The sequence below is a fragment of the Apodemus sylvaticus genome, chromosome 10, assembly GCF_947179515.1.
Source record: "Apodemus sylvaticus chromosome 10, mApoSyl1.1, whole genome shotgun sequence".
In the NCBI taxonomy this organism is placed as follows: domain Eukaryota; kingdom Metazoa; phylum Chordata; class Mammalia; order Rodentia; family Muridae; genus Apodemus; species Apodemus sylvaticus.
In genome coordinates this window covers 38,453,981-38,705,674 of record NC_067481.1, presented here as the reverse complement: position 1 = coordinate 38,705,674, position 251,694 = coordinate 38,453,981, and the positions used below count along the sequence as shown (strand labels likewise).

Sequence of the window (251,694 nt, the reverse complement as noted above, 5' to 3'; positions counted from 1 at the left end):
GAAGGTCCAAATTAAAGTAGGGCAACCAGAGAGAAGGCTGGCAACTAATCTATGATCACATTTGAATCTGTGTCCAGTGTGGTAAGTGTCTAAATTGTCACCGACCACTCCGGATTTTATATTGTGTATTTGTATGTAAAGGCTGACACTGGGAAACTCTCCTATGCACACTGCCTGTGGCGGACATGCTGCTTCCTCTATTCTGGATGTCGCTAGCTTCAGAGATCCCTGTCAGTCTTTCTTCAATGTCCAGGACAGGAAAGGAATTGTGATGGGGACCAGGTGGGGGAGTGCCTAGGACGCTCCAGACTCACTAGTGGTTCTCACTTGAGATCCCAATAGGAGCACCCTGACTTTCTATGAACTCCTCCACAAGGACCTGAAGAGCAGTGAAAAACCTTGGAGAGAAGAAGCGAGAGAGACAGAAAAGAAAGGTTTCAGAACTTAGGCACCTAGCCCGCACTGGCCCCCCCCCCAGGCGCCTGTGAGCCTCAGGAGATTCTCGCAGTGTTGCACACCAGCCACGGGCACCGCCAGAGGGCGGTGCAGGCCGCCTTTGGATTGGTGCAGCGACTGTCCAGCACACACCCCACTTTACACTATAGATTAAACTGGCAATTTAGAAAAGAGCTACAGCAGGAACTAAACCGTGAGGCAATAAAAAGAGTGTCTTCTGGGGAAAAGCAGGACAGGCGCCAACCTCGGGCTCTAAACGCTAAAGGCTGTCCAGGGCCAGTTCTCAGTTACCTCTTAGCTAGGAGCTCATGTAAACTCCAGCATAGTGGCAGTCCATCTGGAAGCTAGCCTATGTTAGCCTAATGAGACTCTAGCTGTGCTCTGGGAACTTGAAGTTACCAGCTAGAGCAGTAACTTCTGGCATGCAGGCATATATGCAGACAGCGCTCATTTACATAAGTAAATTAATTAAAAAAAATAAGGCTGTTCTTTGCTACTCTAGGCTGTCCATTCTGCTACTCTAAAATATCCATTCCATGCCTGCATTGAACGGCACTGAAAAACAGCTACCATTTGGTCTCGGGAGACTATTTCCATGATCTCACCTGTTCACATTCATTCCCATCGTACATAGGAAAGGGTAGGCTCCAGAAAGGACCCAGCAGGTATAGGAGCCAAGCATGAAGATCCCAGTCTTGTAGGAGAGAACTGACTCTGGCCAGTTATCCTCTGACTCTCACACATGTGCCTCCCCTCGACACACAATAAACAGACAACTGTGCGCCTATTGAGGGAGGATGCCCCCTCAATGTTGGTATTCTGTCTAAGCTCCACCCCACACTTACCTGGCAACAGCCAGGTATGCCCCGCCCCATACACCTGGCCCACTATAAAAGGGGCTACTTGCCCCTCCTCTCTCCTCTTGGCACTCTTATCTCTCTGCCCCTCTGGGGCTCTCCTCCCCTCCCCCTCTCTCCACGTGGTCATGGCCAGCCTCCACTTCTCTATTCTCTACTCTCTCTCTCTCTCTCTCTCTCTCTCTCTCTCTCTCTCTCTACCTTTCTCTACTTCCACTATACCACTAACTCCCATTCTCTGCCTTGAATAAACTCTATTCTATACCATGCCTGTGTGTGTGTGGTCCCTCAGGGGGAAGAGGTGCTTGGATATGGGCCCTCTTGGGCACCCCCTTCGCCCACACTGCCGTGCCACATTTCTCTGAACTCCCCCTTCTCTCTTTTTAAGCCCCCTTCACTCAACTGGGGGGTGTTTGTTTAAAATAGGGTCTCGTAGAATCCAAGATGGCTCCAAACTCACTTTCTGAGGGTAGTCTTAGACTTCTGATCCTCCTGTCAACACATCCTAATGATGGGGTCATAGGCACATACTACCACGTCAGGGCTATGTATCGCAAGCAGCCCCCAAGGTCCTGATAATTCACAGCAAAGGGGATGAACCACTGTACTTTGAGAAATCTCCAGAGTGGGTTTAGGCTGGTCCTGTCTGCCCTTGCGTAAAGCACAGGGATTCTGTTTGACAACTTTTTTATAGAACCTAATTCACTGACTCATCCCACAGGGCTGGAAACTAACGTGAAAATGAATGGGTCAGAGGGAACCCGGTAAAATCCAGGCTGTAATCCCAAGGGCGGGTGGAAACACATAGAGTACAAACTCTAATCATCAAACAACCAACGCTTCCTTTTCCGTTCACCTGAAAAGTAGCTGACAGATTCAGGGTTTCTCCGCAGCAGCCACTGGGTGCATTTGATTTGCTGTCCAAACTAGGACTCTTGTTTTTGCAGTGCTCAGAACCAAACTCAAACCGTGTTGGTGCCCGGCTGTGATAAAGCTGTCAAACACCCTGGCCAGTCACGCTGACCTCCCCCTCCTGCACACACAACTTTCCAGACAAGTGCTCCCATGTGTGCCAGGTTCTTCCTTCCCTGCCCTCTACTCATCTTCCTGGAATTCTTTATTTCCTCATTGGGGCACTACATTTCTGTCCCTCCTGTAACTCCCAGTAAATGTTTCCTTTCTTCAGAGAAATGTTTCCCCTTCAGGCAATAGTAAGCACACGTGTTCTTTATTCCACATGCTTGCTAATCCACATTGCTCTGAATTTTAGAGTAATTTGGACCTGCCCCCTACTAGCTATGCCCCACCCCTTTATACAGCCAACATCCCTGGTATTCATCTCAGCTGAGATTTGTAAGCAGGGGATTTAGTATTTTTTTTTTTTAGGGAAGACAGCTTTTGTTCGTGTTAACTTTGGTTTGTCCTCTGTGTCCTGGTAATTCCAGCCCAGCCAGAGTTACACAGAGAGAGCCTGTCTCTGAGTGCTGAGATTTTAAGCATGTACCACCACATCCAGCTTTGAAATGAATGCTAATACCTATTTATGGTTCATTTGGTAACAGTGCTATTTTGCAAGTACTCAGTGGGCTGAGGTAGTTTACAAAAATAAGCATGATTTCTGTGGAAATGAGACAGCTTATGAAAATGAGCATGATTTCATGGAAACAGGGACAGCTTTCCCCTGGGGTCCGGGTAGTGGTTGCTCATAGATGGGTGTGAGCATTAAGCTTTAAGAAGTACAGTGGCCTAAGAAATGTGGTGAGTGGGGATGGCAATATGGCCAGTGGCTAAGAGCACTTGATGCTCTTCCAAGACTTCCCAGGTCTGGAAGCCAGCACCCACACAACAGCTCACCTGTAACTCCAGTTCCAAAAGATCTGATATCCTCTTCTGACTTCCCTGAGCACCAGGCATGTGCATACATACATCCGTAATAAACATGCAAGCAAAACACTCATACACACAAAAATTAGATAAATAAGATATTTTGGGGGGGGGTCTTTTTTTTTTTCTTTCGAGACAGGGTTTCTCTGTGTAGCCCTGGTTGTCCTGGAACTCACTCCGTAGACCAGGCTGGCCTCGAACTCAGAAATCTGCCTGCCTCTGCCTCTCCCTCCCAAGTGCTGGGATTAAAGGCATGCAGCATCACTGCCTTTGGAAGTAACAGCGTATGTAGTAAGGGGTACTCCTACCTTGAAGTACCGTCCACTCGGTCTCAGGTCATTTGCCTCCCTTTCCCTCGGTAGATCTGCAACTTTACCAGGTGTGATGTCTCAAGCCTTTAACTCAAGTACTCAGGAGACAGAGTCTGTACAAAAGCTGCTGTTTGTCCACTGTCACCGACTCTGCCTGAGGCAGAATCTCTCACTAAACCTGGCCACCAAGCCCCAGGGATCCTCCTGCCCTCGCCTCCAGCATTCAGATCACAGGTACATGCCACCATGCCTTCCCCCAGCCCACCCCACCCCATGAGCAGATTTATCGATCACAATGAAAGTAACCTGGGGCCTCGGCGACGAAAGCCTATAATTCCGGTACTCAGGAGTTTGAGACAAGAAAACATGAATTTGAGGTCAGAGTACAGGGTTCTAGGTAATGCTTGTCTGTACGTTATCCAGTTATTATGAAAAACCAACAGGACAAAAGCCCAGACAAAACAATGATGGATGATTCTTTCTAACTTGGTACCTTTCTAACTTTCCCCTTGGTAAGGGGTTGTCATGCAAGTGGAAGATTGAACTCTGACCCTTCGACGAGTAACTAAACTCTGGAGCTTCCGTAGCTTTACAAAGTAGTAGGTAGGGTTGAATCCCCATGCCAGGCTGCTACTGGATTGGCATGGGATGTCAATATGCCCTCCTGTGCACCACCTCTGACATGCTGTCCTGTTTCTAGATTAAAATGTTCCCATTATTCTAAGAGTGCCCAAGGAATGTCAGTGGGGTCAGAGGTCAGCCCAGCTGCTTCCTGGGCTAGAACAGATGGCTTACTCCATACGCTCGTTCATCCCGCTGGTCACCATGACAGCACAGATGCATCCTTGTCAGTGTGTGCACAAGACTCCGACATGGATGGACTGGTCATGTGTCCTTCAAATGCTGCTCCAAAGTCACCTCCATCTGGCCCGTGGGACCATGCCTTACTTTTTATGTCAGTGCTAGGGATTATAACTTAAGTTTTCACACTTGCAACATGCAGGACTTTCTCTCCAGCCCTCTGAAGGACTTTTCTGTAATCTATACAGAAAGAAAATTCAGTGCCAACAATTGAATGCCTTTTGTTCCTGGCATATTTATAAGTTCTGAATGCAATTAAATGTTCATCCCCAGCTACAATGGCAGACAGACACTACAATACAGATACAATGTCATTCCAATGAGGTGCATTTGAAGTGGAAGTCACCTTAAGCTAATGACACCTTGTGCTGACAGGTGAATGTCAAATGTGTAAGACTCATAATAATCCTGAAAACTGCTTGCATGTTAAAGAAAAAAAGTGCCTTTACCAGCTCTCCTGTTCCTGTGTTAATTCAGTGTGGTTTCTTTTCTGCCACTGCTGTTGCATAGAGGCATCTATGCCAGGCCTGGTGGCTCACATCTTTAATCCCAGCATGCAAGAGGCAGAGGCGGGTCATCTCTGTGAGATTCAGATCAGCCTGGTCACATAACAAGTTCTAGGACAGCCAGGACTACATAGAGAAGCCCTGTCTCAACCCACCCCCCACCCCCCAAAAAAGAGGAGGCATCTACAGGACTGAAAAGTCTGTGGTTCAGGGTACACCACCAGACGCTTAGTCTCCAGCTGGTGAGTGCACAGCAAGGCTCAGGCTGGGTCAGCTAAGCTGCAGGACCTTCCTCTTCCGACCCTGTAGACTGTTAGGAATCTCTGAGCTGCAGAGCGAGCATCCCAGAACCTGCCACCATCTTATTGCCTGTCTCCTTCCTTAAGCACTGGCTCAGTACGTAAGAACATTTGTCCTCTTGCAGAGGACTTGGTTCAGTTCCCAGCACTTACACGGTGGCTCGCAATCATCTGTAATGCTAGGAAAACTCTAGAGGGTCCAACCCCCTCTTCTGTCCTCAGAGACACCGGGTACTCAGATTGTACACACATACATACATACACATGCAGGTAAAACATTCCTATGCATAAAAATAAATAAACTATATTTTTAAAAAGAAAAAAGGAAGACATTAATAAGCGAGACATGGTGGAACATACTTGTAATCTCAGCTCTCAGGAGGCTGAAGCAGGAGGATCACCAATTAGAGGTGAGACTTTGTCTTGAAAAGAGGGAGAGATGCAAAATGGCTCAGCTGGTGAAGGCGCTTGTCACGAGCTTGGCCACCTGACTTCAATGCCTGGCACCCACAGGATGGAAGGAGAAAATTGACTCCAGAAGATTGTACTGTCTGCATGTAGGTCATGACGAGTACACATACACAGAGACAAAGACAGAGACAGAGAGACGAGAGAGACATGCACAGACACACAGAGACACACACATGCACTCACACACACACACACACACACACAGAGACATGCACAGACACACAGAGACACACACATGCACTCACACATACACACACACAGAGACATACACAGACACACAGAAGCACACACATGCACTCACACATACACACAGACACACACACACACAGAGACATATACAGACACACAGAGACACACACATGCACTCACACATACACACACACAGAGACATACACAGACACACAGAAGCACACACATGCACTCACACATACACACACACAGAGAGAGACACACACAGAGAGACATATACAGACACGCAGAGACACACACATGCACTCACACACACACAGACACATGCACATGTTATCATTTTGGTTTTGGAAGCATTTTTAAACAAGTTGCATGACTCTTGCCTACAGCGGGCTTTGAAGGAGCGGACCCCTTGGCGTTCCTGGGGGGCCACAGCTGAGTGGTGAGCCTCTGAGGGAGAGAGAGGTTTGAGTGGTGAGCCTCTGAGGGAGAGAGAGGTTTGATGGTGTCAGGGGAGTAATGGACTCTATAGAGACACAAGGGGAGGCTCTTAGACATGTTGTCCATTTGTGGGGATCTGGGGGCACAGATATGGTGAGGAGCAAGCTGTCCCTTGGCTGACGGGAGATGAGGCCCAACAATAGACACAGGCTCCAGGGCCTTCCTGAGCAAACTTGAGACGCAACGCTGCTACGTAGGGCGGGGCAAGCCCAACAGACAAGACCAAGCCGGAAAACATCTGTCTCTACTTTCTTTCTCTGTTCTGTCTTGACAGAGTTTTACCAAGTATTTCTGGCTACCCTGGAACTGTATAGACCAGGGTGGCCTCTAACTCACAGAGACCTCTCCCACACCTGGCAAAATGGAACTCTGAAATTACTAATATTCTTTTTAGCTCCTCATTCTTGCCTTCTTCCTTTTCTGCTGTTATAAATTTGAAACACAGCTCTCCCCTCAAGGAGAAAAAGAGATAATATATTTTGGAGCCAAATATGAGTGACCATGACCCAGGAACACAGATTCTGGCTACCGTGTTCCAACATCCTCATAGTTCCACTAAGATTTTATATTTACAGAACAAAAGAAAGCTTTAGATTAAAACATCCCTTCAAAAACACTGCTGGGAAAGCAGGTAGGCAAGTTACAGAGGGCAGGGCAGTCTCAGCTACAGGATTCAGATGCAACCTGATACAGTAGGTTGGATTTGAAGTTGGAAGCTAGCAGTTATTAAATTAATACAACCCATAGGTTTCATGTGATGCTCACAAGGGTGTCAGGTCAGACACGGAAGTGGACAACCATGAGGGATAAAAGAGAGCTCAGATCATTTGTATCTGCAACATTCCAACTCCACTTAATCAGTCAATCAGGCTTGCAGAGTCTTTCAGAGGTATGGCTTTCTTTCAGAACCTGAGTTAACCCTGCCTGTAAAGCCAGTGCAGGTAACTGGGGCAACTTTTCTAAATCTTTAGACAGGACATTACCTGGTACATGGATCATTAATAAAAAGCCAACCAAGGACTGGAGAAATGTGTTATCAGTTAAGAGAGCTGACTGGTCTTCCAGAGGTCCTGAGTTCAATTCCCAGCAACCACATGGTGGCTCACAACTGTCTAAAGACAGCTACAGTGTGATGATTGTGTGTGTGTGTGTGTGTGTGTGTGATTCTTTTAAAAATGAAAGCCAACTAAAGGTTGAGCATGCTGGTACAGACCTTTAATCCCAGTCTTTGGAAGGCAGAGTGGGTTTGTACCCAGCCTGAGATACGTTAGGAAGACCTTGTTCCAAAAACAAACAGCTAGGTCTTTGTTTGTTTGTTTGTTTTAGATTTTGTTTTTTTTCGAGGCAGGGTTTCTCTGTATATCCCTGGCTGTCCTGGAACTCACTCTGTAGACCAGGCTGGCCTCAAACTCAGAAATCTGCCTGCCTCTGCCTCCCAGAGTGCTGGGATCACAGGTGTGCGCCACCACCGCCCAGCTGAGCACTAGACTCTTAATCTCAGGGTCATGGGTTCGTGCCCATGTTGGGAGCCAAAATGTAGTACAACCATTTTAAGCTTATCCCTGACTAGCTTCCTAATAAATAAGACTCAGACTATGGTTATTTTATTTGACTTCGACAATTATCTGAGGTAACCCTTAATCTACTCTCTCCTAACTGTGAGTCTGGCCACCTCCTTAGGGGCGAATCCCAGATACTTGATGTTTCTCCTGGGCATGGATGTGCTATCTTCTCGCCTATGGCTTCCTCCCCCTCTTCTTCTTCCTTACTCCACCTGGTCTCTCCTCTCTCCTTTCTTTTCCATGCACCCCCAAATCAGGTAACTCAAAACCCACCTACCAGGCTAGGCAGAGGCAGGCAGATTTCTAAGTTTGAGACCAACCTGGTCTACAGAGTGAGTTCCAGGACAGCCAGGATTATATAGAGGAATCCTGTCTCAAAAAAAAACAAACCAAAACCAAAACCACCTACTTCTTATCCCTCCAGTAATTGACTCTACCCAATTTTATTTAACCAATAGTTTTAAATCAAAGACCAGCGTTTGCATAACAAAAGTTTGTAAACAGAAGTCACTCATAGGCCTAGACCTTTCAGTATACAATTTATAGTATTACAATACATAGCAGCAGACCAAACCTCAACAACTTACCTTTGTATCATGCACCCACTACAACACACACACACACACACTACTGATCCCTCCCAGAAGTTTTGGGGTCCTGGACCTAAGACAGGGACTTCCCACAGATGAACCGAAGCCTGTGAAGTATATCTGGTCAAGGCCCAAGAGCTGGGAGGTGTGTAGACAGTGTGAATCTCTAACAAGAACCATGCACGCCAAGCCCAAGCCATGCCAGCCCGCAGGACCACAAAGCACTCTGATCTCCAAATCCCTCTTGACCAGCCTGGGAGCCACTCAGACAAGGGCACCTATCAGTGTCCTCTGCCATCTCACCGGTCTCCTCCCCACACTCTCTATGTAAGAAGTTTTGGTTAGGGAATGAGCTGAGCACCACTGGTCCCCTCCATGTAGGGAACCACTTGCTGCCCGAGGGTGCTGTCCAGACCAAAGTGCTGAAGTGTTCTGGACTTGCCTGTAACGACCAGAGGAATGGCCCTGCCTTTAGCCACCATTCCCAAGTCACAATACTCCAAGTCACCACCACACAAGACTGATTATCCTCAGAGATGATCTGCCCACCACAGATTCAAAACAAAACTGACCTTGGAGATTCGAGAATGGTGAGGGAGGACAATGCCGGCCCAGAGGGCAGGCGTCTTGGAAGGCTAGAAAGTGTGTTTGTACCCAACCTGGAAGTCACAGGCATTTGACACTGGGCCTCCTATCCCAGGACTGCCCTGTGAATTCTGTAGGAAGATAAACCCCAGAGAAAGGTCCTACAACCTTCGATCTCACCTTTCTTTCCAAAGGGCAAATCTAGCAGGTACTGCTATCTATAGGATAGGTCTGGGAAAGCTACCATGTACACTGCCCCATACACACACTAGGCAGTGAGATGCTCTGTCTCTGTCTGTTTGCCTGTCTGCCTCCCCACCACCACAACCTCCAGAGATGAGACCCAATCAGATTCCATACTTGCCCACAACCCTTCCCTCTGCTCTAAGGCCAAACAGAAACATCAGGATTCCTCAGAAAAGGGATTTACAACTGGAGGTCTGAACTCCTGCCCTTGAATTGGAGTCAGACATCTGGGAGCTACCATGTAAGTGCTGAGGGTTAAACCCAGGTCCCCAGAGCAGCTCAGCTCCCAAGCGGCTGAGCCCTCTCTCCAGCCTTTGGTCCCACTGTCTCTCACATCAGCACACTGGGTATAAGCCTCCAACACACAGATCTTTAGGGGACAAACTACATCCAACCAGCATAAGCCATAAAATATAAGTCTTTAGCATGAATCCAAGTCCTCTGGTGTTGATGGGGTCTGCATGGGTGGTAGGATTGTTTCCAGACCCCTACAACCCAGGAGTAGAAATTGTAGGACTAGATTATGCAAGATTTCAATTTACTTCTCCCAAGCCCATTTTCTGGGGGATTGGAGTGAGGGGGTTGAGTGTGTTTGTTTGTTTGTTTGTTTGAACAGGGTTTTTCTGTGTAGCTTAGCTGTTTTAGCACTGTAGACCAGACAGGCCTCAAACTCACAGAGATCCAACTGCCTGTGTCTCCCAAGCACCGGGATTAAAGGCTTGTGCCACCACACCTAGCTGTTGGGCCCAGTCTAGATGGAGGCTAGAAACACAAGGGAGCTAAGTCCTGATGTGCACGGCTCAGGGAAAGGTCTAAAACTCACCCCTAAAACACAAACCCAGTATGGTTTACCATCAGAGGTAGAGGGTGGCGGGAAAGCGCGGGTTTCTCAAGGGCAGTTGAGAGAGAGGAGGGGGATGGGGTACGGAGAGAGAAAGGGAGAGGGAGGAGTCGCAAGACCTGTGGAGTAACCACATCCTGAGTGCCTGTGCTACAGACAGCAGTTGAATAAGGGCCTTCACTTTCCTCCATGTCATCAGCAGGAACATGGGGTGAACAGAGGACCTCCTTCAGGACTGCGGTAAACATGGGGTGAACAGAGGACCCCCTGCAGGGCTGCGATAAACTCAGTCCTATTGGCCTCAGGCCAGCAGGGGTCGGGAGTTAAAACCCTCGGGTCTTTGTGATGAAGATCAGATTGTCTTCAGAGGACAGAGAGCTGCTCCTCAAAGGAAGGGGCTACGGGAAAGGGTGGGTGCAGATAAAGGTTGATGAGGGTCTCATCTATCTATCTATCTATCTATCTATCTATCTATCTATCATCTATCAATCAATCATCTAGCTAGCTAGCTATGGTTTTTAGTGACAGGATTTCACTGTGTAATTTTGGCTATCCTGAAACTCACTCTGTAGTCCAGGCTGCCCTCTAACTCACAGAGATCCACCTGCCTCTGCCTTCCAAGTGCTGGGATTAAAGGCATGTACAACCACCACCTGGCTGGAGGCTCTTTTTTAATAGACAAAAGGACCCCCCCCCCCAAAAAAAAACATCAATCAAAAAAAAAAATAGATAAAAACAAAACAAAGAACAGGGTTGTGCCCAAACAGTTGGTATGAACTATACCAGTGTTCTACTTGGGCGAGAACTGGATAAACACTGTTGTATTTGAGAAACCCTCCTGGGGAGCACCTTGCCTGGCAGGGATTTGAGGCTGCCTGTCTGGGCTGAAGCAGCATGGACACTCAGACACTGGGGTACTGCATTCTTCCTGGAGGAATCTCCAACAGCAGAACCGCTGATTCCCTACGCTTCCATAAGAAAGCAGCAAAAGTGGGCGTGGCACTCCTAGCTTCCTTCTGCACTGGAGAAGCACAGCTTCCTCCTGCCTGTCATCTCAAAGCAAATATGTTCTTTGAAATCTGAGCTGAATCCTAGTTAACCAGATTTGAAGAGGTGAGGTTTTCTGAAGGCTTGGTCCAGGGGCAGGCTGAGAGTAAGGGTTCCATAAACTTCAGCTTCAGAAGATAACTAGCTGTAAACTACCAACTCTCCAATTTGATGGCATCACAGATGCAGAAACCCAAAGGACAACACTTAGAACAGGCAATTGGGGAAGGCTGACTGAGCTGAATTTACAAGGCGTTAACTAGAGAAGGTGATTCCAGCTTAGGAAATGTAGTGAGAGGCAGGGAGCAGGAGTGTAAGAACAGTGGATTCAGAGACAGGTGATAAGGGATGAGGGCTAGAGCCGTGAGCCTGGACCTTCTGGACCTCATACCTGACTATCAGGGTCCTGATTCCATGGAGGACACAGTCCCTGCATGCAGCATCCCAATGATAGAACTCAGGTGTCTTTGAGTTACAGGATGGAAGGCTGGGTCACAGGCAGGACAAATACCTACCTAGATCGCTGTGTAGGGAAAGAAGGGGCTGGGACTCCAAAACTGATCTATTTCACTCCAGTGCTCCTTCAAGGCCATTCCTCTGCCTCCAATCAACTTTGTCTCTAGGATTTGCCTAGTGTTTTCTTTTTTCTTTTCTTCTTCTTCTTCTTCTTCTTCTTCTTCTTCTTCTTCTTCTTCTTCTTCTTCTTCTTCTTCTTCTTCTTTTTGATTTGCTTTTTTCAAGGCAGGGTTTCTCTGTATAGCTCTGGTTGTCCTGGAACTCACTCTGTAGACTAGGCTGGCCTTGAACTCAGAAATCTACCTGCCTCTGCCTCCCAGCATGCTGGGATTACAGGTGTGCACCACGTCCACCCGGCTTTGCCTAGCGTTTTCTGATCTTGGAATATACACAGTGAAGACAGGTACCCTCCGTACCTACTGAGAGAAGGCGTAGTCAACCTTGAATCTTACAATGGAGAGAGGAACCAGACAAATTTCCCACCTTGCCAGGGCCGGAAATGGCTGTAGCTCATCCCTTTTCCTCTCACACCCAACTTGTTATCCTCCTTAGATGGATTAGATCAGTGGGTCTCAACCAACCCCTTGGGGTCACCTAAGACCATCGGAAAACACAGATATTTACATCCCTATTTATAAGAGCAGAAAAATTACAGCTATGAGGTAGCAATGAAAATAATTTTATGGTTGAGGGTTTGCCACAACATGAGGAACTGTATTGTAGGGTCGTAGCATTGGGAAGGTTGGGAACCACTGGATTAGTTGGCTGAGGGAAGCCATGGGGATCATGAGTCGGGACAAGAGCAGGATGCTGTGAGTAAAACAGCAGAATGAACAAGAAGCCCACCATTAAATGGTGTGCAGTAGCAACAGATGCATTAGAAGGCCTTGAAATAGGAGAATGGGTCCTTCTTCTGGCCCATGCCCCTCCCACCTCCAGATGTGCCTGCCCCTAAAGGAAGCAGGCTCACAGCAGCAGGAGGCTGGGATAAAACCATCCCTGGACCTTCCCAGGGTGTTTACTCACATTCCCGTGGTCCCCAAGGGTTTGCCTGAGCTTCCCAGTGTCATCAGAGAAGGAACAAAAGCAGAGACATCCAGAATGGACCCAATTCCCACAGCCAGACCTCAGTCAGATCATTTTGTTCTCCTATTTGACATAAACATACCCAGAAAAGGCTACTCCAGGCCCATGAGGTAAGACAACATAAGTCACTGCTGTCACCCATGAGATACCAACAGACCCTCTCTGGGTTAAGATGAATGACTGTCTTTAACAGCTTTGTTGAGTTATAATTCACACACCAAATATTGCTTGGTTGGTTGGCTGTGGTATTTGTCTTGTTTTGTTTTTGAGGCCAAGTCTCATGTAGCCCAAGCTGGCCTCAAAATCACCAAGTAGCTGAGGATTACCCTGAACTCTTGATCTTTCTACCTCTACATCCTTAGTTCTGGGACCACAGGAATGGGTCACCACAGTGGACTCTGATGGGGGAAAGCCAAAGCAGGAACTCCAAACAGGAGCTTAGACCAGAAACCAGCGGAAGGCTGCTGTTTACAGCCGTGCTCCTTCTGGTTCATGTGAAACTACCTTTCTTTTTAAGGCAGGGTCTCTCTACCTAGCCATATCTGGCCTGGAATTTGCTATGTAGACCAGGCTGGCCTCCAGCTCACAGAAATCCACTTGTCTCTATCTCTCAAGTGTTGGATTTTTTTTTTTTTGAGACAGGGTTTTCCTATGTAGTCCTGGCTGTCCTGGAACTCGCTCTGTAGACCAGGTTGGCCTCAAACACAAAGATCTGCCTGTCTCTGCCACAGGAGTGCTGACATTAAAGGTATGAGCCACCACAAGCCAGCTCAGCTACCTTTCCTAAACAGTTTCAGCTGATGTGCCTCTGCATGACCCCACCTCCATGGGTTGGCCCTTCTTGCATCAATGAACCAATAAGAAAATGTCCCACAGTCTTACCCACAGGCCAACCCAATGGAGGTAATTATTCAAATCAGGTTCCCTCTTCCCAGGTAATTTTGGTTGACAACCATGATTAGCCAGCCCAATGTGTAAAGGTGGAAGGAAACTTCCACAAAGTTGTCCTCTGACCTTCCTCAATGCCAAGCTCCTGTAGGAGGTGATGGCAAAGCAAGGATATCTCTGCTGCAGACCTCTGATGTTATCTGGTGACACTTATAGTCTTTAGGTCAGAGGAAGCTAGATGTACGCTTGTAAATTCCAAACCCAAGTACCTGCCAGTCACAAGGATATTAGGTCACACCTAGAGGTGGTGGGCACTAACCGGTTGATAGGGAGCTAACTATAGAGAGCCCACAATGATTCACTTTCCAATCTGTAACATTCCTGCTACCTATAGTTACTGGCATTTTTAATCAGTCAGCCAGCATCATAAAACGTTTATCATAGGTGTGGTTCCCATTATCCCAGGAATTTCAGTTCACACTACCATGCCTGTTAGTTTTCTGTTGTTGCAGTTGTTGTCTTTTGAGACAGGATTCTCCCTATGTAGACCTGACTGTCCTGAAATGTAGTGTAGACCACGCTGGCCTCAGTGCAGACATCCTCTTGCTTCTGTTCCCAAGAGCTGAGATTAAAGGCATAGACCACTGTCCTGACTCTCTACCCTCTTAATAACATTAACACATGTCTTTGGTCATTAACTCCTGTATTCTTTCAAGGGACAAATCACCTTCAAATCCCAATACCACATCCGAATTAGAGCAAAGGAACCCTGACATCCCACTTACAACTCCAAAATCCACCTACTCTCTCAACCAAGATGGCCCCTAAGTTACTTTCTGCCTCTGTGTTTGACTCTATATGGCTTAAACATTTCATGTAAATGGAATCAGTGTTGGGGTTTTGTGATTCCTCCGGGTTTCAATTGTACATCTTAAGAAAAATTTCCTTTCTCCCAAATGTACTTAGTCTTATTCCCTAACTATACTAATGTGTTCCAACATCTTGTTAAGTCCAGGCCCTTGCCATATCCAGGACAGCTCCAGAGAAGCAACCTTCAGATGCTCCAATCTCCTCTCAGCTTCTCCAGACGCAGACAGCTTCTACTGGACCTGTTCTCCTGACCTATCTTCAAATGGCTCTACAAATCCTGGACAGCAAAGAAGCAGCCAGTCCTCCTGAGACTGGACAATCACCCCCCATACCCCTTTCTCTAGGTTCCCCAGAGACACGCCGCCCCAATGTCAGCATGAAGCAGTCAGATCACAACAACGACCCTATTCCTGCTTCGCCGTATGCGCCGTCACTTCTTTTCTTTTTTCTTTTTTCTTTTTTCTTTTTCTTTTATTAATAAACCAAACATTGGGGACTGTTGGGGTTTTGTGTAAGCTCCACCCCACACCTACCTGGCAATAGCCAGGTATGCCCCGCCCCAGAGATCTGGCCCACTATAAGAGGGGCTACTTGCTCCTCCTCTCCCTCTTTGCTCACCGCTCTCCCATACTCTCTCACCTCTCTGCCCCTGGGGCTCTTCCCCCCTCTCCACGTGGTCATGGCCGGCCTCCTCCACTCTCTCTCTCTCTCTCTCTCTACCTCTCTCTCTCTCTCTCTACCACTAACTCCCATCCCCTATTCTGAATAAACTCTATTCTATACCATGTCCGTGTTCACTGACTCCTTCACTGAATCCTTATTACTCCTTCAATCAGGTGATACATGGTCCTTCCTGGAGTGCGGTCTTCCTTCAGTTAGTGTAATGCTTTCAAGTTTCTTCACTTAACATAATGCCTTCAAGGTTCACATAGCAACCAACAATAATTAACTTCTGAGAAGGCCGGTTTGTTGTGTCATCTTTTTTTTTTTTTTTTGGTTTTTTTTCGAGACAGGGTTTCTCTGTGTAGCCCTGGCTGTCCTGGAACTCACTCTGTAGACCAGGCTGGCCTCGACCTCAGAAATCCACCTGCCTCTGCCTCCCAAGTGCTGGGATTACAGGCATGTGCTACCAGGCTTGTTGTTAGGTTTTTGTTTAGCTCAAGCTAGCCTAGAACTCCTGGCACTCCAGCCTCTATCTCCCAAGTGCTGGGATTAAATGTATAAATACAAAATGCAGTTCTCAGCTGGGCAGTGGTGGTGCACACCTTTAATTCCAGCTCTTGAGAGACAGAGGCAGGCAGATTTCTGAGTTTGAGGCCAGCCTGGTCTACAGAGTGAGTTCCAGGACAGCCAGGGCTACACAGAGAAACCCTGTCTCAAAAAAAAAAAAAAACAAAAACAAAACAAAAAACAAAACAAAAATCAACAACAACAAAAAATGCAGTTCTCAGCCCAAAGAAAATAAGAATGTTTATTCAGTGGCCAAAGGCTGGCCGCAGACTTGACCTGTAGCCAAGGCTGGTCTTGTACTCTTGATACTTCAGCTTCCAATCCTCAAGTGTTGGTATTATACACATCAATGCAAAACATACTTCTCATCTCAAAGGAAGTTTATTCTAGAGCCAAATATGAATGATCTTCATAACCCAGACACATCGACTCAGATGGCTCCCAATAACACGTTCCAACATGGTGGTGGGTTCGTGATGTTTCTATCAGTACAGAACAAAAGTATTTCATAAATCAAGGCACATTTCACACATACTGGTGGGAAGCGTCAGGGAAGTTACCTCAGAGCAGGGCAGATCGCAGATGCTATCTGATGACATCCTTAGCTTTTGAGTTGGTAGGAGATAGTAGCCAGCTACCGAAGTTCAAAGGTTTCACATGATCATCACGAGAATATTAGCACAGTCAGGGGTGGACAGTGAACGGCTGTTAAGGGGGCTAAAGACAGCCCTGGATAACTTGGCATTGGATCTATAGCATTGTAACTCTTGATAATTCTAGAAGTTCTAGCCAGTAGAGTCTTTAGAACAGATGTGGGTTTTTTTTCTGGTAAGTTCCGTTCACAAAAGGCTGTGCCACCATGCTGAGAAGCACCTTGACTTCAATGACATTGTTATTTAAACCCCCACCCAAGGCAGTATCAAGGCAAGGAATATGGGCAGAGTGGGCATTGAAAGAGGAAGGCTGTGGATCAGATTAGCAAGAAAAATCAGCCGTGCGTGGTGGCGTAGGTCTGTAATCCCAGCACTTGGGAGGCAGAGGCAGGCAGATTTCTGAGTTTGAGACCAGCTTGGTCTACAGAGTGAGTTCCAGGACAGCCAGGGCTACACAGAGAAACCCTGTCTCGAAAAACCAAAAAGAAAAAAGAAAAAAAGAAAAAAAAAGAAAAATCAACCTCTCTCCACTCAATGAGAGAACTACTTGGGTTACCATGCTGGCTACTAGTAAGCTAGGGGAGTCCTTTGGTTTAGTCAGATCTGTGTGTCCAGAATCCTCACTCTGGCAAAAGCAGGGACTACTTAATGAAAGGGGACTCCTAGTCCCTTGGTCTCCACAAGGCATTGTTTCATAGGTTTGTGTTTCATGAAGCTGGGAACCCAGGCCACAGACCCTGCTCTCAGAAGAACTGGGTCACTTAGAATAGATTCCCTTTCAAAGGCCTAGTTGTTGAAAATCACTGCTTCAAAGCAGAGACTGGAGGGGCAGGGCGGAGCATTGCCACTGAGGACAGTAGAGAATCTCAGTGGGGCTTCTAGAGGAGGAGCTGAGCAGGGACCCCACACGGGGACCATCTAAAAGATTGCTTTCCAGGGCTGTAGAGATGGCTTAAGGATCAAAGAGCTTTTTAGAGCCAGATGTAGTAACACATGGCTTCCATCCCACTACCTCAGGCAGAGGCAGGCAAGTTTCTGTGTGCAGGAGGTCAGCGAGGACTAGAGAGTGAGATCTTATCTCAAAAGAGGGTAGGATGCTCTTCCAGAGGAGCCTAGAGTTTCCAGCTCCCACATGTAACTCCAGCTCCAGGGGATCCACCGCCATTGTGGTCTCCAAGAGTACCATAAGACTCAAGTATGCACCCACAGACTCGAGTATGCACCCACAGACTCAAACACATATACATAAAAAAACCTTAAACTAGCTGGGCGGTGGTGGTGCACACCTGTAATCCCAGCACTCTGGGAGGCAGAGGCAGGTGGATTTCTGAGTTCGAGGCCAGCCTGGTCTACAGAGAGAGCTCCAGGACAGCCAGGGCTATACAGAGAAACCCTGTCTTGAAAAAACCAAATCCAAAAAACCAAAAAAAAAAAAAGGAATCTTAAACTAAATTTTGTCTTGTTTTTTTCAAGGCAAGGTTTCTTTGTGTAGCCTTGGCTGTCCTGGAACTCACTCTGTAGACCAGGCTGGCCTCAAACTCACAGAGATCCACCTGCCTCTGCCTCCCAAGGGCTGGGATTAAAGGTTTGTGCTGCCACTCCCCTGGCTTGTTTTAAGTTAATTCTAAACATAATGTGGTATGCCTATAATTCCAGGACACTTGGGAGGTGGACACAGGAGAATAAATCTAACATTATCCTGGCTACATATTGGGTTGGAAGACCAGTTAGGGTTTCACAAGACCCTGTCCCAAAACTTATTGTAAAATTTTATATTTTACATGTATGAGTGGTATCTCTCTCTCTCTCTCTCTGTCTCTCTCTGTCTCTCTCTCTCTCTGTGTGTGTGTGTGTTCCTAAGGAGTTCAAAGAGAGTATTGGATCCATGGAACTGGATTTATGGTTAGTAGTGAGTAGTCAAGTAAGTGCCTGGGTCCTCTGAAAGAGCAGCCAGTGTTCTTAAACTCTGAGCCATCTCTCTAGGTCCCAATGTTTTGTCATTTATTTTTGTTTTTTGTTTTTTTTTTTAAAAGGAGACACATTATGGGTGAGTAGCACCTGATGTTTTCTGACTCGGTCAGCAGAGCAAGCTAGCCAGACCCCAATTCACATGTTTCTCCTTCTTATTCTGCCTTAACTCTACATATAAAATATATTAGAGGAACCAGTGTGGTACTTACCTGACACTCTAGCACTTAGAGGTTGAAGCAAAGGGATATGAGGGGTTTTGGGGGGTGGGGTGGGGAGGGGTTTGTTTTTTTTCCGAGACAGGGTTTCTCTGTGTAGCCCTGACTGTCCTGGAACTCACTCTGTAGACCAGGCTGGCCTCAAACTCAGAAATCTGCCTGCCTCTGCCTCCCAGAGTGCTGGGATTACAGGTGTATGCCACCACCGCCCGGCTGGGATATGAGGTTTAAGGGAGACCTGGGTGACCCAGAAAGATCCAGTGTCAAACAAACAGGAACTAGGTGGATAGGAAAATCAAACCTGCTGTCCCTTAGGTGCTCCAAGCTCACACGCCCAGGATCCACCCCAACCTCTCCATCTGGTTTTACTGTCTTTCTCTGGCCAGAGGCTCTGAAGTCTTGCAGATAGGAACATGTTTCACAACCAGGCTCTTCCCTAGCCTGGATGCCATCACTATGGAAACTGAAGCCTTGGAATAAAGAAAAACTGGGCCTGTCTGTTGGAGAAATTTTACTGTGCTTTTATTGTTTGGCAGGGGCCAGTACCGTGTGAAATAGCCATGGTCCTTGCGCGCACGCACACACACACACACACACACACACAAATTAAGGGCTCCGTTTTGCAATGACCTACATTGGTTGTTGCATGGACCCATGGTATCTCCTGCCCTAACCGCTCACCAGTGTCCCCAGGCCTGTATCTGCATGGGCTTCCTTTGGACTCTTAGCTCAGCCACTCTGGCTGAAATCCACACATTCAACAAGAGCCCTGAGGACCCTGAGGAAGCCACCTTCTCATGAGTGTCCAATCAGGAGAGGACTTGGGGGAGGAGAAGTTTGGGGGAGGCCCTCCCCTCCTTTTTTTGGATTTGTTTTTTTCAGATTTGGTAAGGCCCTCCCCTCTTAGCTCTCTAACTCAACCCCAAGGCTCTCTCTGTACCTGGCCTGACTTCTTCGGCCTTCTACTCTGTGTATTCTTCCTCAGACGTTTGTCTTGATCCGAAGGCCCAGGCAATTTTGGGTATCAAGGCTCCACCAAGCAAAATGTCTGCAGAGCTGGGAACACATCCAAGAGGCAGCTGACGTCAGAAAGCGAGGGTTCAAATTGTAGCTTTTGCTTCTCTGACTGTGGCCCGAAGTGATGCAACTCCCACCAGCTGCATATGTGATGGGCGTCATCAGAGCATGTAGGTCACAGGGGCTGAAAGCATTGAATGGAATGGCTCACGTGACACCGCATTTTGTCTGGAAGGGCACCTGGCCAATATTTGGAAGCTGTAATTAACCCATAGTTAGTTGCGTTATGTTCAGCAGGCTGGACTCCAGCTCCCGATGAGAAGATGCCCACACTACGCCTTCTCTTTTTTCTGACATTCCACTTCTGCTGCTTGGGCAGTGTGAGCAACTGCCTCTCAGAAATGTCTAGATTCATGACTCAAAAAATTAAGTCCAACTGCGTAAGCTGAAGGAGGGTTCAACTGTGAAGGGGCAGGAGAGAGCCAGAAGGATGGTCTGGGCCTTGGGGCTCTGGATGCAGACTCGACAGACAGAAATCCCTGCCACATGTATCAGGAGGCCCTAGGAATGGATCAGGGGAAACAGGATGCAGCTCAGTTGGCAGACCACTTGTATGCCTAGTGTCTATGAAGCCCTGCATGGCCATGGACTCCTGTAGGTGCACAGGAGGTGGAGGCAGAAGGCTCAGAAGTTCAAGGTTATTCTTGGGCACATAGTGAGTTTGAGGCCAGCCTGGGTTACTTGACACTTCTTGTTTAGCTCAAAGCTGGGCAGTGGTGGCACAAGCCTTTGATTCCAACACTCAAGAGCAGAGACAAGCAGATCTCTGTGAGTTTGAGGCTAGCCTGGTCTATAGAATGAGTTCCAGAACAAAGGTTTGGCCTATTGCTATGTATTGTAATGCTAAATTCTTTTTTGTTTTTTTTTTTTTAATTAAAAAAAAAGATTTATTTATTTATTTTATATGAGTACACCACCATTGCTCTCTTCAGACACACCTTCAGAAGAGGGCGCCAGACCCCATTACAGATGGTTGTGAGTCACCATGTGGTTGCTGGGAATCGAACTCAGGACTTCTAGAAGAGCAGTCAGTGCTCTTACCTGCTGAGCAATCTCTCCAGCCTGCTAAATGCTATATCCAAAGGTCTAGGCATACGTTGACTTCTCATTTTACAAGCTTTTGTTATACAAACCTTGTTCTTTGATTTAAAACTATTCGGTTAAATAAAATTGGCTATAGACAATTACTGGAAGGATTAGAGGTAGGTAGGTTTGGAGTGACCTGGTTGGAGGAGGAGAGATGGGGGAGGGGAGGAGAAGGAGAAGCAGCCATGGGTTAGATGAGTTCATGAAAAACCTGGTCCTGAGAGCCAGCCAATTGGAGTTAAGAGCAACCCAGATGAAACATAGTAATAACTCGGGGTTATCAATAGGAAAGTAGATTCTAGTAGCATAGAGGGGAGATATCTGCCCAGCTCTTGTGCTGAGTAAGGCTTATTGTAAATAATGAAAGTTGTGTGTTTTTGGTTTTGGTTTTTTGTTTGTTTGTTTTTAGGTTGTTTTGTTTGTTTATTATTGTTTTCCAGACAGGGTTTCTCTGTGTAGCCCTGGAACTGAAAGATCAAAGTCAGGGTAGAAACACCAGATTGAGATTAAAACTTTTTACAACAACACACAAAGAAAACCTGTCTTGAAACAAACAAGCAGCCGGGCGGTGGTGGCGCATGCCTTTAATCCCAGCACTTGGGAGGCAGAGGCAGGCGGATTTCTGAGTTCGAGGCCAGCCTGGCCTACAGAGTGAGTTCCAGGACAGCCAGGGCTACACAGAGAAACCCTGTCTCGAAAAAAACAAGCAAACAACAAAATGAAACAAACAAGCACTAAAGTAAAAAAGCTAAACAAAAATGAGATGTGATTGATCCCAGGAAACCATCAGCTGAGGGCTGCCCTGCAGGGCTTACTCCCCCAGACATCTCTGAGACTGTCAGCAGAAGACGCAGCTGCTGTCTTTTAAACCCCACTGCTCTCAAAACACGTGACCCCTTTGGCGATCATTTCAACAAGAGCTTAACAGCCTAAGGCTCCCTTAGCAACCTCTTGCCCTCTGCTCCCTGAGTGGAAGATTGTACAAGCCCGGCTCTGGGTTCTGGGCTGTATGCCTCTTCCTGGCCAGAGAACATATATTCTGAGCAGCAAGTGGGAATTAGGACTAGGTTCTCCAAGAAGAAAATATCCGCCATTGTTGGTGGAAAATGTAGTTCCCACTGGTCACCCACAGGACTAGCCCCAGGAAGCTTGGCCTGCCCTGTCTCCCTCTCCAGAGATAACAGTGTCTCTCACCTTGCCTCCTGCCCAGGCTGAAGTCCAAGAGAGTTCTGGGTGTGATTTGTCCCTGACAATTTCCCCACATTGCATAAACACTCTTTGGAAGGAGTCCAGGAGCCTGTGCCCAGTGCCTGGTTCTGGACAAGTCCCTTCCCAACCCTGTGCCCATTCCTAAGAGTCAGACTCAGGAGACTCTAAAGACATAATTTGCAGGCCTCTAACCCCAAGTACACACTGGGTCTCAGGGTCACACAGTGGTGTCTCTGCAGACTTCTTTGTTGTCTGACACCCTGCTTAGGAGGTAGGAAGCACTGATCTTGGGGAGACAGACAGTACTGGGAAACAAGGAGCAGATCTAGAGTACTAGATTCCAGTCCTGCTCCTAGCTGCTCTGGCTGTCTGGCTTGGAGCAGCCGGCCACCCACTCTGTGATCCCACGGGAACTGCGGGCCCACATCTCCCAGCTGTTGTGATTCTCAGAGGAGACAGTTGTAGAAAGAAGGTTGTCATCTGAACCCTACTGAGGACCTTTTACAGAGCTCTCAGGGAACTGAGCCAGCTAGCTAGTCTGCTCTGCCTTGACCAGTTCAAACAGCCTCCGAGTTCCTTATTTCCCTGGCAGGTGCTTCCTGTGACTTTTTAACCTGGAGCCAAAGGTTAGAGTGAGCTTGTAGGCCTGGACTGGAAGAGCCTGAGAGCCCACAAAGTCTACCTCGTAATTCCAAGAGAATCAGTAAACCGCTGCAGGGGCTTAACGACGCACAGCAGCTCCCCGCCCCCTTAGTCTTCCTTTCCCACCCGGAGCCAAGCATCTGCTCTCCAGGGAACTTTGCCCCTCTCCCCACTTCTTGTGCTCTGAGCGCACACAGCTCCGGGACCCAGTCAACCTCTAGTGCTGAAACCTGCGGGAGAACTCTGCCAGGAGGAGACAATCTCTCCACAGGGATAAACCTGGGTGAAGATCCTGATGAAAAGGGCCGAGGGAGGTGCAGGAAGCCCGCTGCGGTTGCCGCCTAAGGCTTCTCAAGTCGCCGCAGGGGTGCTGTCCACCCTGTGGTGCTGAAACGCCTTTTGCCCCTCTGCTCCGCTTCCCACGTGGAGTTCAGAACGCTTCCTTGCAAGTCTAATAAGCCATTGGTTTGAGCTGGAATCCGCAGACAACAAAGCTTGGGAAACTAGCTTTCCCAAAACTAAGGAAGGCCAGCCACAGTGCACAACTTGCACGGGACACAGACAGTTCCCGAGTATGGGGTTCTGTCCCAGAGCTATCCTGCTCGTGATGGACACGTTTCTTGCCTCTCCCTTATGAATTGAAGTAAACGAAAAGCAGTTAGTTTCCAGAAAGGCGCCGCCACTCCAGGCTGAGCAGACACAACTATCTGCCAGGAAGGAGTTAAAAGACCTGGGACTCCCCCCTCCACCACTCCTTCCTTCCATCCATCTCTCCTCTTTCTCCTTTTTCCTTCTCTCTTTTGTGGGGGGTTGCTCAATAGTTTTGACTATTCTGGAATTCACTATATAGTCTAGGCTTTCCTCAAAGCCACAGAACAAACCTCCTGCCTGAGTCTTCAAAGTGGTGGGATGACAGGAATGGATGACAGGAATGAGTCACCATATCAGGTTTCTCCCGTAGCTCTTTCACAAACAACCTCTGTACACCTTAAGTAACTCCCTCGGGGTGAGGAATGAGGTTCGGAATTCCAAGGAAAGGTTTTGAGGCAGGTGTTTGCCCTGGAGGGGGTGGGAGTGGAGATAACCAGGCTGCCTAGGGTGACCTTAATGACTGAAGCACCCCGGAGGAAAACTCCCTGAAGGGAAGAGTCAAAAGGCAGGAGAAAAACCAAAAGGCAGCGTTTGTGCTCAAGCCCGCAGGGATGGGTGGAGTCTGTCGCTCCAACCTAGCTCCGGGTGAGTTCCTGCACCACCCACCAGGAAGGTCCCAGCATCTTCCGGGCTCCCACCAGGACCTCCGCTAACCCTCTTATCCCCAGCAGCCCTAAGCATCCTGCTATATCAGATACAGATACTGCAAGCCAGAGTCAGGCTGGCAGGCGCCACCCCCCACATTCCAGGGCCCAGCCTGCAGCAAGCACTGACAAGACAGCACTCAACAGGGCTCGGTGACCACTCTGGGGCTCTGCAGCAGGTGACAGTTTGGTGGAGGTCACGCTCACAGAGACAGTACCTGGAGCCACTAGGCGTGGTTGGTGGTGAGTAAGCTTTTCCGGTGACAAAGCAGGTGTGAGATTTGGGGGCCCCGCTGTTCCCATCTGCCCAGATGCCCTTTGATAATCCTAGGGAGATCAAGATGCAGCTAGGAGGCAGAGGCTCTATCTGCCCTTGTCCCTAGCCCCATTCAGTGATACCCAGTGAACATGTGGAGACTGTTGTCTCCAAACATTTCAAGAAGGGAGACGCCAAAACATTAAACATGTGCCAATTCCATCAGTGTGCAGCCTTCTGCCTGCACACAAGGCCTACCGACGAACCAGCCTGTTCCCACCCATCCCATGTAGGTGTCATTAAACTTTAACTACAATTCTGGGAACTAACTTCCCAGTCGCTTGTTATGAAAGGGCTTTCTCTTCCTCAGTGTCCATAATAAGGAAGGAGGCAAGGTCGTCCATCTAACCAGCGAGCACCTTCTCATGCAGGGCCAGCTCCAACAAACAGGTGAACTCCTCAGCTGCCTGCCTGACCCTTAGCTCCTTCTGCGGCTGTAATGAACGCCTCCATTCCTTCCCAGTGCCCCAGGCAGCCAGGACCACACTTGGAAAAGGAAATAACTAGGCAATGGGTGGTCTTCAGGAAACTTGCTGCCTTATTCTCAGCTGTTTGCCTCAGTTTCCTCCTCCAACATAAGAGAAAGAGAAGGCTCAGAACAAGGTAGTACACAGTAGTAGTATTTGGGATGTCTCTCTTTTTTTAAAGTGTCTGTGTGTGTGTCAGAGAGAGGGGGGGGGGGGGAAGAGAAATTTGGATACCCAAAGAGGCCAGAAGAGGGCATCACATCCCCTAGAGCTGGAGTCACAGGCAGCTGTGAGCTACCTAATATGGATGCTGGGAACTGAACTCAGAGCCTATGCAAGAGCATCAAGTGTTTACTGCTGAGTCATCTCTCCAGATCCTGCAACAGGTCTTGAAGGAGGTAAAGATCAGAGTACCTGGGATGGGGTTAGCCTAAAGAACCGTTTTCCAACTTTCCAAGTGCTATTTCACTATGATTAAGTAATGTTCTTCCCTTTACCTAGAAAAGAAACTAGGGGCCAGGCAATGGTGGTGCACGCCTGTAATCCCAGCACTTGGGAGGCAGAGGCAGGCAGATTTCTGAATTTGAGGCCAGCCTGGTCTACAGAGTGACAGGACAGCCAGGGCTACACAGAGAAACCCTGCCTTGAAAAAACAACAAAGAAAGAAAGAAAGAAAGAAAGAAAGAAAGAAAGAAAGAAAGAAAGAAAGAAAGAAAGAAAGAAAGAAAGAAAGAAGGAAGGAAGGAAGAAAGAAAGAAAGGAAGGGAGAGAGAGAGAGAGAGAGAGAAAGAAAAGGGGGGCTGGAGAGATGGCTCAGAGGCTAAGAACACCCGACTGCTCTTCCAGAGGTCCTGAGTTCAAATCCCAGCAACCATATGGTGGCTCATAACCATCTGTAATGGGATCTGACCCCCTCTGCTGGGTATCTGAAGACAGCTACATATGAATAAAATAAATAAATTAATTAATTAAAGAAAGAAAGAAAGAAAGAAAGAAAGAAAGAAAGAAAGAAAGAAAGAAAGAAAGAAAGAAAAGGAACCAGGGCCCTGCTACACTTGTAATCCCTGCTACTGGGAGCTTGCAGCAGGTGTGTCTGTAGTTGGAGACCAGCCTGGCAAGCTATTGAGAGTTGAAAAAAGAGCAGGTGTGTGGTTTGGCGTAGAGCATTTGCTAGAAGAGCCAGACCCTGGATTTAAATAGCACCAAGGAAGGAAGAGGAGAGGGATAGAGGGACGGAGAAGGAAGAGGACAGACAAGCCAAGGGGGAACCAACCCTTAGGTGGATACCTTCTGAACTATGGAAGGCCTTGGTGTTATTTCCCGGGTTTAGCACCATTGTCATGTTCATAAAAAGAGAAAGGTTTAGAGAGAATGGTATAAGGTGGCGGTGTGGGGGAAGGGGGTGCCCCAGTAGGCATCCCTTCCCCTGGGGGACCAGACACACACAGACATGGTATAGATTAGAGTTTATTCATGACAGAGGATGGGAGTTAATGGGGTAGTGGAGGCAGAGAGAGGGAGAGAGTAGAGAAGTGGAGGCCGGCCATGAACACGTGGAGAGAGGGGGGAGGGGAGGAGAGCCCAAGAGTGGGGAGAGGAGTAAGAGGTAAGAGAGAGAGGAGGGGGCCCAGCATCCTCTTTTATAGGCCAGACCTATTTGGCTGTTGCCAGGCAACTGTGGGGAGGGGCATACCTAGCTATTGCCAGGCAACTATGGGGAGGGGCATACCTGGCTGTTGGCAGGTAATTGTGGGGTGGAGCTTAGACAGAACCCTAACACTTGGGCTGTTGGGAGGTCAGGGGTGGAGCTGCAGAAGACACCCACATGCAGATGCACTCAGAGGAGGTACCTGCAAGGACATCCCTCAGTTACCCCAAAACTACAACCACAAAAGCCTCAGCACACCCCACATCACACACAGGCTCTTCCTATGTCACAGGCACTGGGAGGTGAGATGGGTTGAACGTTTGGCTCAGACTCTCCAGCTGGCCTCTGCTGCAACCCTCCCAAGAGTTCCCTTAACCGACTGCTTTCACGAACACAGGCTCTGTTGAGGGAGAAGCTGGAGTCTGGAACTGTGTACACACTGTGGCTCGCCTTCCCATGGTACAGAGACTTGCTGATAGTTTTATATCGGAAACTGAGTGGAGGACACACCTGGTGACACCATGAATGCTCTCCTGCAATGCCAGCTCCGTTTACACTGCAATTGTGAAGGCTGAAAAGCAGAACAGGATGGCACTGCCAACAGGATCTACCATAGAGAGAAGACTGGAAGGGAGCACTGGAAAATGCGCGTGGATGTGTCACTCTAAATGAAAACATTTACATATGTAGATTATAAAATGGTGGCGACTGGGAAATAAGGCTGCTGGTGACTCCTCCATTCCAAATAGTCTACAATGAACAGACTTGAATAATTTGAGAATATGTCACACAAACACACAGATGTCCCTACAAAAAAACCTTCTTTGTTTCTTTCCTTCTTTCTTTTTTATGACAGGGTCTCACTATGTAGCTCTGGCTGTCCTGGAAACTCATACACCAAACTGGCCTCAAACTCTCAGAGATCTCAGAGATCGGCCTCTAGAGTGTTGAATGGCAGCCACCTGACCCTTCTTATTTTTTTTTTGAGGTAGGGCCTCAAAAGGTAGTAGCCCAGAGTCACCTCAAACTCATTTTGTAACAGAAGATAGCCTTGAACTTCCAATCTTCTTCCAGCAAAGGGATATACCACCCTCCCCCCCACCCCCCCCCACCCACACCCACCCCGGCATGTGTTGCTAGGGACCAATCCCAGAGTCTCTATAGGCTAGCCAAGCCCTCTGCCTCTGGAGCTACAGTTACAGCCCAGAGTGGTGGTGTTGTTGTTTTTCCTGAGTCAGGGTTTCTCTGTGTAGCCCTGGCTGTCCTGGAGCTTACTCTGGAGACCAGGTTGGCCTCTAACTCAGATTCGCCTGCCTTTGCCTCCAGAGTGCTGAGATTAAAGACATGCGCCACCACACCCGACCAATAGTCTGTTTACTTAAATTTCCTGCTTCCTACCCAGGCTGCCTCTGTGGCTCAGCCCCATCCCCCCCATCCCTCTACCCCCCTCCCCCGCCCTCCACCCACCACCCCCCTTTTAGGGACTCTTACGCAGCAAAATCTGAATGTCAAAAAATACAGCTGGAAAAATCCAAAGACACTCCAACCCCTACCTCCTGCTAGCCTTTGAGCCTGGCTTCTGAGGTGGAACTGAGAGAGGCAGGGACAGGACAACCAGTGGAGTTTTCTCCTAAACTTTTTGTAGGGCAAGGACAGAACACATGCCGCTCCCATTGTTGGATTTTTCCACATATCTTGTTGCTGTTATTTCAAAATGTTTGGGGACAGAAGGTTCTGCCTTGTTTCTCAAGAGAAGCCTAGTGAGAGTGTGATACTCTCTCTGGCCCCTTCCCTCTACCTTCCAGGTTTCTCTTCCACAGTCAGGAAAACAGGGTGGGTGGGAAGGGCTGCCGCCTGCACGGAGCTGGCGAAAGAGCAGCGCTCTCCCTCTGCTGGAACGTGGCAGAGTTCCAGGGTGGGGAGTGGTGAAGCCAGGCTATTGATTAAACCTTGCTGCGCCTGTGGATTTAATCTCTACATCCAGGAATACAAACGTTAGAATCTCTCAACCCTTCCCTGAGTCCTCTGCTAATTAACTCCAAGGGAGTGCAAAAAAACAAGCCCAGGTGGAAATGAGGTCCCAGTGGGAAGGAAGTGTGATGTTCTGCGGGTGGGGGTGGGGGGACAGCCATGCAGTGGCCCAGGAGGAGAGAAAGAGACCAGGGTGCACATCCCACCTCTGCTCTTTGCTTATTAGACACTGAGGCAAGTCATCGGCCTCTCTGAGCCTCAGCTTCCCTTTTTATAAGCCAAAGAAAAAAAGAACTTGGGATCCTTGTTGCCTTGAGCCTCTCTGGGGTGTGCGCTGGCCTAGACAGTACTCCACTGGAAATACCAGTTCTTCATTCTTTTTTCTTTTTCCTGGAGAGGGTCTGGCAGTGGTGCTCCAGCCTGCAGTGAGGGCTGGGATTACAGGTGTGCACCAGGATGCCCACATAGGTGGGTAGATCTGAGCCATCAGATTTACTTTAAAGACTCAATTCATGTCTCAAGTTCAGGACACTTCCCTAGTCTCCTTCCCACTGGCTACTTTAGGTGACACTACTCTGGGTTCCTGGAACATTGTGGCTACAGTGCTATTTTTAGCCATACAGCTTTTAATTTAAGGACTTAGGCTATGACTTTGTCAATGAGGTGGCCGCTGCTCTAGTGTGAGGACTTAAGTTCTGATCCCCACCACCCACATAAAAGCCAGGTGTGATGGTGAGCCTCTATAGCCTCAGTGCTGGAGAATGGACCTAAATTGGTGAGCTACAGGTTCGGTGAAGAATTCCTATCTGAAAAGAATAGGAGAGAGGTTGAAGACAACACCTGATACTGACCTCTTGCTTTCACCTATGTGCACAAACATACATACATATCCATATACCACGCACTCATGCACACACACATATAAACACATACATGTATATACACACATGCACACATATACAAACACATACACACATGCAAACACATGCACACATATGCATATACACATGTACATACACCACACACATGCACTATACATACATAAACACACATACAATATATATACATAAACACACATACATACGTATGTACATACACCATCCACACAAATACATACACACATGGACATGCACATGCACACCAGCTATTAATTATAACTTGTCAAAGTAAAGCTGGGCAGTGGTGGCTCATGCCTTTAATCCCAGCACTTGGGAGGCAGAGGCAGGCAGATTTCTGAGTTCGAGGCCAGCCTGGTCTACAGAGTGAGTTCCAGGACAGCCAGGGCTATACAGAGAAACCCTGTCTCGAAAAAATCCAAAACAAAACAAAACAACAACAAAAAAAACCTCACTCCAAAGGGGATATGAATAGGCAGTTTATTCTGCAGCCGGATATGAGTGAGCATGGCCCAGAAACTCAGATTTAGGTCGCCCCATTGTAGAAACAGTTTTATGAATTTTTTTTTATAGTAACAGAACAAAGAAAATCGTAAATCAAGACACCTTCCTTCCTTTCTTTTTTTTTTTTTTTTGTTTTGTTTTTGTGTTTTGTGTAGCTCAGGCTGTTACAGAACTCATTGTGTAGACCAGGCTAGCCCCTGACTCACAGAGATCCACCTGCCTCTGTTTCCTGAGTGCTGGGAGAAAGCTATTGGAGTCTAGTGTGGTGATGCGTACCTTTATTCCCAGCCTCAAAAAGCCAAAAACAAAAAACAAAAACCAGAACAAAATCCCCAACACCACCACCACCAAAAGCAGCATCAAAAAAAGACAGCCAGCAAGCTTAGCTAGAGTCAGAGTCCACGGTCAGAAGCCTGAAAACAAACAAAAACAAGCTGACTGTGGAAACCAAAAGCTTTCAAAGCAAGCAAAACAAAATAGACACGGAAGCCAAATGCTTCAAAAGCAAACCAAAAACTACAAAGGCACTTACCAAACAAAGAGGATCCCGGAGAGCCTGGAAAGGCTTCACAGTCCGGCTGAGGAGATAGCCAGTGGCTCAGACCCACCTTGTTTCCATCTGACTCTTCCACAACAAGGGGTCATTGTTGAAGCATCTTGATTGTCCAAGCGAAACCATGGCTCCGCCTAAGAGAAGATAAGAGGAAGTTTATTCCAAAGCCAGTTATGAGTGACTGTGACCAAGAAACTCAGATTTAGGTCACCCCAAAGTGTTCCATCATGGAAGCTGCTACATGAACTTTTCATAAGTCACAGAACCAAGAAAGTCATAAATCAAACCACTTTCCAAATTCGTTGGTGGAGACATGAGAGAGGGGGGTTTCAGCCAAGAGGAGAGGGAGCTGCTGGAGGTCTGAGATTTTGAGAACTTTAAGCCTTTGGTTGGTGAAACCATGACTTGTTAACGTATTGCAAAAGGTTTTTACCCAATAGTCACAGGATGTTAGATCTGACTTTATCTGTTAAGCCACAGGATGTTAAGTGTTATTTTGTGTCACAACTGAAGTTTCTCCAGCTCTTTCTAGAAAGTTCCCAGAAGTCTATCAGACCTTTCCCGGAATCTTGTAGTTGGATTCAAACGGTACCCACGTGAGAGTCAGATCTGAGGGAGGTAAGTTTGGGTACCAGTGAGGCTACCATGGTAACCCAGGGCAATGAAGCTCCAAAGTCTATTCTCATCTGTGGTCCAGCCCCATCCCTGAACATAAGGCATCTTGGTTTTCTGTGCACCGTTACATGTATTTGATTTCTTTTCAGCTAGGAGCACCAGGAGTAAAGGGACTGAGCTACCTTGTGCGCCATGCTTGTTAGTCCCCCAAAAAGAAAATCCAAATATGGGGCTGGAGAGATAGTCCAAGCAGTTAAGAGCACTGGCTGCTCTTCCAGAGGTCCCAAGTTCAATTCCCAGCAACCACATGGTGGCTCACAACCCTCTATAATGGGATCTGATGTCCTCTTCTGGTGTGTCTGAAGACAGCAAGAGTGTACTCACATACATAAAATAAATTAATAAGTTAAAAAGAAAATCCAAATCATGCATTATGGCCTGGTTTGGGTTCCCTCAACATGTACACACTGATGCATTTATCTAGAAAGATTGGCCACTGTACTCAGGGCTATTCCTGTCTTGGCTTCCCTGGGGCTGAAATTGCGAGCACATGCAGCTGTTACTCTCTCTCTCTCTCTCTGTCTCTGTCTCTCTGTCTCTGTCTTTCTGTCTCTCTCTCAATTTGGTTTTTTGAGACAAGGTTTCTCTGTGTAGCCCTGGCTGTCCTGGAACTCACTCTGTAGCCCAGGCTGGCCTCGAACTCAGAAATCCGCCTGTCTCTGCCTCCCAAGTGCCAGGACTACAGGCGTGCGCCACCCCTGCCCGGCTGCACATGTCTTTTTATGTGAGGACTAAGGATCCAAACTGAGGTCCTCATGTTTGTACAGCAAGCACCATTCCACCTGGATCCTCTCCAAAACCCCCATGAAAATTTACCTCTTAAAGACAAGTAGACCAAAGCCTAACCTCACTGAGAAAGCTGAAGATGTAGGTAGAGGCGCAGAGGAGGAGCTATCCTAATAAATGGAAATTCTTTCCCTCGGTGATGCTTTGGCCAAGGTCTCTTCATGCTGATTTACAGTGAGCCTAAGCCAAGCCTTCCATGCTTTCTTGTGTGTTTAAAAAAAACAAAGTTTTGTTTGTTTTTAAAGGAGAGAAATAAAGGAAACATAGAGCAGGTTGGGCCCCCTGTGCTGAGTTCCCTACCTGGATCAAACATCACTGTCCTGTCCCTTAGAGCCATTTCCCTGACACTGGGCATCCCTGCAGCTCTGGGGTCTGGCTTCCCCTCCAGGGGGTCCTGAGCCTTCTGAGTGTGCATCTTTGTGCTGTGTACAATGCTATTTATAGCAGTTCAAAGACAGATGCACCAAAGGCTTTTTATAAAAATGGGTAGTGTTGGAATGTATCTGTTTGGCCTTTAGAGTTATACAAACCTCATCCTCAAAACACCAGTTAGTGAGAATTTAGAAATAAAGATAGGAGATTAGAGTCTCCCAAGGATTAAAGTCTGGCAGGACTGCAAAGGTCCATAGACTTCTTAATTGAGGCCATAAAACAAACAGGCAAAGCTGCCTGGAGGAGGCAGAGTTCTCTTTGCCCAAGACCATCGACTTTACAAACAGCCGCTAACATGGCCACAGCCTTTGGAGGGAAGGAAAGAGTAGAGAATGTCCTTAGACTACAGGGTCAAGAGGACTGGGGAACAGCTCAGGTGGTAAAATACTTGCCACACCAGTTTGAGGATAGGCATTTGACACCCAGCACCTGAGTAAAAATCTGGGCATGGTGACAAGTGCTTGTCACCCCAGTGCTGGGAAGGCGGGACCAGGCTGGTCAGTGAGTGACAGGTCCCAATCAGAGATTTTATCTTTGAAAATAAGGGGGGGGGGGCTGCTGATGAGTTAAATCCCCAGAACCCACATGCTGTGACATGTATAACACACACATGTACACACCCATGTATACACAGGTGTACACACACACTCATGTTCTACAATATGCACATGGAGGTCAGAGACAATTTTCAGGAATTAGTTCTCTTCCCACAAACACATCCCTGGGATCAAACTCAGATTATCAGGCTTAGCAGCAAGCACCTTTACCCACTGAGCCAATTCATTGGCCGGCATGTAGTCTTTAATGAGTGCCTGGCACTAGCACCAGAGGTAGGAATCCCCTAGACATTCACGGATGAACCAGTTCATGCTGGTTCGAGAGGACAGCACTATGAAGATTTATCCATTCATGTCCTGGGCTACTCTCTTGCTTCCAGGGAACAGTCCAAGGTACTGTTAATGAGGGAGTTACTCCCACACGCTGGACCCAGAAACACTGAGAATGCCACTTCTGGGGTATTCAGTAACTGCTCTTCCAGAGGACCCAGGTTTGATTCTCTGCACCCACATAATGGCTTACAACCATTGTAGCTCTAGTCCCAGGAGATCTGACTCCCTCTTCTGGCCTCAACCACTACAGCCATGCTTGTGGTTCTTGGACATATGTGCAGATAAAAACCCAACCACATGAAATAATAATAAGAGAATGCCTAGGGGCTGGAGAGATGGCTCAGTGGTTAAGAGCACTGACTGCTCTTCTAGAGGTCCTGAGTTCAAATCCCAGTGATCACATGGTATCTCACAAACAGCTATAACGAGATCTGGCTCCCTCTTCTCATATGTCTGAAGGCAGCTACAGTGTACTTATAATAAATAAGTAAGTAAATAAATACATTTTTAAAAAAATGAATGCCTACTGCTATGATCTTTTGATTCTGAAATCTATTCGAGTGGTGCATGTGTAGAGTGGCGTGCATGTTTCTGTGTGCACAGATGTGTGTGTGTGAGTGTGTGTGTGTGTACATGTGTGTTCATATGTGCGTGTTATGCATGTCACAGCACATGTAGAGTTTGGAGGACAAATTTCAGGAGCCTTCTACAACGTGGGTTCTGGGGATTGAACTCATCAGTCCCCCACCCCACCCCACCCCCTTATTTTCAGAGATAAAATATCTCATTGGGATCTGTCTCTCACTGAGACATCAGTCTGGCACACACACATTCACACAAATAAAAACACTTAAAGAAATATAAAAATAAAATAAACACTATACAGACTTATCACCAAGAAACAGAAACAAAAAAAACAAGATAATATTTAAGCTGCAACTAAAACAGATCAGCTAAGGATGGTCAGGGGAACTCATCAACAGTACTTGAGACACAGCCCAACAAATCCCCCAAAGAGTCAGTGGGGACAGGAATCCAGGCAGAGCTCCCAATTGTTACCCTAGGCAAGCAGAAAAGTTCCCTTAATCTTTTAAAAAGCTGGATTCATGAAAACCTAGGATGTGTGTCTTTGATACAAAAAAGAATTTCACAAATAGCCAGTATGAACCAGAATTGGGTATTTACTAAAAATAGAAAGAAATGTACTCAAGAGAAGAATAAAAATACACCCCAAAGCTTGACTGTGGGCTGCTCAAAGAGTCACTGTAAACCATGGGGGGAAGGGGGTCAAGAGAAAGACTCAAGCACACAGCAGGACATACCCAAGTGTGGGTGCAGCCTTCCTAGGGGACTCACAGTTAAGTGTCTCAACGTTGCCACAGTTGGTGGGTCTAAGGGTTACTAAGAATGCATTATTCCCCCTTCTCTCTCCCGATGTTTTAAATGCATTGTGTGTGTGTGTGTGTGTGTGTGTGTGATAACTTGCAGGTGTTGGTTCTCTCCTTCCATTTTGTGGGTCCTGGAGACGGCTTGAACTCAGGTTGTTGGCCTGCGGGCTTTTACTCACTGAGCTATTACACTAGCCTTTCTATTTCTTCTCGATAAGGGGGACTATGGGGTCTTTGGGGGCGAAATCTGGAGGTGAAAACAGAGACTACTTAGGGGCACAAAGAGGAAATCCTTTTGCTCTGTAAGGAGGGTTTCTGGTAAGATTCATAAGCTGCAGTTGTACACCTAAGGAGACAAGCAAGCACTGGTTGCTTTTTGATTTTTGAAGCTGGGGCGAGGCTTCAACCAGACCTGGGCTGAGGGCTTCCTTTCTCTCCTCAGGTCCTGGTAACGTGTCCTGCCTTTTTCTTCGGCTTCTCATTGACCTCAGATGCAGCCCTTAGCTTTCCACTGCCTTGCCTGTCCCAGACAAGACCACACAAGTGAAAACCTGTGGACAAGCATTGTTAATCATGTTTGACTACCACACGGGCCATAAATCACACCCAGGCCTAGCAAACTTAGTTGTGACAGACAGGACTGGGTGGGTTCCCAGTATCTGTTTATTGGAGGAGGTCATGGGGACAGGATTCCACTTGGTCAGCTCCTCCCCAGCCCCACCCCCCTTTATAGAGGAGGAAGTTGCAGAGGGAAGGGAAAATTGCCCAAGGCCATCAGTGAGTCAGAGGAAGAGCAAAGACTTGAACTCAGGACCCTGGGCTCAGTAAGAAGAAGACAGTGCTTCTGGGCTGAGACACTGAGCAGGGCTTTCCCATGCTGGGCTGGCAGCGGTCTGGTCCATTCCAGTGCCTATTTCATCTCTAACCACGCTAAATCAGCCTTGGCCCCAAATGCTTGGAAAATGTGACAGGTGGCTGGTTATGGCAGACCAGGACCGGAGATAAAGCTGGAAATGATAGGACAGGGAAAGATGGGGTGGAGCACGCCGGAAGGCTGTTATAGCAAGGGCACCTGGAAAGCTAAGGGGTCAGAAATGTCAGGTGGGAACACTTGAGTGAGGTGTCATAACTAGTGTCCCCCAGAAGTAGCTTCCTCAGAGGGGCCATATAGAAGCCCGGCCAGAACACTTCCTGGCTTCCCACACTTTCTCTTCCAGGGGCCCCAGTACTATGGGTCTTTGGAAATAAATACAGAAATCACTGATGGATAGTAGCTTGCCCAAGCTATCACCTCTCTCCCCGGCTGGTCAGGGGGCTAGCCTAGGTCACAGGGACATCCTGAATCCTTAACTCCTCCTTTGTCATTCCTAAAAGGGACATTTTCAGCCCCACAAACACAAATCCACTCTCCAAATAAGGCTCAAGAGGGTGGGATCCCAAGATCCCCAGGTTAGAGGTTAAATTCCAGAGCAGAGCAGACAATGAGACCCTAATCCTGACAGGGACACCCTCCCCCAACCTCTCTGTAGGATCAAAGCTGCGGCTGTAGGCTGTGATCCTAGGCCAGAGATAGGAGCAAGCCAGACTCAAGAAGGGAGGAGGCGCCTTTGCTGGGATTGTTCTGATGGAGTCGTTCCTCCTCAGAGGTTCAAAGGCTGGTGCTGGGGTAGGGAGAGGGTGATGTGACGAGAATTTGGCAACCGATAGGGAAGTAGCTGGACCAGAAAAATGGGGCTTCCTGTTGAGGGAGGAGTCCAGGTGTATACTGCCTGATTCCTTGTCCATCTCCCCAGCCTTGTCCTAGAGTCCCTGTGAGACGTAAGGGACCTCCACAGAGAGTGACAGGAAGCGCTTGCCTTGAAGTGAGGCCAGACCCATTTCTCAGGATATGGGAGACCATTTCTTTGCGGAGGACTCTTCCTGTGGGAGAACTAGCGGTACATTCAGATCCTTGGTTTTTCTTTCTTCCCCAACTCTCACCTACCAGGTCAGGAGATCTCAAAAGCACTCCGTCCTTTCCCTAGGACACTGGGGGCTTTCCTAGAAAACAACTACACAGACCAATTTTCTATCGTGTCTCTCCGCCCCCTCACTTTCCCACTCCCTTAATTCCATACCCTTCCCAGCCCTCAGACCCTCCACTCCACCCCATCTCCTCGACTTAGCACAAAACTGCATTTTAGGGAGCTTAGCTCTAGGTAGGAAGACGGGTCTTGGTTTCTTTAAAATTGTGTTTGGATGTAGCTCACTGGTAGAGAGTGCTTGCCTAGTATGAGAAATACGGAAAGAAAAGGAGTGGGGGTGGGGAGGAGAAGGAGGAGCATCACCATCCTCGTAGTCGTCGTTGTCGTCGTCGTCATCATCATAATCATCATCTCCAGTCCCAAGAAAGAACACACAAAACAAAATCAAGTTTGGAACAGCCAGGAAGGAAAAAGCTGAGACTGGAGAGTCAGCTACCGCTTCCTCAAAGAGCCTCTCTGGGGCATCTTTTCAACAAACAGCATGGCAAATCTTTCAACCGTCCTGATTCTTGCATCCGTCCTGCCCCAAATCAAGTTTATTCCAAGGACATACTAGGAGACACTGAACAGTGGTTGGTGGCAGAATGATGGAGTCTGGGAAGATACCCTGTGAGTCAGGTACTTGAGGATAGCTCATCCTTGTTCCGGGATCAGTGACCAGGAATTGGATGCGGGCAAGGTGGGAAGACTCCGCTTCTAAGCTCTGAAGATGCAGAGTAGGTGAGGGGTCTTTTCGTCATGGGCTAAGGTAACAAGGTAGGCGGGGAGATGATTCTTTCCGACCTGAGACTGGACGAGGCAAGGAGAGACTCCGCCAGGAGGAGGAGCCGCCTCCCACGTCCTGCCGTCCGGGCTCCCCTAGGTCTTGGCTCTGCTATAAAGCCTCAACCAGCATGATCGCGACGACTCCGGTGGCTAGGTGGTGCTTGACCCTAGGCTGAGCAGTGTCTTTTCCCTCAAGCACCATGCAGCTCTTCCTTGCTGTGCTGGCGCTGGCTTACGTGGCCCCCTCTACTGAAGGTATCCTCGGGTGAACCTCTGCTCCCCCAGACCGGGTACCCTTCCAGCTGCGCGTAGTTTCGCCCAGGAGACCCTGAGGCTGCAGCGGACCTGGTTGTGTGTGAGCGGGGCCGCCTACACGTGTCCGCGGGAGGCTACGGGGGCGATGTGTGCTCGCATGTGCGCGGCCGCGGGGTGTCCGCGTGGTGGACGCGCGTGTGATCTGTGGTGAGGATGCTTCTCCGATCCGCCTGTATCCTCGGTCTTTTTCCGCACCTTGGTTCTCCTGGGTGAGCCCGTGAGTGGCGAGTAGCCAACTGTCCTGCAGGGACTCTGAGCCGGTAACTGTTGCCCACCCAGAACAAGCGCAGCAGGTTGGATGCATTGGGGTCCCGGTGTTCCTCTGACTCTAGGGTCCTGCCCCCTAATCTTCAAGCTCCCTTCTCCCCTTCCCCCTGGTGCTGGATTGGGAGCCTGGCGGGGGGCATCCCAAGACCCAAGTCCCTGGACAAGCCGGTCTTTCCGGACAAGGTGATTTTCGTTTAAAGATTAATGGTGAGACCGAGCTCTTAATTATTCTTCTAGGTGGGAGGTGGCGGTAGAGGCGTGTTAATATTTGATAAGGAGCTAAAGGCGATTCTAGCGGTTGGCACCTTCTCCACTACCCCATAGCTCTTCACAAAGACTTCATCTCTTAGTCCGCAGGCAAGCTTTCTGGCCCAACGGGCCAAACCTCCCTTCCAGAGTTAGGTGCTCTGCCCCGGAATGGAGGGTGGGGGTGGGGGTTCCGTGGGGAGGTGAGGGAGCTCTCAGCCACCCAGAAGGAACGAAAGAATTCCCCATCGCAGGACTTAGCTTGGAGGATGTAAGGCATCTTGCAACAACTCCAAAGCTCCTTCCTAGAGGAGGGAAAAGAGCAACTGATATAATGTTAAAGAGTGGAGTGTGTGTGTGTGTGTGCACTTAAAACGACTTAGTAAAAGGAAAATGTTTTTAAAGTAACGGGTGCCTTGTAGTTGTTCACCTTGGTTAAGTCGCATAATGTGTTCTGCCGTTTACAAATTGGGTTTAGTAGTTCTGTTCCTGGGTGCTGTTTTAAGGATAAAGGGTATAAGAGTTTAGGCAGTGCCCTTGGTTAGCACTCTACAAGACCGGTCAGTGACCTGGGGCCATCCATGTAAGCGGGGATCCATCTCAGCTAACTTCTTCACGCAAACTGTTCCATTTTAGTGCCAGGACCACCTTCCTTCATGCATAGTCCTGGCAGAATTAGAAAGTGTCCAGGTTGCGGGTAAAAATACTCAAAGAATGTACTCCCAGAGAGAGGGGATATCCCAGCCCTTTGGAGCTCTAGACCCCTAGCCTGGAAGGGCGAAGACTCTGCTCCTAGCACGGGTTCTGCTGAGCTGGTGGTTACTGGAGTCTTTCCCCTTCCCTCACTGTGAGGGTGGAAGGAGCAAGGTCCATTAAAATTCAGTCCTCTCTAAAGGCTCCTGTACCGAGAGCCAAAAATAAATCCTTACCTTAAAGGGGGGGCGGGAGGGCTTGTAACTAGGGACAGAGGACAGTGGCTTAGTGGGAGGGGGGCAATGTTCTGTCTCTAACCCCTGGTGGGGGCCTAGGTAGGACACAGAGCTGGGAGCCTCTCTCCTTGATGGTGGGTGTGACCAGAGGCAGGGGGCTTGTTGCTCTCTGCAAAGGATGCCCCTTGGAAGCAAGTGTGGGAGCCTGAGCTGACCAGTGCCCGGCCACCTAACTGTAAGATGCAGACCCCTGACCCCTGACCCCTGACCCCTGGCTCTGCATCCTCAGCATTGTTTTCCTGGCCACCACCTCCCAGAGAGTGTCGTTACAAGAGCGATCAGCCAAGCAGGTCAAAAGTCTCTATGATTAAGACAGTGGATCAGAGGTCACACTACAAACAGGGATCTGGAGCCAGAGCCAGGGAAGACAAGATTCCTGAGAAATGCCCAGATGGGCTACTGCCGAGGGAGGCAGGCCTCAGGGCTCTGCCCTTCCCCAGCTGGCCTTTTCCAGGAATAGCTTCCCCCTGGGCCCCAAGTGCTAAGGAGGGGCTGCTCTCCCATGACTCTTAATGGAAGCCCCATTCTCCTTCCGGGTCCTCTGAGGGCCAGTGACCCAAAAAGATGTTAATAGTCCCTCTCCTCGCTGTGACTGGCCAGTTCTTCATCCAGTCTGAGAGTTTGGGGTAGTGCCTCTGTCTCTGGAGAACCTTGAGGCTCAGACAAGGAATCTCTCTGCAGAGAGAGATTAAGCAACAGGCAGAGAAGAGGCCGAGCGGGTGGGGAAGGCTAGGGAACAGACTCCAGCTTCCTGAGGCAGTCTGCCCACCTCTAGCGGCGAGGGCCGCTGCCATCTGCAGACTCCTACATCTCTCTCCCAGTGCAGCAGCTCCTGGAGGGTAAACCACCATGGGGAAGACCCTGCATCTCTAAGCTGGAAGGAATTCTGACACAGTGCTAGGAAACTAGTAAATCCAAAGTGGCCCTGGGAGGCCAGTTTCCAGGAGGGCTCACTCAGCACTGGAAGGAAAAAAAAAAATCCCACAAAGCCCCCAAGAGGGAAGGCAGATGACTCAGTGTGAGGACACATTGCTAAGCAGAGTACAGCTCTTCTCCTAGGAATGTCCTCATCTGTGAGCCCTTTCCAAGTCACTCCACGGCTTTTCCTCTCCTGCCTTGGATTAGCTTTGGCCATCTGCTCACTGACAGTAGGCCAGGGAGGAGGGGAAGAGTTGTCTGTGAACTTAGCGCATGAGTATAGGCTGCCTGGAAGAGTTCATATCACCTCTCATTTAATCCTCTCTACAGCCTCATGGGTGGACATGTTAGCTCCATTTTACAGATGCTAAAACCAAACAGAGTAAGGAACCATCTTTAAACACAGGATTTCTACTGGCCAGTCAGAATAAGGGATCGTCCTTTAAATACAGGGTTCCTAAATGGCTCTATCAAGAATTCTAATTGTAGCCTGGCGGTGGTGGCGCACGCCTGTAATCCCGGCACTCTGTGAGGCAGAGGCAGGTGGTGGCGCACGCCTGTAATCCCGGCACTCTGTGAGGCAGAGGCAGGTGTATTTCTGAGTTCGAGGCCAGCCTGGCCTACAGAGTGAGTTCCAGGACAGCCAGGGCTATACAGAGAAACCCTGTCTGGAAAACACCAAATCCAAAAAAAAAGAAAAAGAATTCTAATTTTGGGGCAGGAGAGATGGCTCAATGGTTAAGAGCACTGACTGTTCTTCTGAAGGTCCTGAGTTCAAATTCCAGCAACTACATGGTGGCTCACAACCATCTGTAATGAGATCTGACGCCCTCTTCTGGTGCTGTCAGAAGACAGCTACAGTGTACTTACATATAACAATAAATAAATCTTTAAAAATAAAGAATTCTAATTCTGGCTGGGCAGTGGTGGTGCATGCCTTTAATCTCAACACTTGGGAGGCAGAGGCAGGTGGATTTCTGAGTTTGAGGCCAGCCTGGTCTACAGAGTGAGTTCTGGGACAGCCAGGGCTATACAGAGAAACCCTGCCTCAAAAACCAAACAAACAAAAATTCTAATTTTGGGGCTGGAGAGATGGCTTAATGGTTAAGAGCACTGACTGCTCTTCCAGAGGTCCTGAGTTCAATTCCCTTCATGGTGGCTTACAGCCATCTCTAATGGGATGCAGTGTCCTTTCCTGGTGTGTGTCTGAAGATAGCAACAGTGTACTCACATGAATAAAATAAATAAATTCTTTTTTGTTGTTGTTGTTTTTTTTCCTTTGGATTTGTTTTTTTCTGAGACAGGGTTTCTCTGTATCGCCCTGGCTGTCCTGGAACTCACTCTGTAGACCAGGCTGGCCTGGAACTCAGAAATCCACCTGCCTCTGCCTCCCAGAGTGCTGGGATTACAGGCGTGCGTCACCACCACCCGGCAAAAGAATTCTAATTTCAGATGAAATGCTTCATTCACCCGGTTGGTGAAAAAGCATGTTGTTTTGTCTCTGTCTTTCTGTGTGTGTGTCCGTCTCTGTCTTCTATCTCTCTGCTCTCTGTCTGTGTCTCTGTCTTTCTCTCCTGCAGACCTTACTTCTAGAGCGGATTTAGTTATATAGGACGGGTGGAGCAGAATGCCTGCATGTGCCACGCCCCTCGTGGCCCCTCTTCAGTACCTTGCACTGCTGGGTGACAGGATTGTGTTGTTGCCTTCTTCAGGCATGCTGATGGTTCAGTCTTCAGAATTGTGACAATTCAGAGCAGGCCTTGAGAAAGCAAGAAGGTGGCTGAGGAGGCGTTGTTGGTCCTCCGTGGCCTGGATGAGCGCCCCTTCTCTGAACTTCCTGTCCCCTCAAGGCAGTCTGACTGGAAAATTGCACCGTACTCCATTGTTCCAGAAAGGAAGGTGGTCCCAATCCTTCACTCTCACCCGAGCCTCCTCTTAGGTTACTGGAAGGAGGCAGAAGGGAGGAGGGAGGAGAGGCTGATGAACCAGGGACAGAGCTGAGCCCTTAGGGAGAGGGAACCCTGAAGATTCCTGCTAGGCATGATGGGCAGTCTGTGTTGCTGACATTCCTATGCTTATTTTATTTTATTTTATTTTATTTTATTTTATTTTATTGAGACAGGGTTTTTCTCTGTAGCCCTGGCTATCCTGGAACTCACTCTGTAGACCAGGCCTGCCTTGAAATCCTGCCTCCAAAGTGCCACCACCTATAAAGTCTACCTCCCTGGGTACCTCAATCCCACACCCAGAAACCTTCTGTCTCAACCCGAGGGCTTTAACGCCAGAGTTTCGCCCAGGCTCTGGCTTCCAGGACTATGTGAAGGAGTTACATGCACACTTAAGGCTCACATTCTTCCTCTCTCTGTCCCAGACTCACATTGGTGCTATGAGATTCAAGCCAAGGAGCCCAGCAGCCATTGTGTGGGTGAGTACTGCCAGTCTTTCACCGGCAACTTCCAACAGGCACACTGGCACACATTTCCAGTACTCAGTGAACAGGTGACAATGAATGACACCGGGAGCTAAATTAGCAGCATATTTTGCTTTTTTTTTTTTTCAACAAAGTGGAGGTTTGAGTCTGGTCAAGCCCTTTGAGGTGGAAGTGGGAGATGGTTCTTGGTAGTTTGTTTATCGAGTGCCCTTGGCACTTTTCCTACCGTTGACCAATTTCCCTGAGGCCTGCTGTGTTGAGGAACTCCTCTCTTGCCCCTACCCTCGCTGGATGTTGGAGTTGCCTGCCTGGCTCCTCCTCCCCACTCTACCCCGACTCCTTAGAGGTTGCCTTGTCCGGTCCAGGTTCTTTCTATAACATCTCTTCCAGAAGGACCTCCTCCACAATGTCCAAGGCTGAAAAGCCATCTCCCAAACAGTGGCTTTGAAACTTGCCAACATCCCCTGGAAGCTCCTTAGTTCCCACTGAGAAAGCCAGAGCTCAGCGTCATGAGGTTCTTCCAATCCCAGAGCTCTCAGCCATCAATGGCAAGCCTGCTTCTTCCTCCAGCCCTCTCTCTATACCCCCTCAGCCCTCAGCCACCTCAGAGACCCACCAGCCTGCCAATATCATGTCAGCATGTGGGAGGAAGAAGAGGAAGGCCAGGACAGACCTCTGAGCCTCGTGCCCCAATGCGGGACCTCCCCAGCACTCTAGGACTTTAACTCACATCAATGGGTCAGTGTGCCCTTGACTCTCAGACTTTTCTTCCCTGCTCAGGGCCTGACCAGTGGCCTGGAGACTGTAAGGAGAACCAACAGTCCCCTATTAACATCGTCACTGCTAAGGCAAAGTTGAACCCCAGACTGACACCCTTCAACTTCGTCGGTTATGACAAAAAGAAGCAGTGGACGGTTAAAAACACTCAACACTCAGGTGGGTCCTGCGTGGGCTGGGTAGATCCCCCGGCAGGGCTAACTGTGCAGGGATGGTGGGTCCCTTAAGCCTGGGGATGGGAGAAGCCACCAGACAAACTTGTAGAGGGGAAGGTACTCTAGCTAATTGGGTTTTCAGTCATTTCATCAGAACAGTGAGGGCAAAGGGAGCAAACCTTCCCGGAAGGAGGGAACCGACCTTTTTGAAACACAGAGGTGTGAAGTTGCTTGGGTGTTTGGGGAACTGTGAGTGGGAGCAGCTGTGTGTGAATTGAGGCCATAGAGGGAAGCCAGGAGCTGACCAAGGCCCAGAACAGGTCACCAGGGCTGAAGAGTTTGGAAATTATCGTGGGCGTACCAGGGCACCGTGGAGGGGAGTCAGAATACAAGCAGGCACAGGACAGGACTACCAGAGCGAGGTATGTGAGAGGTGAGGTGAGTGGGGAGGGGGGGGGCGGGGAGAGCAGTGAACAGCTAGGCAGGGTGCGAGCCACATCTCAAAACAGCATCCCTCAGGGACCAGGCCTCAAACAGTGAAGGTGAGAGGGAAAACCTGGGGTGGGAACTGAGAGGGCCAATGGGAGGCTGGAGTAAGGACTCTGCCCACTCTGGTATCTCCCAGTGGAGATGACACTGGAAGGAGACATGCACATCGTTGGAGGAGACCTGCCTACCCGGTATGAGGCCGTACAGTTGCATCTGCACTGGTCAGAGATGAGCGACAAGGGTTCAGAGCACAGCATTGATGGGGAACACTTTGCCATGGAGGTGAGAAGCGGCGGAACCGGGTCCTGGGCTGGGTTCCGGGTGTGCACTCATCTTGAGGAGGATGGGTGGTCCAGCTCCCCTAAGTCCTCCATCTGCATGTACTTCCTAGATGCACATTGTGCACAAGAAGATGACATCTAACAGCAACAAGGTGCAGGACTCCGACAAGCTTGCAGTGCTGGGGTTCATGGTTGAGGTAGGACTCCCATCCCCTCGATCCTGGAGGTCGCTTGGCCTCCAGAAAGAGCTGCTTGGCCGCAGCAGCTCCCAAAGAACCCATCTCATCCTTCTTTCCCTCCTGTCCCAGGTAGGAGAAACGACGAACAAGGGCTTCCAGCCCCTGGTGGAGGCACTATCCAGAATCTCCAAACCCTGTGAGTCAGGTTGGGGCAGGGGATGGCTTCTTCTGTGATGAGAGGGGTAGAGGCTCCAGGACTGCGGCTTTAAAGAGAGCCATAGTAAGGCTTTGTCTCCCACCCCAGATACAAACTCGACAGTGAGGGAGAGCAGCCTGCAGGACATGCTGCCCCCGAGCGAGAAACTGTATAGCTACTTCCGTTACCAGGGCTCACTAACCACACCAACTTGTGATGAGACCGTCATCTGGACTGTGTTCAAGGAACCCATTAAGATCCACAAAGACCAGGTACCCAGGCCTGGGGCAAGATGCCCTCTCTCTCCCATCTGGAGCCTAGTTCTTTGTTTTGTTTTTGTTTTGTTTTGTTTTTGTTTTTGGAGCCTAGTTCTTTAAAGCCCTATCTATTTGCTTGCAAGTCCCTGGGGTGGGAAGGTAAGATTCACAGAGTCAGACCTTGGGTTCCCACTGGTGGACACAGACAAGGAACCTCTGACTACCACTTTCCTGAACAGAGGGCCCAGGGAGAAGTCCTGGAGGGTGCTTGGAATAGGCTTCCAGAAAAGTGGGAGAGAGATGACTTGTTAAAGTGGGGAGCCAGTATTCCAAGGGGACCTGAGGTTGGACTTCCTTAGTGCTATTGGGAAGTCGCTCAACAAACAACACTTGAGTTTACAATAGCCTCTGTAAAGACAGCAGGAAACCCAGAGGAACAAAATCCCTTGGGCTTATAGCAGTGATTCTCAGTGTGTGATGTCAACATCTTCACCAGTGAGAATTTTTTAGGAATGCCCATTTGTAGGCTCACTCTATATCTATTGAATCAGATATCCTGGGGCTGGGGTCCAGGCATCGAGGGTCTGGCGAGCTCCTTCAGCTGATACTAAAGGATGCTGACCTCCAAGAATCACAGTACCATACCAACAGTGATGGTAACGGGCTTGAAAACATATCTGTAAGCCAAGCAGTGGTGGCACTTGGGAGGCAGAGGCAGGCAGATTTCTGAGTTCAAGGCCAGCCTGGTCTACAGAGTGAGTTCCAGGACAGCCAGGGCTACACAGAGAAACCCTGTCTTGAAAAAGAGAAAAAAAGGAAGGAAGGAAGGAAGGAAGGAAGGAAGGAAGGAAGGAAGGAAGGAAGGAAAAGTATCTGTAGAGGACGGGGAGAGACAGTGGTGCTTAGCTTCCCACAAATGCCTCACTTGTCACCCCTGGTAATCATTCTGAGCCCCTCTCTTCCTTGCCGATGTAAGCTATCTGGTCTGAGGTCACCCAGCAAAGAGCATTGCTTCATCTGCTGAGCCCAGTCTCTTTCACAGTTCCTGGAATTCTCAAAAAAGGTGTATTATGACGAAGACCAGAAGTTGAACATGAAGGACAATGTGAGGCCCCTGCAGCCTCTGGGAAGACGCGAGGTGTTCAAGTCCCACGCCCCAGGACAGCTGCTGTCTTTGCCCCTGCCCACTCTGTTGGTCCCCACACTCACCTGCCTGGTGGCCAGCTTCCTGCAGTGATGGTCCACTTCTGGATATCTGACCTCTGACCTCAGCCTTTACAGGATATGGCTTATCTTCCTTAATCTTTCCAGGTTGAACTTTGGGAACTATTACAATATGAGAAGTTGGCTGTGGTGTGCACACCTGTAATCCCAGCCCTGGGGGAAGGGGACAGAGACATGTGGGTCTCTGACCTCCCTCTATCACCAGATTAAATGAAATAAAGTATGGATGGATGTGTTTTTTAGAAAAACCCTTTGCAAGTTTTTGGTTGGTTGTTTTTTTGATAAGTCTCTGCGATTGCCCTGTTCCATGACAGGGCCGGGATGCTAAAGCCTGGAGATTTCTACCAGCCAGGCATGAATCACCCCACTTATCTATGTATGTGAACATCCTGTCAACACATACCCAACCTCAGAAAAATGTTAAGGTACCTTGGAGCACCAACGTGAAGAAAGTCAGAGGACTTCTCTTCCAGGCTCTTTGTTTTACAGTGAGGGGGAATGAAGCTCAAGAAGAGAGGCTGGATGGATGCTACACATCGGAGCAGGAGTGGAGCTGACTTGAGGTCCTGGGTGCCCACCCCTCAGATGGAGCCCTGGACTGTGTAATGGACAGTGGGTTCACTCATTTACTCAAGTACCTCTTGAGCTTGCCCTAAAACTGGGCAGGTTACAGGAGCAAACCAAAGAGATGCCTCCTCAGCCTTGGGGTTCTCAGGCTAGTCGCGGACAAAAGACTCACACTACCCGAGAGGTCAGAAGGAGAGACAAGCCAGGAAGGGCAGCTACAGTTTCCATGGATGGTCTGGTCGGGGCCAGGATCTGCAAGGGAAGGGAGCCAGTGAGTGCTCAGGGAAGGACGGATGGAGGACTCCTGTCAGGAAGCAGCAGGGAGGATGGAGAAGAGGAGGAAGGGAAGAACAGAGCTGCAGCCAGAGGGGTAGGAGTGGACAGTTGGTGAGTATTAAAGATGCCGGATCCATCAGTGATCCTGTGCCCAGGGCCAGGACGGAGCTCTCCCACGAGGTTGCAGAGGTGAGGGGAGGGCAGAGCCAGTTCCCAGGTTTCCAGGCTCATGTAGATGTGACAGGAAGAGTCAGAGAGCCAGGCTTCCTCCCCCACTATGTCTCTCTAGTGGAGGGACAGCAGGGAGTGTGTGTGTGTGTGTGTGTGTGTGTGACAATCTATGGTAGTGCTTGAGACACAAGAAGTGCCTATAAGGTCACAGGCCTTGAGCCAATAGGAGACCTAGAGCCAGCTGCTCTAGCTGCAGCTGTCCCCTATAGGAAAGGACAGATCACCCAGGACACTTGAGGCTTAGAAGGTCCTGCTGCTGGTAATCTAGGGGGGTTCTAGTTGGAGGGGGTGGTTACCCCAACACCCCCAATCAGCCTAGGGTAAGATGAATGGCCACTCCCCAGTCCCCTAACTACCCTTTTCTATTTGTGACCAATAATAAGTACCTAATAGCTTCACCGATGACCATGCAGCTGGGATAGTAGTGCTGGTATTGGGTAGTCATGGTAACAGCAGGCAGCCTGTGTCCGCAGGGGTGTGTGGTCCAAGCTAGGCCTGCAGGGGATCACAGCTGCCTCCTCCCCAGAGTCTGAGCTCTGAGGCCAGTACAGCCATTCCTGCTCTGGAAAACTTCCCCCTCCTCCTGCCTTTCTCTCCCTCACACCCCCCGCCTCCCATTTCCCTCCCTTCTACCCCTGTCCTCCATGTGGCCTTCAGTGAATAGTGTAGCAGCAGAAGCAGGAAGCTCCAGCTCTCTGCAAGCAGAGCAGAGGAGGTCTAGCTTTTTCACCCCAGGTAGAAGGCACAGGATTGTCTCCTGTCTGCCTGGCCCCATAATAAACCTAGCGGAAGCCAGAGTGGGGTAATGTCCGCACGCTTCAGACTAGCTCCGCGTGTCCCAGAGACACTCCTAGCGAAGCTCCTCAGTGGCCGCTCACCACAGGTGGGCAGTTAGCTCTCTTGACTGTGGCCCCACCCAGAGTTGAGGGACATTTCTTCCTGTTAGTGTGTTATTGAAGAGCTTCCTCTTTGGAGTAAACTCATTGGCTCTTGCTGACTCCCAATGGAGAAGGTGGCCTAAGTGTCTATCCCCAGCCTGCCTGGTTCATAAGCCAATAGGTCTATCAATGGTTCTTTTTATTTACAAGGGAGGTCTAGTCAGTCTGCCTCCCCATCCTGACTGTCTTTCTCTTTTATTCATCTCTTTAGGTTGCATTGGATACACACATTACACACACACACACACACACACTTGCACACGTGTGCTTTCCTACAGATGCCAAGCCTGGGGAAAGCACCAAGACATCTCTGAGATCCACTGGCCCATTTCTAGAAGGTTTCTAGAGCACAGACTGTGAAGCACATTTATTGAATACCTACTATGTGCTGACTATGGGCCTCTCTACCATTTTGTGAATGAGGTCTTCTTGCATTGCATGGACAAGGGAGCTGCGATACAACAGAGAGGCAAGAAACCTGTCAGACCCTCGGGTACCAGCCCAGGGTCACTCTGCAACTTCCATAGCCAACTTTCTTCATCAAAACCAGACAGACAGACAGACAGGCCACTCTGAGGGACAGGGTGGGGTCTGCTGTACCTTTTCCAGTCCTACTTCCAGTGGCTGCTTCTATCCCCAAGGGGCCACGGCTCCTTCCTTGTGTTTAGGTTTGGCATCCCCGGCAGGAGCCATGGGCTAAAAATACTCTCCCATGTGTTTAGATGATTCTTAGAAAATAAACTTCCCCGTCTTGGCTCTCATTTTGCACACTTGCTGGCCTTCCTGTGGCGCTCATCTGTATGGGATGAGGAAAGAAGAGCCAGAGTCATGGGCGTCCCATGTGAGCAGGGACCGAAGAGGCTGCTAAGTCACAGGGATATCCATGTGGAGACCATCACTGAATGCTGCTCCCGTGTGAGCATAGGTACCAACTTTATATGTGTATTGGGTAGGAAGAGACAAAGAATCTCATGGCCCCAATGGCAGGATGCCAGGCTTCCAGAGTCTTGAGTTATCCATTCGCAGATGGGAATGAGCTTAGCCCTTCTGCCTAACCGACCTCACCAACCCTGGGCTATTGCTGCTGACCCTGGGAGGAAGGCCAAGCCTGTTCGTGGGTGGGGCATGGCTGCTGGACCTTCTGCATTACACATGTCTCTGCCGCTTTGTTTGTTTATCTGAGTCGGGACAAAGACTTGGCCTCCTGTGATGTGCTGGGGTGCGCTGGGCCGGCGCTGGGCAGGCTCTGGGAAGGGCTTCCTCTGGAGGAGACCTGAAGGGCAGATAAGTCACAAGCTGGTTCCTTCCTCGGCTGCCGGCTTTGCAGGTTGTTTAGAGGCACAGCACACAGGAAGGGTTATTGAGTATGTATTGGAACAATCTATTTTCAACAAGATTTAATCGTCCAACAAGCGCTACTGTATCCTTCAGGCAAGAGATGGGGATCCAGGCAGAAGGAGCCTGGCTCAGGCCATTCCTGCAAGATTCCTAATCATAGGTCAGACACAGTGAAGACAGATGCTGGGAATAGGAAGAGGCTGGGAGCAGGCTGCCAACACCCTGGAGCTTAGGTTCCAGAGACACACAGAGCTGGAGGGGAATCCTTTTCCACTGAAAACTAGCCGGGTACTTTTATCGATTTAAGTCATCAGAACGTCAGTTTCCTTGTCTATTAAATGGGGATGAAGAAAGCTGTGGAGTAAGTCAGGAAAGTGCCCTGTGCAATCATGAGGACCCAAGTCAAAAAGCTGTGCTGTGCTGCCCTCACTTGTAATTGCAGGGCTAGGGAGGCAGAGAGCCAGTCTTTCCTCATGGAGAGGCCCACTAAAGAAGGTGGGGCTGCTGAGATGACTTACTTGGCTTGCAGAGTTCAGTCCCTATCATGGTGGTGTCTGGCTATAATCCCAGTACTGGGGAGGCAAAGACAAGTAGATCCCTGGAGCTTGTGAGCTGCCCAGCCGAGCCTAGTCAGTGAGCTACGGGTTTGATGTGAAACCTTCTTTTCTTTTCTCCCAAGATAAGGTTTCTCTATGTAACAGCCCTGGCTGCCCTGGAACTTGTTATTGTAGAGCAGGCTGACCTAGAATTCTGAGATCAGCCTGCTTCTTCTACCTCTTGAGTGCTGAGATTAAAGGTGTGTGCCACCATGTTCAGTTGTGAAACCCTGTCTCCAAAAAAGCAGGGTAGATAGCTTACGGGGGCTGGAAAGATGGCTCAGTGGTTAAGAGCACTGACTGCCCTTCCAGAGGTCCTGAGTTCAAATCTCAACAACCACATGGTGGCTCACAACCATCTGTAATGGGATCTGTTGCCCTCTTCTGGAGTGTCTGAAAACAGCTACAGTGTACTTCTTACATATAATAAAATCAATAAATCTTTAAAAAAAAAAAAAAAGAAAAGAAAGATACTTTACATTGGCCTTTCTGGTACACACACACACACACACACACACACACACACACACACACACACGTTCCTAACATGTGCGTGTGTGTTCCCCAACATGTATACCACCCCCACATGTAAATGTCTACATTTTTGTTTTTACCTTTTAATTTTCTTCAGAACACTGGGCCATTAAACTAAATCCCCAAGCTCATATTTAAAAAGAATTTTTTTGGCAGGGTCTCACTAAATGTGAGTCACTCTGTAGACCAGGCTCCTCCTGTCTCTGCCTCCAAGTGCTAGGCTTAAAGTTTGCTCAAATTTTTTGTTTTTGTTTTAGTTTTTTTTTTTTTTTGAAACAGGGTCTCTGTATAGCCCTGGAGTTCACTCTGTAGACCAGGCCAGCCTTGAACTCAGAGACCTTCCTACCTCTGTCTGGAGTGGAGATTCTGGCAGCATTCATCTCAGAGGTTGCTTTGAAGATACAGCATAATGCCTGAGCAAGAGCGTGTTCAGTATGCGCAGTTACTACTGTTCTGGCCTCTCTCCCACCCTCTCCCTTTCACGGTGGGCAACCATCAAGGGTTCTTGTGAAGCCACTGTCCACTCAAGACAGGGACTCCCATGCCTACTGAGGCAAGTGTGTCAGCCCAGCGTTTGCACAGACTTCACCCCATGTGTCAGGAGCAAGGGTAGGCTCCATGGTGGCCCAGGGAGTCCTTGACTTTTCTGTGGGGGTCAGGAATGGAGTCTGGTAGAGTCCACCTCTCTGAAAGGAAAGCTTTTTCTACCTGGGCCCCACTGGCCTTCTCCGAGGGGATTAGCCAGACTGTGGCCGCTTCCCTCTTCATCTGTGCCTTCCTGGGGAACCACAGGGACAACAAAGGTGCCCTTGCATAGCCTCCTCTCTTCAGCCACTCAGACTTGCAGCCCAAGGCCTGGGCCCATCTACATAAACAAAGGAAGCCTGGCTGCCTTTGAATTTCAGAGAAACAACTAAGAATTGTTTTGTTGTATCCTTAATAGTACTTAGGAAATACTTACACCAAAACATTGTTTCTTGTTTATCTGAGATTTAACTTCAACTAAGGGCCTGGTAATTTTTTTTTTAAGATTTTTTTTTTTACTTATGTGTATGTATGTTTATCTGTGTGCCATCTGTATATGGGTGACCTTAGCGGCCAGGACAGAGTGTTGGATATCCTGAAACTGGAGATACAGGGGGTTGTGAGCTGCATGACTTGGACGTTGGAACCTTGTTCTGGTTCTCTGAAGGAGCAGTAAGTCCTCTTAACTGTTGGGCCATCTCTCAAGATGCCCCTTCGTGGTGCCTGGACAGTCCACTCGAGGCTGTGATGTGAGTACACAGTGGGTTTTTTTTTTTTTTTTTTTGGTTTATAAATATTCCCCAGCATGAAGCCCCTTATTGCCGGACCTAGGAGGGCAGCTAGGTGCTACCTAGAAGTTCTAATTCCCAAGAGGATGGCTGTGATAATTTTTATTGTCACTTTTATATTTTAGGTCTGGTAGCCTTACTCCCATTTCTACCTTCCTCAGGGAAGCTGAGATATAGAGAAGAGAGTAAGGGGGGAGGGGGAGGGGCACCCCCAACTGAGACTCCTCCCACTGCTCTCTGTCCTCTCTTCTGCTGGCCATGCCTTCGGGAGCAGACCCAGGGCAGCCTGGCCCAAGGGTTTCCCTTCCAGAGCAGTTCTAGTGTGAGACTACCTGTGAGGAGGGCAGCCAGCTGTTCTGCACAGGACATTGGAGCAGACCCACCTGCCTGTGGATTTCCTCCTGCAGTTTTCCAGTAACTGGGAGAGACCAGGACTTCTTTCTTACCCTTTGGCCTTAGCCTGGCTCCAGCCTGGCTCTGCTGGAGGAGTCACAGCTACCTTCTGGGAGCACCAGCCACCACTGGTGCCCTCTCGTGTAATAAAGCTCCCTGGCAGCACCTAGCTGCCCTCCTGGGTACAAGAAGGAAAGGCTTGATGCCAAGGGCTCATTTACAAGCCAAAGAGACATTTAGTTGTGTGTTCACATCACAGCCTGGAGTGCCAGGCTGGATGGATGCCATGCAGTCGCCAAGGAGGAACTGAGTACCTCCCGTGCAAATTCAAAGTTCTACTTCCAACTCCTCTCACCTGGTAATCTTGATCTAGTTTATTGCCTCTGGCTATCATTATTCATACAACCACTATCTTATGCCAGGCCCTCTGCAAGGTACTTTATATCTGTTGTCTGACTGATTCTGACAGCAACCTTTAGAGCAGAAACTACTGGAACAGCCTCTTCTCAGTGGCAGGTCTATCCCATGCTTACTGCTTGTGGTGGGCACTGGGGTGCAGTCCCCGTGAGGAAGGACAGCCCCCGTTGCTGTGATAGCACCAGGGTACAGATGCCTTCAGCCTCTTTGCTCAAGACCACCTCTACTCTGGGGTGGCCAGACTCAGATGGACATGTTGCTTGATTCAAGATGATTCCAGAGGGCCATTCCAGACCTGGAGTTCCCCACGAGGAGGCAGTCAAGGTCACTGCTGCCTCTATGTGGCAATCCTGCTTCTCCCTGTTTCTAGTTCCACTTTCTTCCCCTCCCTTGGATCCAAGGGATCCTCATTACTAAATACCATAGCAGCTATATGTCCAGCACTCCCATAACAACATAAAACATATGGCAAGTTCTAAAAATACAGTAGCCTGGAAGAAAGTTGGGGGACAGTATAGTAACAATAGTTTAGTACCTACTTAGCTAAAAGTTGCTTATACCTCAACCTATGTCCAATAATGAAAGCTTGAGGCTTGTTTTCATTTTCATTCCTTCTTAAAGATTTATTTTTATTTATATGAGTACACTGTAGCTGTTTTCAGACATACACCAGAAGAGGACATCGGATGCCATTACAGATGGTTGTGGACTACAATGTGGTTGCTGGGAATTGAACTCAGGAAGAACAGTCAGTGCTCTTAACCACTGAGCCATCTCTCCAGCCCGCTTGCTTTCACTTTCAGTGAAGACAGTTAGGTGCATAAGACACATGGCAAATTGGAGAAGGGATGGAGAGAAGAAGGTTTATGGGACATATGGGGAGGGGGGATCCGGGAAAGGGGAAATCATTTGAAATGTAAACAAAGAATATAGAAAATAAAAATATTTTTAAAAAAAAGACACATGGCAAACAAATAGTGGAACATCTGAACTCTAGGGAGTTTGCTCTCTAGAATCTAGGTATGTTACTTAATTCTGTGTCACTGTGACCACCATACTGGACAGAAACAATATCAGAAAGAAAGACTCATTTGGCTTACAGTTTTAGTCCTTCATAGCTGGGAAGATAGAACCCAGAGTTTCTGTCTGTAGCTCTTTCTCTATGTGGCCATGGGTGGGACCAATTGGGAAGCAAGACCTATTTGGAACTAGGGATGGGTATGACCTTTAAAGGCTGGGCTCCAGTGGCTTCCACGAGCCATGCTCCACCTCTAAAGGGCTCCACAGAATCCTGGATGGCACTGCAAGCTGGGGGAATCCATCGTTCAAATGGTAAGACTGTGGGAGATGCTGCTGAGATGAGATCTGAGCTATATAACATGTTTTCAGAGAAAACAGGCTTTTGGAGAAGTAAATGGGCATCACCTTTGCTGGATAATGAACAAGCTGGTAGCTCAGAACAGATCTCTGAAGCCCACAGTCCCTGCTGGCTGTTTCCCTCAAACCGCTGCTGGCCTGCAAGTTCCTTCTGGGAGTACCACTTGGAGAGAAGGGGAATGTAAGCACCACCAGGCCAGGACACACGTGGCCCACCCAGAGATGAATGGTCTGCCCTGTCCCAACCCTGCACACCAGCTCAGACCCAGCATAAGCTCCACTTCCTGTTGCTGTCTGTCCTCTGTTCCTCCCACCCCGAGGGAAGCAGCACTCGCAAGCATGAGGACATCACTGACCAGGTTAACACTGACCACAAAGAGCAGGGCAGGCACAATAGAGGTTTTCAGGATGGATGAATAAGGGAAAACCAACAGCAGGGAATGGGATTATCAGACATCTTTCTGGGTCTGGAACCAAATATTTACCTTGCTCATTGGGAAATCCTGGGATAAGCCCGGCTTTCTAAGCCCTATTTATGCTGGCTGCCTTGCCTTCAGTGGCAGACATAATCAACTTGGTTATACTGCAGTTTGAACACCTGTTTCCACACATGGGGCCTGGGCAGAGGAGATGTTTGATCTTCAGCGCCTCTGCTCTCTGTGGCCTCAGGGAATCTGCTATATGATCACTGTGCTCCAGGAGGCTTTGGTAATGTGTTCTGCACTTCATGTCTGGCTGCAGGTCAGAGTGGAGTTTTGTTTTTGGTTTTTTTTTGTTGTTGTTGTTGTTGTTTTTTATTTTTTTATTTTTATTTTTTTGATTTGTTTTTTTTTCGAGACAGGGTTTCTCTGTATAGCCCTGGCTGTCCTGGAACTCACTCTGTAGACCATGCTGTCCTCAAACTCAGAAATCTGTCTGCCTCTGCCTCCCAGAGTGCTGGGATTACAGGCGTGCGCCACCACCGCCCGGCCAGAGTGGAGTTTCAATGTAGCTTAAGGTGACCTTCCATATTCTGGCGTGAGTTAGGTGACATGAGGAACTGCTTGATGTGGGATAGGATCTGGCTAATCTCATGAGGGAATGGTTTAAATGTGACAAGGGTCTGAGTCAAGCTTCCGAACTGCAGAGGAGGAGAGGTGTGAGATCCTGTTGTCTCTTGGATTCACGTTGGAATCCAACGTGGATTGGAGTTCTGAGGTGAATGGAAGTAGTGTAGGGTACGGGAGTTTGGATTGGGTTTGGTGTGTTCTGAAAGGGTTCACTGAGGCAGTAAGAGGGCAGAAACAGTCTGTCTCTGTGCTTACAAGTGGGGCTTCTGGGGTTAAGCTGGTATCACTTGTGTTAGTATTCTGTCTAAGCTCCACCCTACACTTACCTGGCAACAGCCAGGTATGCCTTGCCCCATAGGGGCTACTTGCCCCTCCTCTCTCTCATAGCTCTCTCACCTCTCTCCCCCCTCTCTCCATGTGGTCATGGCCAGCCTCCACTTCTCTACTCTCTACCCTCTCTCTCTCTTCTCTCTTTCCTCTCTCTCTCTCTCTCTCTCTGCCTCTCTAACTCCCATCCTCTGCCCTGCATAAACTCTATTCTATACCATGTCTGTGCGCATGTGGTCCTTCAGGGGAAAAGGTGCCTGGGCATGGACCAGCCTAAGCACCCCCTTCCCCACACTGTTGTGCCACACTCCCTAAACCCTTCTCTCTCTTTTTATGCCCCCTTTATTGGTGCCAAAACCCGGGAACAAACCCATCAACTTGCTGTGCTAGCCTGACAACCCGATCCCCGGAACCCACACGTCTGTAATCCCAGTGTTCCTACAGTGGACTTGGAAGAGATAGCAGAGTATTCTGTAGCAGCAGACACACCAAGAGAGATCCTGCCTCAACAGGATGGGTGGGAGCTGACCCCCGAAGCTTTCCCTCACCACTAACCCTGTGCTGGGTACTTCCTCCCTCACCTACTAATAAGTTAATCAATTAAATAAGAAGTAGGACTTTGTCACGTCTGGAAAGTAGTTCAGCTAAAAAAGGGATCACCATGGAGGGAGGGTCTGTGTTTAATCCCCAGCAGCCATGTAAGAACGGCAATCCTGGTGCTGTGTTCTTGTGTCCCGCGGCGCGGCTGGGAGGCAGAGACAGGAGGATCCCTGGGGACTCACTAGCCAGCCATTCTAGCCTGATTGTTGAGCACTGGGCCGGTGGTTTCCACATGGACACATATTTATGTGCACCCACATGCACCCTCCCAAATTAGGCAACACATTTTAAAAATGTGGGACTTTTTGGAAGGTGATTAGGAGTAGATAAGGTCATCAGTGTGAAATCTCCCTGTCTTAGTCAGGGTTTCTATTCTTGCACAAACATCATGGCCAAGAAGCAAGTTGGGGAGGAAAGGGTTTATTCAGCTTACACTTCCACACTGCTGTTCATCACCACAGGAAGTCAGGCCTGGAACTCAAGCAGGTCAGAAAGTAGGAGCTGATGCAGAGGCCATGGGGGGATGTTTCTTACTGACTTGCTTCCCCTGGCTTGCTCAGGCTGATTTCTTATAGAACCCAAGACTACCAGCCCAGAGATAGTACCACCCACAAGGGGCCCTCCCCTCTTTTTTTTTTTTTTTGGATTTGTTTTTTTTTCAAGACAGGGTTTCTCTGTATAGCCTTGGCTGTTCTGGAACTCACTGTGTAGACCAGGCTGGCCTCGAACTCAGAAATCTGCCTGCCTCTGCCTCCCAAGTGCTGGGATTACAGGCGTGCGCCACCACCACCCGGCTTGGGCCCTCCTCTCTTGATCACTAATTGAGAAAATGCCCCACAGCTGTATCTCATGGAGGCATTTCCTCAACTGAAGCTCCTTTCTCTGTGATAATTACAGCCTGTGTCAAGTTGACACACAAAACCAGCTAGTTGCCGGGCAGTGGTGGCACACACCTTTAATCCCAGCACTTGGGAAGCATAGGCAGGTGGATTTCTGAGTTTGAGGCCAGCCTGGTCTACAGAGTGAGTTCCAGGACAGCCAGGGCTACACAGAGAAACCTGTCTCAAAAAAATCAAAAAAGAAAAAAAACCAAAAACAAACAACAAACAAAAATAAACAAAACAAAACAAAAAAACAACCAGTTCACTCCCCATGACTAAATAATGAGAGAAAAGAGAAACCAAAACGAAAACACCTTTTGTTTATAAAAAAGATTTATTTATCTTATTTATGAGTACACTGTAGCTGTCAGACACACCAGAAGATGGCATCAGATCCCACTAAGATGGTTGTAAACCATCATATGATTGCTGGGATTTGAACTCAGGACCTCTATTAAGAGCAGTCAGTGCTCTTACCCTCTGAGCTATCTCTCCAGCCCAGCTACAACACCCTTACACACACATGCATACACATGTATATTTAAGCATGTGCACGTGCGGACAGACAGACGGACACACACACACACACACACACACACACACAGTCTCAATACCAGGTTGGGGTTCTGCCATCCCTTTAATCTTGTATCTCTAGAACTGACAGCCTAAATAAACCTCTTCTTTTTAAAGCAGTTTGACTCAGGCATTTCATTACAGTAGCAAGAATCAGAGAGATACTCATGAAACTGTGATTTCATTAAGACATGTGGGATCTGGGCGGTGGTGGCGCATACCTGTAATCCCAGTACTCTGGGAGGCAGAGGCAGGCAGATTTCTGAGTTCGAGGCCAGCCTGGTCTACAGAGTGAGTTCCAGGACAGCCAGAGCTATATAGAGAAACCATGTCTGGGGGGTGGGGGCTGAGGGGGGGAGGTAGGGAGGGATGAGGGGTGGGGGTGGGGGAAAGACATGTGGGGACAGCAACTTTGCTTTGGGAATACTGTAGTGAAGTAGGAGGCACCCAGTCTGTGAGGTGTTGAAGGCAGGAAGTGCTTTTAGTCAGGGGGCACCCTGAAGATGAGGCAGACATGTGCAGTAGACACCACATGGCAGCTGATAGAGCTACTTTAAGGGTATGTTTGGGGGCTGGAGAGTCGGCTCAGTGGTTAAGAGCACTTGTTCTTGCAAAGAACCTGGGTTTAATTCCCAGCACCCATGTGGAGTGCATGTATGAACACCATGTGTGCTGAGCATAGCGGCACCTGGGCTTGAGAGGCAAAGGGAAGCAGATCTATGTGAGTTTGAGGCCATCCTGGTCTACAGAGTTTCGGGAGAGCTATATAGCAAACTCCTGTATGGTAGTGGGGAGTGGGGGCAGACCTCAGTTTACTCTGTGGTATCAGTGCTGGACTTTTGCATACCTGATAGTATCTTATCAGAGATTTACAGAAGTCTCAGAGGCAGCATGGGAAAGACAGGGGTTTGAGTGAAACTTGAAGGATATCAGAGTGCCTATCAAAGCATTCCCACGGGCCCCGTGCCAGCCAGGCTACCTGATGGTGCTTAACCCACTGAGGACAATAGCTTCTCCGACTGGGGCCCTTTCCTTCCAGGCCCTTCCTGAGAGAGAGGAAGGGAGGGAGAACAATGGAGCTGGACCCCTTGTCCCAGGTGCTGATCCCCAGCAGCCTGGGCTTTAACACAAATACCATATGTCCGTCCGGCTATCGTGGCAAGCCAGCACACACTAGGCTAATTCCCCAGCTGCCTGCATGGGTTTGATGCTAACTGCTGAGTTCCACAGGGAGAGCCACAAGTGTCTCTTCTGTGTGGTACTGAGCCCAACTTTGGTGTTCTCTTCTTTCCTTTTAGAAAACTGTCTCACTTTCTCACTTTGTATACCAGGCTAGCCTCAAAGAGACAGAGTTCTATCTATCTATCTCTGCCTCCCACGTACTGGGATTAGCGACTGGTACTACCATACCTGGCCCTCCCCTTTCCCTGCTTATGATGGTAGAAATGGTAGACCTCCATGCTGGGCAGTGGTGGCGCACGCCTGTAATCTCAGCACTCTGGGAGGCAGAGGCAGGTGGATTTCTGAGGCCAGCCTGGTCTACAGAGTGAGTTCTAGGACAGCCAGGGCTACACAGAGAAACCCTGTCTCAAAAAAACCAAAAACCCAAAACCAAAAACCAAACCAAACCAAACCAAAAAAAGAGCACTGGCTGCTCTTGCAGAAGACCTGGGTTTCCTTCCCAGGAAAGATGTCCCTACAGGCATCTGTAACTCCAGTCCCAGGGTTTCCAATGCCCTCTTCTGGCCTCTTTGAGCATTGCATGTATGCTCATATGTATGTGCATACATATACTGAGACAGACAGACAGACAGACAGACAGACATTTGGTGGATGCAGCAAAGTCCAAATAGCTTTATTTTTTCTCAGCCTTTTTATACCTTATTTTTTTTTTACAAAATTACCCCACAGATTAAATGTTACATCAAAGAGAGTTACAGAAGGATATCAATAGTAAGTTCAAAGCAGTGTTTCATTTTATAAGCTCATTGTAAGTTCAAAGCAACAGATATACATGGCCTTGCTTTATCACAGTGCACACTTGTGGCCTCATCCTTGGACCTGACCTAGAATGAATGTCTTTCCTTGATCACAAATCTTTCCTAAGCCCATATCTCTTCTTAGTGCATTTGTGAAAGCTTATTGTATTCTTTTTGTTTTTTATTTTTATTTTTTTCGAGACATGGTTTCTCTGAATAGCCCTGGCTGTCCTGGAACTCACTCTGTAGACCAGGCTGGCCTCAAACTCAGAAATCCGCCTGCCTCTGCCTCCCAGAGTGCTGGGATTACAGGCGTGTGCCACCACCGCCCGGCTCTCACATTCTATTCTTGATTCTAACTGTATTACATCTTTCTGACAGAATAACTAAAACAATCTTCTTAAATGTTCTTCCTAAAATTATTTGAATCAAGTTAGGAATTCTATAAAGTCATTAATTCATCTAAACAGCATTAATTCATCAAAGTTCATCTTCATGTTGATCTGCAGGAAATTTTCCCAATAGGTTGGCCTGATGCCCAGGGATCATCAGGCTAAGTAATAGTGGTGGGAAGGCTTATCAGCAGCGAGAAGCAATCCTGTGACAAAGTCTCTGGGGCTGTGCCTCTCCAGAGGGCAGCCATCATAGCCATGCCAAATGGTAGGCCATCTCCAGGACAACTCATTTGTTTGCCATAGCCTTTCCTAGATGGCTTGTCACAGGTGTTCTGGAATGGAGCTGGAAACAAATGAATTTTACCCAGCCAGAGTCCTTTCCTTTTCCTGGTCCCATTTCCCCCTCTACTCCCTACTTATTTCTTCTCTCTACTTCCTGAGGTCCCCGGGCCACCAAAGGCAAGGAACAAACCTAAGATGTTAAGTGTCCCTTAGGAGCCACTGCAGATTTCCTGGATCTGAGGACTTGTCATTTTCCAGGAACTGGGGGAGGTTTTGCTATTTGGATACGCACTTCCTCTTCTGATGCTGCAATGCTGCATTTGCACAAGTGCAACTGATTGTAAAGGCTGTTCATGTTCCCTGTGTTATAGCCGCATTGTGAAGTAGTCAAGGGCATAGTGACCTTGCCAAAGAGGAAGCCACTGAAACTCAAGTGTGGGTGGACCATTTTCCCAGGATTGGGGTACAAAGCAGCAACTGAGTTTGATTCTATTCTGTTTCCTCCTGGAACCTTGGTTTGCATCCAGCTCAGAAACACTATCAGTGGGACACCAACATCCTGGGCAGGTGATTTTACCTCACCTAGTTCCAAATTCATCCATAAAAAGGAATTACGTTCATCCTTCACAGAGCTATGCACGCTGAGAGCTGTTCAGTAACCAGTGGGAACACACATACAAACAGAGTTTCTAAATCGGGCCTGGCAATGTAGTTCAGTGGGGTGAATGCTTGCCTAGCATACAGGAGGCCTGGGGTCAAGGAAGCCCTGAACCTCAGCACTACATAATAGACTTGGTGGGGCCTGCTTGTAATTCCAGCACTTTGCAGGTGGAGCAGAAGGATCAGGAATTCAAGGCAATCTTTGGCTACATAGCAAGTTTGAATCCACTCTGGGATATAAGTGATTTTTTTTTTTTTTTTTTTTTTGGATTTGGTTTTTTTGAGACAGGGTCTCTCTGTGTAGCCCTGGCTGTCCTGGAACTCACTCTGTAGACCAGACCAGGCTGGCCTCGAACTCAGAAATCCGCCTGCCTCTGCCTCCCAGAGTGCTGGGATTACAGGCGTGTGCCACCACCACCCGGCTGTGATTTTATTTCAAAACAAAACTATAACCAACAACAAAAACACTCTGAGCACTCCGGAAGGCAGAGACAGGCGGATCTCTGAGTTCAAGGCCAGCCTGGTCTACAGAGTGAGTTCCAGGACAGCCAGGGCTGCACAGAAAAACCCTGTCTTGAAAAAACCAAATCCAAAAACAAACAGACAAAAAAAAAAAAAAAAGACAAAAATAGAACAAAAACATCATTTGAGAATAAAGTGGCTTTCTAACTTTCCTTCCCATTTTAGTCGGGTTCTTTGTTGTGATAAAATGCTGACTTAAAGCCAACTTGGGGGAAGAAAGGGCTGAGAGTGTATTTCAGCATACACTTTACAGTCCATCACCAAGAGAAGCCAGGGAGGAACTCAAGCATAGATCATGGAGGACTGGCTTGCTTTCCAAGACTCACCCCATTTGCTGTTATAACCCAGGACCGTCTTCCCAAGAGTTGGCACTGCTCACAGTGGATTGGGCCCTTCTACATCAACCATTAGACATCCCTACAGGCCAGTCTGATGCAGGTATATTCTCAATTGAGTCATCTTTTCCTCAGATGAGTCTAGCTAGTGTCAAGTTGACAAAAAAACTAAGTAGCACACTTCCTCCCAGTTCTAGACTCAGGACTGCCTTCAAGGCCCAAAATAAGTTTATTAAAAAATGAGATGTTTATTTGCAATTCCAAGCTGCAGCGAGCTCTGCAACAAGGAGTGGCATCAGGGATTCTCCAACTGGTGCACTTACAGGAAACAGGTGGAGAGCTTGTTATTTACAGGTGCCCTGTCCCTAGGACAGCTGCCAGGCACTAGGCAGCTCCAGGCACTACCTGCATCTCCATAGTAAGAGATTTATCTGGCCTTAAGCAACATTGTACAGTTGCAGAACTATAGCTGGTGGCAAAGGATGCTTTTGGGTGAAAGGTGCTTTAATGACATTTGATCTCATGTTCAGACAGTACCTACTTCTCACTTGGACATCAACCTGAGCAATCCCAACCTGAGCTGCCTCAGCAGTTATGATGTGGAGGGATCCAGTTCTAATGCTGTTTCAAAAGTAAAGATGGATGATCTATGATCTAGTACATCATCGTAACTATCCCCAAGGGGACATGAAGTACAGAGGCAAGTGACCTGAGCATAAGGGGCAGAGCACGGCCTGGAGTTCTACACCTCTACTTTTCACAGCAATCCAGCACTGAACCTGGGGCTTCAGCAGCCTCTAAGGACAAGTGTACAGCCTACTCCAGTCCTGATGAAGTCTTTCCTGGCCTAGTTTGCAATTTTAGTGGACATGGTACTTTAGCAATTCAGCAAGGAGCATTACTTTGGAGACCTAATGGCTGGCCCTGAAAAGATCATCACATAAATTCTACCAGCCAGGTACCCTTCTGGACCACACTTGGCTATGACTAGGCTCCTCTCCTTGGCATGCCTACATCCCTCCTAGCTCTTCCTTCCCCTTGTCTGATCTCATTTTCTACTTGCCTTTACTTACTCAAGACTTCCTTGGAGTACTGCAAGTTTTCAGGGATGAATTCCTTTTGGTCTTACAGGAAGATGAAAAGCTTGTTACCAAGAGACATTTCTATTTTATTTTTATTTATTATTTATTTATTTTTGGATTTGTTTTTTTTTTTTTTTTCTGAGACAGGGTTTCTCTGTATAGGCCTGACTGTCCTGAAACTCACTCTGTAGACCAGGCTGGCCTCGAACTCAGAAATTCGCCTGCCTCTGCCTCCCAGAGTGTTGGGCTTACAGGTGTGCGCCACCATCGCCTGGCTCCAAGAGACATTTCTAAGGCTAGAGGTGTGGCTCAGCAATAAGAGTGCTTGTGTAGTGTGCAAGATGGGTTCCATCTCCACAGGAGGGAGGAGGGAGGAGGGAGGAGGAGAGTGAAACAGACAGAAACTAGCAAAAGCACTGTGTACATGAGAAAGAAAATTATAGCAAATTATATGACACAAGGAAATATTTCCTAGCCATACCAAAATACTTAGAAATATGAATCACTTTTTTTCAGTGTATTATGAATCACTTTAATTTCAACCAGTCTGACCCTTAAAGGCCTTCAGATCATAGCTCTTGCCTTCTAGTGATCTACACTCAAGTGCTTTCAACTTAGCTCAAACAGCCTACACTGTTCATAGATTATCTGTCTGAGATGCTCTGATTCTAAAAAAAACGTAATCCTGATCTTTCCCCATGGTATACTTGTTTCTCTTTTTCCACTTAGCTTTCCCCTAAGCACTGTCCACAGCCTACTTGTCTGATGTTTTGAGTCAATACTTCATAAGGACAGCACTTCATTACAGCCGTTTTGTCTTGGTTAATTACTGTGAGTCCTTCCATATGCACCTGAAGCAGTCCCCAGGTAGACTGGAGATGACTCGTTTTTTGGAGCAGTGGTTTCCATAAATGACCAACCTGCAGACCATTAAAAACTGGTTGCAAAAAATTCTCCTCTGGAGAGTATATATTAAAAGTCCAGATCCCTGGATGTCTAGCAGAAGACGGGCTTATAAGGCTGTGTGTAAAGAGGCCAGAAGCACAGAAGGGATGGCGCTGGTGGACAGGGACTTGGGTCAGTGGTTTTTACAAGCTCCTGACTCTCATAACGATGATGCACTGGCTGGGAACCACTGTACCCAGTGAACCCAGCACCATACTCTACAAATAGGTCCTCATGTGTTGTTTAGCACGCACCTATCAATTGGTGATAAACTTGACAACTATCTATGGTACCAGTATTGATTCCCTAAGTGGGTGAAGGATATTTTCATTCTACTCTCTCTATACATGACTTATTCTTTTCAATAACTTTCAGAAATGAAGTGATTCTGAGTTCAAGGCCTGCTTGGTCTACATAGTTAAGTTATAGGATAGCCAGGGCAATGTAAAAAAAAAAACAAAAAACCCTGTCTCAGCCCTGCTCCAAAATTAAAATTGTAAATTGCTTTTGAGATTAGGGTCTTGACCTCCTGTGCTCAAAATATCCTATTTCAACTTTCCAAGTACTAGATCAGAAGATGAGTCACCACAGTATTCAAGAAAGTTTTAGAGATAGGATCTCGCTTTGTATTCCTGGCCCACAGGGACTTACATAGGCCAAATTTGCCTTACACTCACAAGAGATCTGCTTGTCTTGGGTTCCCAAGTGCTGGCAAGTACTTGGTTCACTCTATAGCACAGGCTGTCTTAGAACTTGCTATATATAGCCCAGGTTAGCCTTAAACTTGTAATCTTCCTGTCTCTGTCTTCTAAATGTGTTGGGATTACTGGGTATACTGCACCCCCCTTAAGAGTTACTTATTTATGTATATGAGTACACTGTAGCTGTCTCCAGACACCAGAAGAGGGAGTCAGATCTCATTACAGATGATTGTGAGCCACCATGTGGTTGCTGGGATTTGAACTCAGGACCTTTGGAAGAACAGTCAGTGCTCTTAACCACTGAGCCATCTGTCCAGTCCACTCTGGTATTTTTTTTAAACCCATGTTCTTCTACAACAATCAGATGGAGTTACACACAACACACACACACCAACAATTTTAGGTTCTACTGCTTCTTACCTCAACCATGGCCAGACCTGCTCCTCATCTGCCAACCTGATTTCTACAGGTCTGAATTTATGTCTCCTGTACACCCTCCATTTGCCTCCTATTCTACTGGTCAGCAGACCTAATGGCTTCTTTTAGGTGATTTTCCCTGGACAGGTCTCAGACTACAGAGGGATGGCATTTTTGACTTTACAATATAAACATTTAAGGAACCTACTGGTAAAAATTATCAGGTAACACTGAGATCCCTGTTTCTCAAGTTGTATATCCTGGCTCATTCCAGGGGGCTCCTATATTCAGCCTTTAAAGTAGCTGGGGAGGGGTGAGACGGGGACTGGGTGGGACTGGCAAGGTGGTTCAGTAAAGACTCTTGCCACCAAGCTTTAACTAAGTTCAATCCCCCCTGGACCCACAGGATCAAAGGAAAAAACCAAATCTTGCAAACTATACTCTGATCTCCCCATGTGTACATCCTGGCCCAATAATAAATTACATAATGATGTTTAAAAAGTAGCCAGAAACAACATGACAAGTCAACTACTTGCTCCAATTCATGGAGGCTGAAGGGAAGAAACTAAAAAACATTAAGCAATGCCACCAAATGGTGGAGAGACTCCTTAGAGCCAGGGGCCCGCTAAATGAGCATTACTCAGGAGCTAGGAACCAGAGCTTGCTGCACTGGTTCATTGGTCCCTTTGAGGCTTTGTTTTGTTTTTGTTTTAGGTTTTTTTTGGATTTTGGTTTTTTCAAGACAGGGTTTCTCTGTATAGCCCTGGCTGTCCTGGAACTCACTCTGTAGACCAGGCTGGCCTCGAGCTCAGAAATCCGCCTGCCTCTGCCTCCCAGAGTGCTGGGATTATAGGCGTGTGCCACCACTGCCCGGCTTCTTATATCTTGATTAGTATGAAAATTATCTCTCTCATGAATTTTCAGTTTATACCAACCTATGAATGTGAGCCTGGTCACTGCAGGTTCCTCCTTCTACCTCAGCAGCTTCTATCCCCTATAAAGTGAATTATCCTCTTTGTAAATAGGATTGATATTATGCACACGAATTAAAACAGGATCACAGCGAGAAAGGCTGAAGAAACAGACTTTTTGTGTTTACTTGTACAAGGAAAAACCACATTGGACATCTGCAGTATTTAATTTGTTTGGGTAATAGTTACAGATAAACAGGTACACGCCATATACAATGACCAATACTTTTTATACAGTTCATATTTCAGTACATCAACACTATCTTATTTACATTCTATGTACATTAATGTCTTCCTAAAGTCAGTGCATTGTCAACAAGTTTTATACAGAAATTTACAAGGTGAATGTAGTTAATAGTTAATTTAATAAATTTTCTGCTAGTTCTTGAATTAAAAAAATTAATTACAACCAATATAACAAACACAGATCAAACAACATTAGTAGATTGTGCTACCTGCTCAACTAAAACATCTGTAAGGAAATTATTGAAAATCTTCTACTTTTCTATGGGCCCTGTCCCGTAGGACTGGATGATTTCATACACTGAAACCTTGAATCTATGACATATGCATCACTCCTTTAGGCCACTCCTTCCTTTTAAGTATACTCACTCTTCTGGAAAGGGGGTCAACCTCAGCAGTTAAGACAACTGCTCCAACTGCACTGAGATCTAGGCAGTTACTGGTCGCATCTATCACAACATGAACACTAACTGCACTGGTATTTACTACCCAAGAGGAAGGGAGTAAGAAGAACTGACAACAAATGAGAATCAATTCCCAGGGTCTTGATGAATTTTTTTTAATGGACCAAAAATAAAGTGAAAATTTCCTTTAACTACATATTAAAACACAACACAGGGAAAAATGCTGCCAGAAATAAATAACATTTATACCTTTGTTCCAGTTTTGAATTGTTAGAAAAAAAGTGAGCAAAAAAATTTTTGATGACTAGTGCAAAAAAAAAAAATGCTGGCAAGGAACAGACAGGCAAACAACTGGAGTTTGCTTTCTAAACCCAGCAATTTCTTAAACAATTCTTAGAGCTATTAATGTTGGATGTATTTTTGTTTTTAAATTTTACACGCTAATGGAGTTAATTTATAGCCCTTGGAGCCATTAAAGTATAAGCACAATTGTTTGCATGTGTTCTCTTTTAAAGTGCAAAACAAGAAACGAAGGGGAAAAATATCCCACCACTAACAGGAAACAGTCTGGCTTTGCAGCCACCTACCTTCCTAGAAGCTCTTTGTGCAATATCTGCTTGGGGCCTATGGTGCAAACCCTGATGCAGCCACACCCAGCAGAGCGCCCATCTGCAGGAGGGCCATCTGAGCTGGGCACCACGGCTGCCTTTCCTTTCTCCTGGGTCTCAGAGCTGAGTCCGGCTAGACGGCACAATCTTCAGAGACGCTTCGGTTCAGACTGACCGTCATGTGCCTCTGCCACCAATCACTGTTTCAAACACAAACCCAACAAGAACTAAAAGCAAAAAAGACATAGAAAGATCGGGGAAATGGTTCAAAAAAACTGAAAACTCTGTGTCCATACTTAAGAACTGTCTGCAGTTCTGCACGGTCTTGCTTTCTCCATTTGTCAACACAACGGAATGAAACTTCAGGAAAAGGAGGTAGCATATCATGTTGTCCCCAGACAACATTACGGTATTACGGGTTTTGTTGTTGTTTAACTTTGATTCTAAGGAAATCCTTAGTATTCTGTTATGATTATTGGTAAACTCTATACTCACAAGTTTGTTCATTATTTGGACAAGTACAATTAAATTCTTAATTGGTCCCAGGTGATTGGTGCCAAACCCTCTTGTTTACAGGCTAATAGTGGGATCTGCCTGAAAGTTCTCTTACCAAAGAGACTTCAAAACAAAATTTTTACTATTCTTAAAGTTGACTGCTATTTAAATTATGACTTTTATTTTGTGCTTCAGGTCACAGAATAAAATAACTACACTTAGCCTGCTTTTCAGGGATGATTCACCAAACGCCAGCTACAAGGAGTTCCCTCCCTTCCCAGAGCCCAGCTAGCAGCCCAAGTGCAGCTTTACTGTAGCACACAGTATTTCTTGTAGTCAGACTCGAAGTCTTCGTCCATGCTGCTTGTGTCCGCCATCTTCTTGCCGTCTGTCTTTGGCAGAAACTGTGCACAGTCTATTCCCTGCTGTTCATAGAAAAGAATGTAGGCAGAGTCTGTGTCTATCTCATCAGGGTGAAGCTCCTAAAAGGACAAGATATGCCTTTAACAACAAGCCAACTCTCTCTAAGTCAGTCTACACTGACTGATTGAATCAATTGTCTCACACCTGACCTCAAAACATGTCTTACTTTCAACCTTTGGTTTTGTTTGGAAAATATTCTAATCATAGGCCAAGGAATGCTCTAAACCTCATCAAATTATTATTATTATTTATTTTTTAGTGAGTGAGAGGTTTTTCTGGGACTCTGCATCATGTAGTGCAGAGGGGCCTTAAGCTCATTTAGGTAGCGGAACATGACTTTGATTGAACTCCTGACCCTCCTGCCCCATTTCTATCAAGGGGGTAGCCACCATATCCAACAAACCCCACCAAAGTCTAATGGTTAAAAGAAAATCAGCATTGCAGAGTTCAACTCTTTCGTACAAGTGCTGTCCTAACATGTGCTGCCCTGGGATTTATGGTCGGCATGGGGGGGACACAACAAACTCAAACCCCAAAAATTCAATTTCTCATTATATAACATCTTCTTTTTGTTCACTATTCATATTTTCTGTTCATCCCAAGTTTTGCCATCACCTCTGCTTCCTTAACACTGAACAGCATCTATGTAGAGACCTCCTTCATACAGATACTATTTCCTGCTCAGTGAAAGGGCTATTATTTCAATTATGTTCTCCAAATTTATTGGCATTCTGTTTCTAACTTTCATTTAAAGATTGAGAATATTTACCTTACAGCTGCTGTCATTGTAACAGTACCACTTGCAGTTTGGGTTTTTGGCATAAGTGACGTAATGGCCCCCACCCAGAATTCCTGAATGGCACTAAAGAAAGAAGAGAGTGGTGGTGTGTTAGTAATTAACAATATTTCAGCCAGGGCACAGTGCTAAGATCTAATAAGCAAGATGACCACCTAGATAGTCAAGAAAAAATGTTTACAATCACCTAATCCTTTAAAAAAAAAAACCTATTTCACATACATGTGTGTTTTGTTTTGTTTTGGAGTCAGGGTTTCTCTGTGTAGCCTTGGCTGTCCTAGACTTCACTCTATAGACCAGGCTGGCCTCAAACTCAGAAATCCTCCTGCCTCTGCTTCCCAAGTGCTGGGACTACAGGTGTGCACCACCACACCTGCCTTTTTCTTTCTTTCTTTTTTTTTTTTTAAAGAAGGTATCTTGCTATATAGCCTAGGTTGGCCTAAACTTGAAAATCTTTTTTTTGGAGACAGGGTTTCTCTGTGTAGCCCTGGCTGTCCTTGAACTCAGAAATCTGCCTGATTCTGCCTCCCAAGTGCTGGGATTAAAGGAGTGCGCCACCACAACCTGGCCCTTGGAAATACTTTTTTTTTCTTTTTTTGATTTGGTTTTTTCAAGACAGGGTTTCTCTGTGTAGCCCCAGCTGTCTTGGAACTCACTCTGTAGACCAGGCTGGCCTTGAACTCAGAAATCCGCCTGCCTCTGCCTCCCATAGTGCTGGGATTACAGGCGTGCACCACCACCGCCCGGCTCTTAGAAATACTTAATATAAGATTATTTGAACCTCTGAATCAAATTATACTAATTACATAGACATCTTGGTTCCCGCCCTCCCCCCCCCCCCCCCCCCCCCCCGCCTTTTTTTGAGACAGGGTTTCTCTGTATAGCCCTGGCTGTCCTGGAACTCACTCTGTAGATCAGGCTGGCCTCGAACTCAGAAATCCGCCTGCCTCTGCCTCCCAGAGTGCTGGGATCACAGGCGTGCGCCCCCACCGCCTGCGCCCCAATTTTTTAAAAGACTTATTTATGTGAGTACATGGATGTCTTTAGGCACCCCAGAAGAGGGCATCAGATCCCATTACAGATGGTTGTGAACCATCATGTGGTTGCTGAGAATTGAACTTGGGACCTCTGGAAGAGCAGCAGTGCTCTTAACTGCTGAGGCATCTCTCCAGCCCTTCTTCTTCTTTTTTTTTTTTTCAAGACAGAGTTTCTCAGTCTATCCTTGGCTGTCCTTGAATTTTAGAGATCTGACTGTCTCTGCCTCTCAAGTGCTGGAATGAAAAGCATGTGTCACCATGCCCAGCTTGAGAAATATTTGTTGAAATCTATGTAATACATCACTTACCGAAATTGCATATAGATTATAAATAGGTTTACTGTGTGTATCTTCTCTTTGGTCATCAGTGCTGTCTTCTTCACTATGGTTCCCAAGCTGACCATTGCTATAGCCATTGCCACATGCCTCATGCTCATAAAGAAATCCATTAGCCAAAGTGATCTCATGATCCAGGGGAGTGACCAGCTCAGGCTGGCTGCCTCCTAACACATGTCCTCGGGTCAAGGTGTCTGCCAGTTCACAGATCTGTCCAGCCCCATTCTCTTTGCTGGCATCCAGATTCTCCTTACTATTGGACAGTTTATTTTTGCTGCCAATCTGAGGCAGCCGGAGCCTTCCTTTGTTCCTCCCCAAGGTCCGAGGGCTGCTGTTAGGGCTGCTATTTTTGCTGGAGGGACAGCTGGCCCCACTTTTTCTTGATGAAGAAGGTGAACCTGTGAAAGTGAGAGGGAGAGTTGAAGTCCAAATGCCACAGGTTAAATTGGATGCCAAAAGCTAACTCTGAAGCTAGCTTCCTTAATGTACACAAAGAGATAGGAATGCTGGCTGCCTACTCTTAACTCCTTATTACAGAGCTTGTGATGGTTATTTTGACTGTAAACGTGACATCTGAAATTTACTACAACTGAAGTGGAATAAGGTTTTTTTTTTTAAATTATCTATATTATTGTTATTATTTTTTAATCCCCACAAGACAGGGTTTCTCTGCGTAGCCTTGGCTGTCCTGGAACTCACTCTGTATTCCAGGCTGGTCTAAACCTTGCCTCAAAATCCACATCTTTTGAGTTTAATTCCCAGCAACCACATGGTGGCTAACAACCATCTGTAATGCGATCTGATGCCCTCTTCTGGTGTGCCTGAAGACACCGATTATGTACTCATATACCTAAAATAAATAAATCTTTACAACAAACAACAACAACAAAAAACTTAAAATTTCCCTGTCTTATTTCCCTGTCTTAGTTTTCCAAGAGTTGGGATTATAGGTGTGTATTATATCCCACCTCTATTTTTGTATTGAGCATTATAAAAGATATAGAGACGACTTATAATGTGCAGAGACTATATAAGTAGGTTATATGTAAATAACAATACTTTGCACAAGGCACTTAAATACCCATGGTTTTTGGTATTTGTGATAGCTCATCAGTCAATCTGGATCTGAGCAGGTTTAAAATCACCTAGGAGACACAGCTCTTGAGTGTGCTTCAGAGTGTTTCTAGGAAGGTTTAATTAAGAAAAGAAGACCCATCATGAATATGGGTTGTAACATCTTGTGGGCTGGGGTCCTGAACTTAAAGTAAAAAATGGGAAAAGAAACTGGCTGAGTACCAGCACTGATGTCTCTCCCGTCCGTGACTTACAACACCGCTACTCCTGGCATTTTCAAATCCTTTCGCTGTAACTTGGTATTTTCTCCATTTTATGAATGACAAATGAGAATCTAGATTTAAGGAGACTGTTATCTTGTGTTCAAAGTAACAATTCTGAAATATAGATAAAAGCCCTTCCCCGTACCTTTTGGGCTGTTGGTGATATTTGCACTGAGTGAAGATGGGCTCTTGCTCAGGAGCACATCTTCCTCCCCTGCTGAGTTCTGGACATCCACTTTCTTCGCATCTCCTGCTGGGATTCTTAGTTCAGAGAAGTCATCCCCCTGGGGTGTGAGCAGTTTATGCTGGCAAAGAGTTGGGTCTCTTGGTACTAAAAAAGCACTAGGGTCAAAACTTTCACGAGGAAATTTAACAATTTTTTGTGATTTTATCCACCGTCCATTTACAAACTGAAATCGTTTAAGGTGAATAATCTGAAGAAGAAAAGGTAGGAGCATTCAAGGGTTCTGAAGAACATGGAACATTTGTGCATTGTTAACAATGTCAAATATATGTTTTAACTAAATGCTTTCATTCCTTGAATTATGTCATTGTTATATGCATAATGCAATTGGCAAAGTCATCAAGCCTGACATTAAAAAAATCTATGCATTTAGCTGCATATTAATCATACCTTATATTTAAAAATCCCCACTTCCTTATCTATTGGGTTCCCTGGCCTGCCCATCCTGTTGTCTTCCTTTCTATCCGTTTTCATTTCTGGAGCTAGCCAAATGAATGTCATCAATTTCTTGTATATTCATTCTTGGGAAGTTATTATGTTCATAGAATACTGGGGCTGGAGAAATGGCTCAGAACCAGCTTTGGTTCCCAGTGCCCATGTGGTAGTTAACAACCCTCTATAATAAACACATTTTCAGAGTATCCGATGCCCTCTTCTGGCCTCTGGGGGCACTACACGCACATGAGGTATGCAGTCCATAGACATGCAGGCAAAAAACATCCATACATATAAGAAAAAAACAAATAGAAAATTTCCTAATACTGAAACAGGTTGTGGTAGTGCACACCTTTAATCCCAGCACTAGGGAGGCAGAAGCAGTGGATCTTTTAGTTTAAGGCCAGCCTGATCTATATAGCAAATTTCAGGCTAGCCAGGACTACATAGTAAGATTGTCTGTAGAGGAATTTTAATCGAGCAACATGGCTGCTCTGATCTTCTAGGTCTGAGTAATCAAGCTGTAATGACACACATTTAATCCTCCCGTTTGGAATACAGACACACCCTTAATTGAAAATAAAGTTAAAGTTAGTTTGGAGAAGGAAGCATCCATATTTGAAAGTGATGCCTTGTGTGGGAGAAAATATGATGAATCAGAGAAAGATATAACAGAATAGGATATGCTCAACTCTCAATGAGAGAGGAAGGGAAGCTGCTTAGGGGAGAGTAGTGCAGAGACAAGGAGTAGAAGGCAGTTTTAACAGGACCGTTGTACAGAGAGAGGTTGAAGAGAAAGATGAGCCAGAGAATGAGACTGAGCCAGAAAGCTGAGTTGAACCAGCCAGCCAGAGGTCAGAAAGAACTAGGAAGGGTGAATTTAATTCAGCACTAAGTCTCAGAGGCTGAAAACATTCGAGGCCTAGGATAAGATTATACAGAGGCTAGAAGCTTCCAGGTCTAGTCCTAAGTTAGCAGCCAAGCAAGCCTTGGAAAAGGCAATTACTTCAGGCTACTTTTACAACACCCTCACCTCGTGTTTTTCTTTTTGGAATCAGGGCTTTACTTTGTCTAGGTTAGCTTGGAACTCACGATGTAGCCTAGGCTTGCCTGAAGTTTTTGATGATCCTCCTATCTCAGCCTCCCAAATTCTGGGATTAAAGGTATGTGTATACCCAGGTAGAAAAAGTCTCTAAACACAGCTATAGGAGATATCTTATCCTTAAAAATAGCCCTGCAATCCTGCTAATGACTCCTCTAACTCACACTAGACTCTCCTCATACACACAGGACTATTAACATACCAGGATTGGAGGAAGCCTCCAGAGGTCCAACTTCTTGGTTGCCAAACAATGAGTTTTACACTTGGAGCAGTAGTACATCTCATTTTCCCCCAGTTCCTCCTCACTGGTGAAGGCACGGAGACAGCTGTCCAGGTTGATGGGCTCAGCTTGTGCTCGGCGACTCTGCTCCACACTTTCATGCTCCTCTACAACCTATTACAGGAGGAAACAGGATACACCAGAGTTGTGTTGAGGGTATTTAAAATGAACATCTAGATATATAACATCTTCTTAGTCACAAACTCATATGTGATCTACATGTGGTGACGTACAACCCAAGCTAGTCTTTGAGCAATGCAAAACACACACACACATACACAACGTGTACACACACACACACACACCCTACCAATATTACCTGGATTAAATGACTATTTATGCAACTATATTTTTTTCTTTTGAGACAGGGTCACATGTAGTTCAGACTGATCCAGAATTACTATGTAACTGAAGATAACTTTGAGCTTCTGATCCTTGTGTTTGATTGTGTAGCAATTTCCTAGAAGTGAAACATTCTCCCTGTGGAACTAAAGAGATGGTTTGGCCCTTAAGAGCACTGGCTGCTCTTTCTGAGGAACCTGGTTTAATTTCCAGTACCCACATGATGTAGAACAACTAGCTTTAATTCTAGGTCCAAGGGGGATCTGGTGCCCTCTTCTGGCCTCTGCAAGCATAGCACATGTACATATACATTCAGGCAAAAGACTCTCACATATATTCCCTCCAGGAGGTGGGCAGAAGGTTCATGAGATCTAGGTTGTTAAATTTCACATAAAGCTGAAATCTGCAAGATCAAGATCATCAAAGTGCCCCCACCCCTGCTGTATACACAATCCACAAATGACTTCTGAGAAACTTTGACCAGCTAAAATGCTAAGAGATTTTTTTGGACCTGCACAGCTGCCTGTAGGTTGGGCAGCAAGTTGCAGAAGTCAGAAGAGGGCAGATCCTGTAGAGCCACCAGGTGGGTACTGGGAATTGAACCAGGGTCCTCTGGAAGGACCACTTTCTAGCCCGATAGAGCTGTATAATTCAGTACCTGTTTCTCTCACCCATACCTCTGTTAGTTATCCCAATAAAAACTCAGTGGTTCACCAAGTTGGACTTTGGTGTAACTATTACTTTTGTCTTAGTGGGTTCTTTTTCTGGGGTGAGTAGGTGAGCGTGCATGCTGTATAGCCCTGGGGAAACAGGTGTGTGTTACCACACATGATTTTATGCTGTGGTAGGAAGTGAATCCAGGGCTCTATGAATCCTAGAGAAGCAATCAAATGAGCTACCCTTCCAGTCTCTGACATAGTTTCTCTTAAAATTTTTCTGAATCCTTAAAATGAGAAAACAAACAAAAACAAACAAACAAACAAACAAACAAACAAACAAAAACCCAAGAGTTAAAATGTCTGCTTACTTCGTAATTTTGAAATCCTTAAGACAGCTTAAATGTGAACTAGCCTTTAAGAAAAGAGCAGTAAAAGCAAGCATATTTTAGGCAGTATTAGAGTACTGCATGTGTGACAGAGTTAGGAGAAATAATACAGAGTAGTGAAGCCAGATATGGATGAAATAAAAAAATCCAGAAGGGGCTAGAGAGATGATGGCAGAGATTAAGATCACTGCCTGTTCTTCCAGAGGACCCGGTTTCAATTCCAAGCACCCACAGGGTCTGTCAAGGGATTCTGACACCCTCACACAAGCAAAACACCAATGTTCATAAAAAAAAAAAATCTTCAAAAAGAAAGAAAACTTCATCATGAGAAAACAATATACTAGACATTAAACCCTAATATACAACTCATTTGCATATCAAACATATTATCATTATGTTTCGTGACTGCTGTTTGGAGGGTATAGGAGAGTAGACTGAACCCTCATGCATCTAGGGCATGTAGTCTAGCAATGAGTTACCTCAGTTTAATAAATGTTCTTTTTTCTGTGATGGCAATAAAATGACCGGCAAAGTTAAAAGAATAATGCATTTGTTGATAAAACCTTTAATTTCCGGCCAAAACTTTTGGGTCCAGACAACCAGTATGATAAGCTTTGGGACACGGAGTTATGTTTCAGAAGAGAGTACAAAGGCTAGGAGTGTAAATTAATCAGCAGGAGAGTATTTGCCTAGGGTGTTTTGGGCCTCTGGCTTCAATCTCTAAAGGAAAATCATAAAGGAAAATCCTAAGTGCAAACAGGAAGAGAGAGGAGCATAAAGGTGGGAAGGGTGAAGTAGGGCAGAGGACTGAGAGAAGGACCACGACAGCAGCAGTCAAGGATTCTCTCCCCAGTCTCATACTCTTGCCTACGACCCAATAAGCAATCAAGAACCATGAGATAAGATGAGACTTGCTTGTCTCTGTTATGAAAGAGAAGGTAGGAAAGGCATGCCATCAGTGACATGAAGGCTATCTGAGACTTCACATATGAATATTGAAGTTTTTCTTCCAAGGCAGAGCCTGGACTACAAACCCAACAATGCCTGCTTCTTCCTGTCAAAGTTCCCAGCGCAATCCTCACCAGCCACGTTACTGCCCCTCTTCACCCAAGGCAATTCCCTAACTGGTAGCTTTCCGGAAACTCTTGGGGACATTGGGCTGCTTGGATTATAGATTGGCCATTTCACTGACTGCAGGTTTTCAGGTGATTCTTTTTCCCTACAGAGGAGACAGCTGAGCCACAGGCTGTCAAATATGTCAGTAAACTATCAAGGTTGGAGGAGTTCATCAGGCAATGAAGGTTTTAACAATGTATCACCATTTGGTCTAAAGAATTCCATTTAGAGGAACTTTAGGGGAAAAGTATGTTTTTATATTTAAAAGGATAATTTGTTTGGGTCACTGGTTCTGAAAACAAATCTATAGTGATTATGTACTAACAGTTTCTCAGGCTATTTCTGTTTCTCTGTGACGGGGTCTTGCTATGCACTTTAGAGTTTACACTGACCACCCTAGGTAGCGAGGTGGTCTCAAACTCCTGATCTTCCTGTTTGAACTTTCTAAGAGCAGGTATTAAGAATGTGCTACTGTAGCCAGCTCTCTCAGCATCTTTTGAGCAGGTCACCTTAAGGAAAAGTGGATATGCTAGGAAACATGTGTGGATATACACACCTATAATCTTAGCACTCAGGAGGCTGAGGCAGGTGGATCATTAAGACCAGCCTGGGCTACACAGTGAGATCAGGTCTCAGTAAAAAAAAAAAAAAAATTATCAGATTAGGGAGTTTATAAAGTGCTGGCCATGTGTTCACATGAGAAATTGAGTTCAATCTTTAAAAACAAAAACAAAACCCAGGTGGCGCATGCCTTTAATCCCAGCACTTGAGAGGTAGAAGCAAGCAGATTTCTGAGTTTGAGGCCAGCCTGGTCTACAGAGTGAGTTCTAGGACAGCCAGGGATACACACAGAAACTCTGTCTCGAAAAACGAAAAATCAAAAAAACCCTCCAAACAAAACAAAACAAAACAAACAAACAAACAAACAAACAAAAAGCCCCCAAAACCAAGTGTGGTGACATGTGCTTGTAAAGTTAGTGCCGGGAAGGCAGAAGGACAGATCTTTGGGGCTCCGTGGTGAACTAGCCTAGCCTAATTGTTGAATTTCAGATTAATAAATATAAATTAGTAAATTTCAGATTAGTAACTTTGTCTAAAAGTAAACAAACAAAATAAAACTAAGGTAGACTGCTACTGAGAAATCATACCTGAGGCTGACTTCTGGCACCCAACATCAACATACACAAACCCACCTATATCAGGGCTGTCTGCTTTGCAGAAACGTAAGTGTACAAAGTGTTTGTGATGTCTCTTTTTTCATAGCCAGCGAAATTTTATGCCTATTCTCTTAATCAGGCATGCTTTATGACATGCTACAACATACTAGTAAAGAATGGTGAGATTTTTGTTTGTTTGTTTTGACTACTTGGGCTATGAAAGTAGTTGAGGAATGAAAGATTGATAAAATTTATTTTGTGACATTTATCAATACAATTTCCTTTAATGATAAAAATGATTTTACCTCTTGGGATCCATGGCTAGATCCTCTACTACTATTCAAATAATATTTTATGCACACCCTCTTCAAAACTTTTTAAAAACATAGAAACCTTTTATTACTTTTGTTTTTATTCTATTTTAAATCATGTGTATGTGTGTGTTTGTGTGGGAATGTGCACAGATGCCTGTGGGGTCCAGGAGAGTATTGGATCTCCTGGAGTGGAGTAACAGGTGGTTGTGAGCTACCTGGGTCCTTTGAAACAGCAGTAAATGCTTTTAACTACTGAGTCACCTCTACAGCCCCATATGTACGCAATATAAATATCAGTTCAAATTTTAAATTGTTTTGAGACAGAATCTCATTGTATAGTTTTGTTTGTTCTAGAACTTTCTATTTAGATCAAGATCTGCCTGTCTCGGCATCCCTAGTTCTAGAATTAAACATGTACAAAACTACGCCTGGTCTTTCATATTCTAAAACAAAATTGCTTGCTTTATTTATCTGTCCTTTTAGCCACAGTATGTGTGGCAGTAGAGGACAATCTGTGGGAATCAGTTCTTTCCTCTCTACCATGTGGGTTCTGGGGATTGAACTCTGGTTGCTCTGTGCCTTATCTGCTGACCAATTCATGGTGGCCCTATATCCTTAAGAAAAGGAAACCACTATCAAGATATTGACCCAGGCCGGGGCTGGTGGTGGCACGCCTGTAATCCCTGCACTCTGACAGACAGAGGCAGGCGGATTTTTGAGTTCAAGGCCAGCCTGGTCTACAGAGTGAGTTCTAGTACAGCCATGGCTATACAGAGAAAACCTGTCTCGAAAAAACCAAAATCCAAAATACCAAAAAAAAAAAAAAAAAAAAAGTGGTGCAAGCCTTCAGTCAATCTCACCACTTGACAGAGGCAGCTGGGGAGGGAGAGAGGGAAGGAAGGGAAGGAAGGAAGGGGAGAGAGAGAGAGAGAGAGAGAGAGAGAGAGAGAGAGAGAGAGAGAGCAAGTGCACGCTAAGATTATAGGCATCTGTCACTATACCTAGTATTTAGTGCTAGGGGTCAAAGCTAAGGCTTCGTATATACAAGGCAAGCACTCTACAAACTGCATTACACCCTCACTCCATACTATTGGGTGTTAAAAAGCCCAAAAGATCCTCAGTGGTCTGGAGTGCAGGTTTAAGCCTGTAGCCTTCTGTCAGGTGTGGTGACACATGTCTTTAATCCCAGCACTGTGAGTCTGAGGCTAGCCTGGTCTATAGAGTAAATCTTGGGACACCTAGGACTACAGAGAAACCCTGTTTCAAAAAAACCAGACAACCAGTCAAACAAATCACTTGATGCTTAAAAACAACAAAAACACCCAAAAACCTTACCCATAAAACTTGGTGTGTTAGGTTGAGATGGCTCAGTGGGTAAAAGCACTGACTGCCAAGTCTGTTATCTGGGTTCAATTCTCAGAGCCCACACTACAGAAGGAGAAATCCAATTCCTGAGCTTTGTTCTCTGACTGTCACATGTGCCATGGCGCGCACACACACACACACACACACACACACACACACACACACACACACACAGGCACATTTAAAAGTGGGGCTGGAGAGATGGTTCAACAGGTTAGTGCATTGACTGCTCCTGACAGATGATCTGGGATTCAATTCCCAGGAACATATGGCAGCTCAAAATTGTCTTAAATTCAGTTCCAAGGAATTTCTTCTGGACTCTGAGTACCAGGAACACAAGTGGTGCACAGACATGTATGTAGGTAAAACATCTAAATACATAAAAAGATTAAAAAAGAGAAGACAAAGTTGAGAGAAAGAGACCTGTTCTAGGAAGTCTTGAGCTTAAAAGAGGGGAATTGAGGGGGGATGTGATCAAAATACGTTGTATACATCTATGAAATTAGCAATGAATAAAATATTAAAAATGTTTTACAAAATTAGAAAACTGGTATCTAGTTATGTAGTAAAAATTCAGTAATCATTTTCAGTGACTACATAATAATTTATATAAAGAATATATCATACTTTATTTAACCATATTCTAATATGGGATAAACACATTTCTAATTTTTTCACTGTTTTAAAAAAATGTTACATAGAGAACAGAATATTCTTTCCCAAGAAAAAGTCTTAGATGGAAAATTACCTAGATAAAAAAAAAAAAAACAAAAACAAAACAAAACAAAAAAAAAAAACCGCAGGGCAGTGGTGGCAAACGCCTTTAATTCCAGCACTTGGGAGGCAGAGCCAGGCAGATTTCTGAGTTCAAGGCCAGCCTGGTCTACAGAGTGAGTTCTAGGACAGCCAGGGCTATACAGAGAAACCCTGTCTCGAAAAAACCAAAAACAAAAAACAACCCCCCCCCCCAAATATATATATATAATGATGCAAGTGAGTAATAAGCCCAATTGTGTAGCACACTCTTACATGACCTGCTAATAAGCAGGGGCAGGAGCCATGTTTAGTAAGAGCCCAGATTAGTCATGTTTCTATTCCCCAGTAGGAGGACGGATCTCAATAGCTCCAGAATTCCCACTATGTTGTATTACTGAAAGTGGAAGTGGGTGAGAGTGACAGGTTGCATGTAGGCATTTCCTGTAAGTGATGTCCCCATAGCTTCTCAGATTGCACAACAGGCTTGTTAAAAAGGGGAAGAGCAACAGATGGCTAAGTAATCTATCTTTGATAGGATCCTTGTCAGGATAATGTCCTGTTATAACTTATGACAGAGACTTGTAAATCTGTCTATTTCTGAAATTTTCATTCTTCAAAGAAAGCATTGCTAAAGTTTCTGAAATGCCTTACTACAGTGAGCCTGATCTATAATAGCTTTCCACATTTTCCTTAGCTTTTAGCCTAGTATCTTTCTTTCTCTGCCCGTTTTGAGACAGGATTTTATGTAACACTGGTTGACCTTGAACTTGCTGTGTATTCAATCCAGTCTTTGAACTCCTGATCCTCCTGCTTCAATCTCTTGAGTGCCAGGATTATAGGGCTATACTACCTTATCCAGCTGAGCACAGTGATCTTTTTGTTTGTTTGGCAAGAGTCCATGGTATGCCAGGTAGTGGTGGCACACTCTTCTAATCCCAGTACTCAGGAGGCAGAGGCAGGTGAATCTCTGAGATCAAAGTTAGTCTGGTCTACAGAGTGAGTTCCAGGACAGCCAGGGCCACACAGTGAAACTCTGTCTCTAATTGTATACATACAGTCAGGGACACACACACACAGACACAGACACATGCGCGCACACACACACACACACACACACACACACACACACACAGACACACACACACATACACACACACACACACCTGCTTGGAAAAACAAAAACAAAAATCGAAACAAAAAAAAAAAAAAACAAAAATCGAAACAAAAAACCCCCCACAATATACCCTTTGTACTCTTAGGTACAAAGAGCTGGGTTTATGGTGGTAAATTTGGAATCTAAACAAGGAAGCAGGCCTGGAACTGGTCATCCTCCCATTCCTCAGCAGCATAAAAAGTCGGGAAAAAGTAAAGCTGGTGAGATAGATCAGAAAATGATGGAGCTTGCTGCCAAACCGGAGGATCTGAGTTTGATTCTGAGACTCACATGGCAGGAGAAAGATGTTTCCTGACATCTACACAGATATGCCCTACCAAGAAATAATAAATAGGTTGGAGAGATGGCTCAGAGGCTAAGAGCACTGGCTGTTCTTCTGAAGGTCCTGAGTTCAATTCCCAGCAACCACATGGTGGCTCACAACCACCCCTAATGAGATCTGATGCCCTCTTCTGAGGTGCTAAAGACAGCTACAGTGTACATACATATAATAAATAAATAAATCTTAAAAAAAAAAAAAAGTCGGGCAGTGGAATTGTAAGCCAAAATAAACTCTTCCGTCAGTTGTTTAAAAAAAAAAAAGAAATAATAAATAAACATAATAAAGAACTAGAACAGTTACTATTATTAACTTATTTATTAACTAAAGAAAATGCTTTTTTTTTTGTTTTTGTTTTTTTTTTGGATTTGGTTTGTTCAGAGACAGGGTTTCTCTGTATAGCCCTGGCTGTCCTGGAGCTCACTCTGTAGACCAGGCTGGCCTCGAACTCAGAAACCTGCCTGCCTCTGCCTCCCAGAGTGCTGGGATTATAGGTGTACGCCACCACCGCCCGGCCAAGAAAATGCTTTTTATAAATAAATTTCTGACAAGTGGCATATAATAAACTCAGTACAATCCATTAGAAACCCTTCTGATTTTGTTTACATTTCCACTAAATTCTTTTTGGGTTTTCCTTTTCTTTTTAGACACTGGGAAATTTAATATGGAGGTCTGCCCATGCCCAGTAGAATTACAGATATACATTACCTAATATTATAAAAAGACATTGATATTTAAAATTATTTATGTGTTATGTTTATTTCTCGGTGTGCATATCTGCACAGAGGCCATAAGAGCACTGGATTCACTGAAACTGGGGCTACCAAGGGGTTGTAAACCATCTGATGCGTGTGCTGAAACTGAACGGAGGATCTCTGTGAATGCTGCAAGTACTCTTAACTGCTAAGTCATCTCTCTAGACTCTGAAACTTCCTTTAAAATTCATAATTTTTAAAAAAAGATTGTTTATGTGTATTGGCTTGGTCACCATGTAAGGCTGTATACTGTGTGACTGCAGTGTCCTTAGAAGCCAGAAGAGTGTACTGGACCCTCTGGAACAGGAGATGCAAACTCCTTCTATTAGCTGGCATGTGGTGCTGGAAACCAAACTCAGGTCTTCTCCAAGAGTAGAAGTGTTCCTAACTGTTGAACCATTTCTTTAGCACCACCTATAAACCTAATAACACTGTTTTGTTCCAAGATTTGTTATTAATATTTCTAAATGTAATACCCTAATATTCTTTATTCTAGAAGTTGGAGGGGCAGGGAGCCAAGCAAACATGTCAGGATATCAAGTACCACAGAGAATGTAATTAGCTTTATTTCTGACTTTAGTTTGCTATGATACAGTTAAACTGGGGAACATTTTCCATATACAACCCACCATGTTATGCCCACCCCCAGCACTCACTCTTTCCTGTGATGTTTGATAGCGGAGGTGAAGGGCTGTAGGGTCCCAATCCACAGCAATGCAGGCATTTCCAATGAAAGCTCTGTCTTCTCCACAATCAATTTTACAGCCTCTGCAAAATCTAAAAGGGGAAAGCATTCACAGAGGAAAAAATAATAAGGAATTAAAATGTTCTCAATTAGAATTGAGAATGTTCTCTAATAAGTCTCTTGGCTTCATAATTTGTCAAATTCTAGCTTTAGAATCTGATAGATGCAGTAACATTAAGAATTTCAGGAATCATGTTTATAATGTCAAGTCTTTGGTTTTGTAATGCACTTAACAGTTGTTAATATATAGAAAGATACAAGTTTTATGGCAAGTAAAACGATACAGAAACTAGCTGATATTGGTATAAACTGACTTGAAAGAAATTATAAATTCATTTCTATTATGTTGTAAGATGAGTGATCTAATAATGCTTATCTCTTGTAAAATAGCACATTAAATAAATATGTATACAAATTTACAGAGGCTGGTACAAGGTCAAGACAGCCATGGCTCTGATGGCCACTCTACTTTGTTTGTTGCTGTGTCTGTTACAGCTTCTTAAAACTTGAGTGCTCTTAGGTACGTCCCTACTGTAGCAGCAGTGACTCATCAAAGACTTGTAAAACCTCAGGAAAGACACCAGTCAGGTTAGTGAACAGATTATGTTCTACTGGCTCAGAAAGAACATTTGGACTAATAAGAGACATGTGTACATGGCTGAAGCCACGGTGCTCAGGAGGCTGAGTACTGGAGTTTGAGATCAGCCTGGGTGACACAAATGAGACTCTATTTAGAAGGAAGGAAGAAAGGAAGGAAGGAAGGAAGGAAGGAAGGAAGGAAGGAAGGAAGGAAGGAAGGAAGGAAGGAAGGAAGGAAGGAAGGAAGGAAGGAAGGAGAGAAAAGAAAAGAAAAACAAAGTTTAGAATAAAAACACTTAGTATGGGTTATGAATTTTTTGGAGTGGAATGTAATCTGTAAAATTACATGTCTAAAAGAACAAACTTGTTTCACAAAGAAGAGACGGACAATTCTCATGTTTATATCAAGCGTCGTCTTATTCATGATTTTTTTCTATATTCTGTTGTTTACATTCCAAATCAAGGAATCTTATAAAAAAGTACTATGTTTGGAATTGACTCTATGAGACTGGTTTTACAGGTGACTTTACCTATACCACGGACACCAAGCACAGGAGTTTCCATCTTTCTGCACAACTCGGAGAGTGAATGGATATTGATAGCCCATGCTGTCATCACTGGAAGAAGAAACACACCAAAGTCCAAGAAGCGTTTCTGGTTTGGGAGCTCTTAAAGTTATTCTGAGGAAGATTTACTTTCTATAGCAGTGTGCCCCTGCTGAGATTACAGGCGTGCACCACCACACCTGGTTTAAGTAATGTCATGGAGTGAACTCTGGGTCTTTTGTATGCCAGGCAAGTTCTTTCCCAACTGAGTTACATCCTCAGCCTACCCAGAAGTCTTTGATAGTCCAATCTCTCTCTTTTTTTTTTTTGTCTGTTTGTTTATTTTTGTGTTTTTTTTTTTAAATAAAGATTTTATTTATTGTTATATGTAAGTACACTGTAGCTGTCTTCAGACAGCACCAGAAGAGGGCATCAGATCTCATTACAGATGGTTGTGAGCTACCATGTGGTTGCTGGGATTTGAACTCAGGACCTCTGAAAGAGCCAGTGCTCTTAACCGCTGAGCCATCTCTCCAGCCCCTTGAATGTTTATTTTGTTTTGTTTTTCAAGCTTCTCTGTGTAGACCAGGTTGTCTCAAATTCAGAGATCCACTTGCTTTTACCTCCTGAGTGGCTGGTACAGGAGTTCTTTCTGTATAACCCAAATGACTATTGATGGACCTTATTGTCCACTAGCACATTCAAAGCAAGTGAGCAGCAAACCAAGGCATCCAAGCACTCAAAGAAAGGAATAAAAATGATTTAAAAATGATTAAGAAGCACCCTAACAGAGGACAGAGCAGATATTAAGCTAAGATAACCCATCCCTCCTGTTACAGTTGGATACCGTTGTTTTCCGCAGTAGGGATTATACCCAGGCTACTATGCCTGCTAGGTTGGCACCAGATCACTGAGCTTCATCTTTAGGTCTTCTTTCATTTTTATCTGGAGACAGGGTCTCATACTAAGTTGTCCAGGCTAGATGCAAACTCACTTCAGTAAAAGAAAGTCTTAAGACTGTTATCCTATTGCCTCAGCCTGGGGAACAACTGGAATCATGGGAATGAACCACTAGGCTTAGCTTCATGTGAGATGGTCAAAGTCCCTTAATGGACCATATATTAAAGGCCTAGTTCCCAGACTGTAGCACTATTGAGCAGCTGAGGAACCTTTAGGAGTCTAGGCCTAGAAGAACAAGTTGGGTCACACATCCTGAAGTGGATATTGGTTGGGATCTTGGTCCTTTTTATCCTCCTGTTTCTTGGCCACACTGAAGTAAGCAGGCTACTTAACTGCATACTCTCCATCATGATATACCACAGGAGGTGCAAAGCATCAAGGCCACTGATCATGGACTAAGACTAACTGAGAAGTATGAGACAATCTAAACCTTCCCTTTAAACTCTGGTTAGCACAGGTATTTGTAATTAAAGCCCTTCAACTCCCCTAGATCCTGTTTTTCTGTTTTCTATTTCTATATTATAGATACTTTTGAAGAGTAAAGCCATTCAAGTGTATAGTGGTACATGCCTTTAATTTAAGCCTAGAACTTAAGGGGCAGAGACAGGCAGATGTTCTGCCAAATAATTTTGAAATGTTCAGCCAATTTCCTATATAACCAAAAAGCCTCCTGAGGTCTCCCAATTCTTGAAAATGCCCAGTCTTTCAGTTTTAGTGTTAATATACCCTCCACATTCTCCTGTGTTTGATGCTATTTTCTCAATCCCACCTTAGGGATATAACCCCATCTAACAGAAAATAAAGACACCCCCCCCAAAGGGTTTCTCTGTATATCCCTGGCTGTCCTGGACCTCACCCTGTAGACCAGGCTGGCCTTGAACTCAGAAATCCACCTACCTCTGCCTCCCAAGTGCTGGGATTAAAGGGGTGCGCCACCATGCCCGGCTTGAAAATAAAGCTTGTATAATTCAATTAATTTTTTTTGGGGTTGGTGGACTTTACTCTTGTTCAGTGGGAAAAGCATAGCGGGGCAGTGTTCAGTCTCTCTGACTTTGAACAATTGGTCATTTTCTTTTGGTTAACCATTAATTCCTTCTGATTGTTTGCTTTTTTTTGTTTGTTTGTTTTTGTTTTTTGGATTTGGCTTTTTTGAGACAGGGTTTCCCTGGGATTAGAGGAGTGAGCCACCACCGCCTGGCCTGATTGTTTGCTTTTTTGAGACAGGGTCTTATGTTGTTCCAGCTCTCCTGGAACTAGCTATGTAAACCAGGCTGGCCTTGAACTCACAGATCCTTCTGCTTCTGCCTCTTGAGTGTTGGAATTAAAGGTGTTTAACCATTTATTTAGTCTTGATTGATCAGACATTACTGGATGCTTCCTTTTCCTTCCTCTCTTAACTTCTAATGTTGAAATGCTTCAGGAATTATGTCTTGGACATTTTTCTGTCTAACATTTACCCTCTTAATTGACAGTCCCTCATCTTAGAGCCTTATATATCTACTTGTTGGTGACACCTTTATCTCCAGCAAAGGATTTTAACTTCACTTCCCACATACATAACAGCTGTCTCTAGTGTAATCTGAGTCCTGTCCTTGCTAAAACCTGCCTCTTCTTGAGTCCTCATTTCACAAAAGGACATTGTCACTTACAAACCACTGCTAATGCTGAAAAGCTATCCTTTTTTTTTTAAAAATCCATACCCAGGTCAGTAGCAAATTCAGGGAAAAGTCCTCACCCAGAAGTCCCTTAATTCAAATTTAATTCTACCCAAATGTCACTTCTACTAAAACCACAAATCCATTAACTAATTTTCTTATGAATTATTCATAGGTTGAAGATACACCTTAACCTTGTATCCTAATATCAAAAGACTCTATCATAAAGAACATAACTTTTTAAAACTGTTATTACAGAAGCTAATTTTTCTTTGGGACAATAGCAAAAAAAAAAGAGCTGCAATTCAATTTGATAGGTGACACCAAGGCTCAATGATTACTCAAAGTGAACTGTAGTAGAAAGAATGCAAAGAAAACAAAGACTAACTCTCTGCTAGATTTAGGATACTTCCTGTTGGAAAGGCACACTATGGCTACATCCCAACTGAATCATGTTATGGCACGAGCCTTTTCAGAGTTCATATCTAGATTTGTCACTCCCATTCTAAATTTCGGAGAATTGAGATGATTTAAATTTCCTGGTGAATTCACACTTTTGACTTTTACAACAAGAGAAGATAAAGGATATTACTCGAGGCATCACAGGAGGGATTTAGGTGAGAGTAAAGAATAAAAAAAATCATTAGATACTAGGATGGTTAGTTGCTATATAAAACAGGTCTTTTTTTTTTTTTTTTAAATCACAACATATTCAAAAGTTACTCTTAGTATTTAGAAATCACAGGACTTAGTTATTTAGCTTATCCCCCAGAACCTACCAATCCTGCGCATGGTTGCTAGCTTCTTGAGGTGGGAGTGGACTGGCCAGTCGAGATACTTGGATCCAAACTGCATCATAGAGATCTTTTTTCCGGGTATGTACAGTACATGGAACAATCAGTGGCATTCCAAAGAGACTGGGGCGATTCTTCTGAGATGACAGGAAATACAGTTCTGTCCTCATCTAAATGTACAAGAGAAGAGAGCTGACAAGACAGGCTGCCAAATAACATATATTTATACCCATTTTCTCCCCAGACAGGGTTTCTCTATGTAGATGTGGCAGTCCTGGAACTCACTCTGTAAACCCGGCTGGCCTTGAACTCACTGCCTCTGCCTCCCATGTACCGAGATTAAAGGTGTGACACCATTACCAGTAGAGAGAATTATTTAAAGTGGAGACCCATTGAAAGGTTTAGGTACTGCTCACTTCAGAGTTATCTATTAAACTTGGCTTTCAGATAAATCTCACACACAATGAATCGTCTGTAAAGACTATTCACAGTTGCATAGCTCATTCTTTTAAAAATAATATTTAGTCTTTCTCTGGAAAGAATGCCAAGGTGGCTAAGACCGAAATAATCACTAGTCATAGGAAGTGAGGATACTGGAGAAAGCAGTTGTGAAAAATAAAAAACCAACCAACCATCCAGAACTCTTAAGGCTGGTCTTCTGTTAATCTGGAGTATTTTGTAAAAGACTTCCTAATGCACATCCAACTGTACTTATTTGTCAATCAATCTTGTTTCTAATTTGTCCTTTGTTATTTTATCTCTGTTGACTTAATAGAGATCTGTTATACTACTTATTCAAAATATTTTATATATGAATATGTGTGTCTGTGCACATTTGTGTGTGGGTACACACAGGTGGAGGCATCAGGTATTCTCTCCTGTACCTAGGGCCTGTGCTTTCCTGTCTAAATGGAATCTAGCAAGTCCCAGATTCTCCTGCTTCTGCCACTCTATTCTGTCCCCAGAGCTGGGGCCACAGCTGTATATAGGACACCTAGCTGTCATGTGTGTGCTGTGATCCAAACTCTAGTCCCACAATTGTGAAACAAGCACTCCCAACTGCTAACCAATCTCACCAGCCCTAGTCACGTATTGTTCATACAGGGTCTCATGTAGGCCAGGTTGACTTCCCACTTAATATGTAGCCAAAGATGGCCCTGAACTCCAGCTACTCCTGTCTCCACCTCTTAAATGAAGGGATTATAGGCATGTTAATTCTCAAGTATTTTATTTTGCCACTATTAACTTAAACTTAGTAACAATACATAATTTTAATTACAAGATTTTATTTCAAGCTGGGCATGGTAGTAGCTCATACCTACCTCAGGAGACTGAGGCTAGAAGAATTCCATGGGCCTGACAACAGGTTTTATTTATTTTTTTTTATTTTTATATTCTATTGCACTGAATTATTTGTTCCATTTCACACTCACATCACTGTCTTACATGTCAGCTTATAAAATAAATTGCAATTCAGTAGCTTCACTTCTTATGTTTTACCCTTTAAGAGCATTTGGTTTATTCTTCAAAATTTTGTGTTTTATGTATACTTGAGTGTCTGTATATATGTGGACCACTTGTGTGCCTGGTCTCCAAGAAGGCAAAAAAGAGCAGTGGATCCCAGGAAGATAGAGTCACAGTTAGTTGTGAGTAGCCTAGAAGTGGGTAGCTAGGAAGTGAGCCTGAGGCCCTTGCAAGAGCAGCAAGTGTTCTTCACTGCTGAGCCATCCCTCTAGCTCCTCTTGGTGCTTGGTTTATGAAGAATGAATACAAATGAGGGAGCCAACACCCTCTTTGGGCTCCACATCCACATGGAGTGAAGGTATACATAGAGGCAAAGCACCCATACACATAAACCAAAATGGAAAAAAGTATAAGAATGCACATAGACATTTAGCATGTTTGTTAGAATTGTTCATCCAGTCAGTAAGTTTGTAGAGAACTAACATCTTCAAATATTTTCATTTAATGTAAGAACTTGGTCTATCATTTTAAGTTTAATTAATATTGTATGTGTGCATGTGTGTGTGTGGGTGTGCCATGGTATGTGCACAGAGGTTAAAGAACAACTCTGTAGAGTTGGAATACTCCTACTTTATTACTTGATCTACTTTAAAGTATGTGTGTGTGTGTGTGTGTGGGCACACGTGTGTGTTTGTGTATGTGCAAGTAACACATATGTGCAGATAGATGCCACAGAGGCCAGAGGTGTCAGGTCCCTGGAGTTGGAGTTACAGGTAGTTGTGCACTGCCTGGCATGGGTACTAGGATTGAACTCACAACCTCCAGAAGAGTAATATACACTCGTAATCACCAAGCCATCTCTCTAGTTCCCTACTTTTATAACTTTAATTTTTTTTTATTACATCTATCTATGTAAGTCTGTGCACATAAGAGATTAGGTGTCCTTTGGCTTTCAGAAGAGGGCAAAGGATATCTTGTTGAAGTTACAGGCTTGTGAGCCACCTGACATGGATGCTGGGAAATAAACTCAGGTCATCTGCAGGAGCAATATATACTCTCAATAGCCATGCCAATTTCTCCAGACCTCTCTTTTCACCCCACCTCTATAGACCAGGTTGGCCTTGAACTCAGAAACCCCCCTGCCTCTGCCTCCCAAATGCTGGGATTAAAGGCGTGTGCACCATTGCTTGGCTCTTTTCACCATTGCCTGGCTCTTTTTTTAAAAAAAAAGATTCATTTATTTATATGAGTATGCTGTAGCTGTCTTCAGACATACCAGAAGAGGTCAGATCCCATTACAGATGGCTGTGACCTACCATATGGTTGCTGGGACCTCTGGAAGAATAGTCAGTGCTCTTACCCACTGAGCCATCTCTCTAGCCCTTCTTTTCACTTTTATGTGGCCCTGAGGTGGAACTTAGATCACCTGGCAAGCACCTTTACTCACTGAACCGCATCTCTGACACTATCACTATAAGTTGCTTAACAATTAATTAATTAATTAATTAGGGTTTTTTCTAAGTGGTTCTAGATAAGGACATCAGATTTCTTGGGATTGTAGTTGCAGACAGTTGTGGACTACCATGTGTATGATGAGTCAAACTCAGGCCTTCTGGAAGAGCAGACACCACCCTTAACTGCTCCAGCCCCTTTGTTTTTAAAAATACTGTGTTATGGGTATTTTGCCTGCATGTATGTCTGGGCATAATGTTTGTGGCTGGTACCCAAAGAAGGCAGAAGATGGAACCAAATATCCTAGACCCAGAAGGTTGTGAATAGTCATGTGGTACTGGGAATTAAACCTGTGTCTTCTGGAAGAATAGTGGGTGGACTTTAACGAGGAATTTCTCCAGTGCCAATATTTTAGTTTTCTATTATTCTAATAGTATTATTGTTTTCTATATAGATGCTTCCTGTGTGATTTTTATATTGAAATGGGATTTTAGATACACAACATAAAAAATATGGTTAAAGTATTTATAGAGATAAATGGTGCATATCTGCCACCAAGATATCTTTATGTCTAAATTCTGTAATTGATAAATTCAACCTTACTTGGCAAAGAGTTTTTATTATATGTAATTATGAGTCCTTCACACACACACCACCAAGTTTTTCCTCCCCCCTCCCCTTCTGCGCTCTCTCTCTCTCTCTCTCTCTCTCTCTCTCTCTCTCTCTCTCTTTCAAGGCAGAGTTTCTCTGTGTAGCCCTGGCTGTCCTGGAACTCACTCTGTCATCTGCAGGAGCAATATATACTCTTAATAGCCATGCCCCAAGTTGCAGGTCTTAAAATAAGATCAAATTATATAAGGAAATCAAGTGGCAAGTATCTTTGTGAGAGAAAGGCAAAGGCAGAAGGGAAAGTTCAGATGAACAGGTAGGAATTGCAGTTAGTTACATAGCCACAAGTTAAGAGATGCTCAGAAACAGAAGGTAGAGGAGCCAAGGAAGAGTGTGCTTAGAGTCTTTTGGAGGGAGCCATCTCTTGGTACCTTGATTTCAGACTTCTAGTTTCTAGACTGTACAGCAATTTTTGTTAAACCATACTTTGTTTTAATTTGTTATAAAAGCCCTTAGAAAGTAAAACAGTAACTCATTTATAATTTCGTTTCTTTTGTTATGTAATTAAAGAATTAATGTACTTTTTTTTAAACACACTAATTTTGTTTCTCCACAAAGTACATTTCTGTTTCTTTGCTCTTCCTTACTAATTTCCCTTTAAACATTTAAAAAATATATAATTTATTTTTATTTTATGTTCACTGGCTTTCTGCCTGTGTGAGTGTGTCTGGCAAGAAGCCCACTGCTGTTACAGGTAGGTGTGAGCTGCCATGTAGATGCTGGGAACTGAACCACGGTCGTCTGGAAGAGCAGCCAATGCTCTTCAGCACAGAGCCATCTCTCCAGCCCCAACAATTTTTGCTTTTTTATTTTTATTTTTAAAAAAACAGAGTCTTATTCTGTATGCCAAGGCTGGCCAGAACTCAAGGTCATCCTCTTTCAGCAGCTTAAGTGCTCAGATTACAAGTATGTAATGACTTTTATTTTCTTCTTATGAGCAGAGTAGTATATTTTAGCCAATAAATAAAATAAATGAGGATACAATTTGTTCTTTTTTTCTTTTCCCTCCCCACTTTTTGGTGCTAGGCAAATACTCTACTACTAAACAATACCCCCTAGCCAAAGAATGAATTTTAAACAGTGGCAGGGGTAACCAATGGCTCTTAAAAATTTCCTAGCAATCCAACTTTTTTATTACTTTTATTTTTTTCTTTTTTGAGACAGGTTCTCACTGTGTAGCCATGGCTGGCCTGAAATTTGTTGTGTAGACCAGGCTTGCCTCAAACTCAGAGAGATTCACCTGCCTCTGCCTCCAGAGTGCTGGATTAAATGTGTACATCACTCCAGCTCTTTTCTTTGATAAGATGCTGCTATCAAAGCCTAAAGGGCTCAACTGACTATCCAGTAGCAGAATTAGAGCTATAGTATGGATTGTGCAATTACTAGCATAATTCTCTTTTTCTTTTTCTATGTTGCCACTATTCCCAATCACTTACTGACCAGTTTCAAGTCTTTTTTCTTTTTCATATGTGTGCACACACACATTTAGGCCCAAGGTAGATGGTGGAAACAATCTTTGATCACTCTTAACTGTTCATGGAAGCAGGTTCTTTTTTTTTTTTGTTTCTTGGGGGTTTTTGTTTTTTGAGACAGGGTTTCTCTGTGTAGTCCTGGCTGTCCTGGAACTCACTCTGTAGACCAGGCTGGCCTCAAACTCAGAGATCTACCTGTCTCTGCTCTCCAAGTGCTGGGGTTTGAGGCAGGTTGTCCTAATTAAATTGAAATTTGCTGATACAGCCAGTCTTGCTACCCAGTTTGCTCTGGGAATTCCCTGTGTTTGTCTTCTGAGTTGAAATGTCAAGTTGGCCAAGACCCCTCAGCTGGCATTTATACAGGTTCTGGGACTCCAAACTCTAACTTGTCCTCATGGTTGTATGGCAAGTGCTGTAACTACTAAGACATCTCAAAAACCTTCCCTTCCCACACATTAAAAAAAAAAAACAAACAACAAGATTTATTTCTGTTTTGTTGTGTGGGTGTTTTCCTCACGTTATGGCTGTACAGCACATGCATGCAGTGCCCACGGAGGCCCAGAAGACAGCACTGGATCCCCTGGAACTAGAGTAACAGAAGGTCATGAGCTACAATGTAGATACTAGAATTCAAACTTGGGTCTTCTAGAAGAGCAGTCAGTGTTCTTAACTAACAATCTCTTCAGTCCCACCATCAAGTTTTTTAATTAAAAAAAAATTAAAAAATCAGCCTTCAATGGAAGAAATTGGCTTACCAAAAAATTATAAAAACTTGTCAAAGAACATTCTTGTGGGGCTGGAGAGATGGTTCAGTGGTTAAGAGCACTGACCGCTCTTCTAGAGGTCCTGAGTTCAATTCCCAGGAACCACATGGTGACTCACACCCATCTGTAATAAGATCTGATGCCCTCTTCTGTAGTGTCTGAAGACAGCTACAGTGTATTCATATAAATAAAATAAATGATTTTAAAAAAGATTCTTGTGTCCTTCAAAAACCACACAATGGTAATAATAAAGGAACTCACGTTTACATGGCAGAGATGTATAAGCAACACATATTTTAGGAAAAGCACTACTTGTGTGTACTGGCTATTTTGTACTCTCTTAGCTTTGGTATGTTTGAAGCACAGTCTTGATATTTAGCTCAGGTTAGCCTGGAGCTGATGATTCTCCCATCTCAGTCTTCCCAGTGTTAGGATTGCAGGTGGGTATCACCTCTCGCCCAGCATTCTGCTGCCTCTTAACATATAGTAAGGAATGTTATTTCCAATATCAGCAATCACATATGATATGGATAAGCATATATGATATAATGAGAGTATGTTCAAGAAACACTTGAAAGAGACAAAATAACTGCATTTCACCAACAATAGCTGACATGACCAACAGTAAGTTGTGTAATATTTAACTAACCATTTTTCGGTGGACTGCAATGATGTAGCCTGTAAAAGGGTCATCAGGAAGAGGTGGCATATGACCATTCACTATTCCATTTGTGACATTCTTCTCAGTTCCACATGGTACAACTGTATTTGGCATTCCATTGGGGATGAATATAGGTCGAGGCAGATCCCCATTGGTAGTCAGGGTGAATAATCCATTTGTAGATGGAGAAGAGGAGCAATCTATAAATTCAGAGATGTGCACAGTATCATAACCTTGTATCACTATCATCTTTGATCTTAAGTACTTTGAGTCTTTAACATCGATAGTGTTGACTCTCCTAATTTTTTTTTTATTTTTTTTTTTTTATTTTTTTTGATTTTGGTTTTTTTGAGACAGGGTTTCTCTGTTTAGCCCTGGCTGTCCTGGAACTCACTCTGTAGACCATACTGGCCTCGAACTGAGAAATCTGCCTGCCTCTGCCTCCCAGAGCGCTGGGATTACAGGCGTGCACTACCACCGCCCTGCAGCTCTCCTAATTTAGGACAGAGAGAACGCATAGACCAAGTAACAATTCTAAATTTATTGGCAATTTTAAAGTTTAGAATTTATTTTTATAACTCTATGACTAAAGTAACATAAAGTTTATGACTAAAGGGCAAAGAAAAAACTGTGGTAACTGTTTAGTAGAGCTTTTGCAACAATCCCATGAGTATGTGGTGCAGAAACATCTCTACCATTCACCTGCCTTTTCCTCTCCTTTAAAAGTCTCTGTTTCTCTCAAAATATTCTATCCAATTTGGCTGTTAAGCTATTGTTAATTTTTAAATGAAAATTAAGATAAAAATGTATTTCCTTAGTGAGTACGGCTCAGTCTAAATATCTACCTACATTTCAAATGCTCAATAGCCTATGTAACTGATGGATACTGTACTGGAGGACAGAGATGATAGTTTCCATCACTCAACAGTGATGTGCTAAACAGAAAACATGAGATCATCTACTGGCTCATCTTCACCATCATTGTTACATGCCAATGAGGAGAGCTTCACTTTCTATGAAGTACTTATAGTAGGAGAATCAGCCTAATGATAAGCTGTCAAAGAAGAATCCCTGGGCATAACAGTTTATACCTGTAATCTCAGCACTTAGAAGACAGAGGGAGGAGGATAATAAATTTGAGGATATTTTGGATTAAACAGTAAGACCACGGCAAATCTGAGACACACAGTGTAACACTGTCTCAAAAACCAACAGCTAAGCCAGGCGGTGGTGGCTCACACCTGTAATCCCAGCACTCTAGGAGGCAGAGGCAAGCAGATTTCTGAGTTCGAGGCCAGCATGGTCTACAGAGTGAGTTCTAGGACAGCCAGGGCTACACAGAGAAACCCTGTCTTGAGAAAACCAAATCCAAAAAACCAAAAACCAAACAAACAAAAAAACCAAAAAAAAAAAACAAAACAAAAAACCAAACCAAACCAAACAAACAAACAAAACCAACGGCTATGTTATATGGCATTTTCCCTCCTAGTTGAAACATTCTTCCAAGAAGAAGGGGAGGCCCAGTAGATCAGGCAACAAACAAAACGTCACATGTGTGACAAAGTGGAAACTTGTGAGATTCTTGAAGGCCCCTTTACAGCCTTATAGAAGCAGTAAGTTTGGGAAGGAGACTGAACAGTAAATCTGCTGAGTGTAGCGATTTCTCTGACTATGGGAGCAGCCTCAAACTGTGCAGAGTTTCACGAAACTGATTTCTTATGTCTTCACTAGGGCTAGGGTGGGCTTCTTGGTGATGCAGCTACTTTTCTGAGTCATCACTGCTCCTGTAAGTAACCCCTCACCAATAGTCCTGTAGTAACACCAATAAAAACTTCCTGGTTCACCAAAGTGAACTTTGGTGCTGTCATTACTCTTAATCTGTCATGGTTTTACTTCTTGGGGTAAGTAGACATGTGCTTGTTGCTTGCATCTTCTTGGAAAAATACAAGAAAGCTTATACAACAGGCTGCTAAGAGGCACAGCATTCACCTAGCATGTCTAAAACCTTAGTTTAGACACTTAGTACCACAATAAAAGGACAAAGTATATGAAGCCAAAAGGACTGGGTGACCATTCATATTAAAGCATGTGTAATTACTAGATGATAAATTTAGCTAAATTTGTTGTTTATATTTTTTGGAGCAGGTTCCTTTCATACATCTGAGTCATTTCACCATTAGAAAGAGTCACAAGAGATAAGAATGTTAATGGTGTATATATGAGCTAAGGAAGCAAACCTAGTTTGTGTGCTTTCTCAATTTTAGATTGTCCATCAATCAAAAGAAAAATCTGAGTCAAATGATTATTAGAATTATTTGAAAAATCTCCAGTCAAAGGTTTTTTTCTGGGCTCAAAAATTCTTTTGAGCACAACATATATGAAGAAGATTTTAACTCCTAGACCAATGTGCACTATATTTATGTATTTATATATTTATATTTATATCTTAGATCAATGTGCACTATATTTATGTATATTTACACATACCACAGTATGCATGTGGAAGTCAGAGAACAATTTTCAGGACTTAGTTCTCTCCTTTAGAAGTCCTGAGGCTAAACTCAGATCATTACATTTGACTGCAAGCCTCTTTACCAGCTGAGCTATTCTGCTCCCTAGACCAATGTTCAACACTGTACTGACAAGAAGGAACTCTAGTTCTATCTTACCTGTTTGAATTGGACTGCAAGCCGAAACTGGAGATGCAGGAATAGGAATTTCAAATGCACACAAAAATCCACTCACTGAGAGTCGAACTTTTTGGTTGTCCTGAGGAAAGTTCTACAGAAAGAAATAAAAACAAAACAAAACAAAAAACCAAACAAAAACAAGCAAATAAACAAGAAAGAAAGAAAAAGTTGTAGATAAGATAGAAAAATTATTTCTTAGCATTTTTTTTTTCTGACAAGTTGTCATTATGTAGCTCTGGAACTCACCATATAGACCAAGATGATCTCCAGCTCAGAGCTCTGCTTACCTCTTAAAGGTATGAACCACCATATTAGTAAAAACAAACAATCTTCTTTGGCTAACTCAAGATGAATGGTGGATAAAATACCTTACAATTCACCTCTCTGACAAAGAAACACTTGTCCCTGTCCACAGGAAGGAAGTATGCTGTGGGTGACTAGGAGTTTTACCTTTTGTCTCAATTATGTAAACTGCAAACCCTGACAGATCTCTTTACATTTAATATTAAAAACAAAACAAAAGGGAATATAAGGACAGAGAAAAAGGAGGGAGGTGATTGGAGAAGGGATGGAGAGAAGAAGGTTTATGGGACATATTGGGGGGGGGGGGATCCGGGAAAGGGGAAATCATTTGGAATGTAAACAAAGAATATAGAAAATAAAAATATTAAACAAAACAAAACAAAACAAAAACCCCACAGCCTGGATGTGATGGCACACACCTATAATTCCATCAGAGAAGGGGGATCTCTTTTGAGTTCAAGGCCAGGCTGGTCTACATAGTGAGAAACAAGCTAGATAGGCTACATAGTGAGACTCTGTCTCAAAAAAAAAAAACAAAAACCAAAAACCAAAAATGTCTCAAACAAAACAAAACAAAACAAAAAATGTCAACCTGGTGAGGCTCTGTTCAGAGGACAGGAATCTGTAATCATAGTTTCTTGGAAGGTTGAGGTAGAAGGAAGGTGAATTTATTTATTTTCTAATTTATTAGCATTTTGAGTCAATGGAAACTGGAGAGATAGCTCAGCAGTTAAGAACAAGTGTTCTTGTGGAAGATCCAGAATTGGTCCTCAGCACTCACATGGCAGTTCACAACCACCAGACCTGCAGTTCTAGGAGATTCAATGCCCTAGCTGTAGATGTAAGTACATTATAAAATGGAATAGCATTGCATATAGTTTATGCACTTCATTTAAATCACCATTACCTAATACTTAACAGAAAAAATGTGATGTAAATAGTTGTAAATGGTATTGTTTAAGGAATAATGACAAGGGGAAAAATCTAAACATGTTTCAATTATCTTTGATCTGTGACTGGACAAGAGGCTAAAACAAAGTGTAAAGGGCTGATTCATGTTTATAAATACATATTCATACACACAGAAGGAGCTAGAGAGATGGCTCCTAACGTAATGGCGGTTCTCCAGAGGACCCAAGTATGATACTCAGTACTCACATGGCAGCTACGACTGTTTGTAGTTCCAACTCCAGGGGTATCCCAGAGATGTATGTACATGATACAAAGATATACATGTAGGCAAAACACCCATACATCAAAAAGAAAAAGGGTCAGAGAGATGGCTCTGTAGTTACGTTTTTCCCAAAGGACCTGGGTTTCATTCCCAGAAACCATTTCAGGTAACTCTAGCTCATGGGATGCCTCTGAAGCTATCTCCACTTAAGTGCACATTCCCAGCATAGACATACATACATATACATAATTTAAAACAAAACTAAAACGGAATAAAAGTTTTTAAAATATAGAAAATGCTGAGCAATTTATATATATTTATAAATCTGCCTGCCTCTGCCTCCCAAGTGCTGGGATTACAGATGTGTGCCACCACTGCCTGGCTGATGGGGGGATCTTAACACTATACTGTAATGACTACCCTCAGATAAGCAGTCAGATAATTCCTTTCTCTCAAAATGCCACCAGCATTTATTTCTCTGTTCTGGTAGACAACACTTTCAAATTTCTTGATTAGAAAATGGTATACAATCTGGGTGTGATGCTGAATGCCTTTAATCTGAGCAGAAGCAAGTGAACCTCTTAAGAGTTCAAGGGCAGCCTGTTTTACATAGCGAGCTCTAGAACTGGCAAAGGTACACAGTGAGTCTTATCTCAAGATTAAAAAGTAAAGGGAAGGAAAGGGAAAAGGGGAGAAAAGGAGGAAAAAAGGGGAAAAGGGAGGAAAAGAGAAAAAGAAAAGGAGAGAGCGAGAGAGAAGCACACAAACATTTTGTTGTTGTTGTTATTGTTGTTCTGGTTGGGTGTATGTGAGCTCATATATGTCAGAGGACAACTTTCAGGAGTCAGTTCTCTGTCTACCATGTGGGTCCTAGAGAATTAACTCAGGTCATCAGACTTGAAGGTTAAGTGGCTTTATCCACTCAGGCATCTCACTGGTCCTTGTTCTTTATCTTGCACGATTATTTAAGTATGGTGGTTAGAGTTAGAATGGCCCCCACAGGCTTACTGAGAAGGATTAGGAAGTGCGGCCTTGCTGAAGGAAGTGGGTCACTGGAGGTGGCTTTTGAGGTTTCAAAGGCCCAAGCCAGGCCCACTATTGCTCGCTCTTCCTGCTGCCTTTGATCATGTTGTAGCTACTTCTTCAGCAATATTTCTGCTTGTGTGCCACCATGCTCCCTGCCATGATAATAATGGGCTAAACCGGAAACTGTAAACAAGCCTCAAAAAAATGCTTTCTTTTGTAAAATTTACTGTGGTCATGATGTCTCTTCAAAACAAAACACTGACTAAGGCAGAAGCTGGTACCAGGGTGTGGAGCCTGACCATGCTGTTTGTCAGTGGAATATAGACTTTGGGACTTTGGATCAGGAAAGGAGTTGACCACTTTATGCAGGGCTTAATGGGCCATTCTAGTAGGAACATGGAAGACAGTAGTGCTGAGGTTAATGTGGACTATGGGAGCCTAGCAATAGAATATTGACTAAAATATTAACATAATAACATAATAACTGGATTCACTGAGAAACCTATCTTTAAAGAATAAAATCAGAATTCCTAGAAAGAGCAATTGATATTACCTTTATGTTAGAACTATGCACTTCTGCAAAAAGGATTTGTTCTGATTTAAGTCCACAGAGATCACTCAGCTGCTTTTTCAAACCTGTGTACTTTTCATCCATATTCAGTCTTAGTCCATATCGTATGGGGGTAGTACCATCCAATTTAATTACTAGTAAAGAAAAAGACCTTTTATTAGTAAAATGCAGGTTACAATAAAAATCTTATATAATAAATATATCTGACTTGCAAAGAGCAAACGCTCAAGCTTACATTTTTTTTATGTAAATACTAAAATAAAACTTAGGAATAAAGCCGGGCGGTAGTGGCACACGCCTGTAATCCCACCACTCTGGGAGGCAGAGGCAGGCAGATTTCTGAGTTCGAGGCCAGCCTGGTCTACAGAGTGAGTTCCAGGACAGCCAGGGCTATACAGAGAAACCCTGTCTCGGAAAAAAACAAAACAAAACAAAACAAAAAAACCTTAGGAATAATACTGATTAATACAAAATTTTTTTTTATGTTTATCTGGTAAAGAAGTCTGATTGGCTTTACAAACTTTTCAAAGTTTCTTCCATGTCAGGAATTTTATGAAAAGCATTAATGATCACAGCAACAGCCTCCAAACCTTTGAAACCCAAAATAGTGCCTTAGTGTGGATTATTAACACGCTGACTTCTCATATTTATGAAAACTCATTGCAAACATATAACTATGAATGCAGGCTACCAAATAAACAAAATGAATCAGTTTTTCAGAACTCTGTGACCTACCTGTTATTTCTAAATGCATGTAACTGTCCATTGGTAGTGGTAAAGACAAAAAATTAAAAGGGTCAAATCGAACACTTATATGCCCACATGTCTTGCATTTGACTTGGGATCTTAGCTGACCATGGAACAAGTCCACAACAATTGATCTATTTCTCCTCAGATGATTGTCCCAGGCCTATCAAGGAAAAGAAGCATAAAATTTTATTTTCAAAATTCAAAAGATAAGCCTTTCAATACAATCTAAAAATACCAGTTAAGTGTATTAGATTTAAACTCTAACCACAGAATACTCTTGCTCAAATTTAAACTGCGCCACATATATTTGCGGTCAAAACATTGCATTCATTGCTTGTATAAGAAACTCAAAACCAGGGGCTGGAGAGATGGCTCAGCAGTTAAGAGCACTGACTGCTCTTCCAGAGGTCCTGAGTTCAACTCCCAGAAACCACATGGTGGTTCACAATCATCTATAATAGGATCTGATGCCCTCTTCTGGTATGTCCTAAGAGAGAGCAATGGTGTATTCATATACATAAAATAAATCTTTCTTAAAACAAAAACCAAAAACCAAACCTCAAAGCCAGGCAGAGCATGGCTGGTGTATATCTGTAATCCTAGCACTCTTGAGGCAGAACAAGCAGATCTCTGTGAGTTTGAGGCCAGCCTGGTCTATACAGCAAGTTATAAGACAGCCAGGGCTTCATAGAGAGCTCCAATTACACATCATCATATATTACCAAATCAATTCCAGGAATGTGTTATATCTTTTTGAATTGTTGGCCAAAGGTCATCCCAGAGATTCCCCCAAACATTACACATTGTTGCCACTGTTATTGGTTACCCTTCACAACCTGATGGTAAGACCCCACTGTTGGAGATACCACATTCTCATGTCACTCAACACAGAGAAACTGAGCTGGTTCTTAATTATAAGTTTCACACTTTACTGACCTGTGTTTACAGTGTTGGAAGGCACAATAAAAGCTACAGGAAAAGTAAACAACTACCTTACTCAGATATGAACCTTGTGAGCTGCATAAGAGTGACCCACCTGCAGCATATACCAATTTATGCAACAGTAGCACAAACATATTGGGAGTAAACAACTACCTTTTTATTGGATAGAAGGCCTGCTCTGTAAGATGGAACCCATACTTGACACTGTTAATGGGACCAAGAAACTGCGACTAGATAGGTCATAGGCCTTACAGGAAAACCTGTAATTTTTCTATTAAGTGAACATAACAAAATGATTCCCACCAACATACCCTTATTCCCATAGACCAGTGTCTGACTGAGCTCTCTTCAGAGAAACCTCTTCTTGCAGATGAGAATTAAAAAAGAGATTCATAATTAGACAACATGCATAGAGTAAGAGACTCTGAAGAGCTCATTACTAAATAGGATGTCTTTATCACATCCCTCTCCTCAAGCCTCAGGGATCTATGAGGAAGATGGGACAGAAAGATTACAAGATCCAAGAGGTGAAAGATGAACTAAAGAAAACCAGTGTTTTCCAGAAACAACAGGGCAAGGTGCACATACAAAGTCACAGAAATTTTGACTGTATATACAAGACCTGCCCCAGTTCAAACCAGATAACATCCTAGCACAGAGAAGGGGAAGAAGGAATAAAATCCAACCCCCAATCAAGAAGCTATTTGCAATTGATAGCTACTAGAAGTGTTAAAATTTGTTATCCTGAATGGATTGACACTGGGTATATTAACCACATCCCAGGGCAGGCACACACTCAGGAATAGTTTGGTCAACAAAAAACAGACTCCATGTTAACCTAGGGTCTTGGTGTATGTCTGTATTATCAGTGCTAAGAAGTATAGACAGGAGGATCCCTTGAGACTGCTGGCTAGCCAGTCTGCCAAAGCAGTGAAGTTCAGTGAGAGACACCATCTCCAAAATAAGGTGGGACATAGATAAGACATTCAACATCAACCTCTAGACTCTACATTGCCTGTGTACATATACACTGCCCAGCTTACCCATCAAAAGGTAGGGGGCAGGGGGGAGAGAGAGAGTTGCCCAGCTAAAAACAACAAAAGACACTCAAAACTACAAACCTCTGCAGCTACTTCCCAGTCTGGTCGGCCATCACTGTCTTTTAGTTCCACATACGGTTTCTCATGGACTCGATTGAGATCTTCATGAAGACCATCCAAGAGGAAAGCAAGAAGCTCTTGGGAGTCTTGCTGCTGGAACCCATTAAACCTGGGAGCATATTTTGCTATGGTCCACTATAAAAATGAGAAGTAACTGTCACTATTTCCTATCCTATAAAAATTGGAATGAGCATGTTCCACAATTCAATCATAGATAAGCATCAGAAAAATAAATGGCACAATATTTAGTCTTCTTCTATTTTAGCAAACAAGTTCTAGTTAAGAGTTATTCTTTCTAACTTTAATCTCAAGTGACCAGAAAAATAAGAGGCATTTTGACCAATGATACCATCTGTGGTAGTCTGAATGAAAATGGTCCCCATAAACCCATGGGAGTGGCACTATAAGGAGGTGTGGCCTTGTTGAAGAAAATGTGTCACTGGGGGGTGGGCTCTGAGGTTTCAGAAGCTCAAGATAGGTCCAATGTTGCCCTCTCTTCCTGCTGCCTATGGATACAGATGTAGAGCTCTCAGCTCCTTCTCCAGCAGCACTATGTCTGTCTGCATGCTACTATGGACTAAACCTCTAAACTGTAAACCAGACCCAATGAAAATGTTCCTTCATAAGATTTGTTGTGGTTGCAGGGCGGTGGTGGCACACGCCTGTAATCCCGGCACTCTGGGAGGCGGCACTCTGGGAGGCAGAGGCAGGCGGATTTCTGAGTTCAAGGCCAGCCTGCTCTACAGAGTGAGTTCCAGGACAGCCAGGGCTATAGAGAGAAACCCTGTCTTGAAAAAAAAAAAAAAAACAAAACAAAAAAAAAAAACAAACAAATCCAAAGAAAGAAAAAGAAAGAGTTGTTGTGGTCATGATGTCTCAACATAGCAATAAAACCCTAAGATACCAACGAAGCAAATAGCTCTTTATTCACATAGATATTTAATTTATATCACAATAATAAAACTCTAAGAAACTACTGAAGGAAACAGCTCTTCCTTCACAGAGATATTTAATTTATATTTATGAATTTGTATTTATATAAATAGTAAAATAGCAATTCCTCACATGGAAAGATTTCTTAGTCTATATAAAGGTTTTCTTCTATTTACCTACTCTTGTCTTCTTTTATCTTAGCCTTTACTGTTAGAGGTCTAAGAGCATAGTGTTTAACTTTCAAGATTTACAAGCAACTTAGTAATGCTAGTAGCCAAAGAGTACCAAAGGGTTTACTCTTCTATAAGTAAAGCAGTTGACAAGTTTGCAAAATGAACAATATCTTAAAGAAGGACTATTTCTTTGGTCTTTTCTTCCTGTTAACTATATACACAACAGTATTTTCCATTTACTTGAACATATTCAAACATCTGGAATGTAGGCTACACTAAGTGAAAAAATTTAAAAAATTATTAAAAAAGCCAAGTAGAGAAAATGTAATAGAATTAATAAAAGAACTATTAAGGAATTACACATTTTCATAGTATTTTAGTCTGCTTACCCGAAGCTTTAAGGGGGCAACATTCTTCTGAGTTCCACTCCAAAGTTCCTGTACCAAATCGCCATAGCATTTAGCCATATGGCCTTTCATACCAATGGGATTTGTCCTAGAAGTTTCAGAAGAAAAATTTGATGCCAAAGATTTCTCCATAATTCACAATCATGTGGGCACAAAAACTACCTATCAAGAGATAGGCCCTTATTTCATATATGATAAGGCAATGGCATAACATTTTCTCCTTAAAGTTTATAGGAAAAGGAGATTTAAGGAATACTAGATTTCAGATCAAAGCTAGAGAAGGTAAAATGCTGGTGAGTCAAAAGATTACCTGTTGAGTTCATAAAGATGTCTCCCTGAGATAAAGTACTGTGTCAGTGGTTGTGTGTTACTAACACACTGGATACTTGAGTTCATGAAGCATGTGTTTCCCAGGTTACTCAGCCCTGTAGCGCCCTTTTCTGTGGGAACTGCAACAAATAACATGAGACAAAAGCCTAGCAATAATAATATGCTATGAAATGGTTATTTGTATTCAATTTAGTTATTCTGGTTTTTCTTTCTCTTTTTTGACAGAGACTTTCACTGAATAGAAGAAGCTAGTCTCAAACTAGGAATTCTCCTGCATTAACCTTCCATGTACTGGCATTACAGGCATGTGTTACCACACTTTCCAACATGTCAATTTCAAAAAAATAGATGGTGCGTGATTTCATGGAGTATCTTTGCCAAGCATGATGATCCTGGCTCATTTGTGACCTAGAAAAGTTTTTCATTGTTGTGGCTGCTGGGATCTCGTGCTAGTCATGGTAGCATATACGCATAATTCCAATACTTGGTAGGTGGAAGCAAGAGGATTAGGAGTTAAGTATGAGATGCTGTTTAAGACAAGAAAACCACCCTAGAGTTAAGTTCTCCAAAAGATGTTTTTTGCTGGGAATGATTGTACACACCTGTGATCCTAGTACTAGGAAGACTGCACTGGAAAAATCATGTCGTCTGGGCCATATAGTAAAATCTTAGATTTTAAAAAGAAATTTAAAACATAAAAAAAAAAAAAAAAGCCAGGCAGTGATTATGCATGCCTTAATCCCAGCATTTGGGAAATAGAGTCAGGCTAATCTCTGAGTTAAGGCCAGTCTGACCTACACAGTAAGTTTCAGGACAGCTAGGGATACACAGAGAAGCCCTGTCTCAAAAAAACCAAACCAACCTAACTTTGAAGGGTGGTCTAACTAACTAACTTATTTTTTGAGGGGTGGTCCAGCAATTAACAGCACTTGCTGCTCTTCCAGAGAACCTGGTTTCTTTCGATTCTCAGAACCCATGTAGAGGTTAGGTTCACAACTGTCTGTAACTCCAAACTCAAGGATCTACTAATGTTGAACCCTCGTTCATCTGTAGTGCACATACTTGCATTCAAAATACCCATACACATAAAGTAAAAAATAAAATTTAAAAATTAAAAAAATGATTGTTTAAGAATTTCATGTATGTAATACAACATAATCTGATCATCTCTACCTTTAACATTTCCTACCAGACACTGTTTTGTAACAAAACAAATCAACAAAAAACATGTATATGAATAAATGTGTACATATGTGGTATTTTAAGACCAGAGGTTGATATGGGTTTCTTCCTCAATAGCATCTCCATTTTACTTTTATGACAGGGTCATAGAAATTATGCTCACTAACTGGCTGGGCTAACCGGCCAGGAATCTTATTCTGTTTCCCCACTGCTAAGCTTATAAGTGCATACTACAGTGCCTGAATTTTTATGTGGGTACTAGTGATTCTGAATTTGGATACTCATTCATGTGCTAAGCACTTTATTATCTGAGAGACCTTTCTGGCTCCTACTAATTTTGTTTTGAAACAGGGTTTTACTTTGAGCCCAGGCTGATCTAGAATGCTACTTCATCTCAAAAGATGGGGTTACAAAGTATATCACCACCAGAAGTATATCATCTGGTATATAAATTATTTATTTACAGAGTTAGAAAGAAATCCAAAAAATAACTTAACAGTTTACTCAACAAGAACAAAAAAGAGTAAGTTTAGGACTGTCTCCAAGCCAGGGATGGTGGTAAAAACCTGTAATCTTAGCTTTTCAGAGGCAGGGGGAGGATCAAGTGTTGCAGCATAGCCTAGATGACACAGTGAGAATATCTCCAACTACAACAAATAAGACTGTAAAAATAATATGTTGACTTACCTTTATGTCTATCTATTTTGCTACTATTTGCTATAAAGGACATTTCTTCAGGCCAACTCATATCTTTGTTGCGAACTGAAAAAGACAGATTGGAATGTATTAATTTATTATTCAAACAATTCACATTCATTCAAGTTCTATGTTACAAAAGTTATTGCTAAATCAGAACTTTAAAAAAAAAATCAACTATATTTTAGTAACTAGCCCTGAAACAACTGCAAGTCTGTTTATATTCTGAGTGTTCATGTATCCCAGGCTGGTCTCAAACTTGCTATGTGTAGTCAAAATTAACCAGGAGTCCAATTCCTTAGAGCTGGAATTACAGGTACACACTACTATGGCTGGCTTTATATCATGTTAGTATACAATGAGTAGTGGATTTTATCATGGCATCTTCACACATGCATGTTATTACAGTTTGTTCATTTCTACTCTTTCTTCTGGGCACCTTAAAGTTATAAGGTACTAATTCAATTACCAATTTAAAGTAAAATTATATTTAACTATCTACAAAATTAATTAAAGCTTAGATTTAGTGAAATTTCCCAAACTTAAAACATCAGAAATATGAAAACCTTTTCATTAAACTTACAATCACTGATTGAGGTAATCCATTAATTTGATCAGATGCACCTAGTCGTGTTTTCATGAGATATGTTATGGGAAAAGATACCACAATTTCAACAACATGAATGTGCCCATGTGTAAATTATGGCTGAATGAGGAAATCGTACTGTTGGTCAGGGGCCAGGGCTGATGCATAATAGAAGTCTAACAGAGGAGCTGAGAACATAACATAGTTATCTCAAGTATATGAGATCCTAGGTTCAATCTTCAGTATTAGGAAGAAAATATTGGTATATTCACTCAAACTCAAAGTGGTAGCCTGAAAATTTTATAAAACTTCATTAACTTGCAAGTGAATTTACCTGTTGCCATCCACATTTTTCTCCCTTGGTCAGCCTAGGGCTACAAATAGATCATTCTTCTTTTGAAAAAATCTAGCAGGTAAGAGATACTAGAAGTTCAGTGGGTCTACTTTAACATAAAAAATATAATACTATCTTGAGAAAAATTTGAAGATGGGATTTCTAGTGAGTAATTCTTTTAAGTCATACCCTAAACTATAAAACTATATGCTATCATTTGGGAGGCAGAGGCAAGAGGATCAGAAGTCAAAGTTTTCCTCAGCTATTCTGTAAAGTTCAAGGTCAGCCTGGGCTACTCTATCTCAAAAATACAACAAACAAACAAACAAACAAACACACACCAAACCAAAACACCAAGCCCGTCAAAAATCCCTAACAAAGCCAACCCTCCCCACAACTGCAAGCACAACTGCTCCCCGATCTAACACAGGTGCACACTTCCCTTTGTACCTTCAATCACCAGGTGTTGCTCATCCTGGATTTTCAGATATTCCAATCTATGATCTTCATCATCCAGAAGAGTCAGATAGTTCTGTAGAGGGGAATGCTTTGTTACTTTGAAACAAATCCAATAATAAAAATGAATGACAATTACTATTCCTTTGTACTTAAATAATTCATGGTACAGATATTGTTGGTCAATTCTATAGTTTAGGTGCCAAAGTGAAGGAATGATAATGTGTTCTACCATTTTACAAATATTCTCATGTTACTGAAACAAAGTTATATGTAATTTGTGGAGAGAATAGACAAGTCATCAAAGACCAAAGTTCACTGAGACTATAGACCTTACAGAAAAGAAATCTTCATTTCCCCTTTGTGTGGAAACTGGGGTATAGAGCATTAAGTGACTTGCCTCAGTTACACAAAGTGGCAAAGTCAGAATTTAATTCCTGGCAATGTAAATTTGTAACTTGCAACTGAATTTACTTGTTGCTACCCACATTTTCCTTTCTTGGTCACACAAACTGTTCCCTTAATTATTGTAATATTATTCTTCTCGATGGTGACTAAAGCACGGCATAATAAGAAAGAACACTCTAGGGAACTGGGAACTGGGGAAAACTGTACTTTTGAACTAGCTTCAAAGTATAAGCAATAATGAAATACTAGTAAAAACATAAAAGCATTTGATAGCATTGCCTCTAAGAAAAGACAAAGGTCAAAGATGGAATGAAGAATTTTCACTATGTACTTTGTATTTTTAATGTGTATAAGCAACTTCAAAATAAATCTAACAAGAAATCTATTTAGGTTAAAAACAGAAAAAGATCAGGCTAAAGAGATGGTTCAGTGGTTAAGAGCACTTGTTTTTCTTTGCAGATTATCAGTGTTCTATTCCTTGTACCCATATTATGGTTTACAACTTTCTATAACTAGAGATTCTGACCATCTCCTCTGGCTTCCATGGGCACCAGGCATGCAGCAGATATACATGGAGGTAAAACACAATTTAAAATCAATTTGCTCTTACTTTATAATACAACAGCAATCTTTACAAGATGGTACAGCTCATGCTGATCATGTTATTATAATCTCAGGAGACAAATGTTTGCGTGTATATACGCACTACTTAAAAGTCTAAAGTTTTCATTGATACCCCAGATATGGCATTTAGCATAACTACTACATACAAACTCTTATTTATGAAATATGATTTAACACTTTTAAAAACCCAGAGCCTAGCATATAGTGGACAAATGCTCTACCACTGGACTATACCCCCAGCATGATTTAACAGTAGACTTTTCATGACTGAGAAGCTTACCTCACTATTGTATAGCCACAGTCGCATATCTTCCTCTTTAATTCGAAGCCTTTGAGACAGATATTCATGAATTTCCTTGATGGTTTGCATTCTACTAAAACAGCCTGTATAGGCTAACACCCGCTTTAGAGGCGCATTTGGAGAGGGTACATTTCCTATAGTTATAGTAATCACCATAAGGGAAAAGGGAGACATAAAAAACAAATAGACAAACAAACATAAAACATTGGCCTCAGCAACGGTGACCATAGTAATTTAGGAAATAATGATAAGAAATAAGAAGTATAGATTTTATAATTTTATAAATGAAGAAAACTATGAAAAACTTGAAAATGGATGGGCGGCATGTAATCTCAGCATGAAAGAATCGAGTTCAGAGTCATTCTCAGCTACATAAAGGTCAGTCTGACCCTGTCTCAAAAAACCAAAGTGGGGGCTGTTTGAGAAAATAGGAGATCCAAGTATCTTAAACCTTCAATTCTGGAAGAACAAAAATAATAGCATAGAGATTTAAATAATTGACATAGTTGGATCCTAAGAATCCATGCTGATAAAAAATTGTCCTCAATTTGGTCATACTTAATAGCAAAATAAAATAGAATTCTACTTAAGATTTGGGAGGGGGCTAGGGATTTAGCTCAGGAAGCTAAGTGCTTGCTTACCATGTGTAAAAGACCTGGATTTAATGCTCAGAAGTAGAAAATAAAAATAAAATAAAGAGTGAGGGTGGTTGAAATAGAATGGAATTTGAACTCCATGGTTAGCTGAGTTCACTTAATCTAAATTTTAAAATTCAGAATTACTAACCCCATCACTCTCTGTCATTGAGTGGCCCAATTATATGGTAGCCATCATAGATAAAAGAAATTGATGCAGGTTATATATGGCCAGATATTATTTTTAGATGAAGCTAAGAAGCTTTTCCAATTAAACAATTATTCTGTAGGAAAATAGGAGGAAATCATATTTGCCTACCCAACATGGTGGTAACATGATGGCCTTATATTCCTGAAGTGTTCAAGGTAGAAATGGAAAGACTGCCATTACAGTTCTCTCTCAGACTCTTAGAGGGGCTGATCTGAGGACTTTACATACACATACACTAATATACTAAGCCTGGGCGTGGCTAAAACATGAAGTGATAGAATGACAAGGCGGCATGTGTTTTAGAAATCAAAGCCAGGTTGTAAATATGCTAACTACTTAGTCAAAAAACAGACAAAAGCTGTAGTGTACAATGGTTATCTCTGCCTATAAGAGCCTAGATTTTGTTAAGTGACTCCAAACAAAGGTAAAAAACTTAACATGGGGCTGGAGAGGTGGCTCAGCGGGTAAGAGCACCGACTGTTCTTCCAAAGGTCCTGAGTTCAAATCCCAGCAACCACATGGTGGCTCACAACCATCCGTAATGAAATCTGACGCCCTCTTCTGGTGTATCTGAGGACAGCTACAGTGTACTTACATATAATAAATAAATAAATCTTTAAAACAAAAACAAAAACAAAAAAAAAAACCAAAAAAACTTAACATGTCAATATAGCCCTATTCGAGTACATGTTTACATTCCGGGTCATTTTTTTACCCATTCATTCCTTTTTTTCTCTCATGTAATTTGTTTCTTAGTTGAGTCTTTAATTATTTATTTTCAATTGCTTAATATTTGTTTTAATCAATTTAATTATGGGGAGCCAATCATCATTAAACATATTATTATTGTTACTTATTTTTTATTAGATATTTTCTTTATTTTCTTTATTCGAATTTTATCCCCTTTCCTCGTTTCCCCATCCGAAAACCTCCTATCCTATCTCCCCTCCCCCTCACTAACCCACTCACTCCTGCTTCCCTGTCCTGGTATCCCACTACACTGGGGCATAGAGCCTTCACCGGACCAAGGGCCTCTCCTCTCATTGATGTCCGACAAGGCCATCCTCTGCTACATATGCGGCTGGAGCCATGGGTCCCTCCATGTGTACTCTTTGGTTGGTGGTTTAGTTCCTGGGAGAGTCTTTAATTCTTAATTATTATTTTCTTTTTAAGATCTTCCAAGAAGAACCTACTCAGCTAAGAGGCTGAAAAGCCATCTAAGGAATGACTTAATAACCCTATTTAAGTTATCATAGCCATGAAAAGGTTTGCATACTTCTTACTTTGAAAGGAGTAATTTTTAAAAAGTCTAGTGAATACAGGTAATAACTGAGTATTTGACCAAGAAGCATATCATGTAAAAACTCAACCATGATTTTTAAACATGTAGCAGAGCAAATCTTTGTCCATTAGCAAGCAAAGAATAACTCTTCAAACAAAAGAACAGATTTCTCCAATTATGTAACAGAGGATTAATTTTAAGATTACAGCAAGAAAGTGGTTTTATAAAATTCAAAGTGATTAATGATTGATTTCATAATTAGCCAGGAATAAAATTACAAATTATGAAATTTGGAGCATCAGAACTATCCCACTCTAGGATTCAGAAGCATCAGCAAGCATCGTGCCCCAGTCAATCTCTACTGTCCTAGCCCAAAAAAGAAAAACTGAATTCTAGAGTCCACACAGTTTTTAGCTCATTAAGCAAGGCAGCCACTTATGCATAATTTTTTCCTTTTGAAGACAACCAGCAAATCAGGAATTTACAGAAGCAGCAAAAATCTAGGATCAGCACAAGAGTTAAAAATACTTACTAAAAATGCAACAACGCATCTTGCCTCTCATGTTATCTTTCAAAAAGAATCAAAAAAGACATGCTATGGGTGCCATGAAGGTATGCTAACATTTCTATTTACCAGAAAGTTAAATTAAGAATGTTTCATAAATTCTATTTAATTTTTCTTGATTTTGACAGTTTCCCCAGAGACAAACTTTAGATGATGAACACTGCTTTGTCATAATTATTACCAAATAATATGTGAAGTCATCTTCATATACTGTCTGAATGTAGCCTAAAGATTTTTTAATCTTTATTTTGTGAATGAGTGTTTTACCTATATGTATACATGTGTATGTGTACCTGGTGCTGGTAGAGGTTAGAAGAGGTGTCAGATCCCGCTGGGAACTGAACCTAGGTCTTCTGCAAGAACAACAAATGCTTTTAACCACAGAGCCATCTCTCCAATCCCTTCAGGAAAATAACCTTGTTCAAAATCATTGGAGAGCTAGTACTTATACAGCAGTAGTAGTTTAGGTTTGGAGACAGTCAAAACATTCTAAACAATGTCAAATATAGCCTGAGATTCTGTGATTTATGAATTAAAAAAATTTATTTTACATTTATTTATTTAGTATGTGTCTATGTGTGTTCAAGTGCACCAGGCCTGCATGTAAAGGTCAGAGAACAATTTATGGAAGCTTTCATCTTCCACCAGGTGGGGCTGGGGATCAAATGTAGGTTGTCAGACTTGGTGGAAAATGTTTTTACTTATGGAGTCATCTAGCCAGCCCATTTTTTTTTTTTAACTGTTTTGTTACTGAAGAATATTTTCAAATATTTGCAAGGGAAAAAGTACACAAGTATATTCTCCATCAATAAAATTTAACTTTAGCTAGAAATCAAAGGGAAACCTAATACATGGTATATATTAAGGGAAACATTTTATCTGTCTTGCCTGTCTATTTTGAGACAAGGTCTCACTACATGGCTTTTGGTGGCCTAGAATTTGGTATATAGACCAGGCTGTCTCTGAACTCACAAGAGATTCACCTGCCTCTGCCCCTCAATTACTGGGATTCAAGATGTGTGCCACTGAACCTGGCCGAGCCGGTGTGTGTGTCTGTGTGTGTGTGTAGGTGGAGGGGGGGGAGAGAGAGATAGATAGAGATAGATAGATATAGATAGACAGACAGACAGACAGACAGATAGATCGATTGACTTGGATTCTCTCCTCATCTGTTGAGGGAGAGCTTGGCATTTTCCAAAGCCACAATATTTGGCTGGGGATATGACTAAGTGATAGACAGATATCTAGCATACACAAGGCCCTGGGTTTAACATTTATCACCACTACCAAAAAAAAAAAAAAGAAAACAAACAAGCAAACAAAAAACCCAAAATAACAAAAACCCAACCAAAACACAACAAAACCTAACAAAATTCAAAGCAAATGTATCATTTTCATTTTGAAATATATTTTTTTTGCTCTGTAATATGTCTTTTACCAAATACTCTTAGAACATGAGAAATGTTTCTCATTTTGTCAAAACAAAACTAGTTCAGAAGAAACTAATTCAATCAATTAAGAGTGAGGCTGAAAAGATCAGTCAATTATCAGTGAACTGCAGCTTAGTTTATAGTGACAATTTACAATGGCTTACCTCAAAAACAACACAAAACAAGGTATGGAAAATCTATTTTATTTATTTTCAAAAGCTTATGAGAGAGAGAGAGAGAGAGAGAGAGAGAGAGAGAAGGAGAGAAGGAAAGAGGGAAGGAGAGAGGGAAGGAGAGAGGGAAGGAGAGAGGGAAGGAGAGAGGGAAGGAGAGAGGGAAGGATATTATCTGTCTTAGTTTGCTCCTAAGAGTTTGCCACAATCCCCATCCAATCTTGTGCATGACCACAGATCTAAGCTCACAAGTGATTTACTGATTCTGTATGAAAGCATACGGCATATATTAGCACAGTGGCACCAAACTTTGAGCAATGTGATTTTCAGTTTATTTTTAAGGAAATGCATGGTATTCTTGCTGCATTCTTAAATTACCTCTAGGCAAATGCTGAGGAAACATTCTCAGGCTCATCATACCCATATTCACCCAGATGTTAGATTGTTGTGTCCGTGTGGCAGGCTGCTGCCGAAGGAAGAGAAGATAGCGAGGAAATAATTCTAGTTCTGGGATGTCCGTCTTGCTATTCTTGATTACCTGTTTTTATGAAAGATAAAAAAGTAGTGATGACTCTAAAAGAAATAAAACCCTTTAATCAAACTTAAGCTTCTATTAAAAAGTTTTACAGAAGCTGGGCGGTAGTGGCGCACGCCTGTAATCCCAGCACGCTGGGAGGCAGAGGCAGGCGGATTTCTGAGTTCGAGGCCAGCCTGGTCTACAGAGTGAGCACCAAGACAGCCAGGGCTATACAGAGAAACCCTGTCTCAAACCTCCGCCCCCCCCAAAAAAAAGTTTTACGGATTTATTTATGTATATGATTATTTTGCTTGCCTTTACGGTATGTATACTACATGTGTGCCTGGTGTATGCATAGGCCAGAAGAGGGCATCAGATTCTCTGGAACCAGAGATACAGATGGCTGTTAGCTGCCATGTGGTTAAGAAAACATATCCAGTCGGCGGTGGTGGAACTTCACATTAGGAGACAGGCTGTGGTGGTGGCGCACGCCTGTAATCCTAGCACTCTGGGAGGCAGAGGCAGGTGGATTTATGAGTTCGAGGCCAGCCTGGTCTACAGAGTGAGCTCCAGGACAGCCAGGGCTACACAGAGAAACCCTGTCTCAAAAAAACCAAACAAAATCAAAAAAAAAAAAAAAAAAGAAAAAAGAAAAAAGAAAAAAAAAAGATACCCAATCTTCTGAAAGAACAGGAAGTCCTCTTAAACCCTGAACCATTTCAGTAGCTCCTTTTGGTGGTGTATTAAAACTATTTTTATTTTATGAGTATTTTTTAAAAAATAAGTTAATATATACTCCTTAAGAAAAAGTTTTCTAAACTAGATGTGGTAGTTCATACCTTTAATACTAGTACTCAGGAGGCAGAGGCAGGTATATCCATGTGACTTAGATGTCCCCCTGGGCTTACCGAGGAAATTCCAGGCAAGCCAGGGCTAAGTAAAAAGATCCTAGCTTACCCCAACTAAAAGACCATTTTTAAATTATAGTGTGTATGGTGTTTATCTGTTCACCACATTAAAACAATGCCCTTTGAGGCCCAAAGGAGGGGATCCCCTGAAGCTGGAGCTATATACTGGTTGAATCAAGTGGTTGTTTGGGATCAAACTCAGGTCCTCTAGAAGAACAAGAAACTGGTGCTCTTGATCTGTAAGCTATCACTCCAGCCCTCATGTGTGTACGGGTTTTTTGCCTGCATAAATGTCCCACATGAGTGCCTGGTTCCCACAGGGGCCAGAAGAGGTTGTTGGATCCCTTGAAATGGAAGTGTCAGACAGATATAAGCTACCACGGAGGTGCTAGGAAGCAAACCCAAGTCCTTTTCCAAGATCAGTCACTGTTCGAACTACTGAGATGTGTTTCTTTCTTTCTTTCTTTTTTTTTTTCTTTTTGAATTTGGTTTTTGAGACAGGGTTTCTCTGTATAGGCCTGGCTGTCCTGGAGCTCACTCTGTAGACCAGGCTGGCCTCGAACTCAGAAATCCACCTGCCTCTGCCTCCCAGAGTGCTGGGATTACAGGCGTGCACCACCACTGTCTGGCTCAGAGATGTGTTTCTAACCTTCAACTTACAACTCTCTTAAAGATAGTGCTGCTTTATATAGTAGTCTGCCCTGAACCTTTTGGACCCTTAAGTATTGGTATTATAGTTATGTGTCACCATGCTAAGCCCTGAAACTAATTTTAAAATATTTAACAAATTTATTCTCTATATTTTAGGAGCTTAATACATTTAAGTTACATAGATTTGTATATGCTCAGGTTTTTGCTCCTAAATTAATCTTTCAAGATTAGAATTTGTAGACATTTCCATCCCACCTTTCATTTATAAGCAAAATTAAGAGTTAAATTAATTAACTCTTAATTTGGCAGGTTTGGAAAGATGGATCAGTAGTTAAAAGCACTAGCAGCTTTTCCAGAGGACTCGGATTCAATTCCCAGCACACATATGGCACTTTACAACTGTCTTTTACTCCAGTTATATGGGGTCTGACTCCTTCACACAAAACACTGACGCACTTAAGAATAAATTAGAAGCCCCATCCCAAAACAACAAAACCCACAACTAAATCTCAGATATAAGTGTAACATCCAACCCTCAAATATTCTTTTCACACAGGCACATATGCTTGAGTGTGCATATGCATTAAGATGAACATGTCTGTAAATAACAATTGGGGAAGAAGAGGTCCAGAGTTTGGAGTAAGTGTTGGTGGGAGGAGTTGGAGGATGAAAAGGGGGTGAAATAATAATTGTACATTAATACCCTTCCAAAACCTTAAATATTACCTAAATACTAATTGAATAAATAAAATGTAAAGGAACCTACAGGTTTTGTTCAAATAATCTGAACAGGTTTTAAGTACTCTGCTACCATAAAGAAAGAACTAAATTGTGATTAGGAAAATTCACTCAGAAAAGAAAATGTTAACCTCTGGCCTTCATACAGCACTCATACCACGCACATTCTTCTATGACTACCCCTTATGGCGGGCGCTATCAGCTATACTTACTGGTCTAGGGAGGGCCAGGTTTGATCCATACCAATGATAAAGTGCTCTCCACACTGGTTCTGGAACCATTTCATAATCTCTTCCATGGATTAGCTGTGGAGTTCGTTTTAATCGTCCTCCTTCTAATGTTAATGATGTAGCCTTAGAAAGAATTAAGTACTTAGTTTTAATTTTATAGTCTTTTGTACATCAAAGAAATCTAGACATAGAACAAAATCATGTTACTTCCTAGTTTGATATTGCTGAAAAATACTTTTTTTCCTTCAATTTTTGGTGGATCCTGTACTGTAAAAAGGTAGCAGCTGCTGAGCTATAGTCCTCAGCCCAAACCTGAGAAAATGGGATTTTCTCAGAGATTTGTAGGTTTTACTTTCCAAAGAATTATTTAAGAAAGGGAACTCTGGGCCAAGTATGGTGGCACATGTATTTAGTGCCAGCACTTAGGAGGCAAAGGCAGGTAGGTGAGTTCCAGGTAAGCCTGGTCTACATTGTAAGTTCCAGGACAGCTCTATAGCATATTCTCTCTCATAGAGATAGATATACTATAAGAAGACATCACGCCTACAAGAGGCTAAAAGAGATAAACCACAATGCCTTTCTTTGTGCTAAAACTTCTGAAATTTAATGGCTACTTGAAAGAGAACAATAGAGTTTGATGTCAAACACCTACCTTTACTGGTTCCTGAGTTACTAGTGGCTGGTTATCAATAGCTCCTGGCTTCTGAGGATTAAGGTGCAAAAGGATATTCCCATTGGCTCCTAGCAAACACTGGTTGTTATTGTCAGAAGTGTTATGTTGCCTTGCAAAGCACATATCTGCCCCTGGTGTGGCAGAATACAGAAAGCCTATCAAGAAACAAAACAAAACAACAATGATGGAGTTTCTTATTTTTTTGTTTTTATATATACAAAGGTTTGAAGATACAAACTCAGATGTCAATGCACTGTGTTAATACTATTATCCTGATATGTCACTATAGTTTTCCATTTTGATAAATATATAGTAGATAGAAAGGACAGATGTATTCTTCACTAGACAAAAGATAGTCAAAGAATTAGGTTTCAAAAATGTTACCAAGTGCAAATATTTGCTCACCTTCCTAGAATATGTAATTCATAATGAAAATTATAGATCTCCTGATAGGAAGGAAGGAAGAAAGGAAGGGAGGGAGGGAAGAAGAGAGGGAGGGAGAGAAAGATGAAGGAAGGCCCTAAAATTCTTCTATTGCAAGAATTATGCCAAATATTGGCAGAAAACAGCATTAGGAAACCTCTAAATCTCTCGTCCTCTCTTACCTTTTTCTGAGACAAGGTTTCACTGTGTATCTCTAGCTAGCCTGGTACTCACATGTAGACCAGGCTGTCTTGAACTCAGAGATATACCTACCTACTACACCCGTTAAAGGGGTTAATATGCTACCATACCCAGTGTCTGTTGTTTTGTTTTTGTTTTCTTTATGTAGTCCTGGCTTTCCTGGAACTCATTCTGTACACTAGGCTGGCCTTGAACTCATAGAAACTTGCCTGCCTCTGCCTCTCAAGTGCTGGGATTAAATGTGTATGTCTTCACCACCTGGCTGGTGCCTATTTTCTTTTGGTTTTTTGGATTTGGTTTTTTCGAGACAGGGTTTCTCTGTATAGTCCTGGCTGTCCTGGAACTCACTCTGTAGACTAGGCTGGCCTCGAACTCAGAAATCTGCCTGCCTCTGCCTCCCAGAGTGCTGGGATTACACGCGTGCGCCACCATTGCCCAGCTGGTGCCTATTTCCTTAATGTATCTATTTAAAAGAAAGCAATGATTGTTATAATAGGAAAACACAAGAGAAAAATGACTAATGATGGCAGAGTTTGAACCTGATATTTTAAAATATTTTAATTCTAGTTATTAACTGCTTTGTAGCAGTTGCTATATAATAAAATACACATTAGACAGAAACCTAGAGTTAAGAAATAATGTTGTTTCTTTTAAATGAAGGTCTAAAGCTTCTAGTAAGAGTCATAGTAGAGCATGAAGTTATTAGCACATCTGATATCCGAACTCAACTCTTAGTTCTACTTATCAAAAGTAGAAGAAAAAGAAGAGAAAATATGAGAATGAAATGTGGTGTTACAGCAGAGCATACTACTTCTAGAAGTGCTAAATGATTTCTATAGTATCAGACAGAAACAGTAGACAGTAGACTCTAAACAGAATGAAGGAGAATGTTAGCTCTGCCAGTTTGCTTACTACTCCACAGACAATGGGAGAAAATGTCAGAAGAGAAAATAAAGACAGGATATGTTTGAGGGTTTTGTTAATTTATAGGCAATTAAGAGGGATCATTCTCAATTGCATGTATTTCAGTAATACTAAATTATCTTCCTCGTTAAGTACAGAACCATTAAGTTTCAGATAAGTATAGATGACAGAAATGAATTATAGAAAGTATTAGTATGTGGTATTTTAACAAAATAATCGCCAAAACTCTGGACTGAGGTGTTGAGCCAGTCTGATGTGAAGACCCAAATCTATTAAAGGCATGTTTATATTTAAAGAGTTATAGAGATTGGTAATTTTATTTTCTTAAAATCTGTTTTCACTATACTGAATTTATTAGCAAAGTAGATTAAATAGCAATATGTCTTGGCTAATGAAAGGTAAAGACTTTCATATTGAGAAATTATGAGTTTACTTAAGAAGCTGTAATGCTTTCAAGAATTTTATAATTAACAATTTCATTCAAAACATATTTCTCTGGATTGAAGTGTGATCTCAATACTCTAACCACAAAAATAGATCAGCTAAGAATAATTTTGAGTATTGTGTAGTACATGCCTATAATCTCAGCACTTAGGAAGTAAAGACAGGAGATTCAGAAGATCAAGATCCTCTACAGGACCTCAGGATTTCCTAAACAGCAAGCTCAAGGCTAGTCTGGGTATATGAGAACCTGTGTCAAAAACATTACAGATCCCCATGGGAGCAAAGCTATACTTACCACTGCCAGTAGATTCTGAGGCTTCAGATGCGGAAGAAATGTTGTCTGAGTACTTCTCTTCTGTGGTATTCATATAACCAAGGTTGTTACTGATTTTATCTTCTCCATGCTCTATAGGATGTGCTACTGCTCCAAATGAAAATTTTCCTCCATTTAGAACAGATGATGGCTCAATTACAACAGGGTTGGCATCCTAAAATCATAGAGAAGGCAAATTTAACAATCTGACAAGTATGAAGCTATTAAAGGATTAATTTTTAAAGACTTATTCTATTGTATTTTATGTGTATGGATGTTTTGCCTTCATGTATCTGTATACTACTTGTGCCCCTGTCAGTTAGAGAAGGGCGTTGAATCTTTTGGAACTGTAGTAACAGATGGATGTAAATAGCCATGTGGGTTCTTAACCACTGAACCATCTTTCCAGCCCCTCAAAGAATTAATCTTAATACAACAAATGCCATAAATATCTATTTTTTTATCATTGTGAATTTCTAAAGCTATTTGCTATATAATTAAATTTTACTTCCTTAAGGGAGGAATAACCATATGTATGCACATATATATATAACAATGTCCCTAATACATTCATATAATATAGTCACATATACTCATCAGTACATTGAGAAAAGACTGTACCACATAAACAAGCTCTGTAAGGCCAGAGTTTCCAACCTCAATTATTACATACAGCAAAACAGTCACAATTGAAGGAGAAGAAAAACAGTTCATGATAAAAACAAATTTAAGACATTTATGTCCACAAGGTTAGCTCTACATGGGATACCAGAAGAAATATTTCAGTCTGAATAGAAGGTGTTAACCACACTAAGAGGATGAAAGGAATAATCTCAGAACATTTAACCAAAAGAGGTCTTAAAAAAAAAAAAGGCCAGGCGGTGGTGGCACACGCCTTTAATCCCAGCACTTGGGAGGCAGATGCAGGCCGATCTCTGAGTTCGAGGCCAGCCTGGTCTACAGAGTGAGTTCCAGGACAGCCAGGGCTATACAGAGAAACCCTGTCTCGAAAAACAAAACAAAAAAACCCCAAAAAAATAAAAAACCAAAAATTAAAAATCAAAACAAACAAAAAAAGAACATTACCACCACCACAAGAAAACAGCAGGAATTAACAAACATTGTTCAACAAATCTCAGTATCAATAGTCTCAATTTCCTAACCAAAAGACAGATTGGCTTAGAAAACAGGATTCATCTTTCTTATGTCTCCAAGAAGCACACTTTATCATAAAGGACAAATTCTACCTTAGGGGAAAAATTGAAAAAAGGTGTTCCAAATAAATATTTTCTTGTTTACAAAAACAAGAAAAGAGGCAAAGCTATTTTAAGATCTGATAAAATAGACACAAAGACAGGTTGGAGAGATGGCTCAGTGATTAAAAGCATTTTGTTGTTCTAGAGGATCCAGGTTCAGTTCTTAGCACTCTAATTTCTTAAGATTGAATAATTATCTGTACTTGCAAAAGATGAGTTGTGACATTCTTATTTACGTATCAAAGATAAGAATGCCATAATTAATGATTAATGTCTAAAAAAGCACCAATTAAGTTGTGAGTTGGTGTTCATATTCCTGCTTTTGCCTACCAAAAGATGAGATTAGAGGCATGCTGGCCTCTTAACATTGATTATTTTTGGTTTCTTGGGTTTTCTGAGATGAGGTCTCAAGTAGCCCAGGCTGGCCTCAAACTTGCCAATGTAGCCAAGAATGACCTAAATTACTGCTATTTCTGCTTCTACTGCTCAAACATCAGGATTATAGGCATGCATTACCATGTTTGGCTTTAACCTTAATTTTTTATTAGCCTTATTTTTATGTGCATAGATATTTTGCTTGCATGTAAATCTTTGCACCATGTATAATCAATACCCACAGAGGCCAGAAGAGGACAGCGGAATCTCTGGGACTGGAGTTACACACATCAGTCACCATGTGGGTTCTGGGAATGGAACCTCAGTCCTCTGGAAGAGCAGCCAGTGCTTTTAACCTCTGAGCCATCTCTCCTGCCCAGAGATTTTAAAAGTAGGTTTTAAAAGACATTTTATAGATATATGGTAGACAATAATGTAGAATGAAAGATTGGTGAGATGAATATATAAATTCTCCCTTAAAGATCATTCCCTTACTATGCACCTTTGATTCCTTTATACACAAAAGATTCTGGAAGGCATTAACAAAGAGTCATGTAATCACCTCAATACACTTTATAAGGGGCATGCTTAAGCACTCTATCATGCTCCTATAAAAAATTTAAAGTAACATATTTAAGAAAAAAAATCAATCTTTGAATCTATATTCAGCAAGACATTAATACCTTTTCACCCTAAGGCCAAATAGACCAAAAAGTGTTTCAAAATAAAGACTGATGCTTTAATCTTTATATTTCCATCTGTCTGCTACATTCAATATTTTCTGCTAACAGGTCCCTGAAGTTTTCAGGTGATTTTTATTTCTTGAGGGACTACAGTCCATGTTTGCTGTTAATAAATCTTATATTGGAAAACAAAAGAGCTGGAAGGTAGCTGAGTGTGGTAGTGTACTTGTCTCCTGTGTGTAAGGCATTGAGTTCAAAAGAGCAAACTGAACCAAAGCAAGATCCACTTCCCAAGTACGGGTGTGGCGCAGTAGAACGCGCAACCAGACAGAAAGCCTGGTAAGGTTGAGCCAATTCAGGAACTCTGACAATTCTCATAACTGAGAATGGTAGGCATTTAAATCTACTCTACCAGGTTCCTGCCCTGGAACAAGTGACTACAACACCCCATGAAAAGGACTGTGACAACAGTCTTGCAGGGGCAACACCCAAAGCCCTTCCAAATACAGGTAAGGCATCCCTAACATCTCAAACCAAGCCAATAGAAAGCATCTGCCTTTAGACCCCACCCCAGCCCACCTCAAAATGTGTATAAAACCCTATCCACAAGGAATAAAGTGTATGAGTTAATTGACCCAAGACTGTCTGAGTATGGAAGCTGCAGGAAGAGCTGGAAGCTGCTCAAACCTACCACAGACACTTCTTGCTCGTTGGTCCCCTGACCTTGGCTCTTCACAGCCTACTTCGTCCAGCAGCCTGACACCTACTCTGGGGTAGTGGTGGCCACAGTTGCTCTGGCTCCCCCTTGGAGAGCTGAAAGTCTCCGGCCATGCCAGAGCCCTGCAGATCCCAGCACATAGCAAAAGGCACTCAAACCCACATACAGGGGTTGGTTATAAGAGTATAGGTCCTCATGCACAGCTGAAATGAAGTTTCTTAAATAAGAAATCAAACAACACTTATTAATTTCCAACAACTTACTTTCTTCTTTTACTGTTTTCAAGAGACAGGGTTTCTCTGTGTAGCCTTGGCTATCCTAGAACTTGCTCTGTAGACCAGGCTGGCCTTGAACTCACAGAGATCCACCTGCCTCTGTCTCCCAACTGTTGGGATTAAATGCGTGGGACACTATCACCCTTTATTTTGTTTTTTGTTTGTTTGTTTATTTTTGTTTTTGTTTGAGACAAGGTCTATGTAGTTCTGACTGTTTAAAAACTCCCTATGTAGACTAGGCTGGCCTAAAACTCAGAGAGATTCACCTGGCTCTCCCTTCCAAACTCTTAGAATTAAAGGTGTGAAGCACCATGGCCCAATCTCTACCTCAAATTTTTTAATGGAAAAAGTGAAGAACAATATAAATGATATGTTGACAATATACACTTTAAAAACCAGCTCCTTTACTGGATCCCAGGTCTACACTGAGGAAGATATCCAGGTTTCTTTTTCTCTTTAGTACAAAATTCCTCACAAGTTGAATATAATATTATTCTTCCTCACAGAGATTTGAGAATTAAATGACACAAACAACATGTAATATAAGTAGGAATTATCTTCTTTTATAGGGTTGGTGACAAAAGAAAAATCTGTAGAAATGCATACATTGAGCCTGCTCTATATCAATTTTCATAAATATTAATTTCCTTGTTCTTGAACTCTTTGGTCTAAGTTGGCACATTTTATTACTGGATAGTAGATCTACAGTCTGATAGTTCAAAATCTTACTGAAAAGAATCTATATACAGGAATTTAACTCACGTATTTGACATATTCTTTCCACTGTTGCCACCACTGCATGGAGATGATAAACCAATTGTGTCCTGGCTGCAGACCATACCGGCTTTCTCGTTCCAACCATCCTCTGCACATATAAAAGAAATCCAATACATTGAGAAGAAAATTTTGAAACTGAATGCAAGACTGCAATTTGTCACTAGAAATTTTTTCTCTTTTCTTAAAAATTTCAAAATAGAAAAACAAAACAAGAAAATGTACTCAGTAGAGAATGCCACCACTTCAATTAGTGCAATGGAACACTATTCCACCAGTAAGTCAATCTAAATAGTTACAGGCCACTATGAAATACCATTCACATACAGTTTGGGGCTGGAAAGATAGCTCAGTGGAAAAAGTACTTAACAAACAAGTAAAAGGACCTGACTTTGGATCTCCAGCACTATAGAAATGTCAGATGGAGTAGTGAATGCCTAAAATCCAAGCACAAAGGTTGTAACAGGTAGATTCCTGGAACTTGCAGGCCAGTGGTCTAGCCAACAGGTGACTGATGGTTTGAATGAGAATGGCTCCCATAGGCTCGTATGTTTGAATGCTTGGTCCTTGGTTAATGGAATTGTTTGGAAAGGATTGTGAGGTATGGCCTTGTTGGAGATGTGTCACTGGGGGCTTTGAGATATGGAAAGCCTACACCACCATCAGTATTTCTCCCCTTTTCTACTTGCTGCCTGAAGATCAGGATGTAAGCTCTTAGCTACTGCTCAAGTACCATGCTTGTCATGAAGCTCCTTGGTCATGGACTAATCCTCTGAAAAGGCAAGCAAGCACCAAGTTAATGCTTTTGTAGTTGCCTTGGTTATGGTGTTTTGTTACAGCAATAGAAGAGTAACTAAAACAGTGACCTACATGATGGGAGGGAAAAAAAACACTCTTGTAACTTGTCCTTTGACTATCTTACATACCCCATCACATTCCCTTTCTCACAAAAATAAGACGCAGTGCAATTTTGTTTGAAAAAATTCTCTAATATCCCTCACTGGCTGGCTGCAGTGCTTGGGAGAGTGGGCTTCGCAGCTTGACTGGGTAGCGCAGTGGAACTAGCTCTGGAAACATGGGTTGGGGTGAGCTGGCCCTGCCTCCTGCTGATGAAAGCATTGGGTGGCCTAGCCAGAGCAGAGTTGGAGAGCTCACCATGGTGATGTGGATAAAGGAGAGCCAAATCAACTGTCACCCAGGCCCATATCCAGGGCTGTGAGTTGGCCAACCCCAAAATCTGTGAACTGTTGGGGTACACGAAAGAGCCGGTTCTGTTGGTCCAATGTTGCAGGATCTCCATGAAAGAGGGCAACAACAAGATAACCAAGAGGTGTCCCAGTGAGGATCCCAGTGAGGATATTGATGGTATCACATAAGCCAGAAACCTCAAACTACATTTGCAAGTGAAGATGTGTGGACAGAGGGGTATACTGCAGGATACACAGGCACACTACAGCTTCCATGATGAGAAGCTTTCTATATTTTGTTTTAATTTTTGTTTGTTCATTTGTGTGTTCTTTATTTTGGGGGAGAGGTTGCAAGGGTAGAAGGTGGATATGAAGGGACAGGGAGATGAATGGGACTGGGATGTGTGATGTGAAACAAATAATCAATAAAAAGCTTTTTAAAAAAGTAAAAAAATGCCATAATAAAACATAACTCTTTACATACTAGCAAAAATAAATAAAAAATAATGAAAATTTAAAATTATCCTACTGGATAAGAAAGAGAATTTGACTGTGGTTTTGATTTTAGTCCTTTAACAGCTAAATATATTTCTATGTGCCTGAACAGCATTCGAATATTTCTGATGAAAAAAAATATAGCCAGGCAGTGGTGGTACACGCCTTTAATCCCAGCACTTAGGAGGCATAGACAGGCTAATTTCTGAGTTCAAAGCCAGCCTGTTCTACAGAGTGAGTTCCAGGACAGCCATGGCTACACAGAGAAACCCTGTCACAAAAAAACAAAACAAACAAAAGAAAAAACAAAATATCCATTGATGCATTAAAAGCATTATGCAACCATTTGTAGTTCTCTATTTTGTTATATCTCACACAGACATGTATTATATGAATAACATTCAAAACAAAAATAAGTATTAAACTTAATAACTGAAAACACATCAACAAATTTTATTATGACCCACTAGGTAATAGAAAATAAAAATTATATTGATTAAAGTCATAAACATCTGTACATACCATTCTTTAAGTAAAACTCCAAATTGACATCAGATTGTAAAATCCAGGCACAAGGATTCTTGTTATAATTGATTATGACACGGATTGACTTAAATTTTTAAAAATCTACTTGAGGACCTTAAACTACTCTAAGACATTTGAGACAAGTTACTGCTCTCATCCCACACCCCGATGGAATATTAAAGCTTTTATTATCTTTGTGTGTGTCTGTGTGTGTGTGTGTGTATGTTTGTGTGTACCACTGCATATGTGTAGAAACCAGAAGGAAACTTAAAAGTCTCCTTCGCCCTTCATGTGAGTTTCAGATATAGAACCTAGGGCTGCAGACACCCAGTCAGGTGACAGTGAATAAGTATATGGTAGTTAAACAAAGAAGTCATTGCCTCATACAGTATTCCCCTAGATATTTTTTTGTTGTCTCCTTTGGTGGCAACTGCTAAGGGTGCTGCTTGCTGTCTATATTTTAACCAGTTATCCTTTTTGTTGTTGAGTTGTAACAATCCTTTATGCATTCTGGCTATTAAAGAATTATGGAAGATAGAGTTTGTTAATACTGACTTTCAAGTTTTCTAGGTTATCTTTTAGATACAGAAGTTTTAGATTGTAAAGAGTAAGTTACTTTGTAAGCAAATGCTTTTGGAGCCATATTTGAAAGTCAACTGGAAACCTAAATCATTTCTTTTTTTCTTCCTACTTTCCTTTATCTCCTCCCCTATCCTTGCCCAAGTCATTTAAAAAGACTGTAAATTTTGCTAAATATAAAATTCTTAGTTGTTTTTTTCCTACCCTTTTTAGTTCTATGACATCTTAGTTCTATGACAAAGCTGGCTACTCTTACATTAGGATACTTGCTTTTTTCTTGCTGCTCTGAATATTCTTTTGGTAATTTTATGAGACTGCAAGTTTTCTACCTCTGAGAGACATCCCCAGGATAATTTTAATGCTAAACATAATTTGACTTTTAAATTATTCTAGTTTCTTAGCTAGGGACTTTCTTTGCTTTTCCTGGCAGGATTTCTCTATGTAGCCCTGGCTGTACTGGAACTTGTAACCAATTTGCTGGTCTCAAACTCACAGAGAGCTGCCTGCTTCTGTCTGCCCAGTGTTGGAATTAAAGGTGTACAGCATACTGCTCACCAGCTAGGAATACAATTAAAAAATTTTTTCTACTTCTAATTTTCATTTTTCAGAAAGGTTTCTCTGTGTAACCCTGGCTATCTTGGAACTCACTAGGGTAGACTAGGCTGGCTTCCAACTCAGAAATTTACTTGTCTCTGTTTTATCAGTGCTGGCATTTAAGATTTAAAGTGCCTATCATCACAACTGGCTTTTTTTTTTTTTTTTAAATTTATTTATTTTTTGAGACAGAGTCTCTTTACACAGCCTTAAGTATCCTGGAACTCATTATGTAGACCAGGTTGGCCTTGAATTCAGAGAACCACTTGCCACGGCCTATCAAGTGCATGTGCCACCATGCTGGTCTCTTTATGTAATTTTTAAAACAGCTTTACTGTAATAATTAAAGCAAGATAAACTGTTCCATAGTAACTAATGTGTTCAAGTGTTAGAAATTTTAGCTATGTAATAAAAAACCTAGAAACTATAAACTTACCTAATAATTTGTCCTTCTTCTTCTGGAGTAGCTGGTCTTAACCCCAGGACTATGTGGCATACCTATGGAAAAACAAAAGGATAACCACACTCTACTGGGGTGCTAATGATTAAACTGTGTAATATTTGATATTGTTTACCTGAAATCTACTTTTTAGATGGGAATCTGATAACTGGTGAATTATTTATTATTACCTGAAGAAAATTTAACTTAATTGATTGGTTTTAAACTTTTTTAAAAATGGAGGCTAACTTCCAAATCTCCAATAGCCGAGTAATGTATGTTTTAGACCTATAACAATTAGATATTAGCTGACAAGAAGAGATCAATTTCCATTTATTCACACAACTATTTTTACATGGAAGTTATCCCTCATTAAAAATGGAAAATCATAAGAAATACAAATATACCAAACCATTATGACCCACTACATTTTAACAAAAAAGAGAAAATTTAAAAAATTAAAATAATCATTATTAAGTTCAAGATATGTAGCTACATGTTTTTGTAAGACTTAGTCTGTAGCCTGGGTGTGCTAACAGAGACACATGATGGAAGACACAGAATTACTAGTATACCATTATCCTTCCCAAATCTTTCATTTGCCTTAAACATACCTGGAAGAGGAGATTCAAAAACTCATTGGCAAGAACATTTTTCACGCTCCATATCTGATAGTCTTCTAGAGTAAGATGGCCCATCTAAAAAAAGGGACATTCAAATTCATCTCCTGCATATGTTAGCTATTACAGCACAAGAATAAAATATTTTCAAAAGCAAGCTAATAATATACAGAAGATATTATGGGCTCACATAAGAAGTATCACAGTTAGTATGAGTCTATGAGGGACAAAACACATAAAAAAATTGTAATTTTATTAAACTACCCAGTGAAAATGAAACATTTATTAACAATTTCCTCTGTCCAATAAGATTTTGTAAATAACCTGGCACATTGGTACAAATCTGCAATTCCCATACATGGAGAGGAAGCAAGAGGAACAGAAGTTCAAGGTCACTTCTGGTTACCCAGATCTGAGACCAGCCTGAGCTACAGGATATAGTGAGATCCTGTTTCAAAAAACAATGATACCTAAAAAAAAAAAAAAAAAAAAAAAAGATGGGCGGTGGTAGTGCACCCCTGTAATCCCAGCACTCTAGGAGGAGAGGGGCAGGCAGATTTCTGGTCAGCCTGCTCTACAGAGTGAGTTCCAGGACAGCAGGGTTATACAGAGAAACCCTGTCTCGAAAAAACCAAATCCAAAAACCAACCAACCAATCAACCAAACAAACCAAACCAAAACAAAAATAAAAAAACAAAAACAAAGATAACTGCAGGGCAGTGGTGGTGCACGCCTTTAATCGCAGAGGTAAACAGATTATTGAGTTCAAGACTAGCCTGGTCTATAGAGTGAGTTCTAGGACAGCCAGAGCTACACAGAGAAACCATGTCTCGAAAAACCAAAAAAAGAAAAAAAAAAAAGATAACAAACCCAAAAATCAATATAGATATTTTAGATAAACTGTGAGATATTACTGGTACATTGTATAGTATAGCACCAGTTGAGTTGTCAGTAAAATATCTAAGTCCTACTCTAAACTGTCACTACTTGATTATCATGGTTACATGGCAATTTGAACCCCTAAAGAATCTGCCCAATAGTTGCTGGAGCCAGAAATAGAAACTCCATTTAACATAAAAATATAATACTAAAGCCAGGTGGTTGTGGCTCATGCCTTTAATCCCAGCACTCAGGAGGTAGAGGCAGGGAGATCTCTTGAATTCAAGGCCAGTTTGGTCATCCAGGGACACACAGAGAAACTTGTCTCAAAATACAAATACAAAACAAACAAAAAAACTTACTAAACCTCAATTATATAACACCATTATGGCCTATTCTTTACTAGTCTGTGAATAAATACATGTCAGAATATGAGTAAAAAGATTCAAATTATTTCAAATGTACTTAATATATTTTTCCACATAAATTATTTTCAATTTCATAGAGACAAATAAAACTTTCAAGGTACAGAGGTAAATCTGTTATGATACTGCTACCAAAAAGTCTTACCAAGCTAAGTAATTCAAAGAAGTTATTATTTGTAAAATAAACTTCCATGGCTTCTTGGTCTCATGGCCTCATCTAAAAGGTCTTTCACCCCAGAAATCACAACCTCAAATTCTACCACTGTTAGCTTTTCTTCTGTTTTTAAATCTAATATAATAGAGCCCAGCTATATATACTGCTTGGTTTCCTTTATTCAGTATAAAGCTAGCCTTAGCATAATTTATTAAATGGAAGAAATAAAGACTATAAACTAAAAAGGGAGTGGTCTACTAAAGTCATAGATTAGACTTCACTGAATTGCTATTGAAGATGGAATAGATCTCTATTTTTTAGAGATGATGTGAAGGTATTTTACTAGACCAGATTAAGTGGTGATAATGCAGAAGAATCATTTGATTATACATATAAACTATACATCTTGATTTAACACATATAGTACTTTCAGAAAAAAATAAACTACTTATAGCCAGTCTCACCTTTGTGGTATCATGTGCACTCAATATCCTTTCTACAATGTCTGACAGATCCATATGTAATTCCTTTAAAAAGAAATCCAAAAGAGTAATGCATATAATTTTTAATCCAACATATAAAAAACAATTCATTTTCCTTTTTTTTTCAAACATTCATCCCATCTATCTCATGAAAAATCAGAACTTAGCAGGATGTAGGGCATACCACATGTCAGTTTTAGCAACATTAAAACCCTGCCTCAAAAACCAACCAATAAACAAAAGAATCAGAACTTACAGGAATATCATCAGTGCGGTTATCTTTCCAGACCTCCAAAAGTGCAACCACCATGTCTTTCAGTTCAACCCTGGAGAGAACTCCATCACGGTCAACATCAAACACCTTGAAGCAAACTAATGAAAAGAAACTCTTATGAAGGGAAATCACTTCTAGGTTCTGAAATATGATGCATTTCATTAGAAGCTACCCTGTACAATTACTTGGTTTTCTAAGCCAGTATGTACCGTAGCAGTTCCCATCAGGAATAGACCATACTATATACAGCATTATATTATTATATACAGCATTATTGTAACATGTAGAATTGTACCATACTATATACAGCATTATATTATTATATACAGCATTATTGTAACATGCAGAATTGTAAACAGATCTCATGACTGTCTCTAGGTTGCTACCCAGATAAAGTGACCTATCCATCAGCCAAATCCAGAGCTACTTTTCTCATACACTAGAAAGAGGGGGCTAAGTAATTCTATAAGAAACAGTACCTTAAAGATTTTTTAAGAGGTAACACAAATCATTGGATCTTTCTCTTCTCCCTGGTGCTGCTGAATCAAACCTGAGCTTTGCTGGGCATATACTTTTCTTTGATCTCAGCTACATTCCCTCCCTTAAGTTAGTCTTTGCATTCAGTCAGCTATATTCCCTCACTCAAGTTAGTTTCACACTCAAGACTGATTACTGAAGATCTTTTTCTCTTATGCTTAAAATTCCTACTACATTGAGAATTAGATTCCCAACTTCTACTTTATCTTTCTAAAGAATCTAATTTACATATTATATTTTATCAAGTGTAATTTCAATTGCTTAGTAAAGTTTATGTACAAACTTTATATGGAAAGAGACAATTACCATGTCTAATTAACTCTAAATAAATCACTCTGGTTTGTTCATTTCTAGTTAACCATGGAAAACAAAACACCAAAGAAGATTTAAAATTAAGAAACTATTTTAAATTACATGTATTTATTTAGTGTGTATATTTGAGTGTACACGGAAGTCTGAGGACACCTTGTGTGAGTCAGTCCTCTCCCTCCCTCTCCCTCTCCCTCTCTCTCTCTTTCTCTCTCCCCCATGTGGGGGCTCCCTCTGATCCAATGCAAGTTGTTTGACTTGGTGGCAAGCTCTCTTATCCATCAAGCCACTTCACTGAACCAAAACTTTAAATTTTGAAAGGCAATAAATAGCATCAAGTGAGCAACAGAGGCTTTAATTTCCTTAAATACATTAAATTTTAATGAAAAAAACTTTGCTGGGTTTGTTGATACATGCCTTTAATCCAAGTACTTGAGAAGCAGGTGGATTTTTATGAGTTCAAGGTCTGAGTTACATAGTTAAAACCCCATTTTGGCAAACAAATAAAGAAACACAGATATTTTAATATGAAATCATCTTTTATAAAACCAGTTTGGATTATTGAATAAAAAAGAAACCTAGATTTGTACACCTTTAATCCCAGCATTTGGGAGGCAGAGGGTTGAGGCCAACCTGGTCTATACAGCAAATTCCAGGTCAGTTCGGGCTGTTACTCAGATCAACCCTGACTCAAACAAAACAAAAAAAAATGAAAACAAAAATACCCCGTCATAACTGGGTATAGTGGTATATGACTTAATCTCTGAATTTGGGAAGCAGAGGTAGATAGATCTTAGAGCTAGTCTGGTCTCAGAAATGAGTTCCAAAACAGCCAGTACTACACAGAAAAATCCTGTCCCAAAAACCAAAAGAAAAAAAAAAAAAACAAAACAACAACAAAAAACAAAGCAAAGTCTTTTTAACCCCGTCCATTAATTACTATAGTAAATCAATTCAATGTAACAGACATTTGTAAAGCTCCATTTAAGAAATCAAAAGGTATATATAGTTATGCTAAACCCAAGTAAACTGTCACAATTCCTCAAAATGGTTAATGTCTATCAATATTTTATATATATATTTATAAATTATGCTTTCAGACTGTTAGATAAAAATGCCATTTAAGAGTTTGAGAAAATTAAGTCCAATTACAAATTTATCTTGTAAATGGAATATTCATGTATATAAATGAAAGACGATGAGCTATGTTTCAAATTACGCAAGACACAAAAAACTCTATAGACTAACAAAATATTTCCTAATATTTAAAATTTTCAGTTAGGTATGGTGGCTCACACCTGCAAATTTAGTATTCTAGCTGAGAGAGGAAGGTCAAGGGTGCCAGGTCAGACCAAGATAAGACCCTGTCTCAAAAAAATTTGTTTCCCCATTTATCGTAACTTATTATGAATTACAAATTTTACAGGGAAACCAAGTTATTTATTAAGTAACTTAAAAGAATAGAAAGTAGGTTGGTGCTTCCTTAGACTTAACTCACAAATCACCAATTTTGAGATCACTATTTGCCAACCCAAGAGTTAAGAAACTCAATCCTTAGTTATGTAAAATGGATGAAAGCTAATTCTGTCTTTACATACTATCATAATGTGACACTGGTTATCACACTTACATTTTTGTCTTTCAGCCAGGGGGCCCCTGCAGCAGGCTGATAACCCACAGGATATCTCCTTGAAGTCTATGTGATTGTCACGATTTTCATCAAAAGCATTAAATAAACCTATAATAATAAAAGGACACTATGAATCACAATCAATAAACTTTCTAATGTTATGCTCACGTGTTTATGAAGTTAATGTCTCTTACAAAAAGTGGTATAGTGTTTTGAATAGGAATGGTCCTCAGACTCATGTGCTTGAATGCTTGGTTCATAGGGAGTGACACTATTAGGAGGTATGGCCTTGTCACTATGTCACTGTGTCACTATTGGGGTGGTCTTTGAGGTATCTTATGTCCAAGCTATGCTCAATGTGTCACACAGTCTCTTTCTGCTTCCAGTGGATCAAGACTTAGAACTCTCAGCTCTAGCACCATGTCTGCCATACTTCCTCTTATGATGATAATGGACTAAACCTGTGAAACTGGAAGCCAGTCCCAACGAAATGTTTTCCTTCTTAAGAGCTGCTGTAGCCATGGTGTCTTTCACAGCAATAAAACCCTAAGACAAGTGGCTACATTAAAAAAACCAAACAAAACCAAAAAGCTTCCAATTTTCTAAGGAAACATTTTTTTCCTGCAGTATAATTACAACTGAAACTCATTCCCCCAGCTGAATACACTACACTCCTTTAATATTTGCTTATGTCTGTTTTTACTTTCTCTAGTACAAATTATCCAATAGCGTAAAGATAACACATTTTTCAAAGGTGACAAATGAAAATTAAGAATCCAGAAAAGTCAGAAACTATAACAATTATCCACATAAAGACAGGAGAAAAGGGCAAAAGGAGAGAGAAAATTGAGCTCTATTCAATATATTCAAATATATTACTGCATCATTAATAAACTTTCATAAAGCGTTTCCTGGAAAAGGAAATACATTACTATAAGAAACTCTACTCCAGTAACTTTTTCATAAAACTTAATCTATCACATCTAAGTATTTTAAATTTCAGAAGACAAAGACAGGGACTTAAAATTTCATCTTGTGATTTTTTTTCTTTTTTTTAAATAAACTATATACTGCTTCAAATAAAAATATGTATAAACATCCCAATTATATTTTCTAGTAGAATTTAATTTTATCTTATTTTTGACAATTTCATACATGTAAACAATGTATATTAATCATATCCACTCCCAATCTTTCTCTACTTCCACTCTCTCCAAGAACACCAACAATCCACCACACCAATCACCTAATTCCCAAAAGATAAAAATAGAACTACATTATTGAACAGGTAGAAGAAGCCCAGGTACTTGCCAGAGAGATGTCTGAGCCGGCTAAGGCAGCCAAATGTCTGAAAAAAATCCCTTAATCCACATGGTTGAAGAAGAGAACCTGCTCTCAAACTGTCCTCTAAGCTCCATACATGTTATAGCATGTGTGCGCACATGCTCACATGAAAATGCAAACTCACTCACTCCTTCATTCACTCTCTCTCTCTCTCTCTCTCTCACACACACACACACACACAGAGAGAGAGAGAGAGGGGGGGGGGGGGAAGGAAGGAAGGAAGGAAGGAAGGAAGGAAGGAAGGAAGGAAGGAAGGAAGGAAGGAAGGAAGGGAGGGAAGGAAGGGGGGAGGAGGAGAGGGAGAGGGAGAGGGAGAGGGAGAGGGAGAGGGAGAGGGAGAGGGAGAGGGAGAGGGAGAGGGAGAGCAACCTAGAGTGCTATGTGTTCTAGCTCCACTAAGGAATACTACTGAAATATCCTAGGTATTTAAAAAAATGTAGATCCTATGTTTCAAGAATCAATTTAACTTACTGTTTCAGTTTCAATATTAGAGAACTAAGTCAGGCACGGTGGTACATGCCTATAATCCTAGCACTTGGGGAGATCGAGTTAAAGATCATCCTTAGCTAGATGTTGAGTTTGAAGTGAGTTGATGCCACATGAGACCCTGTCTCAAAAACAAAACTGGGCTGGAGAGATGGCTCAGCAGTTAAAAGCACTAACTGCACTTCTGGAAGACTTAGGCTTGTGTCCCAAGCACTCACATGGTTCCAGTCCCAGGGGACCTAATACACTCCTCTGGCCTTTGTGACAGCACCAGACATATTCATGGTGCACAGATATACATGTAGACAAAACACCTATACACAGAAAATAAAAATAAGAAAGTGAAAACAAAAACAAAATAATAAAATTAGAAAAATAAATTTCCCAAGAAAAGTCCAAAAACTTAAATAAAAAACTAGGCTGGAGAGATGGCTCAGCTGGTTATAGCACTGTGTTCTTACAGAGGACTCAAGATTTACTTCTCAACACCTACATGGTGGCTACAACCATCTGTACCTCCAGTTTCAGGGGATCCCATCTGAGAGGCCCAGGCACGCACATGGAGCACATACATATATATTCAGGCAAAACTTCTATAACATAATAGTCTAAAGAAAAAAAGAAGTTAAAAGACTAAAACCATGTAATAATCAAAAGCAAAACCCAAGCATTCAGATTTCAAATGATGTTTACAGTGTCATCCACAATGCTTCTTTATATTCCTCAAAGATCTGCTTGCAGTGCTGGGATTAAATGCGTGTGCCATGACACCCAATATTCTTTATTTTAAAATGGGGAAAAAAAGCATACGGGAGCTATATTAGATCACAGAGATACTCTTTGTTTTTTTTAATTAATTTATTTATTTTATGCATATGAGTACACTGTAGCTGTCTTCACATACCCAGCAGAGGGGGTCAGATTCCATTACAGATGGTTATGAGCCACCATGTGGTTGCTGGGATTTGAACTCAGGATCTCTAGATGAGCAGTCGGTGCTCTTAGCCTCTGAGCCATCTCTCCAGCCTCCTCTTTAATTTTTTTAAATGTCATAAGTTTAAATGCAGTTTGATTGACTTTACAATGTAAATGAGTTCTCACCACTGAGTGAGATGAAGTTTCAGAAAGGGAAAAGTATGTTTCTCCCCAGGAATATCACTAGGGAGAGAGATACTCTTACCTAGAAGCTTCTACTTTCTTTTCAGGGATGTAGCATCAGTGAAGTCTTATGTGAATGAAAAACAGGTGGCTGAGGAAGAAACGGATCACAGGAGGAAACCTGGAGCTCGCCCTTTGCACATTCTACCCAGTGACACTCCTTAATGGAGCACTGTCATACTACTGACACCTGGTTACATCAATCGTACATGGAAGGACATTCAGGTACAGAGGGCTAACTGACTCAGGCAAGATCACACAAGTAAAATACAAAGCTAAGAACAATGACCTCATGACTACACTATTAAGTAAGTAAAGAACTATGAAATCTACAGGAATATAGTTTGTCAGAGTTAAATCTGTTTTGGTTAGAAATAATAGGGATTCAGTTTGTTTACTTGATTCAGTCTATTTACTTACCAAATGAACAAAACAAACCCAAAAAAACCAAGGAACATTTCCTACCTTCACTCAGAGAAGGGCGAATAGGTGGTGAGACCAACGGACCAAAGGTCTCTAAGTCAAAACGTCCAGTTCGGGATTGGGCCTTCAGTAGCCAGTAGCGTTTCTCCAGATCAATGATGTCTGACTCTTCCACTAAGAATCAAATCAAACAAGATTATAAACTCAAAATGCCCTTTTGGGCCATTAGTTTATGCTGATAAATATATATATATATATATCTTTAAAGGGTATATTTTCTCAATTCAACTACTAAAACCAATTATGACCAAAACCCACATTAAAAGATAAACTTAATCATAATTTAAAAATTTAAGAAAATAAAATAAAATTAACAAAAGCAAGAGGCTTTAAAAGTCAGAGAAAAAAGAAACTACAATTTTCCATTAAGCAAACTGCTAAAATCCAAAATCATATTCTACTAATCTATTCTAGTCACTTTCAACCCCCACCTTAGATTTACATTTTTATGCATATCTTCTCTCCTGATTAGATAGCAACTATAAGAGTAGCAGGGCCCAGATTTAATTCACACAGCTAACACAATATGCATGATAGCAAACAGGAAATCATGAAAGGATGTGTATGAACAGAGACAAACTCCAAGCATGGTTATTTTTTTTTTTCTTTTTTGCTTTTTGAGAGAGGATCTTTCTGTATAACAGCCCTGGCTGCCCTGGAACTCGCCTTGTAGAGCAAACTGGCCTCAAACCAGAGATACCCACATGCTTCTGCTTCCCAAATGCTGGAATTAAAGGCATGTGCCATCACTCCTGGTGAACGCTCATTTTAAATGTTTCTGTTTCCTTCCCACACAAGTAAAATAAAATTTAGGAAGCATGAAGATATCTTATTCTCAGTGAAACATGGTACTCAAAGTTATCTTACTAAAATATAATTCTGGGACTGTCCCCTTTTAGACATAATGAAATAGCAATTGGCATCAGACTTGCCCTCGGGCCATAAAACTATTTATACAACAATATAAATTAAGTAGTCACAGAAATTCAAGAACAGGCAGTGCAGGACCTCGATGCTAAGGTCAAGAAGCTACTATCAGGTGAGCGCATCTACTGTCCTGCTTTTCCCTGTGCCTACATCTTCAAGGTGGCCAAAGGTAAAGAGTCTCAGTTCAGAAATTTCACTGTTTCCAATGCAGGTCACTGCAGGGAAGTTAAAGTAGCTGAAAAACCAGAGGAGAAAGTGATAGGAAAAAGTTATGCAAAGAATTCCAGAAACCTGTAGAGCTGCACGTTGTTTTGGCAGCTAATTTGTGTTATACAGTGAAACCCACTGAAGCTTGCCTAGGAACTCAAAGAAAATTTCCCAGAGTGTAGGCAAGTTGGGAAGATATCACACAGCGTTCAGAATGTCTAGCACTAGAGACAAAATGCGAAGGAGGGCAGGCAGATGGCTCAGCAGGTGAAGGAGCTTACCACCAAAGCTGACAACCTGAGTTTGATCTGGGAATCCACATAGTGGAAAGAGAAGAAGTGATTCCCACAAGCTTTCCTTTGACCTCCACACATACAGCGTGCTTACACACAGACACACAGACACACAGACACACAGACACACACGGGGGGGGGGGGGGGGGGGAAGAAAGAATATAAAAGGGAAATACGAAAAAAGTAAGATGTGACACAAAACTAAGGTAAAAACTAATCAACACAAAGGCCAAAAAATAAGAGACAATAGAAATAGATAAGGCTTGAGAACTATTAGTTATAAATATCCAGAATTAGCTGGGCAGTGGTGGTGTACATCTTTGATCTCAGCCTCAGTAAATGTAATGAGTTTCAGGACAGCATGGTCTACAAAGTATTCCAGGACAACCAGGGCTACACAGAAAAGCTGTCTTGAGAAACACCACCACCACTACTACCTCCCACCCCAAAATACAAAAACAAAAAACACAATTAAAGAAATATACTGAGGTAAGAAATGGCAACTAGAAAACATGAACCAAATAGAACTAACAAAGATGAAAAATAACATTTAAAATTAAAATATACCCATTAGAAGACTCAGCAGATTAGTGACTAGACAAAGGGAGAGATGAGAAAATAAGAACACCAGGCCACAGAAACTATTCCAGTGGAAAAACAAAGAGAAAACAGGCTGAATAACTCATTAGAACTGAAGTGACTATAAGATAATATAAAAATTAGATAAAACTATGAAGGAACCAAAAACAAACAGGAAGAAAGTATTAGAAATACTTAGAGTTGAAAATTTTCTTCGGAGACAGAACTTGGTTATGCAGCAAGTTGGCCTCAACTCACAATGATCCTGTCTCAGTCCCTTAAGTGTTTTGGGTTTTTTTTGTTTGTTTGCTTGGTTTAAGATTTATTTATTTATTTTACATATATGAGTACACAGTAGCTGTACAGATGGTTGTGAGCCATCATGTGGTTGCTGAGAATTGAACTCAGGACCTCTGCTAACTCCGGGACCCACCTGCTCAGGTCCAATTCACTCCGACCCAAATATTTATTTATTATTATATCTAAGTACACGGTAGTGGTCTTCAGACACACCAGAAGAGGGCATCAGATCTCATTATGGATGGTTGTGAGCAACCATGTGGTCTGGGATTTGAACTCAGGACCTTCAGGAGAGCAGTCAGTGCTCTTAACCGCTGAGCCATCTCTCCAGCCTGTTTGGTTTGTTTTTATTTTTGTTTTTTTGAGACAGGATATCACTATGTAGCCCAGGATGGACTGGAACTCATTACTGAGACAAGGATGGTTCCAAACTCAGAGATCTACTTGCCTCATCCTGCAAACTGACGGAATTAGATATTATATGTGGCTCTGAAATTTTTCAAAATTTGGTGAGAACTTATCCCCCATACCTAACCACACTAATGCAAGATTAATCAAATTACTAGTAATAAAATAATTTCATGAGTATCCTAGAGCACATACCTAGCAGATGCGAGGCCCTGATTTAGAGCCCTAGCACAGAAAGAGGTTCAATATTCAAGTATTTTCATATAATAACACAGTCCTCTAACATTTCTGAGGAGACAGCTTGCTCTCAGGAGCAATGGCCTTCTAAGATTTACTCAGGATAGCTATAAAAGCCTTACATCATTACAGACAAGTAAGAGGATAGCGAACGAGATTCAAGTTTAGTAGACAGTCTATGGTCTTACTGTCACTGCAACACCCTTACCCCATTAAAATAAGGCTCTGAGACGTGGCAAAGGAATAGAACACGCAGATTTTATAGTGAGACAAATGCTAAAAAGAAAAATGTATTTTTTGATATAAAAATATTCAAAATAAATGATACTGACCAAAAATTCACTCAAACTAAGGCAATTATTTTAGAATCCACAACTCAAAAGAAATCAATGACTAAACAGGCTTATTTATTCTTAAAACATATTGTATAGAAACCTGAAAATCTCTTACTAATTTATTTAAAAAATGTATTTCAAAAAAGATTTGTAAGCACATATTTTCTTCCAAAATTCCCTTATTAAAAAAAACAGGAACTATTAGAAAAAAAACAATACTTTATAGTATTTTTAAAGTCAGAGAAAGAGGGAAAGAGCCTTGAATTCACTGGCACAGGCTGGTAGACATTTTTAACTCTAGTTTGAGGGGATCCAATGCCTCTTCTGCCCTTTGCAGGCTTCTGGACATATGTAGTGCACATACATACACTCATCCATATACACAAAATAAAATTAAAAATTAAAAAACTCAGACAAAGAAGAAATAACCTTCTGATAGAACAGACACCTAAGTTGGTGATAGGCTTTCTGTGCAGTCATGAGGATCAGAGTTCAAAATCCTGAAACCATATTTTTAGAAAAGCCAGGCAGCCAGGCTATGGTGGTACACACTTTTAATTTCAACACTTGGGAGGGAGAGGCAGGCCAGGCTGATCTACAGAGCAAACTCCAGAACAACCAGGGCTACACAGAGGAAATCCTATCTTGAAAGACCAAAAACATAAAACAAAACAAAACAAAATCAACAAAAACCAGAAGCAGATAAGGAATGCTTAGGATTACTAAAGGCAGGAAGAAGGATGAGTTCTTCCCCTACCAGGAGTCCTTTCAAGCAGTGGAACTCTTGGATACTAGATTTCTCTCTTGTTTCATTTATACATCGTGGTATCTGCAGCAAACAGCTCAGGAAACTAATACAGCTTTATTAAGGACAATTAGTAAAGGGCTATACTTTCCATGTTCCAGCATCTCATTGATTATTTATTAGAAGAAAAAAGTAGTGACAAAAACTCTTTCATCTTTATAAGCATATTCTGTTATTATCAGGCAAATTATTAAAGGTGAATGTAAACAATATAATGTCATCACTTACAATGTGTGACTCCAGCCAGAGTCTGGTAGAAAGTAGGAGTATCACTGTCATCAGTGAGGGTCACATATACACCCCCAGACAACAGCCAGCGAGAGAAGGTAAAAGCATCTTTGTTTAGAAGAAGCCAATTTCTGAATTTTTCATAGTTTACCTTTTCACCCTAAAATTGAAACAAGAAACCATTTTTAGTACAGTTTTAGGATAAAGTACTTAGTGCCTGAACAACTTTAAACGTATTAGTGGTTGACATTTTCCCATCTACTATCTAAAACTAAGGGCTGCCAAAATAACACCACAAAACACACATACTTGGAAAGCAAACTGTTTTTGAAAAACAAAACAACTATATGTCAGTTAAAAACTATGCATAAAATCTATGTGCTAATTGTAAATTATTATCAATTTGTTAAAGCAGTCAATTACCAATTATAAATTATATTTTATTTGTTTCAATATATCTGAAATATAAAGGCTATATTATATTTGTTTCAATTTTTTAGTAAACCTAGTGCTTGAGGAATGACTCAATGATTATGAACATAAGCTGCTCTTCTTGCAGAGGACCTATACAGTGGCTCACAATATTCTTAACTCCAGTTTCAGAGGATCCAGAACCTTCTTTTAACTTTTCAGGAACCAGTGCATGTAGGCAAATAAGCATACACATAAAAATAAAATATAAAAAAAAATTGTTTCCCTTAATCATTTTTTTGTTTTTTGTTTTGTTTTGATTTGGTTTTTTTGAGACAGGGTTTCTCTGTTTAGCCCTGGCTGTCCTGGAACTCACTTTGTAGACCATGTTGGCCTCAAACTCAGAAATCTGCCTGCCTCTGCCTCCCAGAGTGCTGGGATTACAGGTGTGCACCACCACTGCCCGACTTCTCTTAATCGTAAGAATATTTAATTTGTCCAAATTTTTACTTATCCCTTATCTTCAGCACTCTGTAATCTAAATTAGTATATTTTAACTAAACTCCACATAAACTATTCATTTGCAAGTTAAAAAGTTATCCAGAAGTCTTGCCTAGAATAGATAATAAGAATCACATACATCAGAGTTCAAAAACAAACAAGTTAGACAGGCTTAGTGGCACAGGCCTTTAATACCAGTGCCGAGGCAGGAGGAGCTCTGTGAGTTCTATGCCAGTCTGGTCTACATAGCAAGGACAGGTCCTTGGACAGTCAGAGGTTTAGAAGACTCAGTCTCAACAACCCCCATTAAAGAAACAAATTCATTTCCAAGTTTTGTTTTCCTTTTAAGAAATGAAATACGATCATCTTTACCTATCTCACGCCTCTAACTTCCTCTAAATCCCCTCCACATAAACTCTTCGCAACCTCCTATCTTTTACAATATTTGTTTTACTAAATCTTTAGAGAAGAAAACTATCTAGGTTGAAAAAAAAGTGTGCTGACATCGCTCTGCCTGGACAATAGCACCTACATTTAATAAAGATTAGATATTTCTCTAAGAAAAAGAAAAAGAACACATTGGAAATGTAATAAAGACCTAAACAGGGGCCTAACAACCCTAACAGAAATGCTAAAAGACATAAAACAATGTCTACATTGTTCAGTAGGATCCTACTAAGTACAATTGCTTGCTTAGCCTAGTAGTTTGAGAACACTTAGCATCAATGCAATGAAAACTACGGAGATAGTACTGATAGCCTTGTCTCATATTTGAGACAGAGACACAAGAGGACACTGAAAACATGTAGATTAAGGATTCTATCCTATTCTTACTCTATCCACAAAAAGAAGTATAAAATCCACAGGTTTGTACACATTTACACAGTTAACTCTTAAGATACTGGGATAAGTCTAAATAGTATTGGCATCATTTATTACAATAAGCCTTTTTAAAAGACAGTTAAGATTTTATTAATTCTATACTTGGCTTTCCTCCTTTTCCCCTGACATATACCTTAAAATTCTTGAGCTCTATAAAATGTCTGTGTGTTACTAGGTTGACAGCTCACAGCCACTGGGTAGCTTCACTAATATTGATTACAGTAATAGTAACTGGTCATAACAACTAATTTTAAGCCCCTCTGCCAAACACTGGAGAAGAAAGGAGGTAGAAGGCTACATTCAACACCAATGGTCATGTAATCAATCATGACTATATAATGAACCGCTTGTAAAAACTCCAAAGGGGGTGTGTAGCCAGCCTTTGACTATCTTGTGGGTTCTTTTGCCCACCCTTTATTTTATGCCCACCTTTGTTTTACACACAATACTCCCCAATCACTAGATAGGAGAGAAAGAAGGATAGAGAGGAAAGGAAAGAGATCCCTGAATAAAGGCAGGGATCAGAAAGGGGGTGACATTATCATTAGACTAGACTTCCTGATGATTAGAGGTGTTGAGTTCCTCTGGGCAAGTTTGATCTTTGCTGTCAGGATATCTGATTTCCTTTACTTCTTGCTTCTTTTTTATGATGACTAGTAACAAACAGCAACCAACAAAAACCAACAATTCACCATGCCTCTTGGGGCCTAGCATTTATATACCCTCTGAAAAGTCCTCAGAATTCCAAACAGCACACAATCACAGAAACTATCTTGCAGGGGTGGGGCAAACCACACCTCAACTAGAGTGTGAAACAAATCATAGTCAGCTGCTGTGAATGGTCTAAAGCAGCCCCACATCACCACACCTGAGATAAAATAACACATTTCTACAACATTTTTGTGTTTTTCAAAGAAATCAAAACTCCAATATTGTCACTATAGGGATGTTTGAGAGATGACTACCTCTCATTCATTTTAATTTCCTTATAGCACTAATCACTTCCTAATACATATGCTATTACCAATAACTTTAAGGAACAGGTAGCCAAACACTTCTAGTTCCCATAAGCAAATTAGGAATGTCTAAATAAGCCTTATTTAAATGTGAAACATTATATTTTCTCTGAAAAAAAAGAACAGAATATTAATGCATTTGCTATCTTTGTGAAAAATCCATTACTTTGATTTGCAAAGACTTTTTTTCCTAACCATTAACTTTTTATTACCAAAAAGAAACAATGTATAGCCCAGCCCAATTTATGCTAAAATACTGTTACATCAAATTCAAGGAAGTATAACAGAATCAAAAATATAGGAAGTCTATCTTTTAGCAACTAACACAAGGAAATGCTAGATAGGTCTAATGTGGTGTTACACCTATAAGCTCTGCAGGTGCCTGAGTGTGCAATGGTGTCAGTGTACCTGTGTGGGAGAGTGTAGTGTTATAAGTATAAACAACTAATAGCCTTTATAGTAGAACTGAGGATTTTCTATGTGCATATGAAGGCAGATGCCCCAGAGAGAGCAATTGTCAGACTTACTGCACCTTTAAGTTGTGAACCACTTCAATTGGGAGCTGGGACTCAAACTAGGCTCCTTTGGAGGGGTAACATGAGCTCTTAACCACTGAGCCATCTCTTTGGTACCAGAATCAAGAGCTTTCTAATTCATAAAAACATAGGCATAACAGGAAACATGAACTCTTGAATTTCACTTTTTCTGACAGATTTTCCACATTATTTTAAAAAGAAATACTCAACTGACTCCTAGTTTATTTTCCTATAGGGCTATTAGATAATACAAGTATTCTTTATTGAACAAAGCACATAAAGACTTGAAACATTAATCATTAAATAAAAAAACAATAACACTCTGTATATAAGCATCCAATAGCCACATTTATCACAAAATGTTAACATTTCATCAACTTCATCAACACAAAGAAATGAAATATAAATCTTTAACTGTACCTCCGAGAAACACTTCCTGAGTGTATCTGGGACTTTACCATCCACCACATGGAGCATTCTTTCCATTTCTTCCCGTACAACATAGCTCCCGGATTCACTTGAAAAAAGACTAAAAATATCTGAGAAAGAAAAATAGATTAATCTTTACAGTTCAGTTAAAGAAAAGAAAAAGGCACAATTCATTGCACTTTTTGAGTACACTCTGATATTGTTGCTGTCATCTTCACTGGCCTCTTCTTCCTCCTCCTGAGATGGTCTTGCTCTGCAGTCTTGGCTGGGCTAGAACTATGTAACCCAGACTGGTCCTAAAATTCACAATACTTGTGCCTCAGTCTCCTTAGAGCTGTGATTACAAGTGCATGCACTATGCTTGTCTGTTTAATTTATCTTCAAAATAATTGTGTGGTATTTTTCATACATGAGGTTAATAACAAGTATTAGCAAAGACCAGGAGAAATGGGATCTAGATATCTCTCTCTTATCTCTTGCTCTTCTCCTCCCTTCTCTCCTTCCCACCCCTCCCCCTTTTTAGTTTTTTCAAGACAAGATTTCCTTGTGGAGCCCTGGCTGTCCTGGAAGTCTATAGACCAGGCTGGTTTCTGGTCTCGATTTGAAGAGATCCCCCCACCTCTGCCTCCAGAATGCTGGGATAAAAGGAGTGCATCACTAGCCCCTTGGCCAGGATCTTTTACAAAATGTGATGAGTATATAAATAAATGTAACCAGTCTAGATTTGTCAAAATCTAGAAAAAGATGTGTGTCAGAAACTCTACTTCTAAACAATCCCATTTTAACATTCAGAGATGTTAATACTTGTGCACAAAATGCAAAATGTTTACTTAACTACTATTCATAAGAGCAAAAATTAGAAGGAAGATAAGTATTTATTAGGATAAAAAACAAACAGATTTCTGTGAATTCAAGGCCAACCTGGTCTACAGAGTGAGTTCAAGGACAGCCAGGACTATACAGAGAAACCCTGTTTTGAAAAACAAAACAAAGTGAGATGTAAGAGTACATAAAATGAAATACCACATTGGAGTTAAACAGAGTGTGTACTTAAAGATCAATAAGCATAAAGAAATATGATATTCACAGGGGGGCGGAAACAAACTTCAAAATAACCATATGCTATTTTAAAAGTTGAAAACCTGCTGAACTTTTGAAGGTAATGCTTACAGAAAATATACAAATACATAAAAATGTTTAAAAGATAAAAGAGGTCATTAAATCTCTGAGAGTATTAATCTCTGAAAAGAGCAGAAATTCAGGGATTTTGTAGAATTAAGAATAATTCATCATTTTCTTCTTGTTTTTTTTTTGTTTGTTTATTTGTTTTTGTTTTTGAGACAGGGTTTCTCTGTATAGCCCTTGCTGTCCTGGAACTCACTCTGTAGACCAGGCTGGCCTTGAACTCAGAAATCCGCCTGTCTCTGCCTCCCAGAGTGCTGGGATTACAGGTGTGCATCACCACTGCCCGGCTTTCTTGTTTTTAAAGATAGGGTATCATATAGCCTCCAACTTGATATGTAGCTGAGGATAACCCCTAAGTACTACTAATCCTCTTGCCACTTTCTCCTAAATGTTGTGCTACCAAACAGAGCAAACTGTTTCCTTTTTGAAATATCAAGATGTGAGAAGCAGATGACAGAATTTTACAAAATAATAGGCTATGTGAAAATACATATCTCATGTACTTCTGAAATATTGTTAGGGTTTGAACATTGTCAAGAGAGGTGAACTGAGCCGGGCGGTGGTGGCGCACGCCCGTAATCCCAGTACTCTGGGAGACAGAGGCAGGCGGGTTTCTGAGTTCAAGGCCAGCCTGGTCTTCAGAGTGAGTTCCAGGACAGCCAGGGCTATACAGAGAAACCCTGTCTCGAAAAAACCAAATCCAAAAATAAATAAATAAATAAATAAATAAATAAATAAATAAATAAATAAGTAAGAGAGGTGAACTGAAGCTCTAGTCTCCTTGGATCATTGGGGCTTGGTTCTAAGACCCTTCAAGCAGTCCAAAATGTACCTACCTAAATACATAAAATGGTATAGTACTTCCATATAATTTATGCATATTAGACCTCTCTCTTCTGCTGTTGGGACTAAAAACCAAGGACCTTGTACATGCCAAGCACTCTACCACTGAGCTACATTCCCAGTGCTATTTGTTTATTGTATATTTTATTGTGTTTTTTTGTGTGTGGTGTTGTTTTAAATTAGATCTCACTATAAAGTTCAGCCTGGCCTCTGCTAAGCTATTCTCCTGTATCTGCTTCCTCAGGGCTGGCATGACAGTATGTGTCATCATGTGGTCAGCTCTCTGTATGTTAAATCCTTATTAGCCTGGAAAGACAAAAGGCTGATACATGAGTATTCCAGACCAACCTAGGCTACATAATTAAACTTACAGAAAGGAAGACCTACGCTTTCTGATCAGAGCTAACTTACAGAATTAAATTAACTTTTGGTTTTATAAGGTAATGAAAAAAACAGACTACTAAGCTTAAGTCTTCAAATATTTTTCTTTTCCTTTTTCCCCCAGTATTTTTGTTTGTTTTCCGGGGTTTTGTTTTGTTGCGTTTTAAGTTTTCTGAGACAAGACTTCACTATGTAGCCCTGGCTGTCCTGGAACTCATGATATAGACCAGGCTGTATTCAGACTCATAGATATCCACCCACCTCTGCCTCCCATTGCCGGGATTAAAGGCATGCACCATCAGACCCAGCCAGAATTTTCTTTTAAGTTAACAGCCTTAGGTCACATTCTGAAAAATTAATCTTTTAAAAACACATACCTTAGTACACTTTAGTACTTTTTAATATATGTACATAGTTGTACAACAATTACCACTAATTTCAGACCATTTTCATCAACCTAAAAAGAAATTTCAAAAGTGACAGAGCACTTTTGTGTCAGTTGTGGCACATGCCTTTAATTCCAGCACTCAGGAGGCAGAGGCAGGTGGATTTCTGAGTTCAAGGTCAGTCTGGTCTACAGAGTGAGTTCCAGGACAGCCAGGGCTATACAGAAAAATCCTGTCAGGGAAAAAAAAAAGTGACAGAGCACTTTCATAGCATGTCAATCTCCAATACCACAGAAAGGGGAAAGCAAAAATATAAACCAAACTCTTATACCCACCAGGAGCTATTCATTCTCCATTTCCCTGTCCACCAAGTACCTTGACAGTCTCATTTACTGTATTCTATCTCTATTGGTTTGCTTATTCTAGAAACATCACGTAACTATAATTATGTGTATTCTACTCTAAATAGCACCCATTATTCAGTAATAACATTTTAAAAATATTTGTTTTTATTTATGTGTATATGTTCATATGGAAAGGCAGGTACCTACAGAGGCCAGAAGAGGATGCTAGATCTGCTAGAACTATAGTTATAGGCAGATGGTAGCATCATGGCACAGGTGTTGGAGACTAAACTCAGGTCCTCTGGAAGAGCTAGCTGTACATGCTTTTAACTGCTGAACCAACTCTCCAGCCCCTCAGCAGAACATTTTTAAGGCTTAACTATGTTTAAACATGGATCAGCACTTGACTGCCTTTCCTTCCATAGTGAGGTTTTATTGTGCAAAAACTGGCATTTATCCGTCCAGATAAGCCCTCAGTTTAATTCCCAGAACAGAAAAATAAGTGACTAAAAACAAAACAAAACAAAACCCTAAAGTGGTTGCACTGTCATTTTACACTTTCAACAACAAAGACCAAGGACTAGAATTTTTATAAATATTTGTCAGTACAGTTAACACATGAATTTAAAGTATGTGTATTTGATATCACAACAGGTTTAGTTCACTTTGGTGACTAGCCAAATTGTCAAGTGCTTACTGGTCACTTTGCATCTTTAAAGAAATAGCCATTAGCCTTTCCATATTTTGAGGCTGATTATTCTACACGTGTAATACTATTATCACATGAGATAAAAGAACTTACATTTTGCTTTCTCTTCATCTTTGCCTCTTGTAAGGAGGACGAGTCCAACTATTAAATTATTGAAATGCAGCCCTTTGGATGTTCCACCAAAAGAACAGTAAATCACCTGAAGAAACAACGAGAGAAAGCCAGCCTTAGAGATGTTTCAGTTACCAAGAACATGAGGTGTCATCATCCTTAAGTAAGCTAACCTTGTCTCCACCTCCAGACAATACTGATTAATTTTAGTGAAACAATGATTTTTGTAGGCGTGTTATTGTGCCCAGTATAGTTATTCAAAATGCTGATTTCTGTGTCCCCATATCTGGCTGCAATCCTTATTCTGAGACTCTCCTATCTTAATGTAGTGTAAACATTGCTCCCCAATTCTTTCCTGATTGGTCAATAAGAGGCTGATCAGCTAATAACTTAGCAGGGGTCAGAACAAGGCTGGACTTCCTCCCTGACAGGCATGGGGGATACAGATGGGGGTGGCAGGAGATCAGGAGACAAGGACTCAAGCAGAGAAAGCCATAAAATGCAAGTACTTTTGAGATTTTGGCTGGGAGGTAGTCAGATTAGCATAGATTAAAATGGAGTACCACTACTCAATTGTAGTGCCATTAGAGCTTGATAAGTAAATATACTAGTCCAGTATTCATTATTTGAGAGCTGGGTGAAGAGAAAAACTGTAACAAACATTTATTAAAATGCCATTAACAATTCTCTCTCTTCTTATTACAACACTCAGCTGATATATCTACCTACTCTACATAGGCACACTTTACAGGATTTACAAGATTACACAATTGACTAGTTAGTCTGGGTCCTTATCAAGATTCAAAGGAGAAAAATAAACTTCCTTCAAAAGTTGCAATAGTTTCACAAAGATTTTGTACAAATTACAGAGTGTCCTTTAATTTTGGCTAAACTTACACATATATTATTTTGATTAGAAAGAAAGTCATTCCCTAATGTTCAGAATAATAAACCACAAAAAAACATTAACAGAAATTTATTACAATAGTTATAATAGCCGGGCGGGTGGTGGCGCACATCTGTAATCCCAGCACTCTGGGAGGCAGAGGCAGGTGGATTTCTGAGTTCAAGGCCAGCCTGGTCTACAGACTGAGTTCCAGGACAGCCAGAGCTACACAGAGAAACCCTATCTCGAAAAAGCAAATCCAAAAAAACAAAAACAAAAACAATAGTTAGAATAAAAACTATAAATACAAGGGGCAGTATTAGCAATAACTACAAATTATTTAAAGATATTACATTATTCATTCATTATTAAAACCTATATAGTCAAAGATTATTTATGGACCAGTGAGACAATTCAGTGGGTAAGGGAGCTCACCACTAAGCCTAACAACCTGAGTTTAATCCCTGAAACACACAAAACAAAAGGAGAGAAACAACTCTTGTAAGTTGTCTTGATATCCATGTCATATATGGAAAATGAACAAGGGCCAAGTATAGTATTGCCATGTCTATAATCCAAATGCTCAATAGCTAGAGGCAAGTACAAACAGAGGCTAGTTTCAAAACTAGCCTGGTCTACATAATGAGTTCCAGGCCGGCCAGAGTTAAAAAGTGAGATTGTCTCAAAACAAAAGGGGGGGGGGGCAAGACTTGGCATGGTGTATAGGCCTATAATCTCAGCTGTCTGGGATATAAATTCATGATGTTTGCTTCAGAAAATATTGTTTTCGGAGTAAACTTTACAATATCTTTTAAAGCACCTGACTAAAAGTCAACAGGCCTTGGTGTGTATATATATCGTAACTGATAAAGCACCAGACCGGTATGTACAAGGCACTGGCTCAATACCTAACACTGAAGGAAAATTAAATAGTCAATGACATCAAGTTAAGTTTTTAAATCTTTACATAATTTTCAAAAGAATGCTTTTCTATTTGAATTTTTAGTGAACCAGTGGTTCATCAATTCTTTTTTATCTACAAAACCTTTTTTTAGATAATCTTTTGTAAATATTAATCTATTAAATTCAGTTTCTTACAGCCAATTTGGCAGTATTTGGGGGACAAGGGACTGAGGTGCATATTTTATATACCAAGGCAGACCTGGCCTCCAGGTTCTCCCAGCATCCCTCAGTCCCCACCTGGCATGCCCTGCCCCCAACCCTGAACTTTCCCCAGAGGTTCTTCCCTGTATAATCCAGACATTTTGCATTTGCACACACTTCCTCCCCCTTTTCTCTCCCTCACCCCATTTTCCCCTCTTCTCTGTGAACATGCTGTTTCTCTCTTTCTTTCTCTCTCCCTGGACTCCCCTCAGTTCTTGGGGCCCGTGAACTTGCCAGCCCAAAAGCAGCTTCCCAATAACCCTGCCTTTAATATAATCTAATCTGGTTTGAATTGGCTCATATCACTGGTGGTGGCGAAAAGTAATCTTTATCAGGCAAATCTAAATTTCTTAATGAAGAAATAATTTTTCAGGAAATATCTAATCAATACTAAGCTTCAAGTGGGCAGAGTTGTTTTGTGTGAGAAGTCCCAGCCATCCTTCATAAGCAAAGCGTATTTCTCCCGCACTCAGGTTGAATTAACCAGAGCAATGGTCATAAAGAAGCCTAGTCCTCTGTTGAATGGGTGGGAATTTGTGACAAAATGCAAAGGATGTTATGAAAAGAACTCTTTGTATCCCTAAGGAGTTAGAGTAAAATTGAAAGCTAGCAGGTGTAGTCTGTGGACACAGAGAAGTTCATACACAGGATTTGGAAGGAGGAGAAGAAATGGAAATTGTATGTGATTATATTATAATCTCAAAAAATATAAAAGAAATAATAAAAGAGAAAAACATAATAGTCAACAGGGTGGTTGTGGCACATGCCTTTGATGCACTTAGGTGGCAGAGGTTGGGGAGGGAGGATATCTTTGAGTTCAAGGCCAGCCCGGTTTACAGCTAGAGTACCAGGACAGCCAGGGCTACACAGAGAAACCCTATGTCAAAAACAAAAACCATCCACCCACACAAACATCCATCATTAGGGATAAAAAGTATTCCCTACCAGTTATTCCTACCAGTAGTAGGAAATTACTCATTTTTAACGTTTTTTCGTTTTGATAATGCTGAGGATCTCTGTGAGTTTAAGGGTGACTAGACCGAGGCCTTCGTACTTAGCCAGTCAGATCTATGCAGAGAGACCTTATCTTAGACACACACACACACACACACACACACACACACACACAACTAGAATACTATAGTAAGAATAGTTAAAAAAAATTAGCTGGGCAGTGGTTTCACACACCCTTAGTCCCAGCACTCAGACAGCAGAGGCAAGTAGATCCCTGAGTTTGAGGCCAGTGTAGTCTATATGGAGTTGAGTTCCAGGACAACAAGGGATACAAAGAAAAACCCTATTTCTGAAAGAAAAAAAAACTTAAAAAGATTTTTTTGTGCTTGATGTAAGTTTGTGTAAATGTGTACAAAGATTGGAGGTGGCATGCTCTGCTGCTCTTTTTCCCTGAAGGAGGGTCTCTCACTGAACCTGTAGCTAGGTTGATGGCCAGAAATCACTTCTCTCCTCCCCCAAGTCACTAGGGTTACAGGCTCACATGCTGCCATGTCTGCCTGAAAAAATAAACAAACCAAAAAACAGAATGAAAGGCCATGGGCACTGGGTTTGAACTCGGTCCTTGTGCTTGCACATCAAGCTTTCTTACCATCTCTCCTGTCCTTGTACATTTTAAAGAAGGAATACTTTATCAAAAATCACGTCTTACCTATGAATTCATAAAATGTAAGAAAAGCATCATAGTCAGCTCAATTAGGAAAAAAACAATAGACTCTTGGGGATATTAACTTCGAATTCCAAAGAATTTTATAATATTACCTTCAAATAAAAAAATTTCTGATTATGGACTCATAAAAGAAGATTTGAAATATTGCAGTTTAACATAAAAATCAGAGTCTTGACCATTAGAGTTTTGTTTTTCAGGAAGGCTCAAGAGTTTTATTGACAATAGCACTATGCAAAGAGGCTGCTCTCTTTTTTGGGTGGTTTTTGTTGTTGTTATGTCCTGAAAAACTAAAATTTCACAAAGAAATAACTTCCATATGTAAGGATCATAGAAGGTACAAAATTAATTATGAGAAAACATTTATGAAAGGAATCTAAATGGAGCCAGCAAATAACAGGGTGACAAAGCCCCAACCAGACATTTCTCACCACCAAGTACTAAAAATGGGTTACATCTGATTGAGTTACTGGGCAAATGGTACCCATAGACACCCCCCCAAAACAACTTAGGCTATTGCCAAGGCTATTATTGGCTACTCTCCACAAACTGATGGTAAGGCCTTATTACTAAAGACAACACTTGCATATTTCATTGAATATTAAGAAGTTGAGATGGTACCTAACTAGCCTTTACCCCTACAGAGGAGAGTTCTCCAGAGGAGAAAGGTAATACCAACTGTGCAACAAATCCTCCACGTACAAGGGTGATCATTGGTGTAATACTGGCCCAAACATTGTGGGACTAACCAAGCACTATCTGATTGAATCTACAGATGGAAACAATGTCTGACACTGCTCAGGTGGCAGTAATTTGAAACTAGATAGGCCCTAGACCTGGGGGAAAAACAAATAATATTTCTGTACTAAAGGTACATTACAATGACACCTAATGACATTCTGCTATACACATAGGATCACTGTCTAACTGAGCCATCATCAGAGAAGCTTTCTGCTACAGTAGATGGGAACTAATAAAAAAACCCTCACAACTGGACAATGCAGAGATTGAGAGATCTTGTAACACTCAGTCCTAAATGGGATGTCATTATCAAAACTCTCCCCGTTGGGACTCAAAGAAATCTGCCAAAGAGGAGGCTAGAAAGATTGTAATAGACAGAGGAGATGGATGATAAGAAAACAGTATCTTGCAGAGAAAAAAAGAATTGATGTACATATGAACTCAAAGACTTTGGTCAAAGGGTACTTATAGAACACCCCCCCCTCCCACATACATACACACAAGTTTATATAAACTCAAAGACTATGCACATGGCCTGCATAGATCCACAACCAGATGGGGGTCCCAGCACTGAGATGGGGAAGCAGATACAGCTTCCATTCCCAATCAAGAAGCTACCACCAATTAACAACCGCTCGCAAAGGAAAAATTAGTTTCTTCAAGGGAGTCTCACTGGGTATACAAACAATACTTTTATATTCTCATTCTCTCTCTCTCTCTCTCTCTCTCTCTCTCTCTCTCTCTCCCCCCCCCCCCCCCCCGTGTCTCATCTTACTGGTCCTTTGCTTGTATACTAGTTTTAGATTTTATGTTCTGATGGGTTTTGTTTTTTGAGACAGTTTCTCTGTGAGGCCCTGGATGTCTGGAACGAACTCTGTAGACCAGGATGCCCTAGATTTCAGAGACACACCTGCCTCTGCCTCTGCCTCTCAAATGCTGAGATAAATGAAGTGTGTACCACCACCACCCAGCTGCCTGTTTGTTCACCTAAAACAGATTAACAGGCATAGAATTAGAAGAGTGGGAAGGTGTAGAGAATCTGGAAAGAGATGAGGAGGGAAAACTATGATCAGAATATATAATACCAAAAAAAAAAATCTATTTTCAAGAAAAAATGGAGAAAACATTATTTCTTATTTTGAATTCTTAATTAAATGCTCTTAATCATAATAAATACCTTCAGATAGGAATCCAGATTTCTTATCATTGAACTGACATCACATTTTCTAGCTCAATTATTGTACTAGAAGTCACTGCTATAAGACTGATTAAACACGAGTACAGTCCACCTGGAACACAAACCAGTAACTCATAGAGATGAGCTGCATGCTATCCCCAGACTTCACGGTCTGGAGTTCATGGCTGTCCCTGCTTCCCCTTAGGAGACCTGGGCCTTGGGGGCGGGGGGGGGGGGCGTGGAGAAGGACAAGGAACATCCTGCTTAGAACCGTCACCCAGTTGGGTCTACCTGGGGCACAGCAAGCAGGGTTGAGTTGCATGCTGTCCCTAGATCTCCATTTTCTGGCCCATGGCCCTCCCTGCCATTTGGAGGAGCCTTGTAGGACAGGAGTGTCCTGCTTCTCCAAGGAGCCCTGTGGGGGCTCTAGAAGCACCCACCTTAGACCCCTAACCAGGCAATACACTACCTGCCGGGTCCACCTGGGCCACAACCAGCAAATGTGAGCATTGTCCTGTTCCCTGAGATCCATTGTCAGGTTCTCCTTGCTTCTCTGAGTATTCTTGCTGGTATCAGGAACATCCAGTCACCACCAGGGACAACCAGATGGCTAAAGGACAGCTGAGAATACAATCAACAAGAGCCAGGGCAATATGGTGCCACCAGAGCCCAGCTATCCTGCTACAGCATTCCCTGGATATCCTAACACAGCCAAAGCACAAGAATATGACCTTACATTCAATCTTATTAAGATGATACAGGCCTTTAAAGAGGAAATTAATAAATATTATAAAGAAACACAGGAAGGGGCTGGAGAGATGGCTGAGCAGTTAAGAGCACTGTTTGCTCTTCCAGAGGTCCTGACTTCAATTCCCAGCAACTACTTAGTGGCTCACAATCATCTGTAATGGAATCTGATGCCCTTTTCTAGTATGCAGGTGTACATTTAGATAGAGCACTCATTTACATAAAATAAATAAATCTTTAAAAAAAAGAAACACAGGAAAATACAATCAAACAGGTAAATGAAATGAATAAAACTGTCCAAGAACTGAAAATGGAAATAGAAGCAATAAAGAAAGCATAAACCAAGGGAATCCTGGACATGGATAACCTAGGGACAAGAACAGGAACTGCAGGTGCAAGCACCACCAACAAATACAGAAGATGGAAGAAAGAATCTCAGGCATAGAAGATCTGAGTGAAGAAACCATTACATCAGTCAAAGAAAATGCTGAATCTAAAAAGTTCATGACACAAAACATCCAAGAAATCTAGGACACCATGAAAAGACCAAACCTAAAAATAATAGGAAGAGGAGATTCTCATCTACACGGCCCAGAAAGTATTTTCAACAAAACCATAGAAGAAAATTTCCCCAACCTTAAGAGATGCCTATATACATACAAGAAGCTTACAGAACACAAAACAGATTAGACCAGAAAAGAAAATCTTCACAGTACAAAATAATCAAAACACTGTATGACAGAACAAAGAAAGAATGTTAAAAACTACAAGGGAAAGGGCCAAGTAACATATAAGTGCAGACCTATCAGAATAGCACCTGACTTCTCAATGAAGACTCTAAAAACCAGAAGGGCCTGGGCAGACTCTAAGAGACCACAGATACCAGTCCACAGACTACTATAGCCAGCAAAACTTTCAATCACCATAGATGATGAAAACAAGATATTCAATGACAAACCAAAATTTAAACAATATCTATCCTCAAATCCAGCCTTACAAAAGGCACTATAAGGAAAACCCAAGTAGGCTGACTACACTCAATAAAACAAAGAAAATAAATAATCCAACACCAGCAAACTGAAGGAAGGAAAGAGGATGGAAACTCCGTCTCTGTCTTCCTCTCCTTCTCCTCTTCTCTCTCTCTCCCACTACCAACATCAAAATAACAGGAGTTAACAATTGCTGATCATTAATATCTCTCAACATCAATGGACTCAATCTCAACTCAATGGACTCAAAAGATAATTCTCAACATAGGGATCTCTAATGGCAGAGAACCACTTAAAGAACCCTTCAAAGTTTTTAGTCATTAGAAAAATGCAAATGAAAACAACTCTAGGAGTCTATCTTATATACATTAGAATAGCTGAGATAAAAAACTCAAGAGATGGGCTGGAGAGGTGGCTCAGTGGTGACTGCTCTTACAGAAGTCCTGAGTTCAATTCCCAGCAACCACAGTGGCTTACAACCATCTGTAATGGGACCAGATGCCCTCTTCTGGCATGTCTGAAGACAGTGACAGTGTACTCATATACATTAAATAATAAATAAATAAATAAATATTAAAAAAACAAAAAACAAAACTCAAGAGACAACACGTGCTGAGGAAGATGTTGAGCAAAGAGAACACTCCTCCATTGCTGGTGAGAGCTTAAACTCATACAACCTCTCTGGAAATCAATTTGGCAGTTTCTTAAAACATTGTGAATAGTTCTATCCCAAGACCCAGCTATGTCACTCCTGGGCATACACCAAAACATGCCCCACTATATCACAAGGACATTTGCTCAACTATGTTCATAGCAAGCAGCTTTATTCGTAACAGCCAGAATGTCCCCACAACTTAAGAATGGATAAAGAAAATGTGGTAATCTACACAGTGAATATTACTCAGCTATTAAAAATAACGAAATCATAAAATTTCAGGCAAATGATGGAACTAGAAAATATCATCCTGAGTGAGGTAACCCAAATTCAGAAAAATACTCTCTTATAAATAGACATTATCCACAGACCCAAAGAAACTAAGTAATAAGCTAAGTAATAAGGAGGGCCCAAGGGAAAATGCATGAATCTCAGTTAAAAGGGGAGACAAAACAGACATCAGAGGTGGATGGAGTGAGAGAACTGGGGGGTTGGGGTTGGGGAGCCAGGGATGGGAGTCAGGTGTGGTGAGAGGGGAGGTGGGAGAAGAACAGAAATTGTTGGGGTCATCTCTAGGACTAGCTGGAGACCTGGGATTGGGGAGCTTCAGGAAATCTAAGGGGGTGACTTAGTTGAGACTTCTATCAGTTGGGGATACAAAAATTAAAGTGGCCACCTCCTGTAACCAGGCAGGACTTTCAGTGGAGGGAGGGGTACATCAACCCACCCACAGAACCTTAGACCCAAAATTTGTCCTGCCTAGAAAATGTACAAGATAAAGATGGAACAGAGATTGAGGAGACAGCCAACCAATGACTGGCCCAACTTGAGATCCATCCCATGGAAGAGAGCCAACCCCTGACACTATTAATATTAATCTGCTATGCTTGCAGAGCCTAACATAACTGTCTCCTGTGAGGCTACATCCAGAAGCAGATGGAAACACATGCAAAGACTGACAGCCAAACATCAGGTGGAACACAGGGAGTCTTGTGAAAGAATTGAGGATGGGATCGATTGAGCAAGCCAGAGGGGTCAGGGACACCACAAGAAGACCCACAGAATCACCTAACCTGGGCCCATGAAGCTCAGAGAAACTGAACCACCAACCAAAGAGCATGCTGGTGCTAGACCTAGGCGCCCTACACATTTATAGCAGATAAGCAGTCTTTATGTGGGTTCCCTAACAATTAGAGCAGGGGCTTGGCTCTGATTCTATTGGCCTCCTATCTGGACTGCCTGGTCAGGCCTCAGTGGGAGAAAATGTACTTAGTCCTGCTGTGACTTGATGTCCCAGGATATTGGAGGGCTTCCTCTTTTCTGAAAAGTTGGGGGGGGATTTGTAAGGGAGGAACTGGGAAGTGAGGAGGAAGGGGGGCTTCAACTGGGATGTAGGTAAGTGGATAAAGAAGTGGAAAACAAAAAGACTTGAAGTGGAAACTTCTAGCTTCTTTTGAAAGCTATGTCAAATGATGGTTCTGGGGCACATAAATGAAAGGATAGCTCACTAAAGCAAACAGGTGAAAGAATGTTTTCCTGAAACAGACACAGGTGAAAGAATGTTTTTGTTTTAATATAGCAAACATGTGAAAGGACCGGGGATGAAAGAGTATAAATATAACCCCCACAGACAGTGGGAGACAAGTATGGAATTTTGGTTTGGTTTGCTCCTCCTTGCTATTCTTCCCCAAAGACATGTATGTATTGGTTCGCCTTACATATAACACTGTTGAGCTCAACTTGTGATAACACCACCTCAAAAAAATTTGCTCAAGAACCACTGAAGTTCCTGCAGCAGCTTGCTCTGTGGCCATGCCTCAGGCCAACTGGCTAGTCTGGCAGCTTCGTAAGGACTGTATTGTAGTTGCCAGTTCATGGCTGGTGTCTGCCTGCCTAGAGGACTGGATTCAGCAGCGGCAGAATTATATTTGGTGTTTGCTATGAGAATGAACTGCTGCCAAAGAACTATTGCTGAACAGGTCCACTTTCCCCACATCCTAATAACTTTTCTACTACCTCTGCTGGGTGGTGGCTAGAGGAGAGGTTGAACTCTTATTAAAGCAAAAAATTTATGCCTATACTTATAAAACTCAAAAATTTTTTCATAGTATCTGATTTTTTAAAAAAAGATCTGTGTGTGTGTGTGTGTGTGTGCCATGTGTGTATGGGTGGCCATGGAAGCCAAAATGGGAGTTGGATCCCCTGGAGCTGGAGATAAAGACAGCTATAATGTAGATGTTGGGAAGTAAACTCAGGTCTTCTAGAAGGCAAAAGCACTCTTAACCACTGAGCTATTTCTCCAGTGTCTAATCTTGATAGTTATATTTCAAGAAAGAAGCATGAAAGCAGAAAAAAAAAAACTGGTTATATGAGTATTACTTTGGGGGAATTTAAAATAGACAGGAGAATAATTTCTACATTTATTAAATAACATGCTATAATTGTCGATCAAACTGTTGTAAATTATACTTTCCTTTGGAAAGAAAAATGCATTTTCTTAGTTTTCAAATACAGAAATAGACTATTCTACATGGTATATTTCTCTGTCCTCTTGAAATTCAGTAGGCCCCTATAAAGGGAAGTGACTGTATGTGAGTTTCATCCTGTCCAAATCTATGGACTCATGGAATTACCTAGATAATTTAGATTGGAATTACCTAGATAATTTAGATTGAAATTACCTAGAAAGTTCAGACTGACTGAAGAACAAAAGTTAGCTTTAACCCAAGTAATTAACAAATCTTTCTAGTTACTTGAAATAAACAAATCATTCCCAACTTACAAGCATACTAATCAGTCACTTATTAAAATGACTAAAATACAAGAAACATTTTTTTTAGCCATTTATAATTAGATTTCCCCTGGCTAGCCCCAAAATTCTACTTATAATGTGACAAAATACTGAGCAATTAGCAATAATACTTAGAAGATGATTTAAAAGCATACTACTACAAATGTTTGTGTGTATTTTCACCTAAATTGCTGGGAACCAGCCCAGCGACAAGTACTGAGGAAAGTGACAATGGGCAGCACCAGCTGGTAGCACCAGCCGATTTCAGGAGCAAAGCTTAGTTTTATGAAAATAAAAGTTGTTTATTTTTGGTAATATTTATATTTCTTTAACTCTTTGCTATTCTAAGGCAAAAAACTGCTGGCTTTGATAATTAACTCCTGCTGTTCAGCAGCAGCGGAGGAGGGGGACAGGAATTAAAAGGAATTAGCCTTCTTCTCTACTCTGGAACAGCTCTCCATCCAGCCTTGGCCCCTCACTCCTGAAAATGCATGCCTGCTCCAAGTTTGTTTCTACCTGCTCCCTGATCAATCAGGAGCACCTCTCGGCTGCTGAGTCGTCCACTGTCTGCAGTGCAGTTGAAGCCATCAGAGACACCAAGAGATGAGAGCCTCAGCAGCTTGGCAGTCCGGTGACCTTTGACCTCACTTACCCCTAGCCTCAGCTTCTAAATCAGCACCATTTCAAGCGACAAAGACACAGCTGCCAAGTTCATTGGAGCTTGGGCTGCTACAGTTGGGGTGGTTGGCTCTGGAACAGGGACTGGGATTATTGGGAATCTCGTCATTGGCTATTCCAAGAACCCTTCTCTGAAGCAACTCTTCTACACGATTCTGGGCTTTGCCCTCTCAGAGGTGATGGGGCTTTTTTGCCTAATGGTGGCCTTTCTCATCCAGCAGCTGTCCCTACTTCCACCTCCCATGGTTCTTTCCTATCTTGTCTGCCCTGTAAGTTCCTTTTCCTGTATCTCCCCAAGAAGTCTGGGGAAAGTGCTTGGCTCAGGGTTTGACATAGAGAAGACAATAAATACTATATTAATAAGAAAAAAAAATAAAGGAGGGGAGGGGAGAGGGAGAGGGAGAGGGAGAGGGAGAGGGAGAGGGAGAGGGAGAGGGAGAGGGAGAGGGAGAGGGAGAGGGAGAGGGAGAGGGAGAGGGAGAGGGAGAGGGAGAGGGAGAGGGAGAGGGAGAGGGAGAGGGAGAGGGAGAGGGAGAGGGAGAGGGAGAGGGAGAGGGAGAGGGAGAGGGAGAGGGAGAGGGAGAGGGAGAGGGAGAGGGAGAGGGAGAGGGAGAGGGAGAGGGAGAGGGAGAGGGAGAGGGAGAGGGAGAGGGAGAGGGAGAGGGAGAGGGAAAGGAGAATTAGTTTATTTGGTCTCTTTGTTCTTTTACTTGGGAGCCACCTAACTGATCAGTTAGAGGCTCAAAGTTTCATCAGTTTTTTGTGAGCCAGAGAAAAAGGAAAAGAAAGTCACACCTGCAGAAAGAAAAACTCACTCATTCTGAATGAAGCAAAAGAAAAACAATGAAGCTCCAACCTTTATTGCCAAGAGAAAGAAACGCTTTTCCATTATTGTCATTCTTAGCTCTTATGCTAATTGATAATTGATCACATAGTTTTCCAAGAAGCTTTACATTCTGTAAGTTCATAGCAAGTTAAAGACACTAATTCAAGTCATAAATCAATAAGGAGTTACTGCAGAAATGTTTACATATGTTTCCATTAAGACTAGTAAAAAAAAAAAAAGGACTAGTACCTGACTAAATGTTATTAGTTTCATAAATTCATTAAAAGTTTAAAACAATAGTTCTTATGTCATAAGTGAGCACAGTTTTGCCAAGAGACAGATCATTTTCCTTCTGTCTCATTGGTTTGGAAGTTTTATATATATAAACCAATCAATATTTTATTTTCTGTCCTTGCACCAACAATAAATTATCTATTCACAGTTTTTATGACCTTCAGTTACCAGATAGTGATCTTACAACTAACCTGGAAAGAATGTTTTCCCTGATTGAAAATTGTTCCAAGCTTGCTTTCTTATCCTAGTGCAGTTAGCCATGATACATGAAGGTTTACAGAGCTCTAATTGCAGCTTTCATACTACAGAGACCTCAAAATTACTTGTATAAATTTAGGAATTCTATAGTATCATTATTAGGAATTTTGGAATCATCAATTTGTCTACATAGCATGAGAGTACATCTTTCTTGATCTGTAGAAAATCTGCCCAATATGGTGGGCTATGCCCAGTAATCATTGGACTATGTAATAGTCAATAGCAAGAAGCAATCCTGGGATAAAAATCTCTGAAGGCCCTGCAATTCAGAGCTTACCCATAGCAGCCATGGACAGCGGTGGGCCATCTTCAGAAAACTTACTTGCCTGCCTTTAGCCTTTCCTAAATGGCTCCTGACACTATAGTATAAACTAAGTTTGAGGGTAAATATAGGAATGGAATAATTAATATGAATCAGGTATGGGGGCAGAGCACTCATACATTAAAAAATAAGTACATAAATAAAAAAAGACTTCTGAAAATTTTGCTGGGAATCAAACCTAGATTCCCTGGAAAGGCAGTCAGTGCTCTTACCCACTGAGCTATTTCTTTGGCCCTATAATTTTTGGGTGAGGGTGGGGAACGAGGCAGGCCATAGCTTACTATGTAGTCAGTGTTAAAGTTACAGAAATCTGCCTGTCTCTGGCTCCTAAGTGCTGGGGTTAAAGATCATACTGACTAATTTTATGTAAATTTGATACAAGCTAGAGTTATCTGAAAGGAAGGAATCTCAACTGAGAAAATGTCTCCATAAGATCTTGGGTTTCAGGCAAACCAATGGGGCACTTTCTTAATTAGTGACTGATAGAGGAGGGTCCAGCCATGGTGGATGTTGCCGTCCCTGCGCTGGTGGCCCTGGGTTCTATAAGAAAGCAGGCTGAGCAAGCCATGATAGTAAGCCAGTAAGCAGCACCCCTCCGTCATCACCTCTGCATCAGCTCTGGCCTCCAGGTTCCTGCCCCGCTTGAGTACCTGTTCTGATTAACTTTGGTGATGAACTAAGATGTGGAATCAAATAAATCTTTTCTTCCCCAACTTGTTTTTCGTTATGGGGTTTCTTCATAGCAGTAGTAACCTTAACTAATACAAAGATAAACACCACCACATCAGGCTCTTTGTTGATGTTTAGTCACCTGTTTTCAGAACACTACCCATAGGGGGCAGTCTATGGCTATGGAAAATAGTTGACAAAGAGTAAAATAAGTAAACTATGACTACAGAATATACAACATATCTTCTATTTTGTAAGATGAACTTGAGATATCATAATATCCAATGTCCTACTTCTAAAAGTGAGAAGGCCTAATGTCTACAGGCCTAAGTGACATTTAGCTGTTTAAAGCCCTGTTATTAACCTGGGCAAGGTGACTGACAGGTATGCTCACCAGGCAGGGGGGAAGGGGGAGACTGAAACAGGCAGAGTGAGTTCAAGAACAGTCTGAGCTACTCAGCAAGTTCCAGACAGCTACATGGGAAAGGGACTAGAAGATAAAAGAAAAGAGGATGGGGAGGGGTATTATTCTTAAATAAAAATTTTCAAATTTGAAATTACTGTTCAGAGCTGAAATAGTTTTCTATCCACTCATAAAATAATTTAAGCAAATACACTATTTTTTTTTTCTTTTGGTTTTTGGAGACAGGGTTTCTCTGTATAGCCCTGGCTGTCCTGGAACTCACTCTGTAGACCAGGCTGGCCTCAAACTCAGAAATCCGCCTGCCTTTGCCTCCTGACTGCTGGGATTAAAGGTGTGAGCCAACACTGCCTGGCTACTTTTGCCACTATTAATCCTTTCAGTACTGCCAACTACAAAATAATATTAAAATAGATGGTTCAGCAAATAAAGGCACCTGCTGCCAAGTGACAAACTCAATTAATTTTCTGGCAATAACATGGAAGAAAAACCAAATACTGAAAACTGTGCTCTGGTCTCTTTAACACACACACACACACACACACACACACACACACACTCTACAGTAAAACAAAACAGATTTTAAAAAAATCCTTCAGGGGCTGGAAAGATGGCTCAGTAGTTTAAGCGCACTTGTTGCTTTTTCAGAGGACTACAGTTCATTTTCTAGCATTCATATTAGGTGGCTCACAAACACCTGTAAGTCCAGCTCTAGGGGATCCAACACCCTCTTTTAACTTCTGCAGGCACCTGCACAGGTGTACATACACACAAATTCTTTAAAGTTCAGAAGATAATTTTTTTACAAATATTCAATCATATAAACATCATGAACTGTTTGGCTGATAGGTATTTGTTATATACTGAAAATTATAAAATGCCATTGAAGAGTCTTTCTCATTTCCTGGATCAAAATATGTAATAGTTTAAATGATAACTCTTCCAAATGAATCTACAGATTCTATACAATCCCTATTAAGTCAGTAGCCTTTAGTTTTCCTTTTGAAGAATCTGTGAGCTGATCTTAAAATTCTTATGGAAATGCAAGGTATCTAGAATAGGCAAAACCATCTTTAACTACAAGAATAGATTTGAAAGAATGATGCTTTCCTTCTGATTTTAAAACAAAAAACTAAGTGGGGACAGGGAGAGAATGTGATACTGATAAAAGATTAAAAAAAAAAATCAATGAGCTATAATTCATCAAGGTTTTAGTTTACACTTTCAGGCCACTGATAGTCACCAAATATATCAGGACAACTCAAGTGAGGTTAGCTGCTGAACCATCTCACCCACCCTATCAGAACAATTCAATGACAAAATAGTCTATTCAACAAGGAGTCCTGACACTGCACATGTACATGTGTAACAATGAACTTGGACCTAACACACAATACACAAAAGTTAATATTAAATGAATGAAAGTTAACACTATAAAAAGCTTAGGGAATACAGGAGTAGATCTTTGTAACCTTAGGTAAAGCAATATTTTTTTTTGGGTTTTTTTGTTGTTGTTGTTTTTTCGAGACAGGGTTTCTCTGTATAGCCCTGGCTGTCCTGGAACTCACTCTGTAGACCAGGCTGGCCTTGAACTCAGAAATCCACCTGCCTCTGTCTCCCAAGTGCTGGGATTAAAGGCATGCGCCACCACTGCCTGGCAAAGCAATGGTTTCTTAAACAAAAAAGAAACAGTGCAAGTGATAAATGGACTTCACCAATTTTAAGGTTTCTGATTCAAAAGGCACCATGGAGAGAATGAGAAACCACCTAAAGACTGGGAAAAATATTTGCAAGTAATGTATCATATAAAAGGGCCTACATTTAGTCTTACACTCCAATAAAAAGACAACACAATTTAAAAATGGACACAAATCTGCTTTTGGGTACACATGTATGTGTACAGATAGATGCAAAGAGATCAAATAATGTGACTTAAATTTCTCCCAGCACCATGAGACAGTTCTGTTTAAGCAAAAAAACTGAGAGAAAAAAACAGTTGAACAATCTCTTGAATTTGGAAGCATTTTCTATTCATTACTTTGAACTTTAAGCCCCTTCATTATTTTATTTTTTGAGACAAGGTCTCTCTGTGTAGGCCTGGTTGTCCTTGTCAAAAGATTCACTTGCCTCTGCATCTCAAGTACAAGGCTTAAATGCATGCACCATACCTGACTATGTCTCTTTTTCTAACTGTCAGGTTATAGCGTAGTATTAAATTACTTATCAACATCTTTGTACTGTACTAGTACTCAAGACAAACTTATAAGGGGAAAAAATATGAGCTATAGGAACCCATACTAAAACAGACCCCAATAAACAATGTAAAGATATGTAAACAATAAACAAAAATCAAAAGATATGTAAAACAACATATATCCTCAACCAAAAAACATACATTAAAACTAACAAACAAACACCTAGAGCTGGAGAGATGGTTCTTAAGAGCACTGACTGCTCTTCTTCTACAGGTCCTGAGTTCAATTCCCAGCACCCACATGGTGGCTCACAACCATCTGTAATGGGATCCAATGCCTTCTTCTGGTGTGTCTGAAGACAGCAACAATGTTCTAATGTACATAAAATAAGTAAAAATCTTTAAAAACAAAAGTAAAAAACCAAATGCAATATTTATTATATATATGACAAAAGTATAAAACATAGTTTAGAAATACAGGTATTATTTAATTAAAAGCAGATGTTATTTATTTACCATTTTTAAAAATAAAGTTTATTTTAAAAAATTTAAAAGTAGAGGGGCTGAAAGAACTGCTCAGTGGTTAGGAGCATATGCTGCTCTTGCAGAAAAACTGAATTCAATTCCCAGCACCAACATGGTGGTTTACAACCATCTGTAACTCCAGTTCCAGTAAATCCAACATCCTCTTCTGACTTCCATAGGAACTAGGCACACATATAGTGTACATGTATACATTCAGGCAAAATGTTCATACATACAAAATAAAATAATCTAAAAAACTGCTAAAAACAATTTTAAAAAATAAAGCAGAAATTTAAGGTTCCATGTCATATCAAGCTTAAAATTCCTACTATAACTTTTATCTTATTTTATTCTTACTCATACTTAGAATAATAATGCATCTCTGTCCATAATTACAAAATAATATTATTTTTAGAAAGAGAATGTTTACAAACTTCTTGTTTATTTATTTGTTTGTTTTTCTAGACAGGGTTTCTTTAGATAGCCTAGACTGTCCTATAACTTAACTCTGTAGACCAGGCTCGCCTCAAACTCTCAGAGATCTGCCTGCCTCTACCTCCTTAATGCTGGGAATAAAGGCATATGCCACCACCACCCAGTAGCATACATTTTTATTTAAACATTTTACAATTTAAATAAGAATTTAAGTAATTTCTAAAAGCTCTTATTTTGTTTACAAAATTTACAGACTCAACTTTTTTCAATACAAAATTTGTAAAACATACAACATAAAAATTAAATGTCACAGATGATATTTAAAATACGGAGGCAATCATGTAAACAGTTCATAAAATTATTTATCAGTTTCAAAGGCACCAAAAAAGCAAAAGTATGGCCATAGAGGGTTCCCATTTAACCTTCAAGAATAAAACACATCAAAACCAGGACTTTGTTGCTTACCTACTTGGCAAGAAAAATAGCTGAAAGGAAGTTGAACTCTTTTAAGAGGAGACTCCTGTAGAATTTTAAAAGCAAAATGGACAAGAGCACAGGGAGGGTAGCCTACACCTGTGAACCCAGCTCTCAGAAGATGAAAGAATGAATATAAGAAGTTCAAGACAAGCCTCAGCTACACAAAGTCAGAAACCAGTCTGAGCTACAACAAACCCTGCCTCAAAACAAAACATTTAATATCAGAAAAGAATTTAAATAACTTGAAATTTTAAAAATACTTAAATTTAAGCTGGTAGACAACCATGAGAGAAACACAGCTCCACAAAGATTACCTCAGCAACTTTAGGAGGTACTCCATCCCCAAGCACTTCCCTGATGAAGCAGTGCTGACTCATGTAATATGAGAGTCCACAGGTCCTCTTGAAGGCATCTTTGAGTCGTTTCAGCTCAACATCTGTAACTACAAATCAGAAACAGAAGATGGATAAGAAACCAAAAAGAAAAAAGGCTTTTGAAACCCAGCTCTCACAGTGAGATGCGGATAATCCCAGTACTTAAGGCTGAGAGAAGAATGGAGACTGAGGCCAACCTGAGCTATATGCAATGTCTTTTTCTTTTTTTTAAGGGGGGGAGGCAGAAGAAGAAAAGGCATACGTAGGGCATAGATCTTTAATCCCAGAGGCAAGGGAATCTGAGTCTGAAGCCAGTCTGGTCTACAGTGAGTTTTAGGAAAGCCAGAGCCACACTGAGAAACCCTGCCTCAAAACAAAAAACAAAACAAACAATAAGTCCAATAAAAATAAGTACAAAAGTGTGTGGGGGGGGGAGGGGGTGCTTCAGAGCTTAAGAGCACTGACTGCTATTCTGTAGGTCCTGAGTTCAATTCCCAGCTACTACATGGTGGCCCACATAATTATCTATAATTCTAGTCCCAGAGATCACTCATGCACATAAAATTTTATTTTAAATAAGAAGATGAAACTTTAAAATATGCATAGAAACTTCAAGCCATGGAAAGCAAAAAAAAAAAAAAAAAAAAAAAAAAAAAAAGCACATATTTCAAACAGGCTAAATGGCATTAGATTCTGGTATCAACGTTTTTGGGCACCAACATAACATTTCCTTTGTAAGAAAAGTATATTATTTGAACAATCTCCAATTTACATTCTTGCTATTTACACACACACACAAATATAAATAGATGATACTAATAATTTAAAATCGGAGGGATGGAAAGATGACTCAATGGTTAAGAACATATAAAGGTTCCTAGTACCTTGTCAGGTGACTCCCATACATCTGTAATTCTAGCTCTAGGAAGAGCCAACTGATCTTGGGCACCTGTACTCACATGCACAAACCCACACACATATTTCTTAATTATCTTAATCTAATTATGAATATATATTATATATTAATATTACTGATAAGTATATGATGAATATTTATTCAGAATCGGGCTAAAAAGTTAAGAGCATTGATAAACAAGGGGAAGTTCAGATCTCAGCATCTATATACACACACTTTTGTAACCCTAGTACTGCAGTGGATGAAACTGGGGCTTGCTGGCAAGAAAAATTCAGAGAGAACCCATAGCAAAATAAGAAAGTAGGAAGAATGCCGGGGCGGTGGTGGCGCACACCTGTAATCCCAGCACTCTGGGAGGCAGAGGCAGGCAAATTTCTCAGTTCGAGGTCAGCCTGGTCTACAGAGTGAGTTCCAGGACCGCCAGGGCTACACAGAGAAATTGTGTCTCAAAAACAAAAAAACAAAAAAACAAAAACAAATCTGGAAAAAAAAAAAGTAGGAAGAGAAAGAAAAGGACATTTGATACTATCCTCTGGCATACACAAAGGTAAGCACGCCTAAATACAAACAGACATATACTGAAAGTACACACATTTCTATCTACTTATCTATCTGTAGTGGCTATTCCTGGTTGTCAACTTGACTATATCTGGAATGAACTACAATCCAGAATTGGAAGGCTCACCTGTTATCCTAATCTGGAGGCTGGGAGATTTAAGTTTCTGACCTGGATCTTAGCATGGAGATCTTGAAGCATAGTGGTTATAAATTCCAGAAGATTAAGACAGGGAGATTTCTGAGTTCAAGATCATCTGGGACAAAGTAAGTCCCAGATCCAGGCATGGTGGCACACACCTTTAATCTGGGCCACACCTTCTGCTGGAGACCTACATAAGGACATTGGAAGAAGGAATATTCACTCTCTCCACCTGCTTGCCTTGTGGGACTGAGCAACTGCTAGCTAGATCCTTGGACTTCCATTCACAGCTGGTGATGATTATTGCTGGGGAGTTGGACTAAAGACTTTAAATCAACAAATTCCCTTACTGCATAGAGACTACCCATAAGTTCTGTGACTCTAGAGAAGTGACTAATACACTATCTATCTATCTAATTTATGCATTCTATTACTTTAAGCATTTAAGACATCTTTCACTTTATACAACAACCTGTCTAAACAAAGAAGGGCTAATGAGATAGTTCATTGGGTAAAGGTGTTTGCTGCAAAAGCCTGGTTACCTTAGTTAGATCTCTGCAATAATGCAAATAAAGGTGGAAGGAGAAAAATCAATTCCACAAGGTTGTCTTCTGACCTTGACACAAGATGTAGGGCACAGGATGCATGCCAACACATATCATGTACTGGCACTGTCTTTGTTTGGTTTCTCTTACTGTGATAAAATACCATGGCCAAAAGGAACAGGGAGAAGGGGTTTAATCTGGTTTACACTGCATCATCAAAGGATACCAGGATAGGAACTCAAGGCAGGAAACTTTGAGGGCAAGAACTGAGGCAGAAGAACTCAGCTTACTGGCTTGCCAACCATGGCTTGCCCAGTTTTTATAGAACTCAGGACCACCTGCCCACAGTAACACCACCCACATAGTTTGCTGGGCCCTCCATATCAATCATTAATCAAGAAAATTCCCCACAGGCTTGCCCACAAGCCAATCTAACAGAAGCACTTTCTGAAATTAATTTCCTCTTCCTAGATGATCCTAGTTTGAATCAAGTTGACAAAAAATTGAGAAGCACACAAAAAGTAATAAGATTAATTAATTAATTAAAAGAGAAATGAGCAACAATTCCAATGAAGATACAAAAATGGTTGCCTTTGGCTCAAGTTGGAAGAAACAAAGAAGACCTCTGGATGCAGAAGAGGATTACATTATTTTTTAAAGGTGAAACCAGGCAGGTAAAAGGGTCAAGAGCATTCCAAACAGAGGGTAATGTGTGGAATTATATATACATGTCACTACGGCAACATACAGCAGGTTTAAGCAAAGAAGGAGGAGGAAAAGGAGGGGGAGGAGGAGGGCAGAGCAAGAAGAAGAAAGGAGGAGGAAGACAGAAGGAGGAGGAAGGAGGAGAACAGGAGGCAGAGAGATAATGTCTACAACTATGAAGATCAAGTTACAGTTAATTTATTCTACCAAGAGGGAGGGATAAAACTCAGACAAACTCTTGGAATTTGGAAACAAGGGATGAAATGCAGAACTTTCGAGTTAAAACAGTGCAGAAGAGAGCAAAACGCAGACCATTATTAGAAGAGGAAACCTCAAATCTGTTCTGAGAATAGAAGCAATCTAGAGCAAGCTATGAAAGCTGTATGGTAACATTAGGAAATTACATTGGCTTTTTAATTTCTTGAGTATAAAGCTTAGAAAGGTCCTTGGCCTCAAGATAACTAAACAGGTTGGAGAGATGGCTCAGTGGTTAAGAGCACTGGCTGCTCTTCCAGAGGTCCTGAGTTTAATTCCCAGCAGCTATATGGTGGCTCACAACCATCTGAAATGGGATCTGATGCCTTCTTCTGGTGTGTCTGGAGACAACTACAGTTCATATACATAAATAATAAAAATAAATAAATCTTTAAAAGGTAACTAAAACACTGGGTAAAAAACATAAAACTGAAATAAACCAAAATTTACAATGTCTAAAAAGGAGAAATGAAGAGAATAGCAAAGAAACCTGGTAATGAAAACCTAAAAACATGTTCTCCAAAGGCCAGAAAGAAGTACCTGATAAGCAGTCCCAAGGTAGAAATGGCCAGCAAGATAAAGATGGAAAGGGCTTGGCACACAGCTAATCACTCAATAAATGTTTGTCATATGCAGGGAGGGTTCCTGGTTCAACAGCATGTGGTGCAATGATTGAAAAAAGAAAAAATATATATGATAATTCAAATAGTTACTAAAATGTAGTTCATCAGAAATCGAATTTACTAACATCTATAATATACCAACTCAGTATTTTATTTTTAGGTGTGAAAACAGAACATAGAACAAAGCCTATCTCATGAATTATAGTAATTAGAGAGAAAACTTTGCTATGAGAACTATTATATTTATTTAAGATATCTAATTCATTAATGCCCTTACTAACACATTAAGTTGCTTCTGATCTAGTGGAGACAAAATAAATTAGAATATTAGAATATAATACTGCAATCTTCTATTGTTGGTTAAAAAAATTATTTGAAAAACCATTAATTTCTGTTCAAAAATAAGCATGTTTGTGATGGAGCTACAGCTTCCCAACAGAGTACTTGACTAACATTCTGAAGGCCCTGGTTTCAATCCCCATTGTGTATTGATGACATCAAAATGATGAATAAGAAATCTATTCACTAATAATGGTGAATAAAATGTGTATGGAAACCTTTTAAAGTGTTTATAATAAACAACGTCCCATCAACAAAAAGATCAAATAAATTATTGTATGTACTTAAAATTTTTACAGACAGTAAAATGCTGCCACAGATCTAAATTTACTGAAAATTATATTTTTATTTATTAAAAGTAGTACACAAACATTTTATCAAAGTGCATAAAATATTCTTTAGTTTGGCAGGTATAGTGGTACATGCCTTTAATGCCAGCTCTCAGAAGGCAGAGACAGGTGAATGCCTGTGAGTTTGAGGGCAGCCTGGTCTACAGTTTAAGCCAGACAGAATATAAAACAAGACCCCATCTCAACAAACAAACAAACACTTAATTCAGAATTTAAGTCTGTAATAGCTCTTGCTTAGCATGCGTAAGTCTGTAAGTTGGGTTCCCAGCAGTACCCCAAAACATTGAAATAAAGGAAACAAACAAACAAAAATCAGAAAGAGCAAAAGAGGAGTATCAAAAAGAAACTGCCAGGATCCAGTGAGATGGCTCAGCATTTGCTACCAAGCCTGATAATGTGAGTTTAATCCCCAGGCCCACATGGTAGAAGGAAAAGAAGCAATTCCAAGAAGTTGTTCTCTATAATCTCCACATGCAAATGGCATATATGCACAACCCTTGCACCTCATGAATCATATATACACAAACAATAGTAACTAACTAAATAAAAACTTTTAAAAAGAGGAAAGGAGTTGGGATTGGCACCGTGAGTAAGAGCACTTGTTGCAGAAACACGAGAAACTTAAATTGGATCTGCAGAACCCATGGAAAAAACCAGGCTCTCCAGATTCAATAGCTCCAGGTTCAAGGAGCTTAACCTTATCTCTAGAGAACAGGCAGAAAGTGATAGAATAGGAAACCTGATGTCTTCTACATATACATGTACACACACACCCACACCCACACACAACTGTCGTAAGTTGTAAAGAACGGACTCATCACTGCTTTAGATTTGAACACGAGTGCTGTCTAAAGACAGTTAAGTCATATCATTGAGCACTTAACACTAAATGAAAACTAACAATCCATAAAATTTATATGAAAACTCCCTTCAAAAATAAATTTAACAAGATAGTATTGGCTCAGTGGTAAAGTAGTTATCTAGGACACACAGTAGTTATCTGAGCACTGAGTTCAGTTCTCAACACCATAAACAAACAAAATACTACTACAAGCAATTAACATTGCAGAGGAGGGGCCGGGTGATGGTGGTGCACGCCTGTAATCCCAGCACTCTGGAAGGCAGAGGCAAACGGATTTCTGAGTTCGAGGCCAGCCTGGACTACAGAGTGAGTTCCAGGACCACCAGGGCTATACAGAGAAACCCTGTCTGGGGGGTGGGGGGGAACCAAATCCAAAAAACCAAAAAAAAAAAAAAAAAAACAACCCCCCCCCAAAAAACATTGCAGAGGAGGAGGGGGGAGGAAGAGGAAGAGGGGGGAGGAGAAAGAGAAGGAGGAGGAGGAAGAGGAGAACGAGAACGAGGAGGAGGAGGAGAAGAAGAAGAAAAAGAAGAAAGGGTTCACTGGTCTTAAATTGTAGTAGTCAATGATTTTAATCCTAGCACTCTGGAGCCAGAGGCAAGCAAATTTTCAAGGCCAGCCTGGTCTACATAATGAGTTCTAGAACAGCCAAGCTACATATTATATAGTAAGACCTTGTTTTTGTTTTTTCCCTAAAGGCACTTCACATATTTGTATTTCTGTTACAAAAGTTATTCAAGTTGAGCATGGTAGTGCATTCCTGTCATCCCAGCACTGGGGATATACAGGTAGAGGGATCAGGAGTTCAAGGTCATTCTGGGCCAGCATGAAACCCTATCTAAGACCAAAAAAAAAAAAAAGGTAAACTAAATACATTCAGGGTAGCCTACACAGCTACATAAAATACCACAAAAATGAATAGGCAAATACATTTTGTCAAACCATAACTGACAACAGAATACTGGATGCTATGGAAGCCACAAAGATAAATGTCAATAATCTTGGAGTCTTATTCCAAGTCAGTCACTGCTAGGCCTTGTTCTCTTTAGTCTAGTAGTTCCCCTTTTCTTGATCACAACTATTTTAATAGTTCTTTCCCTGCCACACAACTACAATCAATTGAGGAGTATTTAAAGAACTGATGTCCAGCACCCCTCCCCCAACCAACCAATACAAAGTTCATACTTAAGAACTTCACATTAGGAGTCAGGCTGTGGTGGTAGACGCCTGTAATCCCAGCACCCTGGGAGGCAAAGGCAGGAGGATTTCTGAGTTCAAGACCAGCCTGGTCTACAGAGTGAGTTCCAGGACAGCCAGGGCTATACAGAGAAACCCTGTCTTGAAAAAACCAAAAAACCAAAAATCCAACAAACAAAACAAACAAACAAAAATACTTTCTGAGTTGCCAAGAGATTTTTTTTTCACAAAACATATAATTTTACAGGAAATTTACAAGTTTGTGATGGGCTTCATGCACAGTATCCTGAGCAGTGGATTGGACATGCCTGCCAGAGGAAGGGCACTAGAGTTCAAATGCATGATAACAACACAAGTTTATACAAAGTAATAAGGAACATAACAGAAATAAAAAGTGCAAAGGGAATAAGGAACATAACAGAAATAAAAAGTGCAAAAGGAATACAGATGAAGAAACTATCATTAAAGAATCTTGGAAAATCAAAATCCACAAGACAAATTTTTTTTAAAAAATCAACAAAGAAAAGCCTGCCCTAGACGTGTACATCTATAATCTCAGCACTAGGGAACCAGAGACAGGAGTATTAAAGCTAGTCTGAGACCAGGCAGTCCTAAGTAACAAGATTCTGTCAAAATAAACAAGCAAACAAACAGAAAAAGAGACCTGAGGATTAGGTCAAAAGGCAGGAAAGGAATAAATGTGCTTGGTAAGTTTGGGCTTTTAAAGAAATTATTCTTAGGATTATTCTAGAAAAAGGATGAAAGAAGTATAATGAGTGTAAAACTTGTCTTTTTCATTTATTCTTCTTTCATATTTATATCCCAACCAGTTTGCCCTCCTTCCTCTCTTCCCTGTCCCTTCCCACTAAAATTTTTTCAATAAATCTAAAACCTACTGGAAACTAAATCTTATTTTAAAGTTCTATTAAGATGTTTGATGCTCATAGATATACAAAATATTCCATAATGGAAAAGCTGACATTTTGAAAAAGAAAGCCAACAGAGGTAAGCAATCCACTGCTTCCCATTCTTTTCATTTTCTGCTAACAGAAGAAAGAAAATTCAGTGGGGTTCCTGTTGGAGAACATGTTTCAACAAAAGAAAAAAGGATGGAGGAAATCAAGGTTAAGAAATTTAAGGAAGTTTTAAAAAATAAACAATGCACAGAAAATATTAAACAAAAGATAGGGAGGAAGCTGGGAAAAGACACAGTAATCCCAGCACTCTGGAAGCTACTGCAAAGGATCCTTAAACAGGTCTTATAAAGAAGACCTGTTTTAAGGAAAGAACGCTGCACAAGCATGAGGGCCTAAATAAGACTCTCCAGTACCTATCCACTTAACAACGCTGAACATTCCAGAACATTCTGCAGTACAAACTGTAGGTAGAAGGTTTTGTAACTGGTTTTGTCCCTCTACTGAGGCCTTGCCTGATTGCAGAAAGAGGCTAGTTCAGGCTCTGTGTCCCTCATTACTAGTAATCTTTGCTAGGGTTACTCTCATAGTGGAAAGAACCTGCAATAACTGTTGTCAAAGACCAGAAACTTCATCCAGCAACTGATGGGAGGAGATGCAGAGTCCCACTGCCAAACATCAGGAAGAAGGATAGTAGGAACCAGAGAGGACATGGATGCTACAAGAACAGGGCTCACAGGATCAACTGACTGGGACTCATAGGGGCTTGCAAAGATCAGGGAGCCTGTAAAGGGTCTGACTAGGTCCTCTGCATGTATGTTATGGCTGAGTATCTTGGTGTTCTTGTAGGGGCTCCTAACAGTGGAAGCGGGGCTGTCTCTGACTCTTTTGTCTGCTTGCAGACACTTCTCCTACTGGGGTTGCCTCTTCCTAACCTTGCCTGATGTGCCTGGTCTTACTGGGTTGGCTATTTGGTTGATGTTCCTGGGAGGCCCACTCTTATTTGAGAAGAGGCAGAGGTGGGGTGAATCTGGGGGAATGGGAAGATTGGGAGTAGGGAACTGTAGGGAGGGGAGGAGGGAGAAACTGCAGTTGGAATGTAAAATGAGAGAATAAAAAAGATGAACTCAAAGTATGCACCTATAATCCCAGCACTGAGGGGCAGAAAGAAGTAGGAAATGGAGACAGGAATCCCGAGGTGTGTATACAGTGAAAGACCCTCTCTCAAAAAAGGTAGAGGGAGACTAGCTCTGGCCTCCAGATGTACACACACATGTGAGTACATCTGCACTCACATGTGTATACACCATACATACACAAATAATAAAAGTAAATTTTTAAAATAAGAAAGGAATATAAAAATAAAATCAACATTTCACTGCTATCCACAGTTAAAAACAACAGGGTCACCTCTAAGTTACATGCTGTTCAGATTCATGGACCATGAGAGAATGTCAAAGCTATAGTATAAGAAAACTGTTGTCATAGCCACTTTTTGAAAATATGTCATATATATATATATATATATATGAACAGGAAATACTCATATTAATACATTATCATAATTTAGACTGGGTTTTCTTTTTGGGTTTCCAAAACAACTCATGTAATTTCATTTTACAAATCCTGTCATCACAGCTTAGCTATCCAAGTACTAAAGATAATGGTACTCTGCAAAACAGGAATGCTATTGCAGAGGTCAGATTAAGAAAAGTTAAATTGGGGTTGGGGATTTAGCTCAGTGGTAGAGCGCTTGTCTAGCAAGCGCAAGGCCCTGGGTTCGGTCCTCAGCTCTGTTAAAAAAAAAAAAAAGAAAGAAAGAAAGAAAAAGCTAAATTGTCGGGGTGGTGGTTGTGCATCACTTTAATCCCAGCACTTGGGAGGCAAAGGCAGGTAGATCTCTGTAAATTCAAGACCAGCCTGGTCTACAGAGTTCCAAGACAGTCACAGGCTACACAGAAAGACCCTGTCTCTGAAAAAACAAACAAGCAAGTAAGCAAACAAACAAAAACCAAAAAACAGCAATACAGAATTATATCTAGGCAGAGCTAGAGCTAAAATAAATATTTAAATTTCCAGTCTGACACTTTTGGAAAGTACAAGACCAAGTAGCAGAATAGACACTGAACAAAACTATGTAAACTGTGGCCTTATCAGGAGAGAACAAATTCCCATCTGATCCATACCAAATGGCACAATTTCAGGTATGGTACCTAAAGCAGCCTTAAAGAACAAGGGGGGATGAACAGGGATTGCAACCTATTTCTACATCAAAACAAAGACACAAACTTTCAATATCTAAGATTTACCCAAGACCAAGATGAGAAAAGGGGGTGGGAAGAATACCCAAGTACAAGAATGAAGAGTAAATTAGGCCATCTTTAGATTAATTAGTGATCCAAAGCTCCAGGTATATTCTCTGGGGTTAATGAAAAGAGAATCTTTCCCATACTTAATTAGTTCCATAATGACGTATACTAGTTAATAAGGTAACAGCCATGCTATTTGTGGGAAAGAAAATGAAAGACAAAAGAGAGCCTGGCAGTAGTGGCACAAGCCTTTAGTCCTAGCACTTGGGAGGCAGAGGCAGACAGATTTCTGAGTTCAAGGCCAGCCTGGTCTACAGGGTGAGTTCCAGGACAGCTAGGGCTATACAGAGAAACCCTGTCTCAAAAAACAAACAAACAAACAAAAATAAAAAACAAAAAAACAAAAAAAACAAAAAAAAGAAAAGGAAAAAGAGAGTTAAAGAATTTTCTCATAATTTTTTAAACTATTTTTCATTTTATATATATGGGTGTTTTGCTTGTATGTTTGTTGTATCTGTGCACCATGTATGTACCTAGTGTCAGAAGGTTTCAGATCCCTGGAACAGTTGTAAACCACCATATAAGTTCTAGGCATTGAGTCTGGGTCTTCTGGAAAGGAAACAAATGCTCTGAACCACTGAGTCACTTCTCCACGGTCATAGGTTTCTATAGAAAGGGCAAAAGCACAATTTCAAAATAAAAAAAAAAAATCTATTTATAAAGAAAGCTATTGTGGCTAGGGAGATGACTCAGTTGGTAAAATATTTGCCGTGTAAGCATGAGGCCCTGAGTTCTGATCCCTAGCACCCGTTTAAAATGGGGGGCCAAGAGATGGCTCGGCTGTTAAGAGCACTAGCTACTCTTTTGGCCCGGGTTCAACTTAAACCCCACACAACTGCTTACAACTATCTGTAACTCCAGTCTCCGAGATCTACACCTTCTTTTTGCCTGTAGTGCACAGACAGATGCAGGCAAAACACTCACACACATAAAATAAAATAGGGCTCAGTTGGTAAAGTACTTGGCTAGATATTCATTAAGCCCCACCTTCAATCCTTAGCACCCACAACTGACAACAATCTGTCACTCAGTTCCAGAGGACCCAATACTCTCTTCTGGCCTCCAAGGGCACCAAGCATGAAAGTGGTACACAGACAAACACACAAGCAAAGTATCCATGCACATAAAAATTAAGAAAATATTTGTTTGCTGTTGTTTTTGTTTTTCTGAAACAGGGTTTCTCTGTGTGGTCCTTGCTATTCTGCAGCTCAGAGATCAACCTGCTTGGGCCTCCCTGAGTTCTGGGATTAAAGGTGTGAGCCACCAGCATCCAGTGAAAAATAAATCCTTTAAATAAATAAATATGCTTTTGTTTTTTGAAAAAGTATAAAAAAATGGTCCACTAGTAATACACTCTAGTTAACATTTCAGAGCAAATCATCTGTAATTCAAAGCAGGAATTAAAGTATAGCAGTTTCCATATCATTTGGCCTCAATGTTCAAAGTCAGTGCTGCCAGCCTATGAAACGGTACTAGAAAACAGAAAGTGGCTCTCTGCTTGGCACATGAAGTCGTTCTTGGCTCAACCACAGCACACATGGCTAGTGTAGACTGTAAATGGATGTGGCTCCATATCTTCACCTCTCAGACCACAAGTATCTGTAATCAAAGGGAGCCATGCCTTCCTTCCAGAACATGAGCATCCATCTGCCTCTATTTCTGTTCCCAAGCATCCTCTGAGCTTGCCTGTATAATATAAAAAACTGAACTAATCTAAAAGAAACTTTGGCTTCCTTGTTCCTGTTACAAAATTCTATTTAGTGTATAAATATGTGAAGAAAAAAATATAGACTGGGATCTTTGTGTCAGAAAACCAAGCTACTTTGTCAATGAATGAAACAGTAATAGCAAACTTTAAGGCACAGATAGAGAAACATTCAAGTTGTACAATTTTTTTTTTCTAGAGTAGTGACAACAGTTCCCATTCTGAAACATGACAAATATGCCACCATAAAGTTAACTTTAAATAATTTCTGGGGTAGATTGTATCTTTGAAAACTGCCTGTAAGAACAGAATATAAATCAAAAAAAGACAACTTAGTTAACAGTCACAGGAAATTTGATGTATCCTTAGATACTAAAATAGAATCTTAAAACTATGACTAAGAAAAATGCCCCTAAGTCTTCATTAGCTTCTCATATTTTCTGCAATACCAAAAAAAAAAAAAAAAAGACTATTTAACATGTTGCTAAGTTTTCTAGTTTATTCACTTGCTTCTAGCAATTTCTCAAACCAAACACATGATTTATCATTTTCCCGGTTCATACACTTCTGAAGCTATCAGCAACATAACATTCATCAGTTCAGTTACATTATGTTTCCAAGTATCCTTACCTCCTCCAGCAAGGGGAAGGGGGACAGTTAGTCAAAAGGCAAGTTCCTTTATAAATCTAACCAAAGTGTGAAAATTGGTTGCCTTCAGTGTCTTTAACCTACTGAACAAAATTAATAACACAAGTTATACCTAACTTACCATTTTAATCTTTAAAAAGCATTTCAAGCCAGGTGTCGGGACCCATGCCTATAATCTCAGCTCTTAAGAAATAGAGGCAGAGGATCAAAAGTTCAAAATACATCACCTTATTTATGACAATTCTATCTTTATGATCTGACCACCTTCCAAAGACTATGCCCTTAATGCTATCACTCAGAAAAGCACAATGGTTCTGGTAAGATCTATCACCTATATACAACTCAAAACAACATAGTTTTGTAAAGAAAACTACAGAGGACAATATATACATACAGTTTAGGGGAGCAAGGGTGGTTGTCACTATGTAGCCCCAGCTGTCTCTGGCTTCTTAGTGCTAGGATTAAAGATGTGCATCACCACAGTGGTCCAGATATAGATCTCATCAATGCCTCTGGAAAGAGGTTCTAATTTTTTACACTGTGCTAGCTGAGCCCACAATTTTCAAACTAAAAGCTAATTCCTTATACCTAATTTTAGTTTGGCAATCATGAAATGTTTCCTATAATTTTCAGAATTCACAGAAAATCCTTGTTGACAGAATTATATGGTTAATAACCTTAGAAGAGAACAAATTCACAAAATTTAAATGCAACATAACAATACATATTAGTCAAACAATATATTAATGAAATGTGGAATTACTCTTTCCATGCAAAATAGAAATAACTACAATTCATAAGCATCTTCCTTGGAAAACTGATAAAAAACAAAGTATATACTGCTGGGAGTTTGGTGGTACACACCTTTATCCCAGCACTCAGCAGGCAGAGGCAGGTAGATCTCTGTGAGTTTAGTACTAGCCTGCTGGACAGAGAGAGTTCCAGGACAGCTAGGGCTACACAGAGCAACACTGTCTCAAAAAAAAAAAAAAAATCCTATCTGGAAACAAGCAATCAATCAAAAAGGGAGGAAAGGAGGTAAGGAGGGAGGGAGGAAGGGAAGGAAGAAGGGTAGAAGGGAGGGAAAGCATACACATCTCAGGTCTCAACAATGCAGTAGTTCAGAAGAAATAATATTGGAAAACTGATGTCTCTGCAACCATTACATCTAGTATTTGTCAGGAAAGGGGGGCTTATTACTATTAATAGAATATAAAACCTCTTTTAAAAACTACATAATAGCCAGGCGGTGGTGGCTCACGCCTTTAATCCCAGCACTTGGAGGGCAGAGGCAGGCAAATTTCTGAGTTCCAGGCCAGCCTGGTCTACATAGTGAGTTCCAGGACAGCCAGGGCTATAGAGAAACCCTGTCTCAAAAAAACAAACAAACCAAAAAACCCTACATAATAACCAATTGTTGTTCCTTTTGATACCAAAACCAATTTTGAAAGAATTATTTACAGAAATAGGAGTCAGGTATCAGCAAGTCTGAATGAGTTAAGGAAATTAACACTGATATTGTAAAACTGAACTCTTCTTGTTTTGGATATGTCCATGAGATAATTGTGATAGCCAAGCTTTTGATTATTAAGTCCACATCAGCACTTGGTAGTAAATAAAAAAAAAAAAAAAAAGATCCAATCTCATTTGAAGAAAATGAAAAGCTATTTCAATAATAAACACCAGATTTGATTTTGTTTTTCCTGTATATGTGTGCATGTGGCTGGTGTGCATGCATATGTGCTGTTATCACACACGTGGAGACCAGAGGTATGTTGGGTATCCTCTGATATTACTCTCTACCTGATATACTGAGGCAAGGTCACTTGCTATATACCCAGAGCTTACAAGTTTTAGCTAGTCTAGGCAGTCAGATAGCCAAGGTGTCTTTCCTCAATGGGTGCCAGGGATTCATGTCTTAATGCTTGGGCAACCACTGATTTCCCCCTCACCTATTTCTCCAGCCTTGAAAGCTTTTATTTCTTCCCTTATGATTAAAAAATAGGGATGGAGAGATGGCTTAGCACTTACAATCATTTGTAACTCTTGCATACTCTTACAGTTTCTAAGATTGTGACATGTAAAATTTGAATGAATATTTTTTGTGCTTTTATGAAGTAGAAATGTAATTTTATTAAGATTTGTTAACAGTCCCAATATCTACAATTTTGAAAATATAGATGTACCAGCTAGTTTTATGTCAACTTGACACAAGCTTATACAAACATACATACATACATACATACATACAGATACGTATGTGTGTGTATGTGTGTATGTATATATATATATATATATATATATATATATATATATATATATATATATATATAATGAAGATGATGATAAAAGAGGCGGCTTTTTTGGTTTGTTTGTTTTTTTTTTTCTTGACAGGGTTTCTCTGTGTAGCCCTGGCTGTCCTGGAACTCATTCTGTAGACCAGGCTGGCCTTGAACTCAGAAATCCGCCTGCCTCTGCCTCCCAAGTATTGGGGTTAAAGGCGTGTGCCACCACCGCCCGGCTAAAAGAGACTATTAACTTGGAAGGATTGAGAGAAGAGGTGGGAGGAAGCATACCTAGGAGGAGTTAGTGGAAAAAGGGGGAGGGGAGGGAAATGATTTAATCCTATCTCAATTAAAAACATATTACAAAATAAAATAAAAGGAAATATGAGCTGGAAAGTGCTCAGGAGAGGACTTGCTAAGCAAGCAGGAGTAGCTGAATTTGAATTCCATCATAAAAAAGCTAGGCATGAATACATGGACACAGACAGACAGGCAGGCATATGTACATGTACATATGTGCATGCACACACACAAACACCTGTATACACAACACACACACAAAGAAAAAACATGAATGTGGGTGTGAACAGACAATTATCCCAGAATTTCAGAGGTGAAGACAGAAGGATCAATAGTATTCAAGGACAACCTCAGCTTTATATCAAATCCAATGCCTGGCCTATACATGAGATCCTGTCTCAAAAAACAAAAACAAAAGGAAAAGAAAAAAAATCACCCTTTCATCATATTATAAACATCAGGACACTTTTTATTCCTTTATGAGGTAACTATTTTTCATTGGTGTAAAATTATCATAAGAAATCCAATATAAATACCGAAGAAAAATCAGGTATGGTGGCACACATCTGTAATTCTAGCATTTGAGAGGTACAGGCAGAAGGATATGAATAAAGGTCAAGGCCAAGCCTCAGCTTGGTATCCAAGTTTCAGGCTAGCACAGCTACAGCAAAACATTCTCAAACAAACAAAAGAAAAGAAGATCTAATTCTACTAGAGGAAAACCTTTTTTTGTTTTTGTTCCCTTCCCTCCCCCAGACAGAGTTTCTCTGTGTAGCCCTGGCTGTCCTGGAACTTAGAAATCTGCCTGCCTCTGTCTCCCAAGCGCTGGGATTAAAGGCATGTGCCACCACCGCCTGGCTGAGGAAAACCTTTTTATTCAAAGTCCTGGAGACTGCTTATACTGTTAAGAGGAAAATAAATACAAAACTAAAAAAACACTAAAGAAATACAGAGGTCCCAGTTAAAAATCAAAACAGAAGCTACAGCTGGGCAGTGGTGGTGTGCGCCTTTACTCCCAGCATTGGGGAGGCAAAAGGAGGCAGATCTCAGTGAGTCTGAGGCCAGCCTGGTGTACAAAACTAGTTCTAGGACAGTCAAGTCTACACAAAGAAACCTATTAAAAATGGGATATAGAACTCAACTGAGGAATCTCAAATTGCTGAGAAGCACTTAAGAGAAATGTTCAATATCCTTAGTCATCAGGGAAACAAAACAACCCTAAGATTCCACCTCATACCAATCAGAATGGCTAATATCAAAAACTCAAGGAACAGCAGATGCTGGCAAGGGTGTGGAGAAAAAGAAACATTTCTCCATTACTGGTAGGATGGCAAGCTGGTAAAAACCACTTTGGAAATCAATGTGGTGGTTCCTCAGAAATTTGGAAATAGTTCTACCTGAAGACCCAGCTATACCACTACTGGGCATATACCCAAAAGATGCTCCACTCACCACAGGGACATGTTCCACTACGTTTACAGCAGCCTTATTTATAATAACCAGAAGCTGTAAACAACCCAGATGTCCCTCAACAGAAGAATGGATACAGAAGATGTGGTACATGTACACAATGTACACAATGGAGTACTACTACTCTGCTATTAAATGGAGTACTACTCTGCTATAAAATGGAGTACTACTCTGCTATTAAAAACAATGACTTCGGGGTTGGAGATTTAGCTCAGGGGTAGACCCCTTGCCTAGCAAGCACAAGGCCCTGGGTTCCGTCCTCAGCTCTGTTAGAAAAAACAAAAAAAAAAAAAAAAAAAAAAAAACCAAGGACTTCATGAAATTCCCAAGAAAATGGATGGAACTAGAAAATATCACCCTTTTGTGTGTGATAAGTGGTTATTAGCAACCCCAAAGCTCAGAATACCCACCACATAGCCCAAAAACCATATGGAGCTTAAGAAGAAGGAAGACCAAAATATAGATGCTTCAATCCTACATAGAGCAGGGAACAAAATAATCAGGAGGTAGAGGGAGATGGGGACCTGGAGGGAGAGAGTAGGAAGAGGAAAAGGGGGGGGGGGGCGCAAGTACAGGTATTAGAAGGGACAGGAGAAAAAGTACAGAGGGTCAGAAAATTGAATAGAAACATGTAGCAGTGGGGGTTGGGGAACTGGGGGTTCTAGAAAGTCCCATGAGTCCAGAAAAGCCAGAGGTTCCCATGACCCAATGGCAATGACTTTAGACAAAATACCCAACAAAGGAGAGATAGAACCTGTAGAGACTACCTCCACTAGATAGGCATGGTCCCCAGTTGACGGATGTTCCTGTCCAAATGAAAGACAAAGCCAAAAACTGGAACAGAGACTGAAGGAAAGACCAACCAGAGACCACCCTACCTAGGGATCCATCTCATCTGCAAACACCAAACTCCCTCATTATTGCTGATGCCAAGAAACACTTGGTAACAAGAGACTGCTATGGCTGTTCCCAGAGAGATTCTACTAACCCCTGACCAATACAGATGCAGATAATCACAGCCAACCATTGGACTGAGCCCGGGGATCATAATGGAAGAACAAGGGGAAGGACTGAAGGAGCTGAATCGGACTGCAACATCATATGAAGAACAATATCAACTAGCTGGACCACCCAGAGCTCCCTGGGACTAAACCACCAACCAGAGAGTACACATGGAGGGAGCCAGGGCTCCAGATACATACATATGTAGCAGAAGATAGCCTTATCTGAAATCAACAGGAGGGGAGGGAGGCTTGATGTCCCAGTGTAGGGGGATGCTAAAGGGGTAAAGCTGGAGTGGGTGAGTAGGTAGAGGAGCACCCTCATAGAGGCAGAGGGGAGGAGGAAAGGGGGATGGGAATGGAGGGTTTATGGAGGGGGTAAGTGGAAAGGGGGATATCATTTGAAATGTAAACAAATAAAATGATTAATTAAAAAAGAAAAAAAAGAAAAACCAAAAGGTTTCTGGGCTGGTACCAGGGAGATGGCTGTCAGCAGGTCAGGGTGCTTACCACCAAGCTTGGTGACCTGAGTTCAATCCCCAGGTCACACAGGAAGAACAGACTCCTGGGGGTCATTTCTGACCTTCATACATATATTATGGCACCCTAGTATGGATAATCCCCTCCACATACAAATAAATAAATAAACCTTTAAAAAAAGAAAAAGGCTGTAGAGAGAGCTCAGTAGAACCTCAGCTATGTGAGTATGAGGATCTGAGTTCAAATCTCAGTGCTTATGTAAAAAAGATGTGCTTGAGGCTGAGGTTCATGGCCCCATGCACTTGAAAAGAAGAGTTTGAGGCCAGTCTGATCTACAAGGTGAATTTAAGGCCATCCAAGGCTACACAATGAACCTGTCTCAAGCAAACCAATCAACAAACTAAGGCTGGGCTTAGTCACACTGAGATCTGTAACCCTAGTGCTGTGGTGGGTATAGCCATGAGGCTCTCTGGGGATCAACCCAAATCTAGTTTCCAGTTCAGTAGAAGGCCATCTCAGAGGAATAAGGCCGAGAGTGAAAAAGCAGAACACTAAGCATCCTCTTCTGCCTTCAGCGAACAAAGACACAGGTACACACCAGCTTAAAAGCAGATCAAAACAAGAAAGAAAAACATGGCTTAAAAAAAGAAAAAATTCAGCCGGGCAGTGGTGGCGCATGCCTGTAATCCCAGTACTCTGGGAGGCAGAGGCAGGAGGATTTCTGAGTTAAGGCCAGCCTGGTCTACAGAATGAGTTCAGGACAGCCAGGGCTATACAGAGAAACCCTGTCTCAAAAAAAAAAAAAAAAAAAAAATCCAAAAAAAAAGAAAAAAAAATTCAAGAATTAAATCTTGGCACCAAAAACATAAGTCTAGGGACTTAAGAGTCTGCTGCTACTAGTATAAAATATACTATTTTGTGCTTGTCAACAATTTCCTCACACCTACCTAAACAGGGTTCTACACACAACCTCAAGATGACAACATTCTGAAGTTCTGTTACATAAAGCCAAACCATGTAAACAAGCTGGGTGTGGTGCCTCAAGTCTTTAATCCCAGCACTCAGGAGGCAGAGACAGGAAGAGCTCTTTGAAGCCAGCCTAGTCTACACACCAAGTTGCAAACCAGATAGTGCCAGTGGTACCCTGTCTCAAAATAAAAAAAATAATTAAAACAATGTAAAATTGTATAAACATTTCAAAAACAACCAAAGCAGAACAAAATAATTAAAATAAGGAAGTATCAACTTCAGATGATGCAATGACAAGTTTCTCAGAGAAAACCACACACGTTTCTCAGAGAAAAACACACAAGTTTCTAGTGAAAGACTATATATATAGATAAAACAATTTATAACTAGATCTGATGACAGCTATTTCACTCAGCACTTGGGAGGTAAAGCTGGAAAGATTAGAAATTCATGGCCATTCTCAATCACTTAAGTTTCAGGATAGCCTGAATTATATGAGATCCTATCTCAAATAAGCAAACAAACGTCACAGAATTCATGTCGCAGAATAAGAACTAGTTGGTAGGAGCTGGAGAGATGGTTGTGGTTAAAAGCACTTCCAGAGGACACAGGGTCAATTCCTACTACCCACATGGAAGCTCACAGTGTCCATAACTCCGGTTCCAGGGGATCCAACACCTTCACAAACATGTGGACAAAACACCAATATACTTAAATATAAGTTTATGTAGGTGGGTGTTTGTTAGGTTTTTGGGTTGGTTTTTTGATTTTTTTGTGCGTTTGTTTGTTTGGTTGGTTGGTTGGTTTGGTTTGGTTTTTCTGAAACAAAGTCTTACTATATAGTTTTGACTGACCTGAAACTGGCTATGTAAACCAGGCTAGCCTCAAGAGAACTGCCTGCCTCTGTCTCCTGAGTGCTGGGATTATAAATCATAAGACATCATTGAAAAGAGCAAAGAGTGAGCTAACAAAGTTTGAAATAAGAATACCAAATAAACTGCTGGGCTGTGGTGGCGCACGCCTTTAATCCCAGCACTCTGGGAGGCAGAGGCAGGCGGATTTCTGAGTTTGAGGACAGCCTGGTCTACAAAGTGAGTTCCAGGACAGCCAGGGCTACACAGAGAAACCCTGTCTCAAAAAAACCAAAAAAGCCAAAAGAAAAAAAAAAGTGTAAAGAATACCAAATAAAAGCAAATAAAACCACAACAAATATTCATTCCAAGAGAAAGAAAAGATGAGCCAAAAAAGTAATCATAGCTTGAGACATAACTTCACATGTGAATCACATTATATCATAAGGCAAAAACAATGACTATTTAACTAAAGCTACCATGCCACTATTGTTAGAATGAAGTAGCAGGGGAAGGGATGAGGGAAATAGTGCAGGATAAAGAGAAATGTAAGATTTATTTTGTTGTTTTGTTTTTGTTTTTTGAGACAGGGTTTCTTTCTGTAGCCCCGGCTGTCCTGGAACTCACTCTGGAGACTAGGCTGGCCTCAAACTCAGAGAAACCCGCCTGTCTCTGCCTCCCAAGTGCTGCGATTAAAGGCATGCCCCACCATTGCCTGGCAAGAAATGCAAGTTTTATTCTTATGCTTCTAAGAAAAGAATCAACAGAAAATATCTAAATCTGAATAGAACCAATATCAAATATCAAAGTTCAACTATGAAAATATACAATAGTCTTCTCAGAAGGAACAAAAAAAAAATGCCAAGACATAGAGAAAAGTGGTTCTCATTTAAATTTTTAAAGGCATATTATTCAACATTTGAAATGTAAATGAAGAATATACTCAATAAGAAAGCGTATTATTATTTATGTGTCTGTGTATGATGACAGGGAAGGGACATGCCCAAGACAGCCTAAGGAGGAGGTTAAGTGACAACTCTGTGGAGTTGGTTTCTCCTTCCACTTTTACATGGGTTCTAGAGCTAGAACTTAGGTCACCTATAGGCACAGCTATACATTTACCCAGGGGACCATTCTACTAGCCCACATCTAACAAATCTTATAATTTTGCTATTTTTATTATTTATTTTTAAATTTATACATATACATATAATACTGATTAAAAATAGTATTTGGAGCCATCATAATAGGTCTGTGGGTAAAGGCATCCATCTACTGCCAAGCCTGAGGACCTAGAGTTCTCCATGATGTAAGCAGAGAACTAACTGCCAGACAAGTTGTCCTCTGACAGTCAAACATGTGCTGGGGCACAAGTACACACCACTGCCTCCTGATACAGAAAATAAATAAAATGAAATTTTATTTCATTAAACATAGTATTTCGGGCATAATCCATGGTATTTTAATCCCAGCACTTGTGAGACAGAGGCAGGCAGATTTCTGAGTTCAAGGTCAGGTCTACAGAGTGAGTTCCAGGACAGCCAGGGCTATATATTTTTTGAAACCCTGTCTCAAAAAAACAAAAACAAAAACAAAAAAAGTAAATATTAATCTTAAAAGCTAATCTAAATATAGAAAGGTACATGGACAGAAATGACAATCAATATGTATTATTTTAGATTTCAAGACAAACAAACACAAGCCAGGTATGGTAGCTTACAGTCTCAGTACTGGGGAAGACTGAGAGAGTATTATTTTGTGCTCCAGGCCAGCCTGGAAAATACAGTCAGTTCCAGGAACACCTGGGCTACACAATGAGACCTTATCTTAAAAAAAAAAAAATCAATTTCCCTATACATTTATAACATTTCTAACCACTTTTAGTGCTTTCAAAAATAGGATAACAGTAATTCTTCCCATTATAACTCTGAATGGACTCACACTGTAAAGTCCTTTATACAGCCTCACACTACGATGCAAATAACTGCCTACATACAATATAAATTATTTTAATTATTACATTTTATTTGTTTGTATACATGTATGCCACAGCACATGTGTGGAAATCAGAGAACAATTTCAGAGAGTCAGTTCTCTCCTTCCTCTGAGTCCCAGGGAACAAACTCAGGTCTTCAGGCTTGACAGCAGGTGCTTTTCCCACTGAGCCCTCTCATGGCCCGATTTTGCTAGTTGTTGTTGAGACAGTCTAATTAATGATGTCACTCAGGCTGGCCTCTAACACTAGATCTTCCTGTCTCAACTTCCTAAGACTGTAATTTCAGATATTCATCATCATACTCTTCACCTTAGTAATTTTAACATTATTATTATTGGCCATGTAGAGGGATTATCTATAAATGTACTATGAAACATATAGCACATTGTTGGGATTTTATTACAGGATTAAATACATATATGCAAACCCAAGAAGTATACCTAGAATATATCTTTATTAATATTATTTCCCCTGTAGGTATAGAAGAACTAAGTAATCCCTACATAAAGCCAAACTTAGCACCACCTTTAGAGGCCAGATTAAGTTTGGTATGTCAGTTAAAACTGGTTATGAAATACACACACCCACACACACACAATCAGAAAAGCAAAAGAAAAGAGGTGCTAGAGAAGTAATTCAGTAGTAGTGATTACCTAGCATGTGTAAGGGCCTGGTGGATTCAATCACTAGCACTGGAAAAGAAAATGTTTATTTTTACCTAATGTATTTTTTCCAATAAATTTTTAATTTCTAAGTTAACTTCATATATGTGATGAAAAATAATAAATCAGATTATGTACTGCATTTCACATACACCCAATTTATTTTTGCCAATTATACCTGGTTTCTTATGAAAAGGAATGTTTTAAAAATGATTAAAACCTTAACTTCTTTGGAAATTTATATTATAATTGTCCTATACTGAAATAACTTAAACATTTATGCTTAATGCACAATATCGATCCATTATTAAATAAAGCCACTCAAACAATGGTCAAAATGTGTGCAAAGTTTTATACACACACACACTGGCATATCAGCCCACAGTACAGAAAATATTTCCTCTAATATATTAAGTTGTAAAGCACCTACTACCAAGACACAGAAACTTCTGGGAGAGATATAAGCTGAGTGAATTGTAGAACACTGTCCTAATTTGTGGAAATGGCTCCATCACCAGTATCACAAAAAAAGAAATGAAGCTGCCTGTAATTCCAGCACTCTGGGAGGCAGAGGCAGGCAGATTTCTGAGTTTGAGGCCAGCCTGGTCTACAGAGTGAGTTCCAGGACAGCCAGGGCTATACAGAGAAACCCTGTCTCTAAAAAACCAAATCCAAAAGAACAAAAAGGAATGAAAGAAGAGTTGGAAAGATGGAAAGGGAACACAGAGAAAGGAAAGAAAAGAAAAAAGAAAACTGAAAAGCTTGGGCCCACAGGTGGCTCAGTAGATATGAGTACTTGCAGTTACCCTGACTGACAACTTGTGCTCAGTCTCCAGAAGCCACATGGTAGAAGGAGAGGACCTATTCTCAAATGTTCTCTATCTCCACACTCTTGTTCATATGTGCATAGACACAAAAAATAAAGAAATAAATGTATTAAAATGTGAAAGATAAAAACTTCTGAGCAGGGCAGTGGTGGCCCACGCCTTTAATCCCAGTACTTGGGAGGCAGAGACAGGTGGATTTCTGAGTTCGAGGCCAGCCTGGTCTACAGAGTGAGTTCCGGGACAGCTAGGGCTATACAGAGAAACCCTGTCTTGAAAGAAACAAACAAAAAACAAAACAAACAAAACAAAACAAAAAAAAACTTCTGGAAAAGATGTAAGAATATCTGACAATCTCTAATAAAGTACACAAAAAAATTACTATAACAAAATTTGATGCGCAAAGAGCTACATTTAAACGGTTACACACATCATCTTAAAAATATTTCTTATAGCCGGGGAAAGAACTCTGGTAGAGTTCTTACCTAGCATGTATAAAGCCCTAGATTCAATCCAAAGCACCAGAAACAGAAAAAATAAAACAACTCTTAAGACTGGGCAGTATTCTGTAACTCAGCTCTAGGGAAAAGGCAGAATGACTGATACTCAAGATTATCTTCAACTACCTTGGAAATCTGAGGCAAGCCTAAAGCAAAAGATTCTGGAAAACATGTCATTTGCATCATTAAGAACTCCTCTCTTAGTGGGGTGAAGGTGGTGCACACCTTTAATCCCAGCACTAGGGAGGCAGAGGCAGGTAGATTTCTGAGTTGGAGGCCAGCCTGGTCTACAGAGTGAGTTCCAGGACACCCAGGGCTACACAGAGAAACCCCATCTCAAAAAACAAAAAAACAAAAAAGAACTCCTTAACTTCCATATAATCTCTAAACCATTAACACTAAAAAGCCATAGGCGCTTACAAGAAATTAATTTTTTTTTTTTTGGTTTTTTTGAAACAGGGTTTCTCTGTATAGCCTTGTCTGTCCTGGAACTCACTCTGTAGACCAGGCTGGCCTCGAACTCAGAAATTCACCTGCCTCTGCCTCCCAAGTGCTGGGATTAAAGGTGTGCGCCACCACTGCCCGGCATAAATAAATTTTTAAAGCAACAACAAAAACCACAACCTTAATCCCAACAGAGACAGATGTATCTCTCTGTGACGTCAAGGGCAGCCTGGTCTACGCAAAAATATAGAGCATTCCAGGACAGACAGGGCTGCACAGGAAAAAAATGTCTGTCTCAAACAAAAAATAAAAAAATCCAAAAGAATTCTCATCACTTATTTTTAAAAAGGAAAAGGGTGAATCAGGAGTCCAATATCATCCTTAAAGATGCCATCTTAGGTGACATGAGACCCTGCTTCAAGAACAATTACAAAAGTAAACATCCTATCTGACAGTGACAAATGCAAACACAGCAAGCCAGAACTGTGCTTTAAGAACAAAAAGAAAACCATAGTGTTTATAATGGCAAAGTATTAGGACCAAGAGTGGTGGTGAACACCTTTACTCTCAGCACACAGGAAACAGAAGCAGGCAGAGCTCAGTGAGTTCAAGGTTAGGCTAGCCTAGTCCATAGAGGTGCCAGGCCAGCCTTGGTTACAAAATAAGACTAAGTCTCAAAAATGAGTGAGAGAGAGAGAGAGAGAGAGAGAGAGAGAGTGAGTGTGTGTGTGTGTGTGTGTGTGTGTGTGTGTGTGTGTGTTGAGGGTGGGGTGGGGGGATAAATAGGCAGAAGTTTCAAACGGAAACTGAATAATTTGTGGGTCTTGTAGATCATTGTAAGAGGTACATTTTTGCCCAAAAGTAACAAACAAGCTTTAAATAAAGAATTTATGATCTGTTACTGTGGTGCAAGACTATAAACCCCAGCACTGAAAGAGAATTCAAGTTCAAAACTAACCTGGGATACATTTAAAAAAAAAACAAAAGGCAGGAGGGAAAGAATAACAAGACTCGGATTTTAAGAACCCAATGGCTATTGTGTAACTTTAGTAAGAAACAATGGCAGCTGAGACTAGATAGAGAAGAGGTAGCAGGTAGGAGAGCTGGGTAGAAATTAACAGAAAGGACACCAAATTAACAAAATAAGCAGAGGGGGAACTAAAGATATGCAGGCATGTCTATACTTTGGCCATAAACAATGGTGGGAATAATGGTGCCCTTTATTGTCATGAAAGAGTAAAAGAAGCCTATTTTAATAAAAGAATCCTTTCCACAAAGAAAGTTTCTCCAGAACCTTTCATACTTCATTATCAAGTCAACCACAGTGAATATTAAAAGACTTATTCTACCACATATGACAACATTCACCAATAATACCATAACTCAAAAGATTTAGACAAGAGAACAATTCCAAAGGCAACCCAGGCAACTTATTAAGAGCCTGTCTCAAAAAGCAAGCACTGAGCCGGGCCATGGTGGTGCACGTCTGTAGTCCCAGAGTTCTGGGAGGCAGAGGTAGGCAGATTTCTGAGTTCGAGGCCAACCTGGTCTACAGAGTGAGTTCCAGGACAGCCAGGGCTATACAGAGAAACCCTGTCTCGAAAAAACCAAAAAAAGAAAAAAGAAAAAAGAAAAAAAAAAGCAAATGATTTTTGTTTTAAAACATTTTTTTAAGCCACTGCCTGGTTTTAAAACAATTTAGTATCAAGGATGCCAAGTTGTAGAAAAGCTTGAAAACCAGTGGTGAACTTGGAATTTCATATTAATGATTATTAATTCCTAATAAAGAAAGGCATTAAGAGCTGGGCTTGAATGCTGATTATCTTTGAATAGGTCTTAGAACATTTAGGCCTCTAATTATAATAGTACATACTAAAGAACCTAGTTTTAGCAAGTTTCCGTGTCAATAATTAACTACCTACCACTAACTCTGTAAAGATCCACACTGATTGGCATTCAGAAAAGAGATGAAATAGTTCAGTCTAAACACAAATACCATGAGGTCCAAATGTGAAAAGCAGAAGCATAAATAAGTCCTAAAAAGAGAAGTCATGCTTCCTAGATACGGTATTTTAAAAAACCTGCCAGTCCTACTTAGTCTTTTAAATACCACTATAAACCACTAAACTGTGTAGTCTGAAACACGATCCTGCTTAAGTGAGCCAATCTAACCTTGAACTTAGTACCTTCTGCCTTAACGCCCAGAGTGCTATTATAGGGCTATACCACTGTTACTGTCATTCAAACCACCAGCTTCTAACTCACAAGTAAAAATCCCTTCACCATTGCAGCTGCTTAATATTACAACTACCAAACTGTCAGTCTTTATCTCTACTTCTAAAGAGATAGCCAATCTTTTATGGTTGCTTCAATAATAGTAATAAATTCCCTAACATCTCCTGTGATCTAGCATATATATAATCAAGTGCCAAAAATCTCCCTTTTCCAGAGAAAGTATCTGGCTATTATTCAGGCATCACAGTCCCAACTCTAAATTGCCCATCATTTTGAAAAGCAACCCTGAGTGTTGTCACTGTAAATAAACTCTAAGATAGAAAATGAAAAACAGCCGGGCATAGTGGCGCACGCCTGTAATCCCAGCACTTGGGAGGCAGAGGCAGGCGAATTTCTGAATTCCAGGCCAGCTTGGTCTACAGAGTGAGATCCAGGGCAGCCAGAGCTACACAGAGAAACCCTGTCTAAAAAAACCAAAAAAAAAAAAAAAAGAAAAGAAAAAGAAAACAGCTGGGCAGTGGTGGCACACGCCTTTAATCCCACCACTTGGGAGGCAGAGGCAGGCAGATTCCTGCCTGCCTGGTCTACAGAGTGAGTTCCAGGACAGCCAGAGCTACACAGAGAAACTGTCTCGAAAATACAAAAAACAAAAAAAACAAAAAAAAAACAAAAAAAACAAAAAAAAAAAAAACCCCGAAAAACAAAAAACAAACAACTGTCCAGTTTAGTAAATGGGAAGGTCGCTGACCAGCAAGTCATGTCACATCATTATGTTCATGCTCTAAACTGCCGGCTTAATCGGTGAATTAATCTCCTCTTTGTCACTCACATACCCCAAATGTACCAAGCCTATAAAGGGAGAAACATCCTCTTTAACTCCTTAGAGAATGCTATAGAAGCACATTAATTTAAAACTGCTCTATTTTTTTTCTTGTATAATGCTAACACCAACGAGTTTACTAACGAATTAAACAAGTTCAGGTGATGAAAGATTGGTGATTTAAGAGAAGAGAATAAATTGTGCATTACAGCCACCTGTGATGGCACACGCCTGTGATCCCAGCATGTGGCAAGCAGAAGTAGGAGGCCAGATTAAGTTAGCTAGCTATATTCAGCCCCAGGTCACAAGACCCTGTCTCAAATATACAAATACAAACAAAAACTAGTGCACTACAGAAAGTACCGACTGAAAAATTCAGTTTTCCCTTCAGAATGATGTACTATCTGGCAAACTACCTACTATTGTATCATAGTTACTATTAATCTAGTAAAAGTTTACAATTAACACTGAGAAGTTTAGTAAGCAAAATCTTACTTGGAACTTCAACTACTCCATGCTAAATCATTGTCTACAAAACCTAACTGCTAAAAGACTAGGAAAGTAAATTCCTTACAGGTAATTACTGAGCACACACTAGGAAATAAGTACAATGCTGTGGTACTTCCAAGCCATCACGGCCATTTACCCACATTCTACATCTCTCTAGTACTAAAGATACTATTATCAATTATCAATATGCTAAAGATCCTATATATCTGTAGTTTATAAATAATATATGTAAATAGTATTTAATAATTACGTATATTACTAAATATTTCAAATTATAACTACAGCTCTGATGTTTTATTCCCACTCCTTATAGTTTTTTTTTAGATTTTATGTATATGAGTGCTCTGTCTGCATGTACACCTGCAAGTCAGAAGAGAGCATTAGATCACATTATAGATTTTTGTGAGCCATATGGTTGCTAGGAATTGAACTCAGGACCTCTGGAAAAGCAACCAGTACTCTTATCCACTGAGCCATCTCTCCAGTCCTCCGTATGGAGGACATATCAATTTTAGTGAAAATTACTGACCTAGGCTATTTAATCCTATAGAGAGCGACTTAGTCATCTTTTTTTTTTCTGTGCCTTATTTTTAGCCAGTATTTATGAATGAGCAAAGGAACATTAAAATGTCAATCTGTGCTGAGCTACCATTCCTGGATAAGTGTAGCTACTACCACTCATCAAAGAATCCTCTATAGCAAATGAAGACAAACACAGAAAACAACTGAACACAATACAGAAATCAACAAATTATGGAGATCCCAGTCAAAATGTACGTGTCATAGTTTCTACATCCATGGCTCAGAGAGCATCAAAAAAAAGGGAAATGCCTTAAGCACCAAAAAACCAGCACAGCCGTAAAACAGTCTCTTCTAGAAAAGGCTGCATAGAGAATACCAGAACAATGGCAGTATCAATGTTAACATAAAGGGAGAAAATCTCACAGGGTTCTGTCTACCTCCCCCAACACCCTCAAGACAAAGAATTACAGGTAACTAATGATTGCTGGGAGAATTAGCCTCTCTCAGGGATAAGCCCTTCTACTGGTTCAATAAAGAGTGGTCATCTCTGAAACTATACACATATAAACAATAACAAACTTGGTAGGATACATATTTGTTCATATTCATGCACGTATACACATATATACTTAACAATAAAAATCAAAGAAAGAGGCCATAAACTTGAGAGTAAGGGGAATGTAGGAAGGTTTGGAAAAAGAAAAATAAGACAATTCTATTATAATTAAAAACATATTTGAGCCAGACAGTGGTTGGTTACTGTAAAAAAAAAAAAAAAAGAAAAGAAAAAGTGATTCCACAGCTGTGTACAGTGGCTCACCCTGTAATCCTAGCACTCAGGGGGTTAGTTTTGCAGGAAGACCAAGCAAGGGCTATAGGCCAGTGTAGATAACATAACAAATTCAAATCCAACCACTACAAAGTAAAGTTGCATCAAAAAAGCCAGAGCTAGAAGTGTTGCTCAGGGGTAGGGTCCTGCTTAGATGCAAAAGGCCCCAGGTTAAAGTCCCAGCACTAAGAAAGGCAGAATTAAGAAATCAATACTCTCTATACAGTCAAAAACTTTGGTGGTTGGGGGGCACTGAGACAGGGTTTTTCCTCTGTTTAACCTTGGCTGTCCTGAACTCAGATTCACCTGCCTCTGCCTCCTAAATGCTGGGATTAAAGGTAAGCACCACCTCCCCAGCTAAGAACATTTTAAATCTGTCAATTCTTGATTCAAATGGAGAGAAAGCATAATCCTATTTCCACAAAGATGAAAAGAAAGAGGTACAGAGAAGAAATAATTATGGAAAATATTTAATTTTTGTTTGAATTCTAAATGTTTATCACCCAACTTTTCTTTAGGTATGGTCTCATTGTGAAGCCCTGGTTGGTCTAAAATTCACTATGCAGACCAGCTGGCCTCAAACTCACAGAGATCTGCCTGTTTCTGCTTCCTGAGTGCTGGACTTAGTCAGATGCCACTATGCCTAATCCTCAGCCAGCATTTTTAATTGTTGTGCTCTGAAGACTTAGAATATGTTTTTAAAAATATACAAGTTTTAGTCCATGGTGGTGGTAGCGCATGCCTTTGGCCCTGGCACTCAGGAGGCAGAGCAGGTAGATCTCTGAGTTCAAGGCCAGCCTGATCTACAGAATGAATTCCAGGATAGCCGAGGCTACACAGACAAACTGTCTTCAAAAAAACAAAAATAAAACAAAACAACAACAACAACAAAAAAAATATGAGTTTCACCTTTAATCTTAGGATTTAGCAGAGGCAGGTGGATCTCTTATGGGTTTGAGGCCAGCCTGGTTTATATAGTAATCCAGGACAACCAGAGCTACATAGAGACCCTGTCTCAAAAAAAATAAAAATAAAAATAAAAAAATAAAAAAAGCTTCAAATGCTAGGAAGGCAGCTCAGATGGTAAAGTGCTGGCCATGAGAGTATAGGACCCATCCCCAACACTCAAGTAACAAAGCTATACATGGTAGCCTGTGCTGGTAACCCCAGTGCTGGGGAGGTGGACACTGCTGAGACTTCTGATAACTGACCTAACCACTGAGTCCCAAACTGGTGAAAGGTACCTGAGGAAAATTCATAGCTGAACTTGTTCACTAGCTTACCTATCCAAGTTCATGCACGAGTCTACACACACATACACACACACAGGGGAGGGAGGTTGGGGAGTACTGCATAAACTACAACCCAGGCCTGTTGGTAAACACCTGTAATCCCAGCACTAGCAAGTAGAGACTGGCAGAGCTATGAAAACTCAACACTATCCTGGTCTGTATAGTGAGTTCCAGGAAGAGAAAGGCTACATAGTTAGATCTTGTCCAAAACAATACACATATATATCACACACGAAAGATATAAACTGATGTAACATGGTAAAATAAAGACATGTCAAGCATTAAAGCTATTAAAGCTATTAATATTAAGCTATTAAAATTCTCAGTATCCATGAAAACAGGCATAATTCCTTAGATAACACATGTGTTCTTTAAGAGAAGGGGAGAGGCAAAACACCAAACAATGCTTATAAAATAAAAATAAGTAATTTAAGGAAAAAAAATTCAAGTTGAGTGAGTGTAACGGTAAAGGTGACCACTGTAAACCTAATAACCTCAGTTCACTCCCTGGGATCCAGGGAGCCACACAGTACAATGAGAGAACTGACTCCTGGGTCCCAAAAATACCTCCATAAATTACTATGGCAAGCAAACACATACAAACAAATATAATACAAATATTTTAATAAGTTAAGCCTGTTGCATGCTACTCAAGATATTTATGATATCCGCCACAAATAAAAGCTACCACTAACCCATCTTCTAAAAAATGTCTAAACTGTATACTTTCAGGAAAGTAAAAGTTGAAATAATTGGCAATCTAGGCAAAATAGGATATAAACCCAAAATTCATCCTAATTTCTAGAGCCTCAAACATAGACTCAACTGGCCTCTCACTCAGGACCAGTGTCATCTATCACTAATACTGCCACTTTACTAGACAAACTGTCTGAAATTTCTTGTTTGCATTAATGCATCAGACTTTTTTAATGTTGTGTAATTATGAACAGGTAGTGGGCAGTGCTCATTTAAATTAAAGCCAAAAGGGTCAAATAGTTCTAAGAAGCTTGTTCTATACTTGTCAAATCCTATCTGTCCAACTCTCCTTACACAATGTAAACAATAAAACTAATGTAAGTATTTGCACCTATTTATTCAGGTGCCCCAAAAGGTTCTCAAACCATTCAATAGCTCCAGCAAAATCTATCTGTAGTAAATTTGAAGTCTGACATCTAATTTGCATGTTTTAAACATAGCCCAGCCTACACTTAGAAACTATCAACTTGCTCCTCTTTGGTTTAATTTCCCAGCAACAAAACTGGCAAAAACAAACCCATTCAAACAACCTCTACTAAGACTTTAATTCATACTTTGCTACTTCTTCAAATATGCATTTTAAAATTTCACAGGCACATTTCATAACACATTAAACAAAAACCTTTCACCAGATCATTTTTAAATGTATTTATATTTTAAAATGTACAGTCTTGCAGGGTATGGAGTAGAATGCTTTTAATCCCAGCACTTGGGAGCAAGAGACAAGTGAATCTCTGAGTTTAAGGCCAGCCTGGTCTACAAAATTATGTTCATTCAGACAGTCAGGCCTCCACAGAGAAACCCTGTCTTAAAAAAAAAAAAACAAAAAAAAAATATACAGTCTTATTTGATATAAAGTAAATCAATAAGAGCAGGAATAAAAGTTTAATTTTAGAATTCTTACCACCAGGTATATCACTGGTATTCACACCCTTAAACTGACAGAACACTTCTGAGCAGCTGTGCCCTAGTCACTTGACTGTGCCCTATTTCATGCCATGTAAGCCATAGACTAACTGCCCCCTGAACAGTCAAGCTCAACAGCATTCAGGAAGTGACTGGTCTAGTAGGATTGGAAATAAATCAAGAATTTGTAATATTTCTCATACTAAAACAGAGAGAAAAAGTTCAAGAAAGATTGCACTTAAAAATAATCATCATGGGCTGGAGAGATGGCTCAGGAAGTAAGAGCACCGACTGTTCTTCCAAAGGTTATGAGTTCAAATCCCAGCACCCACATGGTGGCTCACAACCATCTGTCAAGAGATCTGACACCCTTTTCTGGTGTCTGAAGACAGCTACAGTGTACTTACATATAATAAATAAATCTTTAAAAAAAAATAAATAATCATCATGCCGGGTGGTGGTGGCACACGTCTTTAATCCCAGCACTTGGGAGGCAGAGGAAGGAGGATTTCTGAGTTCGAGGCCAGCCTGGTCTACAGAGTGAGTTCCAGGACAGCCAGGGCTACACAGAGAAACCCTGTCTCGAAAAAAACCAAAAAAAAAAAAAAAAAAAATCATCATGCTGATGTGGTAAGTACCACTAAATGCGTATTTTCCCTATTCTGCTCAGTCCAAAACTGATACAGCTATAATTCTGTATCTTATTTTCTATTTATTAGGTAGTGAGTCCAATGAACTTAATTCTCTTTGTATATGAACTAGATCTCACTTCTAAATCCTCACTTTAAAATGTCTTTTTCGTCATATTTTAATTTTCTATTCCAAGTTACTAAAAAACACCTGGCGCATGGCTGAATTTATTTATTTATTTATTTATTTATTTATTTATTTATTTTGGTCTTAGAAATCTGTTAACAGGGGTTGGGGATTTAGCTCAGTGGTAGAGTGCTTGCCTAGCAAGTGCAAGGCCCTGGGTTCGGTCCTCAGCTCTGTTTAAAAAAAAAAATCTGTTAACAATAATGTCTGGCCACTAATCTGCTTAATGTTTTTAACTTCTTACCAAGAAAATCCATTAAACATCAAAGAACTACAAGCACCACACAGACACACTCTCAAATCTCAGTCATGAAAAATTAAGTCACATTCCGGCCATAAACTGTGCAAGACACTTCCAGTTAGCATGAGCTTCACACCGACAACCTTATCAGAGTAAGTGGTAGGGGGTTGGGGCTATTAACAACACAGTGTGAATCAGAGCCAAGAACAGCAGCCGTCTAGGACTGACAGCAAAGCCAGGCTCTGAAGCGAGCTGTAACACAGTATCACAATGCTGGGTTTCCCAATGCCATTTTAAGGGAGCGAGAGGGTAAGAACTGGAGAATCAAGTGTACTAAAACCGTCTGATCAGTGTCCGAGGAGAGGAAACCTAAGACAAGGTCTTAGGGCAACATCAGCTGTCTAGTCTCTTCTCACCTTAAACACAACTTCACTCCAGATCGTTCTTAATCAAAGTCAATCGCTCAAAGGGTGAAGGGTGGCAGTAGTAAATGGAAGGACAGTCATCGCCCTCAAGAGAGAGGCAAAGACCCTGGGAACACCAGAGGTTCCGTAATAGGAAAAGACTTCCAGGAGCAAAACAGAACGCCCTGCCTTCTCTTCTCCAGCCAAAGCTGTTAGAAACCAGATTAGGATGTGGTCGGAGGCTTTTATTTATTTATTTATTTTTAATGAAAGAGTGATCTGAGAAAATGGCACTGAAATGAGGGGCCTGGAAGGGTTAAGCCACCCAAGAAGCGATGGTTAGGGCTTCCCTGTACCTAGACAAGAGATCAACGCCACCCGAGCGCACCGGCTAAGGCCAGCCAGCGCCCGGTACCCCCGTCACTGCGAAAGCTTCGCCCCCTCCCCTAGTGCCCCAATTCCCAAACACCGCTCCCACCTCCATCTCCCTGCCCTCGATATTCCTACGGCTGGCCTCCCGGTCCTTGGCCTGGCACCCCACGCCCCAACCTCCGCTCCCCCCCACCCCCCGGCCACCCACCCCCGGGCGCTCCGCGCTGGCCTCCCCGCAGCTCACTCGACCCCTCCCCCTCACCTCTCCTCAGCGCCTCCTCGTAGCTGAGGAATCCGATCCGTGACTCCTTGGCGCCCATGCTCCCCTCATCCCCTCGGCCGGGGGTCGGAGCCTGGTCTCGCCCCCACCCCCCTCCCGCCTTCTTCGCGGCGTCGCCGGCAGACGGTGTCGGCGTCCCCGGCCCCCTCCTCCCCCAACACTAACAAGTGCGGCTTCTGCCCCAGCGACTCCTCCCGACCGCCGCCGCCGCCTCCTCCATGCCGAGTCACGTGACCCGCTCCCACCCCGCCCCCTTCCCCTCCCTACTACTCCGCCCTTCTCCTCTCTCCTCCCTGCGCGTCTCTCCTCACTCCTCCTCTCCTCCCTTCCGCCCCCCCTCCCTCCAGCACCGCCGCGGGTCACCTGACCCGAGGCCCGGGACAGTTCCGGGTAATGGCCGCCCGGGGCCACGCTCCGCCCCCCCTCCCACGCTAACAGCGCGCAGGAGCGCAGGGGCGGGGCGGACTCGCCTCACGTAACGCGTCATCTTCGTCTTCCCGCCAATCCTAGGCCTTGAATCCCGCCGCGGCGCTCAGCGGCCAAGAGGGCAGTGACTTCCGGGGCGCCCGAGGACGGTTCTTCCCGCCCCCACGTTCTGGCGTTCGACGGGCGGGGCCGGAGCGATGACGGTTGGTGCTGCGGTGGCCGAGACCCACCTTGGAAGACTCGGGGAATGTTAGGGAGCAGGGGTCTGAGGAAAGCGGTGCGGGCCACCAAGGAGCGGGCAGGCGGGGAACCCCTAACGTTCAGTGGATGTTGACAGACGTGGAAGATGAGAATCTCGAGGCTTCTCTGAGAAGATACCATTTTTTCTTAAGGACAGGGCAGTGAACCTTGTCACAGAATTATTTTACCTTCTGCGCCTTCCCATTCTCCGGACCCGACTGCCTTAGCTTTTCTTTTAGAGGCCCAGCCACTGTGTCGGCCCATTTCCTTCCCTCTGAACCTATGGCCTCTCTCCCCCAATTTTTTAAAGTCGCCTTGAATGTGCTTTGGGTGTTTCTGACACAGGGTTCTGCTTTGTAACCCAGGCTGGCCTCGAACTTGGAGATTCGCATGCCTCAGTTTCCCATGTACTGATTCTACAAGAAGCACCACCACACCCGGCCCTACCAAACACTTGCCCTCTAGAAATGAGACAGTTCAAGACAGAGTAGCTTGCTTTAAAACATTTACATATGTGTGTGTGTATATATATAAATATATATGTGTGTGTGTGTGTGTACATACAGTGCATGTGTGAATTTAGCATTAAGAACACATTATGCAGTCTTAGTTTGTCTTCAGGACTGCTTGATCTAGTAGAGAACTGAAACTTTTTCAACAGTAATGCTAGTTCCTCAAGACAACTACATTTCTCCTGTGACTGGTTTATTTCACTGAACATGTCTCATTGTATTGTAGAGTATCAGGCTTCCCCATGTGGTTCAGCAATGACACTTCTAAGTACATACCCCCAAAGTATGTCTTTAACAGGATGTGTGAACAGCTATTTATGCACTCAGTGTTTATAGCAATAGTATATACAATAGTCAAAATGTTAAAAATGTCCAAAGTTAGTAAACAAAATGTGTATAAATACAATGGAATTTTTTCCATTTCCTTTTTCTGGGTGGGGGGACCAGTGAGACAAGTTCTAGCAGTTGCCTGGGCTGGGACTTGGGGCAGTCCTCCTGCCTCTGCCTCCAGATATTAGAAGCATGTGCCTGCCCCACACCTGGTTCCCATTTCCTTCCATTTTTAATTCTAATTTGTATCCGTCTTCACCCTGAAAGTCATAACATGAAGCTTCTCAATAAGGAAGCAACATTGAAAAAAATAACTATTTGGATTAGAGTAAACTGGAGGTGCCAGTTGAGTAATTTAGGGCCAGCAAAAGAATTTCAGTTCCTGAAGCCGACTGATTGTCACATGCCCTATCAGAGAAAGGTGTTTCTCTACTTACCTTTCCTGGTGGACCAGAACTACAGCTTGGCAACCTTAGTCACAACACTGCCTTTCCAGTTCTCTGAGGCAGTTAATAAGACCTGAGAGTAGTTGTATTACTAAAAGCCCATGAATCAGGAGGTTGGGGATACATTCCAAACCCTTTAATTTCCATGTTATCTGTTCAGTGTATCCCTCAGACAAAACAGTCGTCCTGTACAGTAAGAATTCTGAATTAGGTTATTTTGAAGGGAAACTAAAGATTTCAGCTGTGAGGAGGAAAAATCCTTAAGAGTTCAGATGCAAGATACAGGATGCATTACCACTTTATCAAATAGTACATTAAAATGATCTCTCTTTACTAAGCATGGGTCTGGGTGTATAATTGCACAGTTGAATTACAGTGGATTCAGAGCAAATTATTTTTCCCCTGTGGCACTACCCCACTTGAGAGCTGGGACTGTTGTGAAAATTTGTCTTATGAAATGATTACCACAAAAATATCAGAAAAGACTAGATTAAAACTTAATCAAGTTTAAAGTAATGCTAACACAGGAATTTTCAAGACTTTGTCCTTTCCTGGGAGTGTCAGCTTGCACCTATAATCCCAGTCCCTGGGCCACAGAGGCAAGAGAATCACAAAGTTCAAGGCCAGTCACATGTACATAACAATGCCCTGCCTCAAAACACAAAATAATATATATATATATACACACACACAAAAAGGTTTTATTCTTAGATTTTAGGCCTGGCTTCTCCCAAAGATCATAAAAATGTTTCATTCCATTATTACACATTATTGAAGAAAGCAGTGAGGATAGTTATGTCTGAGAATTTGAGATGTTAAGCTGAGATAAGAACTTGCCTCTGGTTTGTATCATAAGTCATGCAGTCAAATGTTAACCATCTCCCTATAACTTAAAATTGATACAATACTTATGTTTGATGATGCAGAAAATGTAGTTTCCTGTCATGCTGAAGGAATTCTATTAATCATTTAATTTGTTCAATTTCATTTAATCCATTGAAGAGTTGGCCAGCTACCTCACTTTAAGCATTAAGTTGTACTTAGGAAACCATGCCTTTAGCTGTAATTACATGCCTGTGAAAAGGTTATCTGTATAAAGATTTAAAGCATGAGAGATTAGCGTGTCATTTGTGCTTCTGAGTGGGCAACCTAAATGACAATGTTCCTTAGTTTGTACTCCGGGAGAATGACATAAGAGGAAGTCAGAATCCTTTTAGCATTTGCCAAAGAACCATAGCTACAATAGAGATAAGCCAATATAATAAAGGGGGTAGAGCAACCTGATCTCAGAGTAAGTAGACTGCCAGAGAAACCAGTGCCCTAAGAAGTCTGACTATCCAGTATGTGAATTGATTTTCAGTATTATGGACTTCTTACCTTATAGTTTACACAGTTTGAAGATGAAGACACTCGTATTATAATTGTATTTGCAGTATATCATTTCAACTATTTTATGCAGTTAATGCATCTCAAAAAATATTTTCTGCCTAGTACAGTAGCACATACTTTTAACCCCTGCACTCAAGAGGCAAAGGTATGCAGAATTCCCAGTTCCTGACCAGTCATGGCTAAATGATGAGTCTTTGTCTCCAAAAAACAACTTTTTAAATTGGCATTCAAGTGTCTACGATGTAAAGTCCACTGCTTCACTGAGTCTTACTCCCTAAAGGTAGGTGTTTTTCATGACTGAACACACACCTATTTTCCATGTATATACTATTGTACTCTTAGATACATCCTCTATAGTCTACATACTGAACTGAACTGCAGGGGTTTATTAATTTCATCCATTCCTGTATCTCAGACTTTTTTTATACAATGATCTTTGTTCTTTTTAGGTTGTTATTCTTTTAAACATGCATAAAATGCCAGTATTCTTTTGTTTTTTGGGGGGTTTTTGTTTGTTTGTTTGTTTTTGGCTCTTAGAGACAGGGTTTCTCTGTATCGTCCTGGTTGTCCTGGAACTCACTCTGTAGACCAGGCTGGCCTCGAACTCAGAAATCTGCCTGCCTCTGCCTCCCAGAGTGCTAGGATTACCACCGCCCGGCTCATAGGACAACTTTTAATCTTTTCCTTCTACCATGTGGATTCCCAGAATCAAACAAGTTGTTAGGTTTGGTGACAAGTACCTTTCCCAATGAACCATCTCACCAGCCCCAGAAGAAGGTGTGTGTGTATATGTGTGTGTTTATGTATGTGTTGTTTTGTTTTTTGAATTACTGTAACCAAGATAGGTCAGTGTGGGAAACTACAGTAGACAAAGGTATTAGTTCAAATCAAAGGAGTGGGTAAAGGAGGAAAGTCTGTGGGATGCAACTCTTTAAAGGACAAGTAAGAAATCAGCCTTTTATTCATGCCAACAAAGCCAAAGTGCCTACTGTTTGTTAGAACTGAGCAAGATAAAACTTCCCACATGGATTTTATGCTCTAGTACTAAAAAGTTTATAGAAAATTAATAGTGATTAGAAAATCAGCCCGGCAGTGGTAGCACATGCCAGCACTTGGGAGGCAGAGGAGGCAGATTTCTGAATTCAAGGCCAGCCTGGTTTACAGAGTGAGTTCCAGGATAGCCAGGGCTACACAGAGGAACCCTGTCTAAGAGGAAAAAAGGAAAATCAGTTAAGAAATTCTATGGAAAAAATTCCAGGGCTGGAGAGATGGCTCAGTAGTTAAGAACACTGACTGTTCTTCTGAAGGTCCTGAGTTCAAATCCCAGCAACCACATGGTGGCTCACAACCATCCATAATGAGATCTTATGCCCTCTTCTGGTGTGTCTAAAAACAGCTACAGTGTACTTACATATAATAAATAAATAAGTAAGTAAATACAATAAATAAATACAATAAATAAATAAATCTTTAAAAAGAAATTGCAGAGGAGAGAAGAAATGTTGAGACAAGAGTTACAATGTAAAGTAGCATGGGCAGGGTACAATAGTATGAAGGGGACAAGTGAAAAGTCCTGTAGATAGCCAAGGGGAGACAGCGAAGCATCTGGACAGATGTAATCAACAAAGAAGCAAGCATGGCTGCAGCAAGGAAAATGAGTATCAGCCATTCCTCATAAGACTGTGGATCTTACTCTTTAGAAACTAGGATGCTATTGCAGATTTCCTAATGAAAAATATGTTGTCTTAGTCAGGGTTTCTATTCCTGCACAAACATCATGACCAAGAAGCAAGTTGGGGAGGAAAGGGTTTATTGAGCTTACACTTCCACGTTGCAGTTCATCACTAAAGGAAGTCAGGACTGGAAGGAACTCAAGAAGGTCAGGAAGCAGGAGCTGATGCAGAGGCCATGGAGGGATGTTTCTTACTGGCTTGCTTCCCCTGGCTTGCTCAGCCTGCTTGCTCTCTTATAGAACCCAAGAGCACCAGCCCAAAGGTGGTACCACCCACAAGGGGCCCTCCCCACTTGATCATTAATTGAGAAAATGCCCCACAACTGGATCTCATGGAGGCACTTCCCCAACTGAAACTCCTTTCTCTGTGATAACTCCAGCCTGTGTCAAGTTGACACAGGAAACTAGCCAGTACAATTGACCCCTGTCAACTTGACACACAAACACATCACTATTAAGCCTCAACCCTTACTTTCTTATTCATCCCCAAGATCTAAATTACTTTAAAAGTCCCACAGTCTTTACATATTAAAAGTTCAATCACCTTAAAATGTCCAATATCTTTAAAATTCAAAATCTTTTAAAAATTCAATGTCTCTCAACTGTGGGCTCCACTAAAATACTTTCTTCCTTCAAGAGGGAAACATATCAGGGCACAGTCACAATCAAAAGCAAAACTCAAACTCCAATGGTTCAATGCCTGGGATCCAGCTCACGATCTTCTGGGCTCCTCCAAGGGCTTGGGTCACTTCTCCAGCTCTGCCCTTTGTAGCACATAGCTTGTCTTCTAGGCTCCAGCTGCCTGTACTCCACTGCTGCTGCTGTTCTTGGTGGTCAACACATGGTACTGGCATCTCCAAAACTCTGCTATCTTCCTCTGTAATTAGGCTTCACCAATAGCCTCTCATAGGCTCTCTTCATGGTGACAAGCCTCTGCTCCTATGTATGACCTCTTCAAGTCCTGGGCCATCAATTGCAACTGAGGCTGCACCTTCACCAATGACCTTCCGTGGCCTCTCACTGTGCCAAGAGCCTCAGCTGCTCTTCATGCCTTCAAAACCAGTACCATCTGGGTGACTCTTACACAGTACCAAGTCCAGCCACAGCACAAAATACAACTGTGGCTATCTCTGGAACACACTCTCTGTGCTCTCAGAAAACACTTCCCAGAAGATTTCACCTCAGTGATGCTGGTCTCTTCTTAATCACCGCTAATTTCTTAGCTCCAGCTAACCAGCATCAATAGTGCCAGTAACACAAAGGTTTGCTTTAGTGGTTCTGGTATCTTGTTTCTTACAGCTGATTCTTCAGTCCCAGCTAACAAAAACCACAGAATCTTCACAATCAAAACATGGCCACTTTAAGAGTCTTTAATCTTCCCTCTGAAATTTCACAAGCCAGGCCTCCATCTTTTGCACTGTTCTTAACATTGTCTTCCAAGCTCCTACAGAACTTTCCACTGAGCTCTTAATATTCTAATGGCTTTTCTAGCTCAAAGTTCCAAAGTCCTTCCACAGTCCTTCCCCAAACATGGTCAGGTTGTCACAGGAATACCCCACTCCTGGTACCAATTTGTCTTAGTCAGGGTTTCTATTTCTGCACAAACATCATGACCAAGAAGCAAGTTGTGGAGGAAAGGGTTTATTGAGCTTACACTTCCACGTTGCAGTTCATCACTAAAGGAAGTCAGAACTGGAACTCAAGAAGGTCAGGAAGCAGGAGTTGATGCAGAGGCCATGGAGGGATGTTTCTTACTGGCTTGCTTCCCCTGGCTTGCTCAGCCTGCTCTCTTATAGAACCCAAGAGCACCAGCCCAAAGGTGGTACCACCCACAAGGGGCCCTCCCCACTTGATCACTAATTGAGAAAATGCCCCACAACAGGATCTCATGGAGGTACTTCCCCAACTGAAACTCCTTTCTCTGTGATAACTCCAGCCTGTGTCAAGTTGACACAGGAAACTAGCCAGTACATATGTCATACGTTTTTCCTAATGTTGCTGGACATCAAACTCGAGACTTGTATGGTAGATAAGCATTCTCTCTCTCTCTCTCTCTCTCTCTCTCTCTCTCTCTCTCTCTCTCTCTCTCTCTCTCTTCTCTCTCTTTTTCTCTCTCTTTTATTTTTTTGGATTTGGTTTTTTCAAGACAGGGTTTCTCTGTATAGCCCTGACTGTCCTGGAACTCACTCTGTAGACCAGGCTAGCCTCAAACTCAGAAATCCGCCTACCTCTGCCTCCCAGAGTGTTGGGATTATAGGCATGTGCCGCCGCCACCACCACCACTGGGCTATAAGCATTCTCATCATTGAACTATGTTGGAAGATCAGACGTTTTTGTTTGTTTGTCTTGTTTTGTTTTTTGAGACATGGTTTCTCTGTATAGCCCTGGCTGTCCTGGAACTCACTCTGTAGACCAGGCTGGCCTTGAACTCAGAAATCCTCCTTCCTCTGCCTCCCAAGTGATGGGATAAGGTCAGATATTTTTAAAGAATATATTTCCCTGGTCGGGTGGTGGTGGCACACACCTTTAATCCCCCCACTCTACAGAGTGAGTTCCAGGACAGCCAGGACTACACAGAGAAACCCTGTCTCAAAAAACCAAAAAACCAAAAAAAAAAAAAAAAAAAAAAAAAAAACCAAAAAAAAAAAAAAAGAAAAGAAAAAAGAAAGAAAAGAAAAGAATATATTTTCCACTATAAATACACAAACACAGAGAATCTGAATTGAGAAGAGAAAGAAAAAGATTAGGATGTCATCTCCACTCCCTTACAGAAATGAGGTTTATGGGTAAAAGGTTGAATTCCCGATATTTTGTAATAAAAGCCAACTGGGCTGGAGTTAATTGTTCAGTGGTTAAGTGTACTTGCTGGGGGCTAGAGAGATCACTAAGAGGTTAAAAGCACTGACTACTCTTCCAGAGGTCCTGAGTTCAATTCCCAGCCACCACATGGTGGCTCACAACCATCTGTAATGGGATCTGATGCCCTCTTCTGGTGTGTCTGAAGACAGCTACAGTGTACTCACATATATAAAATAATTCTTAAAAAAAAAAAAAAAAAAAAAAAAAAAGCACTTGCTGTACAATCAGAGTTTAGATCCCAGAAACCACATACTATGCCAGGCATTATGTGCAAACCTGTAATCCCAACTCTGAAATGGGTGGAGACATGGATTGATAGAGTGTACTGGCTTCTAGCCTAGCAGAGAAGGTGAACCCCAAGTACAGAGAGAGAACTTGCTTCAAAGGAATAGGCAGAGAGTAATAGCAAACATATACTGGCCTCTGCATTAGCATACACAAACACATAAATGCCATATGAATGGTCCGGAGTATAGATTGGGAAAGGTGAATAGTCAAGGATTATTCCAAAGTTAATGGTGTCAGTAATTTGAAGGATAGGATTGCTATTGAAGTAAGGAAGACAATGTGAAGAGAAAGTTTATGGTTCAAGGGCAGGAGCTCATCTGTAATATTTGAGATACCTATTAGACATCCAAGTTGAAATTTTTGTATAGAGTTTTGTGGGGGGTTGTTTGTTTTGTTTTGTTTTTCAAGACAGTTTCTCTGTGTAGCCCTGGTTGTCCTAGAACTCACTATCCCCACCCCATCCCCTGTGTGTGTGCACACTTGTGCGTGGGGGGGGGCATTGTGGGGGTGTGTAGACCAGGCTGTTCTTTTGTTTGTTTGTTTTTCGAGACAGGGCTTCTCTGTGTAGCCCTGGTTGTCCTGGAACTCACTCTGTAGACCAGACTGACCTCAAACTCAGAAATCTGCCTGCCTCTGCCTCCCGCGTGCTGGGATCAAAGGTATGCACCACCACTGCCAGACTTGAATAGAGTTTTAAGTATGAATCAAGAAAAAGTACAGGTTGGAAATATTAGTGAAGTCATTAGAGGTTGATGGTATTTAAAGGTTTCTATCTATCTAAAATATTTCAAAGGATATAGTCTTCTCCGAAAGGAATGGGATTTTTTGTTTGTTCTATGAAACAGAGTCTCAATCTAGTTCAGGCTAGCCAGAAACTTACTATATAGTTTAGACTGGGCTCAAACTTGTTACAGTTTTTCCTGCCTCAGCCTACCAAGTGCTGGGATTTCAGATGTGAGCCACCATACTTACCTGGTAATTGGGGATTTTAACAAGAACAGTTCTGAGCTAGGAATAGTAGCACACACCTTTAACCTCAGCACTGACAAGCAGAGATAGGTGGATCTCTGTGAGTTCACGACCAGCCTAGTGTACATAGCTCTAGGACAGCCACAGCTACCAAGAAGACCCTATCTCAATAAAATAAAATAACCAGAATCCTGGAAGGCAAGGAACTAGAAAGAAGATTGAGAAGGTAAAGCCAGTAAGGTAGGAAAATAAACAAGGGGCAAGAACATACCATGAAAACCAGCTGTGAGTGAAGGCACAGGATATCAGAGAACTCAGAGAAGCTTATTCTCACCAGACATGCCTTTGGCACAGATGAAATCAAAGCTAGCTATTTTTTTTTGGTTTTTGGGATTTTTAGTTGATTTGGTTTTTTCGAGAAAGGGTTTCTCTGTATAGCCCTGGCTGTCCTGGAACTCACTCTGTAGACCAGGCTGGCCTTGAACTCAGAAATCTGCCTGCCTCTGCCTCTGCCTCTGCTAGGATTACAGGCATGCACCACCACTACCCCGCTCAAAGCTAGCTATTCAAGCAATTATAGAACAAAGTCTGTTATTAACCAGCAAGGTGCACTTAACACTTATTAAGAATCGTAAGTAGTTGAATGCTTACAGACTGCAAGTGTTTCATTGGTTTTTGTCAGATTTCTGTTTTGCTGTGACACTTAAGCCTGACAGGTTGGTATACACCCTAAATGGTATTCTAAAAAGTAAGGTGCTAGGCTAATAAGATAGCTCAGCTGGTAAAGGCACTTGCCACCATGCCTGCATGACATGAGTTCAATACTAAGACACACATAAGGTCAAAAGAGAGAGCTGTTTTCCACTAAGTTGCTCTCTGACCTTCACATGCATATAGGGCATGTAGGTGTGTGTGTGTGTGTGTGTGTCTGTGTGTCTTTGTGTGTGTGTGTATTTACATACATGCTACACACACACACACACACACACACACACACAAGACTTTTATAAAAACAGTAGGACAGGTCTACTCCTATCTAAATATTCTAGAGTAGATGGTCACATATTTTGTAATACTACTTGAAATAAATGCCATCTCAAGGAGCAGCAAGTTGAACTCAGCAGAGAAGTATATTCTTGTTGATGAAAATGACAAAATTGGGGCTGAGACCAAATTGTCACCTAAGTGGAAACATTGAGGAAGGATTATTACCACAAACTTTAATTTCTTCTTATTCAACGGTGAACATAAACTCCTGCTGTAGCAAAGAACAGATGTTAAAATTACACTTTCAGGTTGCTTTACCAGTACTTATTGTCATTATTAAGGTAAATTAGGTGAGCTTGAAGAAAATAAGACCTTTGGAACAGCATAAAAGTATTTAAAAGTTGAATTAGAGAAAATGGAGCATAGTGATTGATGTGCACATATAATCTCAGTACTCAGAAGACAAGGCAGGAAGAAAGCAGTTCAAAGTCAGTTCTGGCTACATTAGGAGCTTGAAGCCAGCCTAGGCGTCACGAGACCTTGTCTCACTACCACTCCCTCTCAAAAGAATATGAGAAAATATAAATGTACAGAGAGATTATTACCAACAATTTCTCTACTTAATAAACTAAAGAGGTTATTTGTTTTAAGTTTGGACTCCTTTTAAGATAACTCATGTGATATAACACTATTCAACCAGTTGTGGGAAAAAAGCCACCTAACACAATGTCAGATGTCCCATATATATGCATTGCTATCTGTAGAAGACATTTATGGAACATTATTGTAAAATGAGAGAGAGCAAATAAAATCTAATTTAACTTGTCCAAAAGATAAATAATAAAGTTTGAAAATAGGTTTCCCATTAAGCATGAACTTCAACCTAGATGTCACTAGAAGACATTGTTAAAACCCAAGCTTTTACATATATTAATGGATAGCATCCATAACCCAATCCATTCAAAATAGATATTATCCCAAAAAGTCCTTAAGAAAAGGGTTCAGTCAGATATCTTCCACCAAAACAACTCTAACTTGATTAGGAGCTCTGACCATATACTATCATTTTGGCATACACTTCTAGATCATAATCCATTATTGGAGGAAGTCAGGACAGGAACTCAAGCAGTTCTGGAACCTAGAAGCAGGAGCTGATGCTGTCCATGGAGGGGTGCTGCTTATTGACTTCTTCCAGTGATGGATTATGATCTGGAAGTGTACGCCAAATAAACCCTTTCCTCCCCTGCTTGCTTTCTGGTCATAGTGTATTGTTGAAGCAAACAACCTTAAGACACTCTCCTAATGGGTATTCTTTCTGGCTAAAAGCTGCTAAATTGTTCCAAATCATCTAGTTTCTATATAGAATGAAAAAAAAGACAGGCCTTAATTGTAGTTAACAGGTCATTATGTACATTTATTAACTCCAACTTCTTATACAAACACTGATATAAGGACATTCCATTCTAATAGTTACTATGTCCTGAGAGATGACAGAATTTCCTTCATCCTGGACGTGCAGCATTAGTTTATATCCTTTTAGGTTGTTTGTTGAGACAGGGTCTCTATAATAATAACTAGACTCAAATGCATGGCAGTTTTTCTGTCTCAGCCTCCAAGTGCTAGGATCACAAATATGAATGGCAACATCCAGCTTATTCCTGACTCTGAAATAAAAATCACGTTCTAATAGAAAATTCTTTGTTTATATAAATGAGTATACCTGTGATTCTCTATGGTTTTCAGAATCATCATGGCTGCACACACACAAAAAAAATTGTCTTTAAAACAACATTTATTTTGCTTATAAATTTCCAATTGATCTAGGTTCTTTGGGGCTAGCCAACCACTGTTCCATGTACTATTAGCCGTGATGGGTCAAGAACTAGGAACTGGGGTCTTTTTTTTTTTTTTTTTTTTTTTTTGGATTTGGTTTTTGATACAGGGTTTCTCTGTGTAGCCCTGGCTGTCCTGGAACTCACTCTGTAGACTAGGCTGGCCTCGAACTCAGAAATCCACCTGCCTCTGCCTCCCAGAGTACTGGGATTACAGGCATGCACCACCACCGCCCGGCCGAACTGGGGTCTTATGAATCAGTTGTATACTTGATGCTGGTTGTCAGCTAAGATCATAATTGGAACTGTCAGCTAGAATAACTGTACCTACTGTGTTCCTCATACCCCATCACATTGTGGCTGGATTGCTGAGGTGAGAGACATAGGGTGGGGCACAGCATTGCCTTTAAGTCTTAGTTTCAGATGTCAACTCAGCATCACCTCTACTGCATTCTAGCCATTAAAGCCATCAAAAAGTTCTGCAGAGACTCAAGGGGAAGAGAAATCATCTCCATAAATACTGTTAGTAACAACCTACCTTCTTCCTGAATGTTTTTTACCAAAATCCTGTTATTAATAAATATATACTGAGTTAATTTAGAGGGAAAGATTTTAAAGCAGTATACTTTAAAAATAGTTCAAAAAGGGTGTTTTTAAACATATTCATATGTTTCTGTGAAGATAGATTTTTAGAAATTATTTTCTCATCTCTGGAGCATGGGTAGAATTATGTGACTACTTTAATCAACAGAAATACTGTGATAAACCTTTGTGTACATATTTTATATACATCTGGTAAAGTGCACTCTGTTAATTATTAATGTTATTATGAAAGTCAAGTCATAATTTGACTCTGATTTAAAAATATGAAAGTAATGATGTTCAGGACTTTATATATATATATATATATATATATATATATATATATATATATATACATACACACACACACACACATACATGAGGAAAATGTTAGTTCTTTTGACTCTGGATATGTATTCTTTGGATTGTTCTCTTGCATCTCTCCCGTATGCCAAATTCTTTGCAAACAAAAAGTTCTTTTAATATGATGGACATGAAATAAGTCCTGAACACCATTACTTTCATATTTTTAAATCAGAATCAAATTATGACTTGACTTTCATAGTAACATTAGGGATTAACAGAATGCACTTTACCAGATGCATATAAAATATGTACACAAGAAAACATATCCCAAGCCGGGTGGTGGTGGCGCACGCCTGTAATCCCAGCACTCTGGGAGGCAGAGGCAGGCGGATTTCTGAGTTCGAGGCCAGCCTGGTCTACAGAGTGAGTTCCAGGACAGCTAGGGCTATACAGAGAAACCCTGTCTCGAAAACAAACAAACAAAAAAAACAAAAACAAAAACAAAAACAAAAAAAGAAAACATATACCAGCCAGGCAGTGGTGGCACATACCTTTAATCCCAGCACTCGGGAGACAGGAGTAGGCAGATTTCTGAGTTCAAGGCCAGCTTGGTCTACAGAGTGAGTTACAGAACAGCCAGAGCTACAAAGAGAAATCTTGTCTTGAAAAACGAGAAAGAGAGAGAGAGAGAGAGAGAGAGAGAACATATCCCATTCTGGAAACAGTTTTTGGAGAAAACAAAAGTTGGACAGAAGATTGAAACAGTTTTTTAGGACTCTTAATTGAACTAGTAAAGACAACTTGAGTCTTCCTTTAGCTTGTAGTGAAATTGTAGAATTGTAGGAGAAGGAAACTTGTGATCCTCTTTATAAAGAAAGAGACTGGAGTTAGCTCCCTGCCTAGGAAGAGAGAAACGCAGCCCTCCAGTTCCAAAGATACAGCCTCATGTTTCCAGTTTGAGAAGGACACTTAAAGAAGTCTTCTTAACTAGTGCCACAATCACCAAACAAGTAATAAACACCACTAAGAACCTCAATTTATGAATGTTTACTATCATTAAAAGCCACTTGATGGTTACTTAATGAATATATACTATTTCTTTCAAAGCTAATTATTCTAAATTTGTACATGGTAACCCATTCCTGTAATCCTACTCAGGAGGCAAAGGCAAGAGTACCAAAAGTTTGAGGCTAATTGAACTGGAGACCAGTCTAGATATATAGTGAGACTCTGGCATATAAAAGATGGGAGTGAGCCGGGTGGTGGTGGCACACGTCTGTGCTCCCAGCACTCCAGGAGGCAGAGGCAGGCAGATTTCTGAGTTCGAGGCCAGCCTGGTCTACAGAGTGAGCTCCAGGACAGCCAGGGCTATACAGAGAAACCCTGTATCAAATAAACCAAATCCAAAAATAATTTTTAAAAAAGATGGGAGTGGAGGGTTGGGGGGCTGATTTTTCTGATATGTTTGTTCTTACATCAAAGGTATCTAAAAAAGAAAAACATTAGGAGATTTCAGATAAGATGGCAAATTAGAAGCCAACTCCATGTGATACAGGGAATGAGAAGACAGGACAGCAGAATAGACTATTTCAAGGAGAAACTGAGGAAGCACATTGAAAACTCACAAAGGGACAGAACAGGTAAAAACTACCAAAGGAGATAAAACAGGGCCACTCAATAATAAGTAAGCAGATAAGGGTCCAGCTGCATAGCTCCTTTCCTAGGAAGAGAGAAACAGCGCCCTCACCTAAAAAAAGAGAGAAACAGCCCTCACCCAAAGAGTAAGCATAGCAGTCCGCAGCTCTCTAGCCTCCAATCCAGCCAGAGGTTCTTATGTCAGAATGATTCTTCAGATTTCTATTTTGTCACTCACCATGTCTCAGAGGATTATGGCTTGATGTCATCTTGGGAGAGAACATATTGAACATTGAGCTAACCTGGGTATAAGAATAAGGAGCAATCACAAGTTGAGGAGCTTGAAGTCAACTTGTTACAACCCCAAGGTAAAAATACACCCTTGAGGGCCAGTTGTGGATAGTAGGAGAACCATGTATTGACTAGTGGTAAGTTCAGGAGGCCAAAGGATGGATTCAAGAAGTGAAGAATATAGGGAGAGGTAGTCCCACCCTGGGAATAACTGGGTAGTCTGGGTCTGAGGCCTTTGCAAAGTCCACTGCTGTGAATACTGGGAACTCTGAAGCTCCTGAGGACTCCATTACATTCACATCTTTATTCATCTGATGGAGTATTTAAAACTTAGTGCATTTTCAAAGTGCAGTACAAGTCTTCCCATACAGAATTCAGTGTTATGTTTGTTTCCTGTACTCCCAATGTACTCAGTTGTCAGACCCTGGCTAGAACCTAAAGACATCCAAGGGTATTCAAACTGGCCAGTCTTGGGAGAGTTGGAGAATCCAGCCAATAGACTGCAAAGCTAAGTATGACCAGGTATATGCATAGTAAAGAGGAAATAACTAAAGTGAAGACAAAAGTCTACAAATTCAAATCATATACATGAAGCCTCCACTACTTCTCAAGGACCAAGAAAGGACACTTTAAACATTTTTATTTTGCCTGTGTCTTCCTACCCTGTTATACTGTACTAGTTAACATTTTGACCTTTTTTAAAAATTTATTTATTATTATATCTAAGTACATTGTAGCTATCTTCAGACACTCCAGAAGAGGGCCTCAGATCTCATTACGAATGGTTGTGAGCCACCATGTGGTTGCTGGGATTTGAACTCAGGACCTTCGGAAGAGCAGTTGGTGCTCTTACCCGCTGAGCCATCTCACAGCCCCCCATTTTAACCTTTTGAAATTTTATTTTTATGTGTATATATGTAAGTAACAGGTGCCCACATGCCACAGCATACATGAAAAGGTCACAAAGCAACTTGTGGGAATCAATCCTCACCTTCCTCCCTGTCAAGGCAGGATCTCTCTCATTTTTGATGCTGTTCTATGCTGGCAATTCTCCCATCTCTGCCTCCCATCTCAGTATAGAATTGCTAAGGGTCATGACATTGAATCTGGCTTTTTACTTGGGTTTCAGGGAACAAATTCAAGCAGTCAGGATTGTATGATTTGTGCTTTTATCTCCTAAGCCATCTCCCTGTCTCAATCTTATATTTCTAAAAGATTTATGTTTTTATTTTTCATTCCTCTTTAGACATTTGTTTATCTAATTTTGTATTTTGTTTATATGTTTACCATTATTTAGTAATCTTTTTTCCTTTCCCATCCCCCATTTTCTTTCTTTTTTCTTTTTTTCTTTCTTTCTTTCTTTCTTTCTTTCTTTTCTTTTCTTTTCTTTTTTTTTTTTTTTTTTTTTTTTTTTGGTTTCTCTGTATAGCCCTGGCTGTCCTGGAACTCACTCTGTAGACCAGGCTGGCCTCGAACTCAGAAATCCTGCTTCTGCCTCCCAGAGTGCTGGGATTACAGGCGTGTGCCACCACTGCCCGGCCCCCATTTCCTTTATGTTAACTCTTAGTAGTGTTATGGCTCTCTATATAATTTTTTTTTTAATTTTTATTCCATCTCTTAGATTTATCTGATTTTGTTTATGTATTTTTCATTATTAATAAGTCTGGGGTTTTTTTTGAGACAGGATTTCCCTACATAGCCCTAGCTATCCTGAAATTCACTGTTTAGACCAGGCTGGACCCAGACTCACAGAGATCCAGCTGCCTCTGTCTTCCAAGTGCTGAGATTAAAGCCACTCTGCCCAGCAGTAATAAGTCTTTTTAAAACCTTTATTGGGGCTAGAGAGATGACTCAGCAGCTAAAGAGTTCAACTGCTCTTCTGAGGGCCACAGTTCAGGTCCCAACATCCACATCAGATTACTTGTAACTGTCTCCATCTTATATCTTCCAACTCCAAGAAGATCTGGTACCTCACCTCTGTTCTCCCTGGGCACTTCACTCACATGCACACACATACACAAATGCATCACTAAAAACAGATAGTTTTGGCCAGGCAGTGGTGGCACACGCCTGTAATCCCAGCACTAGGGAGGCAGAGGCAGGCGGATTTCTGAGTTCGAGGCCAGCCTGGTCTATAGGGTGAGTTCCAGGACAGCCAGGGCTATACAGAGAAACCCTGTCTCGAAGAAAACCAAATCCAAAAATCAAAAAACAAAACAAAACAAAAACAAAAACAAAAACAAACCCAGATAGTTTTAAAATACTGTTTTGTTTATGGGTGTTTTACCAGTATGTATTTTGGGGCACTACATTATGCCTGACGTCAGTTGAAGCCAGAAGAGTGCATGTGCTCCTGCCTAGTGCTCCTGGAAAGGCCAGAGGACAGTTTTACACAAGTTTCTTCTCCCCTTTACCCTGTGGATCCCAGGATTAATTCATGTCTTCAGGCTTGGTTAATCTGCTGAGCCATCTCACTGTCCCTAAGGTTGTCTTTTTATACTATTTTTGTTTATTTTTTTTTAAAGGTCTTCACATTTTTATTCTTTGTGCACAAAGACTAGTATGATCGGTTCCACTTGGTAGACAGCCCAATAATCCATTCAAGGTCGTTTAGTCCAACTTAATGAAGCCGATATCCTTCGCGTACTGACGGAAGCACTGACGGCACATGTTCAGCCCATATTTACGGATCAGCCCGTGGCGGTTAGAGCAGACACAGCAAGAGTGAGAACCCTGGCCGAACTTCCGTGGGTGACTCCAGTACAACTACTGGTGACCCATCTTGCCTTCAGACGCCCAACGAGGAAAAAGGCTTTTGTTTATTTTTTGATAATTTTGTACATGTATACAATTTATTTTGATCATATCCATCGTCCAGGTTCCCAATAATTCCTCCTGTTATATCTCCTACATTTTCATGTCCTCTGTTTTGTTTGTTTGTTTGTTTTATTTTTGTGTGACTGGCATTTGCCTATACACACATCCACACTCACATGCACACACACACACACACACACACACACACACACATACTTTAAACATTTAAAATTCCCTGTATGTAATACTTTAATCACAGCACTCAAGAAACAAAGTTCCGATAGATCTCTGTGAATTATAACCTGATCTACATACTGAGTTCTAGTCCAGTCAGGGTTACATAGCATGACCTCAAAAAAAAATTAAAAATTGACAGAGAAATAAGGAAATTTTAAGATGATCATAAACTAAAGCAATTCCTGGTAATCAAACCAGCAATGTAGAAAATATATAAAAGCATCATAAACAGAAGAAAATTCTAAATCATAGAACGCACAGAAGAATACATTTCATGAAAAGAATACAGGTGAATAGAACTAAGAAAGAATCCATCATGTCCAACAAATTACCTAACCCCTAATGCAAATAGGGGAGAAAGATGATAATAATCCAACCAACCAGAACTACAACAAAACATTGCAAGAATTAACAAAGCTCTGTGCTCTGTGTGGTGGTTTGAATGAGAACGACCCTTCCTTAGGTCATGCATTTGGACACCTGCTTACCAGTTGCTGACACTATTTTGAGAATGTTATGGAACCTTTTAGAAATAGAGCTTTGCTGGAGGAATTATGTCTTTGGGGTGGGTTGGAGGTTTTATAGCCTCTGCTCACTTTCTGTTCTCTTTCTTTGCTTCTTGTGTGCTGAAGAAAAGTGATAATTTGCTTCCTTACTGCCAGGCAAGCCTCGTGCTTCTATTGCTATACCTACTCCACCATGGTTGACAGTCACCTCTGAAAACATGAGCCAAGACAACCCTTTCTTCCCTCAGGTGCTTTTGGTCAGGGTATCATATCACAGCAGAAGTAACTAATATACACTGTAGATAACAATCTCAAATGGCTTTAATTCCTCATTTAAAAGATGCACAGGTATGAGGCTGGTAGATCTCTCTGAATTTGAGGCCAGGCTAGTCTTCATAGCAAGTTCCAGTCCAGTTTGGCCTACCCGATGAGATGCTACCAAAAAAAAAAAAAAAGACAGACTAGTTGACTGGATTTTAAAAGTCCAGGATCACCTTGAGCTCAGAAATCTGCCTGCCTCTGCATCCCAAATGCTGGGATTAAAGGGATGTGCCACCACTGCCCATCTTTAAAAGTCCACTTATCTGTTGTTCCTAAGAAACTCAACTCACAGGTAAAAACAGACTGAGATAAAATTTACCAAGCAAATGAATCTTAAAGCAGCAAGCTGACATAGCAGATATTCTGATATCTAATAAAGTCGACAAAGACAAAATTAGTTAAAAGACATAAAGAAAGCCAGTATACACTAACAAAAGGAATAATTCCTAAAGAAGATATTATAGGGCTGAAGAGAGGACTCAATAGTTAAAAGTGTGTGTACTGCTCTTCCAGAGGACCTGAGTTCCATTTCCAACATCCACTTCAGGGGGCTCACAATTGCATATAGCTACAGATCCAGTACTTCTGGCCTCCATGAGCACTTGCACTCATGGCATATAGACTGACATACATACACATAATTTAAATACTACAAAGATGGAACAGTAACTCAATCCTAGTAATTGGAAGACTGAGAGCAGGAAGTTTGCCAAGAGTTCAAGGCCAGCCTAGAATATGCAGCAAGTTCCAAACCATTCTGGACTGAGAGAGAGAGAGAGAGAGAGAGAGAGAGAGAGAGAGAGAGAGAGAGAGAGAGAGAGGAGGGAGGGAGAGAGAGAGAGAGAGAGAGAGAGAGAGAGAGAGATCGTAAATATATGTGGACCAAACACTGAAGTTTCAACCCAATAAAAATTTAACACCAATGAACATAAAAGAACATATTGGTCCTGATGAAATAATAGAATAGTAGACACTGACTAAAACTCAACAAAGGAATCTCAGAGTTAAACTGTACCATAAATCTAATGGGCTTAATACACAGGTACAAAAGAAAGTTCCATCCAACATCTAAAGAGTACATGACAGCAGTAATATATGCACCTTTCCCTAAAACATATCATATTTTAGGTCTAACAAATATAGACTTAAAATAATGTATTAAAGCTCTTATCAGATCACAGTAAATAAAATTAGAAATCAGTAACAAGAAAAACCACAAATACTGTGCAGCTACTTGGGTAGTGAACAGTAGACTCTTGTGTGAACATTGGGTCATTGAAAAACCTAAGGGAGAGGTTTTAAGATTTCATAGAATCTGTTCTGGATAAAGATAACATAGCTGATAAGAGTAGGCATTGTTCTTGCAGAGAACCCAAGCTCAGTTCCCAGCCTCCACATTTGACCACTTAAAAACTGCCTCTAAATCCAGCTTGTGGTTTCTGTTGAATACACACAATTAAAATAAATATTGTTTTAAACATTTTTTAAAGAATTCCTATAATCAGATGAAAGCACAAGTTATCAGAACTTTTCAGGCACAGCAAAGGTAGTTTAATCTATGCATGCTTTTTATTAAAAAGTTAAAAGCTGGGCATGTTAGTACATACATGTAATCTCAGTACTTTGGAGGTAGAATCCTGAAGATCAGGAATTCAAGACCAACTTCAACTACAATAAAGACTTTGAGGTCAGCCTGGGTTACATGATAGTTTGTCTTAAAAGAAAAAAAGAAAAAAAGTTAAAAACCTCAAAAAAAAAAAAAAACATGGTGGTGTGTCTTAGAAAAGTATAAATAAACCAAACCCAAAAGCAGTAATCAGAAATAATAAAATTCAGGGCAAAACCTGAACACAACAGTTCCTGCCTGTAATCTCAGCATTCCGAAGTCTGAGGCAGGCACGTGGCATGTTTTCATGAGTTTGAGACCAGCCTAGCCTACATACTTCCAGATCAACCAGAGTTACAGTATAAACCCTGTCTCAATCAAACAAAAAACAACAAAACCTATCGTCTTTAAGACAAGTCTATAAAGTACAGACCTTTACTGGTGTCACACTTCAGCAGATACTAAAAAAATAAATAAAATAGTAAATCTGTTAAGAAGCAAGATAATAACAACAAAAAACTGAAAGGAGAAAAGTCAATCAACAAACAGAATCACATAATTGGTGTGTAGTACTGATAAAACTATTATAATTATATTCAAGTATTTAAAGTATGGAAAAGAAGACATAAAAAAGAAGAAAGCTTTTAGAGTTAAAAAAAAAAATACATAGGACCAGAAAAATGATTCTCTGGTTAAAGGTGCTTGCTACCAAGCCTGATGACCTGAGTTCAAGCCCCAAGTCCCATATGGGGGAAGGAAAGAATCTATTCCTTCAAATTGTCTTTTGACCTCCATATATACTTTCTCTCTCTCTCTTCTCTCTCTCTCTCTCTCTCTCTCTCTCTCTCTCTCTCTCTCTCTCTCGACTCCAACAAAGGTATTATCGTCTATAGATATCTGGCATCTGGCATGACTGTAATGTTGGAAGGAGCTTGAATAAATCTGTGGACATATCAATGTAGTGAAGAACTAAAGCCAACAGCCAGTACTAATTTGCCAGGCCTGTGGATGAGGCATGTTGGAAGTGGATGCCTAGATCCTGTCCAGTCTTCAGATAACTATTCTCACCCTCCTGCCCCCCCCCCCCAGGATATCATCTTGATTGCAATGTCAAAGCAACACTGAATTAATTCAGTCACAAAGCTGAGCCACTGCCATGGTAGCTGTTTTAGACTAAACGATTTGTCCCCTAACAGTAAATAGCAAATACAAGATTAATTTCAACAAATGGCTCTGGAGCAGCTAGATATACACACAAATGTATATACATATATACATACATACATATGTATGTGTGTGTGTGTGTATGTTTATAATCTAAGCCAGGCATGGTGACTCATACTAGTTCTCAGGAGTCTGAGGCCAGACTTCATTGTTCAAAGTAAACTCCAGGCCAATAAGGAACACAAATCAAGACTTGTTTCAAAAATAATGATAATGGGCTGGGCGGTGGTGGCGCACACCTTTAGTCCCAGCACTCGGGAGGCAGAGGCAGGTGGATTTCTGAGTTCGAGGCCAGCCTGGTCTACAGAGTGAGTTCCAGGACAGCCAGGACTACACAGAGAAACCCTGTCTCCAAAAAAAAAAAAAAAAAAAAAAGAAAAGAAAAGAAAAGAAAAAGAAAAAAGAAAAGAAAAAAAATAATGATAATGTTAATAATGAAAGAGAAGGGCTTGCAGTATATGCCTTAGTTGGTAAAATGCTTGCCTTGAGACCTTGGGTTCCATCCCTAGTACTGCATAAAACTGGATATTGTGACACATTCCTATAAGCACAGCACTTGGAAGGTGGAGACAGGACAATCAGGAGTTTAAAGTCATCCTTGACTACAAAGTTAGAGGCCAGCTTGAGCTGTAAGAGATCCTGAGTTGAAACAAAAGCAGAGTACAGCTGAAATGAACATGCAACAACATGGATGAATCTCAAAAACATTAAGCTAGCAGGGCGGTGGTGGCGCACGCCTGCAATCCCAGCACTCTGGGAGGCAGAGGCAGGTGGATTTCTGAGTTCGAGGCCAGCCTGGTCTACAGAGTGAGTTCCAGGACAGCCAGGGCGACACAGAGAAAACCTGTCTCGGAAAAACCAAATCCAAAAAACAAAAACAAAACAAAACAAAAAAAAAACCAAAAATAACCCCCCCCCCAAAAAAACATTAAGCTTGAGCCAGGCTTAGTGAATTTTGCTTGTTATCCTAACACGAGGTAGAGACAAGAGGATCAAGAGTTCAAAGTCAGCTTTAGCTATATGGAGAGGTTGAGGCCTATCTGGGCTGCATGAGATCCTGTCTCAAACAAACAACAAAACAAAAACAAAAGCAAGCCAGGCGGTGGTGATACACACCATTAATCCCAGCACTTGGGAGGCAGAGGCAGGTGGATTCTGAGTTTGGGGCCAGCCTGGTCTACAGAGTGAGTTCCAGGACAGCCAGAGCTACACAGAGAAACCCTGTCTTGAAAAAACAAAAACAAAAAACAAACAAACAAACCCCCCCCCAAAAAAAGCAAAATAGGGGAAAGTATATTGTGTGTTTGGTTTATTCAGCTGAAATTTTAGAAAAAATTAACCCAGAATAATGAAAAAAGTGAAGGTTACATGAAACTGTGAGCAGAAAGGCAGAGAGAGATGATTATGAGTAAGAAAACTTTGGGGAGCCGGGCGGTGGTGGCGCACGCCTTTAATCCCAGCACTTGGGAGGCAGAGGCAGGTGGATTTCTGAGTTCGAGGCCAGCCTGGTCTACAGAGTGAGTTCCAGGACAGCCAGGGCTACACAGAGAAACCCTGTCTTGAAAAAACCAAAAAAAAAAAAAAAAAAGAAAAAGAAAAAGAAAGAAAGAAAAGAAAAGAAAAAGAAAAAAAGGAAAAAGAAAACTTTGGGGAATGATGAAAACATTCTATACTTTGATTGTGACTACTCAAATTATAAATATATGTTTGTTAAAACTCACTAAGCTCTGTACTTAAAATACTGAACCAGGTGTGGCTGTGGGCATTAGTAATCTCAGTTGCTCTAGAAACAGCCTACACAACATTTGAAACCCTTTTTCAAAAATATGAATAAGTAGTATCTAGGGATGTAGCTTAAATAATGGAAAATTTGGGGCTGGAAAGATGGCTCAGGGGTCAGGAACACTGGTCTTCCAGAGGACCCGAGTTTGGTTCCCCAGCACCTACATGGCAGACTGATAGTCTCTAACTCCAGTTCTACAAGACCCATCTCCCTCTTCTGGCTTCCAAGGGCACTAGAAACATATGTAGACAAAACACCCATACACAGTAAAAAGCTAATCTTAAAAACACAAAACAAAAAAACACTTTGCCTAGCATGCATGAAGCTCTGGGTTTGATTCACTGGACCTTGTAAAGGTTTCTCTGTGTAGCCCCGGCTGTCCTGGAACTCACTCTGTAGATTAAGCTGGCCAGGAACTCAGAGATCTGCCTGCCTCTGCCTACTGAGGGCTGGGATAAAGGCTGTGTACCATGACACCTAGCTACCTTGAGAGTTTTAAAAGTTTCTTGAGCTGTTTCTTTAGCTTCCCGAGTCTTGTGAGAATCCCTTCTTCCTTCTTTTTTTCTTTCTTCCCTTTACCTTTTTTTTTCTGTTTTCTCTTTCTTCCCTTCCCTTTCCTTGTATTGTTTTGGGCACTTCAGGAATCCTTGACCAACTACTCACAGCAAGTTCCTCCTTTTTGGATTGTACTCAATAATCTATGTCTCCTGGGAGGTTGTTGTTGTTTTGTTTTTTGTTTTTTGTTTTTCATCCAAGCATGATAACTTCTTTAAAAATCTTTAACTGATATTTTCACCAGTTCTTTCAGATGTTTTTCCAAATCTGTAAGACATTCAAAGGTTAGCACTGAAATCTTTTTACAGAGTGTGTGTGGCTTACCTTCCAACTCCAAGGAAAGGTTTTGTAAGATGACTCAGCAAGTTAAGGTCTTGCCTCCAAGCCCTAAGTCTGATGACCTGAATTCAATTCCCAGAACTCACATGATGAAGGGAGTCAGCTACCACAGCTGTTTTCTGGCCATAGGGCACCCTGTGGCACATGAATGCCCACATATTAAATGCACACACAATTTATAAATAATCCTTTTAAGTTCTAAGCAACTGCCAGTTGATCTTGGAATTCATCAGCTTCAGAAGGGGGGTTGGTTGGTTTTTAAATCACAAGGCCCTACACAAGTCACAGTCATTTTTCTTTAGTCATCCAGCTTCCTTGCCCCAGAGCACTGCTATCCAGCTGCTGCACAGTCCCCCCAGACCTAATGATGTCATCATAACCTGCTAACATTCCTTGGCCTGACCCAGGGCCAAAAGGGAGAAGGGCTATGTTACTAACTACTTGCTTGTTGCTAGCGCCTGCTCTGGGGGTCTAATAGACTCCTGTGCAAGGGTTGCCTTCTCTCTACCCATCACTCCTAACTTTGCAAAGAACACTCAGCTGGGTGAACAATAGCTCAACACTAATCTTACTACATTTGTCTTTGACTGAGCCAGATACCTTTTTGTCTGTTCAGCCTTTTCCACCATCCCTATAACCTCTTGAATGTTTAGCATCTTATGAATCCTTTTGATTTGCCTCTCAACGTCACTAAGATCTCCTAGAGTCATACCTAATAAAGATTATGTCCCACCATGGGTCTCAGCAAAGTCACTGCACTCCTACATCAGTCCCAGAGTTCACACTTAATTATTCTGTGAACATAATCCTACCAATTCTAGTGAAGTAGGCATCAACATTTCCACTCATATGTCCAGTCCTGTTGTTACTGCCTGTCTTCTGACTGCCTGTCACACTTACATCCACAAAGATTTCAGCTGTTGATAACCCAGTGTGCCTAATGACTCATTTGAGCCAGCTCATCAGGTACTGATTATCCTCATACTCCCTCAGATTATGTAACCTCAAGGAGACGCTCAGTCTTCCACTCTGTGTTCCACAGCATCATGAACCAGGCAGTGAGGGCTCTCTGATTCCTTGTTCCCCAATTTCTCAGATGTAGAACACTCCATAATTACAACAGCTGCCATCATTGCAGCCCCCAGTGTATGCTAAGTCATGCTTTTCCTTTTCCCTATATTAAAGGTAGCCCTGAGGGATATTTCCTATCATTTCTGCTTAGTGCTTCTTCCTCTGATTCTTCCCACAGACTCTAAGTCTTGGATATCAGGAAGGACTTTGTAGATCTAATTTGTAATTTCTTTCCCATACTTCTGCCAAGCCATGAGAAATGTCAAGCCAACACCTCCCTTTCACCCTCCCCTTTTCCCACTTTTCCTGCCAAATCAGAGATTAGCACATGCAGATATTAGCACGTTCTTTTATCTTTGTGATTCCTCCCTTATACAGGAAAGTGCTTTCTTGACTGATATCTGGGCCTTAGTTCCATGCCTTATCACCCACAGCAAAGGCCACACAACTGCTGCCACAGACTGCTAGTGATCTCATCCTTGTTGCTTTCAGGGATTGCAATATATCCACTATTCCATCAGCATCATGGGGCATCCCATACTCCCATGGCAGATTCCATTCACCATGCTTGTACAGAAAAACGGACACCTCATGAATGTTCCATTCTCAGATGACTCAGCCTTTGTTACATGTCCCAAAGAATGTGCAACTACAACAAAGACACACACCATCCCATACCATGTGAGGAAAGGTAACTGTGCTGAAATTACCCCCATTGATACTTTAACTGAGACAAATCAGTCTCAGTTCCATGCCTTATTTTCATCATAGGGGCCATGCACATGCTCCCCAACAACTTTCTGTCATTCTCTGTCATGTGCCAGTTTTTTGACACTTCCTGGGGAGATCTGAAAATCCTTTTCACTCCAGGAAAGATAGCAATGTCAGACAAAGAAACAGTTTTACCAACGTTTACCTTGATGAGCCAACATATTTACTAAGGTTACTTACACAAACATCAACAGGTGGTCATTTTAGCATGTGTCAAAGACAGCTCTGCCACCAAAAAATATCACCCAGCCTAGATGATAACCTGCACATCTACCATCCTGAAGTTCCCTGCTCAACTTATAGGCAACTCCACTCAGAGTCTCATCTCTTCCAGCAATTGCTATGATGCCTATATGGCCTTTGAGACTGGTCTTGAAGCTCCTATAACCACGCTAGTCCTATAAGGTTCATGAGCTCTCTGAGCTGGATAGGTTTTCTTAGTTTCCTGAGTCTTAGGAGCCTCCCTCCTTCCTCAGAGGTAAGTGTTTCAAATAACAGCTTGCCACTCACTTCTATATCCCTGGGATTGTATTCAGTCAATATATATTTGATGAATGAATTCTCCAAGGTATAAAAGGTTCACAGACTAAGCTTATAAACAAGGTCTGGTTTATTTTCACAAGTGGAAAAAAAAAACTTTCGTTGAATCAAATGGTTACAGAAACTCTTGTCCCTGAACACATAACTCTGTCAAGCCCTTGTGTGTAGTCCTTTCTTTCTTCCTTTAATCTTCTCACTTCTCTTCCATAACCCATCTTTCTGCACTAAACCATGGGATTGATTCTCTACCTAGAGATGAAATTAAGACTCAGCTTGGGGACCTCCTTCCTTGACATTCTTATTTTCTGATCTGGTTTCTCCATTCTGGTGAAAATACCTAGATTCCACTTCCTCCACATAATTCTTCCCCACCACACCATCTCTGTAATTTAATGATGCCATTCCTTCCACCAGAGAAATGATCGTGTTCTCCCCACTCCTTGCCAACCCATCCCATCAAATTTGGCTGCTCTGTGATTTATTTTAGAAAAACATCCTTGGCTAGCACCTCTCAACCTTGAGTACTGTGCTTCTCCCAGACCTTTGTATCCATCTGATGTGAGGCACAAGGACTTCACATTTCTAACTATGCCACTCACTTGTATCATAACAGATTAGTAGTAATTATGATACTTTCCATCAACTCTAAACTCCCCAGATGGAGTGTTTGCCTTTGTCTGGTGCATCAATTTCTTTTTGTTCAACTACTCTGGACAGAGTTACAACCTTGAGAGCTATCTAAATATGAAATTGATATACAAATAAAACATCTGTGTATAATTCCTCCAGAGTGCAGCAAGGAGACCAAGTTTAACCCCTTAAATAAGACCATCTTCCTTGGCACAGGGACAAGACACCCCTTCCTTCCTCCTTCTTTCTGTCCCTCTCTCTGTGTCTCTTCCACTTAAGATCAAGCTTAGGACCCTTAGATGGATGAGCAAGAACTCTACGACTGGGCTTTATGCTGAGCCCCAAATAATCTTGCAGTCTGAGAATCTAGGAGGAAAGGGTATTGTTTCTTTGTCAATTGAGATTCCTTCAAACCTACTCTGCCACATAGCACAAACAAACCAGTATGATTACATCCCTTTAAAGCAGAAAAGTTCAGATCATATGGTATATGTCCATTCTGAGTCTGACCAAAGGCCATACAACTCAAGTTTTATTTATTTAGGGTATCTGTAGTGCTGAGAATCAAACCTAGGATCTTGAACATACTATTCAAGCTCCTCTACCACTGAGCTGAACCCAATCCCAAATTTGTAAACAAAAAATTTTGTGCATATTAATTATACATGAAAATGGATTTGTGTGATGTTATATTCATTTTCCTACATGCATATAATATGCTTTGATCACATCCGGCTCCCACTGTACTTATCTCCCTTCCTTTACTAGTTCCCTTCTACTTATGCATGCACGTGTGTGTGTGTGTGTGTGTGTGTGTGTGTGTGTGTGTGTGTGTATTTTAAATCAAGATTCTGCATGTGAGAGAAACGTGATGGCTGTCCTTCTGTGTCTGGCTTATTTTATTCACACAATGATCTCTAGTTCCATCCATTTTTCTATATAGGATTTTGGATGATAAATACTCCATTGTGTATATATATTTTTTTGTTATCAGTTCATTTCTTGATGGGTATGACGGCTGATTGCACCACTCAGCCATTGGGACCAGCACTGCCATTCTCATTCTCGTGAGTCTCTATTACAAGCTGATCTTTATTCTTTTGGATAGTTCCCAGGACTAGAATAGCTGCAATATATGATGTAGCTAGTTTTCATTTCCAATTTCTTAAATTTTGAAATAATCTAAGATTTTTGTAAAAAAAGAAAAAGTGTATCTCAAAAAACCAGAAAAGAAAAAGAAAAAAGGAACAAGTGTAAAGATTATATAGAGAGTTCCTGTAATATGCCTTAGTCATTTAATCCACTGTTAACATTGTATCCTGATACAATTGTTAAAGCTAGAAATATACATTGGTATATTATTAAGTAACTCAGGATTCTTCTGGACTTCACAACTTTTTCTACCTATGCTTGGCTTCTGTTCCACTTCAGGGTGCTGCCTTGTAGCTTAGCCATTGTTTTCCCTGTCTTTTCTTTGCAACAATTTATTCTCTTTTCTTATTTGTATGTTCTTTATTTTGTGTGTGTGTGTGTGTGTATGTATGTGTGCGCATGCACACACACACACTCAAATGGAGGCATGGAATGTTATGTGAGTACAGAGTGTCCAAAAGTTGTCCTCTGGCACTTGGTTGCTGCAATATTTTCAATTTCTCCATTGAAAGTTTACTGTCCTTCCCTTTTCCTACTCTGTTCTTTGGATAGTTTTGTTGTTGCTGTTCTTTTGGTTTTAGGTTTTATTGTTTGTTTGTTTGTTTGTTTGTTTGTTTTAAGACAGGGTTTCTCTGTGTAGCCCCCGTTATCCTGGAACTCACTCTGTAGACCAGCCTGGCCTCACTATGTAGCTTTGGCTGTCCTGGAACTCACTATGTACACCAGACTGACTTCAAACTCACAGCCAACTGCTTGCCTCTACTTCTAAGTGATGCAGTTAAATGTATGTTCCACTGTACCCAGCATCAGATTTTGGTAGGCATCAAAAGCCATTTCAAAGAGAAGAATACTGATTTGACACTATGAGGACCTTGGGCTTATGGATTTACTCAGGACACACTTAATACATACCTGGAGTTCAGAAAGACAAAGAATCCTCTCACTGAACCAAAGAATGAGACAAAGTGTATTAACACACACTGGTTAAGCAATGGAACATTATATAGATCCGAAATTTTAAAGAGAATGAAATGTAACCTTTTAGTTCCTGGATTCTCCAGCTCCTTAAATTGTAGAGAAATAGAGTTGGGTTGCCAACCCATAGACCATGGAAGTTTAAAGTGCTTCTCAAGGTGTCTCTAAATTCTTAGAAACTTATCTCATTATAACGGTGTCTTCTGATTGCTTCCTGCTTCTGCCTTAGCTTTTTTTTGATGCCTGCTTTGTTTTACTCTGTATCACCATTTTTATCATTGTCCTTTTATTGCCTTTTAAATTTTAATTTCTTAGTATTTCTTATATTTTTACCTCTCCCTTTCAATGTAACTTTTCTTTCATCTACCCCTACTTCCTCTCAAATTTACAACTACTCTTTTTTTTTTTTTTTTTTTTTTTGGTTTTTTGGATTTGTTTTATTTTCAAGACAGGGTTTCTCTGTATAGCCCTGGCTGTCCTGGAACTCACTCTGTAGACCAGGGTGACCTCAGACTCAGAAAGCCACCTGCCTCTGCCTCCCAGAGTTCTGGGATTACAGGCATGCGCCACCACCGCCTGGCCCCTACTATTCTTGATAGACAGAAATCTAAATAGATAGATAGATAGATAGATAGATAGATAGATAGATAGATAGATAGGCAGACAGGCAGGCAGATAGATATGGAGATATACACCTACTGAGCCCATTTAGTGTTGCTCATATGGATATGTTTAAGGATGAGCACTTGGGATTGGATAACCTATCAGGGGACTTAACCTTAGAAAAGACTGATTCTTCCTCTCAGCAGCCATGGATTTCATAATAGTTCTTCATTTAGGCATGGGGCTGTGTCAAATTTCCCCCATCAACACTGGAATCTCATTGCACAGGTCTTGTTTAGATAGCCATATTGTTGAGATTCCATGGGTGCAGTTTCCTTGTCATGAGTAGGAGACTCTAGTAGCAGGAGTCCTGGGCCTCTGGCTCTTATAGTCTTACATCTTGGTCCTTTGGCTCTTACGATCTTTCTGCCCTCTGAACCTTAAGTGTAGTAGTTGCACTATAACATTTGGAGCTGAACATCCTTGCTGGTTACTTATTCTCTGCATTTTGACCTGTTATAGAGTTCTGCAATAATCTCTTATCTAATGCAAAAAAAGAATCTTCCTTGGTGAAAGGCGAGTGTCACACTAATCTGTGGACATAAAGAAGCCAGACTGATAGGAAAATGGCTGTAATATATTCTAACATAGGGTCTATAACTTCTCCAGCTTTGGATGGTTGGCTAGGCTAATAATACCAGACATGAAATCCCTCCTATGAGTGGGCCTTAAGTCTAGGTAGGCAACTGTTGGCCATCCTCAAGATAAAGCACCAGTGAGGGTGTCTTGCTGGACTCTTCATTGTTATTCTTCATAGAATTTGTGCTGGGTCCCACTATTGATAGTTGTGTGTGTGTGTGTGTGTATTATCATATATGTATGTTATACACATAATATATTATCACTTCGGTTTATTAAATAATATGTTCCTGTATGGCTTTTCCAAACATCCCTAGTGTTATTTATTGTTCCTTCCTTCCTCCCCTTTTGTATTACACTCATTCCCTAATTAAAGCCCCTTCCTATTTTTTCATTTACCCTTTATACCATCTGTACCCTGAAGGCTTCCTCTATAGAGCTCTCCCTGCCCCCACCCCCATTACCCCTTTTATCTCTTAGATGGAAGTTAATTCATCCTGTTCCAAACTAAATACATATCCAAGGTTTTCCACTAGACTGGGAATTAACTGGAGATTTGTGTATTGTGGTGAATGGTGTATCTTATACCACACAGTAAACACATACAATCCACATTAATAATATGTTCAGCTACCTAGTCCCCATGAATGTTTTACCCAACCTGTTGTTCTCAGCTTCCGCACAGTTTCTCATCCTGTCTGTTTGGAAATCTTTTATCTCTGCAGAGCCCATCTAGCTTCCATTTCTTTTGGAAACTTTCCAGATCAAACAAAAAACCCAGCCCAGTTTCTCATTTTCCACTTCAGATTAGTTCAACTGACTCTCTTTGGCAATAAACTCATATCTTCTGCCTCAGCAGCTTTTGAAGCTATTTCCTTTCCTACAAGGAGTTCTGGTTCCAGCAGTTAACAACGTTTCTTCATTAATACCAGGAACATCTATCCATTCAATCATTCATTCAATTTAACAAATATTTGTTGAGCTCTGGTCCAGAAACTGGGATCATGGATTACTGATTTAACCAGGACTCTACCCCCTCACCAATTGGTCTACGAGGTAATATCTTTTTCACTGTCTAGAGAACCACCAATCTGGGCTTGGATAAGAGGTAGACAAAATCCAGAACCTTGGTAGAGAGGAGGCAAAAGAAATAGGAGAAATGGTTGCAAAACTGTAGATGATTTTTTTTCTCTAAAAACATTCCCAACACAAGTGTTTGCTCACTGCATTCATTCTGATTTATGTCCCTAAATCTTATCTCAAGAAAGAAAATCTTCCTGTAAAAGGAGATTAGAAATCTTTAGGCCCAGCAGTTTGACATTATCCTAGACATTTGCATTTTATTAGACTATTTAGAAACATGCCCTGAAGTTCTGAGGTTGCCATTCTACCACGCTATTTTGATACCCCAACAAAATATTTTTAGAGCAAGAAGTCAAAATTAAAACATTATGACAAAAAAGTGAAATTAAGTAAACCTTCATTAAATGGAAAACTACAGCAAAAGTTCAGTTAAAAGCAGGGGAAATAACTACAAAATATGTTTTGAGAACTGTTGGAGAGTAGCAATATCGGAGATAAAGAGTTGTTTATGCCCTGTGTGTTTGGAGGGATCTATATCCTGTCAGGGAGGTAAGGCCCTAGCCTTACGGCTGGTTTTGACAGGCCCAGAAGCCTTGGATTGGCCCAGTCAAAGCTAATCCCCTGTGCATAGCTCAGGGAAAGTCTATCACACTTGAACTGCTGTGATCTTGAAAGCTCTGGATTACTTTAATCTCCAGACACTTGACTTGAGCCTGAACTGTGGTTGGCTAGAGTGCCTGTCTTTCAGTCTTCTTCTACACCTCTCTCAATACTAGCCCTGTGTGGGGCACTCTTCTGTGCCTCTATTTGAGGGCCTCCAAGACTTAGACTTAAAGACCTACCTAACCCTCCAAACCACTGTTGAAAAATGCACACACCTAGATTATAGCTGTTGGAGCCTGCTTCCTAAGTCTTTAATGAGTTCTCGGAATACAATTTCAGAGCTTTCCTGATTCCCTCAAGCCTATCTTTAAGTAATGATTCAGACCCTGGTGACCTTGAAGTAAGGGTGCTTTGGCCTCATCTGTGAGCTGTCCGCACTGTTTGCTGATACAGTACTATAGCTGTGATAAGAATTGAATGTCCTTCCTTTTCTAGGGGTTTTGATAAAACTTAAGTTACACAATTGAATAATTTGCCTCATAATCAAAACGCCTTCTTTAGCAATTCTAAAGATACCCTTGAGTTTATCATCAAGCAAAGGGATAGAGGAGAGTTCTTTGGTGGAATAAAATGTTTCTGTGCCACTCAGAGATTAGGAAAGAAACAGATCTTCAGATCTGTGATGCAAAGTTCAAGGATATACTAAGAACTACTTCTATGCTTAATTCAAATAATATAACAAGAAAATTGGAAGCTCGTATGTGATGGTGATGGTGGCGCACACCTGTAATCCCAGCACTTGGGAGGCAGAGGCAGGCAGATTTCTGAGTTCGAGGCCAGCCTGGTCTACAGAGTGAGTTCCAGGATAGCCGGGGCGATACAGAGAAACCCTGTCTCGGAAAAAAAAAACAAATCCAAAAAACCAAAAAACCAAAAAAGAAAGAAAGAAAGAAAGAAAGAAAGAAAGAAAGAAAGAAAGAAAGAAAGAAAGAAAGAAAGAAAGAAAGAAAGAAAGAAAAGAAAAGACATTTGGAAGTTATGTTTTGTGAGCCTATCTATGGTAGGGAGTGACACGTACTTAGTATGAGCCTGTGTAGTAGAGAATGCCAACCTGCCTCAGCTCTCACACCCACCTTACAGATATCTAATAAACCTGGTGAGTAGCTTTTTAAAAAACATTTGGGTGTGTGTGTGTGTGTGTGTATCAGAGGACAAGTTTTGTTTTGTTTTAGTTTGGTTTGGGTTTTGTTTTGTTTTGTTTTGTTTTTTTGAGACAGGGTTTCTCTGTATAGCCCTGGCTGTCCTGGAACTCACTCTGTAGACCAGGCTGGTTCCTAACTCAAAGATCCTCCTGCCTCTGTCTCCCAAGTGCTGCGACTAAAGGCATGTGCCACCACCATCTGGCCAGAGGACAATTTTGAAAGTTGATTCTTTCCTTACACATGTGGGTCCTAGTGATCAAACTCAGGCTGTCAGACTTGGGGGCAAAGCCCTTATCCACTGAGCTATCTCACCATCCCATGATTTATAGCTTTTAGAAATATATCCTGTGCCAGGGAGTGGTGGCACATGCTTTAATCCCAGCACTTGGGAGGCAGAGGCAGGTGAATCTCTGAGTTCAAGGCCAGCCTGGTCTACAGACTGAGTTCCAGAACAGCCAGGGCTATACAGAGAAACCCTGTCTCGGGGAAAAAAGAAAGAAAGAAAGGAAGGAAGAAAGGAAGGAAGGAAGGAAGGAAGGAAGGAAGAAAAAAATATATGTTGCAATGAATAACATTGTTAGATGAGTTAACTTGCCCTACAGAGTAATTTTATTCTGACCAATTGAATTTTGAAGAATGTTTCCCCAAAGCAATGGATTTCTGTTTGGTTTTATTTACTGTTGTATTTAAGCCACTTCTCTGGCTGTATTCAATTGTCAGTTCAGGCTAGTCCCCAGGCTTGATAATAAGCCATTGTGTAAACAGGACAGCCATCCAGAGCTTCGGAGGCTTTTGGAGTGAAAGGGGGTAGAGAAGAGAGTGAATGAAGAGACATATAGCTAAGCCTTTTGTTTTAAAAATGCCTGTTTCTTTTCAAATGTAGGTGTGTGACTGAGTGCACAAGTGTACACACAAGTAATATACACATGTATGTATTTATTCAAATCTTTTTAAATAATTTTTTCAGTGTTAGGTCATATCTCATTTCACTTTTGGATGATGTTTGTGACAATTTGTGGGGTTCAGGGTTTTGTTTGTTTGTTTGTTTTTTGAGACAGAATATTTGTATAGCCTGGGTAACCAGAGCTCAGTCTGTACAGACAATAGGCCAGGCTGGACTTGAACTTGTAACAGTCTCCCTCCATCCTCCAGAGTGCAGAGATTACAGGCATGTGCATCTGGTTTCTGTTGTGCTGGGCTTGAAACCCAGGACATTCTGTGCGATAAGCAGGCACTCTGCCAACTGAACGACTTCCCGAATCCTGTGTTAGGTTTTAAATCTTTTAATAATGCTATTTAGTTCTCATGCATAGTTTTTTTTTAAAGATGTCTAATTAGAGTACTGCCTTCCCACTTCTTAGTGACTCCATTTAGATTCCTTTCATGTGATTACACTACTTTAACAGTAGCAGGCTTTCATATGGCCCTTCAATGGGTCTTAGTATTAACTGTGCATCCTGTCTTCCCTCCCTCACCCTCTCTTCCATCCCCCTCCCAGTTTGTCCTCCCACTCCAGTCTCCCCATGGTCTCTTCATAATATATTTTTAAATTTTGGTTTTTGAGACAGAATTTTGCTGGGTAGACCAGACTGGCCTTGAACTTACAACAGTCCTATTCCTTTAGCCTTCCTGAACACTACTATTACAAGATCCCTGTCATGGACAGCTTATAAGTACAAAAATGAAACAGAATGAAAAACCTCCTCTTGGGTATTTTGAAGCCAACGCCTTTTTCAGTGCATATGTAAAATGCCACTGTGTCACACATGCTGCTACTCACGCACGGCTCAGGAGGTTTAGCCACAGACTAGCCCTTGGATATGTGGGACAGATATGTGACATAACATTTTATTTATCCTATTGACGTTTTCAGGATAGTTTTCAGAATGCCACTGTTGTAAAATCTTTTTCTCCTTAAGGCTATCCCTAGAATGGACAGAGGTAATGCATGTTCTACATTTTCAAACACATTGTTTACTGATATACTATTCTCTATAAAGTGTCTAAGAGGCTTTCTTTTGCCTTCTTACCAACATAATTGTCCTTAGCTGTGAAATAATCTTTAGGGAGCAGGTCTTCCAAAGTGAAGGCATAAAAGTAGGGACTTTGATTGTTCCCATCTCCTCCCCACAATTTGCTAAACACAATAGCACAGAGAATAGTTTGTTTCTGGACAGAAAAGGAACTCACCAAAACCCCAGGGCCTCCTGGCCTCCAGCCTTGGAGCTGTTAAGACCTACCATATCCTGACCTGTGCGGCTAGATGGACAGAGGAAAGTTCTATTGGCCTACCCAAAGGCCACCAAAGAAGAGGGAGAACATGATCAAACTGAGTGGCACCCAGGAGGTCCGGGCGATGGAATCCAGCGTTCCAGGGAAGACATGGCTGAAATGAGTCAACTGCAGCGGCAACGGTCTTTACACAGGGCAACTCGCTGCGCTGGCTGATGACAGACACGAGGGGGCGCTGATGCCCTGGTAGGGACCAAGCTTTTCCTGACTGAGCGGCAGAGCGCGCACCAGCCTGAGACATGCCTGCGGCTCAAGACCCTGCTGATGGTGTTTGCTCTGCCGCCCCGGCCTCCCGCTGGCATGCAGGAGAAGCCAGAGCGCTCCGAATCCAACCAAAAGCCTTGCACCTGTTTGAGTGGCCACTGACCTAAGGTAGGACCTCGGCTCCCCACGCTCATTATGAAACAGGGCCACTACTTGGCACCTATTCCCAGGAAGGTTTTGGTGAAATTAATGAAATACATGCCGGCTGGTACATTTGTAAATACCCTTAAAGCAACCCAAACACCCCTCAGCACAATCGTTTATTTACTAGATGGCTACAGGAGGCTAGCAGTGTATTTCAGTAGCGATTTATTATATTCCATTCTCTCTTTCAGCACACCCTTTAGTCCTTTGTTCTGGAAAAGACTGTTACTTTCCTCACCACCCCCGCGCCCCCAACACACACACACTCTTTCAATAAGCCTCTGGAATAACTTCGGAGTGGTATCCATCCAGGAAAATTACTTCAGAAACTTTTCCGGGATTTAAAATCAATAGCTTCTGGCCAGAGGTGTGCCATCTGATCCTAGTCATCTGTGAGCACTGACCCCAAAAACGTGGGGTTGGGGTAGCACACCTAGCTCGCTAACTTACCTAAGTCCAGATCCCAGCTTAAGGAGATGGTTGGTGGCCACCCTGAGGCTTGAGTGGAGAGGGTAGAGAGGGGCCTGAGCTCTGTGTTGGCAGTTGCCATGGTTTTGCTCGGAGTTCTGGAGCCAACCTGCCCACTACCTGGGGCACTCAGGTCACAGAAGCAGTAAGTTAGAAGTCTGTGGGGGACCTGAGGCGTGCTATCCTGGAGTCTGCCGACACAGCTGTTGAGATGGATGCCTCAGATTGGCAAGGGGGAGAAGGAGACAAGCCACTAGAGAAGGTGAAGTGAGGCTGGGATGTGAGGGAACCAGGGAAGGGCTGGTTTTGGAAAGCCATGAACATGAAACTCAAGGAAGGAGACAAGAAGAGAAAATGGTGGTGTATGTAAGTTGGCAAAAGCCCCAAAGAACAAGAGAACATAATTCCTTCAAACAGTTGGGCTAGGGTGTAGCTCAGTCATAGAGAGCTTGCCCCAGTCCTGGGTTTGATTCCCCAGAACCACAAAGTAGGGATAAGTAGTAAACATGTTTATCAAAGATGTGTTTCTGCCGAGATGATGAGAAGTCCCATTTGATCATTATAAAGGATTACCATGTCCATGTGAGCATACATATGTGTTATGGTCTGTGTACAGTTATGTGGCTGTGCTTATGGAGCTAGCCAGAGCTCCCACTCTACAGTTGGGAGGAACTTGTCCTGTACCTTTTTTGCCTAGCTTCCCTTCAGAGTGGCCTGAATGTGGTTCTTCCTCTCCTGCACACAAAGGGCAAGTACTCCAATTGTTCTGAGAGTCTTTGAAAGTGTGAGGTGCAAGTGAATTTAATCCCAGCACTCAGGAGGCAGAGGCAGGTGGATCTCTGTGAATTCAAGGCCAGCCTGGTCTACAGAATGAGTTCTGGGACAGCCAGGGCTACCCAGAGAAAGTTTTTCCATTGTTTGGGGGAGGGGAAAAAAGCAAGAAAACAAAAAATTCTAAACAACAAACAAAATCCCAAAACACAAACAAAAACAAAAAAAGAAAAAAAGAAAAGAAAATGTAACCGGGCAGTGGTGGCACAGGCCTGTAATCCCAGCACTCTGGGAGGCAGAGGCAGGCGGATTTCTGAGTTCGAGGCCAGCCTGGTCTACAGAGTGAGTTCCAGGACAGAGAAACCCTGTCTCAAAAAAACCAAATCCAAAAAACCAAAAAAAAAAAAAAAGAAAGAAAGAAAGGAAAAGAAAATGTAAGTTTCAAACCCAGTGACACCAGTCTAATAATCCTGTACTAAGTAATATTTCAGACTCTTTGTCACCACTAGTTTTCAGTTCTCTTTTCTCCACTTTGTGTCACAAGACCCCTGTTATCACCACTGCCCTTTGCTGGGTGCCCTTCAGATGTGTGCCATAATGCTAAATTTAGAGATGCATAGACACAGACCTGGCACCTAGGGATGTCCGAATGAAAGGAGGCATGGTTGCTGCCCATCCCCCTGAGGAGTCACAGAATTCTCTCAGTGCCTCAGAGTTCTCAATTATAACCAGAGGAAATAATAGCTAGCCTCACAGAATTTTTGGAAAAAGAAAATTAGTAAATGTTTATCAGGAGCTTTACAAAGTTTCCCAGTATACCCAAGAATTATTATGAAAGAAATAGGTAAAATATTTTAGGTTTTTCAAGCAGAGGTTTTCACATATGGGTTTTTTTTGGCCAGGCTTACTGACCTAGCAATGTTTTAAGAGACAGAGAAAGATCACAGGGAAAATAAAGAAGGCCTTGGTTGTCATTTGCCAATATTTGCCCAGCACTGGTCCTCAGGTCCAAGCCCCTCTCTGACTGTGCCACCTCCTTCCAGGTGGGGAGTGTTCCCTGCTTAGAGAGGAGCTCCAACACCGTACCCGCCGGAGATGCTCTGGTTCGTCATGCCAAAGGCCTGAGCCAGGATACCTTCAAAATTGTAAGGAGCCAGCCTGAAACCTTGTCCCCCTAGCCTGGGAGGAATCAGGAGGCTTCTGACCCACATATCCCACCACCTGATCTGTCACAGTAAGGAAAGAAATGGGGTGGGGAATCCCCTGGAGCCTTGTGACCACAGCCCTTTGTGGTCCATTAAGAACTGTAGTCAGGCCAATTTGTCAGGCACTTGTGTCTGTCCACCTGCCTTTTCTCCACACCCCTCAGCCCCTCACCTTGCCTGTGACCTCTTCAGTGTAAAGAATACCTGAGGCCTCTGAAGAAGTTCCTTCGAAAGTTGAACCTGCCCAAGGACCTTCCCCAGAAGAAAAGGATAAAGTACACGAAGCAGAGCCTTGAGGCCCTAGGGGACCATATTAACACCTTTCTGCAGCACTACTGCCGAGCCTGGGAGATCAAGCACTGGAAAAAGTAGGCAGCTTCCTTGCCTTATCCCACCTCCGTTCAAGATTATGCTATTGTCAAGATTCTCTGGGTGTGGAGAGGGTTAAGAGCCTGGAAGATAGCTGATGTATAAAGAATGGGTCCCTCTATCCATCAGGATAGCACTGACTGCACTGTGTGTACTGCTGTACACACCGCGACAAAACCCTTTCCCAAGAGCCTCCAGGTGCCTCAGTGGGTAAGGCATTTGTTACTAAGTCAGATGACTGAGTTCTAGCCCTTAGACCCACATTGTGGAAGGAAAAATTCACTCCTATTGGTTGTCCTCTGACCTCCACACAAGCATTGTGGCAAACATACACACAGATACACACACACACACACACACACACATATTTTTAAGCTTCTCCTAAGAGCCCTTTTGCCTCTAGGTGAATAGCTGCTGTGTGCAGGTGTCTGATACCGCACATGGTGTTTCTGTTCTGGTCTCCATCCCTACTCAACCTGAAACGGAGGAAGCACCTTGTAGCTTATTTCTGCCAGGGAGATCCTGGTCCCAGGACAGTGCACAGGGAGGAGGTTCTAGTTGGCCTCCCTCAGACTGGGCTTGGGTTTCTTTCTGCAGAATGCTCTGGCGGTTTGTCTCCCTCTTCTCAGACCTGGAAGCGAAGCAGCTTCGCCGGCTCTATAAGTACACCAAAACGAACCAGACAGCCAAGTTCCTGGTGAGGCTTCCAGACCACTCCTCTGCAGTCCAGGAGGAGTTTGGTTACTGAGCTCTTAGGTCGGGATGGGCGGACCCTAGCTCCGCCCTCAGACAGCAGCCCTCAGATACCCTGCTCTTGGACATGTGGACATGTTTACTTCTTGAAATCAGAAAGAACTCCAAAAGATGTGATTTATTATATTATAGCTATTAATATTTACTGGAAATTATAGATAAGGAAATGTTAAGTGTATATTAATAACTCTGAAAATCAAAATAGCTATTTTATACACAGATATTCTATGAAAAACTATTTATGAAAAAGTAACTGCTTTTCAAAAAACAAAAGGACAGGTATTTTTCTTTCCTGTCATACCAAAAATACAACAAATAGTAGTTTCTTAATTGTGATATGGAATTTGAACCATATTTGATAAACTTTTAAAAAATGGATAGGCTTTGATTTTTTTTATCTGAGAGGTCTCACTTGAACCTCCTCTATCATATAGGCTGGTGTCAGATCTGCAGTCTACCTGCCTTAGATTTCTGAGTGCTAGGACTCAGGAAGTGTGCTACTATGATCAGCTAAAATATAATAGACTTTTAGCCAGGTGTGCTGGTCACATCTTTAATCCTAGCATCGAAGAAGAAGAAGCCAGCAGATTTTTTTGATCTATGAGTTTGAGGATATCCTTGTCTATATAACAAGGTCCAGGCTAGCCAAGAGTGCATAGACCCTTTCTCAAAAAGCATCAACAACAATAATAGTAATAATAGACTTAAAACCACTTTAAAGGACAATCAACGCAAAGCTTTTCCCCATCCACAGAGGCTTTCTTTAGGCACATTTGTCAAAACTTGTAAGACATCAATAGATTCATACTAGAGAAGGCTGATAGCTTACATTTAAGATTTAGGTTTTATGTTGTACATATTTTATAGTCTCTGTTTAATTTCTAAAACTTTAAAATTAACATTAACGTTAATTATACATCGAGTCTTGTGCTGATCATATTCCCTCTCCACACTGTTCTCTGACCAGCACTCTCCAACTGATCTTTTCCCAACTCCCTTCTCTCTTTTCTCTCTCTGTAGTGTGTGTGTGTGTGTGTGTGTGTGTGTGTGTAATAATGTTACTAGGGTTGCTTATAGCTACATGGTAAGGGGTTATTTGCAGAGCATGGGAAACCTATCAGTGATACACCGATGGAAAGATAACTTATCCCTCCCTCTCTGGAAACCACTGACAGTCTATAGCTCCTTAGGGAGAGGTGAGGCCTTGTGAGCTCCTCCAATGTTTTTTTTTTTTTTCAAGCAGGATCTTGCTGTTGAGTCCTTGTTGGCCTCAAATTTATAATCCCCCCGCCTCAATCTCCCAAGTGGTAGGATTATAGGTATGCACCACCATCCCCAGCTCATGTTACAGTGTTTGATAAAAGTTTGGTGAATGTCCTACCATTCCAGTGTCTTCCAGGATGGGTACCCTGCTCCAGTTTTGTGTGATCCACTTGCCCACCCTCTCCCTCCTTCCTGAGAGCTTTTGGCACTGCTCTACTCAGTGACCCACAGTTTTGCCTTCCTAGAGCCTCTCATCCCGTAGGCATACAGTACACACCTCGGCAGAGGTCTGCCAATGGACTCTTTACTGTTTCCCTAGAATCCATTGCTCAGTCTTTTGCATGTTAAACAGATCTCGCTTTCAAACGTCTCTCAAAAATTCAGTACAGATTTTGATTTGAGTCTCTGGTTCGAAATAAATAATAACATAATTATTATATAATATTATTAATAATTAATAACCTGCCAGACGTGGAGGCAAATGCCTTCAATCCCAGTACTCCAGAGGCAGAGGCAGGTTTATCTCTGAGTTCTGAGCCAGCATGGTCTAAAGACCAGGGCAACACAACAGGACCCCTGCCCCTTCACTTAAAGAAAAATGGGACTATATCGGTAAATCTGTACTGTACACTTGACTACTTGTGACGAGCAAGGGCAAGGGCTACACAGGGAAACCCTGTCTGGAAAAACCACACACACACTCACACACACACACACACACACTCAAATACCCCAAGTAACAGCAGTGAAAGTTGCCTTTGTGTCAAGCACTTTCTGTTCCTTCCTGTGATCTTCACAAGTAACTCAAGTAGCAATTAGAATTATTACCCACAATTTGTAAATGAAACATTCAAGCACAGGGAGGTGAGATAACTGTGCCAGAGCACACAGTGGGAAGACTGCCTGCTCTAACCCCAGGCTTCCTGCATGACTGCCTGCTGTATGATTGCCTGCTCTAACCTGCTTTGCCAGCCCCTCCCCATCTCTGTATCTCTGCTGTTCTTGAACATGAATACTTGGATCGTTTTGTTAATCCTTTTTCTTTTCTTTCCTCTGATTTATTTTTATTTTTGAAATGCTGAGACTGAATTCAGAGCCTCACACAAGTAGGCAAGTGCCACTACAGTTTTACTGACAGGGCCCCATCTTTTCTTTAGAGAGGGCAGGGGTTCTTCTGTGTTGCCCAGGTTGACTCTCACTCCGGAGCTTGGTGGTGAGTTCACTCCATATCTGGCTCTAGTCGTTCCTTTTCTAACTATAAGTAGTTGCCACTTGCCAGGCGGTGGTGGCGTACACTTTTGATCCCAGCACTTGGGAGGCAGGGGCAGGTGGGTCTCTGAATTCAAAGCCAGCCTAGTCTACAGAGTAAGTTCCGGGACAGCCAGGGCCATACAGAGAAAGCCTGTCTCAAACAACACACACACACACACACACACACACAAAGAAGCTGCCATTATAGTGACTCCTGCATTTCTTCACTTCATTGACCAGAAAAACTTCAAAATACATCTTCAGATTCTCAGTTTAAATTTTTTTTTTTTTTTGGTTTTTTCAAGACAGGGTTTCTCTGTGTAGCCCTGGCTGTCCTGGAACTCACTCTGTAGGCCAGGCTGGCCTCGAACTCAGAAATCCACCTGCCTCTGTCTCCCAGAGTGCTGGGATTACAGGTGTGCACCACCACTGCCCAGCAAGTTAGTATTTTAAAATCAAAACAAGCACAACTGTCTCATTACAAAAAGCAAACAAAACACCATTGCTCCCAAATGAAATAGAAGCTATAGTTGTAAAATAAAAGGTGCCCTGGCTATGAAGGCAGCAGAACACTTGCTGGCATGCAGGAAGCCCTGGCATCCACCCTCAGCTCTGCGGGAAACAAGGAAGCGATGTAACTGGGTGCAGTGGTCCCAGCATTCCATGGGCTGACACAGGAGGACTGTGCTTAGACTACTTAGTGTAGAGAGACTTACCTGGAAGACACAGGTGGCAGGCCTGGCTCACCCCACATCATCAGGTTTCCTGTGACTCTCACCTCATTCTTTTGGCAAAAGGAAGATCCCATAGATTCTAAGCAGCTGGGGATACGTTTGGGTGAGGCTGCTACTGTAGAACTAAGGCCCCTCTCTTCTCAACAATGAACCCAGGTCGCACTCTTCCCCTTGGATGCACCGGAGAGGTCTTTGCTTGCCAACCAGGAAGATAGTCTTCCCAGGCTCTGCAGTGCCTGGGGGTTGCATGGAAATATCAGCGGCATGAAGGAGAGGCTGTCCAAGATGCAAGCCCCTGGCCAAGAGGCTGTCATGCTGGAAGAGCCGAGGTCCTCACACTGCTCCAGAGAAGGTGACGCCCACTGAATGAGGGGCTGTGGGAGAGTCTGAGGGTTTCTCTGGGCCAGGCTGGAGCCTCCCCTCTAAGCCTGACAGCTCTCTTCCTTCCATCCTATTGTTTCTTCCTTCTGTCCCTTCCTTCCCTTTCTTTGGTCTCTTTTCAATTTTTGACTCCTCCCCAGATATATCCATTATGGAATCTTTAAAATATGTAGAAAAGTGGGGGTGGGGTGGGGGGAGGGGGGAGCAAAACTTGCCCAGTACCCAGAGGCCAGCACTATTGCATCTAGTGAGTTCCTTCAGAGGTCTCATAGTGCATATGATTTGAATCCTTTTTGTTTTTTAGTTAATTTTTGTAAAGGCCCTTTCTCATATGACTAGAAGCAGGGCAGGGACAGTTTCTAAGTGCTGAGAGTGTGGACGCTCAAGAGGTGTCTGGGCAGCAGTGGCAGGAGGCCCTCTCTGATGGAAGTTGAAGGGAGCCATCCTTACGGTGATAGAGATGGCATGGAGGCAACCTTCCCTTCCCTATCTGGTTCTCTGCACAAGGGCTGTGGAGTTAGGAGCTGAAGCTGGATAAGGTGAGGATTCCAGCTGTACACTAAGGCACAGAGAGACCCGGTCTGCATGATCTACCTCCACACTTCTAGAACTGGCTTCTGTGCCACAGTTAACTGTCCTTCCTTGGCTACTGTTGGGGAAGACAAAGGCAAGCACAGTGACCTAAACAACTCAGAGTGTAGTCCTAGTATGGAGTCAGAGGCACTTCTGAAGGTATGACTGGTAGGGTCTTCTCCCTCACGGCCAGGCCTGGCCATGAGTGACACAGTGCAGCTCGGAGAGGTAAGGTGTATGCGAGGGACCCTGGGGGGAAGCCTTGGACAGTGGACTGAGAAGCTGGAGATCAAACCAAGGATGTCACATGTGCTGAGGAAGTGCTACATCCTTGAGCAGCAGTCCCTGTATCTTCAAGCAAGTATTAAAATAAGTAGTCACACATGGTGGCTTGTGCCTGGAATTCTAACACTTTTTCAAAGCCTGAGCCTGAACAGTTGCCATGAGTTTCAGATCAGCCTGCACTACATAGTTACCAGATCAGCCTGGGATACAGGGTGTGAGACCCTATTGGAAAGCAAACATGGGCTAACAACATGGCTCAGCGGGTAAAGACCTGTTGTTAAGCCTGATGACCTCAATTTGATTTCTGGGATCCACGGGGTAGAAGGACAGAACTAATTCTTCCCACAAATTGTCCCATGACCTCCATACACATATACTGATAGCCCATTAATAAGTGTAATTTTAAGAATTTAAAACAATAAAAAAAATTTTGAGACAAGGTCTCACGTAGTCCAGGCTGGCCTCAAACTCTGAGCTACTGCCCCTACCTTGTAAGAATTTTACAAGACACCTTATTTATGTGGTGCTGGTGATCAAACCCAAGGCTTCATGCATTTTAGGCAAGGATTCTACCAACTGAACTATGTCTCCAACCTACTTTTAAGTATTATAAACAGAACATTAAAAGCATAAATAAGCCAGGCGTGGTGGTGCACACCTGTAATCTCAGTACCTGGGAGGCAGAGGCAGGTGGATTTCTGAGTTCGAGGCCAGCCTGGTCTACAGAGTGAGTTCCAGGACAGCCAGAGCTACTCTGTCTCAAAAAACCAAAATAAATAAATAAATAAAAAAGGAAAATATAAACATCCCATTGTCATCATCCACTATTGCATGATTAACACTTTTTAGACTGCATATAACTTGCTTCGTGTCTGTGTGTCTGTGGGGATGCCTGAGTCACATATGTGGGGAAGCCAAGGAGATGAAGCGTCTCAGTCACTTCCCCAACCTTACTTTTGGAGACGAGGGTCTCTGTGAATCTGGAGCTCACTGGCTGACCTAAGTTCCAGACTGCCCAGTCCCAGCCTCCCTAGAACAGCATCACAGATGTGTGGCTGCCGAGGACCTAAACTTAGGCCTTATTCTTGCATGGTAAGTTCTTTACTGACTGAGCCACCTCCCATCCCTGAACTTGCTTTTTACTTCTTTGCTATTTGTTTCTGTTTGTGTGAATACCTGCATGAGGTTTTATGTACCACATCTATCTTAGAGTCTATGGAGATCAAAATTGGACAGCAAATCCCCTGGAGCTGCAGTTACAAGCAGTTGTAAGCCACCATGTGGGTGTTGGGAACCAAACCCAGGTGTCTGAAGAGCAGCTGGAGCTCTTACTCTCTGAACTATAGCCCCAACCCTCTAAACTTGCTTTTTTGTTTTTTTAAATGGATAGCATCAGCCTTTCCAGGGCAATGTTCTCTCTTTGTGGAACTGGATAATCCATATTCAAGTTTCAGCAGTAACTGCTGCACAGGCTGCTCACATCAGGTGTCCCACCTGGTCACATCTCAGCTTACCAAACTTGCTGCCTTTTTACCTGACCTGTTGGGGGATTTCCTGTGATCTGATTGTCCCTATTATTTCCTTTCGGCATTTTAAACTTATTTCTTCACTTATTTACCTATAAACAGACTTAAGATAGAAAGTCCTCATGAGTTGATCTCTCTCTGTCTCTGTCTCTCTGTCTCCCTGTCTCTGTGTGTGTGTGTTTCTTAATACTGGAGCTTGGAGACGGGAGCTATAGACATAGTTCAGTAGTAGAATGCTTGTAATATATGAGAAGACCTGGGTTCAATCCCCAGTAACACACACACACACACACACACACACACACACGGCTGATGAAAATGTTAAAGGTTAGAGATGGGATCCCCTTCCTGCATGTTACACGAGGAAGGTGCATAATCCCGGCAGACCCACCATTTGTGATGTACCAGTACAGAGTCTACCTTACAGTGACAGACATGTTGTTTCTTTGGCACTGTGTTCATAAATCAGTTATTGATTAAAACTTGGCAGTGTTGTTTGCTAACAGACTTGTGTTTCGAAGCACTTAGAGTTAGCCGTGAGAACCGAGAGGGCTCAGGAGAGATAAGGCAGACTTGGGTTTAGTCCGGAGAGATAAGGCAGACTTGGGTTTGGTCCCGACTGCAGCTGCACTGTGTTCTGAAGCTTCCGACATGCCACGTGCTTGCTCTTGGCCTGGGCGAGCATCCTCACCTGTAGACTGAGGGTGGCATCATCTCTCTGCCTCACAGGTCTCAGTGAGAGAGAATGAGGGACCCAGTTGGCAGTGAGACAAACTTTCCTTAGCGCTCTGCCCTTTCTTTCTGAAGATGTCCCCAAGGTTTCTTACAAGCTGTGGTGTCATTGGGCCCCTTGCTAACTTCTCTTGTTTCAGATTCTTTAAGGAAACTTCCTCAAACACCAAAGCTGAAGAAAAAGAGGATTAAGGAAAGACCAGACTCTCCCAAGAGCTGCTCATAAGGAGACCCACAGAGCTGAGGCGGCGCCCCTGGCTCTGAGCACTTGCATGCACACTCTGGAGGGTGAGGGGAGTGAAGAGGGTAAAGAAAATTTACTTTATCAAAAGGATACTCAATTTTTAATTATAAATAAATGGGCCGGGAAATAATAATCCTTAAGGCAATTATACTTTACTTGTTGAATTTCATCTCTTATTTGCTTAAAATCATTTGAGGCCAGACTTGGTGGTCACTCCTTAATCTCAGCAGATGCAGTTGGGTCTGTGTGTGTTTAAGTTCAGCCTGGTCTACATAGGGAGGTCCAGGCCAGCCAAAGCTATACAATAAAACCTTGTCGCTAATAAATAAATAAATAAATCTTTAAGAAAGGGGGGGGGACTGGAGAGATGGCTCAGAGGTTAAGAGCACTGATTGCTCTTCCAAAGGTCCTGAGTTCAAATCCCAGCAACCACATGGTAGCTTACAACCATCTGTAACGAGATCTAATGCCCTCTTCTTGTGTGTCTGAAGACAGCTATAGTGTACTCACATATAATAATAAATAAATCTTAAAAAAAAAAGGTGGGCAGTGGTGGCACACGCCTTTAATCCCAGCACTTGGGAGGCAGAGGCAGTCGGACTTCTGAGTTCGAGGCCAGCCTGGTCTACAGAGTGAGTTCCAGGACAGCCAGGGCTTTACAGAGAAACCCTGTCTTGAAAAAAAGACCCTGTCTCAAAAGAAAAATGTTTGGAGCCACTTCCTAAGTGGCAGGTAGCACCTTAGCAAAGTAAATACTTGTGGTCACCTGTGTGGAGTCCAATGGGGGGAAGAACAACAAAAAAAAAATGTTAGCCATAGGAAAGCACAGGATGGGATAACTGATTGAATTGGGCCAGTCAGCGACAAGTCTAGCAGCCTCTGAATCATCTAGACTCCATCTTATCAGTAGCGTGGGACAAGTGATGGCAAGGGAGGAGAGGTCCAATGGAATGAACCGATGGCACTTGGGTTCTGGGGAGATTTCCAGATGGCTGTGAGCCACGTATAGGGAGTGAAAGAGGCTAGAAACAGAATCCCGAAGAAGAAAAATCAAGTCTTAGCAGAATGGTGATTTGGATCAGGGATCAAAAATTGGCAGCTACTAATGCATTTAATTCCCAAAGAGGAGTTCCACTTGCAAACATCATTTTAAATATATTAGTTGCCAATATTGTAACTGTGTCATTTCCCATTAAATGAAAAGTCAAACTTCTGGCTTCTCATCCAGCTGCCTACGTTCGTTCGACTCTGTCCTGTGTGACAGCTGTTGGAGCTGCGGAGCGGTTGCGCGGCTTCTCTGATGTGCTGCCTAGTTTACCAGTGTCTCCTCCAACCCTCGTGCCTGGCACGGTGGACTTCACACATCTATGCCTCCTGTGCCACTCTGGGACCATTAGTATTTGATATCCCCAAAGTACACAGAAGCAACACAGGTGTGCAGCAAGAATGATGAATTTAGGACCTATGTAAGTTCATTCATTCATTTATTTTTTATTCATTTATTTATTGTGTGTGCTCCTGTCACAGTGTGACTGTGGACACTGAGGGTTCACTGTGAGGACAGGGTGAGGACATTAGGGAATCAGTTCTTTCCTTCCACCGCCAAATGGACCCAAGATGGAGCCCAGATTGTCAGGCTTGAAGGCAAGCACCTTTACCTGCTAAGCCATCTTGTCAGTCAACTTTTGTTTTACAGTGTTGGAAATTAAAACTAGGGCCGTGTACATTCCAAACAACCTGAACCACACCCTCAGCAGTCAGTTGATGGGTTTGGGTGATACCCATGTGAGGCAAGAAAGGAAGGCAAGAAAGGAAAAGAGGAAAATAGAGACTTAAAAAATGCACATCGTTTTCAGCTCCAGATACAGTTTCTCCTCTGGAAAGGCAAGAAGCACAGGTAACCACTGATAGCCTTCTCTCTCCAGCCTCCAAAGCCCAGGGATTTTGTTTGTTTTATAAGACAGGGTTTTATAAACCAGACTGGCCTCGAACTCACATATACTCACAGAACTCACAGAGGCCTGCATCTGCCTCCCCAGTGCTGGTATTAAAGGCATGCACCATTCACTCTCAGCTTTCCTTTATTTTATTTATTTATTTATTCTGTCTCTTGTAAACACAAGTGACAAGTTAATGAGGACCCTGCCCAAGGCAGCATATGGGAACCTGGTTCTTTAGGGCCAGGGCAAATGTGTGCAGCAGGAGGGTCACGTGGTGTGGGAGCACCTTGCTCTTTTCCTTTAACCCAGTGCTTCCCCAAACCCAAGAAGGGGAGCTCTTGCCCCGCTGATTCACAACTTTTTTTGTTTGTTTGTTTTGTTTTTTGGATTTGGTTCTTTCGAGACAGGGTTTCTCTGTATAGCCCTGGAACTACTCTGTAGTAGTAGTAGACCAGGCTGGCCTCGAACTCAGAAATCCGCCTGCTTCTGCCTCCCAGAGTGCTGGGATTACAGGCGTGTGCCACCATCGCCTGGTGATTCGCAACAATTTTGACAAAGCAGGAGGACCTGGGAGAGAGGGTTGGCCTACCGGGAAACTGTGATGGGGGGCTCCTAGCAAAAGACAGTGCCGGTCATGATCCGTGGGGCAGCAGCGCCACCTACAGGAACTGGGGAGTAGAGCGCTGCCTTCCAACCCGGCTGCCGCGCGCAAAAAGCCCGGTAGAAGGGGCTGGGGAGCGCTCCTCACAGGCAACCAGAGAAGCTGGCTTTGGTGTCCTCATAACTCTTTCCTCAAACGAAGTACGATCTTAGAATTCTAAAACGGCAGATCACAGGTTTCCCTGCTTAAAACTCCAACGTTCCTCAATTCATCTGAAGTCAGTGTCAGCTCTGCCTTGGTGGTGCACACCTCTAATCTCAGCGATGGGGAGTTATTGGACAGCCTGAGCAACATAATTTAGCCTGTCTCAAAATAAACTAAACAATACAAAAGAAAGCCTAAGTTATCTGGTAGATCCTCTCTGATCCACTCCCACAGCTGTTTCAACCCTTGCCTTCCTCAAGCCTGTCAAGCACGTCACCGCTTAAGTTTTATATTGCTGTGACAAAATACATGAGATAATAAACTTACAAAGAAGAAAGTTTTAAATTTCTAAATTATATTTTCACGTGGTCAGAAGACAGCTAACTTGTTTATCGGTATATCCTAAGCAATTATAATGGTGCACAGCCCACAGTAGTCACTTAAAATTCTGATGAATTAACAAAAGAAAGCGCATACCCAAACAGCACTTTAGGCAGTGTCTCTTCCTGTGCTGGAGTCAGTGTAGGGACTAGGGCTTGGTGCTGATGACCAAGCTGCAAATGGCAGCACACAGTGACACTATACCCCCTGATCTTGGCCAGCCTGACATTTTTCATGACATGTAAACAACTGAGAGACTAATGTATTATTGATTGGATGGTTGGTTGATTGTTTTAAGTGTATGAGTGTTGTATGCCTGATTCCAAGCCCAAGGCACATGTGCCTTGTGCCCTCTGGGACCAGAAGATGGCGCCAAATCCCCTAGAAGAAGAACTAACTAGTTAAAGGTGTGAGCTGCTATGAACTGAACCCAGGAAGAACAGATGTCAGTGAGTAGTAGCTAAGGAAGCTGTATGGAAGAGGAATTGGCTGTTAACATGTGGTGCTCTGTGCTCTTATGATAATTCTAATCCTAAGGGGGAAACAAAAACAAAAAAACAAACAAAACAAAACAAAACAAAAAAACAAAAAAGTCTCACCAGGGAGGGTCCTGGCAGCAGGCCTCAGGTGTTCTCTGAAGGATTTGGGTGGGGGGCGGGCTGGGGAATGGGGTGAGATGTGGTTTAATTGTTCAGGCCAGCCTTTGACAACCTAGTTCAGTTGGTCCTCCTGCTTTAGCCTCCCAAGTAGATGGAACTGCAATTGTATGACCTTGAAATCCCGAAGTAGTCAAGTTGAACCTGACTTCCGATCCTCCTGCCCCTACCACCCGGTTCTGGGCCTATAGGCATCACGTGCATGCCTAGTTTGAGCAGTGCTAGAGATGAGATGCACGGCCTCACGAACGCTAGGTGTGCGCCATCACCAACCGAGCTGAATTTCCAGCTCTTTCCTAAAATCGAGTGGGAAAGGCTCCCAACCAGCACTGTGACGGCTTATCATCACTCTCTGCCCACTCTGACCCCAGCCCGCATGCGCATGGCGGCTCCACGGTCTGCATAGCCACTCTGTCCACACTTGTAGTTCAGAGGGGAAGTGCTTTGTGTTCCTCCTCATCAGATTTCTGTGTCTAACTCGTGAGCCAGGTTTCCCCATGGCAGATGGGGAAGCAGGCTTCAGGATTGACACAGCTGAGCCAGGACCCTGGTATCAAAGTTTCCCAACTTTCTAGTGCCTTCCTCCTCCTCTCCTGGATGTACACACACACACACACACACCACTGCCTTTTTTTATAGCTAAATTGTATGTCTTTTGTTTTATGGGCTCTAATGACTTTGAAAGGGTATCTGCATTGAGAATATTTAAAATTCTCTTGAGTTTTCTTCTGGCATTCCAGTTCCAGTGTTTGCTCTAAACCTCTGATCCTCCTAAGCTTATTCTTGGTTGATGCTGCACAGTGAGAATCCAGTGTGTGTACTTTTCAACTGGTTGAACACTTACTTGTCCGTGTGTGTGTGTGTGTGTGTGTGTGTTTATAGACTGTAGCATTTAGGGCAAAGCCATCTTTTCTATGACCATTTTTATATGTAGTTCTTCTATATCAATTCCTGGTTTACTTGGGTCTATTTCCTGATATTTCTGTTCTATGTTGTGGATTAGTTCTGTATTTTGGGTTGAAATTTAGTGAAAAGGAGTAAGCACAAACCCTAACAAAAATTGGAAGTAACAGATTTGGAAAGAAACTTTGTTGTAGTTGTTTTACATTTATTTGTATATGTAGCTCTGACCTGGACTGAATGAAACTCACCACGTAGACCAAACTAGCAAAGACACGCAACCCCACCCCACACCTCTCCCGTTTCTCAAGTACTCAGAGAGCACACCTGCTCCTGGTCTCCATGGCTGGTCTTCCAGATGCGCCATGGCTGACTTAACTGCCAGGCAAGTTTTAAGAGGAATGTTTTGTGCTTTCTTGACTGAATGCCCACACTTCCCAGGGCATGCTTGTGGAGGTGGAAG

General features: G+C 41.8%; 3 protein-coding genes, 1 long non-coding RNA gene and 2 pseudogenes across 6 annotated transcripts; 3 read left to right on the top strand and 3 right to left on the bottom strand.

The window, feature by feature from the left end:
• Positions 1–29,857: 29,857 nt before the first annotated feature.
• LOC127694787 (uncharacterized) lies at positions 29,858–30,659 on the bottom strand. Its single transcript, XR_007979861.1, has 2 exons — positions 30,279–30,659; positions 29,858–30,159 (listed from the first exon to the last, which is right to left on the bottom strand). It is a non-coding gene; the product is annotated as an uncharacterized LOC127694787 (long non-coding RNA).
• A 6,739-nt stretch (positions 30,660–37,398) lies between these two features.
• Ca4 (carbonic anhydrase 4) lies at positions 37,399–46,210 on the top strand. The gene is made up of 8 exons (XM_052195521.1): positions 37,399–37,514; positions 42,366–42,419; positions 43,206–43,361; positions 43,983–44,128; positions 44,238–44,324; positions 44,436–44,502; positions 44,611–44,774; positions 45,802–46,210. Exons 1-8 carry the CDS (start codon positions 37,460–37,462, stop codon positions 45,994–45,996), a joined length of 924 nt encoding a protein of 307 aa, XP_052051481.1. The 5' UTR covers positions 37,399–37,459; the 3' UTR covers positions 45,997–46,210.
• A 19,574-nt stretch (positions 46,211–65,784) lies between these two features.
• On the bottom strand, positions 65,785–199,978 carry Usp32 (ubiquitin specific peptidase 32). Of its 3 annotated transcripts, none has more exons than XM_052196929.1 (34): positions 199,796–199,975; positions 165,864–165,991; positions 147,605–147,710; positions 143,655–143,773; positions 139,889–140,048; positions 135,552–135,683; positions 132,099–132,206; positions 129,605–129,720; positions 129,331–129,393; positions 127,403–127,486; positions 126,786–126,847; positions 122,958–123,060; positions 118,871–119,063; positions 116,563–116,738; positions 115,893–116,033; positions 113,245–113,404; positions 108,550–108,704; positions 107,232–107,313; positions 105,853–105,927; positions 103,964–104,102; positions 103,636–103,741; positions 102,102–102,275; positions 100,024–100,198; positions 99,271–99,422; positions 96,194–96,305; positions 93,513–93,724; positions 87,028–87,212; positions 83,619–83,705; positions 82,421–82,541; positions 73,344–73,535; positions 71,506–71,794; positions 69,997–70,421; positions 68,625–68,717; positions 65,785–67,914 (listed from the first exon to the last, which is right to left on the bottom strand). In XM_052196929.1, exons 1-34 carry the CDS (start codon positions 199,851–199,853, stop codon positions 67,741–67,743), a joined length of 4,857 nt encoding a protein of 1,618 aa, XP_052052889.1. In that variant the 5' UTR covers positions 199,854–199,975; the 3' UTR covers positions 65,785–67,740. The 3 variants fall into 3 exon arrangements, with proteins under 3 accessions (XP_052052889.1, XP_052052890.1, XP_052052892.1); XM_052196930.1 differs by having other exon boundaries at positions 113,287–113,404; XM_052196932.1 differs by lacking the exons at positions 65,785–67,914; positions 68,625–68,717; positions 69,997–70,421 and having other exon boundaries at positions 71,541–71,691; positions 199,796–199,978.
• Positions 158,828–160,518, top strand: LOC127693398 (ATP synthase F(0) complex subunit C2, mitochondrial-like; annotated as a pseudogene).
• Positions 199,979–217,167: 17,189 nt separating the features above from the next.
• LOC127695040 (40S ribosomal protein S29-like) lies at positions 217,168–217,427 on the bottom strand (annotated as a pseudogene).
• A 19,246-nt stretch (positions 217,428–236,673) lies between these two features.
• Chct1 (CHD1 helical C-terminal domain containing 1) lies at positions 236,674–246,531 on the top strand. The gene is made up of 6 exons (XM_052194317.1): positions 236,674–236,724; positions 238,277–238,378; positions 238,631–238,806; positions 239,405–239,504; positions 242,965–243,160; positions 246,446–246,531. The coding sequence occupies exons 1-6, from the start codon at positions 236,674–236,676 to the stop codon at positions 246,529–246,531; spliced, it is 711 nt and encodes a 236-aa protein (XP_052050277.1).
• Positions 246,532–251,694: the final 5,163 nt, after the last annotated feature.

Coding starts and splice junctions, on each gene's coding strand:
- Ca4 (XM_052195521.1), top strand. CDS start 37,460: ATGCAGCTCTTCCTTGCTGTGCTGGCGCTGGCTTACGTGGCCCCCTCT. Junction 42,420..43,205: donor GCCCAGCAGCCATTGTGTGG/GTGAGTACTGCC, acceptor TTCCCTGCTCAG/GGCCTGACCAGTGGCCTGGA. Junction 43,362..43,982: donor TAAAAACACTCAACACTCAG/GTGGGTCCTGCG, acceptor GGTATCTCCCAG/TGGAGATGACACTGGAAGGA.
- Chct1 (XM_052194317.1), top strand. CDS start 236,674: ATGGATGCCTCAGATTGGCAAGGGGGAGAAGGAGACAAGCCACTAGAG. Junction 238,379..238,630: donor GCCAGGATACCTTCAAAATT/GTAAGGAGCCAG, acceptor TGACCTCTTCAG/TGTAAAGAATACCTGAGGCC. Junction 239,505..242,964: donor ACCAGACAGCCAAGTTCCTG/GTGAGGCTTCCA, acceptor CAATGAACCCAG/GTCGCACTCTTCCCCTTGGA.
- Usp32 (XM_052196929.1), bottom strand. CDS start 199,853: ATGGGCGCCAAGGAGTCACGGATCGGATTCCTCAGCTACGAGGAGGCG. Junction 140,049..143,654: donor TCAGGAAGTGTTTCTCGGAG/GTACAGTTAAAG, acceptor TTTCAATTTTAG/GGTGAAAAGGTAAACTATGA. Junction 100,199..102,101: donor ACTGGGAAGTAGCTGCAGAG/GTTTGTAGTTTT, acceptor TTTCCTTGATAG/GCCTGGGACAATCATCTGAG.